We start from the raw sequence: 288,358 nt of genomic DNA, 5'->3' as shown, positions 1-288,358 counted from the left end.
ATTTCAACCATACTTGGACTTTATTACCAAGGGGTGATTTAACTCTTCACGCAGTTCCCACCACAGAAAATGGAAGCCGGAATCCAGCCACTTTCTCTCCACACTTCCCTAAGGGTTTGTTCTCGTGTAACTTTCCTCCAAGATTTTCTCATCCTCCTTGCTATTTCCTTGTTGGGGTTGTCGCTACTTTCTTTTGCACAGCCATGGTTTCTGCTTCTCCAATTGCGTCACACGAGGTCTTCCTAGATCTGTCTCAGTGAGGTTGCTTTCATAGAAATGGAACCTTCCGCCCTCATCACACTGTCCCTCAGGCATGCTAGTAACAATGATGAAATGTCATGACGTAGCTAATTGCACCCTTCCACTTCAAACACGGAAGGGAGCAAAATATACCATCTACCATTAGAGTACGGCACATTTTCTCGTGCCCTATACGGCTTTTTCTTGAAAAATTTGGCGCTCCGTGGTATTGAGTTCTGTTAGAGGTACTACATTGGTCCTAAACGACACAGAACAAACTGAAACTAGAAACCATATGATAGCCAGTCAAGGTACCCTGGTCACAAACAAGGTAAATTCCAGCCTTTTGAGTTAGAGGCTGAAATCCGTGTGGAAAGCTCAGTGAATTCCTTGTGTGCCAGGTTTTCTCAAAAGCCATACTCTCATATAATTTCTTTCCCAGAAACCCAAAGTTCCAGAGAACTTTCACTCTTAGATTTTTTTTTTTTTTTTTTACGTAAGCAACCAGAAAATAATTTACTAACCTGTACTGAAAGCTTCAGTCTCAAGACCACGAGCTGTTCCTGAGAAGAGAAAGAGAAATGACGGGCCACTTTGTGACTCAGTCGCGTTAGCCTCTGACCATTGATTAAGGTTCTGGTCATGATCTCAGGGTTGTGGGATGAAACCCCGAGTTGGGCTCCGAGCTGGTTGTGCAGCCTACCTCAGAGACTCTCTCCCTTCTCCCGCTGCCCCTCTATGCCCACCACCACAAAAAGAAAAAAGAAAAAATGAACTGGGCTCGGAAACGTTAAGTGATTTCTGCAAGATTGCTCCCAGTCTGTGACAAGGCTGGGACTGGGAGCCAAGTCACCCAGGACCTCGGATTGCAACCCATATGGCATTTTACGGAACGTGCCTCTGTGTCTCATGAACTGCCTCTTGTAGTTTTCTTAGTACCCACTCCACACCCTGATGGAATTGGTATGCCTTCGACTACAAAAACATCCAACAGAGTATCAGTTAAGTAATAAAGTGTCCTTTCTTGACTGCTTCACACAATGGATAGGAGAAATACGTTAAGTGGTGGGAGAGAAGTCTGAGGTGAGATTTCTCAACAACAGCGGCAAGCTTTAGTTGACAAGAATGGTCAGCTCAGTGGCAAGCACACTCCACCAACCGACCAATACAGATCTCATCTTGTCTCACTGAGGACACGTTCATTGGACACGCTTAAATTAACATGTCTTGCTGATCTGGATGCAAGGCTCACGCAGAAAGACTCTTTGGCCACGGCCCACAGAGACTCTCAAGAGTAGAATGATGCAGCAGGATAGACCCCGCTACTCCAAAAGATTCTGGCGCAGATTCCATTTCCCAGGATAGGTTTCACCTTTGGGGAATTTCAGTGATTCTCCTATGAGCTCCTTCAAACTGAACACAACAACCTTTCCTTAAAAGCGGCACGATGCCGTGGAACAGAAGCAACCCTTCTCCCAGACGTCCACATCTGAACAGGCTCTGATGCACATGGGGTTAAGGGGAACACAGTGGCTCACCAAAGATGCTAGAGCACAGATTGCACAGTTTTGTCGCACATGAAGGACAAGACACCTCTCTGGGCTCTTCCTTGTCATTGGGTGTGGTGAGCGGGGCAACAGGCTCACTTTATATTGGGAAGAGGATCTCAAGGACCCATGTTTAAACAGGGTCCAAAGACTTCTCTAAACTCCTTTGCAGGTGGCAGGATTGGAGTACATCCCACTTGGGCTATTTGACTGTAGCTTGCCCCCACCCCCACCCCCACCCAACCCCCCACCCCCTGGCCGCAAATGACCTGCGGGAGATAGAAGTCTAAACGGGTTGATCCAGTGATCACAATACGGGGAAGCTATTACTGACAGGAATATAGAAGGATCCACTTTCCTTCACACTTCAACTGTCAAAACTGATGAAGCATTACTCTTCTCCTTCATTTTGCCGTCCATAACCAGGGCCAGTACGCTTGATTTTTCTGTCTTTCACTCACAAATGAACTTACGTGCCTACAGTACTCGATATTGTCATTCCTGCGTCTCACCTTCTCTGTCGCCAAGATATAGCTGCTCCTAGGAAGAGCTGCCTTTGCCGAAATAGTCATAGCTCCGTGCACTACGAGGGAGCAATCCACTCCAAAAAGTGTCAAAGTGACCGTGTCCATTTATTCTTACCCCATGAGAAACGTGGGTAAAATAATCTAATTCACTGTATTATTTTTACCTTGTTGAGTTTGCATCTCGTAATGGACTAAAGGATTTAAATAAAATCATAAATAAACGTTCCCCGCTCCTACTAAGCTTTTCTGATTACTTGAAGGATCACGTCAGGTCCTATACAAGAAATCATTTTGCCATTTGCCCTGAGCGGATGCCCTTTTACTCAATATACACGTCTGAAAGGTCAGCTCCGGGACTCTCCATAATATGTCCCCTAACAAGCAACCGGTTTGGTAGTACCGAGTTGGCCGCCTGTGCCAAATTATCCCATTTCTGCTGACAATAACCCCCAAAGTCGATCTGAATCCAGCAACTATTATGTTTCTGATGACTGAAAAACTAGCAAACGCCTTGGCTAAAATCTAACTTCATTGGCACAAGGAATTGTTCTTTTAAAAACGGGCTCGTGGTAAGAGAGTGCATGTGACTGAGTCCTTCCTGGGTCTCACACTAAGCTGCACTGTCACAGTCACAGTCACAGTGACTCTTTCCTCAAGTCCTCTAAGGTAGATATATATCCTTGCCACCCAACAAATGAGAAAACGGACGTTCGGAGCGTAGGAAGCCTTCAGCTAGGGTCAGGCAGCTGGGAAGGAGAACAGAAGGGATTCCAATTCTTATCTCTCAGCCTCTACATCCCACTCCACTCAGCTAGTTCTCTATCATAGCCCGATGTAATTAGGTTCTTTCTGTGGTGGATGCTCTCTTAGAATAAGCTCCTTATACCAAGAGGATGCCTACAGAACCTCTAGCTGTAGCATTCTGAGGATTTCACCATCTGAGAGAAGAAGAAATGCATTTTGACATATCAAATTGTTATGTCACAGAAACCCACTTTTGCATTACAAAAGCCATGGCCTCTGAATGACATTCTCAACTCACTCCAACTTGCCTTTCATTGCTTGGGGCTCTGGCGGTCTCACCGGCCGGTGATCCAGTAGTCCCATTCAAAACCAACACTCACTCTGTATTAGGAGCTCTGCTGGAGCAGAACAGATTGTGCTGCACTCTGCTTTCAACGCACTTCCCCTGCACTGGTTCATGCAGTTGTTGCACGTCTTTGTTCATGTCTAGCCTCAGCTCTCCTTTGCAGCCAAGACGGCACAGCATGACCCTATCCCAGTCCAGACCCAGTCTCGGAAGTCCAAAGGCGGCAATCTGGGAATGCCTAATACACCCCGCTCTGCTATCCATCACGTCTGAGCTGATGTTAGAGAAACAACGCCATGAAGCCCACAACAAACAAGGAGGGGGGCTCATGAATACGGGCACTACCAAACTGAAGAGTAACGAATTCCTCAGAAGCCACTGGCAACGTCCCGCAGGCCAGGAAGAAGATGCTTTCCACCTTGCATTTCCATACCTGGTCTGCCTCTCGACGTGGTGCCTGGGGCAGTTGACTCTCCCCTTGTCTTCTCACTCCCAGGTGCTGTTGTGAAGCCCTCTGAACCTTCTGCGGTCCCTGACAAAACAGTGGGGAAAGGGATTTACTTCCACAGTGGCAGGATTCTGCATATGCGTCTTCCGGGATAGGACAGAATGGAGGTTGCTAAATCCAAAGCATCTTTTAAGGACTCCTAGCATGTCTGCAGCTAGATATCTAATACCCGTCTAATATCACCTACAGCTCAGTCATGAGGTCGACCTGTGTCATGTTCAGTGCCACTGCACACGTGCTAAAGTGTATATATATATCCTGACTTGTCTGACTTCCCTGTGCATGGCGCTCCTGGGCTAGGTTCCAGGGGCGTGCTGTGTTCTTTACCTCCTCTGGGTGCTGCAGTAGGGCTGCCGGTTCCTCCGGAAAAGATACAGCACGCTCAAAATTACCCTGCACTGAAATCAATTCATTTACTCTGACAGAAGCCCTCACGAGTCGGCAGTGTTAGCATTCCCATTTAACCGACGGGGCTCAGTGACCTGCTCCAGGTCACCCACGTAGTGGGCAGCAGATCCAGGAGCCAAACCCAGGCAGTCTCACCCTGGACTTTCGACTCTAACGGTGCTTCGCAGAGCATCTGTGCCAGGACAGCAATGCTCTACAATTTCCAATCGGCCCGATTTGGAGGCTTTGGGAAAGGGCCCTAAAGGTCGACAAATGACATTTTACACAGCAAACGCAAAGAGAACATAGGCTTTGACTCAACACCCTTTTGACAAAACCCCTGTGTCAAGTCGCTACTCAGTTCTTACCACAGCATGAACACACACTTCTGGATGGCACTCCTTGGTGGACCAAACTGGGAGGAGCCCTGCTGCAAGCCCCTGTCCCTATTCTGGCCTGACGACAGCCCAAAGACGGAGCTGATTGACTTGTCATCATTCCCCAAGAACTCGGACCCGGATGTGTGGAAATAGACACTAAGGGGTCTTTCCCATCACACTTCAGGGAATTCACTAGTCTCATTGGAAGCACAACCAGTTTCTTGGTTTGGGCTGCTGTACACGTGATCTTTGAACATATTATGGTCATGCGCTCAGGAAGTCCTGCCCAGAAACTGTCTACGACAAAAACTTTAAATCCGGAAATTTGCTAGGGGAACACAAATGTAGGAAAAGAAAATCGGGCCATGGGTCTGCCAATAAATACGTAAGGGGAAGTCCCACTGTGTGTACTAAAGCAACGATTTCTGACGGTACGGGATGGACTTTTGATTCATCCTGAAAGCGATCAGAACCACGGACGGATTCCAAGGAGTGGAGTGACAGGGGCACAAGTGGAATTTTTGGAAGTTCCCTGGGTTGGGGTATTGACTAAGCGTCAGTTGGGAGGGACGTGGCGAAAGAGTGGAAATGTCCTCAACCGTCATACGCATCGGGTGCTTTGAGTGCTTGTTCAGACACTTTGCCGGGCTCCTCCTCCAAAGCTTCTGGTTCTGGGCAGGTGGGCCTGAACACTGGCCTACCTACAAAGTTCCCAGGAGATGTGGATGCTCTGGTCTCACAGCCACACTTTGAACCCTTCTGGCTCACAGGAAGGTGAGCTATGTGCACGACTGCAGGTATTCGGTGGAACACGTGCAATGGCTGAGCGAAGGCCCAGGCCAATGGGACTCCGAGGAGAGGAAACTGGACAGGGACTTGAAAGTAGTGACTGACTGCCTATGGGGAAGGAGTGAACTCGGGCTTCTTGGCTTTGAAGCAAAATCATCCATGCTTGCACAATGGCCCACCTGTTTTCTTCTGGAAACCAACAGGACTTGAAATGCAGTCCACGATGCACACAGAGAAGCATATTCTCCTTGGCTTTTCTTGGATGCATGCTCTTATGCACACATCCCAGAGCCGCGGAGCCATTCCAGAGGAGGCTAAGGGTTCTGGGTTCTAATCGTGCCTCTGCCGCTTTTGAGACAGACCTTTCATTATTTTCCTCCTTCTTCCGAAGAAAGGTACCCATCTGCCATGGTGTCAGTGCGATTGGAGTCCCCTGTTTTACCTTTGAGCGTACACCCGAAAGTTCAGTGGGCCACAGAAGGGTCATTGACTATGGGAATCTTTCATATATAAACGCTAGTGAACTTATGCCCAAAGCCACCGGCTGACCAAGCACTGACACTGGACCCCCAGTATCGAATGCCGTGCAATTGGTCCTGACTTGAAATGCAGGACTACGGGTGCAATGAAGCCATGGAAGACATGGCCTTTGAATCATTTCTTGGGGTGGCCTGCTCTGAAGCCTCTGTCCCTTGTGCCTTTCTCTTCAGGGTGAAAACGACAACAACAACGACAACAAGTACAACACGTACGGCAAGTACACCACCACCACCACCACCACCACCACCAAAGCCAAACAGCAGCTGCCAAAGGCTATAGGGGCTATCACCTCTCAAGGTAACGGGTCAGGTGTCTTTTAGTCTGTCAACTACTGTACTGAGCAGCATTGCCTGACACCAGTTGCTGAGCCATCGAGGCGATCCTTTACTGGGAACTCAATTTACCTGCTTCGCGCCCAGGGCTGGTGAAGGTGGGGCCCACTCTAGTGCTGCCTATGCTGCCACCAGGCAGGGGCGTGGAACCCGGACGTCCAGCAACACCTGAGAAAAACGTAAAAGGAACTTCTCATTTCAACCATACTTGGACTTTATTACCAAGGGGTGATTTAACTCTTCACGCAGTTCCCACCACAGAAAATGGAAGCCGGAATCCAGCCACTTTCTCTCCACACTTCCCTAAGGGTTTGTTCTCGTGTAACTTTCCTCCAAGATTTTCTCATCCTCCTTGCTATTTCCTTGTTGGGGTTGTCGCTACTTTCTTTTGCACAGCCATGGTTTCTGCTTCTCCAATTGCGTCACACGAGGTCTTCCTAGATCTGTCTCAGTGAGGTTGCTTTCATAGAAATGGAACCTTCCGCCCTCATCACACTGTCCCTCAGGCATGCTAGTAACAATGATGAAATGTCATGACGTAGCTAATTGCACCCTTCCACTTCAAACACGGAAGGGAGCAAAATATACCATCTACCATTAGAGTACGGCACATTTTCTCGTGCCCTATACGGCTTTTTCTTGAAAAATTTGGCGCTCCGTGGTATTGAGTTCTGTTAGAGGTACTACATTGGTCCTAAACGACACAGAACAAACTGAAACTAGAAACCATATGATAGCCAGTCAAGGTACCCTGGTCACAAACAAGGTAAATTCCAGCCTTTTGAGTTAGAGGCTGAAATCCGTGTGGAAAGCTCAGTGAATTCCTTGTGTGCCAGGTTTTCTCAAAAGCCATACTCTCATATAATTTCTTTCCCAGAAACCCAAAGTTCCAGAGAACTTTCACTCTTAGATTTTTTTTTTTTTTTTTTACGTAAGCAACCAGAAAATAATTTACTAACCTGTACTGAAAGCTTCAGTCTCAAGACCACGAGCTGTTCCTGAGAAGAGAAAGAGAAATGACGGGCCACTTTGTGACTCAGTCGCGTTAGCCTCTGACCATTGATTAAGGTTCTGGTCATGATCTCAGGGTTGTGGGATGAAACCCCGAGTTGGGCTCCGAGCTGGTTGTGCAGCCTACCTCAGAGACTCTCTCCCTTCTCCCGCTGCCCCTCTACGCCCACCACCACAAAAAGAAAAAAGAAAAAATGAACTGGGCTCGGAAACGTTAAGTGATTTCTGCAAGATTGCTCCCAGTCTGTGACAAGGCTGGGACTGGGAGCCAAGTCACCCAGGACCTCGGATTGCAACCCATATGGCATTTTACGGAACGTGCCTCTGTGTCTCATGAACTGCCTCTTGTAGTTTTCTTAGTACCCACTCCACACCCTGATGGAATTGGTATGCCTTCGACTACAAAAACATCCAACAGAGTATCAGTTAAGTAATAAAGTGTCCTTTCTTGACTGCTTCACACAATGGATAGGAGAAATACGTTAAGTGGTGGGAGAGAAGTCTGAGGTGAGATTTCTCAACAACAGCGGCAAGCTTTAGTTGACAAGAATGGTCAGCTCAGTGGCAAGCACACTCCACCAACCGACCAATACAGATCTCATCTTGTCTCACTGAGGACACGTTCATTGGACACGCTTAAATTAACATGTCTTGCTGATCTGGATGCAAGGCTCACGCAGAAAGACTCTTTGGCCACGGCCCACAGAGACTCTCAAGAGTAGAATGATGCAGCAGGATAGACCCCGCTACTCCAAAAGATTCTGGCGCAGATTCCATTTCCCAGGATAGGTTTCACCTTTGGGGAATTTCAGTGATTCTCCTATGAGCTCCTTCAAACTGAACACAACAACCTTTCCTTAAAAGCGGCACGATGCCGTGGAACAGAAGCAACCCTTCTCCCAGACGTCCACATCTGAACAGGCTCTGATGCACATGGGGTTAAGGGGAACACAGTGGCTCACCAAAGATGCTAGAGCACAGATTGCACAGTTTTGTCGCACATGAAGGACAAGACACCTCTCTGGGCTCTTCCTTGTCATTGGGTGTGGCGAGCGGGGCAACAGGCTCACTTTATATTGGGAAGAGGATCTCAAGGACCCATGTTTAAACAGGGTCCAAAGACTTCTCTAAACTCCTTTGCAGGTGGCAGGATTGGAGTACATCCCACTTGGGCTATTTGACTGTAGCTTGCCCCCACCCCCACCCCCACCCAACCCCCCACCCCCTGGCCGCAAATGACCTGCGGGAGATAGAAGTCTAAACGGGTTGATCCAGTGATCACAATACGGGGAAGCTATTACTGACAGGAATATAGAAGGATCCACTTTCCTTCACACTTCAACTGTCAAAACTGATGAAGCATTACTCTTCTCCTTCATTTTGCCGTCCATAACCAGGGCCAGTACGCTTGATTTTTCTGTCTTTCACTCACAAATGAACTTACGTGCCTACAGTACTCGATATTGTCATTCCTGCGTCTCACCTTCTCTGTCGCCAAGATATAGCTGCTCCTAGGAAGAGCTGCCTTTGCTGAAATACTCATAGCTCCGTGCACTACGAGGGAGCAATCCACTCCAAAAAGTGTCAAAGTGACCGTGTCCATTTATTCTTACCCCATGAGAAACGTGGGTAAAATAATCTAATTCACTGTATTATTTTTACCTTGTTGAGTTTGCATCTCGTAATGGACTGAAGGATTTAAATAAAATCATAAATAAACGTTCCCCGCTCCTACTAAGCTTTTCTGATTACTTGAAGGATCACGTCAGGTCCTATACAAGAAATCATTTTGCCATTTGCCCTGAGCGGATGCCCTTTTACTCAATATACACGTCTGAAAGGTCAGCTCCGGGACTCTCCATAATATGTCCCCTAACAAGCAACCGGTTTGGTAGTACCGAGTTGGCCGCCTGTGCCAAATTATCCCATTTCTGCTGACAATAACCCCCAAAGTCGATCTGAATCCAGCAACTATTATGTTTCTGATGACTGAAAAACTAGCAAACGCCTTGGCTAAAATCTAACTTCATTGGCACAAGGAATTGTTCTTTTAAAAACGGGCTCGTGGTAAGAGAGTGCATGTGACTGAGTCCTTCCTGGGTCTCACACTAAGCTGCACTGTCACAGTCACAGTCACAGTGACTCTTTCCTCAAGTCCTCTAAGGTAGATATATATCCTTGCCACCCAACAAATGAGAAAACGGACGTTCGGAGCGTAGGAAGCCTTCAGCTAGGGTCAGGCAGCTGGGAAGGAGAACAGAAGGGATTCCAATTCTTATCTCTCAGCCTCTACATCCCACTCCACTCAGCTAGTTCTCTATCATAGCCCGATGTAATTAGGTTCTTTCTGTGGTGGATGCTCTCTTAGAATAAGCTCCTTATACCAAGAGGATGCCTACAGAACCTCTAGCTGTAGCATTCTGAGGATTTCACCATCTGAGAGAAGAAGAAATGCATTTTGACATATCAAATTGTTATGTCACAGAAACCCACTTTTGCATTACAAAAGCCATGGCCTCTGAATGACATTCTCAACTCACTCCAACTTGCCTTTCATTGCTTGGGGCTCTGGCGGTCTCACCGGCCGGTGATCCAGTAGTCCCATTCAAAACCAACACTCACTCTGTATTAGGAGCTTTGCTGGAGCAGAACAGATTGTGCTGCACTCTGCTTTCAACGCACTTCCCCTGCACTGGTTCATGCAGTTGTTGCACGTCTTTGTTCATGTCTAGCCTCAGCTCTCCTTTGCAGCCAAGACGGCACAGCATGACCCTATCCCAGTCCAGACCCAGTCTCGGAAGTCCAAAGGCGGCAATCTGGGAATGCCTAATACACCCCGCTCTGCTATCCATCACGTCTGAGCTGATGTTAGAGAAACAACGCCATGAAGCCCACAACAAACAAGGAGGGGGGCTCATGAATACGGGCACTACCAAACTGAAGAGTAACGAATTCCTCAGAAGCCACTGGCAACGTCCCGCAGGTCAGGAAGAAGATGCTTTCCACCTTGCATTTCCATACCTGGTGTGCCTCTCGACGTGGTGCCTGGGGCAGTTGACTCTCCCCTTGTCTTCTCACTCCCAGGTGCTGTTGTGAAGCCCTCTGAACCTTCTGCGGTCCCTGACAAAACAGTGGGGAAAGGGATTTACTTCCACAGTGGCAGGATTCTGCATATGCGTCTTCCGGGATAGGACAGAATGGAGGTTGCTAAATCCAAAGCATCTTTTAAGGACTCCTAGCATGTCTGCAGCTAGATATCTAATACCCGTCTAATATCACCTACAGCTCAGTCATGAGGTCGACCTGTGTCATGTTCAGTGCCACTGCACACGTGCTAAAGTGTATATATATATCCTGACTTGTCTGACTTCCCTGTGCATGGCGCTCCTGGGCTAGGTTCCAGGGGCGTGCTGTGTTCTTTACCTCCTCTGGGTGCTGCAGTAGGGCTGCCGGTTCCTCCGGAAAAGATACAGCACGCTCAAAATTACCCTGCACTGAAATCAATTCATTTACTCTGACAGAAGCCCTCACGAGTCGGCAGTGTTAGCATTCCCATTTAACCGACGGGGCTCAGTGACCTGCTCCAGGTCACCCACGTAGTGGGCAGCAGATCCAGGAGCCAAACCCAGGCAGTCTCACCCTGGACTTTCGACTCTAACGGTGCTTCGCAGAGCATCTGTGCCAGGACAGCAATGCTCTACAATTTCCAATCGGCCCGATTTGGAGGCTTTGGGAAAGGGCCCTAAAGGTCGACAAATGACATTTTACACAGCAAACGCAAAGAGAACATAGGCTTTGACTCAACACCCTTTTGACAAAACCCCTGTGTCAAGTCGCTACTCAGTTCTTACCACAGCATGAACACACACTTCTGGATGGCACTCCTTGGTGGACCAAACTGGGAGGAGCCCTGCTGCAAGCCCCTGTCCCTATTCTGGCCTGACGACAGCCCAAAGACGGAGCTGATTGACTTGTCATCATTCCCCAAGAACTCGGACCCGGATGTGTGGAAATAGACACTAAGGGGTCTTTCCCATCACACTTCAGGGAATTCACTAGTCTCATTGGAAGCACAACCAGTTTCTTGGTTTGGGCTGCTGTACACGTGATCTTTGAACATATTATGGTCATGCGCTCAGGAAGTCCTGCCCAGAAACTGTCTACGACAAAAACTTTAAATCCGGAAATTTGCTAGGGGAACACAAATGTAGGAAAAGAAAATCGGGCCATGGGTCTGCCAATAAATACGTAAGGGGAAGTCCCACTGTGTGTACTAAAGCAACGATTTCTGACGGTACGGGATGGACTTTTGATTCATCCTGAAAGCGATCAGAACCACGGACGGATTCCAAGGAGTGGAGTGACAGGGGCACAAGTGGAATTTTTGGAAGTTCCCTGGGTTGGGGTATTGACTAAGCGTCAGTTGGGAGGGACGTGGCGAAAGAGTGGAAATGTCCTCAACCGTCATACGCATCGGGTGCTTTGAGTGCTTGTTCAGACACTTTGCCGGGCTCCTCCTCCAAAGCTTCTGGTTCTGGGCAGGTGGGCCTGAACACTGGCCTACCTACAAAGTTCCCAGGAGATGTGGATGCTCTGGTCTCACAGCCACACTTTGAACCCTTCTGGCTCACAGGAAGGTGAGCTATGTGCACGACTGCAGGTATTCGGTGGAACACGTGCAACGGCTGAGCGAAGGCCCAGGCCAATGGGACTCCGAGGAGAGGAAACTGGACAGGGACTTGAAAGTAGTGACTGACTGCCTATGGGGAAGGAGTGAACTCGGGCTTCTTGGCTTTGAAGCAAAATCATCCATGCTTGCACAATGGCCCTCCTGTTTTCTTCTGGAAACCAACAGGACTTGAAATGCAGTCCACGATGCACACAGAGAAGCATATTCTCCTTGGCTTTTCTTGGATGCATGCTCTTATGCACACATCCCAGAGCCGCGGAGCCATTCCAGAGGAGGCTAAGGGTTCTGGGTTCTAATCGTGCCTCTGCCGCTTTTGAGACAGACCTTTCATTATTTTCCTCCTTCTTCCGAAGAAAGGTACCCATCTGCCATGGTGTCAGTGCGATTGGAGTCCCCTGTTTTACCTTTGAGCGTACACCCGAAAGTTCAGTGGGCCACAGAAGGGTCATTGACTATGGGAATCTTTCATATATAAACGCTAGTGAACTTATGCCCAAAGCCACCGGCTGACCAAGCACTGACACTGGACCCCCAGTATCGAATGCCGTGCAATTGGTCCTGACTTGAAATGCAGGACTACGGGTGCAATGAAGCCATGGAAGACATGGCCTTTGAATCATTTCTTGGTGTGGCCTGCTCTGAAGCCTCTGTCCCTTGTGCCTTTCTCTTCAGGGTGAAAACGACAACAACAACGACAACAAGTACAACACGTACGGCAAGTACACCACCACCACCACCACCACCACCACCAAAACCAAACAGCAGCTGCCAAAGGCTATAGGGGCTATCACCTCTCAAGGTAACGGGTCAGGTGTCTTTTAGTCTGTCAACTACTGTACTGAGCAGCATTGCCTGACACCAGTTGCTGAGCCATCGAGGCGATCCTTTACTGGGAACTCAATTTACCTGCTTCGCGCCCAGGGCTGGTGAAGGTGGGGCCCACTCTAGTGCTGCCTATGCTGCCACCAGGCAGGGGCGTGGAACCCGGACGTCCAGCAACACCTGAGAGAAACGTAAAAGGAACTTCTCATTTCAACCATACTTGGACTTTATTACCAAGGGGTGATTTAACTCTTCACGCAGTTCCCACCACAGAAAATGGAAGCCGGAATCCAGCCACTTTCTCTCCACACTTCCCTAAGGGTTTGTTCTCGTGTAACTTTCCTCCAAGATTTTCTCATCCTCCTTGCTATTTCCTTGTTGGGGTTGTCGCTACTTTCTTTTGCACAGCCATGGTTTCTGCTTCTCCAATTGCGTCACACGAGGTCTTCCTAGATCTGTCTCAGTGAGGTTGCTTTCATAGAAATGGAACCTTCCGCCCTCATCACACTGTCCCTCAGGCATGCTAGTAACAATGATGAAATGTCATGACGTAGCTAATTGCACCCTTCCACTTCAAACACGGAAGGGAGCAAAATATACCATCTACCATTAGAGTACGGCACATTTTCTCGTGCCCTATACGGCTTTTTCTTGAAAACTTTGGCGCTCCGTGGTATTGAGTTCTGTTAGAGGTACTACATTGGTCCTAAACGACACAGAACAAACTGAAACTAGAAACCATATGATAGCCAGTCAAGGTACCCTGGTCACAAACAAGGTAAATTCCAGCCTTTTGAGTTAGAGGCTGAAATCCGTGTGGAAAGCTCAGTGAATTCCTTGTGTGCCAGGTTTTCTCAAAAGCCATACTCTCATATAATTTCTTTCCCAGAAACCCAAAGTTCCAGAGAACTTTCACTCTTAGATTTTTTTTTTTTTTTTTTTACGTAAGCAACCAGAAAATAATTTACTAACCTGTACTGAAAGCTTCAGTCTCAAGACCACGAGCTGTTCCTGAGAAGAGAAAGAGAAATGACGGGCCACTTTGTGACTCAGTCGCGTTAGCCTCTGACCATTGATTAAGGTTCTGGTCATGATCTCAGGGTTGTGGGATGAAACCCCGAGTTGGGCTCCGAGCTGGTTGTGCAGCCTACCTCAGAGACTCTCTCCCTTCTCCCGCTGCCCCTCTATGCCCACCACCACAAAAAGAAAAAAGAAAAAATGAACTGGGCTCGGAAACGTTAAGTGATTTCTGCAAGATTGCTCCCAGTCTGTGACAAGGCTGGGACTGGGAGCCAAGTCACCCAGGACCTCGGATTGCAACCCATATGGCATTTTACGGAACGTGCCTCTGTGTCTCATGAACTGCCTCTTGTAGTTTTCTTAGTACCCACTCCACACCCTGATGGAATTGGTATGCCTTCGACTACAAAAACATCCAACAGAGTATCAGTTAAGTAATAAAGTGTCCTTTCTTGACTGCTTCACACAATGGATAGGAGAAATACGTTAAGTGGTGGGAGAGAAGTCTGAGGTGAGATTTCTCAACAACAGCGGCAAGCTTTAGTTGACAAGAATGGTCAGCTCAGTGGCAAGCACACTCCACCAACCGACCAATACAGATCTCATCTTGTCTCACTGAGGACACGTTCATTGGACACGCTTAAATTAACATGTCTTGCTGATCTGGATGCAAGGCTCACGCAGAAAGACTCTTTGGCCACGGCCCACAGAGACTCTCAAGAGTAGAATGATGCAGCAGGATAGACCCCGCTACTCCAAAAGATTCTGGCGCAGATTCCATTTCCCAGGATAGGTTTCACCTTTGGGGAATTTCAGTGATTCTCCTATGAGCTCCTTCAAACTGAACACAACAACCTTTCCTTAAAAGCGGCACGATGCCGTGGAACAGAAGCAACCCTTCTCCCAGACGTCCACATCTGAACAGGCTCTGATGCACATGGGGTTAAGGGGAACACAGTGGCTCACCAAAGATGCTAGAGCACAGATTGCACAGTTTTGTCGCACATGAAGGACAAGACACCTCTCTGGGCTCTTCCTTGTCATTGGGTGTGGCGAGCGGGGCAACAGGCTCACTTTATATTGGGAAGAGGATCTCAAGGACCCATGTTTAAACAGGGTCCAAAGACTTCTCTAAACTCCTTTGCAGGTGGCAGGATTGGAGTACATCCCACTTGGGCTATTTGACTGTAGCTTGCCCCCACCCCCACCCCCACCCAACCCCCCACCCCCTGGCCGCAAATGACCTGCGGGAGATAGAAGTCTAAACGGGTTGATCCAGTGATCACAATACGGGGAAGCTATTACTGACAGGAATATAGAAGGATCCACTTTCCTTCACACTTCAACTGTCAAAACTGATGAAGCATTACTCTTCTCCTTCATTTTGCCGTCCATAACCAGGGCCAGTACGCTTGATTTTTCTGTCTTTCACTCACAAATGAACTTACGTGCCTACAGTACTCGATATTGTCATTCCTGCGTCTCACCTTCTCTGTCGCCAAGATATAGCTGCTCCTAGGAAGAGCTGCCTTTGCTGAAATACTCATAGCTCCGTGCACTACGAGGGAGCAATCCACTCCAAAAAGTGTCAAAGTGACCGTGTCCATTTATTCTTACCCCATGAGAAACGTGGGTAAAATAATCTAATTCACTGTATTATTTTTACCTTGTTGAGTTTGCATCTCGTAATGGACTGAAGGATTTAAATAAAATCATAAATAAACGTTCCCCGCTCCTACTAAGCTTTTCTGATTACTTGAAGGATCACGTCAGGTCCTATACAAGAAATCATTTTGCCATTTGCCCTGAGCGGATGCCCTTTTACTCAATATACACGTCTGAAAGGTCAGCTCCGGGAATCTCCATAATATGTCCCCTAACAAGCAACCGGTTTGGTAGTACCGAGTTGGCCGCCTGTGCCAAATTATCCCATTTCTGCTGACAATAACCCCCAAAGTCGATCTGAATCCAGCAACTATTATGTTTCTGATGACTGAAAAACTAGCAAACGCCTTGGCTAAAATCTAACTTCATTGGCACAAGGAATTGTTCTTTTAAAAACGGGCTCGTGGTAAGAGAGTGCATGTGACTGAGTCCTTCCTGGGTCTCACACTAAGCTGCACTGTCACAGTCACAGTCACAGTGACTCTTTCCTCAAGTCCTCTAAGGTAGATATATATCCTTGCCACCCAACAAATGAGAAAACGGACGTTCGGAGCATAGGAAGCCTTCAGCTAGGGTCAGGCAGCTGGGAAGGAGAACAGAAGGGATTCCAATTCTTATCTCTCAGCCTCTACATCCCACTCCACTCAGCTAGTTCTCTATCATAGCCCGATGTAATTAGGTTCTTTCTGTGGTGGATGCTCTCTTAGAATAAGCTCCTTATACCAAGAGGATGCCTACAGAACCTCTAGCTGTAGCATTCTGAGGATTTCACCATCTGAGAGAAGAAGAAATGCATTTTGACATATCAAATTGTTATGTCACAGAAACCCACTTTTGCATTACAAAAGCCATGGCCTCTGAATGACATTCTCAACTCACTCCAACTTGCCTTTCATTGCTTGGGGCTCTGGCGGTCTCACCGGCCGGTGATCCAGTAGTCCCATTCAAAACCAACACTCACTCTGTATTAGGAGCTTTGCTGGAGCAGAACAGATTGTGCTGCACTCTGCTTTCAACGCACTTCCCCTGCACTGGTTCATGCAGTTGTTGCACGTCTTTGTTCATGTCTAGCCTCAGCTCTCCTTTGCAGCCAAGACGGCACAGCATGACCCTATCCCAGTCCAGACCCAGTCTCGGAAGTCCAAAGGCGGCAATCTGGGAATGCCTAATACACCCCGCTCTGCTATCCATCACGTCTGAGCTGATGTTAGAGAAACAACGCCATGAAGCCCACAACAAACAAGGAGGGGGGCTCATGAATACGGGCACTACCAAACTGAAGAGTAACGAATTCCTCAGAAGCCACTGGCAACGTCCCGCAGGTCAGGAAGAAGATGCTTTCCACCTTGCATTTCCATACCTGGTGTGCCTCTCGACGTGGTGCCTGGGGCAGTTGACTCTCCCCTTGTCTTCTCACTCCCAGGTGCTGTTGTGAAGCCCTCTGAACCTTCTGCGGTCCCTGACAAAACAGTGGGGAAAGGGATTTACTTCCACAGTGGCAGGATTCTGCATATGCGTCTTCCGGGATAGGACAGAATGGAGGTTGCTAAATCCAAAGCATCTTTTAAGGACTCCTAGCATGTCTGCAGCTAGATATCTAATACCCGTCTAATATCACCTACAGCTCAGTCATGAGGTCGACCTGTGTCATGTTCAGTGCCACTGCACACGTGCTAAAGTGTATATATATATCCTGACTTGTCTGACTTCCCTGTGCATGGCGCTCCTGGGCTAGGTTCCAGGGGCGTGCTGTGTTCTTTACCTCCTCTGGGTGCTGCAGTAGGGCTGCCGGTTCCTCCGGAAAAGATACAGCACGCTCAAAATTACCCTGCACTGAAATCAATTCATTTACTCTGACAGAAGCCCTCACGAGTCGGCAGTGTTAGCATTCCCATTTAACCGACGGGGCTCAGTGACCTGCTCCAGGTCACCCACGTAGTGGGCAGCAGATCCAGGAGCCAAACCCAGGCAGTCTCACCCTGGACTTTCGACTCTAACGGTGCTTCGCAGAGCATCTGTGCCAGGACAGCAATGCTCTACAATTTCCAATCGGCCCGATTTGGAGGCTTTGGGAAAGGGCCCTAAAGGTCGACAAATGACATTTTACACAGCAAACGCAAAGAGAACATAGGCTTTGACTCAACACCCTTTTGACAAAACCCCTGTGTCAAGTCGCTACTCAGTTCTTACCACAGCATGAACACACACTTCTGGATGGCACTCCTTGGTGGACCAAACTGGGAGGAGCCCTGCTGCAAGCCCCTGTCCCTATTCTGGCCTGACGACAGCCCAAAGACGGAGCTGATTGACTTGTCATCATTCCCCAAGAACTCGGACCCGGATGTGTGGAAATAGACACTAAGGGGTCTTTCCCATCACACTTCAGGGAATTCACTAGTCTCATTGGAAGCACAACCAGTTTCTTGGTTTGGGCTGCTGTACACGTGATCTTTGAACATATTATGGTCATGCGCTCAGGAAGTCCTGCCCAGAAACTGTCTACGACAAAAACTTTAAATCCGGAAATTTGCTAGGGGAACACAAATGTAGGAAAAGAAAATCGGGCCATGGGTCTGCCAATAAATACGTAAGGGGAAGTCCCACTGTGTGTACTAAAGCAACGATTTCTGACGGTACGGGATGGACTTTTGATTCATCCTGAAAGCGATCAGAACCACGGACGGATTCCAAGGAGTGGAGTGACAGGGGCACAAGTGGAATTTTTGGAAGTTCCCTGGGTTGGGGTATTGACTAAGCGTCAGTTGGGAGGGACGTGGCGAAAGAGTGGAAATGTCCTCAACCGTCATACGCATCGGGTGCTTTGAGTGCTTGTTCAGACACTTTGCCGGGCTCCTCCTCCAAAGCTTCTGGTTCTGGGCAGGTGGGCCTGAACACTGGCCTACCTACAAAGTTCCCAGGAGATGTGGATGCTCTGGTCTCACAGCCACACTTTGAACCCTTCTGGCTCACAGGAAGGTGAGCTATGTGCACGACTGCAGGTATTCGGTGGAACACGTGCAACGGCTGAGCGAAGGCCCAGGCCAATGGGACTCCGAGGAGAGGAAACTGGACAGGGACTTGAAAGTAGTGACTGACTGCCTATGGGGAAGGAGTGAACTCGGGCTTCTTGGCTTTGAAGCAAAATCATCCATGCTTGCACAATGGCCCTCCTGTTTTCTTCTGGAAACCAACAGGACTTGAAATGCAGTCCACGATGCACACAGAGAAGCATATTCTCCTTGGCTTTTCTTGGATGCATGCTCTTATGCACACATCCCAGAGCCGCGGAGCCATTCCAGAGGAGGCTAAGGGTTTTGGGTTCTAATCGTGCCTCTGCCGCTTTTGAGACAGACCTTTCATTATTTTCCTCCTTCTTCCGAAGAAAGGTACCCATCTGCCATGGTGTCAGTGCGATTGGAGTCCCCTGTTTTACCTTTGAGCGTACACCCGAAAGTTCAGTGGGCCACAGAAGGGTCATTGACTATGGGAATCTTTCATATATAAACGCTAGTGAACTTATGCCCAAAGCCACCGGCTGACCAAGCACTGACACTGGACCCCCAGTATCGAATGCCGTGCAATTGGTCCTGACTTGAAATGCAGGACTACGGGTGCAATGAAGCCATGGAAGACATGGCCTTTGAATCATTTCTTGGTGTGGCCTGCTCTGAAGCCTCTGTCCCTTGTGCCTTTCTCTTCAGGGTGAAAACGACAACAACAACGACAACAAGTACAACACGTACGGCAAGTACACCACCACCACCACCACCACCACCACCAAAACCAAACAGCAGCTGCCAAAGGCTATAGGGGCTATCACCTCTCAAGGTAACGGGTCAGGTGTCTTTTAGTCTGTCAACTACTGTACTGAGCAGCATTGCCTGACACCAGTTGCTGAGCCATCGAGGCGATCCTTTACTGGGAACTCAATTTACCTGCTTCGCGCCCAGGGCTGGTGAAGGTGGGGCCCACTCTAGTGCTGCCTATGCTGCCACCAGGCAGGGGCGTGGAACCCGGACGTCCAGCAACACCTGAGAGAAACGTAAAAGGAACTTCTCATTTCAACCATACTTGGACTTTATTACCAAGGGGTGATTTAACTCTTCACGCAGTTCCCACCACAGAAAATGGAAGCCGGAATCCAGCCACTTTCTCTCCACACTTCCCTAAGGGTTTGTTCTCGTGTAACTTTCCTCCAAGATTTTCTCATCCTCCTTGCTATTTCCTTGTTGGGGTTGTCGCTACTTTCTTTTGCACAGCCATGGTTTCTGCTTCTCCAATTGCGTCACACGAGGTCTTCCTAGATCTGTCTCAGTGAGGTTGCTTTCATAGAAATGGAACCTTCCGCCCTCATCACACTGTCCCTCAGGCATGCTAGTAACAATGATGAAATGTCATGACGTAGCTAATTGCACCCTTCCACTTCAAACACGGAAGGGAGCAAAATATACCATCTACCATTAGAGTACGGCACATTTTCTCGTGCCCTATACGGCTTTTTCTTGAAAACTTTGGCGCTCCGTGGTATTGAGTTCTGTTAGAGGTACTACATTGGTCCTAAACGACACAGAACAAACTGAAACTAGAAACCATATGATAGCCAGTCAAGGTACCCTGGTCACAAACAAGGTAAATTCCAGCCTTTTGAGTTAGAGGCTGAAATCCGTGTGGAAAGCTCAGTGAATTCCTTGTGTGCCAGGTTTTCTCAAAAGCCATACTCTCATATAATTTCTTTCCCAGAAACCCAAAGTTCCAGAGAACTTTCACTCTTAGATTTCTTTTTTTTTTTTTTACGTAAGCAACCAGAAAATAATTTACTAACCTGTACTGAAAGCTTCAGTCTCAAGACCACGAGCTGTTCCTGAGAAGAGAAAGAGAAATGACGGGCCACTTTGTGACTCAGTCGCGTTAGCCTCTGACCATTGATTAAGGTTCTGGTCATGATCTCAGGGTTGTGGGATGAAACCCCGAGTTGGGCTCCGAGCTGGTTGTGCAGCCTACCTCAGAGACTCTCTCCCTTCTCCCGCTGCCCCTCTATGCCCACCACCACAAAAAGAAAAAAGAAAAAATGAACTGGGCTCGGAAACGTTAAGTGATTTCTGCAAGTTTGCTCCCAGTCTGTGACAAGGCTGGGACTGGGAGCCAAGTCACCCAGGACCTCGGATTGCAACCCATATGGCATTTTACGGAACGTGCCTCTGTGTCTCATGAACTGCCTCTTGTAGTTTTCTTAGTACCCACTCCACACCCTGATGGAATTGGTATGCCTTCGACTACAAAAACATCCAACAGAGTATCAGTTAAGTAATAAAGTGTCCTTTCTTGACTGCTTCACACAATGGATAGGAGAAATACGTTAAGTGGTGGGAGAGAAGTCTGAGGTGAGATTTCTCAACAACAGCGGCAAGCTTTAGTTGACAAGAATGGTCAGCTCAGTGGCAAGCACACTCCACCAACCGACCAATACAGATCTCATCTTGTCTCACTGAGGACACGTTCATTGGACACGCTTAAATTAACATGTCTTGCTGATCTGGATGCAAGGCTCACGCAGAAAGACTCTTTGGCCACGGCCCACAGAGACTCTCAAGAGTAGAATGATGCAGCAGGATAGACCCCGCTACTCCAAAAGATTCTGGCGCAGATTCCATTTCCCAGGATAGGTTTCACCTTTGGGGAATTTCAGTGATTCTCCTATGAGCTCCTTCAAACTGAACACAACAACCTTTCCTTAAAAGCGGCACGATGCCGTGGAACAGAAGCAACCCTTCTCCCAGACGTCCACATCTGAACAGGCTCTGATGCACATGGGGTTAAGGGGAACACAGTGGCTCACCAAAGATGCTAGAGCACAGATTGCACAGTTTTGTCGCACATGAAGGACAAGACACCTCTCTGGGCTCTTCCTTGTCATTGGGTGTGGCGAGCGGGGCAACAGGCTCACTTTATATTGGGAAGAGGATCTCAAGGACCCATGTTTAAACAGGGTCCAAAGACTTCTCTAAACTCCTTTGCAGGTGGCAGGATTGGAGTACATCCCACTTGGGCTATTTGACTGTAGCTTGCCCCCACCCCCACCCCCACCCAACCCCCCACCCCCTGGCCGCAAATGACCTGCGGGAGATAGAAGTCTAAACGGGTTGATCCAGTGATCACAATACGGGGAAGCTATTACTGACAGGAATATAGAAGGATCCACTTTCCTTCACACTTCAACTGTCAAAACTGATGAAGCATTACTCTTCTCCTTCATTTTGCCGTCCATAACCAGGGCCAGTACGCTTGATTTTTCTGTCTTTCACTCACAAACGAACTTACGTGCCTACAGTACTCGATATTGTCATTCCTGCGTCTCACCTTCTCTGTCGCCAAGATATAGCTGCTCCTAGGAAGAGCTGCCTTTGCTGAAATACTCATAGCTCCGTGCACTACGAGGGAGCAATCCACTCCAAAAAGTGTCAAAGTGACCGTGTCCATTTATTCTTACCCCATGAGAAACGTGGGTAAAATAATCTAATTCACTGTATTATTTTTACCTTGTTGAGTTTGCATCTCGTAATGGACTGAAGGATTTAAATAAAATCATAAATAAACGTTCCCCGCTCCTACTAAGCTTTTCTGATTACTTGAAGGATCACGTCAGGTCCTATACAAGAAATCATTTTGCCATTTGCCCTGAGCGGATGCCCTTTTACTCAATATACACGTCTGAAAGGTCAGCTCCGGGAATCTCCATAATATGTCCCCTAACAAGCAACCGGTTTGGTAGTACCGAGTTGGCCGCCTGTGCCAAATTATCCCATTTCTGCTGACAATAACCCCCAAAGTCGATCTGAATCCAGCAACTATTATGTTTCTGATGACTGAAAAACTAGCAAACGCCTTGGCTAAAATCTAACTTCATTGGCACAAGGAATTGTTCTTTTAAAAACGGGCTCGTGGTAAGAGAGTGCATGTGACTGAGTCCTTCCTGGGTCTCACACTAAGCTGCACTGTCACAGTCACAGTCACAGTGACTCTTTCCTCAAGTCCTCTAAGGTAGATATATATCCTTGCCACCCAACAAATGAGAAAACGGACGTTCGGAGCGTAGGAAGCCTTCAGCTAGGGTCAGGCAGCTGGGAAGGAGAACAGAAGGGATTCCAATTCTTATCTCTCAGCCTCTACATCCCACTCCACTCAGCTAGTTCTCTATCATAGCCCGATGTAATTAGGTTCTTTCTGTGGTGGATGCTCTCTTAGAATAAGCTCCTTATACCAAGAGGATGCCTACAGAACCTCTAGCTGTAGCATTCTGAGGATTTCACCATCTGAGAGAAGAAGAAATGCATTTTGACATATCAAATTGTTATGTCACAGAAACCCACTTTTGCATTACAAAAGCCATGGCCTCTGAATGACATTCTCAACTCACTCCAACTTGCCTTTCATTGCTTGGGGCTCTGGCGGTCTCACCGGCCGGTGATCCAGTAGTCCCATTCAAAACCAACACTCACTCTGTATTAGGAGCTTTGCTGGAGCAGAACAGATTGTGCTGCACTCTGCTTTCAACGCACTTCCCCTGCACTGGTTCATGCAGTTGTTGCACGTCTTTGTTCATGTCTAGCCTCAGCTCTCCTTTGCAGCCAAGACGGCACAGCATGACCCTATCCCAGTCCAGACCCAGTCTCGGAAGTCCAAAGGCGGCAATCTGGGAATGCCTAATACACCCCGCTCTGCTATCCATCACGTCTGAGCTGATGTTAGAGAAACAACGCCATGAAGCCCACAACAAACAAGGAGGGGGGCTCATGAATACGGGCACTACCAAACTGAAGAGTAACGAATTCCTCAGAAGCCACTGGCAACGTCCCGCAGGTCAGGAAGAAGATGCTTTCCACCTTGCATTTCCATACCTGGTGTGCCTCTCGACGTGGTGCCTGGGGCAGTTGACTCTCCCCTTGTCTTCTCACTCCCAGGTGCTGTTGTGAAGCCCTCTGAACCTTCTGCGGTCCCTGACAAAACAGTGGGGAAAGGGATTTACTTCCACAGTGGCAGGATTCTGCATATGCGTCTTCCGGGATAGGACAGAATGGAGGTTGCTAAATCCAAAGCATCTTTTAAGGACTCCTAGCATGTCTGCAGCTAGATATCTAATACCCGTCTAATATCACCTACAGCTCAGTCATGAGGTCGACCTGTGTCATGTTCAGTGCCACTGCACACGTGCTAAAGTGTATATATATATCCTGACTTGTCTGACTTCCCTGTGCATGGCGCTCCTGGGCTAGGTTCCAGGGGCGTGCTGTGTTCTTTACCTCCTCTGGGTGCTGCAGTAGGGCTGCCGGTTCCTCCGGAAAAGATACAGCACGCTCAAAATTACCCTGCACTGAAATCAATTCATTTACTCTGACAGAAGCCCTCACGAGTCGGCAGTGTTAGCATTCCCATTTAACCGACGGGGCTCAGTGACCTGCTCCAGGTCACCCACGTAGTGGGCAGCAGATCCAGGAGCCAAACCCAGGCAGTCTCACCCTGGACTTTCGACTCTAACGGTGCTTCGCAGAGCATCTGTGCCAGGACAGCAATGCTCTACAATTTCCAATCGGCCCGATTTGGAGGCTTTGGGAAAGGGCCCTAAAGGTCGACAAATGACATTTTACACAGCAAACGCAAAGAGAACATAGGCTTTGACTCAACACCCTTTTGACAAAACCCCTGTGTCAAGTCGCTACTCAGTTCTTACCACAGCATGAACACACACTTCTGGATGGCACTCCTTGGTGGACCAAACTGGGAGGAGCCCTGCTGCAAGCCCCTGTCCCTATTCTGGCCTGACGACAGCCCAAAGACGGAGCTGATTGACTTGTCATCATTCCCCAAGAACTCGGACCCGGATGTGTGGAAATAGACACTAAGGGGTCTTTCCCATCACACTTCAGGGAATTCACTAGTCTCATTGGAAGCACAACCAGTTTCTTGGTTTGGGCTGCTGTACACGTGATCTTTGAACATATTATGGTCATGCGCTCAGGAAGTCCTGCCCAGAAACTGTCTACGACAAAAACTTTAAATCCGGAAATTTGCTAGGGGAACACAAATGTAGGAAAAGAAAATCGGGCCATGGGTCTGCCAATAAATACGTAAGGGGAAGTCCCACTGTGTGTACTAAAGCAACGATTTCTGACGGTACGGGATGGACTTTTGATTCATCCTGAAAGCGATCAGAACCACGGACGGATTCCAAGGAGTGGAGTGACAGGGGCACAAGTGGAATTTTTGGAAGTTCCCTGGGTTGGGGTATTGACTAAGCGTCAGTTGGGAGGGACGTGGCGAAAGAGTGGAAATGTCCTCAACCGTCATACGCATCGGGTGCTTTGAGTGCTTGTTCAGACACTTTGCCGGGCTCCTCCTCCAAAGCTTCTGGTTCTGGGCAGGTGGGCCTGAACACTGGCCTACCTACAAAGTTCCCAGGAGATGTGGATGCTCTGGTCTCACAGCCACACTTTGAACCCTTCTGGCTCACAGGAAGGTGAGCTATGTGCACGACTGCAGGTATTCGGTGGAACACGTGCAACGGCTGAGCGAAGGCCCAGGCCAATGGGACTCCGAGGAGAGGAAACTGGACAGGGACTTGAAAGTAGTGACCGACTGCCAATGGGGAAGGAGCGAACTCGGGCTTCTTGGCTTTGAAGCAAAATCATCCATGCTTGCACAATGGCCCTCCTGTTTTCTTCTGGAAACCAACAGGACTTGAAATGCAGTCCACGATGCACACAGAGAAGCATATTCTCCTTGGCTTTTCTTGGATGCATGCTCTTATGCACACATCCCAGAGCCGCGGAGCCATTCCAGAGGAGGCTAAGGGTTCTGGGTTCTAATCGTGCCTCTGCCGCTTTTGAGACAGACCTTTCATTATTTTCCTCCTTCTTCCGAAGAAAGGTACCCATCTGCCATGGTGTCAGTGCGATTGGAGTCCCCTGTTTTACCTTTGAGCGTACACCCGAAAGTTCAGTGGGCCACAGAAGGGTCATTGACTATGGGAATCTTTCATATATAAACGCTAGTGAACTTATGCCCAAAGCCACCGGCTGACCAAGCACTGACACTGGACCCCCAGTATCGAATGCCGTGCAATTGGTCCTGACTTGAAATGCAGGACTACGGGTGCAATGAAGCCATGGAAGACATGGCCTTTGAATCATTTCTTGGTGTGGCCTGCTCTGAAGCCTCTGTCCCTTGTGCCTTTCTCTTCAGGGTGAAAACGACAACAACAACGACAACAAGTACAACACGTACGGCAAGTACACCACCACCACCACCACCACCACCACCAAAACCAAACAGCAGCTGCCAAAGGCTATAGGGGCTATCACCTCTCAAGGTAACGGGTCAGGTGTCTTTTAGTCTGTCAACTACTGTACTGAGCAGCATTGCCTGACACCAGTTGCTGAGCCATCGAGGCGATCCTTTACTGGGAACTCAATTTACCTGCTTCGCGCCCAGGGCTGGTGAAGGTGGGGCCCACTCTAGTGCTGCCTATGCTGCCACCAGGCAGGGGCGTGGAACCCGGACGTCCAGCAACACCTGAGAGAAACGTAAAAGGAACTTCTCATTTCAACCATACTTGGACTTTATTACCAAGGGGTGATTTAACTCTTCACGCAGTTCCCACCACAGAAAATGGAAGCCGGAATCCAGCCACTTTCTCTCCACACTTCCCTAAGGGTTTGTTCTCGTGTAACTTTCCTCCAAGATTTTCTCATCCTCCTTGCTATTTCCTTGTTGGGGTTGTCGCTACTTTCTTTTGCACAGCCATGGTTTCTGCTTCTCCAATTGCGTCACACGAGGTCTTCCTAGATCTGTCTCAGTGAGGTTGCTTTCATAGAAATGGAACCTTCCGCCCTCATCACACTGTCCCTCAGGCATGCTAGTAACAATGATGAAATGTCATGACGTAGCTAATTGCACCCTTCCACTTCAAACACGGAAGGGAGCAAAATATACCATCTACCATTAGAGTACGGCACATTTTCTCGTGCCCTATACGGCTTTTTCTTGAAAACTTTGGCGCTCCGTGGTATTGAGTTCTGTTAGAGGTACTACATTGGTCCTAAACGACACAGAACAAACTGAAACTAGAAACCATATGATAGCCAGTCAAGGTACCCTGGTCACAAACAAGGTAAATTCCAGCCTTTTGAGTTAGAGGCTGAAATCCGTGTGGAAAGCTCAGTGAATTCCTTGTGTGCCAGGTTTTCTCAAAAGCCATACTCTCATATAATTTCTTTCCCAGAAACCCAAAGTTCCAGAGAACTTTCACTCTTAGATTTTTTTTTTTTTTTTTTACGTAAGCAACCAGAAAATAATTTACTAACCTGTACTGAAAGCTTCAGTCTCAAGACCACGAGCTGTTCCTGAGAAGAGAAAGAGAAATGACGGGCCACTTTGTGACTCAGTCGCGTTAGCCTCTGACCATTGATTAAGGTTCTGGTCATGATCTCAGGGTTGTGGGATGAAACCCCGAGTTGGGCTCCGAGCTGGTTGTGCAGCCTACCTCAGAGACTCTCTCCCTTCTCCCGCTGCCCCTCTATGCCCACCACCACAAAAAGAAAAAAGAAAAAATGAACGGGGCTCGGAAACGTTAAGTGATTTCTGCAAGATTGCTCCCAGTCTGTGACAAGGCTGGGACTGGGAGCCAAGTCACCCAGGACCTCGGATTGCAACCCATATGGCATTTTACGGAACGTGCCTCTGTGTCTCATGAACTGCCTCTTGTAGTTTTCTTAGTACCCACTCCACACCCTGATGGAATTGGTATGCCTTCGACTACAAAAACATCCAACAGAGTATCAGTTAAGTAATAAAGTGTCCTTTCTTGACTGCTTCACACAATGGATAGGAGAAATACGTTAAGTGGTGGGAGAGAAGTCTGAGGTGAGATTTCTCAACAACAGCGGCAAGCTTTAGTTGACAAGAATGGTCAGCTCAGTGGCAAGCACACTCCACCAACCGAGCAATACAGATCTCATCTTGTCTCACTGAGGACACGTTCATTGGACACGCTTAAATTAACATGTCTTGCTGATCTGGATGCAAGGCTCACGCAGAAAGACTCTTTGGCCATGGCCCACAGAGACTCTCAAGAGTAGAATGATGCAGCAGGATAGACCCCGCTACTCCAAAAGATTCTGGCGCAGATTCCATTTCCCAGGATAGGTTTCACCTTTGGGGAATTTCAGTGATTCTCCTATGAGCTCCTTCAAACTGAACACAACAACCTTTCCTTAAAAGCGGCACGATGCCGTGGAACAGAAGCAACCCTTCTCCCAGACGTCCACATCTGAACAGGCTCTGATGCACATGGGGTTAAGGGGAACACAGTGGCTCACCAAAGATGCTAGAGCACAGATTGCACAGTTTTGTCGCACATGAAGGACAAGACACCTCTCTGGGCTCTTCCTTGTCATTGGGTGTGGCGAGCGGGGCAACAGGCTCACTTTATATTGGGAAGAGGATCTCAAGGACCCATGTTTAAACAGGGTCCAAAGACTTCTCTAAACTCCTTTGCAGGTGGCAGGATTGGAGTACATCCCACTTGGGCTATTTGACTGTAGCTTGCCCCCACCCCCACCCCCACCCAACCCCCCACCCCCTGGCCGCAAATGACCTGCGGGAGATAGAAGTCTAAACGGGTTGATCCAGTGATCACAATACGGGGAAGCTATTACTGACAGGAATATAGAAGGATCCACTTTCCTTCACACTTCAACTGTCAAAACTGATGAAGCATTACTCTTCTCCTTCATTTTGCCGTCCATAACCAGGGCCAGTACGCTTGATTTTTCTGTCTTTCACTCACAAATGAACTTACGTGCCTACAGTACTCGATATTGTCATTCCTGCGTCTCACCTTCTCTGTCGCCAAGATATAGCTGCTCCTAGGAAGAGCTGCCTTTGCTGAAATACTCATAGCTCCGTGCACTACGAGGGAGCAATCCACTCCAAAAAGTGTCAAAGTGACCGTGTCCATTTATTCTTACCCCATGAGAAACGTGGGTAAAATAATCTAATTCACTGTATTATTTTTACCTTGTTGAGTTTGCATCTCGTAATGGACTGAAGGATTTAAATAAAATCATAAATAAACGTTCCCCGCTCCTACTAAGCTTTTCTGATTACTTGAAGGATCACGTCAGGTCCTATACAAGAAATCATTTTGCCATTTGCCCTGAGCGGATGCCCTTTTACTCAATATACACGTCTGAAAGGTCAGCTCCGGGAATCTCCATAATATGTCCCCTAACAAGCAACCGGTTTGGTAGTACCGAGTTGGCCGCCTGTGCCAAATTATCCCATTTCTGCTGACAATAACCCCCAAAGTCGATCTGAATCCAGCAACTATTATGTTTCTGATGACTGAAAAACTAGCAAACGCCTTGGCTAAAATCTAACTTCATTGGCACAAGGAATTGTTCTTTTAAAAACGGGCTCGTGGTAAGAGAGTGCATGTGACTGAGTCCTTCCTGGGTCTCACACTAAGCTGCACTGTCACAGTCACAGTCACAGTGACTCTTTCCTCAAGTCCTCTAAGGTAGATATATATCCTTGCCACCCAACAAATGAGAAAACGGACGTTCGGAGCGTAGGAAGCCTTCAGCTAGGGTCAGGCAGCTGGGAAGGAGAACAGAAGGGATTCCAATTCTTATCTCTCAGCCTCTACATCCCACTCCACTCAGCTAGTTCTCTACCATAGCCCGATGTAATTAGGTTCTTTCTGTGGTGGATGCTCTCTTAGAATAAGCTCCTTATACCAAGAGGATGCCTACAGAACCTCTAGCTGTAGCATTCTGAGGATTTCACCATCTGAGAGAAGAAGAAATGCATTTTGACATATCAAATTGTTATGTCACAGAAACCCACTTTTGCATTACAAAAGCCATGGCCTCTGAATGACATTCTCAACTCACTCCAACTTGCCTTTCATTGCTTGGGGCTCTGGCGGTCTCACCGGCCGGTGATCCAGTAGTCCCATTCAAAACCAACACTCACTCTGTATTAGGAGCTTTGCTGGAGCAGAACAGATTGTGCTGCACTCTGCTTTCAACGCACTTCCCCTGCACTGGTTCATGCAGTTGTTGCACGTCTTTGTTCATGTCTAGCCTCAGCTCTCCTTTGCAGCCAAGACGGCACAGCATGACCCTATCCCAGTCCAGACCCAGTCTCGGAAGTCCAAAGGCGGCAATCTGGGAATGCCTAATACACCCCGCTCTGCTATCCATCACGTCTGAGCTGATGTTAGAGAAACAACGCCATGAAGCCCACAACAAACAAGGAGGGGGGCTCATGAATACGGGCACTACCAAACTGAAGAGTAACGAATTCCTCAGAAGCCACTGGCAACGTCCCGCAGGTCAGGAAGAAGATGCTTTCCACCTTGCATTTCCATACCTGGTGTGCCTCTCGACGTGGTGCCTGGGGCAGTTGACTCTCCCCTTGTCTTCTCACTCCCAGGTGCTGTTGTGAAGCCCTCTGAACCTTCTGCGGTCCCTGACAAAACAGTGGGGAAAGGGATTTACTTCCACAGTGGCAGGATTCTGCATATGCGTCTTCCGGGATAGGACAGAATGGAGGTTGCTAAATCCAAAGCATCTTTTAAGGACTCCTAGCATGTCTGCAGCTAGATATCTAATACCCGTCTAATATCACCTACAGCTCAGTCATGAGGTCGACCTGTGTCATGTTCAGTGCCACTGCACACGTGCTAAAGTGTATATATATATCCTGACTTGTCTGACTTCCCTGTGCATGGCGCTCCTGGGCTAGGTTCCAGGGGCGTGCTGTGTTCTTTACCTCCTCTGGGTGCTGCAGTAGGGCTGCCGGTTCCTCCGGAAAAGATACAGCACGCTCAAAATTACCCTGCACTGAAATCAATTCATTTACTCTGACAGAAGCCCTCACGAGTCGGCAGTGTTAGCATTCCCATTTAACCGACGGGGCTCAGTGACCTGCTCCAGGTCACCCACGTAGTGGGCAGCAGATCCAGGAGCCAAACCCAGGCAGTCTCACCCTGGACTTTCGACTCTAACGGTGCTTCGCAGAGCATCTGTGCCAGGACAGCAATGCTCTACAATTTCCAATCGGCCCGATTTGGAGGCTTTGGGAAAGGGCCCTAAAGGTCGACAAATGACATTTTACACAGCAAACGCAAAGAGAACATAGGCTTTGACTCAACACCCTTTTGACAAAACCCCTGTGTCAAGTCGCTACTCAGTTCTTACCACAGCATGAACACACACTTCTGGATGGCACTCCTTGGTGGACCAAACTGGGAGGAGCCCTGCTGCAAGCCCCTGTCCCTATTCTGGCCTGACGACAGCCCAAAGACGGAGCTGATTGACTTGTCATCATTCCCCAAGAACTCGGACCCGGATGTGTGGAAATAGACACTAAGGGGTCTTTCCCATCACACTTCAGGGAATTCACTAGTCTCATTGGAAGCACAACCAGTTTCTTGGTTTGGGCTGCTGTACACGTGATCTTTGAACATATTATGGTCATGCGCTCAGGAAGTCCTGCCCAGAAACTGTCTACGACAAAAACTTTAAATCCGGAAATTTGCTAGGGGAACACAAATGTAGGAAAAGAAAATCGGGCCATGGGTCTGCCAATAAATACGTAAGGGGAAGTCCCACTGTGTGTACTAAAGCAACGATTTCTGACGGTACGGGATGGACTTTTGATTCATCCTGAAAGCGATCAGAACCACGGACGGATTCCAAGGAGTGGAGTGACAGGGGCACAAGTGGAATTTTTGGAAGTTCCCTGGGTTGGGGTATTGACTAAGCGTCAGTTGGGAGGGACGTGGCGAAAGAGTGGAAATGTCCTCAACCGTCATACGCATCGGGTGCTTTGAGTGCTTGTTCAGACACTTTGCCGGGCTCCTCCTCCAAAGCTTCTGGTTCTGGGCAGGTGGGCCTGAACACTGGCCTACCTACAAAGTTCCCAGGAGATGTGGATGCTCTGGTCTCACAGCCACACTTTGAACCCTTCTGGCTCACAGGAAGGTGAGCTATGTGCACGACTGCAGGTATTCGGTGGAACACGTGCAACGGCTGAGCGAAGGCCCAGGCCAATGGGACTCCGAGGAGAGGAAACTGGACAGGGACTTGAAAGTAGTGACTGACTGCCTATGGGGAAGGAGTGAACTCGGGCTTCTTGGCTTTGAAGCAAAATCATCCATGCTTGCACAATGGCCCTCCTGTTTTCTTCTGGAAACCAACAGGACTTGAAATGCAGTCCACGATGCACACAGAGAAGCATATTCTCCTTGGCTTTTCTTGGATGCATGCTCTTATGCACACATCCCAGAGCCGCGGAGCCATTCCAGAGGAGGCTAAGGGTTCTGGGTTCTAATCGTGCCTCTGCCGCTTTTGAGACAGACCTTTCATTATTTTCCTCCTTCTTCCGAAGAAAGGTACCCATCTGCCATGGTGTCAGTGCGATTGGAGTCCCCTGTTTTACCTTTGAGCGTACACCCGAAAGTTCAGTGGGCCACAGAAGGGTCATTGACTATGGGAATCTTTCATATATAAACGCTAGTGAACTTATGCCCAAAGCCACCGGCTGACCAAGCACTGACACTGGACCCCCAGTATCGAATGCCGTGCAATTGGTCCTGACTTGAAATGCAGGACTACGGGTGCAATGAAGCCATGGAAGACATGGCCTTTGAATCATTTCTTGGTGTGGCCTGCTCTGAAGCCTCTGTCCCTTGTGCCTTTCTCTTCAGGGTGAAAACGACAACAACAACGACAACAAGTACAACACGTACGGCAAGTACACCACCACCACCACCACCACCACCACCAAAACCAAACAGCAGCTGCCAAAGGCTATAGGGGCTATCACCTCTCAAGGTAACGGGTCAGGTGTCTTTTAGTCTGTCAACTACTGTACTGAGCAGCATTGCCTGACACCAGTTGCTGAGCCATCGAGGCGATCCTTTACTGGGAACTCAATTTACCTGCTTCGCGCCCAGGGCTGGTGAAGGTGGGGCCCACTCTAGTGCTGCCTATGCTGCCACCAGGCAGGGGCGTGGAACCCGGACGTCCAGCAACACCTGAGAGAAACGTAAAAGGAACTTCTCATTTCAACCATACTTGGACTTTATTACCAAGGGGTGATTTAACTCTTCACGCAGTTCCCACCACAGAAAATGGAAGCCGGAATCCAGCCACTTTCTCTCCACACTTCCCTAAGGGTTTGTTCTCGTGTAACTTTCCTCCAAGATTTTCTCATCCTCCTTGCTATTTCCTTGTTGGGGTTGTCGCTACTTTCTTTTGCACAGCCATGGTTTCTGCTTCTCCAATTGCGTCACACGAGGTCTTCCTAGATCTGTCTCAGTGAGGTTGCTTTCATAGAAATGGAACCTTCCGCCCTCATCACACTGTCCCTCAGGCATGCTAGTAACAATGATGAAATGTCATGACGTAGCTAATTGCACCCTTCCACTTCAAACACGGAAGGGAGCAAAATATACCATCTACCATTAGAGTACGGCACATTTTCTCGTGCCCTATACGGCTTTTTCTTGAAAAATTTGGCGCTCCGTGGTATTGAGTTCTGTTAGAGGTACTACATTGGTCCTAAACGACACAGAACAAACTGAAACTAGAAACCATATGATAGCCAGTCAAGGTACCCTGGTCACAAACAAGGTAAATTCCAGCCTTTTGAGTTAGAGGCTGAAATCCGTGTGGAAAGCTCAGTGAATTCCTTGTGTGCCAGGTTTTCTCAAAAGCCATACTCTCATATAATTTCTTTCCCAGAAACCCAAAGTTCCAGAGAACTTTCACTCTTAGATTTTTTTTTTTTTTTTTTACGTAAGCAACCAGAAAATAATTTACTAACCTGTACTGAAAGCTTCAGTCTCAAGACCACGAGCTGTTCCTGAGAAGAGAAAGAGAAATGACGGGCCACTTTGTGACTCAGTCGCGTTAGCCTCTGACCATTGATTAAGGTTCTGGTCATGATCTCAGGGTTGTGGGATGAAACCCCGAGTTGGGCTCCGAGCTGGTTGTGCAGCCTACCTCAGAGACTCTCTCCCTTCTCCCGCTGCCCCTCTATGCCCACCACCACAAAAAGAAAAAAGAAAAAATGAACGGGGCTCGGAAACGTTAAGTGATTTCTGCAAGATTGCTCCCAGTCTGTGACAAGGCTGGGACTGGGAGCCAAGTCACCCAGGACCTCGGATTGCAACCCATATGGCATTTTACGGAACGTGCCTCTGTGTCTCATGAACTGCCTCTTGTAGTTTTCTTAGTACCCACTCCACACCCTGATGGAATTGGTATGCCTTCGACTACAAAAACATCCAACAGAGTGTCAGTTAAGTAATAAAGTGTCCTTTCTTGACTGCTTCACACAATGGATAGGAGAAATACGTTAAGTGGTGGGAGAGAAGTCTGAGGTGAGATTTCTCAACAACAGCGGCAAGCTTTAGTTGACAAGAATGGTCAGCTCAGTGGCAAGCACACTCCACCAACCGAGCAATACAGATCTCATCTTGTCTCACTGAGGACACGTTCATTGGACACGCTTAAATTAACATGTCTTGCTGATCTGGATGCAAGGCTCACGCAGAAAGACTCTTTGGCCACGGCCCACAGAGACTCTCAAGAGTAGAATGATGCAGCAGGATAGACCCCGCTACTCCAAAAGATTCTGGCGCAGATTCCATTTCCCAGGATAGGTTTCACCTTTGGGGAATTTCAGTGATTCTCCTATGAGCTCCTTCAAACTGAACACAACAACCTTTCCTTAAAAGCGGCACGATGCCGTGGAACAGAAGCAACCCTTCTCCCAGACGTCCACATCTGAACAGGCTCTGATGCACATGGGGTTAAGGGGAACACAGTGGCTCACCAAAGATGCTAGAGCACAGATTGCACAGTTTTGTCGCACATGAAGGACAAGACACCTCTCTGGGCTCTTCCTTGTCATTGGGTGTGGCGAGCGGGGCAACAGGCTCACTTTATATTGGGAAGAGGATCTCAAGGACCCATGTTTAAACAGGGTCCAAAGACTTCTCTAAACTCCTTTGCAGGTGGCAGGATTGGAGTACATCCCACTTGGGCTATTTGACTGTAGCTTGCCCCCACCCCCACCCCCACCCAACCCCCCACCCCCTGGCCGCAAATGACCTGCGGGAGATAGAAGTCTAAACGGGTTGATCCAGTGATCACAATACGGGGAAGCTATTACTGACAGGAATATAGAAGGATCCACTTTCCTTCACACTTCAACTGTCAAAACTGATGAAGCATTACTCTTCTCCTTCATTTTGCCGTCCATAACCAGGGCCAGTACGCTTGATTTTTCTGTCTTTCACTCACAAATGAACTTACGTGCCTACAGTACTCGATATTGTCATTCCTGCGTCTCACCTTCTCTGTCGCCAAGATATAGCTGCTCCTAGGAAGAGCTGCCTTTGCTGAAATACTCATAGCTCCGTGCACTACGAGGGAGCAATCCACTCCAAAAAGTGTCAAAGTGACCGTGTCCATTTATTCTTACCCCATGAGAAACGTGGGTAAAATAATCTAATTCACTGTATTATTTTTACCTTGTTGAGTTTGCATCTCGTAATGGACTGAAGGATTTAAATAAAATCATAAATAAACGTTCCCCGCTCCTACTAAGCTTTTCTGATTACTTGAAGGATCACGTCAGGTCCTATACAAGAAATCATTTTGCCATTTGCCCTGAGCGGATGCCCTTTTACTCAATATACACGTCTGAAAGGTCAGCTCCGGGAATCTCCATAATATGTCCCCTAACAAGCAACCGGTTTGGTAGTACCGAGTTGGCCGCCTGTGCCAAATTATCCCATTTCTGCTGACAATAACCCCCAAAGTCGATCTGAATCCAGCAACTATTATGTTTCTGATGACTGAAAAACTAGCAAACGCCTTGGCTAAAATCTAACTTCATTGGCACAAGGAATTGTTCTTTTAAAAACGGGCTCGTGGTAAGAGAGTGCATGTGACTGAGTCCTTCCTGGGTCTCACACTAAGCTGCACTGTCACAGTCACAGTCACAGTGACTCTTTCCTCAAGTCCTCTAAGGTAGATATATATCCTTGCCACCCAACAAATGAGAAAACGGACGTTCGGAGCGTAGGAAGCCTTCAGCTAGGGTCAGGCAGCTGGGAAGGAGAACAGAAGGGATTCCAATTCTTATCTCTCAGCCTCTACATCCCACTCCACTCAGCTAGTTCTCTATCATAGCCCGATGTAATTAGGTTCTTTCTGTGGTGGATGCTCTCTTAGAATAAGCTCCTTATACCAAGAGGATGCCTACAGAACCTCTAGCTGTAGCATTCTGAGGATTTCACCATCTGAGAGAAGAAGAAATGCATTTTGACATATCAAATTGTTACGTCACAGAAACCCACTTTTGCATTACAAAAGCCATGGCCTCTGAATGACATTCTCAACTCACTCCAACTTGCCTTTCATTGCTTGGGGCTCTGGCGGTCTCACCGGCCGGTGATCCAGTAGTCCCATTCAAGGCCAACACTCACTCTGTATTAGGGGCTCTGCTGGAGCAGAACAGATTGTCCTGCAGTCTGCTTTCAACGCACTTCCCCTGCACTGGTTCATGCAGTTGTTGCACGTCTTTGTTCCTGTCTCGCATCAGCTCTCCTTTGCAGCCAAGACGGCACAGCATGACCCTATCCCAGTCCAGACCCAGTCTCGGAAGTCCAAAGGCGGCAATCTGGGAATGCCTAATACACCCCGCTCTGCTATCCATCACGTCTGAGCTGATGTTAGAGAAACCACGCCATGAAGCCCACAACAAACAAGGAGGGGGGCTCATGAATACGGGCACTAGCAAACTGAAGAGTAACGAATTCCTCAGAAGCCACTGGCAACGTCCCGCAGGCCAGGAAGAAGATGCTTTCCACCTTGCATTTCCATACCTGGTCTGCCTCTCGACGTGGTGCCTGGGGCAGTTGACTCTCCCCTTGTCTTCTCACTCCCAGGTGCTGTTGTGAAGCCCTCTGAACCTTCTGCGGTCCCTGACAAAACAGTGGGGAAAGGGATTTACTTCCACAGTGGCAGGATTCTGCATATGCGTCTTCCGGGATAGGACAGAATGGAGGTTGCTAAATCCAAAGCATCTTTTAAGGACTCCTAGCATGTCTGCAGCTAGATATCTAATACCCGTCTAATATCACCTACAGCTCAGTCATGAGGTCGACCTGTGTCATGTTCAGTGCCACTGCACACGTGCTAAAGTGTATATATATATCCTGACTTGTCTGACTTCCCTGTGCATGGCGCTCCTGGGCTAGGTTCCAGGGGCGTGCTGTGTTCTTTACCTCCTCTGGGTGCTGCAGTAGGGCTGCCGGTTCCTCCGGAAAAGATACAGCACGCTCAAAATTACCCTGCACTGAAATCAATTCATTTACTCTGACAGAAGCCCTCACGAGTCGGCAGTGTTAGCATTCCCATTTAACCGACGGGGCTCAGTGACCTGCTCCAGGTCACCCACGTAGTGGGCAGCAGATCCAGGAGCCAAACCCAGGCAGTCTCACCCTGGACTTTCGACTCTAACGGTGCTTCGCAGAGCATCTGTGCCAGGACAGCAATGCTCTACAATTTCCAATCGGCCCGATTTGGAGGCTTTGGGAAAGGGCCCTAAAGGTCGACAAATGACATTTTACACAGCAAACGCAAAGAGAACATAGGCTTTGACTCAACACCCTTTTGACAAAACCCCTGTGTCAAGTCGCTACTCAGTTCTTACCACAGCATGAACACACACTTCTGGATGGCACTCCTTGGTGGACCAAACTGGGAGGAGCCCTGCTGCAAGCCCCTGTCCCTATTCTGGCCTGACGACAGCCCAAAGACGGAGCTGATTGACTTGTCATCATTCCCCAAGAACTCGGACCCGGATGTGTGGAAATAGACACTAAGGGGTCTTTCCCATCACACTTCAGGGAATTCACTAGTCTCATTGGAAGCACAACCAGTTTCTTGGTTTGGGCTGCTGTACACGTGATCTTTGCACATATTATGGTCATGCGCTCAGGAAGTCCTGCCCAGAAACTGTCTACGACAAAAACTTTAAATCCGGAAATTTGCTAGGGGAACACAAATGTAGGAAAAGAAAATCGGGCCATGGGTCTGCCAATAAATACGTAAGGGGAAGTCCCACTGTGTGTACTAAAGCAACGATTTCTTGACGGTACGGGATGGACTTTTGATTCATCCTGAAAGCGATCAGAACCACGGACGGATTCCAAGGAGTGGAGTGACAGGGGCACAAGTGGAATTTTTGGAAGTTCCCTGGGTTGGGGTATTGACTAAGCGTTAGTTGGGAGGGACGTGGCGAAAGAGTGGAAATGTCCTCAACCGTCATACGCATCGGGTGCTTTGAGTGCTTGTTCAGACACTTTGCCGGGCTCCTCCTCCAAAGCTTCTGGTTCTGGGCAGGTGGGCCTGAACACTGGCCTACCTACAAAGTTCCCAGGAGATGTGGATGCTCTGGTCTCACAGCCACACTTTGAACCCTTCTGGCTCACAGGAAGGTGAGCTATGTGCACGACTGCAGGTATTCGGTGGAACACGTGCAACGGCTGAGCGAAGGCCCAGGCCAACGGGACTCCGAGGAGAGGAAACTGGACAGGGACTTGAAAGTAGTGACTGACTGCCTATGGGGAAGGAGTGAACTCGGGCTTCTTGGCTTTGAAGCAAAATCATCCATGCTTGCGCAATGGCCCTCCTGTTTTCTTCTGGAAACCAACAGGACTTGAAATGCAGTCCACGATGCACACAGAGAAGCATATTCTCCTTGGCTTTTCTTGGATGCATGCTCTTATGCACACATCCCAGAGCCGCGGAGCCATTCCAGAGGAGGCTAAGGGTTCTGGGTTCTAATCGTGCCTCTGCCGCTTTTGAGACAGACCTTTCATTATTTTCCTCCTTCTTCCGAAGAAAGGTACCCATCTGCCATGGTGTCAGTGCGATTGGAGTCCCCTGTTTTACCTTTGAGCGTACACCCGAAAGTTCAGTGGGCCACAGAAGGGTCATTGACTATGGGAATCTTTCATATATAAACGCTAGTGAACTTATGCCCAAAGCCACCGGCTGACCAAGCACTGACACTGGACCCCCAGTATCGAATGCCGTGCAATTGGTCCTGACTTGAAATGCAGGACTACGGGTGCAATGAAGCCATGGAAGACATGGCCTTTGAATCATTTCTTGGTGTGGCCTGCTCTGAAGCCTCTGTCCCTTGTGCCTTTCTCTTCAGGGTGAAAACGACAACAACAACGACAACAAGTACAACACGTACGGCAAGTACACCACCACCACCACCACCACCACCACCAAAGCCAAACAGCAGCTGCCAAAGGCTATAGGGGCTATCACCTCTCAAGGTAACGGGTCAGGTGTCTTTTAGTCTGTCAACTACTGTACTGAGCAGCATTGCCTGACACCAGTTGCTGAGCCATCGAGGCGATCCTTTATTGGGAACTCAATTTACCTGCTTCGCGCCCAGGGCTGGTGAAGGTGGGGCCCACTCTAGTGCTGCCTATGCTGCCACCAGGCAGGGGCGTGGAACCCGGACGTCCAGCAACACCTGAGAAAAACGTAAAAGGAACTTCTCATTTCAACCATACTTGGACTTTATTACCAAGGGGTGATTTAACTCTTCACGCAGTTCCCACCACAGAAAATGGAAGCCGGAATCCAGCCACTTTCTCTCCACACTTCCCTAAGGGTTTGTTCTCGTGTAACTTTCCTCCAAGATTTTCTCATCCTCCTTGCTATTTCCTTGTTGGGGTTGTCGCTACTTTCTTTTGCACAGCCATGGTTTCTGCTTCTCCAATTGCGTCACACGAGGTCTTCCTAGATCTGTCTCAGTGAGGTTGCTTTCATAGAAATGGAACCTTCCGCCCTCATCACACTGTCCCTCAGGCATGCTAGTAACAATGATGAAATGTCATGACGTAGCTAATTGCACCCTTCCACTTCAAACACGGAAGGGAGCAAAATATACCATCTACCATTAGAGTACGGCACATTTTCTCGTGCCCTATACGGCTTTTTCTTGAAAAATTTCGCGCTCCGTGGTATTGAGTTCTGTTAGAGGTACTACATTGGTCCTAAACGATACAGAACAAACTGAAACTAGAAACCATATGATAGCCAGTCAAGGTACCCTGGTCACAAACAAGGTAAATTCCAGCCTTTTGAGTTAGAGGCTGAAATCCGTGTGGAAAGCTCAGTGAATTCCTTGTGTGCCAGGTTTTCTCAAAAGCCATACTCTCATATAATTTCTTTCCCAGAAACCCAAAGTTCCAGAGAACTTTCACTCTTAGATTTTTTTTTTTTTTTTTACGTAAGCAACCAGAAAATAATTTACTAACCTGTACTGAAAGCTTCAGTCTCAAGACCACGAGCTGTTCCTGAGAAGAAAAACAGAAATGATGGGCCACTTTGTGACTCAGTCGCGTTAGCCTCTGACCATTGATTAAGGCCCTGGTCATGATCTCAGTGTTGTGGGATGAAACCCCGAGTTCGGCTCCGAGCTGGTTGTGCAGCCTACCTCAGAGTCTCTCTCCCTTCTCCCTCTGCCCCTCTACGCCCACCACCACAAAGAAGAAAAAGAAAAAAAGAACTGGGCTCAGAAATGTTAAGTATTTCTGGAAGATTGCTCCCAGTCTATGACAAGGCTGGGACTGGGAGCCAAGTCACCCAGGACCTCGGAGTGCAACCCATATGGCATTTTATGTAACGTGTGTCTGTGTATCATGAACTGCCTCTTGTAGTTTTCTTAGTACCCACTCCACATACTGATGGAATTGGTACACCTTCTACTTCAAAAATATCCAACAGAATATCGGTTAAGTAATAAAGTGTCCTTTCTTACTGCTTCACACAATGTATATGGTAAATACGTTAAGTGGTGGGAGAGAAGTCTGAGGTGAGATTTCTCAACATTAGCGGCAAGCTTTAGTTGACAAAAATTGTCAACTCAGTGGCAAGCACACTCCACCAACCGACCAATACAGATCTCATCTTGTCTCACTGAGGACACGTTCATTGGACACGCTTAAATTAACATGTCTTGCTGATCTGGATGCAAGGCTCACGCAGAAAGACTCTTTGGCCACGGCCCACAGAGACTCTCAAGAGTAGAATGATGCAGCAGGATAGACCCCGCTACTCCAAAAGATTCTGGCGCAGATTCCATTTCCCAGGATAGGTTTCACCTTTGGGGAATTTCAGTGATTCTCCTATGAGCTCCTTCAAACTGAACACAACAACCTTTCCTTAAAAGCGGCACGATGCCGTGGAACAGAAGCAACCCTTCTCCCAGACGTCCACATCTGAACAGGCTCTGATGCACATGGGGTTAAGGGGAACACAGTGGCTCACCAAAGATGCTAGAGCACGGATTGCAAGGTTTGTGGCATATGAATGAGAAAACATCTCTCTGGGCTGTTCCTTGTGATTGGGTGTGTCTAACAGTGCAACAGACTCACTTTATATTGGGAAGAGGATCTCAAGGACCCATTTTTTTTTTTTTTAAGATTTTATTTACTTGACAGAGAGAGACCTAGTAAGGGAGGGAACACAAGCAGGGGGAGTGGAAGAGGGAGAAGCAGGCTTCCCACGGATCAGGGAGCCTGATGCGAGGCTTGATCCCAGGACGCTGGGATCATGACCTGAGCCAAAGCAGACACTTAACGACTGAGCCACCCAGGTGCCCCTCAAGGACCCATGTTTAAACAGGGTCCAAAAACTTCTCTAAACTCCTTCTCAGATGGCAGAATTGGAGTACATGCCAGTTGGGCTACTATACTATTGCTTGCCCCACCCCAATCACCTGCAGAAGGTGTAGGTTTGATCAAGTGATCACAATATTGGTAAGCTTTACTAACAGGAATATAGAAGAATCCACTCTTTTTCACACTTCAATTATCAAAACTGATAATGCATTACTCTTCTCATTAATTTTTCCATCCATAACCACTTCCAGTACAGTTGATTTTTCTTTCTTTCATTTATTAATGAACTTATATGAAGTTATATGCCTCATATGAACCAATATGCCTACAGTAATGAACTTTATGCCTATAGTACTCTATATTGTCATTCCTGCGTCTCACCTTCTTTGTTGCCAAGATATAGCTGCTCCTAGGAAGAGCGGCCTTTGCCGTAATAGTCATAGCTCTGTGCACTACGAGGGAGCAATCCACTCCAAAAAGTGTCAAAGTGACCGTGTCCATTTATTCTTACCCCATGAGAAACTTAGGTAAAATAACCTAATTCACTGTATTATTTTTACCTTGCTTATTTTTCACCTCATAATGGACTGAATAATTTGAATAAAATCTTGCTATTAATTTCCCCTCTCCTACTAAGATTTTCTGATTACTTGAAGGATCACTTCAGTTCCTATACAGAAATTATTTTGCCATTTTCTCTGAGGGGATGCCATTTTACTCAATATATATGTCTGAAAGTTCAGCTTCAGGAGTATCCCTAACAACTAACCAGTTTGGTAGTGCAGAGTTGGCCGATTGTGCCAAACTATCATATTTCAGCTAAAAATAACATCTAAAGTGAATTTTATCCAGGAAGTATTATGTTTCTGATTACTGAAAAAATATCAAACGCCTTGGCTAAAATCTTACTTCATTTACACAATGGATTATTCTTTATAAAATGGTTAGTGTTAATAGAGTGAATTTCACTGAGTACTTTCTGGGTCTTACACTAAGCTGCACGATCACAGTGACTCTTTTCTCAAGTTCTATAATGTAGATATATAACCTTCTCACTCAACAAATGAGAAAACTGACGTTCGGAGTGTTTGAAGACTGAAATCTGGGTCTTACAGATAGTAAGTATCACTTAAGGGATTCCAATTATTTTTGTTTCCTCTTACCACTACAGTTCCCTGGTTCTCAAAAATAGTCTGATATAATTATTTTCTCTCCGTAATGGATGCTATTTTAGAATAACTCCTTATACAAATAGAATTCATATATAATCTATAGTTGTAACTTTGTTTTAGCTTTTTGAGAAAAGCAGAAATGCGTTATAAGATACCAAGTTGTAACAGAAACCCTCTTTTTATTTATATGAATCGGTATCCCTTAGGGTCAATGAGCCTTTTTGACATTTAATAACAACTTACTACACAAACCATACATTTAACAAAAGTCCCAAATTCCAACTGGAATCTGCAATTATATGCTACTCCTTCAGTTACTAATTAAAATTGAATTCGACTTTATTCTCTTTCTTAAATGAAAACACAGCAGCATTAGAACCAGAATCCTGAAAAAGATGTCCTAATTTTAATCCTCTCTCTGCTATATTTTAAGAAAGCATCCTTGGACACATAATTTAACCTCTTTGCGCTTCCATTTCCTCATTTGTAATTTGGGGAAATAATAGTACCAATTTCACGGAGTTCTCTGTATTAAATGAGATAATATGTGTCAATAACTTAGAATACTGCTCTGTAAATTATAGCTCTGTGTCAAGATCTGTCAATTTAAACAGGAAAAAAACACATAATTGCATAGCTTTTTTCCCTAAAACTAACATACTTATTAGAATGGTTGGCTAGGCATTTCTTGGGGTACTTTAACCCCTGAAAACATTTACTGTATAGAAAAGAAAACAGATATATAATCCATGGAGAAAAGCTTCCACATTGCATATTGCTTCCCTTGTGCTTTTAAAGTTTTCTGCAATGTTTTTCAAATTCATTAAAAGTGCACTTCATTCCTGTGCTATTTACCTCAAAGATATGTGCAACAGTGTAATTATACCTAACCTTCCATCTAAGAGGCTTGAGTGTAAAGTCAAATAAATCATCAGTTCACTCCTGAAGACCGAGGCATTTCTCCCTCTATCTGGCAAGAATGCCTTCCATCCATCTGAGAAAGAAATTTAAATTTATGGATAGAAACTCTAAAATAATTTATTTAATTCTTTCAAGTTATCAGTTAAGGAAAAAAAAAATGAAACCAACACTAATGGTCAGTGAGAAGTCCTTGATTCAGAAAGTATTTGATCCAGTACTTGACCAAAATTACTTCACCCAGGGAACAAGATAATGGCCAATAACTGCCCCTCTGCCCAGTCTCTTTTTAGAAAATAAATCTTTCACAAAATAAAGAAAAAAAGGAATTATAGATTTTTATACCAAACTGATATCTTAAAGCAAAAAAGATAATTAGAAAAGCCTTGACCAAATTAAAGCAACCCACTAATCACATTGAGTCAATTCAAAAGCACTAACATATTATCCAAATGAAATTACATATAGAGCACTGACACCATACACCAAAATTCTGGGTGAAATGGGTTTCCCTGTCTAAGAAAGAAATCCTTCCACCTATTGCAGAGAGTTCATTAAGAGGCAACACATGTTCAAAATGATATGCCTTCCTAACTACATTGTATCTGGAAATGTTCAGCTTTTGCTTTTAAGTATCTATTTAAATATTTTAGTTGATGCATGCTGTATTTAGAATGTAACAAGAAACTTTGCTAGTGATCATGACTACATGATTCTATTTTGGCATCCATTTTTCTCATCACTGATCAAACGGTTCACCCCTAGAAAGCTAAAAAACAAAAATCATGATGTAACTGTGGATTCATCATAATTTGTCAAATGCTGTTCAACTTTAAAACTATGAATGTCACTAAAAAGAAATGGAAAGTACCTTTCCAGTCTACACTTTGTGTAAGGCAATTGCTCTACAAAAAGACTTTATTTCTTTTAAAAGTGTCCAAAAGGCAAACACTTTAACCAGCTTTATTTTTACTATGGCATGATGTTTGTTAGATGAAATTAGAAAAAAAACAAAAGGTTTAAAAAGGAAAAATATGTTGGTGTGTCTTAAAATGAAATATTTTATTCCTACATGGAAAACAAAAAACACCACCACCAGGGGCGCCTGGGTGGCTCAGTCGTTAAGCGTCTGCCTTCGGCTCAGGTCATGATCCCAGGGTCTTGGGATCGAGTCCCACATCGGGCTCCCTGCTCGGCAGGAAGCCTGCTTCTCCCTCTCCCACTCCCCCTGCTTGTGTTCCTGCTCTCGCTATCTCTCACTCTGTCAAATAAGTAAATAAAATCTTTAAAAAAAAAAAAAAAAAAACCACCACTACCAGACTTGTCTTTCCCCCCCTTTTAGAACTTCACAATAAACCAGCCAGTAAACATACAACTAGTACTTTCTAAGATTCTCCTGATTGCCATCCTCACTTTACAGAGATGGTTATGATTCCTGAGTCAGAAGCAAATGGGCAGGTGGTCTCTCATGGTTGTTCCAATTAAGAAATGTCACATTTCATTCTGAGTATTTTGTACTCAGTCCAGGAGTTCATAGCACAAGCTGAAGTAGAAAATTTAATAGAATCTGTTAATTGAATCAATGATGAACAAGTGGTATGATCCAAACCTACAAGTCACAGATTTCTTGGGAAACTAAATCAATGATTCCTTGAGTAACTTCTAAATCCCCTCCTGGTATGTATGATATGGGCATAGTCTCAGAAAAGAAGATGTGGGATAGTGAATGAGGAGCTAAGAATTAAACCAAGTTTTACCATTACCATTCACAGTTAAAATTGAGAATTAATTAATAACCAAAATTTTGTATGCCTCCATTCATCTGGGAAATAAGCATTTACAAGTTTATTCCAGCAACAAGATAAGCTACAGGTACGTTATTAATGAATGCTGGAAAGGTACCATTGATTTGATGTCTTGATAACCAATGTTTGCTGTGGATTCAGATTATTTAACTAAATTTGTTTAAAACACACACAATTTGTGGCACAGTTGCACAATTGTAACATGAGAAAATTATTCTTGTCTCCTGATCTGAGAAAAATATTGGGGTGGCCTTAATGACTCACATCTTTGAAATGATCATTTCTGACAATAATTTCTGACTTTCGTGGATAATAAGAAAAAGAAAAACAATGCTGATTTCTCTGTGCATCACACCAGAAAATTCCTTTTTCTTCTGATCTTTGTGACTCTGGAAAAATTACTTAAGCTCTTTGCATTTCTTTCCCTGTAAAATGATGAAGAGAGAGAGGGGTTCCAGAGAATAATATTATGTAATCAGGGGATTGTTGAGATTTAATGCAATATTGAATGAAAAATAGTGTATATAATGACTCAAATGCAGTAAACCCTCCTTAAAAGGTATTAGCTATATCTTGCAATACAGTACTAATATGGCATTTTACTAAATTATTAGTATTATACTTATACTGGAACTTCAGGTGAAATTAAATAGAACACTAGGATTCAGTAAGGCTAAGCATTAAAAAGTCATAAATAATACCTCATGACAGGGGAGGGGTCGGAATCACCTGGGTAATCTTCCTTATAATTCAATTCTACATTAGATTTAGGATTTTTTAAATAGTATGGTGGAGATAATTGATGAGATTTTTGTAGTGTTTTAAGGTTAATTAAACATTTTACATCTAAAATGTCATTAGTTGCTGGCAAAAACTCCTTAGGTAATCTCATGACCTTCTGTTTTACATAAAAGGTTTGCTTGCTATACTACAAAGTGTTGGCAAAATAAAATTGCCAAATACTATGTTCAAAACTAAATTCTTGGGGAAAGAAAAGCAATGAAAGGAAATATATGTATTAACTGGAAAAAATCATGCCAGTTTTCTTAGTTCTGAGCGCCTAGTGTGATGGAGGATGCAGATGACATCTTTACCTTGAAATAGTTATCAAAATTGCTTGTGGTTCATGCATAACTGCACAATTTAGCAAATCAACAGTCAATAGTATTTTATTTCTTTAAATGGTCACAAGATTCGAAAGTGTTAATAGCTGAACAAATGATTATAACTAAAAGAGATATGAAACAATGAAATTAATCTTCTTGGAAACAGAACCAGGCTGAGAATTAGAAATTCAGTCCATTGCTTATGTCTGAAATAATATGCAGCCGGAAAACTATTCTGCAGTGTATAAGAAACAACGCAGAACTATTGGGATGAAATTGTTACCAGGCCTTGGCAAGCAAATTTACAATTGTAGAATAGGGAAAAATGCTTCTAAAATCTGTCAGTCTGTCTAAGGTTTACACTGAACAAGCCAGTACTGCTTAACGTTGTTGATGGCTACAACACAAGGGAAAGTTTGGTGAGAATTAAACATGTTAGTTTGGGCATTTTTAATGATATTCCATATTATGATGGCTGATACTTTTAGGATAAATATTTGCCCTTTGAATATAAGTGATGTATTAATTACCAAATAAATCAGACAACATTAAGAATTGCCAAAGTATCCAAAATTATAGTCATAATTCTGTATCATGACATAAAATTACAATCTAAAAATAGTCCTCATTTTGTACTATATATTTATATTTCAGAGAAGGAATATTAGCTTCAGTGAATAAAATGTGTAAAGTATAAGATTTATCAATACAAATAAATCTAACTAATAATCTAAGCTTCACCAGAAATTCCGTGTCTCCCTCCACCCAAAAAAAACACCTGAATTATAAATTTGGGACAGGGAAATAGAAATACATCCATTTTTTCTACAAAAATTTACTAAATACTATTATATACTTGGAACTAGGTGCAATTGGGAATACAGTAATGGCAAAACATGGCCTGAGACTTCAAGAATGTTAACTAGACTTGTGGTAAACATTTTGCAACATATACAAATACCGAATCACTATGAGGTACACCTGCAACTAGTATAATGTTATATGTCAATTATACCTCAATAAAAAAAATCACATATTTAAATATATATACATATTTTTTAAGATTTTTTGAATTTATTTATTTTAGGGAAGAGAGAGCATGCACACATGCCCACGCAAGGGGAGGGGGCAGAGGGAGAGAGTGAAGGATGTGCAGACTCCCTGCTGATTGCAATGAGCCACATGGGGCTTGATATCAAGACCCTGAGATCATGACCTGAGCTGAAATCAAGGGTCTGATGCTTAACCGACTGAGCCACCCAGGCACTCCTAGGTACATACAAATATATATATATATATATATTTTTTTTTAATAAAGAAAGTGATAAATAATAGGAGAAAGAGAAGTAGCGTTCAGTTGGGGAAAGAAAAGTCTTAAGTATAAATGAGTATGTTGATTAAAATATGTTTTAAGTTTAAAAAACTATTTTAATATATGTAAAAACTGTATTTGACATTTTATAAGCTTTCTGATTCACCTACCTATTGTTTCACTGCTTGATCTTGTAAGCACTGGAGTGGAAGCTGCTGAATTAGAAAAAAACAATGGAAAAATTTTTGTATAGAGGGAAAGTTATGTTTCTGAGAACAACTATGTTCAAATATAAAGTAGATCAACTTGAAATTAAGGTTTTAAAGAAATTTGATCATATAGGTAACTAGATGTTAAAATGTAAAATTAAAGCTTTCCCAAATCCATAGACCACCAGTAAAAGGTCAAGAAAACATTATTTTGCATAAGATTTTTTTCCAAAATATTCCTCTAAAACATTCTTAAAAACAAAACAAAACAAAATTTCCCTTAAAATGTCATTATAAAGGTATAATATTACAAAAGGAAATTTTGGATCTTTTTTTTTTTAATGCCCTTTTGATTAAGTTGTGTTTGAAGATTATGGCTTACCTCCGCCTGAGGTACTGGTTACTGATGTAATTGCTATACAAAGAAGGAGACAAATATTTGGAAATGTATGTTAAATTGTGTTAACAGACAAAATTAAAAGTACTTATTTAGAGATATGTTTACATATATCTATAATGCAATTAAATGATTAAATATAACAGTTAAATTCATTTATGAAATATTCACACATTTGAATATACTTTTGTTCTCCTTTGGCTATTGCTTTATTAGAAATCATTCAATTAAAGTTAATATTCCTTGATATTAGTAAAAGAGAAATTGTAAATTATTTTTAAAAAATTTAACACATAATTTTCTTCAGTAGTAGAATTTTCTTCACTTTCTCCAAATTAGTAGTATGCGGAGTATTCTTTTTAGGATACATAACCTCTGAATAGGGAAGATGTTCTTCACTAATATTACAATTGGGTGTAGGCCCTGCTATTTGGCATTTAGGAAACAGAGAACAACAAGTTTGAAAAAAGGGCCAAATTGCCTGAATTGCAAATTCACTTTGCTGCCAATTTGGAAGCTAAAAAGCAAAAAAATTTTTTTTACCTGCTTCAATGCTTAATATGGAGGTAACTGTTGTAGAAGAAACTGTGTAGGGAAGACAATATTTATGAAAATAAATTACTTAGATAATTTTATTAGGAAATTTAGTTTAACAAACCACCTACCATGGGGTGCCTGGGTGGCTCAGTTGGTTAAGCGACTGCCTTTGGCTCAGGTCATGATCCTGGAGTCCCTGGATCGAGTCCCGCACCGGGCTCCCTGCTCGGCAGGGAGTCTGCTTCTCCCTCTGACCTTCCCCCCCACCCATTCTGTCTCTCTCAAATAAATAAATAAAATCTTTAAAAAAAAAACCCACCTACCATAACCTGAGTAAACATTTCTAAAATTGTATTCAGAGCTTAAGTGACAAAATAATCTCTGATTTCAGTCAACACAAATAACACTATATATTTATTATATGTCCACCAAAAATAACTATTTCCTGTTATTACCACTTAGCCAAAATCTCATAGGAATTTTACAAGGTCTATTTAAGGGCCAAGAAATAAGGTTCAGAACCCTGACATGTGATACCTTAGCTTTAGGTAAGCAATCAATAATTAAAAATTAAATAGCATTTTACAGACAATAACACAATTTTAAATATATTACCAAAATCTAAGGCTTCCAATTTACTATCTCTTAATTGACACCATCTCTGAATATTGGTCTACAGGAAATAAAATCCCACCTTGAATCACACAAGACAGGAATATATGAGTGTACTACAGCAACTCTAAGTATATTTATATTGCCACAAGTCCCCAAACTAAAGTTAAACTTTGGGGCGCCTGGGTGGCTCAGTCGGTTAAGCGTCTGCGTTCGGCTCAGGTCAGGATCCCAGCGTCCTGGGATCGAGGGGATCGAGCCCCGCATCAGAGCCGAGCAGGGAGCCTGCTTCTCCCTCTGCCTTCTGCTTCCCCCTGCTCTCTCTCTCTGACAAATAAATAAAATCTTCAAAATAAATAAATTAATTAATAAATAAATAAACTTAATTCTGTCCACACTCTCCCAAATGGACATAACTAAAATGTTATGAGTTAAGAAAAAGAAATTAACTTTTCTTAACTCATATTAATTAATATTAATTAGTTAATTAATATTAAATATTAAATTAATTAATATTAATTAAAAATAAATTAACTTTTTATTTCTATATTTTCAAATTACCTCCCAGTGTAATCATGATTTCAAAATATTTACTTCATGGGAGACCACATTTAACTCATTTTTATTCCACTTGTTCCAATTATTATCTAAAAATGTCAAGCTTTTGATGATGATATTTAACTAATAAGCATACATTACCTAATGTATGTTCTAATCATATTCCTAACTGAATACACAGGAGTATAGTGAAATAATATTTTGACAGATTTTCTAGTAACTCTTCATTCTAATTTGAAATTTTTGTAACAGATTTACCAGCATACTTTTTACTGGCACAGACTGTTGTGAAACTATAAAGGATTATCTACAAAAAGAAATCAGAAATACACACTGAAAACCATGATGATTTTACCTGTGAATGTTGAATTTGCAGAAGCAGCATCTGAAATAACAATAAACTACTATTATTGACAAGAACGAAAAATTGAGAAAAAAATCTATATCTCAAGTTGCCTATGAAGTATCTTGTTTATTTTACTTCTTGCAATTTCTAATACAAAACAAGGAGTAGCTCATGTATTCTTTTAAAGCTTATTGAGATTTATTCTTAAGATCCTTGTTGCTCCTGAGTGATCCTTCAATTATTTAATTCTAACCACCTAATCCTCATTTTTCACTCCATCCCTTGATGAAATGATTTTGACTGATGTCTCACTCCCTTAATTTCCAGAGCCTACAGACAGGCAGGGGCTCCCATGCAGCCTCGGAACTGCCTCCATTTGCCAGCTCTTGGAAATGCCTCAGCAGCCTTGGTTTTGAAGTGATCCGACGTGAACAAATACACTGCAGTGGAATTGTCCCAAACCACTGAGGGAGGAGTAGTCGAAAGCATTAAGTACCTACTCCTTTGCAGTTGGTAATCTGAAAAGATCGCACAGCCTTTACCTCGCCTTCCCTAATTAGAGTAAAAAACAAGGACTCACCACTACCGCACTCCAACTCTCCTGCGATGCAATAGCTGAAAGTTATATTAAAAAAAAAAAAAAAAATGAGGTTGAAATTTTAACTCCTAATGACATACACCTTCCAAATTTAAAACAACAAATTGTCCAACCGTGAAAATCAAAACAAAACCAAGGAAGAGCACAGCCAATAATCGTTCTCCCAGGAGTATGCTTATTTTTTTTCGTGTACTGTACCATTATTCATAAGCAGTTTACTGAGGTGTTCTTGGTACCCGAAGGAATGCTTGGCAGTCAAAAAACAGTTGGTTCTTACATTTTCAGCTTCAAACATGACATTGATGGCCTTGCCGCTCTAGTATAGACTTCCCCTCTGCTTCCATGTCACTGTCTGAAGCCTATAAACATGATCTTACATTTCCAGAATTAAAATTTCTTTTTACCAAAAACTACAAGTGACATTTTCTGTCCTGTCTTCTGTATTACAAGATTTAACAGACCATCTGTTGATATGTGGATTTACTGAAAATACAAAATAACTAGCATAACTGACAGAAAACTCAACCTAATACTGGCCTTCTCATTTAGAAATAAGAGAGCTCAAATTTATTTATGTGTATTTTTAAATTTTTTTCTTCTAAACGAAAATGTAAGAAACAGAATTACTCATCAGAAAGTTAATAGAGAATGTACCATGTTCTTCCACAGTTATCCTGAATCACTCCACCTGCTGGTATGATATCATTATAGAAACAGCTGCACTCAGATAAACGGACACATTTCATGAGGTTCTCATCCAGATAAGGAGCACTATCCGGGCACTTAGCATAACAACCTGTATGAAAAACGATCCAGGGTTCATTTCTATTTCCCGAAACATGTCATACTGCACTCTGTATTTGTAAAGTTACATAAGTGATTACATGAACTGAAGTAGATAATAGCAAAACATCACATTCTTAGTGAAAATATATAAAGAACAGGATTCAGATCCTCTTGCAATGGAATATCAACCTAGGGATTAAGAACTTACAAATTTTGGCTGATTTATTTTTTCTAAAATGTTTCCTAAAGTATTTTAAAATAATTTGCTACTTTAATGATGGCATGATGTTGAACATAGTACAAGACTTTGATAAACACATATCTTGAAATGTGAATGCCAGTTCTAAATATCTATTTTTATAAGGATAGATGAAGATCCAGATGCCATAATAAAATGAGTTGAAAAGAACCCAAAGCCTGGGACCTAACACAGAGGTAACTTTGGGAAGTTTATACATCATCTTGCTTTCTTGCCACTTCTTCCTTTCTAAGATATGTAATGCTAAGAAGAAAGTGCTATTTAAGTGTGGGATATCATTAGCTGGACTATATTATACATTGCATTCTGAAACTACATTCTCAACAAATTATATTGTCTAATGAAAGGTATAAAAACTGACAATGGGACCATAGCACTGTGTTCTCCCCCCACCATCTGTCTTATTAAGTATATAATTTATGTCTGGAGAAAATGTTTCTAATGTAGAAATATTAATGTCATAATAACTATAAATACCTATTCATTAAATTACAAAATGTAAGACTCTAAATTGGCAGAAACAAACAACATTTGTCAGTTTTAAAGTATCAATATAATTTGTACTACTTTGTGGATGTTACTAAAATATGCCTTACCTTCTAAAACTGCAGAAAATTTCTGGCCAATAACTCGATCTCTGCATGTTTTTGTAGTCACTGTACCACAAGGTTCATAGTGCCAACTGCATTCCCCGGGTCCATTATAATAATCACAGAAGACAGCTATAATTGAATCATTTCAAATTACTGCCATTCATTATATGACGATTTTCACCTTTCATTTTCCAAAGCATTTTTAAAAGGGATTTTGAATGATATTAACAATAAACAGACCTAGAGTATATCATTCTGTTTTATCAAGTCCCTTTGGCTTTATCCAAATTGCCATATAAGCCACAGTAGCTCACGAAAAAGGGAGGGGAAGCATATAGGATCAAAACAGCACTTTCCTTTGACACCTCACAGTAAGGTTGGTTTGAGGTAGAAAAGTAAACGTTGAGTTTTCCATTTTGAGATATTTCAGGTCATAGTCCAGATTCATAGTTCTAATGTTCAAGCTTAAATTACAAAAACGAATCTCTGGGGAAATCAGGCTTCTTTAATATGTAAATAACCGTCCCTGAATGAGGAACTAAAGATTTCAATATCACACTTTGCATGATAAATGGAATAAAACGTGGATTCAATATCAATATTTCTCATTCATCATATTTTCTCTCATAATACTTTCCATTAGAAGGGAGGGAGTTGACTGATTTCTACTAAATTTATCATATTCCATATAGATCAAAATTCAGTTCATATTCATTTTATAGTTTGTCTTGACTAGCACTCTATAAAGTTTCTAAAATAATGTCTGAGGACTTCAACCCAAAGTAGTAGATGAGGGAAATGTTTACAGAAATATGACTATACCAAGATAAGTCAACAGTTCATTGTTCATCTAAGTATGAGTAAGAGATATCTTCCATCAGTATTTAATTTTTCCCCTGTTAACCTGAGAACTTTTGTAACTAAAATTGAATTTGATGTGCTGTGCCGGGTGCTCTGTTTTAAAACAGGTAGTTTTCCCATCATAAACATATTAACACGCTTTCAAAACTTTTTAGGCAAAAGAATATGTATTTTATATGAAATCTGAGAGGAAGATTGATTATCTAACAAAACAATTCTACCTAATTACATTTTTAGATAACAACACACGGACTTGACTTACGACAGAGATCGGGTTTTCTCCACGTAACACAGACTCCAACAGCACTGCATGCCTCCGCGTACATGGCCACAGCCGTGCAGAATCCCAAATACTTCCCCTCCGTGTCGCATGAGCAGGCTTCTTCAATACATGCTTCTGTGTAAGCTTCGGGGTCCACCTACACAGAGCACAGCGCGTGAGTCTCTGGGAGCCAAACCTGTGCGGTCTCTGCTCCCAGAGCCATACTACCTTGTGGTGGCATTCTTTGAAGATGCTGTCCTGGATGATCCCACATTTCTGCACAGCCCACGCTTTACAGTATGGGTTTGAGTCACATGGGAAATTTTGTGCTACTGTGTCTGCACATTTTTGACTCGTTTTCCAACTATTTCCAAATTCCAGTATTCCAATAGCTTCTGACGAATGTCTTGTTATGAAATCATCCTTGAGATCACCATTGTTATTTCCACAAAGACCACACACTTTGCCCTATAGAGATCAGAAAGGGAAATTAACAAGTAGGTTGTATCAGGGAAATAGATATATCGAGAGATGAGATCAGAAAGGAAAATTAAAAAGTGAGTTGCACTACAGTCGTATATAGAGACAGATAGACAGGTAAGGAAATTATGATTATATATAGTATCATGAATCTATTTTATTTTATTTTATTTTTTAGTAGGGTCCACACCCAACATGGGGTTTCAACTTACAACCCTGAGATCAAGAGTCACATGCTCTGCTGACTGAGCCGGCCAGGTGACCCTATCATAAATCTATTTTAAATTCCAGATTTTGGAAGGAAACTAGAATCTGTGGATAAGATTCTGCACCTGTTTAATCCAAGACGTCCTATATCACAAAATGATCTAGTATCAACTAGATAAATGTGTTAAGAATTGTTAAAAACTAATTATATTCACTAGCTTTAAATCATACAGGAAGTATACTCTTAGGTTCTTAGAATATTTGCTCCAAGAAATACATTTCATTTTATACATTCACCAGCTACCTTAAAATTGTATTATAAAATAATCTCAAGTAACCAAGCATAGTTAAACTAGAATGCTTCAGGTTTGTTGCATTTATTTTTCATCAGATTCTATCATCTTTGATTTACACTTCATGCTTCATGATAAGATTGAGCAGATGTGGAGGGCTTGCTCTAGGACAGAAACTACCACTGTCTCACTTTCCACTGAAGAATTGTCTCTAATTCTCAGAAACAGAAATTATTTTGCTTCCCCATTAATCACTTATTAATGATATACGTACATTCCAGCGAGGATCCAATATAGCCGAAACTCTCGTATTCTTGTCCCAAATTATGGTTATCCCATTTAGAAATTTCAGAATCAAGTACAGGCCAACGGTATGTACAGAGTATGTATTTTCACTGAGTCCACAGCCCTTACTTTCTGTAATTTTGGAGACTGTTACTTTACCATCATGCAAGACAACATTCTGATCCTGTTAATTAAAAGACAGACTTACGGTAACGTCAGTTTTATCTGGCCACTCATAATCTGAGAGAAAAAAATACATAAAGAGGAACAGTACTGTACCTGAAAAGCAACTATGATTTTTCTTGAGCACGTAAGCCCATCTTCACAGCACGGGACGCTTTCAGTTAAAATACGGAATGTGCCACTTTCACGACCACAATAATCCTTTAAGAAGTAAATTATAATAATAGTTTATAAATATCAGGGATATGGAACTCAATTACAATATTTGCATCAAACAAGTAATTCTTAGACAGTGATAACTTAAACTCAATAAATTACCATAAGCTGTGTTATGGAATTTCCAAAAGAGGAGAGTTTGACTGCATATAAGGATAGGTAGTCCTGGCTGAGTCCAACAACCTAGTTAACTTGCTTTCACTTGGTCCTTTTCCTGTTACTTCTAATCAAGTTCAGAATTATACCATAGGTATATAAGTATTTAAATTATGTATTTTATAATCATTGATTTATTTCTAGGCTCTGTAAGTAGCTAGATGAAGGTGTTTTTCTCCCCCTCAGTGATTTTTATGAAACTCAACATTCAACCAAAACTAATGCATAAATACAAAATAATCCAAATTTTAAAAATTAGATGTGACTTAGCAGCATGTAACGAGCATGAACTCTGGAATGACACAGATCTGGGTTTGAATATGGCATTTTCTACTTAGCAGTTCGTGTTGCTTAACCTCTCTAAACCTCAACTTCTTCATCTGCATCATAGGGATAATACTATCAGCCTTTGAGTATTGTAATGATTAAATGTAATAAATTTTCTTGGCAAAGAAGTGCTCATACAATGGTAACTGCCATTGTTGCTGACAGTGTTGTTAAAATAATGATATCTAACATTTATTGAGCACTTAGTATGTGCTCCAATATTTGCCCTAATTTGGTTTCCAGTGGGGGCTATTTCCGTCCCCATTTTACAGATAAGGACACTGAGACACAGAGGGATTAAGGAATGTGCCCAAAGTCACATCAGAGAAATGGGAGAGGCACGACTGAAATCTAGGCCTACTGCCTCCCGAGTCAGCATCACATTATGTTATATTTTATTGCCTTTGAGAAACCTTTAAGGGACCATTTGTTTAAATTTCACATTTTCAGAATAAAATTCTCCAGAGCTCATCTACAAATAATTATTATTAAGTATAAAAAAATTGTGAAAAAACACACTAGTCATTACCTCAACAAATGAATATTGGCAGAGACCATCAAAGCTGTAACTTTTTCCATCAAAAGTTCTAACATGACCTTCCCCATAGATGTGGCAGATGGTCTGACATTTATTTTGTGTACAGCTCCAAGATCCTTTTACACAAGTACTAAAATAAAAAAATATATATATATCATGCCAAGATTCACATACTCATACTATTTTTAGAAAGAAGCACAAAACCTTGTTCTATACTGATTTAAATTTTGTAGTTGTCTTCATTATACTATATGGCGTTCACCATATAAAATGCCAAATAAAGTTTCTATTTCAAAAAGTACAGCATAGGAGGTATAGTCAATAATATTGTAATAATTTTGTATGGTGGCAGATGGTAACTACACCACCGTGGTGAGCATTTTATAATGTATATGATTGTTGAATCACTATGTTGTACACCTAAAACTAATGTAATATTGTATGTCAACTATACTTGAATAAAAAATTTTTAAAAATTAAAGTTTCTATTTAAAAAAGAGCATTTTAAACTCTACTTCATTATTGTTTTCCACATATCCCAAAGTATGACTTCTTTCCTATAAAAATAAGAGCAGACTGTACTTTCTAATATCCAAAACATATACAATAGTAACTCTTTATTATGCACCAGTTGTTGCAGCCAACCGAGGTAACACTTCCTTGCTCATACTCCCATCCACCAAAAGAACATGGGCAGTCTTCGGGGAACACACAGTTCCCTTTAGAATTTCGAACCATGCCTACTGGACAGTAGCACCCAGCTTTGCAAGGCAAGTTCTCCTATGGGAATAAATATAAAATATACACCATGAGGTACTGCACTAATTTATAATACATAAATATATACCAAGTATACATGTAGAGCCAATATTTGACAAATCAAAATAACACAATAAATACGACCTTCTCATTAGTTTCCATTGATGTTTTAGTTTGCTTCTATCCTGACACAATTAAAAGTTTGAAAAGGCTAAACTGCATTGCCATGTTACTTACATCAAAACCAGGCATGTTCCAAGCACCACATTTACTGTCAACTCTTCTCTGTGCCCTCAGGCCCCTGCAGTCAACATATTCGGCCCCTCCAGAACAATTCTCTGCAGGATAAAGGAAATTGTTAATCAAGGCCCTCTTGATCTGCTTATTTTAACCCAAGTAGATCTATTAAACTTGCATCATGATTTCAACACTTACGTTGGGTTGAACTAATGGGAGTCTTGCAAAGAAAATTTCCATCCCGACAGACACTGGAAATAGAAGAAAATTATAGATTTAAACTTCAAACTTCAATGATGAGTTCTTAATACACTATTAGAGCAACTTTAACCCCTCATTCACAAGTTTTTGCATGAGTAGATGAATGAGACACAGTGCCCCAGAAACTATATAACATACACCCAATTATAAGATACAGCCTCGTACATATTTGTAGGAATGTACAAGCAAGGTTCTACGGACATCAGAGACAACATGAAAATGATGGCTGGATCCTGATGGATGAGTAAGACTTGACAGATACTGCTGATAAGATGCAAAGCTGTGATGTGGGAAAGAACAAGGTATGTGCCAATGACTTGTTTGGATAGAAGGCAAGAAGCATGATAGAGACAAGTGGTAAAAGCAAGTCAGGGCCAGACTTCAGATGGTCTTAAATGACATGTAAGTTTGTTTCTATTCTTCAGGGAACTGTCACCATTAAAGTTCCTGCGCAGCTAAGTGGCACAATCAGAATAATGCTTTAGGTTAGTCATTTTAGAGGTAGTGCAAGAAATATGAGACAGAGAGAGAGAGAGAGAGGGCAAAGAACAGCCAAGTTCAATAACACAGTAATGCCAGTAAGAGCTCATGGGGGTCTGAAATAGGGTAATGATAAAGGGAACCAGAATTTGGAGGTGATAGCCTAAGTTTCATTAAAAAGGTAACCTACTGATTCCTTAACATTTACAGAGAAAGTATCATTATCAAACCCCAACCAAATGTTTTGTGTGCCATGATAGAAAGGGGTTGTTACCTATGCTTTCCTTTTAAATGGCCAAGAAAAATCACTCATTACTAAATGATAGTTTCATATGGAACTAAAGAAAAGAGAGAAGGAGCATCCAAAATTTTTTGGAATGGCTACTTCATTTTTGCATTCATGTTGTTAAGAATTTCTATTTCTATGGAATTAAAAATATGGATAAATTACTTTGCCTGAAACTGCAAAAATCACAACCTCCTTAGCCATTACAAAAAGTCAATTCTTCAACTTCTCCTACTGCCCAGGAATTAAGTTCAAATTCTTCAGTAGAGCCTGGCCACTGTCTACTTTTCCAACCCGATCCTATGCAACGAGAACCTACATGTGCAATACTTTTCAAGCATTTCCTACATTACGGCATTCTGTTTAGTCTACTAGAAATCTCTCTTCCCACCTCAATTTTGTCTGGAAAAAGTTTCATCTCTTAGGAAAATTCAAACGCTGGTCTCCTCTGAGAAGTTCTCGTTATCTCCTCAGGTAGTGACTGTCCCTTTCTGCTACCATATTATAGTATACAAACCTCCTTGCAATAGTCAGCACCCTTGTTCTGTGAGTCCAAGACAATGTTCATTCATCTTTGTAACTCCAGCCCTCAACACAAGGCCTGGCACATGGCAAATATCTATTTAATAAGTGCTTGTTGAATGATGAATGCTGAGATACAACTAGAAAGCATGGTCTGAATATAAAATCATTTTCCATCCTCTGTATGTAGAATGCCTACTGCTAGAATATTTTTCTATTGGTATTTAAAACCAAACAAGAGTAGGATACATCAGTTAAAGCCATTATGATGCAGTGAGCACTTCAGGTTAAAGGGAGCAATAACTAACTTCAATAAGAAATACAAAATCTAAAATGTGACAGGTCTAACGAAGACTTTAGGAAAAATCTATTTCTCTGAAAAGGACAGTTCCTTGATTTTGAAGTCATACAAGTATATATGTAATTTCCATACCATTTGTTGTTATTAATATTGATGAGTTTGCCTGGTTGCATGACCTTGCCATTTATGTAGCAGTCACACTGAGATTTTAGAACACAATTCCCTTCATTATTCTGGTACATTCCATCAGGACAAGTGCATCCATCAAATGGAACATCTTCTATATCACAGCTCCTATATCTCTCTGACAATAATCGACAAGTTTTATTGCAGGCTTTTATATTGTACTTGAAAACGAGGTCACTTGGACAAGAGGAATCTGTTGGTATAGGAACAAAAGAATAGTAAATATGTATACACTCAGGAAAAGTAGCAATTTTACTTCAATTTGATATTTATAGATATTACAGTGAATTATTCACAATTGAGGTTATGAATAATCAAGAAAAAGTTACTTGCTATTTGCATTTTTCACTTTTTTTTTTTAATTTTGAAAAAGTGAATATTGAAGGAGGCAATTGCAATCACCCAGGAGAAAAAAATGCTTTTTTTGAACTAGGGTGGTGCCCATAGAGATGGAGAGATGTGAATGGATTTGAGAGAAATTTTGGAGGTGAACTTGACAGACTTTACTGATTGGATATGCGCAATGAGGTAGTAAGTATGATCTACAAGAGATTTATTTCTACAAAGTTTTGTTTTGTTTTTTTTTTTTTTGGTAAGCCAAGTATTTTTCTGGAGTCATATTCATATACTGCAATAAATATTTAAAACAAAGCAAGATTCAATAAACATGATAAACATGATAGTTAAGCCCCTAATTTACTTATTTTTATTTTTTTTATAATGTTATTGATACTGGGGCACCTGGCTGACTTGGTTAAGCGTCAGCCTCTTGGTTTCAGCTCAGGTTATGATCTCCAGGCCAGGAGATCAAGTCCTGCTTCCAGTTCTGCACTCAGCGGGGAGTCTACTTCCCCTCTCCCTCTGTCCCTCCACAGCACTGCCCACTACACCCACACACTCTCTCTGTCTGAAATAAATCTTTAAAATAAATAGATAAAATAAAATGTTACTAATATTTAACTATCATTTTAAAAGGTAGTAGGAGTTGGAATATTAAATTTCAGCATGTAAAACTGAACAGAAACCTATGTTCATATCTAAATACATATATATTCTGCTCTTATTTAAATATGAGTATATTAAATCAAGATAAAAGAATCAAGAAGTAAAAATGCAAGGATCGCTGAAACATACTTTTTAAAATAACAGAAAATCATCTTTGAAAGAACCAAGTACAAATTTGTAAATACATGTTTCTAAATTACACACACACACACACACACACACTCACACACTATAGTAATAGTGAGAAGAGAGTTATCTAAAAAGCCCCTGTCCTGCTTACCACATAGTCTGGTTCTCCATCCCACCATGTATACTTCTTTCTCAGCACATGCTTTCACATAGTTGCCAAAAACCGTGCACGAGCAATCTTCACTGTTTTCACAAGTACAAGTGTATTTTTTGCATTCCTTTAAGAAATAAGTGTATATTACATTATGAAAATATTCACAAGAACAGGTAAACTGGGTATCTTAATTCAGTTCATAACCACTCCTCTTCCTTGAAAAAAAAATCTGTCTTAAAATTTGGGGAACTATTTCTTTTCAAAATAAGCAAAGTAGCAAATCAATTATTAACTAAGTTTTCAAAGAACTTAGAAAAGATGGAAAGAGAAATTTATTCAAGATTTTTATCATTTAGGGTTATTTTCCAGTACCATTTTTGTATTTGGGATATCTAACAACTGAATAAATTAATGGAATCCAATGTTAAATTTAAACCTATGTCTTAATCTACTGATAATGCCTGTTATTTGAAATTTTTTAATGTCTAGAGACTTATACTACCAAAATATTTCACAAAAAGCACTGTTAATCTTAGACACTCACATACCTCATAATATGGTTTAGCATTCACAATTGGATGGCAGGAAGCAAAAGGCCCATCTGACTCAAGAAAAATTCCACAGTGCTTTTCGGCAAATTTTTCTGGAAGAAAATTAATGCACTCAAAATTAGTATCAATAATGTCATAATTTTTTATTTAAAAAGGTGTAATTGTGTTTTTAAAGTGTTTTTGCTGTAGCATATCTAATTTATTATCAACATATACAAAAATAGCATGATATAATCAGAAACACCTTAAACTAAGAGGCAAAATCTTTCTTTTTAAATTTGTATTTTTTTTTTACATACAACATAAATTTGTATTATTTTTTTAAAAGATTTCATTTACTTATTTATTTATTTGAGAGAGAGAGCAAGTGGAGGGAGGGAGAGAGATAAGCAGACTCTGCACTGAGCATGGAGTGCAAGGTGGGCTTGATCTCATGACCCTGAGATCATAATCTGAGCTGAAATCAAGAGTCCGACGCTTAACTGACTGCACCGCTCAGGCACCATAAAATTTTTCTTTCTTTTTTTAATTGAAGTATAGTCGACACACAATGTTACGTTAGTTTCAGGTGTGCAACACAGGGATTGGACAACTCTACCTTCTGCTGTGCTCACCACAAGAGTAACTACCATCTGTCCCCATACTGCGCTATTCCAATACCATTGACGCTATTCCCCGTGCTGTTCCTTGCTTCCTCATGACTTACTTGTTCCATAACTGGAATAAGAGGCAAACTCTTTTTTAGCTTCAGACTTTTGTATTAAATCAGTTAACCTGTTTGCAAAAGGCAATTTCTACAAAAATGGGACTAAGAGAGCTGGATTATTTATTCAGGTACCTTTTAATTTAAAATATATTTTTTAAGTCTGAATTAGAACAAGCTGGTAAATGAAACCACCGCGACACCAGCCTCTGTGGCTGCAGTAGCCACGTCAGTTTTAGGACCACCGGTATCAATCATTCAAAAACACTAATTTTATTTTTTAAGGACTGAATTGATATTTGGTTGGTTTGTAAGTAACTAGTTTTGTATTAAATTAACAGAAAATTCACAAAAATAGCATCTGAGTAACAAATGCTTTGCTCAATGATTTGTAAATACTTAAAGATGATGACAGTGACTAGAACAAGCACTGCTAATTTTTTTTTAACTATCTACTGATAGGCTTCTAAAGTTATTGTCACCAGGAAGCAATAAAGGAAGCTGATTGAATCTATTAAAAGGACATTGAGGGGCACCTGGGTGGCTCAGTTGGTTAAGCGACTGCCTTCGGCTCAGGTCATGATCCCAGAGTCCCGGGATCGAGTCCCACATCGGGCTCCCTGCTCGGCGGGGAGTCTGCTCCTCCCTCTAACCCTACCCCCTCTTGCGCTCTCTCTCACTCTCTCTCTCTCTCAAATAAATAAATAAATAAAAATCTTTAAAAAAAAAAAAAAGGACATTGAGGTCAATTATTTCTAAAATTTTGACAAACTTGTAACTACGTATCACCATTTTTTATGTAAATACTACTAACAGCTTATTACAGCATAGTTTAATTTTCTGTATTTTATTTTATTATGTTAAATACTGACATTGAAAATGGAAACTGTTAATTTATATAGCTCTCAAAAGTGTTAATATAGTCTCCTTAACATAAATTGGCTTGGTTTCTTATGAGATATACATTTGTTTTTACCTATTCTCATTTTAATTATTTTCATTGCAACACCTGCAAAACAAAAAAACATGACAACTAAACCCTGAAATATGTATTACCCTGTTGATGTTAATGCTTCTATCACCTCATTCTATAAATCAAAACAAGTTAAATGAAACTTTAAAAAGGAATTGCTGTGTAATTTTAAAATATTATTAAAAGCTGATCAGATATTTGTTTCAAATATGCAGATTAATTTAGAAACAACTAATTAGGGGTGCCTGGGTGGCACAGTGGGTTGAGCGTCCAACTCTTGATTTCGACTCTTGGTTTCAGCTCAGGTCGTGATCTCAGGGTCATGAGATCAAGCCCCGCGTCAGCGTGCAGTCTGCTTGGATTTCTTTCTCCCTCTTCCCTGCCCCTCCCCCTCCTCTCTCTCTCTCTCTCTCTCAAATTAATAAATGAATATTTTTAAAAACGAAATAACTAACATATAAACATAATATATTTTAACTTACTTTCCATTGCATTCCATTACTTATGAAAGAAGTAACACAAGATAAAGTGTTTATTAAAATCAACAATACTAAGGGAGCAATCAGAGCAAGACTTCGATTTGAAATACTTGGATTATCAGCAACAGACCCATAAATACAGAGAACAAACTGATGGTTGCCAGAGGTGAAGCGGATAGGGGTATGGGCAAAATGGGGTGAAGGTGAGTGGCAGATACAGGCGTCAAGTTAGGGAATGAATAAGTCGCAGGGATAAAAGGTCTAGCATAGGGAATATAATCAGTTGTACTGTAATAGTGTTGTATGGGGACAGATGGTAGCTACACTTGTGGTGAGCATGACTTATTGTATAGACTTGTGGAATCACTATGTTGTACATATTGCATGTCGACTATACTTCCATAAAAATATATTAATTAAATAAATAAAAATAAAATACTTGGGTTACAACTTCATCTTTAACCCTTATTAAGTACACTCTACCTGGACTGTACTATCAACACCTACATTAATGAAGATGATAACCTCATCCATGCTCTTCATGGGTGTTTGTGGGAACAAACTGAACTAATATTTATGGAAGTCTTTGGTAAGCTAAAACATGAGCTGAATCATACAAGCGTAAAAGTTTCCTCATAAGATCCATATTTGGGGTTTGGTATAATTAACACACATGATAGCAGCAGTTAGGAGACCTAGATCTAGCGACAGCTCTATTGTTAAGTAGCTCGGCAGTTTGGGCAAGTCTTGCGATGTCAACCAATGATCACTTCCATGCCTAAATTAAAGATCTGTAAAATTTCCTCGGACCCTACTATTCGACAGCTGTGGAAAAAACTGTCTGAGGAGGAAAATAATAGGTATAGAAAAAGACAACTGTGTTGGTGCCCCTCCCCCAATGAAAGATGGGTTTTCTAGTTGTGCCTCAGCCAGCCGGACTGCTTCTCTGCTGTTCCCTGCAAAACTGGGACAGTACAACAAACACTAGCGAAAAACAGGATTATCTGATAGTCCCATATTATTATCAGAATAAGTACACAATTCCTAGCTCAAGTATTTAATTACAGGGTTTGATGTTCAATTACCAATACCTTTTTCTATACTGATGCATGAAGTGGGTTTTCCTTTAGGACAGGGCATCATTTCCCAAGAATCAGCAAATGCCTGAGGTGTCTTCTCCAATATATTCTGACTTGACATTAAATCATCCTCTACTCTGCTGTTGAAGGAACCACAGAGTCCTGGATAGGGCACAGAACAAATTTTAACATTTCCTCACCTACTCAGGTTTTTGGATTCATATTCTCACGTCATATTCAGTTCTATGCTCAAATCAAAACACGCAGAAGCTACCTGAGAATATGTCTTGGTGAGTCTTTATACATATAAGTAAAATTTCATGACACTTCCAACTAATGCTCCATTTTATTCAAATTCCAGGAGCACTGAAACACCATTCGCCACAAATATCGTGTTTTTCCTGTGTGTTGCTATAACATAACCTCCTTTAACAAGGTGGTAGGAAGCATGCTTATAAGCAGGGCATTTGTGACTGCACATTTTCAATATTAGTGTGGAGACTTGAATCATGTTAAGGGCTATATGCTTTCTTATCTGGAATCTTCCATGAGTTACATTTTTTCCCTATGTATACATAAGTCACCTTCTCGAGTAAAGATATGTTGCAAAAGCTCAGATGGTTTGAAATTAGTAACTGTGGGCTTTACCATTGTTTTGTTTGTTTTGTTTGCCATCCATGACAGAATGCAGAAGCTGATTTCTATGACAGAAAACCTCCGTGAAAGAGATGACCATGTCATCTATCAGCAGAAAGACAAATTGTAATGTAGCTTGCATTTGAAACTTGATATTCAAAAGATGTAAATGTATAATATTTTCATCTTTTACTTCTATAGATAAAAGCTTTCGTAATCTATCTTAGCAGTGATATATAACATATATTATCAAACCTCACTTTAAGAAACCTTAATTTAAAAACCTTTAAGTGTTTAAATTTGCAGAAAAACACTTGGGAATAGATTTTGTAATAAATAAAACTGTCTTCCCCTAATGAAGGAGGGGAAATTGGAGGGGGAGATGAACCATGAGAGACAACGGACTCTGAGAAACAAACTGAGGGTTCTAGATGGGAGGGGGGGTGGGGGAATGGGTTAGCCTGGTGATGGGTATTAAAGAGGGCACGTTCTGCATGGAGCACTGGGTGTTATACGCAAACAATGAATCATGGCACACTACATCAAAAACTAATGATGTAATGTATGGTGATTAACATAATAATAAAAATAAATAAATAAATAAACTGTCTTTACTATCAGTTGAAACTGTTTTACTGCACTGTTGACAGGAAGATTTAAGTAAAAATGCTTTATGATCTCATGTCATTAATGGAGGGACAGCTGAAAATGAAAATAAGTGATGGTCACATTACAGCCTTGGAAATAAAAACATATCCAGAGGACTTACCTACGGTATCCGTGAAATTGTTGGGTGGCACTGAAACATATAATTGCATTGCAGGAGCAATTTGTAATTGCATTTTTACACCAAAGTTCGTTTCTACTTGAAGGTATGAGGAAGATGCTTGGAAGACATATACTTTGCCTGTTAAAATAATTATTTACATTAATAGTAATAATTAAAATATTGAACAGTTTTTGATTTATTAAAATGGTTTTATACTTTAATATCTGTTAAAAAACAGTTAATGTCCCTAAAAACTGAATAAATGAATGCATCTTACATCTATTTTAAAATGGTATTATTAAACTTACCTGAATCGTCATAACTTTGTTTTATGTATTCAATCCCATTATTTGTGACTGTTCCATTTCTGTTGAATACATATTTGTTACCTGAAATAGGCTAATATTTAAAACAATGGTTAGTTCATGTCAACTTGCAATATTAATCCATTTTAATGCAATATATGAACCTAAATTTTTGTGCCATAAAAATGTTTAATTTTATTGGATTAGTTTTAAATATCTAAAATACAGAATATTTTTTGAAACACTCCTCATATGTTGCTTCATTTTTTCTTATACCAATTCTTTGAGGAAGACTCTAAAGGAATCCTCATCCGCAATTTGTAGATGAGGAAACTGAGACCCAGGAAGGTGACTTACATTCCCAAAGGTCAAAAGGCTTCTAAGTACCAAAGGCCAGTTTCGGTGTCCTCCCTCCCCCTTTAGTTCTATTTCCATTTACAGTGTCAGTTCCAAATACATGAAATTCTAAACAAATGTAATTGCCTTCTTAAATGGTCCGCAGAGTTTAATAATTTAATAAGCACATAGGTTGATCTATAATTAGCACATCAGTTGTGTGTATATGATAATTTTTATACACTTAAGGAGCTTTAGAACTATCCAGCTCTTCCAGAGACTTTATTAATTTTCTGTACAATCTTTTTATGATTTCTTTTTTTTATTTTATTATGTTATGTTAATCACCATACATTACATCATTAGTTTTTGATGTAGCGTTCCATGATTCATTGTTTGCGTATAACACCCAGTGCTCCATGCAATACGTGCCCTCTTTAATACCCATCACCAGGCTAACCCATGCTCCCACCCCCCTCCCCTCCAGAACCCTCAGTTTGTTTCTCAGAGTCCATTGTCTCTCATGGTTCATCTCCTCCTCCGATTCCCCCCCTTCATTCTTTCCTTCCTGCTATCTTCTTTTTTTTTTAACATATAATGTATTATTTGTTTCAGAGGTACAGGTCTGTGATTCATCAGTCTTACACAATTCACGGCACTCACCATAGCACATACCCTCCCCAGTGTCTATCACCCAGCCACCCCATCCCTCCCACCCCCCCACCACTCCAGCAACCCTCAGTTTATTTCCTGAGATTAAGAATTCCTCATATCAGTGAGATTATGATTTCAATTCACACAGTAAAGCCTCTCTTCAGCCACAAAAATTCTGAATTTGTGAAGTAATTCATTCAATTTTGCTCTGGATAAACTTTAGGAAGCTGATTACTTACCGAATTTAAGAGGAGTGTAACACTGTTTAAGCACGTTCCTGACTGGCCACTTGGACATGGACGAAGTTCAACACTAATAGACCAATCTTTATGCTGTTAAAAAATGCATTTCATTGATATGTTAATTAAAATGTCATTGATTATATGCTATTACTGTGTGATTCATTTACAAGGCATGTTTGCATCTTAAACATGCACAGTTCCTACATATGATCAGTCTGCTCTGAAAATAAAACTTTGTTCAGTCCATGGTAAGTCTAGAATTGGCCAAAAGCTTTACAGAAGGTCCAAGTATCTTGCATAACTATATTTATATAGTCTGATTAGTGGATTTTCATAGTCATCATTTTTTTTCTTTTATCATTACTTTGTGCTGCATTGTAGAGAATTTACAATGTGCTGCACTATAGAGACTAGTAGGAATTAGAGGTAACATAGCTGGTTGATTCTCTGGACAATCCACAATGTCTATTTAAATCCAATGTGAGAGGTATTTAATTTGTAAAACCATAATATAAGCCATGCCAAACATTGACTTCCAGTTCTCAAGATCTAGAAATCTAATATTTAACAAGCAAATGTTCCGTGTATTTTGGCATATTTCCCTCTTGGTTTGCCCATCCCCTACCGTCACGGATTATGTGAAGAACATAAAAAGAAGGAAAGATCTGGAAAACTGTCTTTTAGTAGCAGTGACTACATTTTTTAGATTACTGAATATGACCCACATCTCTCAATTCAGCAGTCACAAATTCTGCTCATCTTGGTTTCTTACCAGGAAGATTAAACAAAACTGTATTTTCAGACTAGCTGAAGGCAAAGCTACAAGATGGAATCCCCCTTTTATTGAAATTCAGATTACTTAAAGTCTTAGCCCTGAAAAGAATTTAAAAGTAAGGATAGCCTCTATCATACTGGTGATATTGTATTATAAAAACTATAAATAAATGTAAAGGAATAATGATGAAAAAGGAAGATGTTTCATGGAACATAAAAGATCATTTCAACTGAAGCATTAGTGAACACATGCAAAGAAAAGTAGAAGAAGGAAATATTTTTCAGTGTATTTAGAAAGTTACTAGTGATGAAGGAAATGTTGGGGTTTTTTTTGTTTGTTTAGCAAGGAATTTCTAAGGAGTGCAGGTAATACTGATTGTCAATGGCAATATGTGACAGAAAACAGATACTGAAATATGTAACCAATCATTGAAGGGCTGTTTGCTATTTATTTTTTTTAAATAGTAACTTAAAGTGAAGACTGTTTTAAATTGGTTGAATAGCTCAGTGTGTGTGCATCAGTTTTCTCAAGTATTCCAGGCTATTACATACGTGGATGGCCAAGAAGTGACAGTTTCCAGGGTGGTGGTATTTAATACCATCAAAGGTGGTGATTGAATTTCCTTCTACCTTACATCTTCCAGGACATAATGCTTCAGTGCAAGACCACTTTGCATTTTGGCATGTGCTGTTAAAATGCAATGGTTATGTTAAAGGTCATCAGTTGTGTTTTCTCCATGAGGAAAATAAATATCTCAACATTAAAAATCAAAATTTAAATTAAGACATTTACTTAAGCTTTATTAGACCATCTTTTTTAAAAAACTTTTAAGTAATCTTTACACCCAACATGGGGCTCAAACTCACAGCCCCAAGATCAAGAGTTGCATGTCTATTGACTAACCAGCCAGGCACCCCTATTAGACCACCCTTATTCTCCACTCAACGTCCCAACTCTGATCAAATGTCACATATTGGTGGTGGCATCCTGGCATTTTAAAGGATTTTAATTCCATGGACTAAAATAATAGCTTCTGCCTGCATTAAATATATAAAAACTTTTAAACTGGATTTCAGACGTTTTTTAAAATGGAATACATTTCACTATTAGTATTAAACACCTGCTACATGCCACATCGTAGACCCTCACTGTTCAATATGGTATAGAGACATATAGCTATAGATTACTTGAAATATGACTAGTCCAGATTGAGATCTGCTATAAATATAAAATACAACTTTTAAGACTTAATTTGAAAAACAGATTGTAAAATCTTTCATTAACTTTTTATACTATTTCATTTCTAGGTGATAATACTGCACTTTGGATGTATAAAATACATGATTAAAATTAATTCCACCCCTATCTTTTTGCTTTTTAAAAACACATCAACTAAAAAATGTTAAATTATGTATGTGGGTCATATTTGTGGCTTATATGATATTTCTCTTGGATAGCACTGTCCTATATATTCAATAAATTATAGCTATTGCTATTCATAATTATTACTAATATATTATTGCCACACTAACAGGAACATTTCTCATTTATAAGGAACATACTATAGTATAAATAATAGATTAGCTTTCATTGAGTCAGATCTATTTCCCTACAAAGGCACGATACATTTTTAGAAAAATCCTTTGGAGTTCTGCAGTAATTTAGAGTTTCAGAGAAAAGTCATAAGGAAGAATGGGGAACTCTGTCTGATCAGTATATTGTTCCCGAACTCAAATAATCTACACTAATTTTGGCATATAAAAATCCACTCTTGTTGAATATATCTATAAACATCATATATAAAAATAAGAATATATATGTATATTTAAATATATGTAAATATATAAATAAAGATTAAATATATTTTCACCAATGTAGTCACATATAAAAATTATTTGAAAAGTAGTGGGCTGTTTCTGATTATACATTTTACTAAATATTCTTGGTAATTAGCATAATTATTATTTCATTGTTGTAACCATACTCTTGTATTATTCTTTGCTCCATATTTGCAACCACCAATTGGTTTACTCTTTGAAACCCTCAGTTAGTGAAAATCATTACCTTTTAAAGATACATAGAAAGCTCATACATTTTATTTAAAAAACACACTAGGGGTGTCTGGGTGGCTCAGTCAATTAAGCGTCTGCCTTCGGCTCAGGTCATGATCCCAGGGTCCTGGGATCGAGCCCCGCATCAGGCTTCCTGCTCAGCGGGGAGCCTGCTTCTCCTCTCCCTCTGCCTGCCACTCTGCCTACTTGTGCTCTCTCTCTCTCTCTCTATCTAATAAATAAAATCTTTAAAAAAAAAAATAAAAAACACACTAAACTTTCCCTAAAAAATAAGAAACAAACTATCTACACAGAAAATGCAGTGTTTATTTCTGAAAAGTTTATTTTAAGGGTGGACCTAGGAATTATTTCAAATTAGATGAAAATATTATTATTATTTCACTATTAACAAAATGTGGACAAAAAGCATGCACATACCACTGAGAACCACAAGGACCTCTTCGGACTTCCCCTGACTTATAGATCTTTCCATGTAAATTACAAGGACATTCGGTCTTTAATACACATTCCCCTTTTTCTCCAATATCATCCAACAGATAACCTAGAATAAATACATTGTACAAGAATTATATAAACATCAGTAAATTCTCAAGCAGTGAACTGTGAAATCACTCTTGAGCTAGTTCTTTCAAGTGTAAGCATACACTTAAAATGGTAAATTCCATTTAGCAATTACCCCTAGGTTGAGAACTGGTAAGAGTGTAATTTTCTGAGCCATGGAACATTCCTACAGAGCCCAATACAGGACTAGGGGATCATCTGTGGATACCAGGGCCCTGAGGTACTATAGAAATAGACATATACGTTAACTTTGTCTCTACTCCTCTTCTGCAGTTTGCTAGAAGGATGGATTATGAATAGGTGATTTCATTAAACATCTGGTTAGAAATAAGACCCACCATTCTTGAGTCACTGTTTTCAGTTGTTTTAGTGTAAACATTCTCACAGAGTGTATTACCTTCTGGGCAGACGCAGCCATTCACACATTCACTGTCTTGAAAAGGAGCCACATTAGAACAAGTTGCAGGATTTGAGGGACCGCATTCTTTGTAGATATGTTTTTCTGGGCATCTAGGTTTTGCTGGAGAAATACAGAAATATGTATACATGGGAATGAGAGGGAAATGAATGTGATAAATACATAATATTCTAATGGGAATCTTTTCAAATGGGATTCTTTGAGTCTAATTTTCAAGACATGAGTCAGTTTTTAAAATTATTCAGTACAACTAAATCGTGCCAATTTCTCATGCATTATTTTATGCTACAATATTTAATTTGTAGAAAAAATTAAAAACAAAGACAGAAATTAGGAATAAATGTATATTATATATGTAATAACATCTCATCTTACTTTGAAATTGATCTTCTACCTGTATTTTAACTTAAAAGGATTGAGCTAAGCCTAAATTGAAAGTACTTTTATATTTGTGTGAAATTCACATCTATGTTTTACTAATTTTTTGAAAGAAAATCATAGTACTAATCAACATACTTTTGATAACTTTTCCAGTTACTTTTTTTCAGTTTTTGCAGAATTTCTCATTTTTCCCAGTGACTCTTACAAATTATATACTATAGAGTTCCTAATTGAGATCTTTTCACAAAGCACTGCAACTTATGGCAAAACAGTCCTGTTTCCTCGTAAGTACCCATGAGAGATGAGACTCCATCCTATCTAAGATCCCGTTCAGGGCTTAAGGTCATTTAAGAACATTACTTTGAAATATAGCTCTATTTTAAAGTGCTATAGAAACTTCCTGGCTTGGAATCTGCAATAAAATTTAAAACTTACCACAAATCACATCAGAATCATCTCGCCAGGATTCATAGATGCCGGGACCATCTGAGGCACAGAGGCGGGACAATTCTGAATAAGTGTCACACGTAGAATTTTTGTCTCTATTTTCACAGTAGTCATTAATGCAGATCATTCTGTAGTCATTGGAAAAAGCGGCGACCTTTCTACATTTCTCAAAGTAAGTTCCAATAATTTTGTCACAGTACTACAAAATAAAGTGTGAAGTTTTATTAAAACATAAGAAAAAATGACAATCAAATAAATATTTAGGAAGAGATAAATTCAGAACTATTTGGTTTTGCATGATAACCTGTAGCTTTGGCAGGGAGAGTTGCCAAATGCTGGTTGAAATGGACAGTTTTGAAGTGTTATAGTTGGCATGGTGACTCCTAAAAGAATACTTCACCTCTGGCATTTTGGATTGCTATATAACGACTTCAGAAATGGTTGTACCTACACTCATCCAAAATTTCTCCAAAGGTGACATGAAATTTACAAGTTGAGAAAATGGAAGGGGTGAGAAAAAAGAGCTACTGTCAATGCCAGAGAGTGGGATGGTAAATAACTGATACCACAAAAGACAGAAGGGAAACCGGCCCTTCATCTCTTAGTCTTATTATATTTGGTGAGCAAACAGGCAGTAAAATAGAGTCACTGTGGGCTTTCTTGGTGGGGGCCATGTGAGTTGACTCTGGAAACAATGTATTTGTTCCCACCTTGGTTAAGGAGGTAAACACATCATTGAACCCACAAAAGTTCAAATTTCAACATATGTTAACTACCACATAGCTGTTCATATGTTTCTCACAGAGAAATATAAAACCACTGTCAAGCAAATGCACAATTTGTAACAATTAAGCCCTAAGACAACTGATAACATTCTCCAAGTGAGGTATAAGATTAAGTGAAATAAAATCTTCAAAGATTGCTTTTTTATCTATTATTTTTTGCATATCTTTATCACTAGATTACAGGTTTCTTTAGGGCAAAAAATAGAATTTTGTACCCTCTTGGCTTAACAGTGTCTTGCACATAGTAGGTCCTTACTAAATATGCATTAGCTTTAACATAAATTTATATATTCACTGAGCTAATATTTTTGAGCCACCAGGAGTAAGTTCTCACACGCTATACAACTACCACAATAGCTAAAACATAATTCTTGTCAACATAGAAGGCATAATTTTACAGGGAATATATGGAAAAGAAACAAGGGAAATTTTTATAGATGGTCTCTTATCATAAGAAGCAAGAAGTAGCATAGGGTAACAGGAAAGAGAAAGCAATTCTAACTGTGAAAACCAAGAAGGGTTTCACAAAGAGGATAGCAGATGATATATAATGTCATGGCTTAATTTGTTTTGTTAGAAGATGACAAGATGGTTATAAATGCAACATCCATTGTCAGTAAAACCGAAAGTCTTTTCTGTCCATACTATCCATACATCTTGATCTTGAGAATTTTGTTCTAGATTGAAACAAGAATATGTAAACATTTATTCACTCATCAAATAAATGCAACCTATCAAATTCAACATAACAGAACTACACAAGTGTAGAAAGTTCAGAGTGGGCTATTTTCAAGTGTCCTAGTCAAAATAATTAATTATACATAACTCTTTCAAAAAGAAAGTAAAGGATACAGGGGCTGATGATTCAGATTGGCTCTCTGGGGCAAAAGTACAGGAGAGCAGAAAGTAGTTCTTAGGGACACAGTATATGGATTTCCAAAGTGTAAGAGTCAGTCAGTATCCACCAACAGATTTTTTTTTTTTTAAAGATTTTATTTATTTATTTGAGAGAGAGAGTGAGAGAGAGAGAGAGCACAAGAGGGGGGAGCGGGAGAGGGAGAAGCAGACTCCCTGCTGAGCAGGTAGCCCGATGCGGGACTCAATCCTGGGACTCCAGGATCATGACCTGAGCCGAAGGCAGTCGCTTAACCAACTGAGCCACCCAGGCGCCCTCCACCAACAGATTTAATGGAGAGGTGAAGTGTGTCAGTTTACAGACAAATTAAAACGTTATGCAAAAAAATCAGAATTGTTACAGTAATATATAGTAAATATCATAGAGTTTTAAGAAAAACTCTTATTTTAGTATCTACAGCTAAACTAAAGCTGAGAAACAGACTACAGAGACACTGGAGAGAAAGCAGTTGCACAGTTCTGAGAATCAGGCACGGGTGCTTAGAAGAGGATGTTGGCTATCTAAATTGAAACTAAGGAGAACAATGCTGAAATTTGCTACTAGGTGAAATATAAATCTCTCACCTCTATGCCATCTTCACAGACTTCATAGCTTTTACTAAAAGCTTTGGGACAATCACCAGGAATTTTACTATTGGCAATGTGTTCATTGATATTGTCTCCTTAAGAAGAAAACAATGCTTAGTTCAAGATATTCACTATGCACATACATGTTATTTTCAAGCTAAATATAACTAAATTGACAACATATTTTTTTATTTTAACAAGTTCTTCTTCTTTAGACAAATGCGAATTATTGTTAGATTTATTCAAATATAAGCAATCATTTTATAATTTTCTTTCAGGAAGCAATTTTCTTAGATATAATGACTGAAATCTTACCTGGAGTGCTGTTGAAGTTACCACAGAGACCACAAGTTGGATATTGCTTGTGAAGAGCAAGCTTTAAAAAAAAAATCACATGTACATGTTTATAAAATATTAAAAATACCTCAAGACAAAATTTATCCAAACCAAATGACGGTGTCTGTTCATATTCAATTCTACCTAAGCTGGTTACTTAGGCATGTACTATAGAGCCTCTTTCAGAGGACCTGGAACTAGAAGTTGGAAGGATCCTGACTCTACCTCTTCCTAACTGTGTGCCTTTGGATGGATAGCTTGTAGTAGCCTGAATTTCCTGAGTTCCATCACCTGTAAAATAAGATTAATAATAGTATGTACTTCAAGGTATTTTAAATTTTAAATAAGATAATGCTTAGTACAGTGCATAATATAGAGATTTTTCAATAAATCTTAGCTCTTATTTTCCTTATAATGTAATGTTTTTATAACTGAAAGCAAAGACGAAAAAGCACAGGAATGTAAGAAAATCAGAGCCAGACTTACTGAGAGCTTATTTTTGTCCCACATCAAAGACAGGATTCCTCTACGGCTTTTCAGGACATAATGTTCTCCATATTTTTTAATGTGTATCAATTTATTGTCATATGGTATCTGTACTCTGAAAAGTATAAAATACAAATACATATAATGGTAAGAATAGTATTATAACATGTTTTTTAAAAAATAATCCATGTTCTATATTTAGTATCATAAATATAATACTGGCTAATAAATATTAAAGCTTTCTTTTTCCTCTCATTTCAGAAGGGGAGACAATGGTTTTGTTTTTCCAATTTTTGAAAGACTTTTAAAGAACAATGAATAAATCCTTGGGGCTTTAGAGAAATAAGAAAGAAGAAACTGGTTCAGAGTAAGGAATAAATGATCAAATAATTTGAAATGTTCACAAGTAGAATATCATGCCTCAACTTCTTATCCTGGAAAACATTCAAATATGGCATCCCTTCCAAATATGAATTGCTACTTCTAAAAATAATGGCTTAAGTTTCAATCTATTGAAAAATCCCATATTTATATTTAATTATAAACATACAAGTGAAAATTGAAATATTCTATTAGCAGATTTGTTGAATATGTATGTTGCCCCAAATCTAGATACTCAAAATAGTCAAACAACAGAACTACTCTTTTTCTCCCCACCTTGTTATAGGAATAAATATAGTATCTTACAATCCCACACATAACAAAATCTTCTATCAGACTCCTATCCAACAAATTATTATAAATATCAGTATGAGAACCAAAATAGGAAAAGAGTACCATCTTTTCCCTATTCAACCTTTTTTCTTTTTGCTCTGGTTACTTTAAGTGCTTCTATAGCATTTATCCATAACACTGTGGCATTTACCTTTCTTCATTAACTAGAATGCGATCACCAAAAATAGAGACCTCATTATTGTCGATTTTAACTGCTATTTTTTCAAAGTCACTATTACTCCTTCGTTTGATCTCAATATTGAAATCTCCTCCAGATTCAACGCAATGATGGCAGAAAGTGTATGCGCAGGAGGACTCAAAGGAAAAGATGCGGCCATTGAAAGCTTTGTATGTTCCTTTGCCCCAAGTAGTAGCTTCACCTACAAAAGATTTAGAGTAGAGTATTCATAATTATTTAGAACTATTAATGCAGCATCAAGTTCTGCTTTTTTTAAGTGTTTATGTACCAAGAGAAAACATCACTGAAAGGTTCTGTTCTCACAGCCACCCCCTTAAATCAGTATTTTTCTTTCTCACATACATGCAGCAAAAGCACACCAGAAGTAGTACCTGAATCCTTGGGAAGACACAAGGTGCCTATTCTGGCTCAGATAAAACATGAAGAAGAAAAACATCTTTTTTTCCTATGGAAAAGGGAATTGTCTCTACTATGGGAAGGTAGATACGGAGGGAGCTGTGATCTGTTTGCCTACTTGCTTTGCTTTTCGTAGAGATAATCTTTCTAATGTTGCACAAGGGGATTACCATTTATATCAAATAAGTGTAAAGAATATTATTTCTTTATGTACATGCATCTGTACATGTGCATGTGTGTGCATATCCGTTCATGTGCATGTGTGTGTATATCCGTTCATGTGCATGTGTGTGCATATCCGTTCATGTGCATGTGTGTGCATATCCGTTCATGTGCATGTGTGTGTATATCCGTCCATGTGCATGTGTGTGCATATCCGTTCATGTGCATGTGTGTGCATATCCGTTCATGTGCATGTGTGTGTATATCCGTTCATGTGCATGTGTGTGCATATCCATTCATGTGCATGTGTGTGCATATCCGTTCATGTGCATGTGTGTGCATATTGTGTCTATGTGTCGTGTGTATATGTGTGTGCACGTGCGTGTGTGTATGTGTACCTTTGAGGAAAAATATTACAAATGTGATGTCATTCAAAAATGCAATGATCAAACAGATAGATGATGGGTAAATGTTTAAAACTAGTTTCAAATTTTGGTTACTTTGTAACCCTATTAGGTACTGGCTGGCTTGGACATAAAAATATAGATAGGAATCAGAGTCATTTTTACTTACCAATAATTGGGCTTACTTCTGAGTATTTCGGAATTGCTTCTGGAACATTGGATCCTTTTGCTATTTAACACAATGCATACATTACTTAAATTTCAAGACATACATTGATTTTAAATATACAGGATTTGAACTTCTACATGGGAACTTAGAAGCTGATTCTGAAGGCCATCAATGAGTTTCTTGATCCTGAATATATAATTTGATTTTGTGAGAACTGTGATTTACCAAGTTCATATACACGATTATCTCTTAAATACATATTTTTTTCTTGAACAATTAGCCATAGTATTTTCAGAAATCATTATGAGCTTATTCATTTTGGGTCATGTACAATTACTGACATATGCTGCATCCCCTACAGAACTATATTTTGAACTTCAAAAATAGAACTTTGCTAGCATAATTTTATTGGAAGCCATTAGCTAAACAGGTCCAAGGTAGATTTTATTAAATCAGTCTACTATATAATACTAATAATTCAATTATCTATATATGAAGAGAACTCATTTCTCCTGATCCAAGAGGAAAATTCATATCCCCTGATACTTTTCCATGATTTTCTATTTCTAATGCATTGACCCTTTTATGTGACCAAGTAAATTTATATGAAATCTTAGAGTGAGGTCTAAAATCAAGCAGAATAGAAGAGCAACAACAATAACAAAAATCAATATTTTGATGGAATCTTCAAATTTTTTTTTATAACACCACTTATTGTGTATCTTGGGACCACTTGTCTTTACTACAGGCTGTCTTTTCTCAGGTCAAGTGGAAGTAGACTGAACTCTTAATTTATTTATAAAGTCATTTTAAAAATAATATATCTAAAATGATAAAGGAGAAGTTGCATTATGTTTTATTTAGGTTCCCATAAAGTATAACTTAATCTATCTTGTTAATGAAGTTGTTTAAAATATCCAGTTGGTTATCTAAACCTTATTACTCAAAGAGAAGCATTTAGAAGCTCAATTCAACATGGAAAAGACATAACAATATCATGTGCTAGTAAATCAATAATCCACAGAACATTTAAATTTCAAAATCATGTATACATGCACACCACACACACAGATACACACATATGCATCATATATAGAGATTTTAAACACTGAAAGTCATACATCCAACTACCTGGAGTACTGGGTGGTCCAGAGGCACTCTTGTCAGCGGATCTTGTGACACCTGTTTTAATACAAAATAGTTAAGCTATTTATTTATTTCTTAAATGCATACATTTTACTTGGTAAAATATGAGAAAAAATCTGACGGATAAACCATGGATCCAAGTTCAGCAATGCTAATGCTAGCAGACTTAGAACAATGTAAAGCTGTATATGAAAAAAAAAAAAATTATCAACTCAACAACCTGTGGGAGAAACGAAATTACATGCCTCACCACCAAATGAACTGACACCAAATTAATTCATTCCAGATCAATTGCCTTAAAATGTATTCAGGAAAAGAGAAAGGTTTGCATAAACAGAGTTCAGGGTCTCCTATCTTCAGTTTCAACCACACTTACTCCCACTTTGAATTGCTTTACATTTGGGAAATCCAGGTACCATTTTAAGATGTCAATCGAACAAAGGAGTCTGCACTCACAAAAACTGCAAGTATGAAAACCTAGTTGAGCTTTTGTCTGAATACATCTAATGTCAAGAGATAATAATGTCAACAGCCAGAACTTGCCATTTCAAAGCCACTAGATTCACTGCTATTAGATATACTACCAGAAAGAACACTAATTAATAAAAGTCTGCCTTATTTAAAAAACTAAAGCAGACAAAAGCTGGCAATCCAATAGCAGAAAAATCTCAAACTGGTAACCACTCCACAACAGAAAGATGAGAGGCAACTACTTCTTAATACATTTCTCAGGAACACCTTGTAAATTTGAATACCTGAGCTAATGGCAGCAGATCTGGGGTTTAGATATTCAGGGTCTCTTAAACCATTTGTACCAACTATGTTTAAACAAAATCGGTGGCATAAATAATGAGTGATTTCAAATTTATCAGTTCCATTGCAGTGTTGACCTCAAAACTGATGTCCAAAGATTAAGAACAACCCAAAATAGAATTATTATTTCTGTATGACCAAGCCTTTTCTGAACAGACTCACTGATAGTCAATCCTGACTGAGGTCAACCATTACTGCACTATCTCTATTGCTAATTAGACTTTACCTTTTAAAAATGCATCAATCCTAAAGTTAAGTTCTAAAGGTGAATCCTGAATATTTTTCAGATCACTCACATCATTAAAAGTGAATCTACTATCCACAGTTCTGTGGTCATCTAGTCCAGTGGCTCCCAAGACTTTCCAATACGGCTAACAGCATCAATATAGTTCCCATACCATAATAAGTATTATTTTAACAATGTGTACCACAAATTCCTAAACTATTCAATCTAATGTTTCCATTAAGGAGAAATATTAAATCTTATGAGATTTTCAAAAGGGAGGGAACTTGTTTACTCTTATCAGAAATAAACCTGCAAAAAAATTTAAACTACCACAACCAGATCCAGAATACAAAGCTCAAACCCAACAAATTATCTGCTACTCTAACCACCTCTTCAACTTCTGCAACTCCAAATCAGTTTTGCATAAAGGCAACAAAAACAATTCCACATCAGTATAATCACAGCCACAAAACTTGTTCCACATTCTATGCCAAAAAAATATTAAATGACTTTTCCTTGATCACATCTACATACAGTTTATCATTTCAGAATTTTGGCTTGCTTTTTGTATCATTATTAATGTTTGTGATTTTTGTTGTTATTTTATAATGCATTTTAGAATCCTGACTTTTTTTTTTTAAGATTTTATTATTTATTTGACAGAGAGAGACATAGCGAGAGAGGGAACACAAGCAGGGGGAGTGGGAGAGGGAGAAGCAGGCTTCCCACCGAGCAGGGAACCCGATGCGGGGCTCAATCCCAGGACCCTGGGACCATGACCTGAGCCGAAGGCAGACACTTAAAGACTGAGCCACCCAGGCGCCCCTAGAATCCTGACTTTCTAATCATCAGACATAAATCTCAATTCTCAAGCCATGGGAACCAGATCCAGTAACATCCTCTCCAGTATCACAGGTACCTGTACCACTAATGCCAGATTCACCAAATTCATTTGGTCCATAAGCACCACCACCAAGTCCAGCTGCACCCTTCCTTCCTCCACCACTTCCAGAACCAGAAGACCAAGTGTTTTCTCCTAATGGAAAATCAAAATGTGATTAAGAGAAATAAAGGAGGAAGAAATTAATTTGGATTTCTTGGGAATAGAGTCCAGGTTAAGATGCCTGAGCCACTGACATCAGATCCAGGACTCAAGTATCCAGCCCCCAAGAACCCACTGTCTCTCTCTCCATTCACACCAATTCCACTGATTCCAAATCCCTGCTGATCAGATGACTCCAAATTTAATCCTGAATCTTCAGAGATACCAACCAGAATATCCATCCCCATTTCTTGCACTTGGGTCACCTGATGAATACAAAATGATGGTCACGAGAATTATTTTTAAGGCGTAGCATGGTTCAGAATTTTTCTAGGCACAGACATTAATCATCAATACCTAGAGCCCTGGAGCTAGAGCCTCTGGGACCACCTACTCCATTTCCATCAAAGGTTTTACCACTATGTCCATTGGATTTGAACCAGAATCTCCAAAACTGATTTGAGTTTCACCCTTCCTTTCTCCATTTTCAAAATTAGAAAACCAAGTCCTTCCCTCTAATGGAAAATTTAAATGTTATTTTTAAAAATTATTTTAAAAAAAACTTAAATCCATTTCAATTTCACCAAGAGTCCAGGTTAGTAGAATGCCTGAGTTATGGGCATTGGACCTGAGATTCATGAATCCAGGGACAATATAAATGCTGCTGCTCATTCCATCAATCCCCTGCCTCCAAATTCCTTTTTATCAAATGCCCCAGCACCAAATCCTGAATTTTCAAAAAATTTTTAAAGATTTTATTTATTTGTTTAAGAGGGAGAGAGAGAGAGAGAGAGGGAGAAGCAGACTTCCCGCTGAGCAGAGAGCCTGATGTGGGACTCAATCCCAGGACCCTGAGATCATGACCTGAGCCAAAGGCACACACTTAACTGACTGAGCCACCCAGGCACATCTGAATTTTCAAAATTACCACCAGCATGCTCACCGCCACTTCTTGCACTGGTACTTCTACCAGAATATTAAAAGTGTGTCAATAGGACATATTCAATAAATTTTATAACTGAGAAATTTTTTAAGCAAAAAATTAACTAGCAACATCCATACCACTAAAATTAGATTCTATAGTACCTTTTATTACATTTTCACTAAGGCCAATGTCATCAAATCGATTTGAACCAGAATCTCCAAAATCAAATTTAGCTTTATGTTTCCTTTCTCCATATCTCAAATCAAGTGATGAGGACTTTTCCACTAACAGAGAAATAAAAATGTTAACACAATAACAGATGAAAGGCTGAAATCAATTTAGATTTCACCTGAGCAGAGTCCAAAATTAGACTACGTGAGCCACTGGCATCAGATTCCCTGCTGCTCTTATCACTCCGATCAGATCCACTGCTTTCAAATCCCTTTTGACCAAATTTCTCAAAACCATATCTCAAATTTTCTGATATGCCATCAACAAAATTATCCCCAATTCTTGCACTGGTGGTGCCTGCAGAATGTAAAATGATTGTCATCAGAACATATTTCAATAAATTTTATGATTCAAATATTTTTTATGCACAGAAATTAAACATCAACACCTAAACCACTGGAACTAAATTCACTAGTACATTTTATTCCATTATCACCATTGTCACCACAGTGATTTGAACCAGAATCTACAAAATCAAAATCAGTTCCAGACATCTTTCCTTCAAGTCCAAAATCAAAAGACCCAGGCCTTCCCACTAACAGAAGATTCAAAATATTATCAAATAAAATAATGAATATTTGAAATCCAATTGGATTTCTCAGGAACAGAGCCTAAGTGGAATACCGGAGCTACCAGCATCAGATCCAAGGCCTTTGAATCCAGCCCGGGCAGATCTACTGCCACTCATTTTAGTCCCTCCAATTTCATTGATTCCAAATCCCTGTTGACCAGAAACCCCTACATTGGTTTCTGATTTTCCAGGGCTGTCACCAACAAATGTATTCCGATTTCTCAAACCAGAATCACCTGCAGAATATAAAGTGATGTCACAGAGTGTATTGAAAACATTTCATGATTCAGAAATTTTTATGCAGAAGAATGAGATATCAATACCTAGATTATTGGGAATGGGTCCTTCAGAACTACCCATTTGATTTCCTTCAATTTTTATTTTGCCATTAATGCCACTGCCACCAAATGAACTCGAACCAGAAGCTCCAAAACCAAATGCAGCATTGCCCTTCTGTTTTCCAAGTTCCCAACCAAAAGACCCAGTTCCAACTGACAGAAAAATTAAAATGTTATTAAAAATTAATCTTAATTAATAAGTTCATTGTTAAATATTAAAGAAATATATTTTAACCAATTAATTACTTTAATTAATTTCAAATTTTCTGTAATGAGTCTTAGTTGGAATACCTGAGCTATGGGCATCAAATCCGAAACCCACTGATTCACCCCTGGCAGATCCTCTGCTGCTCATTTCACTCTGGTCAGCTCTACCAATGCCCAATCCCTTTTGATCAGATGCCCCCAAACCAAATCCCAAATTTCCAGAGACACTGCTACTAAATCCAGCCCTACTCCTTGGGTTGGTATTATCTGCTAAAATTAAAAAAAAAAAAAAAAGATTGTTACCAGGTAATAATTAAATACAACTTACAGCTCTACTTTTTATGCACAAAACCTAAAGAGTAATAACTAGATCACTGGAACTTGATTTTCCAATGTTCTCTATTTCATTTTCACCAAAGTCTTTTTGTTCAAGACCACTGATACCGATTCCACATGAGCCAGAATTACCAAGACCAAATTCAAATTCACCCTTCTTTCTACCACCAAATCCAAAATCAAAAGGCAAATGTAAAATTCAACTGTTATCAAGAGCAAAAAAACAAAGGATGGAAATGATTAATTATTTGTATTTTTTCTTTACAGGGTCTGGATTAGAATTCCTGAACCACTGATATGAAAGCCAAAGCCCATGGATTTACCAACAAACTCCTTTCTGTTCTTCCTCTTTCCACCAACGTCCACATCTTTTAAGATAAATTGCTCTGACACAAAAATAGCAAGATTTGCATACTTTATTGACCCTAACTTCTTTCACTGACTTTAATTTCCAAATATAAAATGCTATTTAGGGGGGCGGAGCAAGATGGCGGAGGAGTAGGAGACCTGGATTTCGTCTCCTCTCAGGAATTCAGCTGGATAGGGATCAAACCATTCTGAACACCTACAAACTCAACAGGAGATCGAAGAAAAGAAGAGCAACAACTCTCTGAACAGAAAAGCGACCACTTTCTGGAAGGTAGGACATGCGGAGAAGTGAATCCGAGGCGATATTCGGGAGGATAGACGGCGGGGGAGGGGCCTCCGTCGGCCGCTTCTGGCAAGTGATAGAGCCACGGAGCACAAAATCGGAACTTTTAGAAGTCTGCTCCGCTGAGGGACGTCACTCTGGTGGCGAAGTGGGGGGTGGAACCCTCGCGGGACAGTGTGGTCTCAGGACCCTCGGGGTCACAGAAAGACCAGGGGTGCCTGAGTGCGGCAGAGCTCCCAGGTATCAGAGCAGGGAAGCTGGCTGCAGAGACAGAGCCGAGGAGCGGGCTCTCAGCTCGGGGTTGTCATAGACCGTGCTCCGCGGCACAGTCGGGCCACTGCTCCTCCAGCAGGGACCCAACAAGCGGCAGATCCGGGGAGACTCCCCTTCCTCCCCCGGGAGGAGCGGCACGGGAGCACACCGCAGGGATCTGCTGGGTTTGGAGACTCCACCCGGGGTCGGGTGCCAGAGATAGAAACGCTCGGTCACAAGCCGGGTGAGCACGGAGTGTGGCCGGAGACCGGGGAGACGGGAGTGACTGACTGCTTTTCTCTGGGGGCTCGCTGAGGAGCGGGACCCCGAGTTCTCGGCTCCTCCGGGGCGGAGACTGGGAGGTCGCCATTTTCACTCTCCGCCTCCAAAGCTGTACGGAAAGCTTGCAGGGAACAAAAGCTCCGGAGAGCAAACCCGAGCAGATAACTTAGCCTGGACCGGCAAGGGCGGGGCAATTCTGCCTCCGGCAAAGACATTTGGGAACCACGGCAACAGGCCCCTCCCCCAGAAGATCAGCGAGAACACCCAGCCAAGACCACGTTTACCGATCAATGAGAACGGCAGAACTCCAGCGCTAGGGGAATACAGCACATAGAATTCATGGCTTTTTTACCATGATTCTGTAGTCTTTCAAAGTTAATTATTTTTTTTAACTGTCTTTTTTTCTTTTTTCTTTTTTTTCTTTTTTTTTGAATTTTTCTTTTTCCCTTTCTCAACCAACATCTTATCAATCCCTTTTTAAAAAAAAAACATTTTTATTTTTCATTTTTAAAGTCATATTCTATCCCTTCATAGTAGTTACCGATATTTTTGGCATATATATATAAGTTGTTCTCTCTTTAAAATTTTGAGATAGTTTCTTCTAACAGATCAAAACATACTCTAAATCTCTAGTGTATGGTTTTTTTCTACTCCCCTGCCTGATCACATTCTCTCCCTTTTTTCTTTCTTTCTTTTTTTTTAAATCCTCTTCTTTCTTTTTTCAAACTTATCAAATCCTTTTATAAAATTTTTTATAATTTCCATCTTTACAGTCATATTCCATCCCTTCATCATATCAACCCTTATTTTTGTACATATATAAGTTTTTCTTTCTTTAAAATTTTGGGAGGGACTTTCTTTTAACAGACCAAAATACACCCAAAATCTAGTGTGTGGCACTGATCTATAAACCAGCCTGATCATATTTGATCACATTCTGTTTTTGTTTTGTTTTGTTTTGTTCTGCTTTTGTTTGTTTTTATCTTTATCTTTTTCTTTTTTCTGTTTTTCTTTCTTTTTCTTTTTTCTCTCTTTCCCTTTCTTTTCCCACTGCTTCAGGTCTTTTCTGATTTGTTTAGAGTATATTTTCTGGGGATGTTGTTACCCTGCTAGCATTTTGTTCTCTCATTAATCTATTCTCCTCTGCACAAAATGACAAGACGGAAAAAATCACCTCAACAAAAAGAACAAGAGGTAGTACCGACTGCCAGGGACCTACTCAATACGGACATTAGTACAATGTCAGATCTAGAGTTCAGAATCATCACTTTAAAGATACTAGCTGGGCTTAAAAAAAGCATGGAAGTTATTAGAGAAACCCTTTCTGGAGAAGTAAAAGAACTAAAATCGAACCAAGTAGAAATCAAAAAGGCTATTAATAAGGTGCAATCAAATATGGGGGCGCTAACTGCTAGGATAAATGAGGCAGAAGAAAGAATCAGTGAGATAGAAGACCAAATGATGGAAAATAAAGAAGCTGAGAAAAAGAGAGATAAACAACTACTGGATCACGAGGGCAGAATTCGAGAGATAAACGATACCATAAGACGAAACAACATTAGAATAATTGGGATCCCAGAAGAAGAAGAAAGAGAGAGAGGGGCAGAAGGTATAATGGAGCAAATTATAGCAGAGAACTTCCCTACTTTGGGGAAGGAAACAGGCATCAAAATCCAGGAAGCACAGAGAACCCCTCTCAAAATCAATAAAAATAGGTCAACACCCCGACATCTAATAGTAAAACGTACGAGTCTCAGAGACAAAGAGAAAATCCTGAAAGCAGCTCGGGAGAAGAGATATGTAACCTACAATGGTAGAAACATTAGATTGGCAACAGACTTACCACAGAGACCTGGCAGGCCAGAAAGGACTGGCAGGACATATTCAGAGCACTAAATGAGAAAAATATGCAGCCAAGAATACTATATCCAGCTAGGCTGTCATTGAAAATTGAAGGAGAGATAAAAAGCTTCCAGGACAAACAAAAACTAAAGGAATTTGCAAACACAAAACCAGCCCTACAAGAAATATTGAAAGGGTCCTCTAAGCAAAGAGAGAGCCTAAAAGCAACATAGACCACAAAGGAACACAAACAATATACAGTAACAGTCACTTTACAGGCAATACAATGGCACTGAATTCCTATCTTTCAATAGTTACCCTGAATGTAAATGGGCTAAATGCCCCAATCAAAAGACACAGGCTATCAGATTGGATTAAAAAACAAGACCCATCGATATGCTGTCTGCAAGAGACTCATTTTAGACCCAAAGACACCCCCAGATTGAAAGTGAGGGGGTGGAAAACCATTTACCATGCTAATGGACACCAAAAGAAAGCTGGGGTGGCAATCCTTATATCAGACAAATTAGATTTTAAACCAAAGACTGTAATAAGAGATGAGGAAGGACACTATATCATACTTAAAGGGTCTATCCAACAAGAAGATCTAACAATTGTAAATATCTATGCCCCTAACATGGGAGCAGCCAATTATATAAGGCAATTAATAACAAAAGCAAAGAAACACATTGACAACAATACAATAATAGTGGGGGACTTTAACACCCCCCTCACTGAAATGGACAGATCGTCTAAGCAAAAGATCAACAGGGAAATAAAGACTTTAAATGACACACTGGACCAAATGGACTTCACAGACATATTCAGAACATTCCATCCCAAAGCAACGGAATACACATTCTTCTCTAGTGCCCATGGAACATTCTCCAGAATAGATCACATCCTAGGTCATAAATCAGGTTTCAACCGGTACCAGAAGATTGGGATCATCCCCTGCCTATTTTCAGACCACAATGCTTTGAAACTAGAACTCAATCACAAGAGGAAAGTCGGAAAGAACTCAAATACATGGAGGCTAAAGAGCATCCTACTGAAGAATGAATGGGTCAACCAGGAAATTAAAGAAGAATTAAAAAAATTCATGGAAACCAATGAAAATGAAAACACAACTATTCAAAATCTTTGGGATACAGCAAAGGCAGTCCTAAGAGGAAAGTATATAGCAATACAAGCCTTTCTCAAGAAACAAGAAACGTCTCAAGTACACAACCTAACCCTACACATAAAGGAGCTGGAGAAAGAACAGCAAACAAAGCCTAAACCCAGCAGGAGAAGAGAAATAATAAAGATCAGAGCAGAAATCAATGAAATAGAAACCAAAAGAACAGTAGAACAGATCAACGAAACTAGGAGCTGGTTCTTTGAAAGAATTAACAAGATTGATAAGCCCCTGGCCAGACTTATCAAAAAGAAAAGAGAAATGACCCAAATAAACAAAATCATGAATGAAAGAGGAGAGATCACAACCAACACCAAAGAAATACAAACAATTATAAGAACATATTATGAGCAACTCTGTGCCAGCAAATTAGATAACCTGGAAGTAATGGATGCATTCCTAGAGATGTATCAACTACCAAAACTGAACCAGGAAGAAATAGAAAACCTGAACAGACCTATAACCACTAAGGAAATAGAAGCAGTCATCAAAAATCTCCCAAAACACAAAAGCCCAGGGCCAGATGGCTTCCCAGGGGAATTCTACCAAACATTTCAAGAAAAATTAATACCTATCCTTCTGAAACTGTTCCAAAAAATAGAAATGGAAGGAAAACTTCCAAACTCATTTTATGAGGCCAGCATTACCTTGATCCCAAAACCAGACAAAGACCCCATCAAAAAGGAGAATTACAGACCAATATCCCTGATGAACATGGATGCAAAAATTCTCACCAAAATACTAGCCAATAGGATCCAACAGTACATTAAAAGGATTATTCACCACGACCAAGTCGGATTTATCCCTGGGCTGCAAGGTTGGTTCAACATCTGCAAATCAATCAACGTGATACAATACATTAACAAAAGAAAGAACAAGAATCATATGATCCTCTCAATAGATGCAGAAAAAGCATTTGACAAAGTGCAGCATCCTTTCTTGATCAAAACTCTTCAGAGTATAGGGATAGAGGGTACATACCTCAATATCATAAAAGCCATCTATGAAAAACCTACAGCAAATATCATTCTCAATGGGGAAAAACTGAGAGCTTTCCCCCTGAGGTCAGGAACGCGGCAGGGATGTCCACTATCACCACTGCTATTCAACATAGTATTGGAAGTCCTAGCCACAGCAATCAGATAACAAAAAGAAATCAAAGGCATCCAAATTGGCAAAGAAGAAGTCAAACTCTCACTCTTTGCAGATGATATGATACTTTATGTGGAAAATCCCAAAGACTCCACCCCAAAACTGCTAGAACTCATACAGGAATTCAGTAAAGTGGCAGGATATAAAATCAATGCACAGAAGTCAGTGGCATTCCTATACACCAACAACAAGTCAGAAGAAAGAGGAAATTAAGGAGTTGATCCCATTTACAATTGCACCCAAAACCATAAGATACCTAGGAATAAATCTAACCAAAGAGGCAAAGGATCTGTACTCAGAAAACTATAAAATACTCATGAAAGAAATTGAGGAAGACACAAAGAAATGGGAAAACGTTCCATGCTCATGGATTGGAAGAACAAATATTGTGAAGATGTCAATCCTACCAAGAGCAATCTACACATTCAATGCAATCCCCATCAAAATACCATCCACTTTTTTCAAAGAAATGGAGCAAATAATCCTAAAATTTGTATGGAACCAGAAAAGACCCCGCATAGCCAGAGGAATGTTGAAAAAGAAAAGCAAAGCTGGCGGCATCACAATTCCGGACTTCCAGCTCTACTACAAAGCTGTCATCATCAAGACAGTATGGTACTGGCACAAAAACAGACACATAGATCAATGGAACAGAATAGAGAGCCCAGAAATGGACCCTCAACTATATGGTCAACTAATCTTTGACAAAGCAGGAAAGAATGTCCAATGGAAAAAAGACAGTCTCTTCAACAAATGGTGTTGGGAAAATTGGACAGCCACATGCAGAAGAATGAAACTGGACCATTTCCTTACACCACACACAAAAATAGACTCCAAATGGTTGAAAGACCTCAATGTGAGACAGGAGTCCATCAAAATCCTAAAGGAGAACACAGGCAGCAACCTCTTCGACCTCAGCTGCAGCAACTTCTTCCTAGAAACATCGCCAAAGGCAAGGGAAGCAAGGGCAAAAATGAACTATTGGGACTTCATCAAGATAAAAAGCTTTTGCACAGCAAAGGAAACAGTCAACAAAACCAAAAGACAACTGACAGAATGGGAGAAGATATTTGCAAATGACATATCAGATAAAGGGCTAGTATCCAAAATCTATAAAGAACTCATCAAACTCAACACCAAAAGAACAAAGAATCCAATCAAGAAATGGGCAGAAGACATGAACAGACATTTTTCCAAAGAAGACATCCAAACGGCCAACAGACACATGAAAAAGTGTTCAATATCGCTCGGCATCAGGGAAATCCAAATCAAAACCTCAATGAGATACCACCTCACACCAGTCAGAATCGCTAAAATTAACAAGTCAGGAAATGACAGATGTTGGTGGGGATGCGGAGAAAGGGGAACTCTCCTACACTGTTGGTGGGAATGCAAGCTGGTGCAGCCACTCTGGAAAACAGTATGGAGGTTCCTCAAAAAGTTGAAAATAGACCTACCATATGATCCAGCAATTGCACTCCTGGGTATTTACCCCAAAGATACAAAAGTAGGGACCCGAAAGGGTACATGCACCCCGATGTTTATAGCAGCAATGTCCACAATAGCCAAACTGTGGAAAGAGCCAAGATGTCCATCAACAGATGAATGGATAAAGAAGAGGTGGTACATATATACAATGGAATATTATGCAGCCATCAAAAGGAATGAGATCTTGCCATTTGCAACGATGTGGATGGAACTGGAGGGTATTATGCTGAGCGAAATAAGTCAAACAGAGAAAGACATGTATCATATGACCTCACTGATATGAGGAATTCTTAATCTCAGGAAACAAACTGAGGGTTGTTGGAGTGGGGGGTGGGGTGGGAGGGATGGGGTGACTGGGTGATGGACACTGGGGAGGGTATGTGCTCTGGTAAGCGCTGTGAATTGTGCAAGACTGTTGAATCTCAGATCTGTACCTCTGAAACAAATAATGCAATATATGTTAAGAAAGAAAAAAAGAAGAAGAATGTAGCAGGAGGGGAAGAATGAAGGGGGGGAAATTGGAGGGGGAGAAGAAGCATGAGAGACGATGGACTCTGAAAAACAAACTGAGGGTTCTAGAGGGGAGGGGGGTGGGAGGATGGGTTAGCCTGGTGATGGGTATTGAGGAGGGCACGTTCTGCATGGAGCACTGGGTGTTATGCACAAACAATGAATCATGGAACACTATATCTAAAACTAATGATGTAATGTATGGGGATTAACATACCAATAAAAAAATTTAAAAAAATAAAAAAATAAATAAATAAATAAAATGCTATTTACCACACTTTTATAAATTTGTTTTTTTCTGGCATTCTTCTTCAAGAAAACTAGTTGAAATATGAGTAATGAAACTTAAAAAATTAACACTGCAAAAGTATGGAAACATGAGACCCAAATTCTCCTGTTCCTTAAGACAAAACTTGGGAACAAGAGAGTTTAAGTGGCTTTCCCAAAGTCCACAGAAGGTTGGCAGGAAAGACTGGGGATAGAAACTGGGTCTCTTCCTTACAGGTCCAAACTCCTTCACAATTAAATCTAATTGCCTCTTCACTAAAATGTTTAAATTGATGATTTCTGTTGAAGACAACACAGATCCTTTAAGAATCAAACATAGTTTAAAAATCATTTCCACGAGTTTCTCTAACACTAAATCAGGTCAAAACACCACCTTCCCTGCTTTGCTAATTGATTGATTTTTTTTTCTGTCAAAAGCAGAAACTAAGAAACAACTTAGAATACCTGTTTCACTGGCAGCAGAATTAGAGCCAGCCAATCCATTTACCGCATTCACATCAAATCCACTTTGGCCAGCTGGACCCCTACCAATGTCATTTCGATCTGAAGCAGTGCCACCAAATTTAATACCACCAGATATACTGTTGGCAAACCACTTGCTAACCTGGTTTTCTCTGCCATACAAAAACAATCACTATCAGAAAAAAAGTTGCATTCATTCATAATGTATAAGAAATTAATCTATACACATTGCTTGAACTAGGCCTACATTTTCATTTCAAAAATATTCCCCCTCCCCTCCACTCCATATATAATTCCATACAGTGTAACAGGGGTGTGCATGGTGACCAATTCACCATGAAGTTTGAGAATTCCTTTAGAAAACTAAAGCATTGGGGCCATTTAAGATAAATTTCACTGTGTTCTTTAGAACATGAGCATACAATTAACAACTCAGTATTGTAAACAAAAGCAAGTGTATCTGCATTAACTTATTAGTCATACTGTGTTTGTCAGCCCCCAAATAGATGACTGGATAAACAAGAAACTTGTGTCCTTCCTAAAGATAATTTCAACTGCACCCCTATACCCCAAACTGTTTCTCCCTTTTCAGTTATCATCACTTGGATTCAAATATTAAATTTCAATATAAAATATTGAAGTTATTTTCCTCATTGGATCTCCTTCTTTTCTATTTTTGTACAGGCATGAACTATAGAGATTTTGGGGACCAGGCAAGTAAAGTAAAACTTGGCCAATTGGGAGAAGTATGTAGAACCAGAGAGAACATCCCTCATCTAAAGAAAGTTGATTTTTTTTTCAAACAAAACCAAATAGCAGACCACAAACTGTTTAGAAACCCTGTTTTATAATATTACTCATAAAACTGAGCATGCAATTTAAAGACAGAATCCCAGTATAGAAAATAAATTGTGGTTGGAGATAAAAACGTGAGTAGAGAAACCTTGCACCAAATTTGGGGCCAGGAAGTATTTTAATTAAATATCATAAAAATGATTGATCATTATAATATTAGCACCAAGAAGAAAGATAGCATACGAAAACTAAAATGATCAGGAAAAAAAATGTAACTTAATGTAAACATCTTTGCCAAAATTCTCTAAAGACAGAATTCTCTAAAGTCAGTCTCATTGGCCCTGGAATTAGTGCCTTTCTATTCCCCCCTATTACTGTTAAGGCCATGTGCTGCAAATGATGCAAAGATTACCAGCTTATCCCAAATGAAATAAAGCACTTGTTTCCTAGATAAGTTTTTTTCTCTAACAGTACCTGCTGGAGTGTCTTTTAACTCTAAACTATCAGTATCTCGATGTTTCCTCGACCCATCTTCAGCCCCTTCTGGAGCATTAAATCCAGTGTTAAGGAGTGAGCCAACAAGAGATTTCTTTCTTCTGTTTGGGTCACCAAAGTTCAGACTACTGAACAAAAAGCCACCTAATATGAATAACGGAAGATCATATTTGAAAACAGTATTGCTAGCACAAAAAGGTGATTCGATTGTGACACTTAGAAAGCCATGTTATTCCCTGTTATTCTGGCAGCCCTTGGAACATCATACACTGCTTATTGTCTTCATTGCCATATCCGTAACTTTTTGTCACAATCCTAAGACTTCAAGAAAGAGAGATGAATAGAGCTACGAAGATTTCACTGCCATGTACTAGAAACGCTTCTTATAGTCAGGGCAGAAACCTCCCCAGCTGCTTCCTCTCCATTGCTAAGCCCTGAGTTCCAGTGTCCAACCTCCCACTATCAAAATATTCTGCTGTGTTGAATCCACACTGTCCTTGGCTTAGTAATAACTGATAAATTAAGATAACATGCCTGCTTGTCTTTTCTGTTTTCCTGCAAACAAAAAAACAATGAGAACATTTATTCATAAGTTGTAGCATTTACTTCTTTCAAGTCTCAGCTTAAATGTCATCTCAATGAGGCATACTCTGACAATTTAAAACTGCTATCCCCATTCTAATACTCCCAATAATCATTATATTACTCTAATTTATTCCAGAGATTTTATCACCTTGTAATATACCATGTTTACTACTTATGTTTATTACTTACTGACTGTCCGCTTCTTCTAGATTTTAAGCCCCATAAACTCAAGGGCTTTTTTTGCCTGTTTTATTCACTGAGGTATCCCAGGTATCTAGATATTAGATTTTAATATCTAACTATCTTAGTTTGATGCCAAAGCAGAGAGGAATGAGGCAGTATTCAGTAGTGGGAAATCTACAGGTTTTTGGGTCAAACCCATCTGGACTCCCAGACCTACCATCAGAATGGCCTTTGACAATGCCTCTCTGAAGACTCAGGCAAGAGGGATTCCCACTCAGAACCACTCAAGTCTCACTCTGGCCTTCCTCATGCCATGGCTTTCCTCAGAGGGCAAAGAATAAAGGCAGAGCAATGTGCCATCTTCCCTCCCCCCACTGTGGACCATACTGAGTCCCCAAAGTCCCATGGTCCCACGTCTGCTCTCAGGACCTTCATAAGCATCCTTCCCAAGACCATTTTCCCAAGGTTAGACCACATTGAAGCAATGAGAAGCCCTAGGCTGGGGGGATAATCAAGGGGTGCTTCTTTGCAGGAGTAGTAGATGATGCTGAGACATGCAGGCAAATGTATTTCTGTATGTGTGGAACAAAGCCAGGGACAGAAAGAGCGGGGGATGGTGGGGACAGGGACATTGGCAAGGGCACTGCACACCCTGTTCTCACATTGAATTCCAGTGATTTGAAAATCTGCATTAGAATCAGGCCTTCTAGGTGGTCACAAATATGATTTTGTCAAGTTGGAAGAAAAAGAAATTATTTTAAATTTTATTCCTTTATTTATAGATGTGCTATTCTTGCTCCCGGTTATGCCCCTGGATATATTTAATACTTCTGAACTAAAGTTTCTTTATCTATTAACTGGAGACTACATAACAAATGATAATAAAACATTATCCACTTTATAATGTGGTTATTAATGAAATGAAAGAATCAAATAAGATAAAAGCATCTAGCACAGTGTCTGGCACATACTAAGTGTTCAGTAAGGAAGGACAGTATCTTTCAATATATTTTATTTTCCTCACCCAACTTGTCACATGAAACTTATGCAGAATCTTTTTATTTCATCTATTTACTTCATAAGTATTCACTATACTTATACCTCTTCTGAGTTCAACCCCATAGATATATTATCAGATCTTTCATTTTGTTAGACCAATGTCTCCTCTAAATTTATTCATTCTGTTGTGGAAATGAATAGTCTGGTATCTTGGTCAGTGTGCCATGTTTGTTTCTACTAATTAAATTATCCCTTTTTTAATATATAAAACTTACTCAGAAATACATTGCCATTAGGGTCACGAGCAGTAATGGTTGGATGTGTTTTGTAGGTACCACATCTTAGACGCGTAACAGTACCTTACATGCCTTATCTCTTCAATCCTCACAATCCCCCAAAAGGTTGGTACTATTATGATTCCTCACTTGTAGATGAGGAAATGGATATTTAAAAGAGACTGAATCACTTGCCTAAGATTACATGGTAAAATTTGCCAAGAAATCATTTTTTTCTTATGCAAAATGTGTATCTCATTTAAAGATCGATTGTTTATAAAATGCTTAAAGATAAATAAAATGTTTACTTCAGATCACAGACTTCAGACCACAGGATGAATCAGAAAAGAGAAATAGACATAAGTCGGCTCCTCCACCTTCGCGCTATAGAGAAAAACTGCTGGATGAGAGAGATGAATATAGATGGGCTACCTGGAAGGGGAGATTTTAAAGGTAATGGCAACAAACAAGTTACATTGTCTGAAATCAGTAAAATGGAAAAATATCAAAAAATATAAAGTCCTATTGTCGTTTATGGATCCTTTTCTCAAATATGTGAATTTTTCTCATTAAAGAATAAAGATTGTGGGGGATACCATTGTTCTGGATTTTGACCAGTTTTATGTTGGCTGGTTGAGTGGTTGGTTGAGGCTTCCTTGCTTGGCATTTTTATTCATCCAATGCAACTCTAGCCTTAGAGATCCTCAAGTCCCTCCTAAGTAATACCCAGACCTGGGATGTTCCCTGAGAGACACAGGAAAAAACTCAATTGTTCATAATTTCAGAAGATTTTCAGAGAACTATAGAATTCTAAGCGTTTCCTTGCCTCACTCAAACTTCTCAAATGAGGACTTTTAGGAGAATGCTCAAGACTCATATGACTCAATTTATTCTAATTAACAATCAGATTTTGTACTCTTGGAAGGAAAGAAGCTCTTGCTCTATCATTATAGTAAAACCTAATGAGTCCCATCCATAGTTATGAGGAAGTGAAAATTTTGCTGTCTTCATGAGACAACTAACCTGCTGCTTATTCTCAGTTTGTGTTTACCTCAAAGAAAACATCTTCCAATTATATTTTATTGTATTTCAGTTGTAGAAAGACACAGAGATCTAAAATATCATGTAAGAAAAACATATAAAAGTAACCTTGGGCTATTTTGATTGTTATATGCATTAGACCAAATCAAACTGAGTCTATATTGATAATAGCAAAAATCCTTTTCTTAGATTTAAGAAAAATTCCATGAAAGCAGTCTTGATTTGCTGTGGCTTATTTTTCATTTTGGTGGATAGAGAAACAAAATAATCGATGATATTCAGTGTTACTCAATTTTCTGAGGGAATCTGTAATAAAACTAATAGGACCAGGATCAATTTTAATTAAAACAGATCTCTAAGAAATTAATCCTATAATAAAAAATACTTATTTAAGGAAAGTAAATCCTTAAATCTGTATCTACATTTCTCTTACAGGTTTAAAAATTTTAGAAAAGCGAGTAACCACAGCAATTTTTTATTTCAAATGTTACCACCTTTATAAATGCTGATTAAATTTGTAAATATCTGGCCCAGAATATTCAAAAACACACTATAATATGTTTGCTTATAATAAGGAATGTTTCATTTTAAATGTTGTAATGTTATTTCCAGGGGAGATATGCCTTCTCTCCAAATAAAAGCACTCTCACTTTATTGTTGTTTAGTATAAAAATAATTTACCTGATGTACTTCCAGCTATTTTTCCATCTGAAGAAAAAAAGGGAGAATTGCTGTCATTAGTAGCTTATCTGACAGATTTGCCAACAGAAAGTGAATTTTGATTACAGCCATTTCTTATCCTTGAGAGGTGTTCCCATAGAGCTATGCTCATTGAATTCAATACTCAGGCATGAATATGGTTAATTATCCATTGACCATGGTATACTTATACCTCTTCAGAACACCCCCATAAAAGAGAAAGGCTCCATTGGTCTTCCAACCCATTTAAACTACAGCCTAGGTGCAGGAATTAGAACACAGCAAAAAACAGTAATTCTTGGATGACTGAAAAGGTGCAAAGCATTGATTCCTATTCTGTTGGTAAAATGCAGAAGTTTTAGTTAAAAGATCTTTTTTAAAAATACTGGATGAAACTAACTACTTAATTTGAATGAAATGGCTACAATTTCTATTGTACCGCTAGATACAAAATTCATGTACATGCTACATACAAATGATTTAAGTGTTATTATTGTTTATCAAGGTGAATTTTCTTCATATTTAAGTGAATAACATGTATATCTGCAAGATGTCAAATTATAGTAAGAATAGCTGAGTCAAAAACACACTAAGAATGAGTAATTTATAACAAATGACAATTTACATATAAGCACATGTATTAAGTTATATTTAAAGATATAAACATATTTTATCAAATATATAAAAGCATTGGTTTCCCAGAAAATTTTCTTAAGAATTTTGTGAAATGAAACATTTAACAATGGCAATAGAATTTTGCATAAAATTACATGTTGATCACATATTCAAGAACCCTCCAAAAAAAAAAAAAAAACCATTTTGGGTAACATTTTTGGTTTGGTACTTAATGGATTGTAAATTTTTTTTAATGCTTCTCCATGCTCTATAATCTTCACAAATTTCCTAAACCCAAACTGACTACATCATTCAAATAAAAAGTCAAAGCATATGGTCTGATACTAAGATAAACTTTCAGAAATTGGACTGTCCTGAAAAATCTAGGACTTATGGTTGCCAAATCTATTCCAGAAACATAGACATAGATTAAGTAAAACAGGAAACAGAGCCAGTTAAAAGATAAAGAGTTTCCATGTGTTCTGACAAACTGTTACCAAAACCAAGTTACACGTAATTACACATACAAATACATATACACATATTTAGCCAAAGGCTAAGAAGAAATAGTTTGGAGACACTTCATATAAATGCTTCTAAAGAAAACTATACGATAACATTCTCCATATAGGTTAAAAACCTGGAAAATTCTAATTATTTAAAACGTAGTTTGCAGTCAAAGTCATTCCCAAATCCTCTTACAACAAATAGGGAAAAAAATCCCTCAGGGCCCCACTTTAGGCACACAATCTTACAACAAATACTAGACTGAAAGCAATAAATAAAAATTGGTCACTGGGTGCAAAAATACAGATATAATAATCCTATCAGGATATAGAGTTAAAGGTTTAATAGAAATGAAAAGACAGAAAGGAAAATCAAAAGCAGAAACATAGAAACCATCTTTAAGGTAAGGCCCAACTCTCTTCCACACAGCATTAGATCCCAAGGGCACCATCGCCTGATATATGATAATTGGCATTCATTTTTGTGTCCCTGAAAAAGATTAGACTATGTTCACAAGTCCCTTGTCTTCTTGGGTAAAAATATAAGAGTATCTGTGGTTCATTTCAGGAGTTTTACTTTGGAAAGGATTTGGTTATTTTCATATAGAAAATTCTTGTATGCAGAAAAAATCATATCTATAACCCCAAATTATATCATTAATTCAAAACAAGTATGACTTGAGTGTCTGTTCCATTGCAGCCACTGTTCTCAGCATTGTGAATACAGAACAAACAGTATAGATCAAAATCCTATCCTTGAGGTGTTTACAATCATGTGGGATACATGAGTAAGGAGTCATAGTAGTTTATTCCCAAATCAAGTGTGTATAAAACACATCAATTTTCTGTATTCCATGTTGGCAAGAATGTAAATTGGTCTAGCTATCATAGCAAATTGTATGGAGGTTTTTCAAAAAATAAAAATAGAATTAGCATGACCCACAAATTCCACTTCTGGGTATATATCCAAAAGGATATGAAATCACTATCTCAAAGAGTATTTCCACTTTCATGTTCATTCTAGCATTATTCACAATAGCCAAGACATGGAAACAACCTAAATGTCCATCAACAGATGAATGACTGAAGAAAGTGTGGCACATATACACATGGGATACTATCCAACCGTAATAAAAGAAAATTCTGCCATTTGGGACAATATGGATGGACCTTGAAGGCATTATGCTAAGAGAAATAAGTCAGACAGAGAAAGACAAATATCGTATAATCTAATTTGTATGTGGAATCTAAAAACATCAAACTCATAGAAACAAAGTAAAATGGTGTTTGCCAGGGGTTGGAGGTTGGGGTAAATGGGGAGATGTTGACCAAAAGGCACGAACTTCTAGTTGAATAAGTTCTGGGGATCTAATGTATAGCACTGTGACTATAGTTAATAATATTGTATTGTATATTTGACAGGTGCTAAGAGAATATTCTCACCACACACACACACACACACACACACACACACACAAAGGTGAATATGTGCAATGATAGAGGTGTTGAATAGCCATATTGTGGTAATCATTTTACAACATAAACATATATCAAATCATGTCGTATCTCTTAAACTTACACAATGTTATATGTCAATTATATCTCAATAAACCTGGAAAAAAAATTCCTGTGTTCCAAAAGAAGCAGGCTCAGAATACATCTTAATATCCCAAAGTAAAGATTAATTTCTGGAAGATACAGACCTGAATTTTTTTTGTATAATAGGGCTTCCCCATCTATAAAAAAAGGAAAAAAAGTAATAACAATTAAGTCATTTTATATTTCTCTATAGTATGTTTTTTAAAACAATGAAAATAACATTCTGCCTGTTTCTATTCTTTTAAATTAAATCCAAGGAATCTAATTTTTATATCTAAAAAGTATGATTTTCAATATTAATTTACTAATTTGAGAGCTTTCTTATATAGGTCTAGGTAATGCATTTACCTATCAACAAACTCAAAATCAAAGTTTTCAATGTCAACTCATTATTGAAAAATATATGGCCAAATAAATTAAATCCACAAATTTATATTAGCCAGTACTTTATATCTTTTTCATACTATCAAAACCTTTTACAGCTGTCAATCTGAATTATATTTTCTGATTGAAATTTCACCTGGTTTTATTTTCCCCTAAACATTTCTGGTTAGTGTATTCATAAGCAGTGAATTAGACAAAAGACAAAAATAAGAAAGAAAGAAAGAAAGAAAGAAAGAAGAAAGAAAGAAAGAAAGAAAGAAAGAAAGAAAGAAAGAAAGAAAAGAAAAGAAAGAAAAAGAGAAAGAGAGAAGGAAGGAAGGAAAGAAAGAAAGAAAAAAGAAAGGAAGGAAGGAAGGAAGGAAGAAAGGAAGAAAGAAAAAAAGCAAGCAAGCGGGCGGGAGGAAGGGAGGGCAGGAGGTAGAAAGAAAGGCAACAAATTGTATAGATGTTACCCCACTGAGAAGATAGAATAATGTGGGAAAAAATAATACTTGATTATACATATCTATTTCATGCCAGATCTATATCTCATATTACTGAAGTTTTCCCCCAATTAGCCAGGGTATTGTTTTTTTTATTTTTCTTTCTTTTTTGTACAGTTATGGTTGCTTAAACAGTAAAATTTTTTCTTCTGATTGATTACAGGAAGGGCTCCTAAATATCTGCTTTCACCAGCTTCCAGTCCCCAAGGCTTTACCATTCTATAACCTACAGAAAATGAAGTGAATCTGTATTTGGAACTTAGAGCTCATTGACTAAGGAAGAAATATGCATTTCAACTAAGGCACCTGGAATTTCTGCAGAGCATTTTTCCAGATAGATTTCTTATTTCTCAACATAGCTTTATTAATGCATATAATACCTGCATTTTGTCAAAAAAAAATCACCAATCTATGGAAATCCTATTGAAATATTCATAATCATTTTTAGAGCAATCAAGGATATTTAAGAATTTACTTTAGAAATACTCTCCAATTCTCTAGTGAACTTAATATACTTTACTAAATACTTCTAAAACATTTTGCTGTGATAGGATATCATTTAATAAATACTTTGAAAATAATGTGTTTTGTGTACTGTTATTTAAGAAATAAACACATTTATGCAAAGTAGAAGCAAAGAATATAACAAAGTACTATTTAAAATTATGAAAGTCAGTATTACTCGAAGTAATCATTTTCTAATGGTCTATCAGATGATTTCTCAGGTAGCTGGATTAAGGATAGAAATCTTTTCTCTTAATCACAACAAATAATCATAGTCCTCCACATTCTGGCTTCTCATAGAAAAGTAAAATGTACTCTACTCCCAAATTTAGAAAATAGATTTTAAATTTAGGAATAGAATGAATCTCCTCCCTTTTGCTGACCTTTCCCCTTATGTTTAGACATTACTGTTTTTCTGCCATTTTCAGAAATAGAACTAAGCAAGTAATACATTTGTTTCTTAAGATATTTTCCCATTTTGCTCAATTATTAATTAACAAAATTAATGATGTGTTTCCTTTCAATTAATTTTAGAAATTAACTAACTGACTTCATGAAATATCCAGGAAAGTTGTTAGCTTAAGAAATGTTTTCTCTACAAAAAAAATTTTTTGTGATAAACCAGTCTTTTAATTGGCGTTACTTTCATGATTTGTGAAAATTGCAATTACCAGTGTGGGTCTTTAGTCTAAATGCAGTTTTAAGTTCAAGATAGAGTCATTAGAAGATAAACTGTGATAAAAATAGACAACAAAAATGATACTATGTGCATCTTGAATAACGTGTTCATTAATAATTCCTTAAGATAGGTTTATGAAAGCTGAATAGGATGAAAATCTAGGTTTCTTAGTATCCTAGTATCCTTACTTATTAGCCTACTGAGATATAGGAAAGTTTTCCGATGGAGAAAAACATTTAAAGTAGAGAACACCAAACATTTAAGCAAACATATACACATGTCTATCAAATTTGAAATGATTCTTTAAATTAGTACCTTACCTTTGCAGAAGGTGCAAAGGGCCACAACCAAATACAAAAAGATCAGTTTCATGGTGGTGATTTGGGACCTAGAAATGGGGACCAGTCATCCTGGAGAACGATCCATGAGGGACCCTTTCACAAGAGTTTTTATACCCACTCTTACCACTGTTTCTCATCTTGGGCTAGGTGTGGCAATGATAGAGCAAAGATAAATATCATAGCATGCCAAAGATGAAATCCGCTTCAAGTCAGTTTAGGGTCTTATTTGTGCCATCTTCTATCTTGGATCAAGTCCAGCTCACACCAAACCCAGACCATACTCTCTTGCCATCCTGTGCAAACAGGAAAGGCAGGAACTAAAAGCCTCAGGATTAAAAACCAAATACGCCAATAATATACATTTGTCTGTACCCTATTAATCATTGCAGAAGTTTTAATACCTCAAGAAACTCAAATAGTGTGATTAAATATTGTAATATTGTCTCGCCCTTAACAACAAAATGTACTTTAAACATTAACCTACCTTGAAACAAAGAACTCTTTACTTATCAATATATTAATGGGTATTTCTTTACAAAAGCAAATAATTATCACATAGGCATACGCGTAAGTATAGCTGTAGATATACTAAGACATACAATGCCCTATGGTCACTGTAATAGCTCTATTACTCACAAGTACACATGATATTCCAATGATATACATGCTTACCATGAACTTTATAATCAGATATATAACTAGAAGACATGAAAATGAGAACATCAGGAAAAGAATGCTTTAGAACAAAAATAAAATTAAATAGAAAATATCACCCATCGGGCTCCTGGGTGGCTCAGTTGGCTAAGCAACTGCCTTCAGCTCAGGTCATGACCCCAGAGTCCCACATCAGGCTCTCCCTGCTCTGTGGGGAGCCTGCTTCTCCCTTTCCCTCTGCCTGCCACTCCCCCTGCTTGTGCTCTCTCTCGCTCTCTCTATCTCTGTCAAATGAATAAATAAAATCTTTAAAAAAAATACCACCCATGAATTATACATGTAGATATTCTGGAGTAGGGAGAGGAAGTTCAAGTCATGGTCTAAGAGGAGAAGGTCTGGTGTGTGCTGAGCAGGGTAGACATGATTGGCCATGAAAGGTGGACCTGAAAACTAGAAGGGCCAACTCCACAGTTTGATGATGCAACTGCTTCTCATCTGCTCTCAATCACCATCAAGGAAAGGCTTCAGTGCACTTGTGGTGAACATAGCATAATATATAAATTTGTCAAATCACTAAGTTGTACACCTGAAACTAATGTAACATTGCATGCCAACTATACTCAAATAAAATTAACAAGAGAAGAAAAGGTGTCCATAGCCAAAGGGAAAATAGTCCTCAGTCTATCTCTAGAAAAGCAAAAAAATCCCATGAAAAAGGGAAAACTATGGATAAGCATCCCTTTCCTTCCCTTTTATCCACTCATCCTCAACTAGTCTGTAGGAAATAAATGATACCAGCCTTGTCAGAGGGCCTTGCCAATACATGGTGAATGCTTTCATTCATGCGCTTCCTGTCCCCATGAAATCTCCTTAGTCTGTTTGTTCATTCCTTAAATCATCTTGAAGGAGAACAGAATTTATCAGGTTTAAATATTTTAAATGCTTTTTCCTGTTTAAGGTAATGCATTCACTGAAGGCCATGCATTTTTTTATCTGACATCAGTGAAAGTGTCAGAGTTTTCCTGGTGGGGCAGGGATTTGGAGAGTGGGCAAACAATAGACACAGGAGTGCTGGGGAGAGAGCTCACTCCAAGAAGAGAGAAGGAGGTAACAGAGATTGGAGGGGGTAAGATTGACTTCACTAACTTTGTAGTTTTTCCAAAACCCAGATCTGATTGTTTCAGTACTTTGCAAATAAAGACTATGTATTGAGGATTTTTCTCCAACACAGAAAAAAAAATGTAGTTAAGGAGGAATATTGCCCTTTGAGACATATGACTCATATGAACATGGCCATTTACAATGTTCTTTTGTTTTTTTAATCATGCATGACTTCATTGTGAAGGAGATTTGGTCTTGAAGAGCCCATTTTTCAGATTATAATTATGACATGATTATTCTGCTATGTGTCAAGAGTGGACCTAGATATGTAGACCAGAATGAAACAAAGTTACCTTGAGGCTTTGGGGGAACTAAGAATACATGCAAGATGGGAAATTTTCCATAAGTAAGGATCAGGTGAAATGCTATGGAAGCTTGAAGGAAGGTGGCACTCTTTTAGCTTGTGAGAATCAGGGAAAATTTCATGGAGAGGGTAGTTTAAGGGCTGAACCTGAGAAAAGAAAGTTGATAAAACCTGGACATGCAGAATCAGGGATGGAGTCCAAATGGAAAATGCATTATGAAAAAGTCAAATGCAATTTCAAGCATCTAATGTATTACCACCCACTTCTCTTTCTAGATCACTTGTTCCAGTAGTACGATTCCAAGAATCTACTGTATCCACTGGGACTTACAATCCATGGATCTGCTACATTTCATTCACCCTCACTCCCCTCGACAATTCAGCTACTCTCTTACTTGGTTTAAATTGTATGGTTATCATTATTCCTTTGCATGAACCCTTAATTCCTTTTCTCTATTAAATCTATGATCCCTGTTGGGCCCTGAAGACAGTCAGGCAATTATATTTCCTAATGTATTGCTTTCACACTCTTCATGTTTTCTTTTCTCTTCTCCAATATCCAATGCTTTCTTTCCATCTTCCCTCTCAGTCAATGACCTTACTTACCTTACTTACTTACCCAATTTTATTGAGAAAATATAAGCTATCAAAAGAGAAACTCTATAAGCTCCCATCCACAAATATATCCATCTACTGGTATCTGTACCCTTTGCTCTGCCTGCCTTCTTATTAATACACAAGAACTCTCTTGTGCTACCATCTAAGGTCAATGTTCCCATTTGTATACTGGATTCCATCCAAGAACATTAATGTCAGTAATTTGCTCACCTGTGTCCATATCACCAAGGTTTCTTTCCTCTTTTGGATTAATCCCAACAGTATAAATACATGCTGTTATTTGTTCTTCCTAAGAAAAATAAATGTAAACAAAAAAGTAACTTTATGATTCTGAATTGTATGTCAATAAAGCTGTTACTAAAAAAAAAAAAAAAAAAAAAAAGATGTTGAACTCACTTCCTTCCTGCTCTCTTCCCATTTCTCTGCTCCCCTAATGGTTAAACTTCACAAGAGTTCCTTGTGTTCACTGACTCAAGTCCTGACTTCTCATTATCTCATGAACTTACTCAACCTCCACTAAGTTCTCTCCAACACTGCACAAAATCAAGAACACAAGTGATCTTATGTGAATCCAATGGTCAGCTGTCAGTCCTCATTTTACTGACCTCTCAACAACATTTGACACATAGTTGATCAACTCTTCCCTCTTAGTACACTTTGACTTCTGCAGTTTCCAGGTTTTTCCTGTTTCATGTGCTGCTCCCTCTTATTCTTCTCTGCTGAATCCTCATCTCCAGCACCTCTTAACATGAGGGCCTGGACACTCAATTTTGGATCTCTTCTTTTTCTCTAGACACTTCACTCCCTTGGTGATTGTACCCAAGTTCTATGGATTTACATACCATTCAGATACTCATGAATTCCAGGTTAATATATCCAGCCCTGGACTATTCCCCTGCGTCCAAGCTTATTTTCCACATCTTCACCTGTATGTCTAATAGGCAACTAAACTCAATGTGCCCAAAATGAAACTCTAAACCCACTCCTTCCACAAATGTGGTGTTCCCAGTATTTTTTTTTTTTATATCAGTTAATGGTAAATCTGTCTGGGTTACCTCACCCCCAAAATTTATAGCCATTCTTGAATTTTCCTTTCTTTCACCATCCCTCCTCCATGCACATTCTCCATCAGAAGATCCTGTTGATTCTCAATTTAAAATAAATCCAGAGTGAAACCTCTTTTCACCACCTCCTCTCCCATCACCCTGGCTCCCCTCATTCAGGACACAATTACCTCTGACCCCGACTACCACAGTGGACTTCTAGCTAGTCTCCCTTTTTATAATCTCAGAACATCAGCCAGAATGGTCCTGTGCAAACTGACACTTAAGATGCATTTTTCTACTCAAAACACTGCAGGACCCCCACCCCCTCATTTCACCAAATAAAACCATATCTTTGAGGAAGAGTAAGATGGCAGAGGATTAGGAGACCTAAATTTCGTCTGGTACCAGGAATTCAGCTAGATAGGTAGCGAGCCATTCCAAACACCTATGAACTCAAAAGGAGATCGAAGAAAAGAATAGCAGCAACTCTCTGAACAGAAAAGTGACCACTTTCTGGAGGGTAGGACGTGCAGAGAAGTGAATCCCAGGCGATATTCAGGAGGATAGACGGAGGGGGAGGGGGCCTCCGGCTGCCGCTTCTGGCAAGTGATAGAGCCGCGGAGCACAAAATCGGAACTTGTAGAAGTTGGTTCCGCTGAGGGACGTCGCTCCAGTGGCTAAGCGGGGGGTGGAACCCTCGCAGGACAGTGTGGTCTCAGGACCCTTGGGGTCACAGAAAGACCGGGGCTACCTGAGTGCGGCAGAGCTCCCAGGTATCGGAGCGGGGAAGCCGGCTGCAGAGACGGAGCCGAGGCGTGGGCTCTCAGCTCGGGGTTGCCATGACTGTGATCCACGGCACAGTCGGGCCACTGCTCCTCCAGCAGGGACCCAACAAGCAGCAGATCTGGGGAGACTCCCCTTCCCCCCACCCCAGGAGCAGCACAGGAGCACACCACAGGGATCTGCTGGGTTTAGAGACTCCACACGGGGTCGTGAGCCAGAGACAGAAATGCTTGGTCACAGGCCAGGTGAGCACGGAGTGTGGCCGGAGACCGGGGAGACGGGAGTGACTGACTGCTTTTCTCTGGGGGCTCACTGAGGAGCGGGCCCGAGTTCTCGGCTCCTCCGGGGCGGAGATTGGGAGGCCGCCATTTTCACTCTCCTCCTCCAAACCTGTACGGAAAGCTTGCAGGGAACAAAAACTCCCGAGAGCAAACCCGAGCAGGTAACAGCCTGGACCGAGCAAGGGCGGGGCAATTCTGCCTCCGGCAAAGACATTTGGGAACCACAGCAACAGGCCCCTCCCCCAGAAGATCAGCAAGAACAGCCAGCCAAGACCAAGTTTACCGATCAATGAGAACGGCAGAACTCCAGCACTAACGGAATATAGCACATAGAATTCATGGCTTTCCCCCCCCCCCCAAGATTCTTTAGTCTTTCAAAGTTAATTTTTTTAATTTTCTTTTTTTTCCTTTTTCTATTTTTTTTTTGAATTTTTCTTTTTCCCTTTTTCAACCAACATCTTATCTTATAAATCCCTTTTTTAAAAATCATTTTATTTTTCATTTTTAAAGTCATATTCTATCCCTTCATTGTAGCTAACCTTATTTTTTGTATATATATAAGTGGTTCTCTCTTTAAAATTTTGGGATAGAGTTTCCTCTAAGAGACCAAAATATACCCTAAATCTCTAGTGTATGGCTTTATTCTAATCTCCTGCCTGATCACATTCTCTCCCTTTTTGTTGTTGTTGTTGTTTTTATTTCTCTTCTTTCTTTTTTCAACCAACTTCTTATCAATTCCTTTTGTAAAATCTTTTATAATTTTCATCTTTACAGTCATATTCCATCCCTTCATCATATTTACCCTTATTTTTGTACATATATAAGTTTTTCTTTCTTTAAAATTTTGGGAGGCAGTTTCTTCTAACAAACCAAAATACACCCAAAATCTAGTGTGTGGCTCTGATCTATTCATCAGCCAGATCATATTTGATTATATTCTTTTTTCTTTCTTTCTTTCTTTCTTTCTTTCCCTTTCTTTTCCCCCTAGTTTCAGGTCTCTTCTGATTTGTTTAGTGTGTATTTTTCTGGGGTCATTGTTACCCTGTTAGCATTTTGATCTCACACTCATCTATTCTCCTCTGGACAAAATGACAAGATGGAAAACTCATCTCAAAAAAGAGAACAAGAGGCAGTACTAACTACCAGGGGCCTAATCAGTATGGATATAAATAAGATGTCAGAACTAGAGTTCAGAATGATGATTATAAAGATACTAGCTAGGCCTGAAAAAAGCATGGAAGTTACCAGAGAATCTCTTTCTGGAGAAATAAAACAACTAAAATCTAACCAAGTCAAAATCAAAAAGGCTATTAATGAGGTGCAATAAAAAATGGAGGCTCTAACTGCTAGGATAAATGAGGCAGAAGAGTGAATTAGTGATATAGAAGACCAAATGATGGAGAATAAAGAAGCTGAGAAAAGGAGAGACAAACAGCTACAGGATCACGAGGGCAGAATTTGAGAGATAAGTGATACCATAACACGAAACAATATCAGAATAATTGGGATCCCAGAAGAAGAAGGGGGGGGCAGAAGGTATATTAGAGCAAATTATAGCAGAAAACTTCCCTAATTCGGGGAAGGAAACAGGCAGCAAAATCCAGGAGGCACAGAGAACCCCCCTCAAAATCCATAAAAATAGGTCAACACCCTGAAATCTAATAGTAAAACTTACTAGTCCAGAGACAAAGAGAAAATCCTGAAAGCAGCTCTGGACAAGAGATCTGTAACCTACAATGTAGAAACATTAGACTGGCAGCAGACCTATCCACAGAGACCTGGCAGGCCAGAAAGGACTGGCATGATATATTCAGAGCACTAAATGAGAAAAATATGCAGCCAAGAATACTGTATCCAGCTAGGCTGTCATTGAAAATAGAAGGAGAGATAAAAAACTTCCAGGACAAACAAAAACTAAAAGAATTTGCAAACACCAAACCAGCCCTATAAGAAACATTGAAAGGGGTCCTCTAAACGAAGAGAGAGCCTAAAAGTAACATAGACCAGAAAGGAATAGAGACAATATACAGTAACAGTCACCTTACAGGCAATACAATGGCACTAAATTCATATCTTTCAATAGTTAACCTGAATGCAAATGGGCTAAATGCCCCAATCAAAACACAGGGTATCAGATTGGATAAAAAAACAAGACCCATTGATATGCTGTCTGCAAGAGACTCATTTTAGACCCAAAGACACTTCCAGATTGAAAGTGATGGGGTGGAAAACAATTTACCATGCTAATGGACATCAAAAGAAAGCTGGGGTGGCAATCCTTATATCAGACAAATTAGATTTTAAACCAAAAACTATAATAAGATATGAGGAAGGACACTATATCATACTTAAAAGGTCTATCCAACAAGAAGATCTAATAACTGTAAATATCTATGACCCTAACATGGGAGCAGCCAATTATATAAGCCAATTAATAACAAAATTAAAGAAACACATTGACAACAACACAATAATAGTAGGGGACTTTAACACCCCCCTCAATGAAATGCACAGATCACCTAAGGAAATAAAGACTTTAAATGACACACTGGACCAAATGGACGTCACAGATATATTCAGAACATTCCATCCCAAAGCAACAGAATACACATTCTTCTCTAGTGCCCATGGAACATTCTCCAGAATAGATCACATCCTAGGTCATAAATCAGGTTTCAACCGGTACCAAAAGATTGGGATCATTCCCTGCATATTTTCAGGGAATGCTTTGAAACTAGAACTCAATCACAAGAGGAAAGTTGGAAAGAACTCAAATACATGGAGGCTAAAGAGCATCCTACTGAAGAATGAATGGGGCAACCAGGAAATTAAAGAAGAATTAAAAAAAATTCATGGAAACCAATGAAAATGAAAACACAACTGTTCAAAATCTTTGGAATGCAGCAAAGGCGGTCCTAAGAGGAAAGTATATAACAATATAAACCTCTCTCAAGAAACAAGAAAGGTCTCAAATACACAACCTAGCCCTCCACCTAAAGGAGCTGGAGAAAGAACAGCAAAGAAAGCCTAAACCCAGCAGGAGAAGAGAAATAATAAAGATCAGAGCAGAAATCAATGAAATAGAAACCAAAAGAACAGTAGAACAGATCAACAAAACTAGGAGCTGGTTCTTTGAAAGAATTAACAAGATTGATAAACCCCTGGCCAGACATATCAAAAAGAAAAGAGAAATGACCCAAATAAATAAAATCATGAACAGGAGAGATCACAACCAACACCAAAGAAATACAAACAATTATAAGAACATATTATGAGCAAATCTATGCCAGCAAATTAGATAATCTAGAAGAAATGGATGCATTCCTAGAGATGTATCAACTACTAAAACTGAACCAGGAAGAAGTAGAAAACCTGAACAGACCTATAACCACTAAGGAAATTGAAGCAGTAATCAAAAATCTCCCAACAAACAAGAGCCCAGGGCCAGATGGCTTCCCAGGGGAATTCTACCAAATATTTCAAGAAGAATTAATACCTATTCTTCTGAAACTGCTCCAAAAAATAGAAATGGAAGGAAAACTTCCAAACTCATTTTATGAGGCCAGCATTACCTTGATCCCAAAACCAGACAAAGACCCCATCAAAAAGGAGAACTACAGACCAATATCCCTGATGAACATGGATGCAAAAATTCTCATCAAAATACTAGCCAATAGGATCCAACAGTACATTAAAAGGATTATTCACCACGACCAAGTGGGATTCATTCCTGGGCTACAAGGTTGGTTCAACATCCACAAATCAATCAATGTGATACAATATATTAATAAAAGAAAGAACAAGAACCATATGATCCTCTCAGTAGATGCAGAAAAAGCATTTGACAAACTACAGCATCCTTTCTTGATTAAAACCCTTCAGAGTGTAGGGATAGAGGGTACATACCTCAATATCATAAAAGGCACCTATGAAAAACCCACAGCGAATATCATTCTCAATGGGGAAAAACTGAGAGCTTTCCCCCTAAGGTCAGGAACACGGCAGGGATGTCCACTATCACCACTTCTATACAACATAGTACTAGAAGTCCTAGCCTCAGCAATCAGACAACAAAAAGAAATAAAAGGCATCCGAATCAGCAAAGAAGTCAAACTCTCACTCTTTGCAGATGATATGATACTTTATGTGGAAAACCCAAAAGACTCCACCCCAAAACTGCTAGAACTCACACAGGAATTCAGTAAAGTGGCAGGATATAAAATCAATGCACAGAAATCAGTGGCATTCCTATACACAAACAACAAGACAGAAGAGAGAGAAATTAAGGAGTCGATCCCATTTACAATTGCACCCAAGACCATAAGATACCTAGGAATAAATCTAACCAAAGAGGCAAAGAATCTGTACTCAGAAAACTATAGAATACTCATGAAAGAAATTGAGGAAGACACAAAGAAATGGAAAAAGGTTCCATGCTCAAGGATTGGAAGAACAAATATTGCGAAGATGTCAATGCTACCTAGAGCAACCTACACATTCAATGCAATCCCTATCAAAATACCATCCACTTTTTTCAAAGAAACGGAACAAATAATCCTAAAATTTGTATGGAACCAGAAAAGATCCCGAATAGCCAGAGGAATGTTGAAAAAGAAAAGCAAAGCTGGTGGCATCACAATTCTGGACTTCAAGCACTATTATAAAGCTGTAATCATCAAGACAGTATGGTCCTGGCATAAAAACAGACACATAGATCAATGGAACAGAATAGAGAGCCCAGAAATGGACCCTCAACTCTAGGGTCAACTAATCTTTGACCAAGCAGGAATGAATGTCCAATAGAAAAAAGACAGTCTCTTCAACAAATGGTGTTGGGAAAATTGGACAGCCACACACAGAAGAATGAAACTGGACCATTTCCTTACACCACACACAAAAATAGACTCAAAATGGATGAAAGACCTAAATGTGAGACCGGAGTCCATCAAAATCCTAAAGGAGAACACAGGCAGCAACCTCTTTGACCTCAGCTGCAGCAACTTCTTCCTAGAAACATCGCCAAAGGCAAGGGAAGCAAGGGCAAAAATGAACTATTGAGACTTCATCAAGATAAAAAGTTTTTGCACAGCAAAGGAAACAGTCAACAAAACCAAAAGACAACTGACAGAATGGGAGAAGATATTTGCAAATGACATATCAGATAAAGGGCTAGTATCCAAAATCTATAAAGAATTTATCAAACTCAACACCCAAAGAACAAATGATCTGATCAAGAAATGGGCAGAAGACATGAACAGACATTTCTGCAAAGAAGACATCCAAATGTCCAACAGACACATGAAAAAGTGTTCCACATTACTTGGCATCAGGGAAATCCAAATCAAAACCTCAGTGAGATACCACCTCACACCAGTCAGAATGGCTAAAATTAACAAGTCAGGAAATGACAGATGTTGGTGAGGATGTAGAGAAAGGGGAATCCTCCTACACTGTTGGTGGGAATGCAAGCTGGTGCAGCCACTCCGGAAAATAGTATGGAGGTTTCTCAAAAAGTTGAAAATAGAGATACCCTATGACCCAGCAATTACACTACTGGGTATTTACCCCAAAAATACAAATGTAGTGATTCAAAGGGGTACATGCACCCCAAAATTTATAGCAGCAATGTCCACAATAGGCAAACTATGGAAAGAGCCAAGATGTCCATCAACAGACGAATGCATAAAGAAGATGTGGTATATATATACAATGGAATATTATGCAGCCATAAAAAAAAAAACCATGAAATCTTACCATTTACAATGATGTGGTTGGAACTAGAGAGTATTAGGCTAAGTGAAATAAGTCAATCAGAGAAAGACAAGTATCATATGATCTCACTAATATGAGGAATTCTTAATCTCAGGAAATAAAATGAGGTTTGCTGGAGTGGTGGGGGGGTGGGAGAGTTGGGGTGGCTGGGTGATGGACATTGGGGAGGGTATGTGCTAATGTGAGCACTGTGAATTGTGTAAGAGTGATGAATCACAGACCTGTACCTCTGAAACAAATAATACATTATATGTTAAAAAAAAAAAAAAAAAAAGAAGGTAGTAGGAAGGGAAAAATGAAGGAGGGGAAATCGGAGAGGGAGACAAACCATGAGAGACTATGGACTCTGAGAAACAGAGTTTTAGAGGGGAAGAGGTTAGGGGGATGGGTTAGCCTGGTGATGGGTATTAAGGAGGGCACGTATTGAATGGAGCACTGGGTGTTATACACAAACAATGAATCATGGAACAGTACATCAAAAACTAATGATGTAATGTATGGTGACTAACATAACATAATAAAATAAAATGTAAAAAATTAAAAAATTAAAAAACCAAAAACAAACAAACAAAAAAACCCAAAAAAACAGTGTCTTTAATATGGTCTACAAGGCCCTCTTCCATCAGCCCCAACTCTGATTTCACCTCTTTCCTGCTTGCCCTCACTCTCTGCTCCAGCCTCAGAGGCCTCCCTGCTGTCACTGTTCCTCACCATACAATCCTACCTCAGAGCTTCTGCATTTGCTGTTTCTGCTCCCTGGGATACTCTCTCCTCAGGTATCCACAGAATGTGCTCTTTCACCATTAAAACTTGCATTTTAATGACATTTTGCAAATAGCTAATATCTACTTCCACGTGCTATAATTATTTGTCCTCCAAAATGACCTTTTTCAGGGTTGTGATTAGACTTTACCCTTAGTGAGTCTGAGCCTATACATATGTAAGGGATTTAAAATATGGACAGTTTGCATGTGTTTTAAACAGATGTCCAAAAAGATAGTTACATAATATAATTCTTTGGCACGATCAATATTTTATACTATTAAACTAAATATTTTAATTTCAAAATAAATTAGAAGCCTTTTAAATTTTTTCTAAGTCATTTATACTTTTATGCAATTGCTAATTCTTTCCCCAGATATCAATACCTCACCTCATTCAGGTCTTTGCCCAAAAACCACCTTCACATGGACACCTTCCTTGAATAAATTACAAACCTCATCTCACAGCACTCCTTCCCTCTATTCTTTTCTGCTTTATTTTTCTCCATAGCTTTTACCACCATCTAATGTATATTTTTTACTTAATCTGTTTAATACATTTAATTATGTCTGTCTTTAGTACTAGAATTTAAATTCAATTAAGGCAGGGATCTCTATGTGTTTTGTTCACTACTGAGTCCCAGTGACTATAAAGGAGTCTGGCACATGCTAGATGCTCAATAAATATTGAATAAATGATTTAATGAATAATTTTGCCATGCTCAAAAATAAAGATTACATTAAATAATAATGGCAATAATAATAATGATAAATAAGTTTTAGTATTAAAGCTATTTATATTAAGAGATTTAATTCAATATAATATAGCATGCACTGAGTTAGACACACTATAATAAAACTGGGGAAATATTGATGGTTAAGAAAAGGTTCCCACCACTTGAAACTTCTAGTCCAGATTCATCCTCGATTATTATAAGGGTAAAATGCTGTACCAGCAGTGTTAATGGTTTTGTTTGATTTCACCAGCTCAGTTGACTGGTAGTAAAAATAGTCAAAAGTCCTAGATCTTTTTCACTATAATGTCAATAACTACAGATGAAATTGGCTTTACAGTTATTAGAAAGTGGAGGAGAGACAGTAAAGTATCCTCCAGACTGAGAAGATACTTTAAGACCCCAAATTGGAAGTGAGCAACTCCAGTACATTTACAGAGTCAGTCAGGGTAACTTACTGAAGGTGGTCGGGGGCGGGAACCAGGCAATCCAGGCGTTGGGCACCTATCCTCCGACCAGTTTGGACCTTAATCCATAGTTTTCATAGAGCAAGGGGGATTGTGGTGTGATCAAAGGGTAGTTATCTAAAATGGGACCTTCTGTGCACAGGCATCTCTACTGGTTATCTACTGGTGCCATCTGTGTGCCTCTTTAGGGACGATCAGAACAAGCCTTTCTACATTCTGGTCAGGCCCCTCCAAGGGGCCTGAAACACATAATGTTTTAAGGAGGTCATTGCGTGGGCATGAACAAGATCGAGGGCCAAAGATGGAGTCAGTTTTGTTAGCACTCCCACAACAGTGGTGCTTAAAGTCAAGATGACAATAAAATGCCAATATACTGCATTTATGTCTGTTGCCTTGCCATGAGGTTTTTTTTTTTTTTTAATTTTCATGAAGAACTAGGTAACTCGGAGGGGGGAAAGATGGTGGAGGTGTAGGGGACCCTATTTCAATTGGTCCCTGGAATTGAGCTGGACATCTACCAGACCACTCTGAGCACCCATGAAACCAGCCTGAGATGTAAGAAGATGTGGATCTCTACAAACAGAATATTGCAGGCGGTTGGTTTTGAGGTAGGAAGCAGGGAGCCGTGATTCCACGGGCAGATATCAGAGGATAAACAACAGCAGGAGGGTGCCTGGCCATGGGGATCCTACACCGCCAGTGAGTGACAGCCTCGTGCGCTGCGGACGGGGCACAGACTCGCAGACCGGTAGTGGTGGGGAAAGGACTTTAGGGCAGCCCCCAGGGCGGAAACCAGAGCGGCGGGGTCTCGCCTGGGAACTGCAGCCCCCGGGAGAGAAACCCGGAGCCGCAGGGGTTGCGCGTGCGACCTGGGGGCGGCTGGCGGTTTTAGAAGCACAAAGGGCAGAGATGTGCCCCAACCTAGAGGCAGGAGTGGGAGCGCTGCGGAGGGGCGCACAACCCAGGCCAGTGCAGTTTATAGCAGCATGGACAGAAACGGAGACAGGGTGGCCTGGAGAGCTCACTGAAGAACAGACTGAGGTCTCTCTGCTCTGAGGCAGAGGGTTGGAAAGGGTCTCTTCTGCTCTGACTCAAGGAAGAGACACGGAAAGCTGCCAGGGAAAGCCGCCAGAGAACAAAAGCCCCAAAAACTGATTCCCACTGAGCCCATCCCCCACCACAGGGGGTCAGGGCAACTCCAGCTGAACAGGGTTGCCTGAGTAACAGTGCGGCAGGCCCCTCCCACAGAAGATAGGCTGGGAAAACAAGAGGCCAGCAACCTTAAGGTCCCAAGAAAACAGGTGCATCTTGCTTGGGTTCTGGTCAATAATTTGGACTCTATACATTCCCTCAAACACCCATCAACAGAATGACTAGGAGGAGGAGCCCCCAAAATAAAAAAGACTCAGAGATTATGACTTATGCTGCAGATTTACAAATGGATGCAGATATAACCAAGATGTCGGAGATGGAATTCAGGTTAGCAATTGTGAAGACAATGGCTAGAATGGAGAAATCAATTAATGGCAACATAGAGTCTCTAAGGGCAGAAGTAAAAGGTGAATTGGCAGAACTTAAAACTGCTATCAATGAGATCCAATCCAATCTAGATAATCTAACAGCTAGGGTAACTGAGGCAGAAGAGCGAATAAGCGACCTGGAAGACAATATAATAGATAAAAAGGGAAAAGAGGAGGCCAGGGAAAAACAACTCAGAATCCATGAAAATAGAATCAGAGAAATAAGTGACACCATGAGGCGTTCCAATGTCAGAATAATTGGAATCCCGGAGGGAGTGGAGAGAGAGAGAGGACTAGAAGATGTATTTGAGCAAACTGTAGCTGAGAACTTCCCTAATATGGGGAATGAAACAAACATTCGAGTCCTAGAGGCAGAGAGAACCCCTCCCAAGATCAAGGAAAACAGGCCAACACCCCGGCATGTAATAGTAAAACTTGCAAATCTTAGAACCAAGGAAACCATCTTAAGGGCAGTTAGGGGGAAGAGATTCCTTATGTACAGAGGGAGGAACATCAGAATAATGTCAGACCTATCCACAGAGACCTGGCAAGCCAGAAAGGCCTGGCAAGACATATTCAGGGTACTAAATGAGAAGAACATGCAGCCAAGAATACTTTATCTGGCAAGGCTTTCATTTAGAATGGATGGAGAGATGCAGAGCTTCCATGACCGGCAGAAACTGAAATAATATGTGACCACTAAGCCAGCCCTGCAAGAAATATTAAGGGGGGTTCTATAAAAGGAGAAAGACCCCAAGAGTGATATACAACAGAAATTTACAGGGACAATCTATAAAAACAACATCTTCACAGGCAATATGATGACAATTAATTCATATCTTTCATTAATCACTCTCAACGTGAATGGCCTAAACGCTCCCATAAAATGGCACAGGGTTGCAGATTGGATAAAAAGACAGGACCCATCCATATGCTGTCTACAAGAGACTCGTTTTGAACCTAAAGATACATCCAGACTGAAAGTGAAGGGATGGAGATCCATCTTCCATGTCAGCGGAACTCAAAAGAAAGCTGGGGTAGCAATTCCTATATCAGACAAATTAGATTTTAAACTAAAGTCTGTAATAAGAGACACAGAAGGACACTATATCATTCTTAAAGGGTCTATCCAACAAGAAGATCTAACAATTGTAAATATCTATGCCCCCAACATGGGAGCAGCCATATACACAAGCCAACTGTTAACCAAAATAAAGAGTCATATTGATAACAATATGTTAATTGTAGGAAACCTCAATACTCCACTCTCAGCAATGGACAGATCATCTAAGCAGAGAATCAACAAGGAAACAAGAGCTTTGAATGATACATTGAACCAGATGGACCTCATAGATATTTACAGAACATTCCACCCTAAAACAACAGAATACTCATTCTTCTCGAGTGCAAATGGAACTTTCTCCAGAACAGACCATATACTGGCTCACAAATCAGGTCTCAACCGATATCAAAAGATTGAGATTATTCCCTGCATATTCTCAGACCACAATGCTCTAAAACTGGAAATCAATCACAAGAAAAAAATTGGCAGAAATTCAAACACTTGGAAGCTAAAGACCACTCTGCTCAAGAATGTTTGGGTCAACCAGGAAATCAAAGAAGAAAAACAATTCATGGAAATCAATGAGAACGAAAACACATCGGTCCAAAACCTATGGGATACTGCAAAGGCGGCCCTAAGGGGGAAATACATAGCCATCCAAGCCTCACTCAAAAAAATAGAAAAATCCCAAATTCACCAACTAACTCTACACCTTAAAGAACTAGAGAAAAAGCAACAAATGATGCCTAAGCCACGCATTAGAAGAGAAATAATTAAAATTAGAGCAGAAATCAATGAATTAGAAACCAGAAACAGTAGATCAGATCAACGAAACTAGAAGTTGGTTCTTTGAAAGAATTAATAAGATCGATAAACCACTGGCCAGACCTATCCAAAAGAAAAGAGAAAGGACCCAAATTAATAAAATTATGAATGAAAGGGGAGAGATCACGACTAACACCAAGGAAATAGAAACAATTATTAGACATTATTATCAACAACTATATGCCAATAAACTGAGCAATCTGGATGAAATGGAGGCCTTCCTGAAACCTATAAGCTGCCAAGACTGAAACAGGAAGAAATTGACAACCTGAATAGGCCAATAACCAGTGACGAGATTGAAGCAGTGATCAAAAACCTCCCAAAAAACAAGAGTCCAGGGCCTGATGGATTCCCTGGGGAATTCTACCAAACATTCAAAGAAGAAATAATACCTATTCTACTGAAGCTGTTTCAAAAAATAGAAACAGAAGGAAAACTTCCAGACTCATTCTATGAGGCCAGCATTACCTTAATCCCCAAACCAGGCAAAGACCCCATCAAAAAGGAGAATTTCAGACCAATATCCCTGATGAATATGGATTCCAAAATCCTCAACAAAATCCTAGCTAATAGGATCCAACAATACATTAAAAGGATCATCCACCACGACCAAGTGAGATTTATCCCTGGGATGCAAGGGTGGTTCAACATTCGCAAATCAATCAGTGTGATAGAACACATTAATAAGAGGAGGGAGAAGAACCATATGGTCCTCTCAATTGATGCAGAAAAAGCATTTGACAAAATACAACATCCTTTCCTGATTAAAACTCTCCAGAGTATAGGGATAGAGGGAACATTCCTCAAGTTCATAAAATCCATCTATGAAAAACCCACAGTGAATATCATCCTCAATGGGGAAAAGCTGAGAGCCTTTCCCTTAAGATCGGGAACACGTCAAGGGTGCCCACTCTCACCACTATTGTTCAACATAGTACTAGAAGTCCTGGCAACAGCAATCAGACAACAAAAAGAAATAAAAGGTATTCAAATTGGCAAAGAAGAAGTCAAACTCTCTCTTTTCACAGACGACATGATACTTTATGTGGAAAACCCAAAAGACTCCACCCCCAAATTACTAGAACTCATATAGCAATTCAGTAATGTGGCAGGATACAAAATCAATGCACAGAAAACAGTTGCTTTCTTATACACTAACAACGCAATTGTAGAAAGAGAAATTAGAGAAACGATTCCATTTACAATAGCACCACAAACCATAAGATACCTCGGAATAAACCTAACCAAAGAGGTAAAGGATCTATACTCTAGGAACTACAGAGCACTCATGAAAGAAATTGAAGAAGACACAAAAAGATGGAAAAATATTCCATGCTCATGGATCGGAAGAATAAACATTGTTAAAATGTCTATGCTACCCAGAGCAATCTATACCTACAATGCCATCCCGATCAAAATTCCAATGACATTTTTCAAAGTGCTGGAACAAACAATCCTAAAATTTGTATGGAATCAGAAAAGACCCTGAATTGCCAAGGAAATGTTGAAAAAGAAAAACAGCTGGGGGCATCACGTTGCCCGATTTCAAGCTATATTACAAAGCAGTGATCACCAAGACAGCATGGTACTGGCACAAAGACAGACATATAGACCAATGGAACAGAATAGAGAACCCAGATATGTACCCTCAACTCTATGGTCAAATAATCTTTGACAAAGCAGGAAAAAACATGCAATGGAAAAAAGACAGTCTCTTCAATAAATGGTGCTGGGAAAATTGGACAGCCACATGGAGAAGAATGAAACTCGACCATTCTCTAACACCATTCACAAAGATAGACTCAAAGTGGATGAAAGACCTCAATGTGGGACAGGAATCCATCAAAATCCTAAAAGAGAGCAAATAATCAAGTCAAAAAGTGGGCAGAAGATATGAAAAGACACTTCTCTGAAGAAGACATACAAATGGCTAACAGACACATGAAAAAATGTTCATCATCATTAGCCATCAGGGAAATTCAAATCAAAACCACATTGAAATACCACCTTACACCAGTTAGAATGGCAAAAATGGACAGGGAAAGAAACAACAAATGTTGGAGAGGTTGTGGAGAAAGGGGAACCCTCTTACACTATTGGTGGGAATGCAAGTTGGTACAGCCACTTTGGAAAACAGTGTGGAGGTTCCTCAAAAATTTAAAAATAGAGCTACCCTATGACCCAGCAATTGCACTACTGGGTATTTACCCCAAAGACACAGATGTAGTGAAAAGAAGGGCCATATGCATCCCAATGTTCATAGCAGCAATGTCCGCAATAACCAAACTGTGGAAAGAGCCGAGATGCCCCTCAACAGATGAATGGATAAAGAAGATGTGGTCCATATATACAATGGAATATTACTCAGCCATCAGAAAGGATGAATACCCAACTTTTACATCAACATGGATGGGACTGGAGGAGATTATGCTAAGTGAAATAAGTCAAGCAGAGAAAGTCAATTATCATCTGGTTTCACTTATTTGTGGAACATAAGGAATAGCATGGAGGACATTAGGAGAAGGAAGGGGAAAATGGGGGGGTGGGGAATTGGAGGTAGAGATGAACCATGAGAGACTATGGACTCTGCAAAACAAACAGGGTTTTAGAGGGGAGGAGGGAGGGGGATTGGTTAGCCTGGTGATGGGTATTAAGGAGGGCACATACTGCATGGAGCACTGGGTGTTATACGAAAACAATGGATCGTGGATCACCACATCACAAACCAATGATGTATTGTATGGTGACTAACATAACATAATAAAATTAAAAAAAAAAAAAAAAAAAGAACTAGGTAACTCAATGATTATTATATGAAAGCTACAAACCACATTTGCTTGATTCTTGTGCCCTTATACTTCTCAAGCCACTCCTTTAAAGATTTCACTGCATGTTATTCTTTTTTACCTTCTAAAATTTCAAAGTATCCATGATCGATATCACTATAAGAGAAAAGTTTTAAAAAGAATTAAAACTACTGACTTAGCAGATGTTAAAGAGGGTTCTTAAAAAAAATTAATTTTTCCGGGAGGCAGACTCAGTTTTGTTCTGGAATTTTTTTTTTTTAAAGATTTTATTTATTTATTTGAGAGAGAGAATGAGATAGAGCATGAGAGGGTGGAGCGTCAGAGGGAGAAGCAGACTCCCTGCTGAGCAGGGAGCCCGATGTGTTCTGGAATTTTTTTACTAGGTAGCTTGTTTTTACAAGGAAATTAAACACTTTAACTCTTTTGTAACAGTATATCAATCAGATAAAGCCATCTAATAATATTAAAACATAGACTGCATAACAACTGTACATAGTGTAAAAACACACCCATCAAAAAGAACAATAGTCAAATGTTTCCTTCTTGATTTAAAAGAATGTGGCTTAAGTGTCCGTACACTTTATACTGTCAGAGGAAAAGTCAACAGTTGAAAGAACAATAGCATCAGTATGGGCAAGACAGTTTATTGTTTTTAAAGAACATTTGTACCAGAAGCAAATACAGAAAATGTTAAATAATATTTATTTGGATTATGGGACAAGAAGTTCCTTACTTTCATATATATTATGATCTGAAATTATATTGGAAAGTTGAATGTCTGGAAATTGGAAAATTTTTATTATATGGGAAGTTTCACACCAAGAAAAATAAAAATGTAATTAAATTATTGAATAAATATTACTTAGCCTGATATAATTATTTAACTTGATATAATTATTTAACATATATAATACTTAACATTAGATATAAATAATATTTTTTCATGGTAAATTACTACCTCCTATTTAACATCTCAAAATTCTTTATCATAGTAGTTGTAGGTAGAAGAAACTGGTAATATTAAAACAGATTTTCAAATAGTGATTTTATAATAAAGAAATTTTGTCAGAGTTCTGAGCAGGATATCATAGTGGCATTGATACTTACAGCTATATTGTCAGCTTTCCTGAATAAAATTTTAAGAATTTGAACACTGGCCTTCTCTTGATAAGGTCTGTAGTAAGCCATATTCCTGACAGAAGTTTTATCTGTGTCTTCTCTCTGCATTACTATCACTGAAATGGCTTCTTGTGCTCAATCTAAAGCCATATTTTAAACATCACCCTATCATTTGTCTTGCACAATTATGCTACGGTTATATCAATTCCTTCTTTCGAGCTTTCTTCTACATTTTAACATTCCCTGATGTATTTTCATTCTCACTGCGTCTTCTAGTTACATATAGTCCTCTACCCACTTCAGTTAGGGTTTCATTCTATAAACTGTTCTCTAAACAGTCACCACATAATGGCTTCATCACCACACTTATTTGCTTGATTCAATCCAGATGGCTTCTCATGGACTATTCTGCCACTTTCAATTCCACTGATTATCTCCTTTAAACTATCTCCATCTCAGTCTCTCCCTTTCTATTACTTCTGAATATGGATGTTTTCTGGAGGCTTTTTCCCCCAATATGTTCTCTGCCATCTCATACTCTCCCCCATTTTGAAATGATGGTGTTATGGGCTGAATTGTGTCCCCTCAAAAATTCGTATGTTGAAGTCCTAACCCACAGTACCAAAATGTAACCATATTTGGAAATAGGGTCTTTAAAGAGGTAATTAAAATAAAATGAGGTCATTGAAGTAGACCCTAACTACTGGTGTTCTCATAAGAAGAGGAAATTTGAACACAGACTCCTACATAGGAACGATGGTCAAAAGATAATGGGGAGAAGATGAATGACCATTGCAAGCCAAGGAGAGAGGCCCATACAGCTTCTTTCACAGCCCTTGGAAGCAACCCACTTGCTAACACCTCGATCTTGGATTTCTAGCCTCCAGAACTGTGAGAAAATTGACCTTTCATGTTTAGCCATCCAATCTTTGATACATTACTGTAACAGCCCTTAACAAACTAATACAAATGACCTCTCAGCAATTGCAGATCTACCTCTAACCCCATGGTCTCTTCTGAGTCTTGGATCAGCATTCACAAATGTCTACTGAACATTTCCATCTCTGTGTTTTACAAGAAGCTAAAATAAACATGTCAAGCACTAAATAATCATCTGCACCAAACCTGCTCCTCTTCTCTACTTCCCAGTAGGTTTTCAATACTCGACAATTTAAGCTTAAAATTTCAGAATTATTTTGCAGATATAGTCTTGTGATTTTAAAATTGAATGATTTTAAACTTGATGTTAAAATCTTGCCATTTGTGAGAAGATGGATGGAATTTAAGGACATTATGTTAAGTGAAATAAGTCAGAGAAAGACAAATATCGTATAATCTTACTTGTATGTGGAATCTAAAAAACCAGAAAAAAAATGAACAAAACACAACAATAACAAAACAAGCTCATAGATACAGAGAACAGATTGGTGGTTGCTAAAGGCAGGGCGTGGGGTAGGTGAAATGGGTGAAGAAGGTCAAAAGGTACAAATTCCAGTTATAAAATAAATAAGTCCTGTACTATATGGTGACTAAAGTTAACAATACTGCATTGCATATTTGAAAGTTGCTGAGAGAATAGATCTTAAACATCCTCATCACAAGAAGAAAAAAATTTTAGCTATGTATGGAGACATATGTTAACTAGACTTACTGTGGTGATTATTTCACAATATATATAAATATCAAATCATTATGTTGTACACCTGAAACTAATATAATGTTATATATCAAGTATAGTTCAATAAATAAATAAATAATAAATAATGAAAACCTTAAAGTATAACCAAAGAATATCTTTAAAAAATTCTGACAATCAAAAAATGACCCCAAAGACTTGTGCCAAAAAATAAAGGATATCATGTATAAAATATAAACAGATTCACTTTTTAATGTAACATATCATTTACTTTAAAAATAAACTGAATGAGGCATTATGTAGTGATGTTAACTGGAAACAGTGATTTATTTCATTATTGATGAAACATTTATACCCTATTAAACCTACTAACACTTGCCAGGCTAGGAAAAAATAAAAGCTAAACCTGAGGGGATAAGAATTACAGAAGTTTAAAAAATATTTTCAGAAGAATTTTACGTCATTCAGTGGAAGTAAATTAGTGTGTTCCATTATTTATTGAGATATAACATACATGAATAAATACATAAACAGATGCATAATTTAAAGAATCATTATAAATCAAAAACCCATCTAACTGCCAACTAGGTCAAGAGATAGAAAGTTTTCCAAAATCCCAGAATCCCCCACCTGCTTGCTTTTCAATCATAATTCCTTCCTTTTTTTATAGAGATATTGACTGTTCTGGCATTTGTAATCATCATTTCTTTATTTGCTTTGTAGGTTTTCCACCTATCTATGAATCCTTAAACAATAGGGCAGTTCTTTTCCACTTTATATGAGTGGAAGCATTCTGTGTTTTGTTATTTTGTTTTGCTTCTCTCACTCGTATTATGTTTGTGAGAATCATCCAGGTCTTATTTGATGTTCTGCCTTTGTGTTTTAGTGTGTCTGTGTAGAGATGACTTTTAGTTTATCCTGATTTAGATTCTCAAGACATTGTGTATATATAGATGGGTATCTTTCATCAGTTCTAGCTATTTCTTAGCCTTTATTTCATCAAACATACCTCTCCCCGTATTCTCTCTCCTGACATTCCAATCAGATACATGTGAGACCTTCTTACTCCATCCTACAAGATTCTTGCTACTCCATTTATATTTTCCATCTATTTTTCTACCCAGGCTGCATTTTAGAAAATTTATTTTGACTTATCTTCCAGTTTACCAACTTTTTGTTCATCAGTGTCTAACATGTTATTAAACCCATCCATGACACACTTTTAATTATAATTATTGTAATTTTCCTGTTCAGAGTTCCACTTGATTCTTTTTCAGATCTCCTCAGTCATACTTACAGCTTCCTGCACCCTGAAAATATTTTCAAGTTTGTTTTTATCTCAGATCTTATGTTTCACTATTCTCATAATTAGACTTTTAGCTGGTCTCCTTCTGTTCTGATATGACCCTGAATCTTCTCTCTCATGTTGTCTTCTTTTCTTGTAGGCTTTATTTGGACTGTACACTGCTTATTGTCTTTAAAAATTTATTTACATCATTTGACTGATAGAATAAGGGTACACTCCTTCAGTGAAAATGTCAGTTTTCTTCTTCCAGGTACCTAAATACTACCAGTGGAACTACTTTCGATAACAAATCTGATGTTTTTTGGAAACACTTAATATAAATTTGGTCTACAACTCTACTATGACTTCAGAGTTACAATGTCTCAGATTCTTTTATCACCACCTAACTATGGCTCAGCATCAACGCAATTTTACTTGGAGGGAGGGGCTGTAAAAGTGTGAGGTGAGTGGGGTCTGGTTTACCTTTATTCTGAGTTTACTTCTTTGGGTTACAGCTTTATTTGAGGAGTGAATCTTTAATTAGACTCCCCATGTTTGGTAGATCCTCATTTATGTCTTCAGTTCCACATACTACATAAGTCCTTCAAAACTTCATCCCAATTTTACTGGAATCAACAAATACATTCAAAGCAATTGGTTATTTACATAGGTATTTATTGCTTTAGAAATACATTGGAATTTTACTTATCTCCCATAGATGCTGCTCAACACCACCCAGAACTGAAGAACACATTCCCCCATTTGCTGGGAAGGTTGTCAACTTGTCTTACAGTCCTTTCCTACAGATGCCTCTGCTGAAAGTGTTGTCATGCCCAAGTTCACTTTGCCCTTTCCAGATATCCCACATCCAATGATCTATGGTCTATGTGCGTATAAAGTCCTGGGTCCCTCACCTCAACTTAGACGACACTGAAGGGCTATAGCAGCTTCAAAGTTCTCCATGAGGTTAACAAAAGTCTGGTCACATGTGTGGCACCACTCAACTTCTCCTTCTGCCCCATCCTGCCCCATTCTTTTCTATCCCCCCAACCCATGTATGGATCTAAGAAGCACTTTTTGATAAACTTCCTGCACACTGATTTCTATATCAGAGTCAGCTTGCCAAACTGTGACTCCTTTTTGCAATTGATTTTTTCTTTTTTTTCTTTTTTTCCCCCTTTCTTTTTAATTTAAATTCAATTAGCCAAAGCATAGTACATCATTGATTATCTTAATTACATTCTGGTGAGAGAATAAACTTGTATGATTTCAGCCCTTTAAAATTAAATGATTAAATTAATGACTTGTGAACCAGCTTATGGTAAGTTTCTATAAATGTTTGTTGTGTGGTTGAAAAAGAAACACATATGATAAAGATACTGGTTGCAATATTCTTTTTATCTCCATCATGTCAAAATTGTTCATTGTGCTATTCAAACCTCTGTCCTCACCAATTTGTTCTTCTGTCTAATTGCTCTATCAAGTAAAGAGAAAGGATATTAAAATTTCTCACTCTTATATGTCAAATTATTCTTTGCAGTTTTGCTAACTTTTGCTTTATGTATTTGAGATTATGTGATTATATAAATTCAAATGCATATTTTGCATATATATTTAAAAGTTACATCTTCATAATGAATTAAACATTTTGCATTATGAAGTGATCCTCTTTACTTCTAGCAATGATATCTGCCTTAATGTCTAGTTTGTCTACTACTAATATAGCTGTCTTGGCTTCATTTTGGTTACTATTTGTGTGTGTCTGTATTTCTATTATTTTATGTTCAACATTTATGTATTTTTAAAACTTAGTTGTATCTCATAGTTTACAGATGGATTTTTATTTTTTATCAAATCTGAAAATCTTTTCTTAATTGGATCATTAAGTTTATTTACATTTAACGTAAAAACTGATATATTTGATTTTATACCTATGGTATATTTTTTTTTATTTGTCTCATTTTTTCTATGTTTTTATTTCACTCATTTCTTGCCTTCATTTGGATTGAAAAATATTTTATAATTTCTTTTTTCTCCTCAACTACTTTAGAATTTATACACTCCGTACTTTTTCTTTTAGTGGTTACTCTAGAAATGACAATACATATATATTTATCAAAATCTAAATGTGTTTTCCCTCTTCCTAGCTAATTAAAGGACTTTAAAACTTTTTCATTTAATCAATAGTTTGAATGATTTTGTTTTTAATAATATTCATGATGTGAATTTGGATTGTAGCTCCAGAAGGGTGAACTTACGGGCAATCTCAGGACCATGCTGTCCCAGTGGGAGAGGATGGGGCAGTTCTACTCCCGCTTCTCACTTACACTAAGATGTATCCCTTCAGTGCCCCTGCCTAATGGAAACAGCTGTGTATTTGACTCCCAAGCATGAGGTGTGTTGGGATATGTCCTATGCCCTCCAATCCACTCAAAGCTGAGGAGAAAAAGCTCAGGTTCACTAGGATCAGCCAATGCTCACAGCAGGGGGAAAAAGGCAGCTTTGATGCTCTGCTTACATCACTGTGTTCTCACCCTCACTTTGACTTTGGCCTGATAATTCCATACCATCTTATCAGATCTTTCTTTTTATCTAAACTTTTTAGTTTTCAGCAGCTGGACTTCTCCAAATCATTGCTGGAAATGAAACCAAGGCCCATTTGTTTTCATATTATTTTGGTTAACACAAAATCAGTTTCTCCTAGGTCTCACTGAATAAAGGCTGAACAAATATTTAAAGTGTTAGTTTGATGGGATACCAAGTTACTCAGCCAGTAATACCTGTGATACACAATCCAGAGACCATAGTCTGTCACTCACGTAACTCAGCAGAATGAATAATCAGCAGAATATTGGCTCCATCTACTAGCTGCAAACTTTAAAATTCACCTTCCTTCTATCAACAAATATAAAGCAACTAAAAGTTCTTTTAGGTTTGGGGATAAATAGGATCTGAGAAGAATATGCTCCTCACAGCTATATGTGATAGTATTTTTTCATCTTTTTACATATGAGCACACTGACACAAAAAGAGATTGGGCAGGCCAGCTGGTATAACCATGAGCCCAGAGCCCACATTCCTCACTTCTAGTTTCTTTGACTTTGATGCACAAAAGGAAAAACAGTTAATTCTTCTGTCTATATAGACTTACAAAGGAAACTTTCCCATAGGTTTCTGACACCCAGGCCTTCAACTAATGATTAAAGATTTAGGTTGAGTACTTCACTTTTTCCATAATGTGCAATTATGTTATAAAAATCTTCAATGTAGTATGTCTATACAATGGAATACTACTCAGCCATCAAAAAATGAAATCTTGCCCTTTGCAATGACATGGATGGAACAAAGCAAAATAATTCAGAGAAAAATAATTATCATATGATCTCACTGATATGTGGAATTTAAGAAACAAGACAGAGGTTCATAGGAGAAATGAGGAAAACATAAAACAAGACAAAACAAGAGAGAAAGACAAATCATAAGAGATTCTTAATCATAGGAAACAAACTGAGGGTTACTGGAAGGGAGTGGGTGGGGGATGGGGTCACTGGGTGATAGACATTAAGGAGGGCATGAGCACTGGGTGTTATATAAGACTGATGAATCACTGACCTCTACCTCTGAAACTAATAATACACGATGTTAATTAATTTAAGTTTTAAAAAAAAATTTTTTTAAATCTCCTTCAGTCAATGTTTCAGATTATGTCAATTTTCTTTCTTCCTATTTATATTACCTTGAAAATATAAAAATTATTTGAAGAAACAATTGAATAATTTATATTATGATATTTTAAAAATAAGTCTATACCTGGAAAACCACTTTCTTTAATATAAAGTGAATAACCCAAAAAGAGTTGTAAAAAGTAAAATGTCAGTAGTCAACGGATAAAGGACTACTTATTTCTCTGTAATTGACACATACTAATTATCTTTATGGAACACCAAAATGTATAAAATAATTGAGAGCATTTAATGAAAATGTAATTGAGTTGACTTTAGAGCTTAACATAATAGTTCATTTAGAATATTACTAGATATTGCTACCACTTATGTTTACTTTTGAAATAAGTACGTATCAATGAAGACATTCTATTTTATGTAGCTAAACTTATATTTATATAAAATCCTTCTTGCTAAATAAAGATACTCCCAGATTTACTCAAGCATGCTTGACACATAAAACTGAAATGATCTCATTTATTTTATAATTCCCTACTGCAACAAGAAAGAACTTCCTAGAAATTATCAGAAATTCATAGAAGGTTTCAAATGCCAAAGTTAATTTTCCGGATGTAATTACATGCCACAGCCATTGTGCCCATCAGTAATGTAGCTCAGACATAGTAGATATGAAACAGATAAATAGCAAACCTCATATTGTAGGAAGGGAGGGGAGCAGAAAGAGGTTACTGTAATGCAGAAAAATTACATGGAAAAAGCAACTCTGTGCTAAGGCAGAATTTTCATCAGATGATCCTCATCCTCAATGTTGCTCTATTCTCCCACCACTACACATTACCCCACCCCCCAACCCGGAAACAACAACAAAAAGTCAGAGCAATCTTACTCCCCTTTGCTACACAAAGCATAACCCGGCAGCTGCAGACAATTCACTGAAGCAGAGAAAATCATAAATGTTATCAAATGATCAACATACTAGCAAATTAACTATGTTTGTAGTTAAAATCAAAGATAGAGTTGCACTTAATGTGTTTATTTTAGTAATTGCAGACAAAACAAAACAAAACAAAACACCTCATACAGTTCTTTGCAACTCCACTTTCATTTTGATACCCGGAAATCTCCTTGCTGTTACAAGCCAACATGGAACATAGACCAGTGAATTTACAAGCTCTTTTTACATTTATTTTTAGGCATACTTTGTTTATCCCAAATTGTAGTGTCTCATCAAAGAAATCCACATCCCTAACATATTAGTAAACTTATACTCTTTCTAAAAACATAACTTTAGTCAGAATAGCTATGTTATTATTGATCTGTCTGCAGCAAAGACCTTTTTGATGCAATCCTGTGACAAATATGTATGTATCTGGTGATTGACAGCAGAAATCCATCTAAACAAAATTTATGGTCAAAGAATACCCTTACCTACAAGCAGCTTCTATCTATGGTTGCCTTATTACTCTGATAGAGACCCCATCTGCACTATACCATGCATAACAGGAAACCAAAACAATGCCAACATGAGAGAATAAGCTTGCAAACTGGACTCCCACTGTAGTAAATTATATAGTATACACCCTTTTTTTCAAGTTTTTATTTAAATTCTAGTTAGTGAACGTATATGGTAACACTGGTTTCAGGTGTAGAATTCAGTGATTCATCACTTATATATAAAGCCCAATGCTCATCACAAGTGCCCTCCTTAATACCCATCGCCCATCTAGTCCATCACCGACCCACCTCCTTCCATCAACCCTGTTAACAAACATCTATCATTTGTTCTGTACGGTATTTTTCCTACTTCTTGAAAGTTGATGGCATTTAGGAAGCCTTAATATTGAATCAAAAGATGCAAGAAATGAATATCTAGAATTATTTCAATGCTGAAGGATTTTAATCCATTACCAGACGATATTGAGGTTGAAGTGATGACATGAAAGTATAATGGTACTATATAACTATATTGTCCCCTTGCCACATTCTTTTAACTTTGTCTATACTTTCTTTGCTGAATTCATAAATGGTTCTTTATTTAGGCTAGTGATTCAATGGTTATTGAGAAATTTGCCTTTGTACTAGATTTTAAAATATAAAATAGTCATAAATATAAAAAACAGAGTCTCTTATGGTTTGCTTCCCTCTCTCTTTTTTCCTTCCCCTATGTTCATCTGTTTTGTTCCTTAAATTCCACATATGAGTGAAATCCTATGGTATTTGTCTTTCTCTGACTGACTTATTTCACTCTACCTAATACACTCTAGCACCATCCACATCATTGCAAATGGCCAGATATCATTCTTTTTGGTGGCTGAGTAATATTCCATTATATATATTCCACATACGAATGAAATCACATGGTATTTGTCTTTGACTGACTTATTTCACTTAGCATAATACACTCTAGCTCCATCCATGTGATTGCAAATGGCAAGATTTCATTCTTTTTAATGCCTGAGTAATATTCCATTCTGTGTGTGTGCGTGCGTGTGTGTGTGTGTGTGTGTGTGTGTGTGTGTAATCACTTCTTTTTTATCCATTCAGTAGTCAATGGACATTTGGGCTCTCTCCATAGTTTGACTATTGTTGATAATGCTGTCATAGACATTGGGGTGCCTATATCCCTTTGAATCTGTATTTTTATATTCTTTGGGTAAATACCTAGTAGTGCAATTACTGGATCATAGAGTAGTTCTATTTTTAACATTTTGAGGAACCTCCTACTGTTCTCCAGAGTGGCTGCACCAGTTTGCATTCCCACTAACAGTGCAAGAGTTCCCTTTTTCTGCATCCTCATCAACACCTGTTGTTTCTTGTTAATTTTAGCCATCTTGACAAGTGTGAGAGGGTATTTCATCATGGTTTTGATTTGTATTTCCCCGATGATGAGTGATGTTGAGCATCTTTTCATGTGTCTATTTGACATCTGGATGTCTTTCTTAGAAAAGTGTCTATTCATGTCCTATGCCCATTTCTTAACTGGGTTATTTGGTTTTTGGATGTTGATTTTGATAAGTTCTTTGTAGATTTTGGATACTAACCCTTTATCAGACATGTCATTTACAAATATCTGCTCCCATTCCACAGGCTGCCTTTTAGTTTTGTTGATCAGTTCTTTTGCAGAAGCTTTTTATCTTGCTGAAATCCCAATAGTTCATTTTTGCTTTTGTTTCCCTTGCCTCTGGAGACATGTCTACTAAGAAGTTGCTATGGCCGAGGTCAAAGAGGTTTCCGCCTGTGTTCTCCTCTAGGATTTTGATGGTATCCTGTCTCACATTAAGGTCTTTTATCCATTTTGAATTTTATTTTTGTGTATGGTATAAGAAAGTAGTCCAGTTTCATTCTTCTGCATGTTGCTGTCCAGTTTTCCCAGCACCATTTGTTGAAGAGACTGTCTCTTTTCCAATGGATATTCTTTACTGCATTGTGGAAGATTAGTTAACCATATAGTTGTGAGTCCATATGGTTCTCTTCTGGGTTCTCTTCTGTTCCATTGATCTCTGTGTCTGTTTTGTGCCTGTACCATACTATCTGGATGACTACAGCTTTGTAACAGAGCTTGAAATCCAGAATTGTGATGCCTCCAGTTTTGTTTTTCTTTTTCAGAATTGCTTTGGCTATTCAGGGTCTTTTGTGGTTCCATACAAATTTTAGGATTGTTTGTTATAGCTCTGTGAAAAATACTGGTGGCATTTTCATGGGGATTACCTTAAATGTGTAGATTGCTTTGGGTAGTATAGACATTTTAACAATGTTTGTTCTTTCAACCCATGAGCATGGAATGCTTTTCCATTTCTTTGTGTCCTCTTCAATTTCTTTCATAAGTGTTCTATAGTTTTCGAAGTATAGATCTTTTACTGCTTTAGTTAGATTTATTCCTAGGTATCTTATTGTTTTTTGTGCACTTGCAAATGGGATTGATTCCTTGATTTCTTTTTCTGCTGCTTTGTTATTAGTGTATAGAAATAGAACAGATTTCTGCACATTGAATTTATATACTATGACTTTGCTGAATTCATGTATGAATTTTAGCAATTTTTTTGGTGTAGTCTTTCAGGTTCCTACACAGAATATCATGTCTGCAATAGTGAAAGTTTGACTTATTTGCCAATTTGTATGCCCTTTATTTCCTTTTGCTGTCTGATTGCTGAGGCTATGACTTCCAGTACTATGTTGAACAAGAGTGGTGAGAGTGGACATCCCTGTTGTGTTCCTGACCTTAGGGAAAAGCTCTCAATTTTTCCCTATTAAGAATGATACTTGCTGTGGGTTTTTTGCATATGGCTTTTATGATATTGAGGTACGTTCCTTCTATCCCTACAGTGTGGAGAGTTTTTATCAAGAAAGGATGCTGTATTTTGTCAAATGCTTTTTCTGCATCTATTAAGAGGATCATATGGTTCTTGTCCTTTCTTTTATTAATGTGGTGCATCACATTGATTGATTTGTGGATGTTAAACCACCCTTGCAGCCCAGTAATAAATCCCACTTGGTTGTGGTGAATAATCCTTTTAATGTACTGTTGGATCTGATTAGCTAGTATCTTGGTGACAATTTCTGCATCCACTTTCACGAGGGATATTGGTCTGTAATTCTCCTTTTTAGTGATGTCTTTGTCTGGTTTGGGGACCAAGGAAATACTGGCCTCATGGAACGAGTTTGGAAGTTTTCCTTCCATTTCTAATTTTTGGAACAGTATCAGAAGAATAGGTATTAATTCTTCTTTAAATGTTTGGTAGAATTCTGCTCTGAGGCCATCCAGCCATGGACTCCTATTTGCTGGGAGATTATTGATTACTGATTCAATTTCTTTGCTGATTATGGATCTGTTCAAATTTTCTATTTCTTCTTGTTCCAGTTTTGGTAGTTTGTAAGTTTCTAGGAGTCTATCCATTTCTTCCAGTTTGCCCAGTTTGTTGGCATATAATTTTTCATAGTATTCTCTTATAATTGTTTGTATTTCTGTGGTGTTGGTTGTGATCTCTCCTCTATCCTTTGTGATTTTATCTATTTGGGTTCTTTCCCTTTTCTTTTTAATAAGTCTGGCTTGGTTTTATCAATTTTATTAATTCTTTCAAAGAACCAGCTCTGAGTTTCCTTAATCCATTCTACTGGGGGTTTTGTTTCTATATCATTTATTTCTGCTCTAATCTTTATTATTTCCCTTCTTCTACTGGCTTTAGGCTTTATTTGCTCTTCCTTTTCTAGCTCCTTCAGGTCTAAGGTTAGGTTGTGTATTTGAGACTTTTCTTGCATCTTGTGGTAGGCCTGTACTACAATATACTTCCCTCTTAGAACTGCCTTTGCTGCATCCCAAAGTTTTCGGGCTGTCATGCTTTCATTTTCATTTGCTTCCATGTATTTTTTTAATTCTTCTTTAATTTCGTGGTTAACCCATTCATTCTTTAATAAGATGTTCTTTAATCTCCTTGTATTTGATGTCTTTCCAAGTTTTTTCATGTGTTTGACTTCCAGTTTCATAGTGTTGTGACCTGAAAATGTGCATGGTATGATCTTGATCTTTTTGTACTCGTACAGGGCTGATTTGTGACCCAGTGTGTGATCTAGTCTGGAAAATGTTCCATGTGCACTCAAGAATAATGTGTACTCTGCTGCTTTAGGATGAAATGTTCTGAATATATCTGTTAAGTCCATCTGGTTCAGAGTGTTATTCAAAGCCATCGTTTCTTTGTTGATTTTCTGCTTAGATGATCTGTCCATGGCTGTAAGTGGGGTGTTGAAGTTCCCCTACTATTACTGTACTATCGTCAATGAGTTTATGCTTATTAATTGATTTATATATTTGGATGATGCCAAGTTGGGGGCATAAGTATTTATAATTGTTAGATCTTGATGGATAAGATATAATCTCTTCTACCAGTTTTCCAGACTGCCCTTGTTACAATCTTTGTTTTAAAATCTAGTTTGTCTGATATAAGTACGGCTACTCCAGCTTCTTTTGACTTCCATTAACATGATAGATAGTTCTCTATCCCCTCACTTTCAATCTGCAGGTGTCTTTAGGTCTAAAATGAGTTTCTTGTAGGCAACATATAGATGGATCTTGTCATTTTTTTAATCCATTCTGATATCCTATGTCTTTTGATTAACACATTTAGTCCATTTACATTCAGAGTGATTATTGAGAAATATGAATTTAGTGCCATTGTGTTACCTGTAGAGTTGGTGTTCCTGGTAATATTCTCTGGTTCTTTTTAGTCTTTGTTACTTTTGATCTTTTTTTCTCCACTCAAAGAAGTTTACAGCTATAATTTGTTCAAATAAACCTTCTGCCCCTTTATTTCTCTCTTCATCTTCTGAAAATCCTATGAATGAATGTTACTACATCTTACTAAGCTGCTGAGTTCTCTAAGTCTACCTTCATGGCCCATTACCTTTCTTTTCCTCTTTTTGGCTTCATTATTTTCCATAATTTTATCTTCTATATCACTGATTTGCTCCTCCATTTCATCCATCCTCATTTTTATGGACTGCATTTGTGTTTGCATCTTGGTTATAGCATTTTTCGTTTTGGCCTGACTAGATTTTACTTCTTTTATCTCTGTAGTAAGGGATTCTCTAGTGTCTTCTATGCTTTTTTCAAGCCCAGCTAGATCCTTATAATCATTGTTTTAAATTCTATTTCAGACATCTTACTTATATGTATATTGATTAAATCCCTGGCTGTGAGTACAACCTTGTGTTCTTTCTTTTGAGATGAATTTCTCCATCTCATCATTTTGTCCAAAAAGAAAAGAGAAAAAAGAACAAAAACAAAAATGCAAAAAACAAAACAAAAACACAAAAACAAAGCAAAAAACAAAGAAAAAGAAAAAGACAAACAACAACAACAAAAACCCAGGAAAAACAAAAACATAAAAAAAGAAAACCAAACCAAAAAACAAACAAACAAACAAACAAAAAAACCAAACTGAATCCTGGGTGTGTTTTGGTCTGTTAAAAGAATCTAGATCCCAAAATAAAAAATAAAATAAAATAAAATAAAAAGTAAAAAATAAAATGAAATGAAAGTAGACAAAAATTAAAAATATATATGTAAAGTATATATATAAAAATTTTAAAAGAAAAAATTTTTAAAAGGAAATTGGAAAATATAAGAAAATAAATGAAAAAATAAGAAAAATAAAAGAAATAAAGAATAAAAGTAAAAACGAAGCTCGATCCTATTTCCCTTAGAGCTAAAGACTTTGCAGCACTCTATGATCAATAAACTTGGTGCAAGCCAGTTGTTTGTGCAGGTCTCCTGAGGGGGAGGGGAGGGCCTGCTGTGCTGATTCTCTTGTTTCAGGGGAAATGTGCCTCCAGGGGGCGCCTGGGTGGCCAAGTCGGTTAAATGTCTGCCTTCGGCTCAGGTCATGATTCCCAGGATTCTGGGATGGAGCCGGGCATCAGGCTCTCCACTCAGCGGGGAGTCGTCTTCTCCCTCTCCCTCTGCCTGCAGCTCTGCCTACTTGTGCTCCCTCTCTCTCTCTCTCTGTCTGTCTGTCAAATAAATTAATAAAATATTTTTTAAAAAAAGAAAAGAAATGTGCCTCCAGGGCACAGGGGGCAACGCTTGGCGTACACAGTTCTGGCTTCCACTAAGTGGCACTGTTTTGCTCTCTGAAGGCTTTCAGCACTGATGGGTGGGATGAAAATGGCTGCACTTACGGGGCGGCTGGGTGGCTCAGTTGATTAAGCGTCTGCCTTCGGCTTAGGTCATGATCCCAGTGTCCTGGGATCAAGCCCCGCATCGGCCTCCCTGCTCAGCGGGGATCCTGCTTCTCCGTCTCGCTCTGCCTCTCCCATACGCTTGTTCTCTCTCTCAATAAAATCTTTTGAAAAGGAAAGAGAAAAAAGAAAAGAAAAAAGAAAAAACAAAGAAAAGAAAATGGCTGCACCCTGTTCTCTAGCCCGGGAGCTGAAAGTTCACAACCCCTACTCTTCAGTGAGCCCTCACAGAAAACAATCACCTTATCTGTTTCACCGGTTTCCATCTGACCCCTGCATTCACGCTATTCGTGTCTGGAGCATTTTGGTGTTTCAAAACCCCAAATTTCAGAGATGGCCAGGGCGCAGACCCACACTGTTCCTCCAGGGGTGGGCCCCCCCACACTTGCTGGCCTGTCCCAGGAAAGCGGTCCCATAACTGCACAGCGGTTTGCAGTTTATAGCAGAAAGGCTGCGCCAAGACCCGAGGCTCTCTGCTGGCTTCCTGGCTCCTATGCCCGAGAACAGCGCAGCACCTTGGCGCCACCTGTTCTTCCCGCGGCCCAGGGGATCCTCAGACCCCCCTGTCACTCCTGGGATTCTGCCCCTTTTCACCACCTGTGCACCTTAATCCAGGAACGTCCCCCAGAGTAGCAAATCTATAAATTCAGATTTTGTACTCCGCAGCTTGTAATACTGCTTACCTTCATAAGCAGCCTCCCTCCGCACGGTTGCATCCACAGCCATGTCTCCCCCAAGTGAACTTCCGCACCTCCTACCATCCAAAAGGTGGTTGCTTTTCTACTTGTAGACTTGCAGTTTCTGTTCTCTCAGACCTCCAATTGATTTCTTGGGTATTCAGAATGATTTGATAACTATCTACCTGTGTCGGAAAGACCAGACAAGCTCAGGGTCTTCCCACTCCTCCGCCATCCCAACTCTTCCCCCTAGTGATTCAACACGTTCCTACAACACCCAGTGCTCACAAGTGTACTCCTTAATCCCCATCACCTGTTACCCATTCCCGCCACCCACCTCCCCCGCTGCCTGTAACCATCTGTTTGTTCTCTATAGTTCAAAGTCTGTTTCTTGGTTTTTCTCTCTCCTTATTTCCGCATATGATCATTTGTTTTGTCCCGTAATACTTCTAACACAGCATTTATCCGCTGGTTTGTATTTTCAGAAATAAATGGGGATAATAATAACCTCCTCTCAGTCGTGTTCAGATTAGTCATAGTGACACAAATAAGGTACTCCATGAAGTCTAGCTGTCTAGGCCCTATTGCCATGGGACAGTGGAATCTCTGGAGGCCAAGCAGTATCCCCCCATGACCCATCCCTCTCCCTACTCTTTGTCTTAGGCTGAGAATCCCCCTAGCAGAGACTTCCCAGTGAGCCTGTAAACCAAGGGAAGGGAGAGGTCCAGCACAAAGGGAGAGCTATGTTTCTGCTCACACTTACAGCGCATTCAGACTGCAGACTTGGCTCCCAACCGAAAGTGAAGGTGCCAAGAATACTCCAAATACCTTGAGGAATTGGATGAACCAAGTACCCGTGTACTTTTAAACAGCCAGATTCTGAATTGTTATTGGCAACAATGGTCCCAAGGCTGGGAAACTGGCCAGATGGAGAATGAGAATTTCAATTTCTCATGAGTTGGCAAAGTTTAAGATTTTACTATATTGCTGATGAGTGTCTATGAAAAGCAGAAGCATTAAGTTTCCCAAGTTAGGTGTTGAGCTACATACAGTGATAGATTACATAAAGATGCAAAGTCCCAGGAGGTTTAGACATTATCTACTCTCAGTATCTTCAATTTAGAAAAGTTCTCAAAATTTTTTTGTTATTTTTGCTGTTTCATCAATTTATGTCACAGTCTTGATGAAAAATAAGATGAATTTTACTTAAACTAGTTGACACATAATCCATAGTGCTTGCCAGAATTAGATCTGGGGGCTACCTTTTTTTTTTTTAATCTTTTTAAAGATTGTATTTATTTATTTGTCAGAGAGAGCACAGGCAGGGGAAGAGTCAGGTAGGGCAGGCAGAGGGAGAAGCAGGCTCCCCGCTGAGCAAGGAGGCTGACGTGGGACTCCATCCCAGGACCCTGGGATCATGACCTGAGCCGAAGGCAGATGCTTAACCAACTGAGCCACCCAGGTGTCCCAACCGGGGCTCCCTTTTTAAATTTAAACTTCCTCTCCAAAATATTTTCTATTAATATAAATGCTTATGCTTTTATAAAGATTAGTAGCTTATTTGGGGGTTCTAGTCAGAAAAAACTTAAAATAACTGTCAATTTTTTAATAAATTGTTCTAAAGTCATTTTTTTCTGTACTCAAGAGTGAATAATCCTACTTAAGAAAATTTTTATGAAAACTTGAAAATGAAATAGATCAGGCCTATCAGGTTTTATCCTGGGATCCTGGAATCTATGTGTACTATAGAAAACTGAATAAATCCTCAAGAGAAAACTTTAGTTAGCATTTTCTATGTATCTCATACACACATTAATGCAAAACTTCATATTAGATTATAGACCTATACGTGAAAAATAAAACATCACAAAGTTTTAAAATTCTTAAACATGCTTTAAAAATGTTTATTATTCCATTTAGATACAATGTTCATTTTACATATTTCTTCATAATTACCTTTGTAAAAAATTGCAATAAATACAAAGTAACAATGAGAAATATCACAGGAACAAACTCCTCCATTTTTTTAAAAATCATCCTATAACACAACATCAGTCAGTTCTGAGAATATTAAATGGACTGGTTAACCTATCACAGGGAATTGTTTGAAATTATGAATATTGGCCAGGGCCAATGAATTTACCAGAAATGTTTTTCCTTAAAACAGAAACAGCACTCAAATTGTTTCCTAGATACTTGGCCCTGATATTTCTACTGTGGGAAGATATTTAAACAATTTAGGTATAATTTAGGAGACTAGGTTAGCAAGTATTTTTACCCATCAGAGCCTAACGCTCCTTCCTTCTTCAGCAAACTAAAGTGTTAACATACTTGCGCCCATGGTCCTAATGGGAGTTGTGGAATCCTGTAATTCTGGAAATGTGGTTTTTTTCCTGAGTGATGCAGGATGTGCAGTCACAAATTTAGGAAGAAGATGGGGAGAAGTGTTAGAGCAGAGATTAGGAATGAGTAACCAGAGGTCTGGCTTACCACTGAGAATCCAAATTAAAACATAAAAAATATCACTTGAAGACTGAACATTGTATTTACACCAATTATACAAATTTCAGGGTATCCACATTCAAAGATAGAATTGCAAAATAGGAAAAGAGAAAGTGACTGTGTCTTTCCTGGCTATGACAACAATATGCTACATTTTCCCATCAGCACTTTTCATGACATTTTCTTCCAGATGGAAGGAGGTTGCATGAAATGCATTGTTTGAATCACCAATGAAGAGAATGCACATCCCAATGAAGGGCTTTATTAGTGAAAATTCATTGACGGTTTACAAGCCTATGTGATAGCTGCATTTAAAAGCAATCTAAGAAGGAATGTATTACATGTGAAATGGGTCTAACAGTTTGATTCTATTTTGCAGAATACCTAGAAAGTAATCAAACAACAGTCTTGTTTAAGCGCAGAATTTTAAATAATGTTTACTTTCCTTACGGATAACAGCAACAAAATTAGTCACTTTGTAAATTTTAGTATGACTCCTGCAATTATGTACTTTTTAGATTTCCTTTCATTACTTAATCCACAAAATTAATTAGGATGTGTAGGAAATATAATGTTGTATTTTAAATAGTTCTTCAAAACATATTTTCACTGATAATTATTTTTACACATATTTATATTTAAAATAAAATATATAAAAATTCCCTCATATACACATGAGCTATTTCAAAAAGTGGAAGAACCCTTTTCATATGTAAACATTTTTAAAGAAATATTAACAAGAGAATAATCTTCCCATCCAAAGACAAAGATCTCCAATATCTCTCTTATTCAACAGATATTCTTCTCATTTTTTCAGCTAATTCTTTTCTCACTTCAATATGTTTTTCTAAATTTTGCACTTCATGTGGAAGATTGATGTCCCAAACAGACAAACAAGATTGTATCTCTACAAAAGAAAAAAAATGAAACCATGTTTCAAAGATCGTCCATAAGGCATTTTTATTTTATTTCAATTTTGTCCATTTATATTTAGTTGTCTTGTACAAATATATATATAAATACAGCTAAAAATAATGCACTAAATTACTGCTATTTATAAGAAACTCCATTTGGAAAATGTTTAAAATATCTTACAGGAACTACTACATTTCAAAAAGAGTATGGACCTTTAATAATCTAACATTTCATTTTTTGAAAGAAATCATTTTTTCAAACACTGTTCAAAATCAGACCTAATATGGATATTGGTAAGTTGTAAGGAAAAATATCCACATTTAGCTTAAATGTGGGCTAGTTCTCATTTTATAGTGGTTGGTATCTCTACTTCATTTCAAAAAATTACTTAACACTGCTAAATCACTGAAACTTAATTTTGAAGATTTATGTTTAAATTATTTACACTCTAAAGAAGCTACCAATTAAAACTGCTTGAAGTATTATAGCATATGTTATATTTATTATAAATGTATAAAACACATAACATGTTATAATCATCAATGTCATTGCAATGTGTTTGGAATACAGTATCTTATTAAACATTACCTTTTTGGTATTGTGTACTTTCGGCACTTTTCCGGATATACCCCAAAACCAGCATGACATTTTTAAGGCTTCCTTTAAAAAAATATGAGTCTTCTGTTAAAACAATATATTAAGTTGGACTTTAAAAAGTCCTTGGAACTTACTTTATAATTCTACTTTTTAGGAGACACTTCAATTATATTGAATAAAAACTCTCCAAGACAAGCAATTATTTAATGTTCAAAAATTTGTGATCTACTCCTTGCTATAATTCCTATGAATTGTGTCAATCTGAGAAAACAATTTAACCTTTGAAAAACAGGTTTAATGTTTATACAGCCCAAGTTATAATATTAAATGAGATCATGTGCATGAAGGTGATTTGCCACTAGTCAAATGTGAAGCACTTGGATAAAGAATTGGATGGATGTATATACTGAGAGTCTGTCACCGAGCCATACTTTCTTCTCAAGTCATTCGCTGAGAGGCCCTAGAGAGGCCCTAGCAGTAAAGGGGTAAACAAATACATGCAAACTCAACCCACATGGAGTTTACATTCTAGTGAGGAAATTGACATTAATTAAAAAAATCCATGACCAGGACCAATGCTATGCAAGAGAGATGTTATGAGAGCCCCCAAGAAAGAAGTTTGACCTCATCATTATTGACTTCTCAGGGGTTTTGATATATAAGCTGCCATTTTGAAGAAAGAGTTAACTTAGTCTATCTTCCTGGCTTAGTTAATTACATTAATTTAAATAAGCCAAGAATGAAACAGCACATGAAAAACCTTGTGGCCATATGAAGCACGGTATTTCAGAGGGACTGAACAATATTCTAGAGCAGAAAGCGCTGGGAAGAATGTGGTAACGGGCAGAAGCTAGGAAGGTGAGGTGAAGCCACATTGTGCCTGCCACACCTTGTAGATTCTGTTTAAATTTATCTTTATTTTAAAAATCAATTAAACCCACTGAAATCCCACATAATGTCAATAAGGAACAACCACTTGGGTCCTAAAGTACATACGAATTAAATCAGAGGTTGGAACAACCTTGGTAGAATAAAACTAGAGAGACAACCCACTAGACACCTACTGCTCTGCTTGCGTGGACACGTATCCTGATAGCTAACTAGGCACTCACAGCATCTAATCTCACTCCTTCTGTGCAACTCCAACATCCATTCACAAAAACTGGGTGAGAGTAAGGAGAAACACTTGTCATTGCTTAATATATTCCTGTAAAAGGAATTTACTATTTTCTTCACCTGTCAAACACATTATGATGTATTTGCTCAAGTTATATAAACTCTAGTTTCACAGAACTTAATCCCATTATGTTATTTTCATGATCAACTTTGCATATATGCTAATACTGTACTCTAAGCCAAATAATTAGTTAAAAGAAGACAATGGAATGTATTTATGTAGAAAACATATTTCACATGCTGTCATGATTTCTTCATATTTAAATAGAAAAATAAGAGCAAGAAAAGATGAAGTTTGCGTAAAACATCATGATTGTCAATACTTGCACATTGTAGAGTTCAGCATATATTGCTACAAGAATATAAATTTGCTTATAGGATGAAAAACCAAACTTAACAAGGGTGGGAAGCTTAAACTGATCAAAATAAACATTTGCTTTAATATCTTTGGTTAAAATTTAAAAATAATCAACATTATCTATTTCCTCGTTTTGCCTTAGGTATAAAAAGTAAGATGCAAATTTAGTGCTCAGCCGCAATAATCTGCTTCTCTATGGGACTGAGAGCATCTACTCTCTCTGTTTTTTTAATGACCCCATTCCAAATGTCTTCCACTCCTGTTTCATTCTGTGACCAAGACACTTGAAATGACATTGGAAAGTGAGAGAAAAATTGAAAATAAAAGCATATTTTTATAATCTCAGACAATATGAGAAAAGATCTAAAGGAGAGAAACTTACCTAACTGTGCTGTCATCATGACTCTGACAGAGTCACAAAAATTGTGAATTATACGTATAATTCGACGAGTTGAAAGATCAAGGAGTAAAATATGGCCTCCTCCAGTTCCTATCCAGAGAGCAGTGTTCTTCTGGAGGCAGAGGGTTTTCACTCTCCCAGAATAAGATAGTTTGTGTTTTGATTCTGCATTTACTTTGACCATTTCCTCCCTAAAACCATAAAGTATGCATTAATAGTTTTATCAACAACTAAGAGATAAAATAGATGTATATCTACATATAAATAATATATACAGCATCTTAAACTATGAATACATGAGAATATACATTATATATCATTAAAATCCTACAAAACTGGTTTTGTTAAATACAGAATGCCGAAGTAGCTTCTCTACTTGAAACAAATTATCAAAGATAACACAACCATAGCCCCTTCACTTCAATAAATTCTGAAGTACATAAAATGGATATAATTTTTATAAATAACAAGTCTATGTAATTCAGTAAAAAAAAGAATAAATTTGCCCAATATAAATAGAAAAAGTTACTTTCAAAAGCTTTCCATGAAGTCTAAAATTTACAAAGGAAAATTAAATTGTAGTCATTTGCCTGTATAAGATATCAATACCAACCACTAAATTCTTCCCTGAGCCAGTGAATAATTCATGACAAAAATGAGGTGTCAAGAAATAAAAGAACTCTAATACTTCTAGAACTTCAGGAAGTAAGGGAGTCTTTACCAGCCAGAACTCCCAGCACTTCAGAATATAAATCGCCTTACCATCCAGAGAAAAATGAAAAGATTCTAGGAGAGTAAACTTTGAAGTCTCATTTTATAGACATAGGGCATAATCTAAGTGTTTTCCAGAGTATAAAAAATCTACATAGTAAAAACAAAACAAAAGAAAAATTATAAAGTGGCTAGCAAATAAGGCTGGCAGTGGTCCTGTTTCCCAGCAGCAGCAGCACACAAAAGATGTGTTTGATTTGAAGTCTGAGATTTGTGTCTGACATGCTGGATCAGACTAAGAACTGGCTGTCAGTCTGGTGTCTTGACCCTTCGTCCTTAGGGACTTAGTGCACTGGCCAGTCCAGTAGGTTATCCCCCATTTTTAAAATTGTTTTGTGACTTGAGAGCAAAGTATCCTTGGACCTATAGGATAAAATAAGTAGTAAACTTTGAGGGCTGCCTGGATGGCTCAGTTGGTTAAGCATCCAACTCTTGGTTTCCGCTCAGGTCATGATCTCAGGGTCATAGGATTGAGCCCCATGTCGGGCTCTGCACTCAGCGAGGCATCTACTTGGGATTCTCTCCCTCTGCCCCTCACCCCATTCCCACTCTCTCTCTCCCTCTAAAATAAATAAATAAAATCTCTTTTAAAAAAGTAGGAAACATCGATACTGTAACATCACTAGATGTACCATCAGCAATGAATCCAGTATGATCACTTTCAATAATGTACTATTTTTGCATTAGAGAATATTCTTTGTAATACCTTGAAGAAACCATATACATTATGTTCCTTTTTTTTCCAAAATGAAATTTGCTAGATACCAAGAGATTGTGCTAAAAAGCAATAACAATTTTGTTTCTGAGTTTTTGTTTGTTTAGTTTTCTAGTTAGAGGTAGAAACAAAGTACTATTAGTCATACTGCCTTTCTCTGTGAAATCTGAAATGTAAAGACAGCTCTTACAAGCATAAAATAAAGAACCAATGACATTGTACCTACAGTCAACAATATGTTATACACCTAAAAATTTGTTAAGAGGATCAGTGTCACATTATATTCTTTCCACAATAAAATACAATTAAAAAAACAATTAATTTACTTTAAAAAGTGCACACAGTCTATCAGTTCAAAGAGTTTTTCAGTTTTCTTATCCCGTACTTCCACAAATGGGCTATTTTTCTTAGCAACGTAGAGAGCCGTATCTACCACCACCGCTATGATGTTGGAATCACTGAAAGCTGCATAAGAAAACCTAGAGGGAAAGAAAGAATGTCACTACTATTCATTTCTTGCACACAGATTGGCTACCATAGGCCCTATCTTCATGGCAAACTCCTACTAGTTAGTCCTTGAGGCTTAACTTAAAAGTCAGCTCCTCTGGAATTCATCCCTGACCTATCAAAATACACCAGTCATTCCCTTTCCCGCACTGGTACTAGCTGTAATACTTTAGAGCTTATGAAATGTAAAATTGCATTTATTAATTAGTACGTCCCTGACACTAGACTGTAAATGTGATTTCTTAAGGGCAAGGACCATGTATTTTCTATATAACTGCAATCCAGTGAAGAGTCACCAAGTACCTATCTATCTAGTGATAGATGGGTGAGTATCTATCTAGCAAAATGCCTGGTTAACAAAGTAGGCAGTTTGTGAAGTGGATGGACAGAAGAATGGATGGATGAGGAATGAACTAACAGAAGGAATGAACAACCACGAAAAAGTTAAAATGGTTAAAGTTGCAATGCAATCAGATAAATGACATGAAAATGTCACAGGGTGTAAAAAAATCTTTAGTTTGTCCTAGGGTAGGAAGACTTTTTTCCTCCATCTTTCTTGTCCTGGCGAAGGAGGCAAAAACACGTGTTGCCAGACAGCCACTACATTTTAGGCAATTCCTCCCTGAGTTTTGCTGTATTTAACAGAAGACAGCCAAACTAGTCCAAATATTCCATAGTTTTAGAATTTATAAAATATTTTTGTGTGTTATCCTATTTGATCCTCAGTAAAAATCTTATAAAATATTACAAATCTCAATGTCTGTAATTGCAAAAAGCTTACAAGTGCTAAATAACTTGCTCGAGGCCACATGACTGGCATGGTACGGAAGGAGGACTCTATGCAAGTCTTTGGAGGCCCATGGCTCCAGAGACCCCATCATCTTTTACTTCCTGTCATGCCTCTGTCAGTGTGCACCGAGGAATAAGGAGAGCAGTGAGGATGAAGCAGCATCTAATTAGCGATGTGGTATCTGCTTAGCCAGTGAGAGACCAAGGCAACAGGAGATGCTTTTTGAGAAGACAGTAAATATTTCCATGTGTCTATGAAACTGGGTCCTAATCTCTTTTGGGAGGTGAGCAGCTTTGAAAGCTTCATGTTTATGGGTGATCTCTCTGGGAAAGTGTTGATACTCCAAATCTTACATGGAAATGTAGGGGATCGATACCCATGATCTCATAACATGCTCTATGAAATTAAAAGAAGAAAACCTGGGGGCCCTTCTTTTTAAATATTTTCAGGCTTGTTTAGGTTGGTTAAAAGTGGAAATTCCAGAATGAGAATAAGTTTATCCAAACATGTACCACACACTAGGAAACAAATCTGTGAACATGACAGAAAACAAAAATCCTCACCCACGAGAACCTACAATACATAGCAATGTATCTGAACCCCAACTCTACTTTTGAATCACCTGAGAGCCTGAAAAGAAAAATACTGACACCTGGGCTCCACCCCATGATGAATTCTTCTGATTTAATTTGTCTGAGGTGAGTCCCAGGCAGAAGATTATTTTCAGCTACCTAGTGGTTTCTAAGTGGGACCAAGCTGAAAACCAGTAGGTTTAGTATTATTAAGAAAACATTTTTGAAACTTCTTTTATAACAATGAAGGGACATAAGAGCTGCAATGGGAGAACAAATCCAAGGCACCTAATCTGCACAGGTGGAATCAGACACCACCACTCAGAGGAAGTGACATCTGAATTAAACTCAGCAGGGAACACAATCATCATCCAAGAGAGGGAGAACCTTAGTTTAAATATATAGCCAGGGAAATAAACAAAGCTGTCTTTGAGAACTGAGATGATTTCAGTTCGGCTAAAGCACAGAGGGCAAGGAGGCTGCAAAATATTAATTTAGAGAGGGAAGCCAGGGTCTGGTAAGCTCTCTTAAGAAATCTGAAGATCATGTAAAGGACAATGGGACCTGACTGGGGGTTTTAAGCAAGAGACTGACATCAGATTGATTTCCATTTTAGAAGAGCCCCTCTGTCTGCAATGTTGCGAATGGACTAAAGGGAGCACAATCAGAGGTTGAGAACTGGTTAGAAAGATGCTCTTGATAACATGGTCATCGATGGTGGATGACAGCCTGCCCCGTGGAAGCAGCAGTAGGAAAAGTGAGAAATACAAGAATATGAGAGTCGATTAGAAGGAGAGTTAAGTAGACAAAGGGAGTAAAGGACAAAGGAGTCAAGGATTACTCCCAGAATTCTGGTCTTGGGCAACTGGATAGATATTGAGAAACCAGGATATTCCAAGATAGGGATTTGTGACTCAAAGCGATTAATAATCATAATTAATATTTACTAGAGCTTACCAAGTCCTGGGCATTATGTTAGTTCCCTATATTAATTTTGTCTAGTCTTCCAAACATCCCTTTGAGATAGAATATATTACAATTCTCAGGTTAGAGAAGACTGGGTATTTAAGAAGTTCTTGCCCAAGTTTACATAATCAATACATGGCAAAGCCAATATCTAAACTACAATTTATGCTGTTATCCATCAACCTATGCTGCTTCTCCCTGAGGAATGTAATACAGAAGAACCAACTGCAATGATTTGGTTAAAATGCAACTCTAAATATTGAAACAACAAATTGGTACAAGGTTTATAGTTTATTTTCACTTGAAAGTGGCTATCATTAACTTTGCTGTAGAGAGGACATCTGTGTAATTATCAAATCTAGAGATGACTTTATTCCTGAGGCATATGTTTCTTACAATCAACATTTAATGGAAGTTATCCAAAACACATATGTAAAACCCACAGATGAAGTAAAATACTGCTAAATTTATCGCCTATCAAATTCATGTTTAATTTGATACAGAGATAATGAAATTGTTAAAAATTTAGATGGATAAATACTACTAGATTATCATGGTTTTTCATATTTTATCCCAAACATCATGAGGCTGGGTGATATCTTTAATAGAAAAATAAATTATGCATTTTAAAAGATTTTTACTTGGATTGCAATAGCATTATTGATATGATTATAACGAGAATAAACATGAATAAAGCAGTAAATTAATTGTACAGATAGAAATAACTTACAGCTGATTTGTCTTTGTCTCAATGAGCTTCTGAATGGTGAAATCATCAGAAAATGAGAAAAGTTTTGTACCACATCCTCCCCACATAATGTTTTTTTCAGTTGAATTCATGGATTCACTCAAACACATCAGTGGAGTACTGACATTTCCTATATTTAGTATCTTCAAAGGAGCGGCTCCTTTACACTTTGCCAAGAAGAGAAACACATTCATTAAACTGAGTATCTGCAAAATGAAATGCTGTATAATTTGCTGTGCTTTCTAAAAGCTACTTTTCCATCATAAATGGCTAGAGGTCTTAAAATAAAAATTCAAGATACATTTTTCAAAGGATTTATGAAAACACGATTCAATTCAAGTGGAATGCAAACCAATCTCTGTACTTCTCCATGCAAAAAATTTACAGGAAATAACTCAGGGATTATACTCTACTTGTTTGTCTCTCATCAGATAATCAGTTTTTTGATAACAAGGAGTATAAATGGGTAGGATGTTGGATAAATGGATGGAACCACAGATGCATGGATGGAGGAAAGAATAAATGTTTTATTGATAAATGAGAATCTGAAGAACAGAAAGTTTTATGATTTCTTCCAGACTAAAGAAAATCTGAAGAACAGAAAGTTATATGATTTCTTCCAGACTAAAGAAAAAGTTGGTGGCCAGCCAGATTTAAAACTTAAGTTTTGTTTTTTCCACAATATATTTATAAGGAATTATCACTTCATTTACATAAAAATAGAATTATTTTCATTACTAACATTTTAAATCAGATCTCATTTATCATTTTATCCTTAGTTCATTCATATAAAATGTATAGTCAACAAGTATTTATAGAGGATCTATTGTATGCAATAGATGAAAAAAAAGGAAAAGAAGATGAAAAGCAGAATTTCTGACCTTGCTCTTAGGGAGTTTATGTCACTTAGAAGAGGGGTGGGAATAAGCATACATAAAACAAATAACTTAAAACAATTTTTGATGTAGAATGGATTCAACATTTACCTTAACAGTTTTATCTTCAAAAATTGCTAAATTGCCATCAGCAGTTCCCACCAGAAGAAAATTTTTTTGCTTGCTAAAAGAAAAAATGTCAAAATTGTTATAAAAAGAATGGTGATATTGACCAAGATGGCCATAACGTTCCCCTCTAAAGCTGATTAAACTTTAGACAGGTTTCTGCATGACTATGGGCCCCTGACATCCCTTTTCTTACTGCATTTATTTAGAAAACTGAACAGCTGTAAGTTCTTGCTCTGCCCATTTGAGATGTAACCCCTCAGCCTCTTGTCAGTTCTATGGCCCAGGCCCAGGTATGTGTCTCTGGGAACTAGGAGCCTTCCTTTTTTTTTTTTTTTTTTTAAAGATTTTATTTACTTATTTGACAGAGAGAGAGGGAACACAAGCAGGGGGAGTGGGAGATGGAGAAGCAGGCTTCCCTCAGAGCAGGGAGCCCGATGCGGGGCTCGATCCCAGGACCCTGGGATCATGACCTGAGCCGAAGGCAGACGCTTAACGACTGAGCCACCCAGGTGCCCCCTTCCTTTTGAAATGTAATCATCAAGAAAGGCAGGGCCCCATCTCCCAGTCTCTTGGGAGGGTAAGAGCTTAACTTCAATAATGCAAAACTCCTGAATCGTTGAACACTACATCAAAAACTTATGATGTACTGTACACTGGCTAACTGAACATAATGAACAATAAAATAAAATAAATAAAAAAATAAAATAAAATAAGCAACAATTAGCAAACACAGATGGCCTAATCACACTGACCCCCCCCACATATTAAGTCCTCCAGTACTCTTCTACTAGCTCATCCCCGTGTTAAAAACTCTGCCACCTTTTGTTTCAGCAGAGACAGCTGAGTTCAATCTCTGTCCCTTATTGCAATAAGCTTAACTAAAGTCTTCCTTGCCTATTTAATGCCATCTGATGAAATTTTTCTCTGACGATATCCAAATAATTTCAACTCCAAAACTGCCAGTGGAGTTTCTATTTCAGCTGCCAAAAACTTTAGTTTCACATTTTTTCTAATATTTATTTTCCAGTATTGACTTAAACCAGAGTAATACATGGGGTATAATCTTAATGGCTCCTGGAAATCATCCTGCCCCAAGTATTATAGCAATCAGCCTGTGACTCACACCTGCAATCCTGCCATTTAGATAAATTCCTTTGAAATGAGATCCCCACAACTAATAATGCTTGAGTCATTTTCACCTATTAATAACTTATGAATTCATTTACTGGATATTTTCTCAATTTGATAGTGAACTGATATGTTTTAAACTAGCACATAACAGGCTATTAATATTCAAAAAAAGGATAAAGAAAAAGTCATCCCTGAAGAGGTCCTACAAAGAAAAGCAAACTGATGTGAGGGCTGGTAGAGAAACAGACCAGAGCTGAAGTATCACCAGCAGTAGGTGTGGCTGGCCTGAAGAAGGGACTGATCTGTTTTATAACAACGGCCACAGCTCGAGCTATAAGAATATCTTTGTGGCCTCCCACAATGCCCTTTAAAATATGCAAATAAATAGAAATATGTTAAAAATGAGCAGTTTTTGCTGAAGCAGTAACAGTTTTCCACACAATTCAGTCATATAAAAGGTATGTAATTTTCTCCCAAAGTTCAAATTCACTACAGCACCTTTGCTTGGGAAAGGGATTGCAATACAAGCAAGTCACGGAATCAGTCATCTTTTCAAGGGTATGTCTCTTTTCCCCATCTTCGGTATTGATGACCAGGAGCATGCCAGACTGTGTCCCACACACAATCCAGCTTTCCTTTTCCACAGGAAGAGGCACCAAAGCCAGGCACAGTATTCTACTATCAATAACTTCCTGTTAAAAAAAAAAAAGAAGAAAAGAAAACACACTCTGAAGAACTTGATTCAAGCTTAAGTAACTAGAATATGAATAGAATGAAAATATTGTTATCCAGACACTTAACTCGTTTTATTCTCTTGCTTTTAATTTTAAAAACAATGCCAATTTTACTTAACTTTCAACAATAAATGAATTAACTGGCAAACAATTTTGCCCTTCTAAAGTGCATCGGAAACTAGAATTAAAACTGAAATTTGTTTTTCGGTATCATTATTTGTCACTCTGTCAAAATAATATGAGAGGACTGTTCAACTTTAAGAATAATAATTAGCCATAACATTTATTTCAAGGCAACAGTCAAAATATTACATTGTTTTGTAAGTCTAGAAATTTATCTTTTATTTGCTAATACAATTTATTGATCCATCTTGTAAAGCTGGGCTCAGATTTCCTCTGTCAGTCATGTGTGTGCACGCACCCCCCTCCCATTCTGAGTGGGGGCTACTAACAGCTCAGAGCAGCACCCTCCACTGCAGAACTGCCCTTCGCTGATGGGGGGGCTAGCTTGCCCGGAAATGGCTGGGCGGTGACATCACACCCATCCTTGGACAGACTGAAGCCAATGACTGACTGCTATGTGGGAATGAAAGACTGACTCCCTTCAGAGATCAATCTGTGCTGCTATTCAAACCCCAGAATTTCTCATGGCTAAATGGAGGGTAGATTTCCTCAGAAACTACATTTTTGTGGAATCTCTTCCCCTGTTCTTTTTGACTTCTTCACTTCCTTAAAAGTTACTCTCTCCTTAAATCACTTGTACAAGAAACTCTGTCTTAGACTGTTTCTAGGAATCCTGACCTAAGACACACATATACTATGCTTTTAAAACAAAACACAGCCTATTTAATTTCATGTAAATACTCTTGTTCTACCAGAAAGCTAAATAATACTCCTATATTGCTTTCATTTAATTTCTTCCAAAATAACTTTTTTAACTGACACATGCTTTAAAATCATCCACAAAATAAATTTTCTAAAGTATCTGTAATTTAAAGGGTACTTGAATTTACCTCAGGAGTGTGTTTTTCAGTATTTAAGTCGAGAAATAAGAGCTGTCCTTTATCACGGTGCCCACAGCCCAGCCAGATGCTTGCATTCTTGCTGTTATGATTTGTAGCAACCATGCATTCAACACTAAAGTTTTTAGGTATTGATATATGTCTCATCAGACAGATTAACTCAGCTGAATTCAAAGTGTCAAAGACCTGAGAAAGTTTAAAAATAACAAAACAATACACATGAAGTTAACATATGTGCTCTTGAAAGATCATATTATTGTGCATAATGTAGAATGATGTGTTATAGCTCTATCAAGAAAAACCTAAATCTGTTAAACTGTGATCTAATCCAAGCAACAGGATAAATAACCCAAACTACAGATAAAATTACATTAAAATAATACTTATTTTTAGACTAAGCATGAGATAGACTCTTTTGTCTGTATGGTATGTTTTGTAACTTGAAAAGAAAGAAAATCTCGAAAGTGCCAACTGAACAGAAATTTAACAGAGTCAGGAGCTATTTTTCCCTCAGTTTGATACCACAGAGACACATCATGTTACAGATAAACACTGGCCAGCAATGGAACAGACCTTCTGCCAACTGAAGGGAAAAGAACTTTTGATCTCTGGTAATGAAATTCACAAATCACCTCTAGATTCTGTTTTCATGTTTTTCTTTGAAACACAAAAGAACTAGAGAGACAGGCAAGGGGGGTGGGGACCACTGTAAGGAAACAGAACCAGGACTCGGGAAACTGGAATTAGAGCCATGACACAGCCACTTGCCTTCCACCCACGAGACTCTGAGAAAGCTCCTTATTCTCTATGCCTCATCTGACAAAGGTGATGAGTCTACCTATCTTGCCTAATATATACTGTACTTAAAGATTAAGTGGGTATGTCAAAGTCAAATACTGTCATATACTAAAAAAAAAAAAAAAATTCAAGGTAGTTATGTAATCTATAAAATACAGGTAAAGTATTATTGAAAATAAAAGGAGGAAAGAGTAAAACAATAATTAAGCTATGGAAAATTTCACTGTGAAAAAAATTTAAAAATACAAGTGATTAACACCAGTGGGGGTAACCAAAATACAAGTGAATAACAGCAGTGGTAACCAAAATTTACAAACAAGCGGACATACAAATGGCCAACTAGTACATGAAAAGGTGCTCAACATCACTCATCATCAGGGAAATACAAAGCAAAACCACCAGGAGATATCACCTCACACCTGCCAGAATGGCTAGAATCAAAAAGACAAGAAATAAGAAGTGCTGGGAAGGATGGAGGAAAAGGAAACTTTGTGCGCTGTTGGTGGGAATATAAATTGCTGCAATTACCATGGAAAGCAGTATGCAAGTTCCTCAAAAAATTAAAAATAGAACTACCATGGAACTTCCAGTTCAGGGTATATACCTAGAGGAAATGAAATCATTATCTTTAAAAGATATCTGCACCCCCATGTTCATTGCAGCATTATTCACAGTAGCCAAGATGTGGAAACAACCTAAGTGTTCATCAATGGATGAATGAATAAAGAAAATATGATATATATGTATATGTATATACAATGGAATATTATTCAGCCATAAATAAGAAGGAAATTCTGCCATTTGTGACATGGATGGACCTTGAGGGCATAATGCTAAGTGAAGTACATCAGAGAAAGACAAATACTATGTGGTATCCACTTATACGTGGAATCTAAAATATAATAAAATAAAATAAACAAAACTAAACAAGCTGCTAGATACAGAAAACAGACTGGTGGTTGCCAGAGGCAGGGCATGGGAGTGAGTAAAATGGGTGAAGGGGGTCAAAAGGTACAAAATTCCAGTTATAAGACAGGAATGTAATGTATAGCATGGTGACTAAAGTTAACAATACTATACAGTATATTTGAAAGTTGCTAAGAGAGTGGATCTTAAAAGTTTTTATCACAAGAAAAAAAAATTGTAATGTGTGAGGTAATGGATGTTAACTAAACTTATTGTGGTAATAACTTCATAATATATATGTATCAAATCATCATGTTGTACACCTAAAAACTAATACAATGTCTATGTCATTATGTCTTAATAAAACTAGGGGAAGGGGGAAGGTAGGGAAAGTAGCCAAGATAATTACATAATGTTTGTTAAAGTCAGTGTATGTACTCAGCTATTTTTGAGTAGAAATTTTAAAGTTGAACAAATATTTTTCAACGAATTATGATACAAAATCAAGAGTCCACAACATAAAGAGGGCTCTTGTTTTGATCTATTAAAATCTGTTTCAGTTCAAAACGTAGTAAGCAATCTATTTCTGATAATATGGTGGAAAAGGTTAGTTGGACAAACCACCCATCTAAAAGCAACTTAAAATGCTAAGGAAATTATTTTTTTAATCTCTTAAAAATATTAAAGATCTCACAACATCTTAAGGACTTACCAGGCCAAAATATTAGTGAAAGACAGAATCCAGTGAAAGACAGAGAGGTCAATTGAACCCTAAAGTCAGATATTTCCTTAAAGGCATTTGTCTATTGAAGGCAAACTGATCTGTGGTTTTCGATATCTTATCGGCCAGTGAGAAAGAAGTTTAAATCTAGAGGCTGCCCAAAGTGAAGTCCAATAAAGGTCTGTTCCCATAAAGCTGGGACCCCAAAGGGGTACATATTCCAAGGAAATGAGAACCAGGAATAAAGCCACCCCATGCTTCCACTTTCTCTGGTACAAGGAAAGATGCCTGGGACTTTACAGACAAAGCGGGGGGAGGGAAAAGAACCCTAAGAAATTGTTATCCACAAGCTTACTCTTAAGATTTGTAGACCAGATTCCCATCACCTGGGTAGTGAAAAAAAAAAAAAAAATCTCAAGCGAGGAATTGAATTTAAAGCAATTTGCAGCAAGAAAGTTTGAGAAAAAATGCAAAAGGCCCGTATGCAAAATTATAAAACTATATTGAAAGACACTTAAGAAAACATCAATAGGAAGATAACTCATATTCAAGAATAGAACGACTTATGAAGGGGGGGAAATCGGAGGGGGAGATGACCATGAGAGACGATGGACTCTGAAAAACAAACTGAGGGTTCTAGAGGGGAGGGGGGTGGGAGGATGGGTTAGCCTGGTGATGGGTATTAAAGAGGGTACATATATTGAATGGAGCACTGGGTGTTATACACAAACAATGAATCATGGAACACTACATCAAAAACTAATGATGTAATGTATGGTGATTAACATAACATAATAAAATAAATAAATAAATAAAAAGCATAGACCGACTTAGTATCATAAAGATAGAATCCTCCCCAAATTATCTGCAGATTCATTGCAAGTCCAAACCAAATCACAGTAGGGTTTTTCATAAAAGTTGACAAAGTGATTTTAAAATTTATATGGAAAAACTAAGCTGAAGAATAGCTAACACATTCCTAGAGGAGAAAAATAAGTAAAGAAAGGAGACTTGTAAAGTGACAGGAATTAAGACAGGATAGTATTAGAGGAAGAACAGACAAATTGACCAATGCAAGAGAACATGTGTGTGGATGTGTGTGTATCTGACAAATTATGGAGTGAAAATGGCAGGGTGGGGGGAGATCAATAGAAAAAAAAGGAAGAAACTATTTAATCGATGAAGCTGGAAAATTTAGTTATCCATATAGGAAAAAGGAAATTGGATTCAGATAAAAACGTCAATTCTTGATGGGTTAAGAACTTAAGTGTCAAAAGCAAAACTTTTAACCATTTTGAAGAAACCATAGGTAAATATTTTTGTGATTCTGGAAGAAATAAGGACTTCTTCAAACAGGACCCCAAAAGTAATAACCATAAAAAGGGTTGTTAAAATTTATCTGTATTAAAAGTAAGATATTCTGTTCATCAAAAGGTACTCTGCAGGAAATAAAAAGGCAAACCACAGACTGGGAAAAGAAATTTGCAATATATAACCAACAAAGGATTAGTATTTCTTTTTTCTTTTTCTTAGTTCATTTGTATGCAAATAATCCAATAGGAAAATAGGCAAAGTAGTGAACAGGCATTTCCCAGAGGACTAAACATATATATAACCAATGAACATATAAAGAGATGGTCATCCTTATTAGTAATTAGGAAAATATAAATCAATCTACAAGACAACATATTTTGGAAAAATTATGAACTCAGATAGTACTACATTTAGGGGGAATATATAGAGAAATGGCTACCCTAACATACAGATGATGGAAGTGTTAAGCTGGTACAACTTCTTCAGAAAACAATATGGATATTCACATATCTTATGATTCTGCAATTCAACTCCTAGGTATATATCACAAAGCAGTTCTCATATATCCTGCACTAGGACACAGGTACAACCATGTTCATAATAGCAAAACACTGGAAACAATACCGATACCCATAGACATGCTCATGAGTACATACATTGTTGCTCATTCAAACAGTGGAATAGAATTGCAGTGAAAATAATCAACAGCTATGTTTAAAACCTCCATAAAGCTTACAAAATAAGGCTGGGAGAACAACTGAAAATATCTCAGAACATGACATGCCTATAATTCCATTTTAAATAAAAAATGAATACAGGAACACTAAACTGGGTAGCAAACATAAGGAAAAGAAAAGCAAGAATTATCTCAAAAGTCAGCAAAGTGGCTACATCTATAGGGAAAGGAAAGTGATGCAATCAGGAAGAAGCATACGGGGACTCCCAGGTGTTATCAATGCTCTTTATCTTGAGCCCTGTGTGGTGGGGAATATAGAAGTTTTGCTTTATCACTGTTTGTCATATATGTGTATGTGTGTGTTTATTTATATATTTGAATATATATGTGTGTGTGTGAAGATTATATATGTGTACATACATGTATTGGATGTTCTGTATAAAATATTGATAAATTTTGACTATAAGAGTACCTGGGCAGAAGTAGGCCTTTCTTGAGGATTTTCTTTCAAACACTTTTTAATTAACTTCTCAACCATGGGCCATGGGGCACAGCCATATTCTTTAACTGGATCTAAAACATTCAAAAACACATGCTATAACATTAGACAAAGCAGAACAATTGCTTCATTTCCTTTCAATGTATATTAGAGGTCCAGACCATGCAAAGGAAAACACTGATCTCCATAATCCTGTATTTAGTTTGGATCTACTTAGATCACAAACTTAAAGATAATTTTGTTAGCTTTATCTCTACTAGAGGCATCAAAAAAGACATCTTGATTTTTTATTATATAAAAAAAGACAAATACTGATTGAATAAAATAATAGATTTTTCATTGTACACCTGCATTTCACATATACTTTGAAGATACTTTTGTTCATATGATAATTAGACTTCTATGGAAGTAGTTTTTTATTTTAATATTTGAAGTTGGCAAGCATTTAATCTTCATACCCCCACAGTCGGTTTGTGTACATTTCTTTTTTACAAGAGGTGTGACATTCTTCTGGCTGGTATAAACCAGAGAGACCTGGGAACTGTCACTGGACAGCTAACTAGTGAAATTAGGGCAATGACCCAGATTGTGTTGAAAGTTCATCCAAATAATAATAAATTTCCTTTTGCTGGGAATCTAAAGGTCCCCCCTAAGGAGGTAGGCAAAGATATATTCCCTGTACTTGGCACACAGCATACACTCAAAAATATTTCTTAAGTGAAGGTGAAAGCAGAAAACATGAGAAAAATTTAAAAGAGTACTTTGTAGGGGGAACTGAAGTGACAGTCAAGGATGAATGACAATGTCCTAGAATTTCTTAAAAGCATGAGACAACCATTCAAAATGAGATCTGATCTCATTAGACAATCATTTGTTAATTCTTATTAATATTTACTCCTAAAAATAATTATTATAAATAATTGAAGCTTCCATTCCTGCATATAAATTATCTCCCTCCAAGAAAATGAAAATACTCCAAGCTAATGAGCACAGAGTTACTCTTTATAAGCACAGAAGTCACTAAGCATGGAGCTCTAACAGCAATTTTCTTTTCTGAATATTATTCTAAATATAATACCAAATCCATCAATGTTAATTTGGGATTTTTTTTAAAAGCCTAAAACCGCTATCTTTCTTACACGATTTTTATTAATGTGTCGCAGGATTTAAGAATATTCATGCACCAAACAAAAACTCATCAGTTGTGCAGTGAATTAAGTATACAATTAAACAACTTGGAAATAAAGCTGCTGATATAAAAAATAATCATCTTTATTGTAGATAAAATAAAACTTACCAGGTAATTTTCCCTGTATTGCCAGTTCATCAAACTCATTTGGAAACTTCAAACCCTCTGCTATTCTACCTCCAGTTGTCAAAATGTCATAGAGTAGTAAACCAAATGAATAAACATCAGCCTGCTGGTTATAAATAACATTTCCTTTAGCAACTTCAGGTGCACGAAACCCTGAAAGTAAGCAGATATATTAATAAATATGCCCAACACCAGGGCTCATACACCCAAGGAGGCATATTTTTAGGTACATATGCTGATGAAGAATCAAGGAGATGAGTTCTAAATCAGGCTATGTCCTCTATAAGGAGATACACAGATCAAGCCAATTAACAGCCCTGTGCTGACATTTCACCCCAAAATTGCTCTTCAAAAATAATGATAAACATTCAGTAATTATTAATGTTTCATATTTAAAGAAATTAAGCCTAATAGAGGGGAAAAAACCTACATCATTTTTCTCATTCCTAAAAATAACTATTCCCAGGGAAGTGTTTCAAACAAAGGAGAGGTCAGGAGGGCGAGATTTCTAGACTTCACTCCAAGTCACTTTAACTTGACTGAAGTCCAATGCCTTCATTATTTCCAGAACTTGTGACTCTACTCCCTCTACCCAATGGAAAAATGAAAATAAAACTATGACTAAGATAAAACAACACCTCTCTCTCAGGTATTGGTTCATGACTGAAATTCTCTTTTTTTTTTTTTTTTTTTTTTTTTAAAGATTTTATTTATTTATTTGAGAGAGAGAGAATGAGAGAGAGCACATGAGAGGGGGGAGGGTCAGAGGGAGAAGCAGACTCCCTGCCGAGCAGGGAGCCCGATGCGGGACTCGATCCAGGGACTCCAGGATCATGACCTGAGCCGAAGGCAGTCGCTTAACCAACTGAGCCACCCAGGCGCCCGACTGAAATTCTCTTAAAGGGAAATAAAACCTTTCATTTCACAAAAGAGATAAATCACTTCTAAATTCTTCAAGAAAAAGGAGTAATTTCAACATGATTCACAAGAGTAAAAATATCAACAATCTAATGAAATCCAACTATCAAAAGAAATTGGTTAAATAATGTATGCTATGTATTAACTTAAAAATCATTTTTAAGATGACATGCTATAATGTAAATGAAAAGAAAATGTATGATATAATTCTGCAAGGACAGAAAGTTATCAAATGTGTGGAAAAAATCAACTGAGTTAATTTTCTTAGCTATGATAATGGTATTGTGATTATGTAAACAAACATCCTTATTCTAAGGATTCTATATATATGTCAGTATATTTAGGCATGGCAGCATGATGTCCGCAATTTAATTTCAAAGTCTCAAATTCATATACAAAGAAAGAGAAAGAAAGGACAGTGTGGCAAATAGTCAATAATCAATTAATTTATATGAAGGGCATATGGGTGTACATAGTGCTATTCATTCAACTTTTCTGTAGACTTAAACATTTTCAAAATAAAAAGTTAACAAAGAAATACATCTAAATGTAATAATGATTATTTCCATGTGCTAAAATTATTAGCTTTTATTTATTATTACTTTAATTTTTTATACTTAGAAATTTTCTTTCTTTCTTCTTTTTTTTTGGCTATGTAAGGGATTTTTTTTATTATGTTAAGTTAGCCACCATAATGAACATACATGAATGTTATCTTAGTTTAAATATAGAGCCAGGGAAATAAACAAAGTATGAATTCATAGCCTTCAAGAAGTCAATGATTGAATTTGGAAAGAGCTCTGTTTGACAGAGTTTACCATCAAAAGATGAAGTTCAGCAGTCCTTCACCAGGCTGGAAGGACATGAAGAATCAGAAAGATGGGATGTCAGATTTGAGCATGATAGCCCCTATTGTACTGTTAACATTCTCCAGTTAACATGTTGCCACATTTGTTCATACTCTCTCTTTCCACACACACACACATTCACCATATTCCCACATCTGTCTGTCTGTATGTATGCCTGTCTATACATAGAGAGAGACATATATAATAGCCATTTTCTTAGAAAAAGGACACTTTCCTACATAGCCATAGTATCATACTCACACCCTAAGCTAAAGAATTGTATAAGTAATTGAGACAGTTCTTAAATAGATTCCTAATCAACTATATCTGTGACATAATGTAAACATATAACAACAGCTCCTAATTCATATTGCTATAGCATTTTATAGACACTTTCTTAAGTATTTCATTTGCTATGCACAAAAATCACCTGTGGTGGGCAGATGAAGACTTTCCATTGTACGAATAACATAATCTTTTTAAAAATGTTATGTGTTTTCCTAAGGCCACAAAGATAATGAACGGTCAAGTCAAGAGTACTTACAAATAATGAGTTACTCACACATTAGCTAGTTCATCAATAATATTTGATTACCTTTCTAGAATTTAAATGGGATTTTGGAGGCTAATATTAATCTCATCCAATTATTTATTATTCATCCAACACATTTTGGGGGTATCTATTATAACAAGGTACTATTCAGAGACTATTAAAACGTTCAGCATATTTTTTCCCTTGGTAAATTTACTGTTAGAAACACTAGGATTTGGAATCAAGGGGTCTTAGAGCAGAAAAACTCAAGGGTCACTTAGTCTAAATTTTCATCCAAGGCACATATCCTCTTACAACAGTTTTTATCCCTCTAGGCATCAATCCACAGATGTTAGAGCTACGCAGAAGGCTAGAATTTTTTTTCTCAGTGAGTCGGGGGACACTAAGAAAGATAATTGTGAGGCTATGGAAAGACGTATTTACTTCAACATGGAAATGATTTTAACCTTCTTATCTTCTCTTTCAAAATAAATATCTTCATTGACAAAATCCCCAGCAGGAGAACATAATCCTTATTTATATATTCAAGAAGTATCTCAACTACAATATAAGGCACTTTTAAGTGCTTCTTGAAATTCATCCAATGAATTTCTAATGATTTTCTAATTTCTTGATTGCACTAACAATTTCTTCTAAAGTTATCTATGGAGCAGTAGAGGACTTTAGGAAAAAACGCCCCCAAATAGTAAACACTGAATGATTATCTGACTGTAATCCATCAAATGGGCTGGTCTGCACCAAATATGTTGTCACGATTGCAATAAAATGACATTTAATCAACAAAGCATGCAGAATAATATGAGACATTTATCCCCAATCCATACCTTTAAACACAAAAATGCATAATATATTGCTGTAACTTGTTTCTCTGAAAAAGGTAGAATATCCACCTGAAAATCATGAATTTCAAAAATGCTGAGTAAACAAAGTTTAAATCAGATTGTCCTATAAAATAACATAATTAAAATCCTTGATACTCTACCAAAATCTACGCAACACTGAAACTAGATGGAGAACTTGGACAGAAATATGTAGGAAAGATATGATAAAGATGGCATTCAGAGCAGCAGGGAAAAGACAGATTTTTTTTTTTTTTTGGTGAGTTTCCTGTTTAAGAAAGAGAGGAATAGCTGCATCACTCCTTACACCTAATAAACTTTCGATAAGCCAAAAGTTTGAACATAAATATATATGCATGAAAGTAGTGAAGACATATTCATAACTACGTTGATAGTACTGGGATGCAAAAGGCCTTCCTAATCATTCTCCGAGGGTGGGTGGTGAGAGCTGAAGGCTGAGAGCTGAAGTCACACTGTCTTTGGAGAATTTAAAAATAATAAGCAACTGCCTGCAATGACGCAGATCAGCCCCCTCGTTCTTGTCCTTGGTGTAGCGCCGACAAAACATACCAGGAAAATCAAACTCCAAAAGGTAAAAGAAACAAGTTGTTTATCTGAAAGATTCACACTCTACAACAGCAAAATGCCATCAACAAGGTTGAGGAACAAACCCTACACTGGAAAAATATTTGAATATATGAGAGGCAAAGAGTCAACATTAACTAAAATCAGCTTTACAAATGAGTGAGAACAATGGACAAATGAATAAAGACACAAAAACGTACAGAACATGAAAGGAAAAATACATGTCCTCTATATTAAAGATTGCTTAGCCTCAAAAAATAAGCAAATAAATAAACACTTGGAAAATAAAAACATTAAGTTCTCATTTTTTGACTATAAATTTTGTGAAGATTAAAAAGAATAACTAAGCCCAGAAAGGGAAAACGGTGCTCTAATTCGAGTATGGAGGGAATTTTAATTGACGAACCTTTCTAAGAGGCAATTAGTGTTTCAAAATTCAAAATATGCACTCCCAGCAATACCATGCCTACCAATTTAATGTTTAAAACATCAGTTTCATAAATGGACAATTTTAATTTACAATTATGCTAATTAATGCATAGGCAATACATCAAAAAGCCAGAAAAAATTTAAATATACATCAAGATGTGGTTAAGTAAATTACTGTACATACTAGCAATGAAATACTACGTAACTGCTAAAACTGATGTTTGACATAGAAAGATGTCCATGAAATATTAATTAGAAAAAGAAAACTAAAGCAGAATTTATAATACATCTATAAAAAACTTAAGCACATCCAAATCTAGATATAGATATATTTCTATGTTACCAGAGTGTTAAGAATTATTGCTGCTAATTTATTAGAAACACATATTTCGACCTGCGTAATAGGATTTGCTGTTTTACTTCATGCCCTTCCGTTTTGCAAATCAAATCTTACTCTAAAGTGACTTGGCCTGAGCTGCCTCATCATGGAGTCCTTCACCTCAAAAAGACCAAAGTGATCAGGGGAAAGGGGACTCAGGGTGTTAAGACCTAAGCTCCCAATATGATGTTTGCCTGTCAGTCTAAACCACAAGAAGATCCTCAAGGCTCTTCTGCATGTACTTTATAATGGAGGACCTTCCTGGAACCGCAACTGCAAGTTCTTCCAAAATTTTCACCTTACATTTAACTAAACTTGTCACCATAGTAGTAACAGGAAGAATAAACTTTCAAGCTATTCAATGTATTCACCATGGAATTTCATTTGGGATAAAAATGAACACTTTTAATATTACCTGCCATTGGGATAGAAACATCTCTTACATCTTTACAAAGGGGCACTATGGCCACATGATCTATGATCTAATATTATGAATGACCTATGGTGCTCATGGACCATATTACCACACTGCAGGGATACCCTGTTTAGCATCGACGGCCCTCAAAGACTAGAAATGTCAAGCACTAACTGAAATCCTAAGTGTACTGTTTGTTATATTAGGCTGTTCAAATAAGTCTTTTAACATGTGTCACTTCTTCCTCTAGTTAAGATGGAATAACAGGGACTAGATTTACCACCCTGCATAAAACAATGAAATATCAGGCAAAATATATGAACCACTGGACACTAGGTGCAGGACAGTGATCCCTGAGAGAGAGCAAACAAACAAGGTGAGTCCTCTAAGGACCCTACAGAGAGTTTCCAGCCCGCAGTGCAAGGAAGGCAAACAAAAACAGAGCCTGACGCCCTCTAAGTAGAAAGAGCAGAAAGTTCAGGAAAGCAAAGGCAGCTAGAATGTGCCAGGCATTGTGTCCAACTCTTTATATGAATCTCTCATTTATTTTTCACAACAATCCCCAAAAATAGATACTTTTATTAGGTACTATTGTTGAACCAAGAAAAGAAGCTAGGTAATTTCTCCAGCCTCAGCTAGTAAGCGGTAGACCAAGAATTCAAAACCAGACAGTCTGACTTCGCAGCCTATGTTTAACAGATTCCAGTCAGCCAAATAGTTCACCAAGTCATATCTTATCTTTGTATCTCCAGAATCCACTGTGATGCCTAGAATATGCACCACTGAGAAAGAATAACTGAAAGTAATTGACATTGTTTTGTTTTTTTAATTTGGATATAAGCCCAAACTCTATTCATATTTACTCACTCTCTTAACTTTTTGATTCTATCACAGGCTAATACTTTTAAAATCTCAAGTAAATACTTATCATCTTTTTAAAAGTTTTTTTATAAATAACATTTCCCCCCACCGTGAGACAGTACCAAAACTTGAGCTGCCCATCTTACCATCGATTCATACAGTCAATAACACTAGTTATACGATGTAGAGATGGGAAACTTTGGCTAGCAAATATTTTTCAATGACTCCCCATAATTGAAAGACTATATTATTTGGCATGATTTAAAAAGCCCTTCATGACCTAGAAAAGTGTGATTACGGGCTGTGTATCAGAAATATTTGTGTGCTTCAAACACTGAAGCTATTCTTGACTTTCATTCTAGACCAGTGACTCTTGATCTTGAATGCACATTGGAATTACCTGGAGATATTTAAATAACTCAATGTCTGGGCTCTATCCCAGACTTAACTAGAACTTAAATCAGAATCCCTGGGGGTGAGGTCCCAAGACTGATATATTTGGAAGTTCTCCAGGAGCTTCTAACCTGTGGAGAGATTGAGAATTCCACTCCATGCCTACTAAAATAGAATTATAAATGATATAACCCCACTAGATACATTTTTAAAGCTCTACATGCTATCTAATACACAGCCAGAATTGAAAGACACTTAGTAAATAACCTTCCATCCTCCATCTATCACTTAGACCATAAGACTTTCTTGCAGTTATTTAAATAAGACAAGTCTATTATACCTTAGTGCCTTTTGCCTGGAATGTCTACTCTGGCTCTTTTATTTTTTTGTTTTCTCAAACTTCCAGCTTATCCTTTAAGATATAATTCCAGAATCATCTCCTATATGAAGGGAAGTCTGAAACTTACAACTCAGTTAAGTACTTGATCCTTTGTGCTCTTATCACTATACCTTGAACTAGATCGCCTACTGAAACTGGCAAAATGCTTTATGATTATTTGTTTATAGCCCTATTTGTCTTGGCAGAATACGTGCTTTCTGGAGGATAAAATTCACATTTATTCATGCACATTCCCCAAATTCATCACTAGAGCAATTGCTAACATGGTTGAAGCAACTGCAATATGCGAAGGCTTATTCTATGCTATTTATGTGGATGATTTCATTTCACCCTTAAAACAACCCCATGAGGTAGGCATTATTTTTTTTCTCATCACAATTTACAGAAGTGAAAACTGAGCCCCAGAAAGCAAATCCTGATGAACACCACACAGTTATTAAGTAGTAGCACCAGTTTGATATTTGGCAAATATGCAATAAATTATTGCCAGATGCATGAATAAATGAATAAAGAATAAAGATAATTTTCCCTTGGAGAATTATCATAACAATTACAATGTCAAAATAATTGGGAAAATATGATTCATTGTCTAAAAACTATTTTTAGAAATAACTTCTCAAATGAACCTGAATTTCAACAAAAGCAATGAGTAAATAAGGAAAAGATCCACAGATCAAAAATATGAGAAATTTAGGGGCACCTGGTGGCTTAGTCAGTTAGGCATCTGCCTTCGGTCATGATCTCAGGGTCCTGGGATCAAGCCCTGTGTTTGGGCTCCCTGCTCAGCAGGGAGTGTGCTTGTCCCTCTGCCCCTCCTCCCACCCATGCTCTCTCTGTCCCTCTCTCTCAAATAAATAAATAAAATATTAAAAAAAATATACGAGAAATTTATGTTAGGTCGGACTATACATCACATAGTACACAGAAACATATATTTTCTTTCCTTTTTTACTTTGAGAGAAATATCTGTAGAGCATGTTTCATAATCTCTATCAGATAATAGTGTTTAACCAGAGAATAATACTTTATCTGTCCAAAGACAACTGTATTTCTATGGATGTTGGCAGAGTTGGAGCCATCATTCAGCATCCACCTCAGTCAACAGTGTCGCTGTCACAGGACCCAGAATTGACTGTCATTCTCAACAGGATATGATATAAATATATCCATTTAACTGAGTTAAGTTGAAGCTCTCCAAATTATTTATAGTTGAAAGAATCCATCCTATATTTACCTTTCGAAATGTAAACAGACACTGCATCAGTCCTTGCCAATAACTGAGTTGTTTCTAACTTGCTTTCCATCTTTGATGCCACCTGGCAGGGGCTCTGCTCCCTGATAGGTTGGATTTGCATCTTGTATGACCCTACAGACACTTCTAATGGGCCCTAAGCTTTAGTTGCCTTATCTGTAAACCAGGAATAGTAATAAGACCTATGTCAGGCAGTCATAAGGATTAAATGAGATAATCAACCCACACAAAAGTCTAAGCACAAGGCAGCACACTGTCCGTGCCACAAAAGGTTTGCTCCCATTCCCATCTTCTCTCAGAAAACAGTGATGAACCCACTTTCACATGCACACAACAGAGTGAATGCACCACAGTAAAGGTTAAAACATACACACACACACACACACACACACACACACACACAAGTTTAACAAATGTATGGTCTTTTGTTTCTCTAGAAGTTTCCAAGTTAAAGATTATAACATTAAGAGATCCATTAAAAGGAAAAGACTGGAGATAACTGAAATCACATGGAAGGGGATGATTTTCTTCTCAAACATAATGATTTGGAGAAGGAAAAGTTTGGTGATGGTGGTTAGCAGTGGTGACAGTTACTGTTATTTAAAATTTGAGGCTGAGTTTAGAGCTGAGATAATCAGAAGTGCTCTAACAATAATGAATACAGTAATGATAAAGAGAAGGTCCAGGATAATGAGAAAAAAATGCTTACAATGTATTAAGCAGCCTGGGGGGAAAGGGACGGAACAGAAAGGATCAGGCTTTGGGTTTTTCTGTCATGATCTTTCTCCATTATGTATGTTACTGCACATTGATATAGCAGATTAAAAGGATCAGTAAAAAGTACCTGGCTTGGCATGAAAAATCAACTGGATATTGAACTCTAGGCAGGTTTTCACCAAAACCGGGAAGTCAGGTACTTAAAAGGAAGGGCCATGAGTCTGAACAGAGTTGAACTGCGTGGCTGCTGGCTGGCCCAGCCCGCTGAGGGAGGTGGCAGGTTTGAGGCCCAGAACACAGTCAACTGGAACCAGACAGATCCTCTGTCCAAGTAGGTGGACAAGACCTCATCAGTAGGATTTCTACTCCATGAACATCATGACTAGGTTGGGGTTTGGAGGGGGAGCAAATTGCAGGCCTCAGTTGAGTGGTCTGGCCCACCTTCATATCACATGAGAGTCATGAGCAGATCTCCCAAAAGAAGACCCCTAACCTGTGCCCACATTTTCTAGGTGGGAGTATAGGAAGCCTATGGAATTCCATCCTCTAAGATTCTTCTTCCAAACCTGTACTTGATAATGTTGGCTGTTCATGGTCCCATCATTTTGCTTTGTTTATTTTGATTTTTTAGTAACTAAGATTGAATATTTAAGCCATGTTAGAGTTGCATGTAATCTAGGAGAAAGATTTAGGATTTAAAGCCAAATAGTTTTGGATTCATTATTCATTTAGATTGAGTTCTTATCTTGACCACTTACTGCATGACTTCCTGCAAGTACAGAATCTTGCTGACCCTCAGCTTCCTCATTTTACAGATGAGAAGGTAAAAGCTAACTTTCAGCCTTGGCATGAGGATAAGATACCATGTGTCTGATGTACCTGGCACTGAGCCTGATACACAGCTGGTGCTCAAGAGATAATCATTTTATTGTTATTAAACAACCCAGAGAAACTTGCAGCCATAATATGTACTTTGAAAGGTTTAAGAGAGAGCACACTCTGCTTCCAACACATGCTATGAATAACAAAAGAGAGGATATGTCTTTGGAGCAAAAATAAAACCATGCATTGCAATCTGGGACCATCTGCTTATCCAAGTTCATATCAGGGTGTGGCGTTATTGTCACCCCATTGTCTTCTGTATTAGGCATGTGTTTTAAATGAGTGCCAATCATCAAGATGATGTAAATTTATTTACAAATAACAAACTGTACAAGATTTCTCTGAAGATGGAGCTGTTCTTCCAAACATAAATTAACCCCCCAATTTTCTATTCCTGCTCAAACTGAAGGCCAAAAGACAAGATATCTCTGTACAGAGCACTTGCCTTATGACTGTTTCTTACTAATCAGAACCTGAGATTCTGATGAACCTGAGACTATCAGGAGAACAGGAGTTGAGAAAGGGAGGGAGGATCCCATGGAGTAGACAGTAATGTGAAAGAACACGTCTAAACATAAGACTGTGCAAATACAAGAGCACAGGAAGTGGATTATCACTGGTAGAAAGTCAGTTAACAGTAGAAGTAATAGGATTATTAGAACAGGCATGACAAATAGGGGTTGTAGATAACCCTAAAAAGCAACATTAAACTCTAAGGCAATAAAACAGTGTCTGTGATTTCTGGAGACCACAGATATAATGATAACCAGGATAGGTATGTTTCACTTTAGATAGCAACCATGACTCTTCTTGCTATATAGGACCAAACAGAGAAACTATATTATTATTAAGTATTGATGTATTAACTTATACATTTTGAAGAAAGAAAACTGAAGTGCAGTGCTTAAAGGTTTTAACTCCTGTACCAATCTGTAAGAAGAAAGTATGCCTGAATCAAGTACAGTACAACCGAAAACTCTGGCCCCAAGTCTCCATCTGACACTCTTGGAGCCAAAAGTATTTAGGAATTTATATTTTTTCATATTTAAGAAAGTTAATAATGATGCACATAACATAATTATAGAAACTCTCAGTAGGATCGGGACCAGCACCCTGTACTCAAATGTGCTGTATTTCTACCATGAAACATACACATATTCGCACAGAGTTTGAGAAATAAAGATCGTAGTAAGCATCAAGTTAGTTTGGGTCAGATTTTGCTGCCAAATCAGTTATTTAAAAAATTGGGGGTTTTCAAAGTTCTTTGGATTTCAGAGTTATGAGAAAGGGTTTGTGAACCTGCATTTGGTTTGCCTCATTTTTAGGTAAGTGTGAACAATACCTAGTTTAAAACTTTTTCTGTTCCTTTTCACCACCTCTAGAATATCTAAATATTTTAAAAATCCAACTTTTAAAAATATAATTTGTCATCAAACATTCTCTATTTTTTATTTGTTTTTTTCCCCCTGGAAAATTTCATCAGTAGATTTTTTTCCCCCTACAGACCATAGTGATTATTGACCACAATGTAGTGGTCACAATATTCACACAAGAAATATCTGTTCACAACATGATAGGATACAGTGTTCTCGAGTCTCCTGAACTTACAACGGAAGTCACTGGTTGTCCATCCTGAAGAAGGAATTACCAAATCAACCTTCTCACCTACCTGGTGTGCCCTCTGACGTCTTTATCCCCATTCTACAGCAGTACTGAGCAATCCCGTAGTCCGCAATCTTTGCAATGATGCCAGCATTGGGATACAGGGTGAAGAGCAGCACATTGTGGGGCTTCAAGTCACGGTATATAATCATGGCCGAGTGGAGGTATCTGCCAGAAAACGTGCAGGCAGTGTCATTAAAATGTGATTATATTATTACAACTTCTGTCATGATTTCCTTAAATATGGATGTCCATTATGCAAAGCATCAAAACTTCTGTGCTAAGTTTGACCCCTCCACAGAGATGAAGAGATATCATAGAAGGAAATTAAAACATACGAGCCAAATACTACAAAACAAGCTTGTGCTTTTATTTTTTTTAAAGATTTTATTTATTTATTCAAGAGAGAATGAAAGCGAGAGAGATCACAGAAGGAGAGGAAGAGGGAGAAGCAGACTCCGGGCTGAGCAGAGAGCCTGACCCTGGATGGGGGCAGGGAGGGGGCTCAATCCCAGGTCCCTGGGATCATGACCTGAGCCGAAGGCATAGGCTTAACCGAGTGAGTCATCCGGGCGCCCCAAGCTTGTGCTTTTAAAACCAACCAACAAACCAACAAAAAGCGGGTCTATCTTGATAAGTGAGTGATTTAAACTTTAAGGCACAACCAGTTCAAGCAAAGTACCAGTTTTTGGTCATTTTTCTTTTGTATACCTAAGAATTATGTAAAAGGAATTCTGAATTCCCTCAAAGATCATATGACTATTTCAATTAGTTTAAAATGTAAATATGTTAAATAAGAGTTGATCGTATTTTGTTATAACTCCATTTAATAGTTTTGATTTTCTTAAAACCATATAGAAGTTTATCTTAGCTTTTAAAATTCTCTCTATTCCATTTCTTTTTTGATATTTATTTTTCTCTGATTAAAATGTTTCCTAAATTTGGGGAAAATATTTTCACCTTTTTCAATAATAACAAATCAACATAAAAAAACCTAGCTAGCTATCAATACCATAATCTGTTCAAAAATGTAATTTACTTTAAGCCCTATTCTATTATGAATTAAGATTAACAAAAAAACATTTTGGACTGAGAGTTGGAATGAGTAAAACAATGTCTTGGGAAAGGTGATCTTGGATGATGTTAAAGTCATTCCCTTTGGAGAATGATCCAATCAAACATAAGCAGTAGAGTTGGACACTGCAGGTAAAGATTAAAAAACAAAATAAAGTTTTAATCTTAACCAGGTCTTGTTCATTCTGTGCTCCAACAATTAAAGTAACTCCATTACCACCTTTCCTTACATATTCACAAAATTCAGATCCCCCCTCCCCCACTCTGTCTTCCCTGCTCCATGATGTCAAATTTGTTATAGCTCTCCACGTGATCTCACAGGTAAATTATGACCTATCTTGAAAGGACAATTTTTTACAGAACTTAACAGAGGTAAATTTAAATCCTTTGTTTGTCTGTGGCTTTTGGTTTGGGTTCACATTGTATCTATAAATATTTACTCCGTTACCTACTACCCATCACTGTTAGAGGGATTATGAGCAGAGTGGCAGCAATACTATGAACTTTCCACTGCATGATGGCCTAGAGTGTATGTATCATTTAATTGCATCAGCTGAAGCAGAACTAAATTTCTCTTCCAGGATCTAGTCAGGACATTTGACGTTAGGCCTACTCATTCTGCTCTACATATTTTTGGCTGAAAAATAAGATAAATGTACTAATGAAGTTGACCTTAACAATAAGTAATGGACTAGAAAGAAAAATTTACTAAGGGCTTACTGAAAGGCCATTAGCTACCCTTGCCTTGCTGGAAAGAAAAGCTGGGAGATTAAGAAGAAAAAAGTTAAAGCCAAGTCATGTATAATTGAATAGCATCCAAATCCTTCCTAATGCATGCCTCTTTCAGAATATTTATAGAATATAGACTCTCTCACAATTCTTCTCAAAGGTTAAAAAAATAAACTTAATTTGAAATAATGTCAGTGGGAGGGAAAGATTAACTGGGTTAGTTAAAATGTTCAGTTATAGAATTTAATCTTAAAAAATACAGTTTTAATAGCTTCTAATAGACTAGCAAAATAGCCTTTGATATATTAACAAGTACAGATCTTGCCTTACTGAAAATAATTCAGCCATAATTTATGCATTATGTGACAATGAGCATCGCCAAATATTTTATTAAAATAAACCGGTCTAAATGCTGTCAGTCATTCTTTAATTGTGATATCACTGGTGTTGCTAGGAAACCCCTTTCTTGATAATTTAAAGTAAACTTTATCTCACCCTAAGTAGAATTATTCTAAAAATGAGATGCATTCATTCATTTAACAAATATGTATTGGGTATCTAAGAAGGTCAGTCACCAGGGGATATAAAGCCATCATTAAATCTCTGCTTTTGAGGAGTCACACTTTAGAAGGAGCACCTAACACAAAGTCTTGCATACAGCCAACTCAAGGAACACGTGCTAGAGAGGCCATCTCTTCATGGCGCAGTTGAGTTTCACTGTGGAGATGGTATATGAGCCAATTCTACAGGAAAATGAATTCTGTAGGCAGACAAATCTGGGGACAAATGCCAAAACAGACATGGATGTCAATGAAAAGTCAAGACCTTCAGCATGATTAGAATGGCGAGTGAGGGCAGTGGAAAGGCAGGAGGATGGAGAGAAAGGCAAGAGGCATACACAAAGAGTTTCGATGCTACTCCAAGGAGTTTGGACATACTTCACAGATAATTTGGAACCACCAGGGAATTTCAAGCATAATTAGATTTTTATTTTTGGAGAAATATTCTGATAATTCCCTAGACATACTGGACCAAGGCAGCAGTAATAGCCTAAAAATAAATGAATCGATGAAAAAAGATAATGTGAAATAGTCAAAGACCTGGTGGCCAAATGGATACTTACTTTTGGGAGGAGAGGAATAGCCTAGATGTGACCACAATAATCTTCGTCAGCAAGTGGGAGATACAAGGGAAAGAGCAGATTCATGGTAGGAGGACATAGCAGAGAAAGGAAACTCAATTTTGTAAATAATGAAACATAGAAACTTATGGGAAATACAGGTGACCACATCTTCATAGGTAATTGAGAATTATGATTAAGAGCTCAAGGGAGAGGACTGAATTAGAAATGAAAGCTAATAGTTGTAGGCACTACTGTAAAAGAATATGGGAATGTGAAAGAAGTTCTTATATATCCCTCTAAACAGCTCCATCATTTAAGGGACTCCAGAGGAGTGTGATTTTATTGTCTCTTTCTACCTCTGTACCTACAGTTTTATGCTGAAATATTTTTGAGAAGGCAATCCCTAATGCTGAGTTTTTAAAAATATACTTAGTGCCGGGGCGCCTGGGTGGCTCAGTTGGTTAAGCGACTGCCTTCGGCTCAGGTCATGATCCTGGAGTCCCTGGATCGAGTCCCGCATCGGGCTCCCTGCTCAGCAAGGAGCCTGCTTCTCCCTCTGACCCTCTCCCCTCTCATGTGCTCTCTCTCTCTCATTCTCTCTGTCTCAAATAAATAAATAAAATCTTTAAAAAATAAAAAAAATTAAAAAAAATAAAAATATACTTAGTGCCGGTAGAAGACAGAAAGCTACTAAAATCTACTAGCCTCTTATAAAGATCCAGAAGGCTGTCCTGGCATTATGCTGAGAAGAAATCAGGCAAATTAAAGGAAAATATGCTGAGGTTTAATTTACTTCACCAGAAACTGCTGGATTTGTTATTTAAAGTAAGGTCTCAGAGAACCAGAGTAAGTTATCTTAGAGATGAGGTCTTTCAAACAGTCGTGAATGAAAAATAGTAATTCTTCACTTTCTAAATAAACATTTTGGGAAATATGTGGAAGAACTAGGGGAAAATTAGGATCTGGGCTTAGTTAAATTAAGGAAAGCAACTGATCCAGCTCTGAAATACATGAGACTTTGTTGCACATTATCTAGATTAATTTAATACACGGTTCCCCCTGGTGTTCAAAAGCAGATATACCCAGCCAAATCCAAACCTCCGCAATACTGTCTCATTAATAATCTGTAAGTTTTTCAGTAATTTCTGGACTCTTTCAGAAAAGAGTTATTTTATGTTCTTGTTCTATTCTCTATACACTATCAAGTTATATCTTCTTGGTTTGGTTTTGTTTGTTTATGAGCAGTGTTTGTTTTCCTTACCATCCATTCCATTTACATTTCTGGAGACTGCCTGGGAGGAAAAGACGCAGTCCCATATAGAGGAATAGGTAGGCTGTCCTCCCTCCCTCTCTCCCTCGCCCCCTACTCTCTCTCTCCCCACTCCCTCTACTGCCAACAGATATTTACTGAGGGCCCACTGTCCCAAGTGCCAGGGATAGGAAGGTGAACAAGACGGCAAGTCCCTGCTACCGTGGCCCTTACATTCTAGTGACAGACAATGAACAAACTTTTTAAATGAAAACATAAAGAATACCAGGTAGTGAAAAGTGCTATAGGTGCCAGAGAGACGTAAGGTAGGCAGGGACATCCTCTCTGAGAGGAAACCTGAAAGAAATGAGAAGTGAGCCAAGAGGATATCTGGGGCTCAGACACTCCTAGTCAAGAGAAGAACTTTAGTAAAGCCCCGGGTATATTTGAGATACCTCAGAGCAGCAAGTGGCTGAGCACAGTGACCAGAGAGTGAGATAGGGGAGGATTGATAACAGGATAAAGACTTGATCCAACTTCCATGAAGAAAAACCACCATGGCCGCCGCCATGTGAGGAGCTAGTTATATAGGGCAAAGGTGAAGGGGAGTGGGCCGGTTGGGCAAGGAGCCCTGACTACAGTTCAGCTGTGGGTAGGGAAAGAGACTGTGAGCAGTAGCTGCATTAAGATATGTTTTGATGGCAGAGCTGAATGTATTTGCTTAAGGATTAGGTATGGGAGGTGGGAGAAAGGACGGAATGAAGGACTACTCCAAGGTGAGGAGATGGGGCCAGTGGAGGAGGAGGAAATCCAGACTTTAATCTGGGAGGTCTTCAATGATCACAAAAGTCCTTGAAATGTTACGCATTCAGTATTAGTCACAGTTTACAGACTCTAACAAAAAGGGTTTCAGAGGCGTAAAATCACAGTTACTAAGTGTGTGGAGCAGTGATGTCTCCCAGTCCCTTTGTTTCCAAAGACCATGGCCTTTCCACTCTCTTGTGCCTTCTGGGGCCAGCTGGCTGCAGGGCTGGGTGTGCGCCTGACAGTCGAATCACCCCAGTCCCCTTCAGAAATCCAGACCAGTCTTTCCTTATTAGAATTATCCATGAGAACTGACACTTTCCTTGACACTCTGAAACGTAACATTTTTTTAGGGGAAGGAGGACACTACAGCATTAACGTCTGAGCTCTGGAGCAGGACTCCTGGGTCCAAACTCTCCTTTCACTATCTAGGAGGTTCTGTGTGGCCTTCCTACTCTTATTTTATGAAATTACAAAATCTGATCAGGGAAATGGTAGTTTTTCCCTCAAGTTGTTTGTGAAATGTCACTGGGACATAATGTTACTGGAAAGTGCTGTTCTCCAAGCCTGAGAGTAAGTTCAGGCTCCCTCTTGTCACATACTGAGTAGAAAACCCCATGACCGAATTAATTACCTCAAGCCATCAGCCACATGTAGCGCAATCCTGTGCTGCAGGGTTCTGGTGAGACTTCCTTTGTCCTGCTGAAGCAAGCGGTCCAGCGAACCCTTGGAGGCCAACTCCATCACCAACATTCGAGGACGAATCCCAGCCGCCAGCAAAGATATTAAGCTGGGGTGGTGGAGGTGACAAAGGACCACCAGCTCCTGCAAAAGTAAAAAACATTTACACGTACTACAGCCCCAGTATCTCCTTCCTAAGTGTCTTGACACTTTGGGCATGGTTTTCTCTGGGAAACTGGATTACAGCAAATGTTCCATTTCTTCCTTGGTCTTTTTTGTATTTTCCACATATTCAGGAATAAATGGCTTTTTAAAAATGTATTTTGAACAAACATGTTAAGTTCTGTCTTTCCCTTTGCTCTGTGTCTTTCAGAAGATTTAATGCAGGGACAGTCCACACGCTGTGGTTACACTACCAGGTCATGTCATTCTTATCTAGTGAATCCTAGTTAGCCACAGAGTCCTCCTCCGCCCCGGATTCTGAGCAGCCACTTCTAATCAACTGCAACTAGCAGGTGAGGTACAATGTGCCTATCATTAATGGTTTCATGACCAGACAAGTTTCCTGAGAGTGTCTAAGACCACAGGGATATAAGGTATCACTCCTCCTGAAAACTCTCTACTAACTTCCTATTACTTTCGGATTAAAACCCCGTGTACTTACACAGCCTTCGGGGCCTGATCTGACCTGCCCCCAGCCCATCTCTCAAACCCTCTATGCTTAATGCAGCATTCTTCCACCACACTGGTGTCCATTCAGTTCTCTGCACATGCCCAGCTCCTTCATTCCAGCCACAAGGCCTTGGCCCATGCTGATCCTTCTGCTCTGAACCCCTTCCCCTTCACAGGGCCAAAGGCTTCTCCTCATTCCAATCTTAGCTCAAATACTCTTACTCTCTCAGAATGACTTGCCCTGAACCACCCTCACTAGAGCAATCCCCAGCTGCAACAATGTCTCCCCGAGGAGTCAGAGATACCATTTTAGCTTGAACAGAGAGGTCTCCTTTCTGATGTAATCCTCTTCCTAGCCCACATCCTGTGAGACTTTACAATCTCCTTTACTGATACCATGGTCTGTGAATGCCATACATACTTCACTCTATATTTCACTTTACCCTGAAACCCAAATTTAGTTAAAATTTATAGTTCATGTGATATTAAATTGATTCATGTTTTAAACTGTGATTTCTGCAGAAGCTCTGCCTCTTAACAATCAGCTTCAAAGGTGTGGAGTATCAGTGCCAACTGCCTTTGTCAGGACACGGGAGTGTGGAGAATTCTGCAAGCTGAAGAAGAAAGGCTGAATACCCTGAGCAGGGATTTTCCAAGAACAAAAGCTCCAGACTGCAACCATATTTCCTTAGTGGATAAAAATCTTTTTTTCCTCTGTCTGATCAACTCAGTTGGTTCAAACTGAGAAGCAGTCAAGTTAGGTCTGTTCGCTTTCAGAGGCCCAGGCAGAAAGAAGCCTAATTCAAATTTTCTATCCTCAAAAAGCACTCACTGATTTCAAGGAGAAAGGAGCAGGAGACTCTAATAGATCAGCTCCAGTTCATGACCACTGGTAGAATGACCCTCAAAATGCAGCACCGGATACCTGAAGTGCTTTCCTTTTCTTTTTTCTTTTTCTTTTCCTTCTTTTTTTTTTAAGAACAAGCACGGGTGCCTGGGTGGCTCAGTCAGTTAGGCATCTGCCTTCAGCTCAGGTCATGATCCCAGAGTCCTGGAATCGAGCCCCACACTGAGCCCCATGTCAGTCTCCCTGCTCAGCAAGGAGTCTGCTTCTCTCTCTTCTTCTGACCCTCCCTCCTCCACTTGTGCTTTCTCCCTCTATCTCAGATATATAAATAAAATCCTTAAAAAAAACCAACAACAACAAGCACATTACACACTCTACAGCTACTATTTCTCCTATCATTTCCTTGGGTCACCGAGCTGCCTATACATTACTCAGTCCTGTATACATTCTTAGTGTTCTGATTTTCAACAGGGTTCCCTGAGCACACTGCATAAAATTTGAAACATATATTAAAGACTAATGATCAAGGCTGAAAAATCAATTTATACAACCAATTGCCTACAGATTGAAAGAGACTGTGCCCAGATTTGCTTCATAGACTTGCTCCTATATATAAAATGTTTCTTAACTTATTTCTAGAGCCACAGTGTAACTTCTGATAGTACTAATAAAATTACTCCAGGATATTTTACACAGACATGGAATTATTTTCATTATCCAGAATAACTAATATATTGTAATTGTGCCTTTTTTTTAAAAGAGTTGACACAAGTCATTTAGTTTCAGATTTAGGCAGAAATTACTTTTCTTTTTTTCTTTTCTTTTTTTTATTTTTTTTTAAATAAGAATGAATAGATTCAAAAATACAGTTGAATTCTGGCATAAGATTACAGAATTCAAATTGGATTTTACCTTTGCTCTCACTCTGACTCACTGTCTCATTCCTACTTCGGGAAAGTCTCAGAAAATAGAATAAATCCCCACCAGTACTCAACATCAGAGATGGTACTAGAGTGACCACCGATGGCTTTCCATCAACATCCACTCACTTTTCTTTCTTCCTAAGGGTACCTTGATTTTTGCTGAGTTATCCAACCCTCACCCAAGCAGACTATGAATTTTAGGGGGTAATGACCCCAACTCCAGCCTCAGGAAAAGGTGCAACTATTCTAAGTAATACCATCCCCGCATTACCATAGAGATTGATTGAGTGACACAGGCCTCAGCCAATCAGTGCACAGCACCATCCTGAACATAAAGTGCTTATGGAGAAAAGAACATGTGATAGAAGTGAAACCAAGAGAAATTTTTAAATGAGCCACTGTGTATAGGATTTGAGTTCCTCTGAAATACAGGACCTCAAAAGAGGTACCCTCTTTTCTTCTGTACTTGGGGTGTAACTGTGATGCTTGGGACAAGAATTCTCAGAACACTGTCTTTTCTTCATTTTTCAACAGGAGAAACAAAACAAACTTTTTTTTTCCTCCATGAGGAAAGGACAAAGGTGGGATTTCATAACTAAACTCAGGTAGACTTGGGGGAAATGCGGTCATTTTGCATTTTCACAAACACATGCAAAACCAGAGTTCCAGGAGACTACCAATGTCCGATGTAATGCAATAATACTATTGGATTTCTTACTTGTCTTAACAGTCTAAGTGATGTATGTTTATTGAAAATCTTCACAGCCACTTCTTCTCCTTCATAGGCTGCTCGATAAACAGATCCAAAACTGCCATCACCTTTTGAAAAGAAAGTACAAAGCACTTCAGTTAATCTGTCCAAGCAGAAAAGCTAGGTAAATTATATCGGTGGTAATTACATATGTTGTATATGTGAACAGAAATCTGACCCACTTGTTTCACTGAATCAATTCTCCTCTGATGCTTCCACTTCCGTCTTCTACTCTGTGAACTATGACGCACCTAAAGATTTCGTTCCAGCCTTCCCGTCTTCTGTCTACATTCTCCCCACTCAACTACCTCACCGACTCCTTAACTTCATCTCTTTGTATATGTTGAGTATTTCACATCTTCATCTACAGCCACAAGCCACCTTCTGAACTCTATCCTATATTTACAACTTTGCATTGGAGATCACTGGCACGCCCCTCCAAATCTCAACTATGCTCCATCGGAAGCCACCCTCATCATCTTGTCTCCAAACTAGTTTTTATTCTGCCTTATATATCTGATTAAAAAAAAAAAAAAAACCCTCTTTTCATTGTCATTCTAGAGTCAAAACTGAAAAATCATCTTAGTTCTTTGCCCCTGCCTCCTTTCCATTTCCATTTCCACCGCACCCATTTGATGCCCTTGGTGCTTTCTGCCTAGACTGTGGAGGCCTCCTGAGTTCATCCCCTCCAATGCAGTCTACGTCTCCTACAAAATCAATCTCCCTATAATTACACTTTGATTGGTCACTCTCTTGTTCAAAAACAAATTATTCTACGCTGTCTACTAAATAAGATCCCAAATCAAGGACAAATCCATATTGTAGCTCCGAATTCCCCTTGTGGTTCTCTTCCTGTCCTACTGCTCATTCTCTGGGCTCTAGCCCAGTGGTTCTCTCAGTTTGGGCTGCACAGGACATCCGAGGAGCTTTCTAAAAATACCAGTGTCTGAGTCTACCCTCAAAGATTCTGACCTAATTAATCACAGGAGTTACTGGTCATTAGGATTTTTTCTTTTAATTCCCCAGGTGATAATAATGAAAACCAGGGTTGAGAACAACTGTTCTGGAAAACTGGAATAGCCAAAATTTCCTGAACATGCTTTGTATCTTCAGGCTTCCATACCCTTGTTACACGGTCATTTAAAGAGCTATGCTGCTCCATCATCTCAACTTCTTGGTGTTTATCAAGTCTGTAAAGCACAATTCAGATTGAGATACCAAAGCCTGAGAAATCGACCATCATCAACTCCATGGACTGTTACTCTTCACTGACATACAATGTATCCTTATTTGTACAGTATTTATGGTTCTCATATAGTACTTTGAAATACAAGCACTTGATCAACATAAGTGAATGAACTCAGAAAAATCTACAGAGAAACAGAACAATGTTGAGATCTGTTATTTCTAAGTGGTGAAATTATGCATCTATGAGAAGCTTAGGTATTTTGTATTTTTTAATATTTTTGTTTTTTTATTGTGTATTTTCATCTCTATGATAAGTATATGTAAGCATATATTACTTTATGCTCAGAAACACTGTACATTAAGAATAAAAATAAGTATTCATTTGAGCATATGTCATATTTCTACTAGATTGTAGACATGCTAAAATTATTGTCTGTGTATTTTCAGCCTTGGTATCTTCCCATCCCTTCCCTCCAGTACTCAATAAATATCCAACTTCTAAAACCATTAGTGGGGAGCCTGGGTGGCTCAGTCGTTAAGCGTCTGCCTTCGGCTCAGGTCATGATCCCAGGGTCCTGGGATCGAGCCCCGCATCGGGCTCTCTGCTCCGCGGGAAGCCTGCTTCTCCCTCTCCCACGCCCCCTGCTTGTGTTCCCTCTCTCGCTGTGTCTCTCTCTGTCAAATAAAATCTTTAAAAAAAAATAAATAAATAAAAATAAAACCATTAGTTAATATTGATGGTATTGAGAGTTTTGGAGAGAAAGGAAGGCTATCGGATCAGTTAAGTATTTGAATCAAAGCAAGATTGGGCAAACAGGAGAGGAAAAAGAGAAAGAAAACAAGTGGAAGGGGAATGGAGAGAAAGGGCAAGATAGATGGACACTTAAGTAATAGATGCTCCTGTTTTGGTTCCCCTCAATCTGGAAAGCTATCAACAACAAAGAAAAACAAAACAAATAATACATTATATGTTAATAAAAAATGAAAAAAAACCACACAAATAGGCAGAGAGAAGAAATACACTCTAAGGAGATATAAAATTTCAGGTGAGAGGAGTAGAGATTTCTAATTTTTTAAAGTCCTTCCCTATTTCAGAATCACTGCCATATTAAAATGGAGCATGGACTGTCATCTCAGATGGCTAACAGTAAAAATAAGGTTAAGGACTGTTATTGTGCATTTGTGGCACCGAAGTATGAAAGAAACTTGAAGGCAAGGAAACCTTCCTAACCCCATCAGATCACACCACTGAAGTACCTCTCTATTGCGGCTCTCTGGAAAAATAGTCCCCTGAAGAGGAAATACACCTCACAAGTCCTCAAACAGACACACAAACCCCCACACCTGTGCATTTAAATTTTTTTCATAAAACAAGTCTATTAATATTTACAAGTCTATCAAGAAGTGTCATATAGTAACTGCTATCTTGGAAGGAAAGTGTTAACCGAAGGCCTGAAATTCACTCCCGCCTTACAAGGAAAATGGCAAGGAATGATCTCTATCACATTACCCTAGCATAAAAATACTGGGAAGTCTCTGATTATAAAATGTTTTTAGAAGGATATATCTCATTTGTTTAGATCAGTGATTCTCAACTAGGGTGATGTTGCTCCCCTACCCCTACTCTCTACCTTTTGCAATGTCTGGAGACATTTTTGATTGCCACACCTTGGGGGGGGCGGGGGTGGAGGAGATACCACTGACATCTAGTGGGCAGAGGCCAAGGCTGCTACTAAACATGCTACAATGGGGGACAGCTCCCATAACAAAGAATCAATCAGTCTAAAACAGCAATAGCGCAGAGTCTGAGAAACCCTGATCTAAATTGTAAATAAACATGGGATTTATGGGTTTATGGGACGTGAGACTGGAAACTGGGAGTACTTATATAAACACTTTCCTCTGTGTAATTAATGGAATACAGAACACAGGTGCTTTTGGAGGTGGTCAAAGGTAAAAACTTCCAGTTATAAGATAAATAAGTACTAGGGGTGGAATGCACAGCATGATGACTACAGTTAACACTGCTATGTGCTATATATTGAAAGTTGTTAAAAGAGTTAATCCTGTACTATCTCAACACCAATAAAAAAATATTTTTTCTTTTTCTTTTATTTTATATCTATATGGGATAATCAATTTTAACTAAATTCATTGTGGTTAATCATTTCATGATATATGTAGAGTCAAATCACTTGCTGTACACCTTAAACTTGCACAGCGCTGTATGTCAATTATATCAATAAAACTGAAAAAAAAAAATCCCACAAGAACTTCAAAGTTAATTCTGTGAACATTTCTACATACATTGCTCAGAAAGGGTGCATTAATATGAGATACATCTTAATGCACTACTAAGAGTTATTTTGGGGAGTTTTGTCTGAAGCTTGAGACCCCTTCAGAGAAAGACTGCAGTATGACTGGTACTTACCTGTACCGTTGGAATCACAAGTCAAGTTTGGTATTGGTTAAGATTTAGGATTTGGCATTGACAATTCAGCATTTTGTGTTAATCCACTATTACTAATATATTCACTTCCAGAGTTCCAAAGCATTCAAATTCATTCTAAATTTCTCAATTGATGTGAAGAATAAAGGTACAAAGCAGTTTGCCTTTACATGTCATGTCCCAAATTTTGGACATTCTTTATTAATAATTTTAATGTACTGACAGACATATTTTAGGCATTCTTTCTCTGGAAATTTAATTAAAATTAAATATAGACAGACACAACAATGAATACTCCACAAAGTAAAGCCAGAACTGTCTTCAAATACTTTACATTAATTCAACCCAATGCTCTTCATGGTTCCCAATGACTCTCAAGAAGGTTCCCAATGACTCTCAAGACTTGAGTGTGTCACCAACTTAATGCTTCTCAATTTTTCATCCCAAACTGCTTTTTATGACTATTTTTATGAGAATTCATCCTTGTCATCCTGAGGAACAAAACTGCTCCTCTGACCACCTCGAGGTGTTCTTCCTTTATTTATTCTGTCTTTTTGAGACTGAAAAATGACTGCATTACACAATTGAAAATCTTCTTATCTGCCTCCTCCATTTCCGGCACTTAAAGCAAATGCAAGGACATATTTCACAAATATGTGTGCTTCCACAGCAGCCCATCCTGATCTTGAACCTAGTCCATAAGAATGTGTGCAAAGCAAACTCCATGTCTGTAACATATTACTTTCAAATAGATCATTCCGGAAAAAAAAAAAACCATTATAACAAATATATGAAGACACTACAAACTATGACAATATATTTGAATATTTTCTAGGTTATAAGGAAAAATTACATCCTAATTTTTATTCTCAAACCAACAAAAATAGTTACCTAAGAGAAACTCTGGAGCTTGTTCAAATTCCAATTCATCATTATTCAACATAATATTTCTAGGCAGGTCAGCCAAAATTAAGTCAGGAGCAATTTGAGATATTGGAATGGTGAGCCTTGGTTGATCTGGATTTATTAGAAGGTCTCCTGAGAAGTACATAAAACATTTTTTTTTTAAACAAACTTTTAAGGATGTACATAAAATTGCACAAAAAAATCACATTTCCTATGATTTCTAATCACTCTTTTAGGTTTTCTTACCAATCTTATTTTTCTCTAGAAAATCTGAGAAAGTTTTAGAGGTTCGATTAATACCTATCTACTTGGAAAGTTAAAAATTTATTCCTAGGTTCACTCATTACAAACTACATTCAGAACTGCCTTAGACCTATCTGACATCTGTAGAGAATAGAAATAATCTATTCTCTACTTTTACCACATTTGTGAGTGAGGGCACTTATTGCATGGTTAACAAGTTGCTAAGTTTTTCTATGTATCATCCTATTTTATTTTTTATGCAAGTATAATTAACATACAGTGTTATATTAGTTTCATGTGTACAATATAATGATTCAACACTTCTTTACATTTCTCAGTGCTCATCATGATAAGCCTACTCTTAATCCCCTTCACTTATTTCATGCATCTCCATACCCACCTCCCTTCTGGGAGTCTGGGTTTTTCATGCCTCTTTTTTTTTCCTTTGTTTGTTTGTTCTATTTTTTAAGTTCTACAAAGAGTGAAATTATATGGTATTTGTCTTTGTTTGTCTGACTTATTGCATTTAGCATTATACCTTCTAGATCCATTCATGTTGTAGCAAATGGCAAGATTTCATTCTTTTTAATGGCTGAGTAATATTCCACTGTGTGTATGAGTACTCACACACACATATATACATATACCCCACATCTTCTTTATACAATCATCTATCAATGGACATTTGGGTTGCTCAACATCACTAATCATCAGGGAAATGTAAATCAAAACCACAATGAGATATCACCTTATACCAGTCAGAATGACTACAATCAAAAACAAGAAATAACAAGTGTTGGCAGGGATGTGAAATAAAAAGAACCCTCATGTGCTGATGGTGGGAATGCAAACTGGTGCAGCCACTGTGGAAAACAGTGTGGATTATCCTTGAAAAATTAAAAATAGAAATACCATTTGATTCTGTTATTCCACTACTGAGTATTTACCCAAAGAAAATGAAAACACTAATTCAAAAAGATAATGTACCCCTATGTTTACTGCAGCATTTTTTACAATAGCCAAATTCCAGAAGCATGAATCTATTTTCATCCTCATAACAATTCTATGAGGTAGGTTTTAGTATTCCTATTTCACAGATGAGGTTATGTTGCTCAGTAAGCCAGTATTCAAACTCTCAAACCCAAAATGTTCTGAATCTAGAACACAAAGGTCTTATTGGTAACAGATATAATCCATCTTTCTCAGCTGTCACTCTAACTGAATGTAGTATCCTCTAACTCATCCCTTATGGATAAGAATAATTTTTACATTTATTACAAAACTCCACAAATATTGAAAGTATCACTTAAAAACATCTGAAAGTTATATCAACACTACCTTCTTCTGCTTTCTTCGTCAAGTCATCAAGTAAGATTTTTTGATGCTCTTCACCATCATTAAAACTATATAATGCCCATTTCTTCAACAGGGTTTCTCCTTCACCACAGATATCAATCTCCAGTAATCCAGGAAACCATTCTTCCATAAGAGAATCAATGTGGTCCACAACTTGGCCCAGAAGAATACAGCCTACGTAATCCAAAGGAGAGCTCATCAACACCCTATCTGAACCATATTCTGTTTCAAAGCTGGAAATTACAGAGTTTTTTTAAAAATGTTTAAATTTCTTTAGTGGTACATTTCAAAGTTTTGAATTAATTTCCTTACCTTTTCTACAAGAAGGAACTGTAATTTTTAAGAAACTCTCTGGGTGATTGTCTAAGACTTCAGATCCTACCAGACAATAAGCCTCAGGAGACCAATTCAAGTAGATGCCTTGTCGCCAATACATTCTGTTTGGGCGAAGTGCTCGTTCTGAAAGAAGTTTAAATGGACCCAAATATGTCCATTAATTATGAAATATTCCATAAATTAAAGAAGCAGAAAAATCACTGCACATGCCACAAGTAACTAATAGAGATATATTTGTTTTGAAACACAGTATTGGAATTGTTAATGATACAAGTCCTCATCCATATCTATTATACATGAAATTAAGTATTTTAGCCTTAATTTTGCAAGCAAATAAACAAAATACCCAGTAGGTAACCCAAGAGAGAGTTCAAGTTCACAATGTTAAATAGTTTAATATATTTAAGAGAAGAAAAAGAATCATAAATAAGTTCTCATAACTTTAATTTTTTTTTTTTCCTAAGAGAGAGAGAGCACGCACAAGTGGGGGCTGGGGAGGGGCAGAGAAAGAGGGAGAGAGAATCTTAAGCAGGCTTGATCTCATGACCCTGAGATCACGACCTGAGTTGATATCAAGTCAGATACTTAACCGACTGAGCCACCCAAGCATGCCAAGTTCTCATAACTTTTAAAACTCTTAAAAGGAGGTTGGTTGTCACACTCAAATCAAAACTTCCTGAATGTTTCGTTTTAATGCAATGTAACTACCTATATATTTATTAATTGTAAGCAAGATAAGGTTTATTTCAGAATACAGTAACACCTGCATAAAGCTATTTTTAACCCCCCCAAAATGATATTTTCCCTTTGGAGCACTAAGGTCTCCCTTTCTTCTGGAAGAAAGAGCTAGCATTATAAACACCCATTTTTATTCTTTTTTATAAATCCCTCAGGAATTGTGCAGCAGAAGAGAGCTATTTAAGTCTCTACACTGAATGGTCTGAATGGTCACAACCTGGTTACCTTTGTTAAGTAAAACTCCCTGGCTTTGCAGTGATAGTCACTTCTAGTTTTTCTTTGTTCATTTGTGTGTGTGTGTGTGTGTTTATACACCAATGACTCCTCGTAATCTTACCTTCTAAAATTGTTGCTTCTAGTCTACTTTGGCCTAGAAAGCAAGATATTCATACTTATTCTAAGTGTGTCTAAAATAAAAACAAAAAGGTTTTGAGTGAGGACTTGAGAAATCTCCTTTTTGACAAACTGCATGAACTTATATGAGCCCATGTGTCTTTCTCTTGGCTACTCTGAAGTCTTATGAACTTATTTTCTGATTTTCAGTGGCCTTACAAATAAGTAAACTCTGTGAAAAATGACATGAAAATTTTAATACGCTTTCCCCCTAACTTCTCAAATATTAAGTCTTCATTAAATACATACCTCTTCCTGAAAGCATGTAAGGTGAAATTTCAAGTAATCGATTAATTAACCTGGACCAAAATCCCATTGGAAAGTAAGGCATTTCATATAGTCGAATGATAATTTCAGAGTTCTCACAATGGGGAAGTTCTATCACAGGTCTATGGTCAGACAAACTAAAGAGAAAAGGACATCAGCATTATATAGCTTCATAAAACACCTAACCATGTTAACCAAAGTGCTTTCCTCCTTAAAATCAATGAGTTGAAGATAAATATTCTAGGCAATGGCACTTTTTGATAATGTTCTTTTGAGACATGCCCTTCCTTCTTCAAAAATTCAGTGGCCGATTAATCAATTCAAATGCATGCTCAGATGCATGACATTTTTTCAGCAATCCTATTTACACTAATAAATAAATTATTACAATTAGTTATGCATAGACAAGTTTTAAGGGATTATATAAAACTTGAAAAAATGCATGTCCCAGAAAAAAGTGTATATGTATTTTTGGAATTGGATAGCATCTACCAATCAATGCAATTTTCATGTCGTACACCTTATAACATTTCCCAGCAGTAAGAAAATATAAAGCAACAAGAAAAATTTCTATAATACAGGATTAGAATGTAGGCCTTCATTGTATTGCCACTTTCCTCAGAAAATTCACTGCCATAATTCTTCTGATGAAAACTCACTATCTCCCCAGAACTTGTCGAATATAACTCTCTCAATGCCATGTAAGGATACACACGAACACACACACACACACACACACACACACACACACACACACACACACATCACTATTTACCTTTCTTAAGTAATTTAAGCAGTGGTTAACGAAATAGTAATTATATACACAAAACAAGTATTTACTATAACTTTAAAATGTCAAATATAGTATTTTCATTAAAAGTAAATGCTACATTTCAATAGAAATTGTGCACAAGAATCAAAAAAAATTAATACATTTATAATAAACCAAAGTTATTTTGACAAAACATATAATAGATGGTGAATTTCCACAGGGTAATTGAATTTTTAAGTTTAGGTTTACCTGCTTGGAACCAGCAAATATTCTTCTCCTATTGGCAAGGCAATCTGGAATTTTTCTAGGAGTTTAAAGTACTGTGACATGTAGTTCTTTGGAAATCTCTTCTTCTTTGAAAGAAATTTTTCCACATCTCTACGTGAAATGATTCCTTTAGGATGTTTTGGATAGCCTTCTACTTTCACTGTCAAAATCTGAAAGATTTAACCTTGTTAAAAATCACTAGAATTTATTTTCTGAAGTTTTTTTTTAAGATTTATTTATTTATTTTAGAGAGAGAGTGTGCATGAGCAGGGGGAGGGGCAGAGGGAGAGAGAGAGGGGGAAAACAGACTCCCCGCTGAGTGCAAAGCCCAGTGTGGGGCTCAGGGCTTGGGGCTCTATTCCAGGACCCTGAGATCATAACCTGAGCTGAAACCAAAAGTCAGACGCTTAACCGACTGAGCCACCCAGGTGCCCCTATTTTCTGAAAGGTTTTGAATTTAAAGCATTTCATGTCTTTGCTCGGTGAAAATGATCAGAACAATTTTAATGTTTTCAAGTATAACACAGGACCTAAGTTCTCTACTAGCAGCTATGTAACCTGGAAGCCCAGTGGGGCAATCACTCTTCCACAAAAGATTTATTAAATTAAGGGAGTGAATTCAAATCCAAAATTAAAGAGATCCTCTGAAATCAATGAATCTTTTTTTTTATTTCTAATTTTTTTTATTTTATTATGTTATGTTAGTCACCATACATTACATCATTAGTTTTTGATGTAGTGTTCCATGATTCATTGTTTGCGTATAACACCCAGTGCTCCGTTCAATACGTGCCCTCCTTAATACCCATCACCAGGCTAACCCATCCCCCCACCCTATTTCTAATTTTAACACATTTTCATTTTGACAATTTCCCTTTTTTACCCAATTATTAGTACGATGAACAAAGTTTTTCCAAATGATAAACCTTTCTTTACCACTTACGAAACATGACTTACTACTTTTTTTTTTTTTAAACCTTGGTTGAGTATCTCAGTTGCTGAGTTACCTTCCTTTTTTTTTAAATTTTATTATGTTATGTTAGTCACCATACAATACATCATTGGCTTTTGATGTGGTGATCCACGATCCATTGTTTTCATATAACACCCAGTGCTCCATGCAGTACGTGCCCTCCTTAATACCCATCACTGGGCTAACCAACCCCCCTCCCCCCTCCCCTCTAAAACCCTGTTTGTTTCTCAGAGTCCATAGTCTCATGGTTCATCTCTCCCTCCAATTCCGCCCCCCCCATTTTTCCCTTCCTTCTCCTAATGCCCTCCATGCTATTCCTTATGTTCCATATAAGGAAATCAATGAATCTTAGGCCTTCCCCAGCTCCAGTTAACAGATCTATCCAACACCCCCATCCTTATTATAGTCTCATCAACAATATATTCACAGGGAAATTATCTTCCAGACTGTGTTCTCACTACAGATTTGCCATAGGCACGTTACTTTACATTTAGAGAATAGAAAATGGTTTCTATCAATGGGAAGGGAGGCAGTATAGTGCAGTTTAGTGATTCCCAAACAAAGTAACTACAGAATTTTGGAGTCTGGATCAGTAGGTCTGGGATGAAGCTTGAGAATCTGCTTGTTTAACAAGAAACTCAGATGATACTACTGTAAAGACCATAGTTTCAGCTTTGACCATCACCACAGCAGTTAAGTTTTGACCTTTCAGCTTTGACCATCATCATAGCAGTTAAAAGTATAAATTCAGAAGAACCCAGGTTCAAATCCAGGCTCTAGTACTAGCTGTATTATCTTGAGAAAGGTATATAATTTCCTTAAGCCACAGCTTCAATCAGATAATAAAAGTGACTATCCCTTAGACTGCCATGACACTGAAATAAGGTAACATACATAAGGCATGCAAGGTGCATATGACAATTTTTAGCATATAGTAAGCCCTTGTATGTTAGCCATTCCTGGCCACATATTCCTATTCATTTTACTTAGCCAGATTAATTTTTGCAAAGGCTTGTGCTTAATTTCTTTAGTAGATCTTTAACATGTAAGGGATAGTTCCATAGGACTATATATTATGTACATTATCATGTAGCTGGGTGAAATATTGGACTGTAAAATCCTTAGACCCAAGGACTTGTCTCCCTCATCTCTTTATCTCTATTTGGTACATACAATGTTTATTGAATCAATGAAAGCATGATTGGCTGAACATAATGTATAATGACAACGTATAAATATGTCAGTAAATAATAAAAACTGCAGTTTGGGACTTCTCCCATATTGTGCATGTTATAGCCCAGACTGCTCTTACAATTTAGGTGGTAAGGAAAACTGTTTGCTGTTCTGGCATTTTTAAAGTTGCTAAGACCTTGTCTGACAACTCACTCTCTATCCCCACCATACTTTTTTCTTTATAGCACTCTATCACCTGACATTTTAAGTGTTGATTTATTGTTTATTTCCTCCCATTTGAATGTCAGGTTCATGAATGCAGGAACCTTGTTTTATCTATGCTTACAGCCCCCACCAGAACAGTATCTAGAACACTGTAGGTGTCAGATCAATATTGTTGGATGAGTGAATTGGGGAAAAAAGACGTTTGGAGCATTTTATCCTGGGGTTAGGTTTATAGGCACCGGAGTCAAACTACTTGGTTTGAAATCTTAACTCTACTTGTTCCTAAATATGTAGCTTTGGATAAATTATTTAACTTCTCTGTCCATCAATTTCTTCATCTTCAAGATGAGGACTAATATAGTACCATTTAAAAGAACTGCTCTGAGAATTACATGAGAAAATGTTTGAATAATGCACAAGTAACCCTTGTATGTTAGGCATTTTTGTATACTTAGAATTCTAATTTATTTTATTTAGACACATTGACTTTATTTTTTAATTTTTTAAAGTTTATTTATTTAAGTAATGTCTATACCCAACATGGGGCTTGAACTCACAACCTCGAGGATCAAGAGATGCACACTCTTCTGACTGAGCCAGCCATGCACCCCTAGGCATACTGATTTTAAAACAGAGGGTTGTGCTGGATTATTTTTAGTAGATCTATGGTGTGCTACCACTATTTGTAGTAGATAGTTTCCAAAGATGGACACATGAATTTCTTCTCTCCCTACACATGCATGGTATTCAATCTTTCAAGAAATGAAATCCATTCATTTTTCCTCCTCTTGAATCTGGATGGGCCTTATGGTTATTCTAGTTATGAGAATTGGCAGAACTGACATTTTATAAGTTCTGGGCTTACCCTTTGAAAGGACTGGTCATAAGAGAGGCTACATGGAAGAGTACCAACACACCAAAAATGTGAATGTAGTTTTCTTGGGCTTTCCAGCCTGGCTCAATAAAGGAAGCCAAGTGAATGACCCTTGCCAATGCCATGTGGAGCATAACCACTCAGCTGAGCACAGTCAACCCACAGAACAGTGAGAAACAATAAAATATTGATGTTTTACTCCAACTTTACTTGTTTTCTCCAAGTTTTGGGGTATCTTGTTACATAGCAATAAAAAACTAAAACATTATCTTAATTTTATCACCTTTAAAAGAACTCTTAATATTCCTTCAGCCTAGTAACTTATAATGCTAATTTGTGCCCTCATGCAAAGACAGAAAATTTTCCAAATTCCTCACCCAAGTTTTTAATCAAGATTAAATTGCCATGCAAGCTTGTTAATGTTCCACCTGATTAATTCAATAAGTGCCTTTCATCTCTCTTTTATCATATGGTTAAATAAGTTTTGTAAACTTCTCTGTGCAGCAATGGAAACTTCTTTAATAAGTTTAGTCTAAGGCACAGAGAAGTTGGGTAGGTTCATTAGAGCTTCTGCACAATGAAATTGTTTCTGCCTTTGCCTTGGTGATTCATGGAGGTGAATACCCCTATTTTTTTGCTGATGGGTGTCAGACAAGTCATTCTTGCTTTCACTTGATTATAGTTTTCATTCTCTTTAAGTCTTGGTGAAAATGACATAATTTAATATATCAGCATAAAAATATGGTATTTGTTAAATTAATAAGAAATTTAAATTATTATTCCACTGACTCTTTAGATCTATCTTTCAATATAACTTTGAACTACGCAAGTTCTTGACTTAATTTTCACTTAAATTATCATGTTTATAGTATAACTATGCTAATAAGAACTTTCATGGAGTTTCAACTTAATTACCCCATGAATCCTCAGGGATTTTACCGTGGTTATGGTGGAAGGTTGTTTTTTTTAAAAGATGGTGATTCTGATGCAAACCACTTCTTTATTCTACTGAATAAGATACGCCCCCCCCATATTATCCACATCTGTGCAACTTTAAATATTCCCAATTTACATGGAAGCACATCATTTTTTAGTGTAACTTTAGCCTTTTCTTGACTATATAGAGTTTAGTTATTTTCTGATATAGTGTGCCATCTAGGACAACAAAATATTCAGGGTGTATTTAAAACTCCCTTTGCTGTACAGAACGCACCCACCTACACATGTTTTTTATTTAGCTCTGTACCTGGCACACTTTCCAAAACTACATGGATGCATCACTACAATTTTGAAGATTTTTTTAATTTCCTAAAATAATATCTTTAATTACCAAATAGGTCAAACATTAAATTAGCTAACATTTACTTCTCACTTATATTAAGTTAGGGAAGCAATGTAGAAAATAATATTGCTATTATCCTTATTCTACAAGTGAAGAAACAAAAGCTTAAAACATTAAGAAATGTCACAAAGTTAGGAAAGATATGGAAGAAATTTGAACACAGGTCATCCTGACTCCAGAGCTTGTGCTCCTGACCACTCTACCAGCTTCATTCCCATTTAGCAGATGAGTGGACTCACACTTTCCATGGCATATTTGCAAAAGGAGAAAAATCTACCTTAAAAATATCTACCAAAATAGTTATTACCGTCATGTTACAATAGCCAATTGCAGTAATGTTTCAATATGCTCTCAAGGTCCGATTTAGCCCAAAATGAGTTCCCTCTCCAAAATACCTTCCTTTTTTCCCTTAGATAAAATTTAGGAACTATCATTCAAAATTATCTAAGGGAATTTAATTACTATTGTGGTTTAATTAGAAGAGGTGATTCTAAGGTAAAAAGGTAGAATTATTTTAGGGATTCAGGGATTCACATTCCAAACTGTAAATTATGCTCACAAACAAGATAGTTGCCCTTGAGTACATGTGCTAGAGACAGCCTCCCGAGCTCTCTTCAGTTCATGATTACACTAGATGCAGTTGTTCTCAACAAGAGTGATTTTGCACCCCCACCAATATTTGGCAACGTCCAGACACATCTGGGGCAATACTACTGGCATCTAGATGGTAGAGACAAAAATGCTGCTAATCATCCTATAATGTACAACAAATAATTATCTGGCCCAAAATGTCAATAGTACTGACACTGAGAAACACTGAGCTAGTATATTCTGCTTGAATGGTTTTCTATGGCAAATCTATAGAGATGGGTTATAACTAAGATAAACTCTTGGTAATTGATTATCATTGGCAGAAGAAAAATTTTTCCATATGAAATATAAATGGAGAAAGGACAGCCATAACCATCACCACCCAGTTTTCAAAACTGTAAGCATTTAGAGCTTATATTCCACTCAAGAGGCAAAACTCCCCTCCATGTTACCTAGCTAAAGGTTTTATGCTCATCAACCCAATTTTTTTAGGTATATTTGCCCCCAAGGATTTTCACAGAGCTTCCATTCAACTGACTCTATCAATAACCAAACCAAAGTGTCACCGGGATCTAGAAAAGCACTGTGGAACAGAGTGGTAAACAACTGTTTGTAAGTTGGAAACAAAGACACTGAAGTGAATTCTCAGACATCTTCCCTTCTTCCATGAAGCCCTACTTAATGCAGTCTTCTACATGAATTGTTCTACAGTATTCTACATGTGCAGGATTTTCTACCTTAACTGAATACAAAATCTATAATGCTCAGTGCTCTTCAATCATTGTGCTTCTCTTCAATCATTACCCCCTGCTACAAAAGTATCAGACACCAACCTGTGCCATGACTTTACAAAGCCACTTGGGTTCCACAAAATATAAGTCACTTAACTGCAGTGCTGGGTCTTGAAAATGAAGAAGGACCCCTGTAGTAAAAATCAAACAGTGAAACATGGAATCTACAATATACAAATAGCAAGGGGCTTTAGAGAGTCTCTAGTCCAACCTCCTTATTTTACAAATGAGGAAATCTCAGCGCAGTTAGTGGAAGAGCTGAGACTAGAACCTGGGCATCCCAGTTCCTGAGCTCTAAGTCCAAATATCATAAAGTATTTTTAACTAGATAAAATGATCATGTAGAACCATATTTGAGACAGTGACATGCACTGTCTTGCATATATTTATAAATAATAAAAAATTTGCAATTTTTTTTATTATGTTCAGTTAGCCACTGTATAGTACATCATTAGTTTTTGATGTAGTGTTTAACAAGTCATTAGTTGCATATAACACCCAGTGCTCATCACAACACACGCCCTCCTTAATACCCATCACCCGGTTACCCTATCCACCCCCCACACCTTCTGTAACCCTCAGTTTGTTTCCCAGAGTCCAGAGTCTCTCATGGTTTGTCTCCCTCTCTGATTTCTTCCCATTCAGTTTTCCCTCCCTTCCCCTGTGGTCCTCCACGCTATTCCTTATGTTCCACATATGAGTGAAACCATATGATAATTGTCTTTAGTTTTCTAAATATATTCTACAAAGATACTTTATTTTCAAATATAGGTAAGAAACACAGAACATTGCACAAAGCTACTGGTTTAAAAATAATGGAAGAAAAGGAAAAGGTTATGATCCATGTGAAGATTTATTTTTCATACAACAGAATCTAGGGATTAAAGGCAGCTTCCTGGCCACTTACTCTAGTACTACAAATCAACTCACACATTTCTAGCAAGGTCATAGTGATCAAGTACCCAAATAGCACAGAAGCTGGTGTGAGTGTTTTCATCTGTGAGATCGCACTATGACTTGTGATGCAACAGGCAAGATCTGCCATTCAAAAGGTGCATTATCTCAGGTAACCACTGATTCTCTAAGTGCCCAGTTAGACTAACCCAATAATAATTCCCCTTTATAGTATACAAATAACTCCACACACACTAAATTCAGTTGATACTATGGAAGGATATGGCTTGTGCTCAGGGTCCCAAAGCTCCTGAATAGTTAAGTCAATTTTTAGAACCCATATGTTTTAACTCCTGCTCGGATACCCTTCCCACTACTGCCCTTAGATGGCTTCTAAATGTTTTTTTATATAATATGGCATATGAAAATTCAAAATTATTGCACATGATGACCTTTCAAAAGGAAAAAGTCAATGGTCAAAGAATTTTATGAATATTCTGTTAAGTTTTGTATGTAAATTCTATACAAGGTTCAGATACATTTTTATAAATGATTACAGTGGGGCTTTGAAAAAAATATGTAACAAACACACAAACCTGATTCATTTAGGAAGTGAACTGCATGAGGAAGTTCATTTTCATCCAACTGCAGCTGATTTTCTTTTACGAGTTGTAATAATCGTTTCCGGTCGATTACAGGAAATTCAATTGGCACATTTTTACGCTCTGATAAAATGATTTTCTCAAGTTCTACATAGCAGTCTGGAATCAGCTGCCCAACAACAGGCTGATCTCGAATCTGTGTAATTACAAATGACAAGCTGTAAAAATCCATTTTACTCCTATGTTTGTCAGGTGGTTGGTAAATGCAGTGCTAATAGCTGTTAAGAAAGTGATATATTATTCAGAAATATATTTTTTAATAAAATCAAAATGTGATGTAAAACTATTTAAATTGTGAAGAATAAATAAACTGATATTAAAATAAGAAAAATATAAACACAGAAGCCAATTTACAAAGAACTATCAAACAAAATAATATGGAAATATTCATCTAACCATCCAGAAAACCCATGACATAACCCAGGATAAATCACTAACCATAAATAAAGGATTTACTATTTTCTAAGACATTAGACATATATGCAATAGATATGCTAGCATTAGAAGTGAGTAAGTATTACAAAAGCTTTGGGGTCTTATTGATTAGATTAAAATATCCATGCCATAAGGTAAAACATTAAATTTTGTGCTTGTTATTTGCAAAATGTTGCATTAATGGAATGTAAATATCAACAGAGATAGACATGAAGTCTCCTCACCCAACCTATGCTTTTTCATGGAACTTCAAACTTGGCAAAATAAAAACTCATCTAAACACAAATGATTTTGACATGAGAGGATGATTTTTTTTGGTCTGTTACACTTATAATCTAATCATTGTCTACTAACTGAAATATATAAAAATTTTTAAAGAATGGCTTTAAGATGATAATTTCTATAATAAAAAATCTTTCCCAAACCTCCCCCCCACCCAGGAAAATCTAATTTTAAATAGAAATGCAACTGTTAACACAGTAACTAAAATGCCTCTGAGGGGCGCCTGGGTGGCTCAGTTGGTTAAGCGACTGCCTTCGGCTCAGGTCACGATGCCGAGTCCCACATCGGGCTCCCTGCTCAGCAGGGAGTCTGCTTCTCCATCTGACCCTACCCCCTCTTGGGCTCTCTCTCTCTCACTCTCTCAAATAAATAAATAAAATCTTAAAAATAAATAAATAAATAAATAAATAAATAAATAAATAAATAAAATGCCTCTGAAAACCACCAGATGGCAAACTCTCCCCATTGCTCAACCCATGTACATATTCTTGTATTCTTTTTACCTGACAATTTCTACTTAAATTCTTAAAATTATAAATGGAAATTGGGTTTTATTACACATACACATGCAAATTTAAGGTGCTCTTTTTTTTTTACTCGTAACTGGAACTTTAAGGAGCTTTATTTATAGCAGCCATACTATTACTTATATATTCACCTCCAGTCATTCGAAAAATTGTTTTCATGTATCCAATGCCCCAGCAAATTAAATGTAACTCCACTAATCTCTACTTTTCATATTCCCTCTCTTCATCATTTGAAAATTAAGACAAAATAGAACTTCATATTGAAGGTTGTGTTTTAACCCAAGAAAGAAAACCTACATAGAGAAGTAAACAAGGGTTCTCACAGAAAGCAAACTACATAGCAAAGGGATGAATTTCATAGGGCTGAGTTTCAGGCCCAGCAGAGCATCCTGCTCTGCAAATGGGCTGGACAAGATTGAAAGGGATAATGTTGTCACTGAATTCCATTTTGTCCTACTTCTCCTTTTAGCTTGAGCCAAGAGCCAAAAAAGAAAAAAAAATTATCCTCGAGTCTGGAGAGATACATGTTAATAAGGGTGAGACAAGGAAAGATTAGAGAAGAGCCAAGATAGGAGGAGAAAATGGAAAACAAATGACAAGGCAAAAAAATTATTTCTAATAGCTTAAAAAAGCTGCTATCCGAGAATACACGTTAAAACATCTCGGGGAGGAAAGAATATACAGTTCTGGCAGGTTCACTGGTTCTGAAAGATCCGGAAAGAGCCAGTATTCTGCAAAGCAATCAAACAGATTTTCAAACCAAAATGCCAGAATGATGCAACCATTAGCAATATACATCTTTCTTCAAATAATGCAGCCATTTCTCAAAGCATTTGTTTTCCCTCCTTGTGTCGGCTTCAGAATTCATTTACAAGTGCAGGAAGAAAACTGGTCTTATTGACTGATAGTGATAACTTGCTATCATGCTAAAGTACTAGTAGTCCAGTCAGATGAACCAACCAGCTCATCCATACTTCAACTAAACTATCCATACTTTATCTACTTGTTTCCACTAAATTCAGCCTTTTTCAAAACAAACTGTTCTCCAAGAAGTCTTTTAAAAATATGATATATGTGCCAGCATGATAAAAATAGCTATTAAAATGTTATAAGGAACAATAAAGTTCTGGAAGTACAGGTACAGTCTCAGAAGAAAACTGCCTGGATAAAGAGAATATTTAATTGGATGCATGAATTTTGTGTATTTGTTTCTTCAAAGTCGCATTACTCTAATCATATGTCCAACAGGAGAGCAGGAAAATTTGCAAATAAATACTATGTCATTCTTCTTACGTAAGATGCCATTACTGACCCACCATTGGTAAAACCTTTTAGAGACTATGATAAATGTGTTGAAAGATACAAACATGCAAATTCTCTCCCTGGGCACCACAAAGACCAACACATTTATAAATGGCTCATTAGGTTTTAGATAGGAGCATAATCTGTGCAAATGGAACAGAACTAAGCTAACTGGCCAACACATTATAACCAGGGTGACTGTGTAATTTATCATCCAAATTGGAATGCTTTTGAGAACGTAGTGGGGCACTATTAATTACACTGGGAATGCCCAGGCAAAACAGGACCCTCGTTATAAGCCATGGCCTTGATCATTAGTGCTAATGAGCTAAACCAACAGGGACTAACAGTGAAATTCACTATTGGGTTTGGCATATTGAACTATGTGAGGAATTTTCAGGGCAGTTTATACCACGGCATCTGTGGAACTCCGGAAAGATTTTCCTGAAAGTATTAGAAACAAGTATTCTTCCCAATAACCAATTTATGTATGTTTTATGAACCCTATGAATTACATTCGGCTTACTAGAACTTTGGAAATGAAAACATAATTTCTAAAATAGAAAGTCCAGTTTATATGGACTGAAAAATTGTTAAGACATTGTTGAAAATCAAATTCCTGATCTTGGCAACCCAAGGAAAGAGGCATCTCACAATACTGAGGGGAAAAAAACAGGTGGAATGGGTATCACAGTGACAAGAGACTCGAAGGAGCAGCACAGAATATGAAGATGCACATAAAACAGGAACTCCAAAAGAAAGGAGCAAGTGGTGAAAACAAAGAACAAGAGAGGAAGGATGATCCCAAGACCCCAATATTCACTTGTATTCTTTGAATCACCACCACAAAAAGCTGTGAGGAAAATGGCATCAGAAACATGATCTCAGATTCTCTCAGAAATATTCTCTCAGTTTCTCAGACAATCTTAGTTTCCTTCAGGATCCTCTAATTATTTTTATTCCCATTTCTATGCATTTGAAATAAGGTATGCATAAGTAAGCAACTTTAAAATTGAAGCATTTTAATAATGCTAACATCAATGAAAGAAACCACAATTTTAAGATAGTCGTTCTTTTCTCAACACTCTGACATTTCTAAGCAGTTGCGTAACATGAGAGTGAATCAATTAAATTTATCCACCAGTCTACAGTAGGCATTAACCACATTACCTTGAAATTAAGACTCTCATTTATGATGGTTTTCCGAAGCTTTGCCAAAGCGTCGGATTCCTCAGTGGCATTCACAAAGTGGTAATCCCTTATTGCAGGAAACCCTCGCTTGTTCAAGAGTTCCTTGGTGATTTTACTTATGCAGGCTTTGCGCTGCTTCTCATCAGAAACATCTAAATGTGTGCCAACGAGTATCACAGGGGAAGAAGAAGCACGAGCCTACAAGAAATGGTATAAAATACTCTTGTGTTTGTTTTAAAATCAAGACTGCTTACAGTTCCATTCATAGTCACTTTTTATGAAATTCAGTTGAGTGGAAATGAGAAATCGAAAGATGTCAAGAAGAAGAAAATGTTAACTATCGTCCCTTCCTTAAACCTAGGGGAAAAAAATGTAACCTTAAGAAATTTTAAAGTCATTCTTATGTCCCTTCTTATTCCAAGTTATACCACTTTTCAGGCAGCTTATATAACAGTAGTAGTCTATTTTCCTTTTCTTTTCTTTTATGCCTTAAAATGGGTTACTCTCTAAGTGTACTTTGGACTTCTAAATAAAATAAGCATTTAATAAACCCAACACTGTATCAAAGTGACCTAATATGGTTTATATTTTCACTTCCTTATCTGTAAATTCAATCTCCTGAATTCAATTTAAAGTCATTCAATTTGTTGTCCACATGGACAACAACACAAAAAGGCACTAACACAAGTATGACTGCCACTATAATATTCGCTCACTTTGGCTAGTTATGACCAAAAAAGGAAGTTAAAAAATAACCAAAATTACAAATTGAGCTTGTAGGCGGCCAAAATATCTGCTAAAATGTCCTGACACAAACCTTTTTAAGGACTTGATTCACAGAAGAGCCCATTGAAGCTTCATTCAAAGAGCATCACTCACTCTTAACTTTATCTCAATTCTACAAACCTGTACTACATCAGGAAACAGCTAACAGCATGAGAGCAAGGGACAAAGTGGAAAAATCACAAAAAGAGATTCCAAATACAAGAGCATACTAATCTGGTGCCGTTTAAAAGTGTAAGATCTGGGCGCCTGGGTGGCTCAGTTGGTTAAGCGACTGCCTTCGGCTCAGGTCATGATCCTGGAGTCCCGGAATCGAGTCCCGCATCGGGCTCCCTGCTCATCAGGGAGTCTGCTTCTCCCTCTGACCCTCCCCCCCATGATCTCTCTCTCTCTTTCAAATAAATAAATAAAATCTTAAAAAAATAAAAATAAAAGTGTAAGATCTGAAGTAACCCATACTACATTGCCAGTGAGGACACAGCTGGCGATGCATGGATTGCTTTTGTTTAGTATAGTTTATTTTAAATTAGGAAAGTTCACACTCCATTTAAGAAATAAAATGATCAGGGGCGCCTGGGTGGCTCAGTCAGTTAAGCATCCGACTCTGGATTTCAGCTCAGGTCATGATCTCAGGGTTGTTGGGCATGGAGCCTGCTGCTTATGATTCTCTCTCTCCCTTTCCCTCTGCCCCTCCCCCCTCAAAAATAAAATAAAGTGAAATAAAATGATCAAAAATAGCTTAACGTATATATTTTCAACTCTTACAGGTTAAAGGGTTTTAAGTATCTATAACATTTAGCAATATGAAACACACTATTTTCATGCCACAACTTAATGACACTAAAAATTCTCCAACTCAAAATTTTAGTGCTTCTAACTTTATTTTTAAAAGCTGAGGAGACTATTTGAAGCAACTGCTTGTCCAAAATAAATTACCTTACACACACAAAAATAAAAACTATTTTCTACTTTCAAATGATTAGTAGAACAGATGACCTTTATATTGAAGAGCCAAGGCTTCATGGCGTCCACTTCAGCCTGCCCTTTGCTGAGGTCATAGACGGCAAGGTAGAGAGCTCGCTGGGTCATGAAGTGGGGATGAGTGCTGTAGAATTCCTCACGACCTAAAGAAAGATTGGAGAATTTTTTTTAGCCTTCCAAACAAGAGGCAAGAGTCCTTTAAAAAAAAATTTAGGTGATAATATCTACTATTTAGCATACAAAAAAAAAAAAGAGAGAAACAGCCAACAGACACTACGTTTAGAAGACTATACTAGGTTTTCACTAGGGATTGACAACTTTTAGCCTGTGTGGCAACTACCGACCAAGTATTTAAGCTTCAGCTGCCTCCTATTGGTTCCTAACATTTCCCTCCATGGAATTCACTCTGGTGACAAGGGTAAAATCAGGAGAAGTAAACAGCTTTGGAATAATTCCATAGGATCTACCAGGTCTCTGCAGTATCTACCAGCTCTTCTGCAAGAACAAAATCTCAGCTTTTAAATCCCTGTCCTAAATAAAAGATAAATATGAATAAAAGATTCTAGCAAAATAAATACCTGCAAAATCCCACACATTTAGAATGAGGTCTTTCTTCCCTTTGCCTCTTATTTGGATAGGCCAGTCTTTCACATCTATACCAACTGTGGAGCTTTGCACCCCAAGATCTGATTTCTTGGTTTTCGTTAATTGCTGCAGTAAGGTGGTTTTACCACTCCCAGTATTTCCCACAATCATTAGCTTCATTCGGTTATAAGGTACGGCCTTTTTTAACCGCTGTTGAAGAAACCTGGTATTTGAAAGACAAAAATTAAATAATAAACTGCTTAACAATGTACTTAATATAGAGGTGAATTCTTATGTGTTGAAATTTTTAAAATATTAGACTGTTCTAAAATATAGCATGCAAAACACTGCACAGCTCATGTACCTAATAGGTATATGTCTTTCAATACACTATTAATACATATATTTTGTTAGTGATATTTGTGTAGTTGATAATGATTGGTAGCATTATCAAATATAATGGCGTTACATTATCACCAGAAATAATCAAAATATGTTTGCAATACTAATTAGAATGCTGATAATTATGAACTAATTAGCATTAGATGTGAGTGTGTGTGTGTGTATGAGTTTCTTTAAATAACACAAATAAAACCCTAAAAATTAGAAGGTCCAAAATTTTAAAAAGCACATATGACAGAGAAGCAAAGTAGAATATATATGCATACTGTTACACTGAACTTTGATAGTGAGGTCATACTGGGTACACTATATGTGCCTGTGTGTATGCACATATATATTCATATTTGATATATATAATGTATATGTTCATATACATTATATATGCATGTATATAATGGAAATGGAGACTGAAAACATATTGGTTATATTATAAATTAGTACATGTAAACTATTAAACTATCAGCAGATAATATGATGCTTTTCCTAACAATCTTAATGAAAAAAAAAAAACAACTGAATCTAATTAGAAGTGCTATAGGTGACTAACAAAACAACTTTTAAATTAATACTAGATTTTAAATGTTCTTAAAAATATACTGGCTATAGAAAGATATATCTTTTTTTTTTTTTTAAGATTTTATTTATTTATTTGAGAGAGAGAGAATGAGAGACAGAGAGCATGAGAGGGAGGAGAGTCAGAGGGAGAAGCAGACTCCCTGCCAAGCAGGGAGCCCGATGTGGCACTCGATCCCGGGACTCCAGGATCATGACCTGAGCCGAAGGCAGTCACTTAACCAACTGAGCCACCCAGGCGCCCTAGAAAGATATATCTTTAACTAGGTTAAAATGTTGCTACAATTTAAAATTAGAGGAGCAAACTAAATCATGTGTGAATTTTAGGGAATATGGACTGATCCATTCTCATAACTAATAGGACTCTGACCAACATTCCTGAGGATCTGAATAAAAGGCATCATTACTTTTCAGGATTTATTTGATGCTTTAGAAAATACAACCTGACAGACCAGATATTGGGCCTGTGATTATTGAAATCATTTTGTCACATACAACTTAAATTCTGTTTGAAATAATTTTCTCACATACAACTTAAGTTCTCTTTGAATTATCAATAAGCAAGTATATCAATGGTTCAACTGTCTATTTATTAAGAATTCAGCACTCTTTGAAAAAATCATTCTTTAAAAAAACAAATGATGGGGGTGCCCAGGTGGCTCAGTTGGTTAAGCGTCTGCCTTCAGCTCAGGTAATGATCCTAGGGTCCTGGGATCGAGCCCCGCATTGGGCTCCTTGCTCAGCAGGGAGCTTGCTTCTCCCTCTCCCTCTGCTGCTCCCCTTGCTTGTACTCTCTCTCCCTCTCTCTGTCAAATAAATAAATAAAATCTTTAAAAAAAAAGAAAAGTAAATGATGCCTACAATTTCTAAACTACTCCAGGTCTCTCCCTTCTAAAAATGTTAAACACATTTAAAAGTAGATATGGTGGCTTGATAATGTAGCATACCATACTGAAAAGGAAATCTACTAAATGCTTACCAAGAATTGAACCAACTTTAATTTGAACATCTGTCCAGTTTCAGAAGGGAAAATCATGGGAAACAATTAGGTAGGATGAAAGGTAATCAAGTTTAGCATAGCTGGTGACAGTCTTTCTTTTCAAATTAAATCAAGCCCAGGGGGACAGAAAACCAAATCTTTCCTCATAAAAAGAGACGAAAAGTTAAATGTAATTTAAGAAAATTTAAGCTGAAGAGAATTAGGTAAGTATGTAGTTCACTGGTAATTCAATAATTATCAATTATATGCCAGGCTCTATGTTAGGTGCCAAGAATCAAACTGCGAAGGAACATAGCCATGATCCCTGCCTTGTTGGATATTATAGTCAAGTCAGGGATACATTGAGAGGTGATAATTGAGCTGAAACCTGCAAGATAAATATAGATAGGAGTAGTTTTGTAGAAATGGGAATAAACAGTTTTTGAGTAGGGACCAATAAAACTGACATGCTCAAAAGGTAACAGAGAGTAAGATAAAGTCCATTACCAAAGGTATTTGAAATACATCAAGTGTAAAGACCAGAAACAGTGATACCTGGGAAGTTTTGGTGGTTTCAAAAATGATCAGGGTCAGGAGGTTACTCACCCTTATAGGCAAAATCAAAGTTAGTAATTTTATATCATTTAAGTATCTATAATGCTTAATATATAATAGACATATGATAACTATTTGCTATATGAAATGCAGCTTGAGAAGTTATTATACTCTATTATACTGTTATTATACTCTTTAGAATGTATATTTGTAACAAGAGACCACATAATAATTGCCTTTTACAGTCCGTTTCTATGACCAGCATGATCAGGAGGAGAAGCCACTCTCTCAACAGTAGCATGGCTAAGAGAAAATGAAAAGCTCTGTAGAGGCAACATATAAACCCATTTATTAAATAAAAGGAAAATGACACACAGCATATCACCATTAAACAGTACTATACATTATTTCCTAAATTGTAACTACATACCCATCAAAGTCACAGAAAAAATCTGAAATGAAGTTATAAAAAATGGAAATAAAATTATCTAACCTTATGATGTCTTTTGCTTTACATCCTATATGTTTAAAATCAAAATTAAGCCGTAGTTCATCCAAAGGAAGATCCCATATTTTGCTTAACTTCCCCATTTCATTAGGAAAGGATCTCAGCTCCAAATTGTAACTGACATCAAGGGAGGTCAGGTTTTCAAGACAGCCAATTTCAGAAGGAATCTTAATGAAATAAAAAAGGATTGTTGGTAGGAAGGAAGAAATGTGTGCGGCCAAGAAACAAGATGTTTCCTAGGAAAAAAGAAAGGCTCACAGAGCCTCTCAGCAAATTGTATAACCTTTCAGCAGAGTTCTAAAACTTTCCAAAGGCTTATCATAGTTTCCAATATAAATATTTAAAGGCATAAGTATAAAGGAATTACCCAAAACAATCCAAGTCATTTATTTATAATCTTAAAAAATCTATTCTCCCTTGGTAGCGTATTTATCTCCTCACAATATTAAAAGTAAAGAAGTTCTTTATATTTATCTAAATCCAATCACCAGTGGCTTCAGTCTGTTCCTTTACACTATGTTCTTCACTAAAGCTATAAAGATCTAGTCATAAACTTACATGCAACTTAATGTTCTTAAAATACAACTAAATGTTTATGCTTTCGGTGGCACTGTAATAGGAGGGTATTTTTCCTGTTCCAAATTATTAAGCGATATGCATTACTTTTACAATAGAAAAGCATAAATTTGCTGGCAAAAAAATCAGGTACCAAAAACCATTCACAGTTATTCTGAACTTCACAGTTTCATACACTTAATTCTTTTTGGCTTTCATAGGCAAAAAACCTGAAGTTGGCAAAATTGTATTTTTTTCTGAGATGAATGAATAATCAGTTTTAGATTTATAACAGAGGCAAGGGAGCGAATCCAAAAAGGCTGATCCACTGGGCTAAAGGGCGGCATGATGGAGGAATGCAGAAATTTAAGAAAATGGGAGAGAAAGTCAGCTGAAAAACACATGCTGCATACAGATGGCTCAGCAACAACAGATCAGAGATTTAGTGATAAAGTAAAACAATACATTACACACATTCATGATTAAATATGTATATTCATGTAATTCTTAAAAATAGAGCACAAAGTGATTTTGAAGGAAGGTAATCTATGCTAATATGCCCATTTACTTCAGGGTAGGATTAGATCTTATTCAAAGGTAAGAAATATCAAATGACAGATTTCCAAAATGATAATTTGTGATATTTTCAAATCACAAACGCACATTTTTAAATTGGCAATCATTTTAAACAAATAAGATAACCTCTTACCTCTTTCAGTTTATTATGAGAAAGATGTAGTTTCTCTACTCTTGACCACACATACGCTTTTTCGCTCAAGTCCAAGATGCTGATCTGATTAAAACTGAACAAGAGTTCCCTTAAGTTCAAAGATTTCCAGTGTGCAGGACTCGGCAGATACTCAATTTCATTGCTGCTCATATCTAAGGATCGCAAGCTAGAACAATACAATGTCATGATAAAAACCAAATGAGTGCTTCCAAAATACATGAAATAACATCACAAGAAATTTTCACCAGAGTGAGAGACAACTTTAAAACTAACATTATTTATATTTAAGTATGCATGTATGTTTTTGTGTATATATGGATAGATATGGGCTAGAAAAAAAGCATGTCTCACTAGGAACAACATTTAAATGAATAAGGACTATTAAAAACAAAATTGAAGCCTAATTTCCTTACTTCAGAAACATAAAAAAAGTCAGAATGAGAGAAAGACCAAGTGTTTACCAATGTTTATGATACATGAGAAATCATAATGAACAAATGCAAAAATGGTCATTTCTATACAAGATTTATAAATATGCCTTCTATTCAAGAGTTACAAATATGTAGCTCCCCCACTTCTCTTTTCATTTTCCTCATTACTGGAAGGATTCTTCAGAGGCTGTGCCCTAGAGCTAATTAATAATGTGCATGGGCATAACCTTTTACCAGCTTGTCTCAGTGTGATAAATATCTCAACACTGAACATGATGTCTTGCATACAGGAGGCTCTCAATGCAAATTAGTTGCTCTCAGGAATATGCTATCCAAAGTTTGCAGGAAACAACAGAAAAACACATGTCATAAGCGTACGTGTGTAGAAAGAATAAAGACAATCAGTGTGATGTATTTGACTACGTAAAGGTTGTCTGAACTTTTACAATTATATGTTGACCCCTTTCATCCAGCATTTTTGAACCATAATGAATTAATTCTAACTAAGCTCACACAGTTGTACAGCTGGCTAGACCAAAGTTCAGGTCTGCATAACATTTTTGCTCTCATTTTAAAATGACACTGGATTTTGCCCTATGTATCTCATAAAGATGCATAAAAATAAGAAAATTAATTGGACTGTATTAGAGACAAGATGTGTATATCTAACAAGCAATACAACTTAGATAAAGCCAAGAACCAACAGATTGTTCAAAAGAAGTCTCTGTTAGCCTCAATGGGGACTTAAGCTGGCCAACTACATATTCTTTTGTGAAACAAAAGAATACATTTGAAGAAATACATACAAAATGCTAGAAACGTATGCCTGAAGATGTTGTCTAAAAGTATAGAGTAATTAAGAACTAAATAATATTTTTAGTTACCTGGGAAGCAAACTTCTTTATGGCATGTCTCCCTAATCAACTTCTTTAAATATTTGACTTTCAAACACATTTTCAGGAATACATTATGTTTAAAACATAGGACCACCTGTATTCTAGAGGTGCCTATATGCACGAGTTGAGAGTATAAAATTGAGTCGCCAGTGTTTAAGAACTGTGATTTAGGCAAATTACTTCATCCCTTTAATAAAATAATGTTCTCATTATAAAGTGGAGATAATAATAGTTTTATTAGGAAGATTAAAGACAATGATCCACCATTGAGCGGATAAAACAGTGTCTGATGCATTCTAAAGCTAGACTGAAATTAACTATTATATGTCTGTCTGACATCTTCTATGGCTAGAGTATAACTAAGCACTATTTGCCTATATATGCATATATTTGCACAGATACACTTATAGATTTGGCTTATAATGTATAGCCCAATTAGAATAGTATTTAAGATGACACATTTGAAATTTAATTAATGCCTAAATTTATAGTTAACAGGAAGCTTTCATTTTTAATGAAATTAACCAGAAATATCCCCAAATACCTAGAGCTATATAAATTGTCCTAATCTCCACCAAAAATGTCACTCAAACATAAATATAATTTCAAAGTTAGTAATATCCTAGGAGCATATCAACCTCTGAGAGCAAGTAAAATTTAAAAGTTAAAGTGATATGGTGAGCGCCGTGAATTGTGTAAGACTGACGAATCACAGACCTGTGCCCCTGAAACATATAATACATTATATGTTAATAAAAAAATTAAATAAAAAAAAAGTTAAAAGTGATAGCTACTGTAATCTCAATTGTTTGTAATAGCACAACAGTTAATTAACCTTAAATTGTCTCAACACAATAGTACCCTATATTAATATAAAAGTTAAAAAGTCCAAGTAACAACTTGGGTCTTTTGCCTAGTAAAATTCTAACATTCATAGGTTTAAGAACATTAAACTGAGTAGCTTTAGAAATCAATTACAAATTATAAATCAATTAATATGCCTAAGTCAAAACTGTGTTTCTAAAGGTTTTGTTCCAGCTCATGTGGTTTTAAAATTAAAATAAAAAACTTACTGTGGAAGATTTAAAATTGCTTCTGGAACACATGTAAAGCTGTTTTGAGATAATTTTAGGCTTGTCAGAGAAGAAGGCAAAAAAGGCATAACAGCTAAAAGAAAATAAAAGTGAGATGAGGGACATTTTAATCATTTTAACTAGATTTCCCTTAGATTTGACAATAAGAACAGCTATCAATGACCTGTCACTTAATTTAATTTCTATTCACATGCTGACAATAAAAAATTCTACTTTTAAAATAAGGTAACTCCCTTACTCCTTTTACTAAACATAAAAACAATGCAGCATACTTATAAGCATATTTTCATCTGAAAGCTAAACAACTGTCCAAACATAAATTCATCTGTCCAACATCTGTACAAAGTAAAAATTATTAGAATATTCATTCCAAGTTATGTGTGGTATTATCATTATGTGTACATACATTATGGATTAATTCATATTACTCATAAGTATAACAAAACACTTTGAATACTAATACACAATATAATGTAAAGATAAAAATTCTTTATAGTACCACCTAGTAAAGAGTGTTCTATGGGATAATAATGGATGTTGCTTAATAAAAGCATTCTTTGATCTTAAGAGATTGGGGAAACATTAAATAAAATGAAGTGAAATATCTCAGAGTTCTCAATATTCTCATATACTTTATGAACTTCCAAGAAGGAAATATAGTATGAAGTACCTCCAGGCAATAAAATTCTGTGGAACACAGTTTTGGAAACTGAGCAAATCATTCAGCCTGTTTTTCATCCGTAAAATAGTGCAGCTAGACCAGATGAACTCTGCAATTCTTTAGAGATCTAAAAATCTATGGTTCTATGAAAGTGGCTTGAGAAATTATTTCTTAGCATTTTCAAGGTTAAAAATATGAGTTATGCTTTCTCTAGAAAATCTTCAAGGGTCAAAGTGTTCCAAGACGCTGCTAGAAGCTGTTTTCCTGAGAGGCAGAAAGGAACATGCTATTATTTTTCGCCTATATCTGAAAAGTATTTGTGGCAAAATAAATAATTCTCCACTTAAAAATTAAGAGGTTTAGATGATATATGGAAAAGACTCATGAATTCAAAGAACCAAAACTGCATTTCACATGGGATTATTTTAATGGCTTAGTGGTCCCACTCAGCTATCACTTCCCTAAAGCGTCTTTCCAAATACAAGACCACTTCTAAAACTATTACAGTTGTGTAGTGCAAAGCAAACGGATTTTTGAACTTAGTTGTATTAGCGCTTTCACAACAACCAGTTAATTAATTCTATGCCCCTGAATACATCACACAAAAATTCTCTTCCTTTTCCTCAGCCAAGCAGAGATCATACCTGTCCTACCCTATAGGATTTTTGTGAGATTCAGCTGAGATGACATTAACCAAGCCTCAGGGTCCTTGGGATGCTCCTCTTTCCAGATCTAACTTAAATGTCACAGATACAGAGACACTTCTCTGCCTCCACAGTCTGGATGAGATCCCCCTGACGTACCCTTGTAGCATCCTCAACTTGTCCTCATGGTATTTAGCTTAGTTACTGAATGCCTATCTTCTGAACCTAACCACTTATTCTTTAAGGACAGAGACTGGGTTTGCTTTGCTCACTAGGAGGGAATCACTCTATCCCCGTTTTCAGATTCATGGTAGGAACATGGTCAATATTCAAGAGGCCTGGAGGAAAGGAGAAAGGAGGAAAGTATCATGCAAATTAGCATAGCTTTTATCATTACTAGCTTCTGAAAGTTCTGTCAGAAGAAAATATTTTAGAACAAGTCAAATTTTATTCTGCTTTTAAGCAGTATTAAAAATTATTTTACTGGAATGCCTGGGTGGCTCAGTCAGTTAAGCATCTGCGTTTGGCTTGGGTCATGATCCCGGAGTCCTGGGATGAAGCCCCACATTGGGCTCCCTGCTCAGTGGGGAGTCTGCTTCTCCCTCTGCCTGCCGCTCCCCCTGCTTGTGTGCACTCTCTCTCTCTCTCTCTTTTTAACAAATAAATGGATAAAATCTTTTTAAAAAATTATTTTACAGAGTCAATATAGAATAGTCACATGGGTGGCAAGGTGCATGTGGCCTCCCTTATCTTAAGGAAGATAAAATATGGGGAGTTCCCATTTATTCCCATAAAAGTATTTTGTCCCTTAATATTAGAATGTTCAGGTAGACTACAAATAAACATAATTCCCTGTTATCTCACATGCTAAGAGAACATGGACTATTTCCCGACTTTTAATAAAAGTGATGATCATATTATGTATTACTATAATATTCTGCACAGAGCAAGTGCTCAATGAAAAACATTAACCATACTAATTTGAAAACTGTTAACTGGTTAATTTTATTTCCACAATAAATAATAATAGTAACTATACTTATAATCCAAAAAACTGAGCAAACTTCAGTAGGAAACTCAGTATTCCTGCTTCAACCAGGTCATGCGGCCATATGCATTTTAGTTTCACAGACTACAACGAACCGTAGTATGACTATTTGGAGTCCAGAGAACTGTCATTTTAGCCTATGAGCAACCTATTATAATTTTTTAAGTATTAAAATTTTTATCAAAGTTCGATATCGAATATCGAATATCGAAAATTTTTTCAGTATTAAAAATTTTAATTTTTTAGTATTTAAAAAATAAACTATTTTTAGAGTACCTTTAGGTGTACAGAAAAATTGAGCAGAAAGTACAGAGAATTCCTATAAACCCCTTCTCTCCTCACCACCATTCCTCCCACACACACACATTTTTATCCTTATTGTTAATAACCTGCATAAGCTTGGTGTATTCACTGTAATTGATGAGCCAATATTGATATATTATTATTAACTAAAATTCATCATTTACAATAGAGCTCACTCTGTGCTGTACATTCTCTGGGTTTTGACAAATGTATAATGACAGGTATCCACATTACAGTATCATTCAGAATAGTTTCATTGTCCTAAAAATCCCACTCACCTCCCCATTCCTCTCTCCCTCCCTCCAAACTCCTGACAATCACTGACTGTTTTACTGTCCCCAGAGTTTTGTCTTTTCCAAAATGTCATATAGTTGGAACCATATAGTATGTAGTCTTTTCAGATTGGTTTCTTTCACTTAGCAATACACATTTAAACTTCCTTCATGTCTTCACGGCTTGATAACTCATTTTTTTAAATCACTGACCTGTACACTTTATCTCTGAAACTCCTCCATTAAATTTAAATTGAAATGCCACCTTTATATCCCCACCTAACATGTCCATTTATGACTCATCCTATAATACTCAAAAAGACTGGTTAGGAGGAGACTCATACAGAACACTTACCAAGATAATTCATTCTGGCACTGAAACTCTCCACTTTAGGACATGCCTCAAGGAAGTCTTCTGATAGCGATGTAATGTGGTTTTTACTAAGGTTTAAAATCTTCAGTTCTTTCAGGCTTAAGGGGGAACATATTTCTGGTATTTTATTTCTAGTCATAAGAAACAAAATGAGGATTAAATTTCATAAATTATATGCTTTGAAGAAAAAAACAATTTGCCTTCAAAGAAGAGCATCAAAGCAGATTTATTAATTTTAAAATTAATTGTGAAAATTGACAGAAGCTATAATATGAATTCCCTCAATCTTTTATCATATTATTGTTTAAAACCCGTTACTACAGAAATAATGTCAACATATTTTATCAATCTTACAAAACTTCAATGTAAGGCAATCCTTTTGTATTTAATTATGAACTCCTTTCTTACCCTTCTAAAATGAGCTGTTCCAATTTCTCTACCACATCGCCAAGGTTCTCAGGAAAAGAAGACAGCTGATTATATGACAAGTTAAACTGTTTCAAGGTTGGGCACTTCACTGCAGGATCCAAAACCACTGAAGGGCTGATGTCATTTCGAGAGACATCGAGGTTGGCAATACAATTCATTTTCAACAAGTAAGAGGGAAATGATGTAAATTTATTACTGTGCAAATCCAAATGTGTCAAACACTTCAGGGTCTGGAAAGACAGTATTTTAAAATTCTCTAACCATCTGAAAACCATCTGAAAAACTTAAAATTAGCTAATATTTCTGCCTTCCATACCTCTGGTAATTAGAACCATTAAGAATTTTCCAAAAAATTGGAAACACAATCCACAAGAGAACTTTAGTATAATGATCGGTCCAACCATCGCTGCTATTAAATGGGTAAAAACCAGGAAAATGTAACAGTTAAAGTGTAAAAAGCAATTCACAAAAATAAGGTTAAGAGTTTAATTTAGTTTTTTGGTAAATTATTCCTGCCAAGAGTGAGGTGGAAACAGAATAAGCCTCAATAAATATTTGAATTATTTAATGAATAAACAGTACAAAATAATCCTGGGAATACATTTTTTAAATACCAGCTTTTAGAAATTGTTATACATTTTAATATAAATAATATTTAACCATAAAAGTAGTCATTGTATATATGTTTCATTTTAGAACCTCTTCTTTGTCATGAAACTTTTTGTTTCAAATTTCTAACCTCCATTTTTAAGCAATTTCTAATTTTACCATGGTAATAGGAAACCTTCCATTTATATGTCAGTTTTTTAAATCTGTGGTATGGATTATTGTCAAAGCCTAAAATATCAAAACAACCTCTTCTCTATGCTCTTCTTTATATATCAATATATTTATCCTCACAGAAATTCTAAAGAGTTTGACGTGATTATAAAGCTTATTAATGGATTTGTTCCAGAAGTTGTTTCAAAATATCTGCCACTGTTTCAGATCCTACCTGATTATTCAGAAGGAAATATTTTTAAATTATTTATTCCCAAGTTTTAACGGAGAAATTTTCTGGTAGAGACAGCTACAAGCAGTAATTTAAAAAGTGCCATCTATTGGTGCCAATTTAAAATTTCCTTAAGAGAAGGTTCTGAGCTGGTCTGGTCTTTGAATACCCTAATGTATCTCACCCTATCATGCTCTTAATGAATTCTCTTTGTTTTAGCTAGGCTAAATTCTAGTTTTCTTTTATTTACTGTTTAACAAATATTTATTGAAGGTCTACCAAGTGTCAGTCATTACTTCCATCATAAATTAATTCAATAATCATCTATTGAGCTCTTCTGTATTTTAGACCTTACTTGGCACTAAGAATAGACATGAACAAGCCTGAAACAGCTCCTGTTCTCAAGAAGTTAACAATTAGTAAAGACAATATACCTTAGATCAAAATTTATAAGCATTGGGGGAAAAACATGGAAGCCATTAGAAACATTAATCAGGCTGGTAGCCAACCTGGTCTGGAGGCAAGAAGAGGAGAAGGAAAGAAAAGGTAAGGAAATGACATTTAAACTGAGACCCTTGTGACTTGGGAGGATTTAGTCAGGCCAAGAGAGGAGGAGAAGGAGAGAGAGAACGCATTTTAGACACTGGGGTTACAAAATGATCACACTTCTTCTCTCTCTCTCTCTCCAAATACACAAACTTTAAGGGAAAGACACCACTTAAATGTACTTAAAAACATGCAATATTGCTTTAAAAATTCTCAAAAGTATTGTAAATTTTATAGGTGAGAAAAAAGAAAAAATGCATTTGCAATAAACTAGTTTTTTATAAAGTATAATCCTTCATCAAACTTTGCAGCTCAGTCTAAGAATTTAGTTTAATAATTTAAATATTTGTATTAAAATGTTTTTAATTTGTCAGGATATCTTCTTTGACTTCTGATCCATCGTACATTAAAATGATGAACAAAGTCAATATTCTGAGGACTACTCTATCAGATCATTTTATACTTTAATTTTTGAAAATAGGAACTTTGAGCATAAAAAAATCAACTTTTAAGTTCCATATAATTTTAAAACTCAGTAAATGCCTCATGGATAGTTTAGTTGAGCCTCTGTATTTTGCAGATGAGGAAATGAAGGCTTACAGCAGCCAGAGGAACACATACTTCTTGTTAAACAGTTGGGGGCTGCGCCAGAGCCGGCGCCACCAAACCAGACCTAATTCTAGTCTACCTCTTTAAACAGTTGAAGTTGTCTCCCTAGAATTCAATAATTGAAGGCATGATTAACATGCAGCCTCGATACATCCTACCATGTACCATGTATCATCAGGACAGAACCCAGGATTCCTTTTTACCACATCACCATTCCTCAAAGATGGTGAACACCATACACACTAAGATACCACTGTGGAAACCCCAAGAAAGGGGGAACTACCGTCCAATGATGCAGAAGTAGATCCTTCTTTTTAAAGATTTAACCAAAGATAGAAATGCAACAGCTCTTCAAATATCCTGAGAGTTAAAAGGATAAATTAAATTTACTTCACACAGTTGTTGTGGAAAGCTCGTGAGTGCATTCTGGTGAAGCTCCAGCTTTTCAAGATGCTCCAAATGACCACTGATACAGCATCTCTGGCTTAGGGCATCAATATCTCTTAGTTCATTTGCTGAAAGGTCTAATGATGTAATATATTCTCTCTCAGAAGCCAGGGAAGAAGTGCTGTCTGAATGCCTCATATGGGATTGAAGTTTTGATGACCCTTTTATCAAAAACAAACACACAATGGAAATATAAGCAAGTAATCTAAGTTCACCTGGTAAATATTTACTGATCACCGACTAGTGTCAGGCTCCCTTCAAGGCACTGGAGATCCAGTAGGAAACCAAACTACAGAGCTTACATTCCAGTGGCAGAGATGGACAATAAATAATAAATATTTAATCAAGTGGTAGAAGTAATATAAAAAAACAATAGACCTGGAGAAGGGGATGAAGAATGGCATTGGTGATGGTATTATTTACATTTCAGAAAAATAGTAGAAAGGATAAAAGAGTCAGTCTTTCATAACATCATAAAAGGTAAAATTTTAAATCTATAATTGTATTTCATTTTTCTATAATGTGTGGTATTATTAGGTACATATAATTTGAAGGTTATGTAAGATGAAATTAACACCCAGAAAATTTGAACAGAGGAAATTGTTATTAACAAAGTACTGTATTCTGCTCAAAATATCTATTTATTTATGATTACTTTAAAATACTTACTGAGTGAGTCATCTGAAGACAGTATTTTTCTTTTTCGCCTCAGTAAATCTTCATGATCGAAAATGGGTTCCTATTAAAAAAATAGACAAGTATAATAAAATCCCTATCATTTTTTGGAGCAAAGAGAACATTTCCTATTCCTTAAGAATCACTGTAAGATTTCTAGTTAAAGTACACTGGGGACCAACACCATAAGACAGAGACCTAGCCTGGGCTCCATATATATGAAGCTTTAAAAAGGAAAAAAAAAAAAGATAAAATCATTTTGAAGTATACTTAGTACACATATGACCCAAACATGCTCAAAAAAATGTATATTTAGAATGGTTTATACGTATAAATATATACATATTCTATATATAAAGTTTTCATATACTAGGGAATTTCTGCACCAGTAGCTCCTAGCTTTGGCACATAATTTCAGTTATCAAGAGACTATAAGTAACAAAACACCCAACATAATCACAATTTCACTTACCAATGAGTTGGAATGCCTTTGCAAATTTGGTGAGCAACGCTGCAAGGTACGATCTCGGTAAAATTCTCCTACGCTAATTGAATTGGATTTTCTTTTCACAAGAAATGAGCCTTCACTTCCTATTTTTAAACGATAAAATAAAGGCAAGTAAATGTTGACTCAATCATAAGATGCTAGCCTCATAGTAAAATCATAAAAGGTTAAACACATATTCATTGATGGAAATTGCTCAATTCCCACTGTAACATCTTTAAAATAGAAATAATAAACTATGTTGGCTTTTCACTTTCAAAATTCAGCTACATTTTTCTTCACAAATAGTTTTTGAATGGCTATCCTAGACTAGTACTGAGTAAGTGCTGAATAAAGATAAGCAGGAAAAAAAATCCATGCCTCATGAGCTCATAGTACAGTAGGAAAAAGCCAAGTAAAAAAATAGTTACATATTATAATAAATACATGTGTGTACAGGAAACAAAGAAAGCTTATACACAAATCTGGGGTGCCTGGGCGGCTCAGTCAGTTAAGCATCTGCCTTCGGCTCTGGTCATGATCCCGGGGTCCTGGGATTGAGCCCTGCATCAAGCCCCATGTCAGGCTCCCTGCTCAGCAGGGAGTCTGCTTTTTCCCTCTCCCTTTGTCCCTCCCCCCATTCATGTTCACTCGCTCTCTATCAAATAAATAAATAAAATCTTTTTAAAAAGATCTGATCAATGCCATTTTTTTCTGTTTCTTTGATTTACTCTTAGAAAATTTTTGTTTAAATATTGGAATCACAGTAAATTATTTCACATTCAGCAATCTTGAGAACCTCTCTAAATTTCATATTATGTGGTTTCATTTATGGAATGACATTAAAATGAAACAACGAGTTTAGTTGGCATTACCCTCTTGAGAGAGAAAAGAACTACTTTTAAAATTATGGATTTAAAGAAAATAAGGATCAATAAATAAATTATATTATTAAGGATAAAAAATTTGGAGACATTACTGCAAAATTATGAGATTATAAATTCTACCACTCTCTATCTTACAAGCACAAAGAATTAATTTTAAGTGTCAAAACAAATTATAAAATCTACATATCTAAAAATCAACTTTATAATATTCTATATAAATCTTAAAATTGATACAAATACTTCCTACTTGGTTCACTATTAAAATTTAATTTATCCTATAATTTTAATTAATTTATGCTTAAGCATCTTAATAAAATAGACTTCACAGTTTAATTACATTTTTATATCTTATAACTATTACATTTTCATAATTATCCTACTTTATGTTTGTGTATGTTGTGTTAGCATATTGTTTATAGAAGCAACAAAGGCATTTTATAATTATTTTTATGTCAGTATTTCTAATGTTTTTCTTTATTTAAAAATACTTAAAGGGTTGCCAGGGTGGCACAGTTGGTGGAGTGTCGAGTCTTGGTTTCAGCTCAGGTTGTGATCTCAGGGTTGTGAGATCAAGCCCTGTGTTGGGCTCCACACTAAGCTTGGAGTCTGCTTGAGATTCTCTCTCCCTGGCTCTCTGCCCCTCCCGCTCATGCTCTCTTTCTCTCTCTCCCTGTCTCTCTCAAATAAGTAAATAAATCCATAGAACAAAATACTTAAAGAGAATTCTTCTTTCAGGCATGATGGAGTTACAAACACCAAACCTAATCTCTCCCCACAAACAACTAGAAACTTGGATGAAATATTTTAAACAACTGGTTTCAAACATTGGGCAACAGACAGTTCAGGATGGTGTACTCCCTGAAAGAAGGGAAACAAATTATGTAAGCCTTATGATCACCCTGGCTTCCTGCCTAAAGACAACCTAAGGGTCATAGGCACAGGGAGGAGGAATTTAAACAAATCTCAACGGCTTTCTTGAGACGAAGAGATGGAGATCAACATTCGTGGAGACTAATTTAGCTGGGAGTTCTGGGGCAAAGTCATGAAAAAAGAGCTCGAGTAATTTGCATAGGGGTTTCCAACAGATTTGCACTGTAAGAAATGTAAAAAGGAGTTCTTTAAGAGGAAAGAAATGATACTACCTGGATGAATATAAAGGGATTAAGTCACACAAAAAAATTATAATCCTTTATGTTTGTGCACCTAGTAACAGAGCTCCACAATACACAAAGCATAAACAGATAAAAGGAGAATTAACAAATCCATGACTACAGTTTCAACATTTCTTTGTCAAATACAACAGGCAGAGAAAAAAAGTAGTAAAGATATAGAAGACCTAAAAAATACTACCAATTTGACCTAATTGACCCAACAATTGCTGAATACATATTCTTTTTTAATTTTATTTTATTATGTTATGTTAATCACCATACATTACATCATTAGTTTTTGATGTAGTGTTCCATGATTCATTGTTTGCGTATAACACCCAGTGCTCCATGCAGTATGTGCCCTCTTTAATACCCATCACCAGGCTAACCCATCCCCCCACCCCCCTCCCCTCTAGAACCCTCTGTTTGTTTCTCAGAGTCCATAGTCTTTCATGGTTCCTCTCCCTCTCCGATTCCCCCCTCCTTCATTTTTCCCTTCCTACTATCTTCTTCTTCTTCTTTTTTTTTTTTTTAACATATAATGTATTATTTGTTTCAGAGGTACAGGTCTGTGATTCATCAGTCTTACACAATTCACAGCGCTCACCAGGTGGCTGGGTGATAGACATTGGGGAGGGTATGTTCTATGGTGAGTGCTCTGAATACATATTCTTTTAAGTTAATCAAAGAACATTCACCAACATAGACCATACAGCAATCCACAAAGCAAGTTTTAAAGCGAGTTTAAGTTTAAAAGACTAGAAATCATTAGAGTAGGTTCCCTGAGCTCAACAGAGTTAATTTGAAATCAACCAGAAAAAGGTGTTTGGAAAAATTTCCAAATTGAAAACAAAACAACACTCTTCTAAATAACCCATGAGTCAAAAAAAATAAAAAAATCACAAAGGATATTAGAAAATTTTCAAAACTGAATGTAAACAGAACATACAAAACTCGTGGGATGCAGCTAAAGGGGTGCCCAAAAGAATTTGTATTGGTCTTAAACGTTTATACTATAAAATAAAAAAGGTCTAAAAATCAGTATTCTAAGCTTTTACATTAAGAATCTATAAAAAGAAGAGCCAAATAAAATCAAAATAAGTAAAATAAAGGAAATAAAGATTAATGCAAAAATCAGTGAAAAAGAAAATGGACAAACAACAGAGAAAAATCAATGAAACAAAAATCTGATTCTTTGAAAAGATCAATAAAATTAATAAACTTGAGCTAAAGAGGAAACAAAAGGAAAGACACAATGGATTACCAGTGTCAAGAATTTAAGCATTTTTAGGCCTAGCAGAAATTGTGCTCTGTTGATGGGGGGGCTGTGTGATTGTAAAAGTGTACTGCAACTGTCTTTTAACCTGGGAGCCCCCGTGTCATTCAAATATGTATCTCTGAAGTTATGCAAAGTGTCAGATAATATTATCTGTGGGCTGTATTTTCCAGGCAGGTCTTAAATTTTGTATTTTTTGGAAAATTTTATTTAATTTCTTGGAGATCATTGTGAAAGGATCAAGAAATCCAGGATAGCCATTTCTTTAATATCCATTTAAAATCTGTTCATTTCCTGTTGGTGGAACCATTAACTTGTCACCAAGTAGGACTCTACGTAAAACAAAATATAAAACTACTTGTGGCCTATATGTGTTTAATCCTGGTAAAAGATAAAGCTTCTAATGCTGGTTTTCATTCAACACATTAACCAGCTGTAAAACACAGACCTTCACAGACTTCACAATGTTTCCCTCATTCCTCACACCAAGGCTTTCTTTCACATTCCCTTCCCTACAGGCTTCCAAGCCAACGTCAACCCCAGGCTGCACTGGGCCCTGCCCCTGCAAACAAACAGCAGGCAAGAATTTCAGGATTCGTATACAGATAGACAATAAAGTCATGTAATTTGAAAAGCATGTTTGAGTATGAAAGAGCTCTCAAGTTGTTTATAAAGCTAATCTAATTTCAAAATATATAAATGTTCTTGAAAAAAAGAATTAAAGATCAGGTATCTGCAGATCTTACAAAGTTTGACAGGTTAGTAAGAGAATTATTATGAATAACATTAAACAAATGTGGCAACTTATGTGAAATCAACAAATTCCTTGAAAGTTGCAAATTACAAAAACTGATGCAAGAAGTAATAGAAAATCAAAATAACCATGGAGCCATTAGAGTTACTAAATTTCTGACTAAAAATAGCCCCCAAATAAATTTCCAAATCTACATGGCTTTACTGGTGAAGTCTATCAAACATTTCAGAAGAAAATAATACCTCTCTTACACAAACATTTTTAGAAAGTAGTGGAGTTGGGAATACCTCCCAACTCATTTAAAGAGGCTAGCGTTATTCTCATAATTACAAGGAAACATAAAACTACAGACAATACCCCTCACAGATGCAAAATGTTTAACAAAATTTTAGAAAATCAAATCCAATAATACATAAAAGGGATAATACACCATAACCAAGAGATATTTATCCCACAAATGCAAGTTTGGTTTAACATTAGAAAGTCAATGTAATTAACCATATTAACAGAATAAAAGGGGGAAATATGCCCATTTCAATTGATGCAGAAAAGCATTTTCCAACACCCATTAGTAAAAGGCTCAGCAAACAATTACTAGAAAAGAACTTCCTCAACCCGTTGAAGTAGGTTATCTATGAAAAAAAAATGATAGGTAATATCATACTTAATGATGAGGGACTGAATGCTCTCCCTCTAAGTTTGGAAAACAGGGAACAATGCCTACTCTTACCACTTCTAGTCAACATAGTACTAGAAGTCCTAGCCAGTGCAATAAGATAAGGGACAAAAAAGACATACAGATTAGAAAGGAAGATGTCAATCTGTCTTTATTAGCAACTGGCATTATTGTGAACATAGAAAACTCTATGGAGTCAACAAGAAGCTGTTAGAACCATGAGTTTAGCAAGTCCACAAAATACAACATTAATATACAAAGAAATCAATTGTATTTCTCTATACCCTCAATGAACTATTGGAAATTGGAATTCAAATACAATACTATTTACAATAGTAACAAAAAACATACAATACAAAAAATTGGTGAGAGAACTTTGAATGATAAATAAATGGAAACATACATTTATATGTCAGAAGACTCATATTATTAAGATATCAATTCCCCCAGATTTATTTATGATTTAATCTAAATAATTATTTATATGTTAATTCTATACTATGTAATATTAATAATATATAATTAATATAGTAATTCTAATTAAATGTATGTATTTAATTCTAATAAAAATCCCAGCATAAAATTTGTTGACTCAAAATGTATATGGAAATGCAAAAAATCTGAAAAAAAAAAAAAGAATGGTGAGAGCAATTTTGGAAAAAACAAACAAACAAAACACCAGAGGACTTATACTATCTGATTTCAAGAGCTGCTATTAAGCTAAAGTAATCAAGGTAGTATGGCATCAGCATAAGGATGAAGACATTAATTAATTGTCCAGAATAAAGAATGCAGAAATAGGACTATACCCATATGGTCAATTAAATTGGACAAACATGCCAATAGTTCAATGGAGAAATACAGTATTTTTCAACAAATGATGTTAAAAAAACTGGATATCCATACAGAAAAAAAATAATAACAATCCTTCACTGACACCATACATAAAAATTACTTAAAATGGATTATAGATCTAAATGTAAAAGCTAACTTTTAACACTTCTCTGGAGGAAACATGGGAAAAATATTCACAAATTTGGGATAGGAAAATATTTCTTAAATGGAATAGAAAAAACGCAAACATAAAGGAAAAACTTAAAAAGGAAAAAAACTTAAAAACTGCACTTTGTCTAAATTTAAAACTTCTGCTCTTTAAAAATTAACATTAATAAAATGAAAAGACAAACTATGATGGGGAGAAAATACTTGCAATTCATCTATCTGTCAGAGGACTTCTACCTAAAATATATAAAACACTCTGACGATATAAAGAACTCTTATAACACAATAATAAAACAACAACCCAATTAAAAGTCAACAGAAGATTTGAACAGACACTTCACAAAGAAAATATGTGAATGGCCAATAAAAACATGAAAATATTCTCAATATCTATAGTCATCAGGGAATGAAAATTAAGCCCAAATGAGCTAGGACTAGACCTTCCCTAGAAGAGTTAAAATTAAAGTGCCTGACAATATCAAGCATTATAGTGTGACAAGGATGTATAGCAACGAGAATGTTTATATTGCCGGACGGAGTATAACAGGGTACAACTACTATGGAAAACAGCCAGACATAGAATAGAACATACTGTATCATCTTATTTGTATAAAACTTGAAATACTAATTTAATCTATAGTGACAGAAAGCAGATCAGTGGTTGCCAGGGACCAAGGATCAGGGGATTTGTGAAAAGGTATAAAGGAAATTTTTTAGATGATAGAAATGTTGCATAATTTAATAGTGGTGATGATTACATGGATGTATAAATTTTTCAACACCCATGAAAATACATACTTAAAATGGGTGCATTTTATTTTATATTCATTGTATCTAAATAAAGTTGGTTTTAAAAAATACTTGGGCCAGAGATTTAGGGATTTAGGAAGAACCCTTACTGTTTGCTCTCTCAAATACCTTTATCTGTTACCCAAAGTTTTCAATCATACTATGTCATTAAAAAAGCACCTCACCCCATTTTTACCAAACTGCATTGTATTAAATATGTAAGTTTTATTACTGTCATTATATATATTGTCATGTCAGTTTTTAAAGTTATTTCAAGGGTGTTATTAAAATATTAATATTATTTTAATCCTTCTAAAGGTAAAAATATTTTTTATTAACCATTTCCTAGTTGGGAAGCACTCTCCCAGACACTTTACATATATTTTCTCTAATTCTTATAAATAATCCTGGAAGGTTGGCAACACTATCTTTAATTAGGGTAAGGGGCTTACACAAGCCACAAAAGGATCTTGTCAATGAAGGAACATGGAATCCAATCAGAGTCAGAGTGTTTTCATTACATTAGTCACCATTCACTGATTATAGTCAGTATTATAACACTTAGGAAATGCAGAGATACATTTTCTTGACAGACATCACCTTAACTGGAATTAGTGAGCATTAACTACTTCTGATAATGAACACATTTTTCCTCAAGTTTTCCAAATAAATTAAATCAGGGTTTTGTCTCAGTTTCTATTGTTCAATGCCAGTGCGTAAATATTTTAAAACATAAAGGGAATATTTCTTTATAATAAATACCTTCACTATCCAGGTCATCACTTTGACCAAACACACTGTCCACATAGGAGTCTGGAATGAAGGTCCATTCATCAAATTTATCAAGTATTCCTTCAGGAAAATTCCCATTGCTGCCTGAGGCTGCCCCTTCTTCCACAGTACTTTTCATCTGATATCTGAGCACCATTCTTGCTAGGGTGGATCCTATATCTACAATAAAAAGATACACAAGCAACTTAGAAATCAAGAAACATAAACATAGATCATACCAAAGTTCTTTATGTATCCTCATACTTCTAGAGAATTTTTTACACTTATTTCTTTTTTAAAAAAACATTTATTTATTTATTTGAGAGAGAGAGAGAGAGCAAGCAGGGGGAGGGAGGGGCAGAGGGAGAAAATCTCAAGCAGACTTCCCACTGAGTGTGGAGCCTGACACAGGGCTCGAGCCCACGACCCTGAGATCATGACCTGAGCTGAAATCAAGAGCTGGACGCTTAACAGACTGAGCCACCCAAGCACCCGTATATTTATTTCTCACTTTATAACCATGATATTGCATAAGAAGCAGGCAGTGAATTTAAATTTTTTAGAAATCATAAAAATTTACTCAAAGCTTTGGTGTAGGTGACAAAACTGAGTATTTATGAAACTAACAGGAAAGAGCCTGGGCTTTGAAACCAGACAGACCTGTGCTCAAATAACAGTAATAACACTTGCAAGTTACATAGACCCCTGAGGGTCAGTATCTTCACTTGGGAAGTGAAGATGACAACGTAGGGTTATGAAAAAAATTAGAGGAAATGATGCAGGGGCGCCTGGGTGGCTCAGTCCATTAAGCACGTCTGCCTTCGGCTCAGGTCATGGTCCCAGGGTCCTGGGATCGAGCCCCACATCAGCTCCTTGCTCAGCGGGGAGCCTGCTTGTCCCTCTCCTCCCTGCTCTTGCTCTCTCTCGCTATCTCTGCCTCTCTCTCAAATAAATAAATAAAATCTTTAAAAAATATATAAAATAAAGAAATAAAATAAAAAATAAAGGAAATGATGCATATAAAATGTTCAGCACAATACTTAGAACATAAAAAATGCTCAATAAATTATATTATTGTTTATAAACTATTTGCTAAGTGATTCATTCTACTGGGAAATTTGGTGGAATTTTAAAGTTAATATCCTTCTATTTTATTATATTTTATATTATGTTCTATTATGAAGAAATAAGTTTGCAAAGTCCTCATTATGCTACATATAGCTTGGCAATTTCTTCAAATACATGTGTATGTGACTCAGTCAAGTAGTATCTGAAAAATGTTTTAAAGCTATGAATCCAAAATGTTCTTTACTCAGATGAGCTGCCAATATAATTATGGCCATGCTCTCCAGTGAATCAAATGACATTATTGTATTTTTTTAATTAGGTGAGACTTATCAAAGGTAAAAAGAACGTCATACAGAACAAGGGGAATACAGTGGATGGTAAATCTCTCTTCATCCCTCTGCAGGGGGCCTACAATCTCACTCCATCAGAACTCAGAGATTCAAGTAAGCAGGTTGTTGGCAGGAGACTGCTTAAAGTGATGGAACATGGGATCTAATCATATTTCATTAGTTTCCAAGGTCCCCAGAGGCAACCAGGGAACGAATTTCTGGAGTTTTTCTTCAGACATAGTCTTTTCATATTCAAACATTTATGACTACCATATCTCAACTGTGTTTTCGCAAACATCAGTATACTAAAAATGCTGTTCTTTGCTTTTTTATTCATTTTTTTTACTTAATAATGCATTCTACATCTGAACATTTGGATTTGCTAGATGTTTTTCCCCCAATGATTGCAAAGCATTCTATTGCATGAATGTACCATGATTGATTCAAATAGTTTCTTTTGAAGAATACTTGGGATTTTTCCCCATAATTTCTTGCTATTATAAACAATATATTAATGTGCATCCTTGTACATGACTTCTTGTGTGCATTAAGGATGCCTTTATCATGGATTTCTATCAGTATATAGCTGGGCAAAAAAGTATGGATGTGCATTTAAAATATTAATGGATATTACCAGATTGTCCTCAAAAGAGGATAATTTAAGTTCATATGAATAATGTGTGAAATGCCTATTTCCACATATGCTTATCAACATAATTTATTACCGAATTTTTATTTTTGCCAATATTACAAATATTTAATGAGCACCTAATATGTGCAAAGTACTAGCGTAGATGCTAAAGTTACAACAATGGAAAAAATTGACATTGACTTTGTGATGCATGTAATGTATCAAAAGGTAGATAATGAAAAGAAAAAATACAATTATATAATGTGCTAAGTGCTGGTACAGGTAAGAAACAAGGAGCTATAGAGCATGTAGGAGGACCTTCCACCCAGACTTCACATGGGCAGGAATGTTTTCTTATAAAAAGTGAGATGGTGCTGAGGCAAAAAGAATGAAGAGACAGACAAGTGAGAGAGAAGGTAAGAAAATTAGGTAGCTAGAGTAACACTGGGAATAGCCTGGAAATAAAAGTATATGACGCATTTAAGAAACTTGGGGAAATTCAGCCTGACTGAATCTTTTAGGGTCCACCAAAATGTTGGAGACCTGGAATTTGCAGAGGCCCCAATAGGCACAGATGAATGCTCCAGCAGCATTTAGCTACCCTAGTGAAGGGAAAGAAAGAAGCAGACTGTTGGGGGCGCCTGGGTGGCTCAGTCGTTAAGCGTCTGCCTTCGGCTCGGGTCATGATCCCAGGGTCCGGGGATCGAGCCCCACATCGGGCTCTCTGTTCTGCGGGAAGCCTGCTTCTCCCTCTCCCACTCCCCCTGCTTGTGTTCCCTCTCTCGCTGTGTCTCTCTCTGTCAAATAAATAAATAAAATCTTAAAAAAAAAAAAAAAGAAAGAAGCAGACTGTTGGAGTGAACAGGAATAGGGTTTTGCCAGGTCAATGCATCAGAAAAATGACAGTAAAGCAAACATGTTATTCACTGCAGAGTTCTTAAGGTGAAGAGTCGTGGAATATGATCACCGTGGGGAAGGAAGTGGGCATGGGAGTAAGTTATCAGAGGGAAAGCAGGGAGCTCAAGTTTTAGAAACACAGTATGAGTGACCGACATCTGAAATGACAGAAATATTAATGGAGGACGATGCTAACTTGTCATCAATATACTTAATATATATAAACTTGAAAATATAAAGAAAATACATCCTTAATTGAAATATTAAAAGACTTCGGGCGCCTGGGTGGCTCAGTTGGTTAAGCAACTGCCTTCGGCTCAGGTCATGATCCTGGAGTCCCTGGATCGAGTCCCGCATCGGGCTCCCTGCTCAGCAGGGAGTCTGCTTCTCTCTCTGACCCTCCCCCCTCTCATGTACTCGCTCTCTCTCATTCTCTCTCTCTCAAATAAATAAATAAAATCTTTAAAAAAAAAAAAAAAGAAATATTAAAAGACTTAAAACTAAATATGTTAAAATGAAAATGCAAAGTATATATGTGTATGTTTCTGCATATACATTTTAATGCATATGTATATGTAAGCATATAAAAAATCTAGTAAGAAAATCTACATTGATTACCTATAAGGGACAAAACAGTTACTATTATTTTCTTCCTCACTTTTTGTGTTTTCCTAAATTCTTAAAATGAACATGAATTACTTTTATAATAAAAAATAAAATATATTTCGGGCGCCTGGGTGGCTCAGTTGGTTGAGCATCTGCCTTCGGCTCAGGTCATGATCCCAGGGTCCTGGGATCAAGGCCCACATTAGGCTCCCTGCTCAGTGGGGAGTCTGCCTCTCCCTCTCCATTTGCCGCTCCCCCAACTCATGCTCTCCTTTTCTCTCAAATAAATAAATAAAATCTTAAAAAAATAATAATAAAATAAAATATATTTTTTTAAAAAGCAACAGCTCAGAAAGATCCCACTGTTTGGTTCTATCTTTATAAAATATGTATTTGCTAGGTCATTAAGAATTAAATATAATATCACTTTCAAGCATTTCATGACCAAAAAAACCCGATATCCAAACCTTCACAATATTTTTGGCTTAAGTTGTACCAAACTGAAATAAACCTAATGAAAAGATTAGTGACAAAAAAATACAAATAAAAACAAGACTTGGACAAAATCTTCCTGCTAATACTTACTTGTTTCTTTTCTTAAATTAGATGTCTTATCCGGAAATAAAGGACCAAGCCATGAAGGTTCAATTTTTCCTATACAGAATCCTCCAAGGCAAATGCTATTATTGGCCACATCCAGGGCAAGCCTCCTTAAGAGTAAGCTGATGATCTGGCTGTCACCTTTTGCAATGCTTATCGTCAGCGCTTTCCGGACATCTTGTTCACGGGAACCACCATTCAGTAACAGTTCCACCAATTTGGCACTACTGGCTTTCTCACATACCTAGTAAACAAAAAAGGAAGGTGAACATATTAAAAGCCCATTTCTTCCTTTTGGTAGACTGGTAAATTGAATTTGGTGTGATTTTTTTTTAAAAGATTTTAAAGAGAGATAGACAGCAGAGAGGGAACACAAGCAGGGGGAGTGGGAGAGGGAGAAGCAGGCTTCCCGCTGAGCAGGGAGCCCGATGCGGGGCTCGATCCCAGGACCCCGGGATCATGACCTGAGCCGAAGGCAGACGCTTAACGCCTGAGCCACCCAGGCGCCCCAGGGTGATTTTTCTCTACACCCTTAAATTTAGATAGAAACAAAATAAGGCAAAACTCATCCTTGAAATAGATTAGGAAAATAAAAGATCAGTGTTGGGGCGCCTGGGTGGCTCAGTTGGTTAAGCGACTGCCTTCGGCTCAGGTCATGATCCTGGAGTCCTGGGATCGAGTCCCGCATCGGGCTCCCTGCTCGGCAGGGAGTCTGCTTCTCCCTCTGACCCTCCCGACCCTCCCCCCTCTCATGTGCTCTCTCTCTCAGTCTCTCTCTCTCAAATAAATAAATAAAATCTTTAAAAAAAAAAGATCAGTGTCACCAATATCAGCGTAGCATTAGCCAAATAATCTGCCACATGAGAGTCAGTTAGCATGAGAAAGGCAACATGATAAGGAGAAAAAGAAAAACACTTGAAGTCAGAAGACCCAAGGCTCTACCAATTATACATATTGCTTATACCTTCTGGGCTTCTGTTTACTCCTTGAAGCTGGAAAAACTAGTACCATACACAGTAAAGGCTACTGCCCTGCCTTCCCTCGTGATAGAGAATAATTAAATGAGAATGTGAACATGACAAAACTTGTAAATGCCATAGGCAAAGCACAGTCATCTCTGATCTCTGGTTTCCAGGACAAGAATCTGAATTTCCACAAAGAAATTTCCCGTATTCTACCTTCCCCTGAATACTGTTTTCAGAGCACATGCTCCAGGTAGGGTCAACATGCTCGGTGCTATAAAAACCTCAGTGACTGTAGTAAGCAGAGGGAAGACAACAACCTGTAGCCTACTGGCCTGTGCAGGAACAGCTTCTGAAAGGTGAAGGAATATGATGCTCTATCAACTAGAAGATCAAAGTAATACGTAATAGAAATATTACATGTCAGGTACTGTACTAAAGTCTGTATACACTTGATTTCTAATTCTTATTAAAAATCCTATGCCAGGGACGCCTGGGTGGCTCAGTCGCTGAGTGTCTGCCTTCGGCTCAGGTCATGATCCCAGGGGCCTGGGATCAAGCCCCGCATCGGGCTCCCTGCTCAGCGGGAGGCCTGCTTCTCCCTCTCCCACTCCCCCTGCTTGTGTTCCCTCTCTCGCTGTCTCTCTCTGTCAAATAAATAAAATCTTCAGAAAAAAAAATAAAGTTTTCCTTTAAAAAAAAATCCTATGCCATAAAAACTATTATCCCCATTTTATAGATGAATATTTAGAAAAGATAAATGATTTGTCCAAACCCTTAGAGGTAGTCAACAAGAGACTTGGATCTGAAGTCAAATCTGCTCACTCCAAAGCCTGTGCTCCTTTCCCTACCCAAAATTAAGGATAAGAAAAGAAAAGAAAAGAAAAGAGAGAGGAAAGGAAAGGAAAGGAAAGGAAAGGAAAGGAAAGGAAAGGAAAGGAAAGGAAAGGAAAAGGAAAGGAAAGGAAAGGAAAGGAAAGGAAAGGAAAGGAAAGGAAAGGAAAGGAAAGGAAAGGAAAGGAAAAAAAGAAAAGAAAAGAAAAGAAGCAAAGCCCCTAAGATCCAAGGTGCCAGATCAGGGGAAAGACACTGGGGGAAATTCCTGAATTCTCTAGAATTTAAGTATGTTCAAAGAAGTTGAGGGGACCATTTTGTGGCTCGATGACCAACTTAATGCCCACCAGTCTCCAGGTTACCCACCTTCAACCCATTCTCCTCAGAACCACCACAGTACCCTTCTACTTCAGATGTGATCAAGTCACTGTCCTGTTTAAAAATCTTCTAAACCTCTCTGCTCCAAGACATTTTCCAAACACAACATGCAATTTTTTAAATCTCATTATTTTCATTTATACTATTTCTAGTGCCCTAAATGTCTAACTCTGCTCTTCATCTAGCAAAAAGATGTTCATTCTTGAAAGAACAGCTTTGTAATCTCTTGCACAGTAAGTCCTTGCTACCAAGCTCCCAACACACATTCTTTCTCCTCCAGGCCCCCATCACTTTTGCTTAACATAGCACTTAGCACACTAAACCAAACATGCCTATCTGTTTTAAAACTAGAATGAAAGGCTTGGATGCTATTATAATTCAATTTGTACCTCCGCAGCCTAGTATAATACCTAGGAAATATATAGGGATTCCTGGGTGGCTCAGTCAGTTAAGCATCTGCTTTCCGCTCAGGTCATGATTCCAGAGTCCTGGGATCGAGCCCTGCATCGGCTCCTTGCTCAGCAGGGAGCCTACTTCTCCCTCTGCCTGCCTCTTCCCCTGCTCACGCTCACTCTCTCTCTCTGACAAATAAATAAATAAAATCTTTAAAAAAAATACCTAGGAAATATATTTGATTTAACTAACAAATTACTAAAATCCTCTTTAAAAGTCCACAGGAAATTTAAAAAGAAGGAAGGGATGAAAAAAGGGGGGACTGAAGGAGGAGGGAGGGGCAGAGGGGCCAGAAAACTCAATCACAAATGCCTTCTCTGTAGCCCAGCAAAATTTACATCTTACTGCCTACCTTATATTAAGAGGATTTATGTTTTATCCTCTCTCCTCTCCCAATACACACCTAGAAATAAACCCCTTGTATATTCTTGACTACTTATCTAGCACTGTGCTCTCCACCTAGAAGTTGCTCAAGCATTTTTATAGTATATTTTTCTTGAGGGCCCAAAAGATCCAAGCTGACTTTAGGTATACAGTGCCATGAAGACAGAGATATATAAGAAAGTTTATCAGGGGTGCCTAGCCACGTGGCTCAGTCGTTGAGCGTCTGCCTTCTGCTCAAGTCATGATCCCAGGGTCCTGGGATCGAGTCCCACATCAGGCTCCCTGCTCCACGGGAAGCCTGCTTCTCCCTTTCCCACTCCCCCTGCTTGTGTTCCTGCTCTCGCTGTCTCTGTCAAATAAATAAATAAATAATCTTCAAAAAAAAAGAGTATATCAAACAAACAAAAAAAAATGAATGTAATTTCAACTCCATGAGAAGAAAAAAATACTGCTCAGAACTACAGTTTTACATTTAAATAATAATGGAGATAATTCAAAATATAATCAAAGATTATCGAAAGTATAATTTACGATCCTTTGCAATCTTCTCTCTCATCTTCAAATTTATAAATAATGCAGCCTACAATTAAAGGCTAATATTTCACACTAGCCTTTGAGAATGAATGAACAACTCCCCCTCCTCCCCTTACTGCCACCACCACTATCATGCATCTATGGTGTAGACAAGAGATGAAAGCAGGCACTTGGGAGGCAGATTTTCCATTACCTACCAGGAGAGTGTCCTTAGGCAAGTTACTTAACCTTTTTGTGCCTCAATTCCTTACCTGTAAAATGGAAATAATACTAGAACCCATTCCTAAGGTTGTTGTAAGAGTTAAATTGTATAAAGGACTCAGAGCAGTGCCCAGGGGGTAATGAACACCATTAACAGTGTTTGTTATTACTTTTATTCAGACTTCATCATAGCAGCTCTTCCCACCATGATTTGATGATTTTCATCTTTGGATCTCTCTTTATGCATTTTCATGCCCAGTATCAATCTTCCATATTCTTCTATAGGAATCATGTATATTGCATCATTGAATTCTCCTCAGAAAGCCTAACAAGATTAACTCTACCTTTGCTCTGAATAGACCTTAATTATACAGCATTGGTATACAAATAGTATTGACTACCTTATTTTGCACTTGTATAAAATAATGTATGTTCAATCTATCCGCAAAATTTAATCGATATTTATTATATTTCGGATGCAAAAATCTCTGGCAACTTAGATAAATTCTTTAAATTTAACGTACCCATAGATGTAAAGATCTGATTTTGTTTAAAAAGATATAAATAAGTGCATCAAGTCCAAAGGATGTGCAAAGAAGAATAAAATAAAAAGCTTGTAGAGAAAGATTTGGATAAATTGAGAGAAGAGTCAGAAGCGTTTCTGGTGGGAATGTAAAATTATTGCACTCAAGTGCTTTTAGGTGTTATTTCCCTAACAAAAAATGTGAAGGGGAAGTTTCTTTTCAGTTCTTTGCCATATCCCAGTAACATTAAGCACTGATCTGCAGATCACACGAAAGATACACAATAAAAGTGTGTATTACATTATTGAGGGAAATAATTTAATTACCTTTAATAATAGAGAAGCAACTATTTTTAAGGTGGATTTCTCAAATGAAATTTGACTAAATTTAAGTAATACGATTATTTATTTGGTCTTAATGTACAAATTAATTATGCATGAAAATAACTTACAGGTTCAGTTTCTTTTTATGTAGAGTGTTAATGAGCACTAACTTAGTTTACAGTTGGCAAATTGAATTGAATCCATAGGCAAGTGGAAAATTAAATTAAGTAAGACTTTAAATTACTGGAAAATCTAGTATTCTGTTGGTTATTTAATAATGTATATTAAATCACTACATAATTCCTTTGTTAGAAATACTATTATATTTCTAGAAAATACACATGGTGCTACCTGAATGCTATTATAAACTCTAAAATGTATACAATGGCAAACTTGGAATAACACATAATGCACTTCAATAAATACAGACTAAATGCATACTGTACATAAAGCCATGAGTTAGCTATTCTAGATGATACAGAGATGAACATTGTACATTTCTACTTCCATATAACTCACAAAATATAAAGAGGTGTACATAAATTGTCATGGACTTACAGAAGTAAATATTTTGTATGGAGGTCAAGGGTGCAGGGAGAGCTTTATTAGGGAAGGAGAATTTGGGTTAGATTTTCAAGGAAAAGGAGAACAACTAGATAGATGTGTTTGCTCAGTGCATGAGGGAAGAGAGGGAAGGAAGGCAGCCCCACAGTGCTACACGACCACTGGGGTGGCCAATGGCGGGGATGTCAATGTGAACAGCATCCCCAAGGTGTGCAGTATACTGCCTCCACGAACACACACAGTAGCCCTGGGGAGAGAGTTTTCTGAAAACAGAGAGAAAATGGTTGAAAGATGATCAAAACAAAACCATATGCTGTGTAGAGTGTGCCTGGAGAACAATTTGTAGAGAGATGCATAGTAGGAGACACACTTGAAAAGTTATTTATCAACATACCAAGGTAGGTAAACAAGTAAAATGAAGGATTCAACTAGATATACTTCAAGGACCCTACTGCCTCTGAAATTCTGTGAATCTAAACTCCTACCACTCATCACAAGCAATTGTGCAATTAACTGGTAAATTCTGTAGTAAAGAACAATAGGATGTAAGTAAGAGCTGTACAATGGTAGAGTCAAATAACAGAGGAAATACAAAAGTCAGGCCTTGAATATTTACCTGACAAATTAAAGAAGTTGCCTCCTTTGTTCCATTGGCGTCCGCTCCCAACAGAAGCAAGCATTCAACCATGATGCTGTTATTCTGATCACATGCTCTCTCTAGCAGCACGCTTTTTAACTCATCATCCAAAGCTAATTTTGCAAAGCACTTGCAACAAAGGTTTAGAAACTAAAAAGAATGGAAATGAGGATTAGAGTTAGCTAAATACATAACAGTTAGCATATAGGTGAAAAACACTGTACCTGTTGATCCTTTTGTTCCATGATACTAGAAGACATCTGATGGAATATCACAGAATCAAAGGAATGATGCACCAGCAGCTTGGAAAAAGACACTGACAATTCCAGTATTGTCAAGATTGTCTGAAATCCCTGAAAGTGTGACCAAAATAATAACATAAGCAAGTCTAGGCCAAAAGAATAAATAATATAAAACAGAGAGTTTGTATATGATACTTAACTAAGTAGATGTATTTATTGGGTTTGTACTTAAAAGCTGTAAACCTTGAAATAATCCTATAAACACACCTTGCTCTCTCACTGCTAAGAAATATAGCAGGCACATAGAGAATAAAATGCCGGGTAACAAACCATAGTCTAGCAAAGCAGAAAAAATACCTAATGCATTAAAAGTTGGCTTTTAAAGATTCCTGTCTGAAGCCATACTTACAGGATAAAAGCCAGATATTAATTAATATTAGAGTAGCTGAATCAGCAGGGTTACACACTCAAACCGGTCAGTAAAGTGTATTTTTTATTATAAGATTGCAGATTAGTTTCTCTAGATAGCCCAGTATTTCCCCTTTCTTCTGTACTGCGTGTGTGTGTGTGTGTGTGTGTGTGTCTGTTTGTGTCTGTGTGTGCGTGTGTCTGTGTGGCTTTCTTCTGAAATTTCAACCCCAAGGAGACAAATGTGAGCTCCTAGATTTCATTCATGTTGAGTATATTTGAGAAAAGCTCTAACGGCACTCTGAGGTTTACATCCTTATAGCAAATTATTTATAAAGAACTAATCAGTCTTGCCATTACTTTTTAGAACCACCTCAAACATATTCCTAAGAGTTGTCTGGGCTCTCCACTCATGAGATATTCTAAGGAAATAACGAACTTTTGAGTTTACTATTATTTAGCTTCAGTAAGCTCGGAAAGATCAATGGAACTTTTAAAATTTTTATTATTTTGAATATATTAATGACATTGTCTAAATAATACAATTATTATTTTGAGCTTTTAAGATGCTGAATTTCAACAAATATTTACCAACAGTTGATAAGAAAAGTAGTCTTAGTTTATGCAGATCTGAGAACATGTGGTCCACCTACCACTAGACTAGAGGTCCCTGCAAATTCAAGTGAATGCACCAGCAAAGCAAGTAATACAAATGTGTAGAAGGCACATAATTCAAAATAAAAACTTAGAAACACTGAACTGGCCAAATAAAATATGTTGGCAGGCCAAATTCAGCCCACTGGTCAACAGTTCACAACCTCTACTATAGAGATCCTAAAATTTATACCTGTATGAATTAATACTGAGTAAACTAAGAGCTCTATACCTGTACAAATTTATTTCCTTTCTCTAGGATTATTTTTAATCAATTCTGGCTTGGCTTTAATAGTCTGAGGCTAAGGCACATTATAAAAAGCAGATTTATAAAACACATTGTTGTTTTTAATATAAGTATGTGTGTGTTCAGCACTTTATAATTAAAATCTTTACATACATTATCCCATTTACTAATAACATCTGTACAGAGGATAGAGCCTAGACATTTTTACTCCTGGTCAATTCTGCCATTTATGAAAATATTTGTTGTGTGTGATTTATGAAAGTTGCAAACTCCATTACTAAAAACAAAAAAAAAAAACAAAAAAAAAAAACACCACAACCAAAGCAGAAACTCTTAAAGAGACTACTTGTTTTGCTAACATTAGAAAAAAAACAAAACTTTCAGCAAAGTAGATATAAGAACCTGTATCTAAACCTATATCTAAAGGAACCTACCTCAATATAATAAAAGCCATATATGACAAACCCACAGCTAACATCATACTCAACGGTGAAAAGCTGAAAGCTTTTCCTCTAAGGTCAGGAACAGGAAAGGATGTCCACTTTCACCACTTTTAAAAGTCCTAGTCACAGCAATTAGGCAAGAAAAAGAAATAAAAGGCATCCAAGTTGAAAAGGAAGAAGTTAAACTGTCACTATTTGCAGATGATTATATATTATAAGTAGAAAACCCTAAAGACACCACCAAAAAACTATTTGAACTATTAAATGAATTCAATAAAGTTGCAGGATACAGAATTAATGTACAAAATTGGTTTTATGTCTGTACAACTAATCATGAGCTATCAGGAAGAGTAATTAAGAAATCAATCCCATTTATGATTGTATCAAAAAGAACAAAATACCTAAAGATAAATTTAACCGAAGAGGTGAAAGACCTGTACACTGAAAACTATAAAACACTGGTTAAAGAAATTAAAGACAACACAAATAAATGGAAAGATACACAATGCCCATGGATTGAAACAATCAACACTATCAAAATATTCTTACTACCCTAAGCAATCTACAGCTTTAATGCAATCCCCATCAAAATACCAATGGCATTTTTCACGGGACTAGAACAAATAACTCTAAAATTTCTATAGAACCACAGAAGACCTTGAATAACTAAAGCACTCTTGAGAGAGAAAAATTAAGTTGGAAGTTATCACACTCCCTGATTTTAAACTATACTACAAAGCTACAGTAATCAAAACAGTATGGTACTGGCATGAAAACAGACACTTAAGTCAATGATATGGAATAGAGAACCCAGAAATAAACCCATACATATATGATCAATTAACCCAAGAATATGCAATGGGGAAAAGACAGTCTCTTTAATGAATGGCAGTGGGAAAACTGAACCCGCTACATGCAAAACAATGAAATTGGATTACTATCTTACACCATATACAAAAATTAATTCAAAATAGATTAAAGACTTGAATGCAAGAACTGAAACCATAAAACTCCTAAAAGAAAACATAGGCAGTAAAGACTTTGACATTGGTCTCAGCAATATTTCTTTTGAACTATACTCTTCAGGGAAAGGCAACAAAAGCTAAAATAAACAAATGAGACTACATCAAATTAAAAAGCTTTTGCACAGCTAAGGAAGCCATCAGCAAAATGAAGATGTAATCTAATGAATGGGAGAATGTATCTGTATCTGTATCATCCAATAAGGGGTTAAAGGCCAAAATATATAAAGAATTTATACAACGTAATGCCAAAAAAAATTTAAAAATGAGTAGAGGACTTGAATAGACATTTTTACAAAGAAGACATACAGATGGTCAACAGACACATGAAAAGATGCTCAACATCATTAATCAATCAGGGAAAAGGCAAATCAAAACCACAGTGAGATATCACCTCATGCCTGTCAGACTGGCTATTATCAAAAAGACAAAAAATAACAAGTGTTGTCGAGGATGTGGAGAAAAGGGATTCCTCGTACACTGTTGATGGAAATGGAAATTAGAGCAGCCACTTTGGAAAACACTATGGAGGTTCCTCAAAAAATTAAAGATACACATACCATATGATCCAGCAATTCCACTTCTGGGTATTTACCCAAAGAAAATGAAAACACCAATTCAAAGATATATATGCACCTATACGTTCATTGCTGCATTATTTTCAATAGCCAAGATATAGAAACCTCGTAAGTGTCCATTGATAGATGAATGGATAAAGAAGATGTGATACACACACACACACACACACACAAAACTGGATATTACTCAACCATTAAAGGAATGAAATCTTGCCATTTGCAACAACATAGATTGACCTAGAGGATATTATGCTAAGTGGATCAAATCAAACAGAGAAAGACAAATACCATATGATTTCACTTATATTTGGAATCTGAAAAACAAAACAAATGAACAAAAAAAAAATGCAAAACAGAAACAGACTCAAAGATACAAGGAACAAACTGTTGGTTATCAGAGTGGGAAGGGGTTGAGGGGCAGGCAAAATAGGTGAAGGGGATTAAGAGGTACAAACTTCCAGTTATAAAATAAATAAGTCATGGGGATATTATGTAGAGCATAGGGAATATAGTCAATAATTTTGTAATAACTTTGTATGATAACAGATGGTAACTAGATTTAACATGGAGATCATTTTGTAATGTATAAAAATATCAAATCACCATGTTGTGTACCTGGAATTAACAGGATTTTATATGTTAATTATACTTCAATAAAAATAAATAAATACATGATAGGAAAAAAAGATCTGAGCCAATTTATTTCTTAATCTCCTCTAAGCCAATATCTTTCATTCCTTATAAGGAACAGTTATTATATATCACATGTGAAATTTTGCTTGATGAAAAATGTTTAAAACATTTCACTTCAAGAAAAAAAATCAAGGAGAAAAATTACTAGAGGTAAGTAGCCCACAATAAAACACTGAGAAAGACAAACTTTGGAATAATTATAACTTCTATTTATCTAAAATCAAGCAAATAAAGCTCAGCTGGCTGGAATTTCTTTAGCATATTCTCTGCTCTTTCATGAAAAAGACAAATGGCAAATAAACATGCTGACTTTAGAGATTTATAACAAAACACAGGATCTTTAGTGATTCAACCCAATTTTCTTCACCTTCTATAATTAAAATACTACAAAATGATAAATGGTTTTCAATTAACTAGAATATCTCCATTAAGCAAAGTGGGAATTGTACCAACTGCTCTGAAAGAGAAATCTTCATAAGATCCCAAACTCCCTTCAAGACAATGCACATACTTTAATCTGTACTTCGGCCATATCCTTAAATCGTTGTAAACTGGAAACCAGAATTTTTGCCAGCAGATGCCCAGTTCTTATGCATAAATTCTTCTTTGTAACCAAGCATCCTATAAGACTTAACCCCAGACATTGAATTTCTAAAAAAATAAAGGAAAAAAATAATAAAATTGTTTTAAATCTCAAAACTGAAGAAAAAAATTAAAGACATCCAACCAACAGCTAAAGGCCTATAAGAATCATCCTAAATCCTGAGTTCAAATTGTACCAACCTTGGTCATCCGGATACATCTGCAGTGTGTGAAGCACTGAATCAATAGCACCTTCCAAGGATAATACTTCTAACGCATCCGGAGAATGTGCTATAGAAGAAATTACTTTCAGCCCACATTTCTGAATCCCAGGATTTCCAATGAACTAAAATCAAAAGGACAATTAATATCTGCTATTTAAAATGAGTTCTTAATACTTACCTTAGTTAAAGGCAGCAACAAACTAATAAAATATAAACTAGGTAGTCTAGATAAAGATTATTTTCCTTGATTTTTGCCTTGTATTACTAATTACTTTTTAGTTATTATTAAGGATAAGAGCTACCATTTTAATGCTTACTGAGTGTCTATTCTGTACTAAGCACTTTACATGCATTTTCTTTTCACAAGAATCTTAAATCCATACCAATATCATTCCCGTTATAAAATGAGTTCACTGAGGGTTAAAGGGGTTCAGTATTCCTAAAGTCACACAGATTGTACATTGCTGAGATGAGACCAAATTGGGGATGTTCAATCCCACTGCCTACATACTTAACCAGAAAAATGCAATGCTGACTCTCACCATAGAAGATACTAATTGAGAATTTACTCTTTAAGTGTTTTATGTGCCAAATCTCATTTATTAGCCCCCAAGAGCCTATGTAATAGATTCACCAAATTTTACAGATGCAGAAACAAGAAGAGCTCAAGTCACAAAACTAATATGTGTCAGGTCTAGGACTTGAATATAAATGTGTCCCTGTAAAAGCTCAGGATCCAAAAAAAAAAAAAAAAAAAAGAGTCCAGGAGGTTCATTGCTACCTCTTCTAACTTCTTAGTATCAACTCCTCTAGATGATCTGACATTATTTACAGGTATTCTAATAGAGGACGTTTCTCCCCCCCCCCCCCCCCACAGGCTATCCTACTCATTGATTGAGGAGAAACAGTCAACACACCTTCCAACCATGGACAACCACACCTTCCCTCTTTCGATGTCTGTGACATGTAGCTAACTCTTACATGGGACAGGTAGGCTTTTTTGTAAAGCTTTTCCACAATGCTTTACAAACTTCTACCATGATGTGAATGCCCACCTAATAGTTTTCCTTTCAAAAATTACAATGCTATCCTTCACAGGACTTCTGCTTTCACAGACACTAGCTCCATGGTATCTCTACTCCAAATCTCTGATTGACACCACCATGGGGACACAATGGAGCTGAGAGCTTCAAGTCAGACCTCAAGCTCTGTTGTAGCTTCTTCACTAAAACCATCTACCCTTCAACCTTTTTCACTTCCATACTGTCAACGAACAGACTTTCATTCTTTCCAATCTCATCCTCCAATGTCTCTCAATTGTCCTCATTCAGCTTTTTTTTTTTTTTTTTTTTTGTATAGGGTGTGGGGTTTTTTGCACAGGGTTCTCATTCTGTGCCTTTCTCCTCCACGCCCTAATTGCTCAGCTTGTACACCATTTCATCTATCATTTCAACAACACACACCTTATCCTCGCCTCCCTTTACACTTTTTCCTGTCTTTATTTTCATCTTACCAACTCCCTGGGTAGTAACTTGGAGCCAGTTAAATTTAGGTTTAAATTCTGCCTCTTTTTTCCACTTTAAAACCTAATAGCTCCATTTTAGTTCTACTAAAAATGAATGAAATAACATTTACTCAGAAGTGGTATTTACTCAGAAGGTATTATTCAAAAAATAAAAGAAATTCAAAGTGGTTCAAAGTGAAGCTAGAGGGATGGCTCATGTCTTCTCAGCTTCCTCACCTCCCACTGACCCTAATAAAGCAGGGTTGTTACGAGGATGAAATGAGAGGACTCACTGTCCCTGCAGTAAGCCCTGAGTGATGGCCACACACAGTTCAGGCCTTGGGCTAAACACCCTCCTCAGAGATAAAAAATTTCTAACTGGGAGAGAGAGTGTCCCTTAATTGGTTTTCCCTTCCATCAAGCTACCACTTCTCCTCCATTTCTAAACTTATTAATAGAAACATCTATACCCACTACCTCTATATTCTCACCACCCCTTAATTTCATATAATCAGACTGCTGTCCTAACCACTCAAAGAAAAAAGTCCTTCAACAATTGAACCGCTGTTTTTTCCTCCTTTGATATCCATGACATGGTACGCCCCTAATTATTCTCAAACTTTAAAGCCATTCATTTGCCCATCTCCTTTACAATCTCTTCTTTCAATGTCAAACTTTGTCCAAAGTTCTTTTCTTAAAACCCCTCTATTCATGGATGGGACTTTGTACACAAATGCGGTTCATGTCACCATAACAGCAATAGTAACAACCACAACAGTAATGCTAAAATCTATGTAGCACTTGCTATGTGCCCAGACATTCCCTTAAGCACTTTATATGTATTAAACTCATTTAATCCTCACAACAACTCTATAATGTAGAAACATTAGCCCTACGTTATTGATGAAAAAAATTGAGACACAGAAACCCTTAAGCAGATAACTCAAGGCCCAAGTTTAAACTCTCTTAAGCTCTAGCTAAGCTCCCATTACTCTTTGCTAAAACAGCAGTATCTTAAACTCAGATGTTCAAAGCTAAAAGTTTATTATCGGGTTGCCTGGGTGGCTCAGTAAGTTAAGCGTCTGCCTTCAACTCCGGTTATGATTCCAGGGTCCTGGGATCGAGACGCGTATCAGACTCCCTGCTCAGCAGGAGCTAGCTTCTCCCACTGCTTGTGCGCACTCTCGCTCTCTCTCTCTCTGATAAATAAATAAATAAATAAATAAAAATAAATAAAATCTTTTTAAAAATAAATAAAAATAAAAGTTCATTATCTTCTTAAAAAAGAAAAAGTTAGATTGTAGATGATCTTTTCTGAAGTTTCAGCTTGATTAATAGTACCACCACATCTACTTCCTAGGCAGGGCCAGCTTCATGGATGTGCACCTGCGCACTCTCATAGGTCTCTGTGCTTAGAAGGGCCCCACAGTTGGTAAAATGCTCTGCCGCCACTGTCTTGAAATTCTTAATAATTTTTAAACAAGGAGTCCTTCATTTTCATTTTGCTTTGGGCCTCACAAATCATGTAGCCAGTCCTAACCTCAAAATGTATCATAGGCTTGGGGCGCCTGGGTGGCACAGTCGGTTGAGGATCTGACTCTTGGTTTCAACTTGGGTTGCAATCTCAGGGTGGTGAGATCGAGCCTCACGTCAGGCTCCACACTTAGAGCGGAGTCTGCTTGGGTTTCAGCCTCTGCCCCATCCTCTCCCTCTCAAATAAATAAATAAATAAATCTTTTTAAAAAATGCATCATAGGCTTATTTTTATGCTAAAAATTAAACTGATATTTACAAAGCATATATCTTTGTCCTTAATACCATCCCTCTAACAAATTTCTATTCAACTACTGGTTCTGCTACCTTAAACTCCTCTAATCCTGAACAGGTGCAGTTGGATGATGACTAATGACTTGCAACAGGAAACCTGTGATTTGTCAATGCAAAAAGAGAATGACAGTATCACATTATTATATATGATGGAGCTCAAATAAATTGATAATTTAAAATAGTGGTATCTGATTTTTGACAGTTTCATAAATTTGAATATATATATATACATATGTTACATGTACATATTTATGATACATACAAGCTTATGATGGATTTTTCTTTCATCAGATGTTCTTTTTGAAAATAGTGACTTAATGTACTGCTGTTCAAAAGGAAATTAAATTCAATTTACTAGTTTATACTTAGCAATGTTATCCAAATGAAGTTTTTGGAAGTGCCAATGGAAGGACACCTACAGACATTAATTGGAAACATCTTATTGCCTACGTCCCACAGATTTCCAAGTTTTTTTCAGAGAATATATAAATAATTAAAATGGCTTCTTCAGTGAGCTAGCTAGTCAGCTCAGGGGGAAAATGACCACACCAGCCTCTTTCCTAGCTACCAGCTAAGTAAACTGCAATTCAAAAAAAACTTCCCAGGGAAAAAAAAAAAAAAAAAAAGGTTGAATGTAGAGCTAAAAAGAAGACACCACACAGTCCAGGACTAACATTAGGTTACATTCTAATAAAATATCTGGACTTCAGGAAAAAGAACCCTTTGGGACTTTAAATATCACTCATTTAAAAGTGAGGAAAAAATCAAGCTGGTTTTGGATTTTTCCACTAAAACATTCAGTACTAAAAGACAGTGAAATGCGTACAAAGTTTTTAAAGAAGATAAAACCCCAATATTTTGCAACCAACCAAACTGTTTTTTCAAGAGTCCAACTATAAAAACAACAACAGATTTGAACTTCAGCCTGAATGTTATTGCAATTTCATATATATCCACACACTGATTCACTTCAATAAATACTTTCCATAGTCTTTGCATTGTAATCTTAGTTGAATCTCAAATTCTACCTTATTGGGAATTCTGTTTTCCAAGAATAGACTTATTTTTAAAGGGAATTCATTTCACATGATGGCAGTATTTGGACCTAAAATCTCTGATGCTTTGTAACATTTATTCAGAGTGAGACGTGCAATGACAGAATTTTAGAGCTAAAGAAATACATACATTCCTCTTTTAGAGCATTTTTTTCTCAAAAGTAGTGAAGGATTAGGGGAACTACACAGGGGAGATTTTTAAAAATAAAACACTGTCACTTCTGTTTCCCCCTGACCTTAACTCCCTGCCTCCAAATGACAGTCACTGTTTAGTGAGATGCAGTGTCATTATTCAGTTGTTGAAATGGGGTGGGGGGTGGGGGGGAAGTGGCAGGTTTCTCAACCACTTCTGGGATTAATTAGCAAAAAGAAAGTAAGACCTGAGAGCTGAGTGATTTCTCGGCATCATGGTATTTACAGGTAGAGCTGGGTCTCTTGACTCCTGACTGCTTCCACTCTATCACACTCGTATTCAATAACTTCAGAAAAGATGGGCTAACCAGAATTGCAGTTATCTATAAGGCTGTTTTGGTACCTCTTGCTGCTCACCAACACACACCATGAATAAAATTAACTGCTCCCTCCTCTACAGTCCTAGAACACTGTCCATAAAGCTAGTATAGCTCATAAGTGCTAATGCAGAATGAGTGGTTTATGCATAGCTATTATTCCCCTACCCCGAATGAGATGTGAGATAGAACAAAACATGTTCATTTTTGTTTTCCCAATGCCTAACACAGTTCCTTCCACCTACTGATTTTCATCAAATATTTCTGGGATTGAATGCAACCCATTATATTGCTATACTCAAAAATCATATTAAGGTTCCAGTACAAATGACTCAAATATATCATAGATAATTACATTATAAAGTTCAGTTTAAATTGAATTCTTAAAGGAGATCTCTCTGCAGGCTATTCTAACTAATTTATGACATTTTTCAAAGTATACTAAATCATAAGGAATCATTTCCATTAATTACCTTGACTGCTCTCTTCCTTTCATGAAAACATTAATCATTCTTTACATCTTTACTCTTACATCTTTCATAAAGACCAATTCATCTTACATTAAACTTTCAAACCATCTTAATTCCATCAATACCTTTTGCATTCCACAATATAAATGTAATTCCCCTCTTTTTTCATACTTAGTATGATTGTTGATTATAGTCACTATATTATTGCAAATGTACACAGATATGTAAACAACGAAAAATGGGAAGAAACCATGCACGCTGAACCGTTTCAGAGGTTATCTCTGAGGAGAGCAATGAAAGTAAGCCCATGTAATCAAAGAAGACTTTAACATTGTGCCCTGTATGTCTTCATGGAATGAACCTTTCAGACCAGAAAAGAAAGACAAGGAGCCAAAAGAAAGAAAACAGAAGCCATAGTTCCTGACATCACTCATAAGGCTTAGCTGAACATCTAGCTCTTTAGTTCTCTTTCTGATTGTGTAGACTGGAGTGGATTTATGTTACTAGCCATCTAAAGAACCTGTCCAAGTCTGTAGTCAAGAGTACGCTTCCCTTAGCTGGAATGATACGTCTCTTCACCCCCTACATCCCTATTGGCATCCTACGTCTCCACCCACGTAACTTCCTACTATCATAGTAAACAGAAGATGGAAAACTTAAGTGAAAACAACCCTTCCATTTCCCCAAATTTCATATTCTAGTTAATGATATAAAGGCAGAAAACCTTCATTGTACATACCCTGTTCAAAGCTGCTAGGACCAGTTTATGAATATCATTCTTGAAACACTGTTTTTTAACCATATTTAGCCTCTGTTGATATTCAGTATCTTCCCTGGATTCTTCTGGCATGCCTAAATAAATAAATAAATAAATAAATAATAAATTCTCATAAAGATTTAAGCTGAGCAGATTGTCACTTTGTAGAAATGATCATAATTAACCTAACAATACATACACATGTTGCTCTTTTTTCTAATGCATAGTTCCTTATCAAACAACCCTTATCTTTAAGGAATTTATGAAAACAATTTATCATTGAATATAAAATAAATACAGCAAGTGTGGCTGTTTACTGAATTTAAGGATAATTGGGCGATGGGCATTAAGGAAGGCACTTGATATAATGAGCACTGGGTGTTATTTGCAACTGATGAATCACCAAATTCTATCTCTGAAGCTAATAAAAAAATGTTTAAATAAAAAAAGAGAAAAATAAATAAATAAATATAGTAGCACAAAGTTACTCCATGGAGAAATTTTCTGTAGCAAACAATATCTTTTTTGTTCAAATAAGCTGTACTCACACAGAAGTTAAAAGATTTTTATGCAACAATAGACAACTTGAGAAAAGCTCAGTTATTTGGATTACAACAGAAAAAGGTCAGATATGAAATGCAGACAGAAAAGAAAAAAAGATTTTAGTTTCAGCATTATGATGGTAAAGAGTATGTAGTTTTGTTAAAAGTGCTCTAAGGCTGTCTACTAGTGTTAAGTTACTTAAAGGAAATATATTCCTTATTAAGCTACCTGGTAACAAAACTATCTTAAAACTTGGAAAAACAGGAAGTCAAAAAATATTGGTTATAGAATAGAATACATAAAACAATTATTATGAATGAATGAGGTCTCCAAAACCTGTGACTATAAAAATAATGATTAATAAATAATTCCTTATCATCTTTCACTTCAAACATTTGTATTAACATGAACTATAAACTGGCTGCATATAGAGCTTTTCATCTACCCAACAAAAAAAGCTTGAAGGTTACCTATATCCCAGAGGTGCTGCTACATGTTGGGAATTCCACAATGAACAACAAAGGCTGGATGGATCACCACCCTCCTGGAGCTTTCAGTCCTCGTATTAAAATGTATTCAAACCGGCTCAGACATTCACTACAGCTGTATGACCTTGGGCAAGTCACTTAAATTCTCTGTGTCTTATTTTCAGGAACCAAGCCCATGTTAATTTCTGAAACTACCCGTTGCATCCCAAGCAGACATAACCACTAAGAGCAGGCCTGCTGAGTAGTGAAAACTTCAGCACATGTAATGAGTCTTAATAAACATCCTTTTTACATTAAGACCAAATGAACATTACCATAAATTTCATCTCTGGTCTTTATTATATCACTTGACTTTCTACTGTCCATAGTAGATATAACTTCCTTTCCATGTAACAGTCCTTTAAAATGTATGTACTGCAAACTTTTTGAGGGCAGGATCCATAGCCTAATCATCTCCAGATCACCAAGAGTTTCAAGCATAGTGCTTTAGATATAACAGTTGTTCAATATATGTTTGTTGCACAAATGTATATTTAAAGTGCCTACTCTGAAGTCAGGCTGCATAGTTTGAAAATCTGGCTCCATTATATAAGTTGTGACCTTAAAATCTCTACATCTCAATGCCTCTACATCTCAGCATTGAGATGCCTCAGTTTTATCATCTGTAAAATGGCACACACACACAAAGCAGTATCTGCCTTATGGGTTGCTGTGAGAATTTTAAAAAGTTTATATACATAAAGCACTTTGAATAATGCCTGACACATTTTAATTCCTCCAAGTTGTTCAGTTTTATTGTTATTAACTACAAATGAATGTGCTGTATTACAATTTTCATATCATCCTAAGTCATCTCCAGATTAAACAAATTCAGTTTCTCTAATTGTTCTTCTGGATGTGGTTTTATACTCACAATCAACTTCCTCTATACACTTCCCAATTTGCACAAGTCCCTTCTTAAACAATTTTACATTATTTCCTCTAGAACCGATAAAGGTCAAGAAAAAACCAATGAAATGATATTTTATTAAAATAACTGTGGCTTTATTATTATTTTATCAAAGCCACAGAGTCAATCACTCCAGTAACTTATTGTTATAAAAAAGAGAAGAAATTGAAAAGTACTAGATTGAAAGAAACTTAAGAGACATAATGCCATATGTGATATATGACCCTGAATTGGATACTGAATTATATAACTTTGTTATAATATGCACCTTTGTTACAATTAAGAATATCTGAATATGATCTAGTTAATAAATGAATTTAGATGTTATAAGCACCTACCTCAACATGTTCAAACCAGAATCATAATCAACCTCAAAACTACTGGGGTACTGATACTATAGTTACTCATTGATATACAGAATGGTAAGATATAGTATAGCACAGAATGGTGCAATATAGGATAGCATGGTGTGGTATGGTAATACAGTATGGTAGAATAGAATAAAGTAGATGGTTAACAATAAAGAAATGTATTTACATACTAGTATGTTTATAAATGTGTCAATTAATATGTGTTTCCACACAAGAAAAATAATCCTAAAGTTATAAAATTGTTTTCAAGGGTACTCGTTTAATACATCTAAGCATCATTATAAAAAACATCATTTATCATTTACATGCATCATTTCAAATATCTAAAGATTATTGACTATCAATATTGCTTCAGGGTCAATCAAAGAACAACAGAAGAAAAGAAATACTATATTCAAAATTTGCTTTTGAACTGAGAGAGTATTATTTTATTAACTAGCAGATTTGGTTCTGAATGTTTTCTGCTTATCTTAAAAACTCAAATCTACCCTCAAAAGATTAAGGCTGACACCTTTAAGGATAATCAAAATGGTTCCATTTTGTTTTGTCTTTTACAATCTACAAAGTTCAAAAAAAAACTTGTAATAATATTTTCAAGCAAAATTATGTCTGTTAACTTATACCTTAAAAGTTGCCTGACAACTCTGAATAGCACATCATGATTCAATTCAAAATATATTAATCGAAGAGCTATTTTAGTTCAACATACCAGGGGATTTAAAAAAAACAAAAAGATGACTGAAGAAAGCCCTCTCCTTGAAAAAAAAAACATATATTCCTGTACTGAGTATACTTTTATTCTTAGAACCATAAAATACCAATATGATTACAGACAGTGGTAGATTTAGGAAGATTTCATTTAAAAAGGACACACACACACACACAAATTGGGCTTTAAGAGAATTAAGAATTTTACCGAACAACAAGTAATTCCATCCCTGATATTCAGTGGTCAGAAAGTCCTGTCAAATCTATCTCCTCCCCATCTCTCAGATCCACCCTCCCCTCTGGTTCCATTGCTGGGTGCCCACCATGTCTCATCTGACTATCGTGGCTGCCAACACAATCTCCCTGGAGGAAGCTTTTGCCCTGACAGTCATCCTCCACGGCACAGTGTTATTGTTATAAATGGCAGATTTGGTCATGACACTACAGTTTTTATAAACACCTTTAATAAATTTGAACTGACTTCTGTTATAAAAGCACACACTGCTCAGTGTTGTGCTCAAGCGCTTGACTTCACGCCTCTGCCAGCCGTTCCCCGTTCACCCTCAGACACCAATCTCCTCACACGCCACACTTCACTCACCCCAGACCGCGGGCACGCTCTCCTTCTGCCTGTCATATCCTGCCCAGCCTTTCTACCAGCTCAGTTTCATACACCCTTCAACTTCAAATATCTCAGGCGTGACCTACTCCTTCGAATACATTACTTGTGTCTTCACCAATATCCTCAGAGCCTTTTATGTAAACCTATGGTTGTAACAGCTCCCCTCACACTGTCTGGTCTTTATGCATTTGCATATCTGTCTACCTCGAAGCTCCTGTAATAGTACAGGAGTGCCTTTTCCATGCATTTGTCATAACTGTGCAGCCCTCACAATGTTTAGAACATAAGAGGTACTTAATATATGTTGAATGCATGGAGGAGCATGTGTTTTAAAGGGGATTTGGAGGACAAACAAGGTCACAAGAGAGGTTAAGTAGGAGCTAAAGGCGAAAAGATAGACACTGTTGAGGTTAATGAGTAAAAGCCATGAGGTTCTATTTGAGAAAGATTAATTCAACTACAGAGTAAAAGAAGGCCTGAAAAGAGCAAAAGAGAAAGTGTGAATACTAGTTAGCTATTTTTATAGCTCAGACAAGAAACAAAACAACTTGGAAGGCAACAGAAATTAAAGAGAATTATCAGAGTGGACACTCTCTTTGGAGGTAAAGCTCTATACTTTATACTACAGTGATTTCTTGTGTAAGTAAGTTATTGAATTTTCTTATAAGTGAATCTGACTCTTCCACACATCTTTTTCCTCTCTTTTTATTTTTGGATTAGTGGGAAGATTTGCAGTTGGTTGGGAGAAACGGGTCCTTTAATTTTTGCCTAGAAAGTTGATATTTCACAAAAAGTCAGAAAATCCATTAAAATTGCCATCCCTTCCCATATCTATTATGTAACTTACCTGGAACTATAAAATGTAAAACAGCTCTTAGTGCCTCCAGCTGCACTGATAAGGATGCCTCGTGACTTTTCATAACTGTTATTATTTTGGGGGCCACTGCTGCCATCGTATCCAGGGTCGCGTTGCTGGAGACAGAACATCGAAATGCTTATGAAAAGTACAACCTGATTCCACTGTACAAACACCAAGTTGAAACAAGTACAGGAAAACAGAACCATTCTATTTTATCAGAAAAAAGGCTGTATGAAAATGCATTTGCATTCAGTCATATGAGCATATATATTTTAATTATTACTTAATTAAACTCTGGCTTCAAGAAGTAGAATTCATAGCAACCTGGGAATTCTTTTATTTAGTTTCACAAAACACAACTTCCTTCCGACCTACACACGGGTCACTGGCAACAACCCTGAGAAGTAGGTGTTATTGTCAGAAAAGTAGGCATTTTCCAGATGAGGAGTTTAGGCTGACGGAGGTTACGTATCAAGGTCCTATCACTAGAAGGTGAGAGAGTCAGGACTGGCACGCCAACCTGTCTGAGCCCTGAGGTCAGGGTGCTTTACTGCATACCAACCTGCCTCTTCCAAATTAACACCCCTGGACTTACTATTCAGTATTTTTAATCAGTTTAATTTGCATTAAAATCAGTTTCTCTAAGGTGTTATAGCTATTCTTTCTTTGCCATATGAAGAAATGCCACTTGACTAGACTTAGTGGGTACTACAAACTTTAAAAGAGGTACGCCTGGCTTCAGGTAACAGTGCACTGTTAACTGAAACCTGGGCCTATCCAACCCTTGTCCTCTCTCTATTCCACAGAAATAGTGTCACTGTTTGGGTTGCTTCATTCTGCTGTTATAATTATGCCCACTTTTGTGCACAAACTTGAGCACAGGGGCTGGAATTTGAGGGGAAGAGTGCTAGTTTGAGCCCTTGGCAATCTGAGGTGAAGGCATGTTGACTTGGCATTTAGCAGGTGGTGCACCGCGCATGCTGACTCAGGCAGGAGAGCGGCTGGACTGTGAATTTGGGACCCACAGGCTGATGGCATCGTGTGTGACAGGGACGTGGCTGGTTTTGCTTTTAATTTCTGTTTTTCTGGGAAACTCGATCTCTCCTTCTATTCTAAATATTTGGATAAAAGGAGTGTGCTAGGCTGAGAACATCAACAAGCACATCAAAGAACATACAGCATGATTCTGGTTAGTAAAAAAACAAACCCAGGAAGAATAAAACAAGATGAAATCAGAGAGGGAGACAAACCATAAGAGCCTCTTAAGCCTAGGGAACAAACTGAGGGTTGGTGGAGGGGAGGCAGGTGGGGGGGATGGGGTAGCTGGGTGATGGGCATGAAGGACGGCACGTGATGGAATCAGCACTGGGTGTTATATGCAACTGATGAATCACTGAACTCTACCTCTGAAACTAATGATAACACTATATGTTAATTAATTGAATTTAAATTAAAAAAAGGAAACCCCCCCCAAAAAAAACCTTGTCCTCGCTTCACATGGTTCTGTGGTCCCTGTAATACAACCCCTCTCGTCCACCTGTAGGTCCCAGGTTAAACACATGCCCTCCTTGTAGCTTCCCTTGTTTGTCATTCCACCTCATTCACTCCCCTCTAACCGCTGTGCCCCTCACACATTCCCACTGTTACATTCTCACCCAGTATCGTGAACTATCTGTGTACACATCAGTCTCCCCCACTGGACAATGAGTTCTTTAGTCGCGGGCACGGGGTCCTCGTTAACTTGGATCCCCAGGACTAAAACTTTACATATTTTACATATGAGGGAACAGCCAGGAGCACAGATTGCACACAATCTACAGAATCTTAAACTGTAGATTATTCCACCTTGTTTTTGTCTCACTCATAAAGGTTCACACACTCCCAGGACCATGAAAATCGCCATTGGAGATAAACTTTGCACTCAAATATTCAAGGACAACATTTAAATAAAAGAAACATGACTCAAAGATATGATATATATTAACATAAATAGATTAGCTGGACCGATATTAAAAACAATATAACCCTATTCCTTAAAAGCCTACAGATGTACTACATAGTTGACCATGCCATATTTATTCATATTTAATAACAGTATTAATGATAATAGCTGTGATTTACTGAGTGCTTAAAATGTACAGGCATTATCCTAACTTTGTAAAAATCAACTGATTTAAAACTTACATTATAAACTTACAACTTATGAGGTTATTACTATTATCCCTCTTTACCAATGAGTAACCTGATGTTTAAAGATCAAATAGTTGGCTCAAATTAGTTGGAAAGCCAGGACACAAAATAACTTTTTACTGCAACATTTGTGCCACTTATTATTTCTTTTGAAAATTTTGAATTTACTCAGACTACGCCAAAGTTACTTCACATTCTCAGGCCTAACAAAATGCAAAAAGGCACCGAGCCTACGCTGCAGCGAGCACCTTCTGTACGTAAATCAGTTTTGGTCTTTTAAACAGGTTTGTTTTTTTTTTAAGCCAGTAGTTCTGCCTCCCCACACTCACCCCTCCACTCCCCACCCTACCCTGTCATCCACCCCCAGAGCAGAAAGAGAAGACAAAGTTAATTCAAACGAAAGAATAATAATAAATATTAGTTGTGAAAAAAGCAACAATTAGAAGCCACACGCTGATTTTATCTCATATAAATTTCACACATAATAATTCGAAAAACCGTTTAAGGTTACATGCTGTATAACTGCCATTTTTCAAAACGTACTCCATACCAAGCACAGAGTACAAAAGCCAACCTTCAACATGTTTCTATGATCTCTATCATCCTTTTCAATAGCTGGATAAAATAAGTCTGTGGTATCAGTGAGATGAGATTATATTCCACAATGTTTCAAGCTGCATCGGTCTTATGCTTTTCTTCTAATTCTTAGAAATATGTTTGAAATATTGATATTCTACCAGGCCCAAGAGTATATATTTGGCATAAGTCCATGAATCTATATTACCTTCCTTCAAAGAGATGATTTAGCATTTTACAGCCACTTTCAGCAACTTCAGGAGAATGTATATGCTTCTGCATTAACTCCAATACATTCAGGTATATTCCTTTTGACAACAGGATTTTTCTGAAATTAACTATAAAAATTTTTTAATGTTACTCATAGAAATGAAACAACATTTTCATAATTTCACAGTAAGACACAGAATGTTAAGATAATCCAAATTCATAGAAAAGTATATACAAGTACTTATGGAAGTTATATTTCATTGTAACTTAAAGATCATTAATGTTTATTTCTTTAAAATATACACCACTTCAAGGTTTTCACATTTATTAACATTTAGGTTGAGGTTTTGATTTTTAAGGTTTTACTCATAGAGTGAGTTGACTGGTACTAATATAATCCCATCCTTGTGAAAGAAGTGTGTCTGCAGAAAAATGTTTTAAAATAATGCTCTCCAAGATAAGAACGAAAGTTACATTTCATTCTAATATTTATAACAGCTTCACAAAATAACTGCACTTACAGAGAGCTAAGACTTGCTAGGTATGCTAGACACTAGTGAGCTGTGAATCAGTTACAGGTGCACGTAGAACTGACCACCTCTCAGCTCTTGGGAAGCGGGGGCAGTGGGGTGGGACAAGGCCTGGGACCACGCTGGGCTGCCTTCAGCCTTGAGCTACCTTCTCCATTTATCCCAGGGGACTGTACAAACATTATTCTTTCTATGTATGCCATCATTTGCAAAGGGATAGAAAGCACTTATAGAGAGAATAATTACATAATTTCACAAAGTAATGACAAAGCTTAAGAAATACAGATATGGGGGTGCCTGGGTGGCTCAGTCAGTTAAGCATCTGCCTTCAGCTCAGGCTCAGGTCATGAACCCAGTGTCCTGGGATCGGGCCCCATGTTGAGCTGCCTGCTCAGCAGGGAGTCTACTTCTCCCTCTCCTTCTCCCTCTACCCCTCCCCCTGCTCGCGCTCTCTCTCTCTCTGTCCCTCTCTCTCTCTCTCAAATAAATAATTTCTTTTCTTAAAAAAAAAGAAATACAGATATTCTTTACAACTGACTTCACACTCTATGTGAGAAAGTAACTATATCCCAACGATTACAGAATATTTTTTTTCTTTGTAATAGACTTCTTCCGCTAAATGCAAATTCATTATCTTGAAGTTTCCATATAAATATCAATTGTCTTGAAGACTCTATATAAGTATCAATTCTAACATTACACACTGTAATTCAACACTCTGAAAGTGGCAGGAAATGAAACTGAGAAAGTGTTAACTTAAGTACCACAGAGGGTCCCAACTTTGGATGGCTCAACTTATGATTTTTCAGCCTTGTGATGGTGTGAAAGTGATACACATACAGTAGAAACCATACTTCAAATTTTGAATTTTGATCTCTTCCTGGACTAATGATATGTGGTATGATACTCTTTCTTGATATTGGGCAGTGGCAGCGAGCCACAAAATTACGAGTGAATAAACAATACATTTAACAAACACTCTCTACTTCTTCATTCTGTTTTTCACTTTCAGTACACTATTCAATAAATTACATGAGATAGTCAACACTCTAGTATAAAATAGACTTTGTGTTAGATGATTTTGCCCAATTGTAGGCTAATGTAAGTCTTCTGAGCACACTTCAGTTCAGCTAGGCTAAATTATGATGTTCAGTAGTTTAGGTGTATTAAACGCATTTTCAACTTTCAACATTTTCAACCTACAATGGGTTTATCGGACATAACCCCATCCTAAGTCAAGAAAGAGCTGTATTTTGTGTGTGTTTTTTTAAAGATTTTTTATTTATTTATTTGGGGGGGGAAGGTCAGAGGGAGAAGCAGACTCCCTGATGAGTCTGGGGAGCCCGATGCAGAACTCAGTCCCAGGACTCCAGGATCATGACCTGAGCCGAAGGCAGTCGCTTAACCAACTGAGCCACCCTCAAATTGGGAAAGGAAGAAATGATAGAAAATAGAGAAAACTCAGAAATAAGTGGAATTGATGTACACATTCTAAAATACTGCCAAAATCTGAAAAACTCATACCTTTCAAAGACACCCAGAATATCACAGATTAAAATATAATAAGTTGGTTATTTTGCTTGGTTATGTCAGAAGTTTTAAGAACCCCTCCTAAAGTGGCTAAATTATAACCTAGGGAATACTTTAAAAGATAGAAGTCCCTCTAGACTGGCAGTTCTCAAACTGCAGAGAGCATCAGTGCCACCGGGAGGGCCTGTTGAAAAAGAGATTGCTGGGTCCCAAACCCAGAGTTTGTGATTCAGCAGGTCTGAATGGGGCCCTAGAATTTACATTTTTAACAAGTTCCCTGGAGATGTTACTGTTCCAGGGACCACAGATTAAGAACCACTGTCCCGGATATTAACTTAACTTTTGACTTAAAAATTAAAAATTGAGAATAGAAATTTCATCAAACACTGGACCTAGAAGAAATTACATCATGGAGTCACTTCAGAGTTTATAAAACATTTTAGACATCTTATCTCATTTACCGTATATCTACACAATACCCCCGACCTCTTCCACTCCATTTTAGCAATCAATTACCTGCTTTAAAGAGCCAATAATAATATGCAACTTCCTTCAGCTCTTCAGTCAATATTCACCTTCTTTCCTGGTTGCCTTATCACCATTTTATCTCCTCCGAGCCCTAACACATATCCTCCTTCTTTGCTTCATTTTTTTTTTCATAGCTACCTCACATATCATATATTTTATTTAGCCTTACTATCTGTCTTCCCGTCACTAGAGTTTAAGCTCCCTGAACCTGGGAGTATTCTATTTAACTGATATATCCCAAGTGCCTAGATCATTGTCTGGCAGCAGCTCAATAAACATTAACTGAATTAATTGATTAAGTGAGGAAAACGTCACATAGGATGTTCAAGCTTTGGCCTGGGTAACACCATGGCAGAAACCAGTTCTTCTGCCTGCCAGTCCAGTCATTTTTCTAGAAAACCACATCCAGCCCTGCATACCCAATGTTTCCAAGTGTCTTTCAATGAGAAGTTGCCTACAGAGGTTGGTGACTGAGCTGCTCAGTTCTTAATATTCTCCTGTGGCAGAACTCCAAGAACAATACAAGGGATCTGAGTACAGTTTACCCAGCAGGTGGCCAAGAACAAAGAGGTAAGGAACCAGGAAGAGCAGGGCACTGATTCTGAACAAAGAAATCAAGGTTGACTCCAAATGTAACTAATCCTCAAACACTAGTTATTTTGTTGGCATATCAAAGATTTCCACGGGGTAAAAAACTACAGCACCAACACAATATGTGTACATGGTCAAGGTTGCTCTTCTCTCCTAGATGTGTCACACAAAAGCAACCAAGTCTGGTCCTCATTTTCAGGAATGAGGTCCTATCCAGGCCTCAGCACAGTAGAAGATGGGAGATTTAAGGACAGCAATTCCCTTTTCTACCACTCCTACTCTGACTCATCCTCCCAGAGGGCAACCCCTGTCTGTCTGTAAGGGCTCTTGCCCACTCAAGTGTTTTATTAAAATGCCATCTGAGAGGTAGAGTGAGAAAGGAGGAAAAGGAAGAAGAAATTATTTTCCTCGTGATTTGACTTAAATAACAGCATTGAGAAACATGCATGGAGTGGTTTCTTGATTCCTTTCACTCTATGCAGGTTCTCTACTAACAGGTGGTGCTAGCACTGGTCTTTGTTTCTGGCTTTGTGTGTTTTTCTCTCTTTTGCTCCCTCCAAAAATATCCTGCAAGACCTGCCAAGTCCCAATGCCTTTCTGATGAGTTTTCTCCCAAGATTTTCCGGCAGTATTTCCTGTTCATGGGGGCCTGGAATCTGAACAGCCAGAGCCTCAATTTTAAAACTCAGAATCTTTCCAAAGATATAATAGCCATTTTTGTCTCCTTAATAATGGAAAGCTATGACTTACACGTAAAGGGCAATTTTACCAGATTTTAAAATGGTGAATATCTCTCCACCCACTGCATTATCTAGACAGTGTTCCTTAAAAAAATAACAGGAACAGTATATTAAAGAAAATGGAAAAAAGTGACCATTTGGTACCAAAAAAAAAAAAAAAAATCCCACTCAACACAAGGTAAAAGTCCATCAACGAGAAACTGGTTCATAAAATAGGATCTAGGTGTACACTGGGAAACTACATGGCCATTAAAAATGTAAATATGAAATTTTACATTTATCAGCACCAAAAATGAAACATGTAAAATCTGCTTTTAAAATTATTAATATTATCCCATTTTGGCAAAAAATAGAAAATATATAGTATATGTCACATGTGAGTACACACATAGAAATACAGGAAAAAATCAAAATGTTTATTTTCTTCTTTATCCTTTTGCCTATATATAAATATCTCTATATATCAGATACATAGATCTCATAGATCTACATATTTGAATTTTTATAACATATTGTCTTTATAATTAAAACAATACAAAGTGTGTTTCCTCGTATTAAAAAATGGTGCACCCCTTACCATTTTGTTCTAACAGAGTTGACAATGCATTTGCAGATGCCTGGAAGACTTCTTTTGATGAAGAATGCATCAGCATGGAGAGCATCACTTCCCTATGAGCTGGGAACCTTTCACAAATTCAATCACAATATTACTGGTAATCTTTTTAATAATTAGTTCAAATATTCATGTATCATTATCTAATCTCTCTAACAACAAATAAAGGCTTATAAACATTTCATGCCACCTCCACTTACAAGAGTGAATTATAGTTAAACAGTTTTATATTTAAAAGATAGTTCAAATCCACTGAATACTAATAAATCAGTATTTCTCTGTTTCTTCAAAGTTGATAAGCAGTAGGGGGGGAAAGACTCAGCAAATATATAAGGAGGTATTAAGAGTAAAAAGATAAAGTGAGAAAAAGAAGATAATGGAAACAAGAAAAAAATGAAAATCATAAAGGAGCATCATGAGTTTTAAAAGTGTAGAACATAATATATTTTCTTTTAATAGTATATTTATTTTAAAGTTCTCTTATGGATATTGAGGAATGAGTGTGCTATGAGCTGAAATTTATAAACTGCACCATGAACCTAACCTTTTAAAAAGACTACTCAAAGTGGATTAGGATGCTGGTTTAACATACAGTTTTCAAAAGAATTACTGTTTCCTTTCAAAATGGAGATGTATAATTAAATGGCATCTGTGTTATTAATTCTCTCCTGGTTGGCAATGGATCATGATACAAACAGATTTTCAGGATTTGAGATATAGACTATTACTATTTAAGTTTCCAAGATAAGTCATTCAAAAGTCATCAAAAGCAAGAGCATACCCAGAGCAAACATAAGCATTTCCATAAAGCACAAAGGCTCATGGGCATGAAACAACTCTGATATACACAAAACTCCTGTTTACAGTTTGTGTCTTTGAGAAAGAGGACTGGTCTTATGAAGCTTGAATTACACTCCTGCAGAATGCCTCCTCAAGAGCTGACACCTACAAATAACCCTCTCAGGAGAAGACAGGTCAACAATGCCACATCAAGTGAGGAATCACTAAGGAGGCCTCTGACCACATTGCATTCATGATATTGACAACCTGCTAACTAGTCACGGCAACAGAAAAGGTCACAGATGACTCTGCCATCTCTGTCACCTGAGATTAATTAACATAGCATTTTTAAATGATCAGCTAGAAAATTGAAAGTTCTTTTCTCAATGATTCATAATTTCTGAATGACTCTTGATTCCAAATTATTGGGCAATAACTCTCAAACACATCAGGGATCAAAATATTATGTACACTCTACTATTTTGTGGCAGCACTTGAAACATATATGCCTATATCAAAAATATTTCTAACAATAAAAGTTACACAGTATTTTATATGGATCGATTAAAAATGTAATTAAAATTTTCTATCATATAAAATCAAAACTACTGACTGGCCATCTTCATCTCCAATCTTCTCATGTAAACTGTTTTGGTACATAAGGAGATTGTTAAGGGCCCAGCATGCAGCTTCCTGGATCAGGGGAGAAAAAAGAAACCTGTCAAAACATAAATTAATGAACAAACATAATTTTGAATAACTATAATATTTATGAAAGAGTACAACCTGCACATGCTTATTCTTTCTATGCCATGTTAATGCTTTGTAACAGGCTTCCAACCAGAACAATTTATCTTCTTCCTCATCATCAGTCTCCGAATTCTCATTCTTTTCCTCTAAATCTTGATTTAAGAAAATGGTCTCAGCTTGAAAAAATGTAAATATATGACTTACTTACAGTTTGAATGACCAACATGAAGTGCATACTTTGAAACATTATGAACAAAGTGAGGTATTCCTTAGTTGTGGCCTTAGTTCATTATAAAGACTTTTTCAAATATATTACACACCTCAGAATACTGCTATTCCATCAAATGAGGAAGAGAGTACCAAACAAACCTAATAGATTAGAGGAAGATTAACTGAGGTTAGCTGCCCAATAACAAAGCTAAACCAAGGATGTATTTACTCATGTACGAAGTGGGAATGGTATACTTATCACAACTGTTAGTTCCCTTGAAAGTATCTTCTATTAGAAAATGAATTACATTAGGACAGAAAAGCCAATTAATGATACCTTCTCTACATATGACTTTCTTGTTATAACGATGTCTTGTTATAATGTTCACATTCAAGATCAAATGCAGCTATAAAAATTTCCTTTTGAGTACAGTTACTTACTGAGGAGCGCTAAACAGCTGAGTGCTGCAATCTGTAACGTGGCGTTCTCTGAATATCGCCGCACGGCTTTCACCACAAACTCATGTACCTCATTTAATACCAGAATATTAAAAAAATTACCTAAAAGGTAAGTGAGATACTAGCTGAATTCTCATCCATGGAACTTAAATTACCTTGAGTTATACAACAGTATTTATATCAATAAATATGAAAAGTGAATACTTTAATGACATTAAGATATATATTAATTTAATTAAAATAGCTTAATATAATTGCATAAAGGTTTGAAAATTTATTTCATGAAGTCATTTAATTATCTTACTTAGACAAAGGAACTGACTGAGCAAAAATAGTGGTATGTTTGGGTTACATTAATTTTGTGTTCTTTCACTCCCTCTCATGTCATTATCATATAAAACAATGAGGTATCTGTTATGCATGGCTTTTGTACAAAACAGCTTGATTTTCTAAAGATGAGGGAGAAAACCTCCCTTGTGATTAAATGCTTTTGCCGAACCCTTCTTTCACTTAAAGGAATGCTGCTCAGAAAACTCATTGGCATGCATCATTTACTTGATCTTATCTGTGATGATCTTAGAAAAAAAAAATAAGAGAATATTTCACCCCCTCTAACCCAAACCAGGAAGAAGTCTCACCCCTTTCTACATTCACTTTTCTGAGAATCAACACATCATCCAAAAATCTAAATCCTTATGAGGAAGGAATTTGTAAATGATATTCCACATGTATGTGCCTCCTTCCATTTAAGCTTATTTGTAACTCTCTAACAGTCACCAGTTCCCTTCTAGAAGTAAGAATGAGGGGCGCCTGGTTGGCTCAGTTATGATCAGGTCATGATCTGGGATCAAGACCTTTGTCGGCTCCCTGCTCAGCGGGGAGTCTGCTTCGCCCTCTCCCTCTGCCTCTTCCGCAGCTCGTGCGCTCACTCTCTCTCTCTTAAATAAATAAATAAAATCTTTAAAAAAAGAAGAAGAACACTCCTATTTAGCTACAAGTGTAATTAAATGAACCCTGAGACACAAAGCCAGGATTGGAAAAGATCCTATATTATGAAAAGCCTAAAGCCCACACTAAATATTAATCAACGGCTTCAAAATCAAAAGGCAGTTTAATTAGGTATAGCTCTTCTCTGGGGCGCCTGGCTGGCTCAGTCAGTTAAGCGTCTGCCTTCGGCTCAGGTCATGATCCCAGGGTCCTGGGATTGAGTCCCGCATCGGGCTCCCTGCTCAGCGGGAAGCCTGCTTCTCCCTCTCCCTCTGCTGTGCCCTCTGCTTGTGCTCTCTCTCTCTCTGTCAAATAAATAAACAAAAATCTTTAAAAAAAAGTTAGGTATAGCTCTTCTTTATCAACACCTTCTTATGTTCTTGCCTCTTTCACATTCCCCCACTAAGCAGACATACTCCCCGCCCTTAGAGGTCTGTAGTCTTGGAAAGTCATTTCAGAGGATTCTCTTCTACTTTTACCAATTTATCTAAACTTGGGTTGTCCCTTCACCTTCTTTTTCCCTACCATGCCATTGCCAACAACCACTCTACCATTGACCAACTGTGTGACTCTGGGCAAATACCAGTGAGACCGGCCTTCTCTTACTTTCAGACAATTTATATGAAAATACATAGCAAATTATATAAGGCTTTAAATGCATTAACCCCATAATTAGGTTACATAATTTGACAAAATGCTAAATAATTATTCATTGACTTTGGGTTTTTATTTTAATTAGGAAGAGAAAGTTAAGCTTCTTCTGGAACAGTAACAAGGCAATAAATTCTCTAGCCACGAAATGGGACAGATAATAATCTGTTAAGAGATAAATGAGGAAGAAAAGAAAAGCATCCTTATCTGAAGATCGAGTTAATGGCTTTTTAATACTGGATGGTGTTAACTCTATAGAGAAAGCAGGGAAAAGCAGCAGCCCGGAGTAGCTTTACCAGCACTGGTAATGACTTAAGTTGGTTGGGGCATTCTTCTGCTTTGTGCTTCACATTTTCTACATGTTAGGCTTATTCTTTTGTATGTACCAACTATTGATATAGTTATACTTTAAATATACCACTAACAATAAGATGAGACTTCTCTTTCATTACGCACATCAATTTTTGCCACTGCTTTTAAAATTCTAACCATGGCAGAACAGTTTGCTATTTTACAATATTTCTATCCAATGTATGTCAATATGCTACTTATCAACACACAACATACATATGCTATATATATTTGCATCATATAGACCACGATAATAAGTTAACCAAGAATTATAACTCACCTAATGTAAGCCTATGGAGCAAGCAACAACTCACTTCTTGAATTTTTTCATTGACAGGGAATGCTTTCATGGCTTCTACCACAATGTTGTAACACCTGACGTTGCCACTCATGAGGACTTCAACATTATTGCCTAAATTTAAAGAAATAATAATTATCCAAAGGTAATAAAAGGTAACAATTTCCCACTTGAAATATACATACAAAAACATCTTGTACATTTTGTGAATATATGCCAGCAAAAAGGCTATACTTCCAAATTTAAATATCATGTTCTGTCAAATAGCTGTAAAAAACACTATGCTCATTGCTCATATAATAGGATTTAGACTCTTCTCTAGCATTAAGGGGAAATTGCTTTACTCCTGCTTCTTCACTTACAAACAAACAAAATAAAGGGATAATTGAGAGTGCTTTTATGTAAGCCTAAAAATGTAATGTCTTGGCCATAAGTTTTCAAATAAATGCATTTGGGGCCTATTTCCTAATGAGGCACTAACTCCATTGGATAACACCTTTTACATTGTTCCTTTTTCTCAAACCAACGGAAGGAAAATCAAAATCTTGTCACATAACAGAACAGCTAAAATCAACTATGACTTATTTCCTGCCCATTCCAGAAGGGCAGCAGAAAAGCAGACGTGTCCTGGGCATCAAATTCAAGCTTCCTGAGGCTCTGAGATAGAAGGGGAGAAGTGGTGGGGGGGGGGGGAAGCAGGGCACAGATGACTAAGGGACAAACACAGGTGAACCAGAAAGAAAGGAAGGAATCTACTGGGAAAGGCAGTCAGTCAACAGAAAGAGCGAGTATATGAACCCACGTGGAGAAAACAAATTTGCATTTCTGAATGAAATGTTGACTATTATTAAAACAAACCAAAAAAAAAAAAAAAAAGATGTTTGCAAAAAATTTTTCTGTGTTTTTTGGCATAACCAAACTAACCAACTGTTTCTCCAAAAATATATTTTTAATTTTTAAGTCGTATTTTAAGGAGCATTGAATATAGGAAAACATGTTCTGATAAAAGGAAATGGCTTCTGAGAATAATTATCTGCTTTTACTCAGAATAGCAGACATGATTTGCCCTAAGACTCAGAAGCAAACATCTTTCAATTAGAATCAGTGTTTAAAACATTTCATTTTTCTTATTTTTAGTTGCTACTTTCTTTGACCTTTGCATTCTGAATCAACACATTCTTCACTGCAGTTATGTCAGATGGGGGTGGAAAACAATGAATTTCAAAGCACCCAGCCCAAAACAAATAAATAAATGTATAAATATAACTGAGGAAAGGTAAAATGAAAAATATATTTGGTTTGTTGACAGTGGATGACTCAGAAATTTTGAAGTATGTCCATTCTCTATTATAGTGCAACTCCATCTACTTTCAAATGTTCAATTTCCCATGGATAAGAAAATGATGGATTTTATGACAATCATAAGAAAGAGCATCCTTTCACAATGGGATCGGGTTTTTACTGAAGACTCACATCAGATTTCCATGTCTGAAACCATGTTGCATATTATATATACCATACTACAGTACACATGTAGGAAATATAAATTATGTAATAACACTGTCGATATTTTTACACTTACTACATACCAGGTACTAGTCTGCATTTTTCAAGTTATTTAACCATTTAATCCTCACAACTTCGCATGTGTGAAGATGAAAACATCACTAGATAAATGCGTGTGCATATCCTGCATGAAATGCTCATGTGCACTTACAAAACAAAAGTAGTAGATTCAGAAGCATGATTTTAGCCCATTAGCAGTCACTGGTAATATACACAGCAAATTAATTTCTTCTTATTTGTACTTTTTTTGTGATAGAAGTGCCTAGATTTCAAAGCATCAAGAAAATGCTAAAGTTCAAACTTCATCCTGTGGCTTTTCAAGCCTTTCAAGATCTGCTTATGTTTCCAGCTTCATCACACTGACTCTTATCAAGCCCTGCCCCCCACCTCCCTTAAATAACACAAAAGCAGACACTCAGGGCTGGACATATGCATAGGTGTGCGTGCATACACACATGCACATACACACACAAACACACACTCTTAAGTACACAGTTTACTGAACTACTTTTATCTTCTTTTTTAATTAATTATTATTTCTTTTAATTTAAATTCAATTAATTAACATATAGTGTATTATTAGTTTCAGAGGTAGAGTTCAGTGATTCATCAGTTGTATATAACACCCAGTACTCATTACATCACGGGCGCTCCTTAATGTCCATCACCCAGTTACCCCATCGCCCCACCCACCTCCCCTCCAGCAACCCTCAGTTTGTTTCCTATGATTAAGAGTCTCTTAGGATTTGTCTCCCTCTCAGATTTTGTCTTGTTTTATTTTTCCCTTCCTTTCCCTATGATCTTCTGTTTTGTTTCTTAAATTCACATATGAGTGAGATCATATGATAATTGTCTTTCTCTGATTGACTCATTTCACTTAGCATAATTCCCTCTAGTTCCCTCCACGTCGTTGCAAATGGCAAGATTTCTTTCTGTGTATGTGGCTACATAGTATTCCATTGTATATATATACCACATCTTCTTTATCCATTCATCTGTTGATGGACATCTGGGCTCTTTCCACAGTTTAGCTATTGTGGACATTGCTGCCATAAACATTGGGGTGCACGTACCCCTTCAGATCACTACATTTGTATCTTTGGGGTAAATACCTAGTAGTGCAATTGCTGAGTCATAGGGTAGCTCTATTTTCAACTTTCTGAGGAACCTCCATACTGTTTTCCAGAGTGGCTGCACCAGCTGCATTCCCACCAACAGTGTAGGAGGGTTCCCCTTTCTCTGCATCCTCACCAACATCCGTTGTTCCGTCTTGTTAATTTTAGCCATTCTGACTGGTGTGAGGTGGTATCTCATTGTGGTTTTGATTTGTATTTCCCTGATGCCAAGGGATGTGGAGCACTTTTTCATGTTTCTGTTGGCCATTTGTATGGCTTCTTTGGAGAAATGTCTCTTCATGTCTTCCACCCATTTCTTGATTGGATTCTTTGTTCTTTGGGTGTCAAGTTTGATAAGTTCTTTATAGTTTTTGGACACTAGCTACTTTCATCTTCTTGAATGCACTATGCTCTCTCTTGCTCCAGGATCCTGATACTTAACGATGTTCACTGCCTGAGACACTCTGCCTGCACTTCACCTCAGACATCCCTACACACAAAGCTCTCATCATTAAAGTCTCTACTAAGAGACTTTGCCTCCCTTCTTGTTTTTCTCATAACCCCAGGTACTTCTGCCAATACCTGCCTTATAATACGCTGTCATCACCTATATTATCTATATCTGGCATGGTAGCATGGGCTCTGAGGAGGCAAGAAGCATGTCTACGTTTTCTGCTACTGTTTCCCAGCGCCAAGTGTTGCAGTACAGTATCAATAAATAAAAATTAATTAAATTAATAAATAAATAAACAGGATTCCCATCTGCAAGTTTTTACATAATAAAAAATATTTTTAAATGCGCTCAGAAAGGACATAAATTGTAATTTTTCATATACAAAAAAGAAATCATGCACATGGGGTACTTACAAGGAATTGCTAGGGAATGTAAACAGTGCAGGACATGAAGCACAATTTCCTCTTCATCTTTAAAATTTTTTAATGCATTGAGCAAGATCATATAATCTTTATTCTCAACAAATTCGGTCAGTTGCTCCTCTGAAACTAGAAAAATGAAAGACAAAATACTGAAAAAGCTTAAAGATGATATAAAATTTTAATTACTTAAAAATATAATATTCATGTCAATTATATGAGACACAGTAAATACAATAGACATAAAGTTAAAGATGCGTATTTCAGCCAAACTCTTCTTAAGAATTCTATAATGGGAAAAAAGCTACTGAGATTAAAAGAATTTCTTTTTGATCTGTATTAGTTTAGTGTTTTAAAATGTAAAAGTGCTAGTGACCAAATAATTCTCAGAAAAACAAAATTACTTATAATTTCCTTTGGGAAACTGACCAATGACTAATAAAGATGGCCTACTGCAAGTGACTATATCAATACTTAAAAAGGAGTGGTCAGGGCGCCTTGGGTGGCTCAGTTGGTTAAGCGACTGCCTGCGGCTCAGGTCATGATCCTGGAGTCCCTGGATCGAGTCCCGCATCGGGCTCCCTGCTTGGCAGGGAGCCTGCTTCACCCTCTGACCCTCCCCCCTCTCATGTGCTCTCTCTCTCTCATTCTCTCTGTCTTAAATAAATAAATAAAAAATCTTTAAAAAAAAAAAAAAAAAAAAAGGAGTGGTCAATGGTACACTGTTTAAAAGCAGCCCAGTTCAAAAGGGGTGAACTTTAGCAAATGACAAGTAATTAGACTTTGAAGTACTCTGTCTCAATGATCTTGATTTCATCAGAGATTATTATTAATTTTCATAATTAAAGTCTTTTTAATCAAGCCAATGAGTTCCATTTGGAGTCATTTTATTGGGTGGGTAGCTCAAAAAACATGTATACAAATCTGGTTTTTCTAGCCTGAGCATAGCACAGACAAAAACGCCGGAAAACGTGGCACTCTATGATCAGCATTACTTTTTTGTTTTTCAACTTGATACCAATGGTCCGTATAAAATGATGTGAAATTGGTTAGGTTCTTCAAATAAGTGAGGAGTATCATGGAACTTTCTCATTTTATTGAGCAGTTTCCACAGTATACTTTCAAATTTTGAAAATTCACTTTACAGGTCCCAGTAAGTCCCAGAGAACTTGATAGTCCTAAAAAACTCAGAAATTTTTCTGCTCTATATTTAATCAAAATACTGTCAGTACTGACAATATTTCTATTGAAAGAGCTTCCTTTTAACATTCCCTGGTCCTTCTCCATATGTCCTGGATGGGTCCCACAATGCTCATCAGAGAGCTCTTCTTCCATCAACAAGAATGTGCCCTTAAACTGCAACATAGAAGATAACAGACCTCTGAGACATTGGAACCTCAAACTCAATTCTGCCCAGCTCTTATCAAAAGCTCAGTTGCAAGATAAAACATTTATAGAAGATAACCCGAAAGACATGCAGTTCCTTGATTCCCCACTCACAGTAAACCCTCTTCTCTGCCAAGCCTGATCATCAGAGAGCTGGGTTCCAGGCCCATGCTGTTCTGACACTTGACAGAGTCTCTTTCACTGAAATACACTTTGTACTCCTTATAAAACGTGTGTACTTTATCATCTCATCCAGGGAAACCCAAGAGAGTATTTTACCAGGTTTCCCATGACGCAGATCCCTTCTCCTGATAAATGGGTTTATTTTTATCTCAAGTAACTTTGTAACAGGCAATGTTTAACGCTTCTTTGCCTGATAGGAAGGAGAGAGCCAGATTTCTGGTCCATGCCTTGACAAGTATACAGGACCTGAAGTCACTAGTAAATTTAACCAGACTTTACATTATTTTCCCTTCACACATTTCCTCATCCACTTTTTTCTCTAGTGTACTATAAATATCTATAAGCTGTTTAAAGTCTTTTTGAAATGAGACAAGAATTAAATAGTAGATGTTGATCTATTCCATTCCTGGAGATGCCAGAAACTCGGGTGGCAAACTGACATAGACACAGAACCCACATAAGTTATTCTTATCCTAAACCTCCAGCACTATTGGTTCTCATAATGATGCAGAAGGAGCTCTCAAAAAATGGTGGTAAATTGAACTACAGTGGTGGTAACCAGCTGTGTGCCCACAGGCAGGTTGCTCATGTCACCTCTCTCATCTATACCCTCATCAAGTCAGTGGAAGGACTAATGGTTCCAACCAACTCCAAAATTACATGATAATCTCTGTTATCAATCTTAGTCCCATGAGATAAAATACATATTTGTCTTTTTCCTAAGGGACACTCTGCAAACCTTCTGGTTCTTTATACAGAGTCTTCAACAATTTCTAAAATCCCTGGAGATGACTCAACATCATAAATCCAAATTTAATCTATGCTTTAACTTTACAGTTTTATTTTTTCTTTCTTAACACCTACACATCCAGTTTGCAAAGTGAACCATAAGTCTTGTTAAGCAATGGAAGAAAGTCTACTACAATTGCATAATTTATAACCCATGAATGAAATTCATTCCACAAAACAATATTTCTGAATTAACCCCATTATTTATCCTTGACTGATAGCCCCCACTTCTTCATAAATAGTAAAATTTTAGATACCTTATTATCATAACTATATTCTACTTTTCCATTGCTTCTTTTATAAATATGAAAATAGAGAATCTGACATTTTTAAATACCTCTTTCAAACAGCACACGTAAAGCTTTGCATCCAAGTTTCTGGACTTCGTCATTGGCTGAAAATGCGCGCATGGCATCAAAAATTAACATGAAAATATCACTTTCTTCATCCAGTATCAGCAAAGTGATTTTGCCTATTTTGAAAAGAACAATATGCCCCAGATAAATAGCTGTTTCAACATTTAGTATGTTGATTTTTACATGAGGACTATGAATGGTTTGTGGACTCTACTTCCTGATAAACCACTTAATTACCCCAGATGTTAGACCTATCAAGCTCTACGATCTAAGTGAAATAAATTCCCAGTACACTTAACTATAACTCTGTGATTCCTAATCAATACCTGTAGCCAAGGTCTTTTGCTCTAAACTCCTGAAACGTATTTCTATCTGCCTCTTAGGCAACACCATCTGAATATTCCATGGGCACCCTATATCTAGCCTTCTTCTGTTCCCTGTCTTCTTCAGTGATACCATCATCCAAGTTACCCAAGAGAAACTACCAAGTCATCTTCCTTCTTCCATCCTCCCTCTCTCTTCGCACAGTCTGCTCAACCAAGGAATTAACTCATTACCAAGTCCTTCAAGTCTATCTTCTAACTAATTTTGAAAATTCCCTTTGAAGTAGCAGCCCCCCCGCCCGCCCCCCCCCCCCCCCGCCATTCCTATTGCATTCAGAACCTCATCATCTCTCACTTGGAATGCAAACACAATTGTTTAATGCTCTGCCTGGCCCAAATCCCTCCCTAACTAATTTATCCCCTGCATTATATTTCTAACACCAATGTGCTCCTATATATCCCTTTCTGAAATCTTCTAAAGTCTTTTCATATTGTTCAGTCTGTCCAACAAGACCCTTCACAAACTGACTTCATGTATCTCCTCAGCCTCACTCCCTCCATGCACTGTCTCCACTCCAAACATACTAAACTCCCTACTCATGACTTAACATTTTCTTTGATAACCCTTCACACTTGCACTAGCTGTATAGAATGCCCTCCCACTCCAAACATATTCCTGCCATAATTCGAGAAATAACCACAAATGGCACCTACTCTGTCAATAAAAACAATAGTACTGGAATAGGAGTGGTAGTAATAATAAATACATGTCTAGCACGTAATGTGTCTTACACCGGTTGAAGCAGCTCACTCCAACACATGTAAAAACCCACCACGACCCCATAATGTAGGCGCAATCCCCATTTTAGAGATAAGAAAACTAAAGCACATAAAGGTTAAGTGACCCAAGTGATTTTGTCCAAGTTCCAACAACTAATAAGAGACAGAGCTGAATTACTTAGGCAGTTTATGTCCATGCTCCTAAGTTCTTTGAATGAGTTTAGCTACTCTCTTCTCTATGTTCCTGTAGTGCTTTTTATCATATCCCAGTTATAGTAATTTTCTGATTAAATTGAAATTTTGGGGGTATCTTCGTGGCTCAGTCGGTTGAATGGCCAACTTTTGGTTTCGGCTCAGGTCATGTGGGATCAAGCCCTGTGCCCGGCTCTGCGCTCAGCACAGAGTCTGCTTTGGATTCTCTCTCTCTCTCACTCTCCCTCCAGCTTATGCTCTCTTTCTCTCTCTCTCTCTCTCAAATAAATAAGTAAAATATTTAAAAAATAAAAAATAAATTGAAATTATTTCTCACACTACTCTTTTTTTAAAGATTTATTTATTTATTTGAGAGAGAGCACTCGTGCATGAGTAGGGGGAGGGACAAAGGCTGAGAATCTTCAAGCAGACTCCCCATTGTGTGTGGAGTGTGAGGCGGGGCTGGATCCCAGAACCCATGAGACTGTGACCTGAGCCGAAATCAAGAGTCCAACGCTTAACCATCTGAGCCACCCAGGTGCCCCTCTCACACTATGTTTTATGTCTTTTCCTGTCCTGTCTAATTCAGGAGACACTAAGCACATGTGGCTTTTTAAACTTAAATTTAAATGAATTAAATTAAATAAAATTAAAATTTAGTTTCCCACATTTCAAATGTTCAACAGCCACATATGGCTATTTGCCATGACATTGAAAGGTGCAACATTTCCTTCACTGCAAAAACTTATACTGCACTGTGCTGCTGGACTGTGCCCTTCTATGTTGCAGGAATTTTGCCTCATCTGCCTTAGAGTTCTCCAGAGGCCAGCACAAAAGTAAATGCCCAATAGCTATTAAATCCATTAACTAACAAATCAAACAATAAAAACAATCTATAAGTTAACCTTTAATAAGTATCTGAGATGAACTTAAAACACATTAAAAACTTCCCTAACAGCGTAAAATTCTAAATGTTACAGGGAAGATATTAAATTAACCAGTCTTTTCAAGACCCATGTCAGATTTCCTAACTGTCTGCACATTGCTGACTTCAGTATATTCCAGTGTTGGGAGAATTTTTCTAATTCATAAACTCTCAGATTCCTGTCCATAGCAAATGGAGAACAAAGGAAAAAGAAAAAAAGGCTCCCAAGGATGGGTTTCAAATTAATCATGGTTAAGACTCGTTGGTGCATTCCATTATGTATTTTAATAAAAGGCTGTGGTAAAGTGGTGAGAACCTTCCGGCCTTTCCTACTCCTATCCCTTCATACTCTGATCTTCACCTTCCTTCTTCCTTTCTCTTTCTCCTATCCAGTCTTCATGATTTAGTAGGGCCAATGAGCACATTTAAGATCTTCCTACCCCACAGATCCAACCCCTATCATGCCATCTTCCCAGGTACCTGTAACTCTAGGTATGCTGTTCTCTTGACCTAAAGCACCCTCCACCACTTTGAGAGGGAAAACAACTCCCCATCATCATGATTATCTCCCTGTGAGAAGCCTTTCTTCTCAGAACCTTATGTAATAGCAAGTGTCCATCACAGCAATGATCATAACTATTGCACCATACCAAGATTCTTTGTTTCCAGGTCAATAATCCTCCAAGCAGAAGTGTCCTCAAGGAAAGAACCTGATATGTGGACTCAGACCCTGGTTCTACTAGCTACTGGCTGAAGCAATCTCTTTGTGCTTCCATGTCCCTCACTAGAAAACTGTGATCAAATACCCATCTCAAGAGATGTTTTGAGGATTACATTTTTAAAAGCATGTGAAAAAAGAGTAGTGTGAGAAATAATTTCAATTACTGGCATCTAGCAAGTATTCAAGAAGCAATGCTATGTATTTTTAAAATATTACTATTATGTCATACCCTAGAACATATAGAAAACATATTAGAGATATAATGAAGAAAGATAGAATAATGACAAGGACTTGTATGGCCAACAAGCTAATGGGAATGTGACATGCGGGACCAGACTTTGGGAGCAAAGCTGGGAAGAGAAATTAGGTTCAGGAATAATATATAAAGGTGATGCTTAAGGTCAGGATAGTGGGTGGGATTTTTGAAAGAAAAAGAGTGGAGAAAAGAGATAAGGAGAGGGGCACCTGGGTGACTCAGTTGGTTAAGCGTCCGACTCTTGGTTTCAGCTCAGGTCATGATTTCAGGGTCATGGTATCAAGCCCTGCATCAGGCTCCATCCTCAGCATGGAGTCTGCTTGTCCCTCTTCCTTTGCTCCTCCCCACTCTCTCTTTGCTCCTCCCCCCGCTCCTCCCCCCACTCGCTCATGCTCTCTCTCTCTCCCTCAAATGGATAAATAAAATCTTTTTAAAAAAGACAGAGAGAAGGAGAGAAAACAGAAACAAAAAGAATTTTGGAAATCACTGATATTTAGGTTATATTATATTCTTATATTTTAAAAAGACATTAAAACACATTTGGCAAATGGTTTAAAATATTTTTTTAGGGGCGCCTGGGTGGCTCAGTCGTTAAGTGTCTGCCTTCGGCTCAGGTCATGATCCCAGGGTCCTGGGATCAAGCCCCACATCAGGCTCCCTGCTCAGCAGGAAGCCTGCTTCTCCCTCTCCCACTCCCCCTGCTTGTGCTCCTGCTCTCGCTATCTAAAATCTAAAAGATTTTTAAAATCTTTAAAAAATAAAATAAAATAAATAAAATAAAATTTTTTTTTAATCTGAGTCAACATTAAAAATATACATGTGTATGTATTACCTGAAGTTAGAAGGAGATCTAAGGCCTTCAGTCCAACTGTTAACAGGTTTACACTGGCATTATGAACTGTTAGCATTTTAAGAATCAGTCTGTAATTAAAAACAGAAATCAAGGTAAGAGTGAATTATCATACCTAGATGTTTGCTTTTTTAGATGTTGTGCTTCACTCACCTATATTTTTATTCATCTCATTGTATTTCATTCCCTAAGAAGCTCTTGTGCATTTTTCTTCCATTAAAACTGAGCCAAACTTGTAACGATTAAGAGGGAAATATGTCTCAATTAAAAAGTTAAAACTTTTTCTCTGAATATTCAAATTCAATTACTAACTACTTTCACCCAACTCCATATCTAAACTATCATGAGGAATTATATACATCAAGGGATCAAGCCCATTTTTATATTTGATATATACTTGTGTATTATACGTTATGTATGTTGATATATGAAAATATAGAGATGTAATAAAAATGTTAGTTTGTACATATAAATTAAGAACCCATATGAATATTTAAATTATTGATTTTTACTGTTTTTGAAAGAGAAATTGACAATATTTTATCAGTGAACCTAGTACATCAACAATATTCAATTAGTTAAAATTCATTCAGTTTAAGTCTCTGAGTTAATCAATTCTAAAATATACAATCTTTGGTCTGTTTCTACCTAGTGGTGGTTAGCTTTACATCATTCGAAGAAGAAAGAGCCTGGTGACATCCACAGATTCCCAAGAAACTTGCCACATGGTCCCCAGTCGGCAAGGTGAGGAATTGAGGGACCCAGTCCCTCTACTCCGTCAATTCTCTTCCAACCCATGTTGCCCTACCTGTCCCTGCATCATACCCACTGTTCCGACTTCATCTCCACATGAAATTTCTTCTTTAGTACTGCACACCTTCGGTGGAGAAAAGTCCTTAAATATAGGGAGATTATGTTTCACAATAAAGTTTGCTGGGAATGATCTAATATGCTCCACTATAGAAAGCAGTGTGTCTACCTTATCCACACTACTTCAGGCCTAAAGTAAGAATATAATAAATATTTGATGAACAGGATGAATGAATGAATGAGTAAATGAGTGAATGTGTGGCTGAATGAATGAATGAATGAGCCAATGAGACTCCCTACAGAAATGTTTATGTAATCTAATTTGAACAGTGAGTTTGTACTAGAATATGACTAGATGAGTTTTCTAAAACTCCCTAAGTTTATAGATTGCTAATCTTTGGGGATTTTGGAAATCTGCAACCAAACCAAGGGACACACAACATTTCAATTACTAATTACAGTAATATTTCGTATCATTCCTCATTAAATGCTGCATACTTTAGAAGTGACTCATAGAGTTTCAGAAATTGTTTGGAGATGAGAACATACATTAACTGTAAATATGCTCTTTTCAAAACACTCTTTAGATCATGGAAACTGAAGAACAGCAACACATAAAACATCAAAGATGGAAAAACGAGTAAGCACAGATACGCTCACCTATGAACAAACAGCTCTTACATGTTTAAATTTGCAACTATGGCTGATACTAATAAACAATACAAAGATGTAAAATTTAGTTTTGCACAAAGTACATTTTCCACAAGCTATATGTCATTGGAAGCAATAGGTATTCACTTCTCTGTGGTAAAGAAAAGTCACATTAGGTATAAAGAACGCCTAAAGTTAATAAGAAAAGATAATTTTTAAAAGTCAAGGGAAAAAGTTATACAAAAAGGATTTTCCTGGAAACACATTTTTCTTCAGAAAATTTTTTCTTAACTAATTATGGCTAAAGAAGTGGTCTCATCCATGAAGTCATTATGTTGCAAACTGCAGTAACATAGCTGGTAAAACAACTGTAAGATTTGACTGCAGATGTGCTGAAAGGTAATTTCCTCTTTTTTCTTCATTTTGAAAGCTGTGGTTTAAGCTCATAAATACATATGTATGTATGACTATATATATAAATGTACTTTTTAAAGACAGTAAAGCATAAACTTCTAAATTACTACTTGCAGAACCAAATTTTAGTACCCATATTTTTTTTTAAGAACTAGTAGTTTGTATCAGTTCTACTATTAAAAAGTAAAAAACTTTTGTTGGTTTGAATTCAGAAGTAGTCATCAAAAATCTACAACCTAACCAATTGTATAACTGCATTATTATATTATTAAAACAATAATAATAGCACCTGACATTCTACGTCTAATGTCAATTTTCTACCTCAATTAGATAATATACTCCTGAGTTGAAAGAAATCTCTCTATAAATGTAAGTCACTGATTTGAGAAAAAAAAATCTGTATTTTAGAGGATTTTACCAGATTTGCTTGGATTACAAATACATGATATATCAAGGGCAGGATTGTCATATGTATGGATAAACACTTAATGAAGTTTGTTTTTACGTTATCCGTCATACTTACTGGTGAACCCCAAGTACTTCCCAATCATGTCCAATATCCTGAGGTCCCATTAAGCTTTGCATTGTATTTGGACAGATTTCTATCAATTTGCAAAGAAGTGACCAACCCACCTAAAAGCAAGAAAGGCAAATATTCACATTTTTTAAACATGCTAAAAGAACATATTCAGCCTCTTCATTCTTACTGGAATATGTGACTACCTATTTTTAAATAATTATTTTAAAACAAAATGACATCCTAAAATGCTTACTGAGGAAAGCAAGCCATATATTTAAAATACATCTTTCTCCAAAAATCATACCGAAAGGACATACAAAAAAATATTAGAGCATTCCTGAATGATGAAGTTAACAGATGTGCCTATTATCTAAATAAAAAGAAATAAAATAAAATGAAACCAAAAAAAATAGTTTCAGAGGACACACCAAGATTACGAAGTACAAGATTTTTTAAGTCACATCTACCTGACAGAATTTCTTCTAAATACTTAAGATTTTAATTGTAAGGGGGAAAATTAAGTGATTAGGAATGGAGGCTAAAAAAAATTTTTTTTAATTAAAAAAAAAAGGAATGGAGGGTTAGGGGAAGTTGGAAATTTTGATAGCAAAGTAAAGACTGCTCCGCAGGGAAGGTAGGTGGAATGACTGGCAGAGAAAAGGAATGGTCTGACCAGTACAACATCTGGTACAGGAAAAAGAGAAAGGCACTATAAGAAAGAGAGGGGGTAGAATTGCTCAATGGGTCCCTCCAGGTTTCTTTAGAATATCCAAATATGATTTGATGAGATGTGGACATCAAAAATATCCCTAGACTTTTTCTCATTTCCAAATGAAATATGATCTTACTGATGCATTATATATACAACTTTTTTCAATCTGTTTATACATGATGCCAACTTGAATAAGTTGCTCTTCTGAAAAAAACACGATTTTTAAAAATACAACTTTTTTAAAAATAGGGTATTTGAATTTCAAACTAGAGATTAAATTTAACTCACTCTTCCTGTTGTATATTCCTCTCTACACTTGATCTAAATTTAAGGAATCTTCCATTCTTTCTATTATATTACAGAACTAGATTTGATATAGTCAGAAAAAAAAGAAAATCGAAAATGTATAAATATGTAGCATCTAGAGATTCATGAAAACGTGTCTAAGTAGGATTTGTGATAAATATCGATACATGAAGTCTGACAGTGAGAGTCACTGTCAGAATTACCCAGAGAAGGATACAGTATAGAAAAGGTAGGACTTGAGCCACATTTCAAAGGAATTAGAAACGTGGTCATTCAAAATAGGGAAATGGAAGCCTCTGAAACTGCTAAGCTGTGAGGAGAGTGAGGGGCCAGGTGGTAAGGACAATGCTGCAGGGCAAGGGTCTTGCTACACAAGACCAGACACAGAAGTGGAGCCCAGTGATGCAGACCCGGATGACAAGGTGAGCATTTCTATGCATCCAATAAGGAATAATGGCACAAGTTTGTTGTTTACAAGAATAAACAAGGGCTCTTTCACAAGATAAAAATGATTACACAAGATCTCTTTACAATATGATTTCTGAATCTTTTCTGGATTAAGCATGAATTGCTTTACTCTGTCATTACATCCTTTTACATAATTTCAAACTGCTTGAAAAGGCAGCAATTTCTGACAGCTATTTTTACCTATATTTAAGTAGGACATCCTCCTCCACGTAAGCCGAACAGACATTGACAATCCAGCTGTCATAGAAACCAGCTATTTTCGTGCTTTCATAAAATACATCGAGACTTTTTCCCCAAGTATTTAAGAAAATGACATTCGGAACAGCTTCCGGTGGGAAATAAATCATAAGTCACATAGGATGCTCTACTCATTTCTGTACCTGCATGACTGACTCGAGGAGAAAACCTGTTTTGTTTTGGTTGGTGAATAAGCAGCATCAGTAATTGCTTTGCAAAAGGATTGAGGCAACTGAGCCTCTATGATTAAACAGAAATCACTGGCAGCAGAGCAGAGGTAACAACTGATCCATTAATCTACTCAATTAAAAGCTTATCTTTCAGAGAGAAGGTTCCTATCCTGCCCAGTTATAATACAATTAAATTGGTAGTTTCACGTTATTATAACTATTCTGGAAACTCAAGCATCTAATTAATGCACAATAGGAAAGAGTCCAGGGGTTAAAGAAAAATTCAGTCACTTTCATTTATTTCGTTCTCTTACTTCAAAGGTTGAAACTTGTGGATAAAGACAAGTTATGTAAAATTGAGGAGCACAGAGAAATGATGGGATGACTGGCAGAAAAAGGAAACTACAAGACAGCTAGCCTAACTACCAATTCTCTAAAGACTGTCATTTATTACAGAGCATTAATAAAATATAAAAAGACCTTGAAAATACAAATTTGGAGTCTGGAGTATCACGTGAAATGAACTCTAGAAAAAAACCTTAATATTTACTTTTGAATTTACCTTACCTTCTTAAATTCATCATTCGGAAGTTTTAAGTCAGCACTTCCAACCAACTCAAAATATAAAGCATTAAAGGATATGTATACTAATTACACCACAAATGTGAAGAAAATTGAAGGAAAAAAACTCTTTTAAGTGGAGTATTAAAGTATCAGTAAAGAGACCCCTTTCTACATCCCTTTGATAAGACCAATGATAATTAAAATGGATAACGTAGTTGTGCCTAGCATGGCCACAGTATTTGCAACAAACCATTGTGCTTCTTACTTGCACGAACAGCTTGTGAATTCACAGTGTATACTGGAAAGAGATTTTGAAGTATGTGAAGACTTTTGAAGTATGTGAAGAGATTTTGAAGTATGTGAAGTATCATGAACTCCATGGTCCTAAATGAGCTACTTAACTCTGAGGTTAAAAATGTCCAGTGAGATTTCTGACAGAGCAGTGAGATTCCAGTGAGAATCACACAACAGCTTTTGCAGACAAATACATGTACAGTGCTGAAATGAATAATTCTATTCCATTAAAGAACCAAATCAAAAGACAATTCCTTATTTTCTTGCATACTTTGTCTCTGGTACCTGCCAGACAAAATATTAAGTGACATTCATAGCTACTCCAGACAAACATGTCCAGACTTGGACACCTTCTAAAACAAAGAATGAAGTGGTGGGTCTGTTCCAGCCTCCCCTGGGTTCTCAAGTTCAGCACAGCCTCCTCTGGACCCTGCACACCAAGCCCTCCAAGGGTCCTGTGGGTTCTGAGTGGCACCCAACAGGGGACCTCTCTATACCAAGCATGGAATCCAAGGGATAGAGGCTGCCAGGCAAGGCACTTCTGAACACCAAAGCAGAGGCAAGGAAGAAGGGATGATGTAGGAGGTGAGCAGCAAACACAATGGGCCAGCTTTAAAATATGACTCATATTTCATCGGCAAAATTCAGACTCTGGATGCTAAAAGGAACGGTGTCTTTATCATGCCTCTCATCTTTTCATGATTTTGTTCGCTAACTCCCTGAAAATCAATAGTCCAATGGGAAACATTTCAGTGGAAGAAAAATTAATATAACCATTTATCCCACATTTAAATGTTCTCATATAAAAGAAGTTAGGTACACGGTTCACCCAGACTAGACAGAGCTGGACACAGAGATGAACATAAAGATGAAGGTAGCTAGATATAGATTTGGAGATCCAGATAATTCTTACGTCTGTCTAGCCTCTCCAGCAAGTAATAAGAAACACTGGCTTTCTGACTACACCTTGAGAGAATTCAAAGTTCAATTCTCTTTCCCTTCAGGACCCAATGACATGCAAATGACTGATTTCAGTTCTCTAAATCTCAGAATCTACAAAGGAAGTTAATATGTTAGGCAATAATTTGTTTTAACGTAAATCATCCTTAACGATCACCTGAGGACTCTTTTTTTTTTAAATATATTTAAGGTATTTGACAAATTTCTGTGTTTCCTATGGTATGGGTTCTAAGTTTCACTTTTATATTCAGTTTATATGAAAAGAGTTGAAAAATACAAATATAAACTTGTAGGAGAAGGGTAAAACATGATTTTCTTTAGATAATACAAGGTACACTACAACTGAAGGCCAGAAATCTGTTTTCAAATTAAAAAAAAAAAAAAAAGAAACCTTAAACCGATGAGAATTTGCGTTACTTCATTTCATTAATTTAATTATTATTAATTTTTATTACTGTTAATTATTCTCCTTTCCCAAACTATTCACAATGGTGTCATCTCTAGGACATGCTGTACATTGGTAAGATTCTTAGAATAATCTGATTAAATGCTGATGCTGATGAACTCATCTAGCCAATCACAGAACTAAATCTCAATCCATGATTATTCCCGCCCACCACCAACCATATTTTGTAGGTCTGTTGTACAAATTTACTTCTACAAAACAATCAGGGAGCACTTAGTGGGCCCTTTTAGATCATTAACATTTGATAATGATTTGACAATGCTTCCTTCTTAAAATCACAGTCTGTGGTTTGTGAAGCCGAAAGTCAGAAATAACCCAGAACCTCTGGGTATATAATACTGACAGAAAAACATCTATTTCCGAAGAGAAAAGAGAAGGGGCGACATGAAAACAACTCCTTTACCTGCTGCACGCTAGCGACTCTCATATACAAGTCCAAGACGATCAACACAGGCACGTGGACTTTTTTGCCTTGAAATAACTTGGAGGCTGGAAGAGAAGGGGGTGAGGGAAAAGAAGCAAAGTCACGATTCACTCACCCCTTTTGGGTCTGAAACGGGGGGGGGGGTAAGCAAAAGAAGTGAGCGCAAGACCTTCCTAAAATTCTCAGCTCCTCTCTGCCCTAAGGAGGAGAGAGTCTTGGCTTCTCAAAAGTCCAGGTTTGTGCAACTCCGAAGTGCGAGGGAGAAAGTTTGCAAAAGAGGCAGGGGGGGTGCGGGGGGGGGCGAAGTTTCCTTGCGAATGATTACCGTGGTCGGCGTACGTGAACACCAGCATATCCTCCAGAATTTGGACCAGGGTCTCTATCTGTTTTCCTTCCTGGACATTGTTCAGCCTGACTATCAACTTCTTCAGAGTTTCCTCGTCCTCCTCCTCGCACCCCTGACAGCTGCCACTGGCCATGATGGACTCTGCTCCAAAGCGACCGTCCCTCCCTCACGAAGGCCGGCTGCGCCGGGAAGGGGCCGGGGCACCGCCGCGGCTCGCGGGGACGAGCACAGTTCACTGCCCGCAGCCAGCGCTCCCCGCCGGCCCCATCCGCACCCACGCCCGCCTGTTTATGAGGAAGGCGGCGGCTCCCCGCCCTGCGCTGCCCTCCCTCTCCCCAGCCCTCCTCCTCGGCTTCCTCCTCCCCCACCCAGGCCCCAAAAATGAGCTCAGTGGCCTGCGCGAGGCTTTGCCGAGGCAGGGCTACGCCGGGCACAACCAGGGCGGGCCGGCGGGTCGCGGCTTGAGCTGGGCCCGGCCGGGGTGACCGTGACCGTGGCCCCCGCGCGGGCCCAGGCCCGGTCCCCGACCCCGGAGAGCGCCGCCTCCCGGGACCGGATCCCGTTCGCCGCGGCGGCGCGGCCGGGAGTCCTGGTGGAAGAAACTGACTCAGCGCACTCCCGCGGAGTCCCCAGGCCCGGAGCCCCGCAGCCGCGGCGGGAGGAGGCGCGCGGTCGGCAGCCTGGCGGGCCACCCGCCCCGACCCTCCAGCCTGGGATCCTCCAGCCCCGCGGAGGGTCTGCAAACTAGGAAAAATAAAAAATGAAAGCCTCCGCCTATCTCCAGATCTAAGAATAGAAATCTGGGCGTTGGGAAAGGAGGACACCGCCCAGTTGGCCCCTTTTAGGAAAACATGTTCTTTAGAGTTCCCCCTATAGGGAAATGAATAATTTCCCCCCAAGGATGGAAAGAGATTTTTGCAATCAAAATGTGCCCAGCTAAGGCTTTTTTCTATGGTTGTTGTGGCATTTGGTAGGAGAGCAAATAATTCACCCCCCCCCTTGGTTATCTAGAGTTCTGATGGCCAAAAGTCCACTAAAATTAACTTTTGAAAATTTGAGTTTGCACTTCGTAGGGTCTTGATAATTGGGGCACACCAAAGAATAATCAGTTCTCAGCGCCATTTAAAGAAAAACACGGGGTAAAGGAAAAGATGAAAGCGGAAAACCAGAAAAAGTGAAAGATACAAACTTCAACATTGATCCCTTGATGTTTAAAATTACTTTTAAGTGTCTATAACCCTAAAGTTAAAAAAAATGAAAATAAAAAGAACCAAAGTAATGTGTTTTTCAGGAAGAGAAACCTAAGCAAGAGACACTGTAGACAAGGCTGAACAAAGATTATCTGTTGCTTTCAGATTATTTGTCCTGGGAGTCATTTACAAAGGAGAGAATTGGACTGAAACTTAGTACTTCACAATTTTAGATGGCTTGTTTCCACTTCTCTTGCCTCATCTGATGATAATTCTGAAATGAGTGAGACAACTACTTACCCTTCTTCTGCTAATGAGGACATTGAGATATAGTGTTGATGAGAAGATTATTGTCTGAGTCCACAGATAGAAAGTTGAGAGCCATGACTTAAACCCAGGTAGATCTCCCAATGCCAAGCTGAAGGTTCTTCACACTCTACCACTGTAATCAAAATGAACGAGGCTGCCCTAATACATTACGTTAGTAAAATTGCACATTCTAATTCAACCTCGATATTGTGAATATGTTTTGTTGTCATAAACACTTTTTATCTTTTACAGGCACATGCTAAAATTTACAGTCGAAATGACAGAATGGCTAGGATTTGCTTCAGAGTAATCCAGTGGTGGAGAAAGGGGTGAAATGGGTGAACATAGAGATGAAATGATACCACTTTTGAAAGGACAAAGTGGGAGAATTGCCCAATTAGACATTGAGTCGGGACTTCTATTACCTTTGGTCAATTTCCCAGAGGAGGAGAAAGTGTCTGACAACATCTTCCTATGAATTAGAAAAATATATCTCTCATTCCAGGCAGACACAGCCCTATGCCAGGGTGTACAAAGCAGATTTGGGTTTCAGACTGAACCCATCCCTTCAGCCTGGTATCAGATACTAGGCATAGTTTGTACAATATATGAAGCAGTGTGTTGAGTCTAATTATGGTGCTATAGGAATTAATTGGCATATTAATGGCACAGCTATACAAAATGACCAATGAAAGAGCATAGAGAACCCAGAACCCAGAAACATACCCTTACATATATGGAAATTATATATGAGCAAAGTTGTATTGTATATTGGTGGGAAGAGAATGGACTATCTGATAAATGAAACTGAGGTCATTAGTTGTAGAAAAATATCAAATCATACCTCTTCCTCACACCATATTAAAAAATAAATTTCATGTGGATTGAACATTTTTATATAAAAAATGAAACTAAATGCTTATGACTATTTTATGACCTTAAGGTAGGAAAAGATAAGACATAATCATCACCATCCATAAAGGAAAAGGTGGTTACATTCAAATACATTAAAATTTAAAATTCGGCCTATAAAAGGCTCCATCAACAAACTCAGAAGATGGACAGAGAGTGGAAGATTTTTGCAATGCATACGACCAAAAAAAGACTAATATGAATATGTAAAAACAACCTGGGTGGCTTAGTCAGTTGAGCATCCAACTTTTTTTTTTTTTTTAAGATTTTATTTATTTATTTGACAGAGAGAGACACAGCGAGAGAGGGGACAGAAGCAGGAGGAGTGGGAGAGGGAGAAGCAGGCTTCCCGCCAAGCAGGGAGCCAGATGCGGGGAGAGCATCCGACTCTTGATTTCAGATTGGGTCATGGTCTCAGGGTCGTGAGATGGAGCCCCTCATCAGGCTCCACACTCAGCTTAAGATTCTCTCCTTCTCCCTCTGCCCCTCCCCACTCATGCTTTCTCTATCTTAAAAAAAAAAATCACAAATAGTAAAGCAAAAAATAGTCTAGTTTTTATATGAACAAAAGATATAAAAGGCAATTTACAGAAGAGAAAATGTCATTAAGCCTGTCAAAAAATGCTCAACCCACTAGTAATCAGGAAAGTGCAAATTAAAGCCATACTTCACATACCATTTCACACCCCTCAGATTAACTAAAAATTTAAAGTTTGATGATACCAATGATTGGGTGGAATGTGGAGCAACCAGAATACGTATACAGAACTGTAGAAGTGTAAATCAGGACAATCACTTTGGAAACCAATATGGCAATATCTAGTAAAGCTGAGGATGTATGTATCCTAAGACCCAGCACTTTCTCTCCAAAGTTAAGCCATGGAGACATTCTCACATATGCACAAGGAAAACTGTATTAAAATGTTCAGTGCAACATTTTTTGCTTATAATGAAAATGAAAACCACTTGAATATCCATCAACACTTAAATTATATATATTCATATAATGGATTTTTATAAAGCTGTGAAAATTATTGAACTAGAGCTCCATGTATCAACATGACTGAATAGCAAAAAATATAATACTAGGCTTTTAAAAAGTTACCATAGGATACATGTTCTACTGTGATATCAATACTCTAATGTTATAAAACATTCAACATTGCATATACTTTAGGGATATATACATTTGTAGTAACAGTACAAAAATTATACATGGGAATAAAAAGTTGTAGCTAGTGGTTATCTCTGGGGAGAGGAAAGTAGAAACATATCCAGGAAGAACTGGAGGCTATAATTATATCTGTAACTTTTTTTTTCTTAAGCTTATACTGGGTACATGGATGCTCATTATATTATTACCTATATTCTATATTTCTAACTTATTTCATAATAAAAATAATCAGGTGTATGTTCAACCTCATTGGTGTTCAAAGTAATAAATAAAACAATAGATTAATTCATTTTACTCACCAAATTAACTAAGAAGTCTTTGAAATTTGGGTAGGAGTTTATACATGAGGAAATAAATTGTTCATAACATAGAAAGGTATAACATAAAATTACAGAATTTTGATCCAAATTTTGCAAAAATAATCAAAAAAGTACATGCCTAATGAAACTGCTGAAAGTAGATAAGATAAACACATGTGTAACAGGGGTTCTTGTTAGGTGATAGAATTCTAAGTGATTCTTACGGTCTTTATATTTGTCTGTGTTTTTCAAATTCTCCACAGCAAATATGTATTATAACAAGAAATAAGGCAAAGTAATTTACAAAATACAATTTTTTACCTTAAAAGTAGAAAACTTATTTGGAGAATATGACTTACCACACTAATAAGTATAGGGCAAAGTATTTTATATGGCACAAGCAAAAGAGGAAAATTCAAACTGAAGTCCAGTGGACTTACTGGATATATGCTGTAATTCAGAAGTCTACATAGCCCACAAATCATAACCCAAGTAATGTATCCTGGTTCTCAGAAATACTTCATTGATGCTGTAAATCCCATGAGGGCATCTTGGATTTTGTTCTATGCCCACACTCCAACAAAACAATCCCTGGCACAGAACAACCATTCCATGAATTTCTGGTACTTGGATGAATAACTGAATCAATGGAAATGGCAGACCAGAGGTAAAATGATCTTTCCAAAGTCATCACCAAAAGGCAGAACTGAACCATGTGACACTGAGTTCTCAGACTCTCAGTCCAGACTTTTTCCATCACTTTGTTTTTCTTAGGTGAGTTTCATTAAACCAGAGAGTGGCTATCTAATCACTGAATTTATACTTACCCTTTATCATCTGTGCCTTATTTATACAGGAAGCAACTTTCTTTTCTGGCTTCTGAACTAAAGATAAAAATTACACCTGTGCTCACGATGTGACATTCTCCTTCTATCAGTTGAAATAATCTCTCATTAAAGTAAAATCTGATTAACTCTGAGATTACAACAGCAGAGTATCTGTAGTCTTCGTGCTTGGTTTGCTCAGGAAAGCAGTCTCCCAAATTTTTATGTTATTATATCCTCATTTAAAATAGTTAGAAGTGCATATGTATATTAAGAGAATCATAGAAAAACAGGAACAGTAGCATAGAAAACGAATCCAGTATCTATTTCACCCAAAATAGATCATTGCCTAGATGATGCTGGGCATATTATAGGTGATCAAAAATATTTCTTGGGTTAAATAAAATAAGTTATTGGTCATGGTACTTAATCCCTGCTGGTAAAATAATAAAAACAATGACATGATGAATCTTTATTATTACATTCTTTTATAGGAAAAAAGTGACTGGAAATTTCTTTTTAGGAGCAACATTGTTTTTACAACTCAATAACTAAATGGTATCTTTAAAACATAGTTTCATATCCTTTGCAAAGGTAGTTATAATATAAAGGCGTATACATGCTTGAGTTCCAAATGAAGAGATATGTATCAATCATATCTTTCACCACTAGTACTAGTTTCTGGAAAATTTAGATGACTATCCTAAGTGGATGCTTTTGTTTAAATCTGTTGTAAAAAGCACACATCTTCTTATACTATTAAAACTTTTATTGTTAAATTAGTTTACAGTAATTTTTTGAGATTAATAAGAAGGCAAATTTAGACTACAAAAACAAGACTATTTCAGGATATTCAGTCATTAATCAACAATTACAGTAGTCCCCCTCTATCTGCAGTTTTGCTTTCTACAGTTTCAGTTACCTGTGGTCAACTGCGGACCGGAAGCAGATGATCATCCTTCTGATGAATCATGGGATCGTCAATAGCAGCCTAATGCTACGTCACACACCTAAGCCTTTCCCCACACCTCATCTAGTCCATGGGCATCTTATCCTCTCACATAGCACAAGAAGACAGGTGAGTACAGTACAATAAGATATTTTGAGAGAGACCACATTCACATGACTTTTATTACAGTATATTGTTATAACCGTTCTATTTTATTATAGTTATTATGCTAATCTCTTACTGCATCCAGTTTATAAATTAAACTTTATCATAGGTATGTATGCATGTATGTATAAAAAACACAGTATACAGGCATACCTCAGAGATATTTCAGGTTCAGTCCAGATCACCACAATAAAGTGAATATTGCAATAAAGTGAGTCAAATTAAATTGTTTGCTTCCCAGTGCATATAAAACTTATGTTCATAATAGACTGCCATCTAGTAAGTGTGCAATAGCATAAAGTCTAAAAAAAAGTACATACCTTAATTAAAAAATACTTTATTGCTAAAATATGTTTACCATCAGGGTGTCTGGGTGTCTCAGTTTGTTAAGCATCCGGCTCTTGATTTCAGCTCAGGTCATGATCTCAGGGTCATGAGAGTGAGCCCCGTGTTTGGCTCCATGCTGGGTATAGAACCTGCTTAAGATACTCTCTCTCTCACTCTCTCTTTCTCTCTCTCAAAAATAAATAAATAAACAAACAAATAAACAAAATGTGTTTACCATCATCTGAGCTTTCAGCAAGTCATAATCACAGATCACCATAACGAATATAATAATAATGAAAAAGTTTGAAATGTTGGAGAATTACCAAAATATGACATGGAGACCTGAAGTGAACAAATGTTGTTGGAAAACTGATGCTGATAGACTTGCTTTTTGCAGGGTTGCCATAAACCTTCAATTAAAAAAAAAGGCGCCTGTGTGGCTCAGTCAGTTAAGCGTCTACTTCAGCTCAGGTCATGATTTTGGGGTCTGGGATAGAGCCCCATGTCTGGCTCCCTGCTCAGCAGGGAGCCTGCTTCTCCCTCTCCCCGTGCAGCTCCCCCTCCTTGTGCTCCCTTGCTCTCTCTCATAACTAAATAAATAAAACCTTAAAAAAAGAAAAAGTATCTGAGAAGCACAGTAAGACGAGGTATGCCTGTATATAGGGTTCGGTATTATTTGCAGTTTTAGCCATCCAGTGAGGGATAAGGGAGAGAAAGGAGGACTACTGGATTGTATGCCTACTGAGTTTGGGCTCTGCTTTGTGTATTAGGTACCCAAAAGACATACTCTCTGAAGTCACTCACAGTCTAGTGAAACCAATTTTCACACAATTGTGAAGCAATACAATACAGTAATTGTTCTAATGCGAGAAAGAGAAGGACTAAGACTGCATGGCAAAAGTTTGAGGATTGAAGAAATCACCGTGCATGCAAGGAGAAGAAGAGAGGGAACCCTGGAATGTGAGGAGTGAAAGAGGAGGAGTGTCCCAGGAGGTACAGTGAGGGGGTGAGAGGGAAAACAGGGAGAGTGGAGGAAAGTATGTAGAAGGGGAAGTGTTTACCAGTAAGGTCAAGAGCAGGAAAGACTTAAAAGTACCCTTTGGATTGGGTAACACCGGAGAGGAGAGCAATTCTGCACACAGTGGTGAGCTCTAAAGCCCACGGCAGTATGCACAGTGAGCTGGGAATGAGAATGCATAAGTGTTTTACAAGTGGCGTTAAACTTCAGTTATTGTTTCAGTATTAATGAGGTGTTAATTTTCATGTTGCCAGTGTCTGTAAGATGACTCAGAATCTAATTCTTGCCTCTGATTATCTCTACATTCCAGTGTTACCTTTCCCCCTAAATTAGTGTTTCTTTCCCTTTACAAGTAAAAATCCTGCTAAGAAAACATATTAAGTTGCTACCAACAGTTGGAAAATGTATTTGTTTTATTGCAAACCAGAAAAAGAACCAAGAGAGAAAAATATTGGTACAGTTCCTTCCACCACAGAGGTATGTTGTTACTGGCAGCCAGAACATGGGAAATATAGAGGGGAGCTCCCAACTCCCACAAGAACTTGGGAAAAAATTGAAGCATAAAATCAACAAAAGCAGATGAGACCAAACATAATACATTGAGATCATTTCAAAGAAACACAACTGCACTCAGATTAGCAATACTATCTATACCTAATTAAATATATTAACATATCTAAAAAACAAATGTATTTATCTGAAATACATTTCCTGGTCAACCAGGAAAACACAGATAAAGAAAAAAATAGGTAAACTTCAGTGCTCATCCAGAAGAAGTCATTATTAAATAAATTTTGATAGAAAAGTGAAGCAAAAGCAGACTGCACTGTTGGAAAGCATGTCTTGACCACTGGATTTTGGACCCTCTGATGAAGGTACCCTATTACCAAGATGAATGAATGAATGAATGAATGAATGAATGAATTCAACAGTTGTTTACTGAGTGTCTGTTATGTAGGCACTAGGATATAAAAGTAAGTATAGAGTTTACAATCTAGGGATGTCACAGCACTGGGTGGTAAGTATTGTAATGAGGTATGTATAGGTTACTATAAGAATACATTAAAAAGGGAAACTTTTTGGAATAGAAAAGTAAGATGAGAGAAGGCCAAACCCACTAAGAGCTCTGAAGCTGAGGTGGTCCTCAGGGTGTTTCTGAGTTGAGATAATGGCACCGGGTCTTTATTACTCCATGCAGACCAGTTACTGGATAGAAGCAATTTGGGAATGGAGAGTGCTGACCTGGTGTGAGAGAATTCTCTTCAGCTAAGATAATTCTGAGAAGGGAAGACAGCTGAGGGCCGTCTGCTAACAACAGTCCCAGTAGCTGGCAGAATAAGCCTTCCAGTCCTCAAGGCAGATCTAATAGTTGAATTACAGCATAATTGCAAGAGAGGTAGAAGATAAAGCTGGGAAGGTGAGCCAAGGATTTTACCCAAGAGCAACAGAGCGGGTACAGCAGAGTTTTGCTAAAAATAGCGATGTACAAAGATTTGTGCTTTCAAGTGATCACTATGGCAGGGCTATTCTTTTAGGGTGGAAAAGAGATCTAAAGATCAAAACTGGAGGAAAAAAGATTGTTTGGAGAGTTGTGAAGGAATCAAGGAAAGAGATGTTGGTAGTCTGAATGAGGCCATGGCAGTAAGGATGGATTTGATGGATAATGGATTTAATGGATTTGAAAGAAATTTTGGTCACAGAATAGATTGGATTTGGCTATTAATTTGATGTGAAGGTACAAAAGAGGAAATATGAAATTTACCAATTAAGTGAGGGTAGTGCCGTTTATCAAGCCAGTAACCACAAGAGATGGAGCAAGGCCTGGGGGTGGGGTGGGGGGGCGAGGAACAAGTTCAATTTTAGAATCATAGATGTTACATATCTGCAATAACATACAAGTAGTAAACGGTTATACCTACAGGTCAAGAGCTCAGAGGAAAATGTGGGCTATAGATAGGTTTCCTTCCAAATTAAAAATAATAAATGACCCAGAGCAAAAAATGAAATCTTTCAGAAAAAAAAAAAAAGCTATAGGGAAGCAAAAGAACACTTGGGACAAGAAAGGAGGTGTCCAAAAAAGATGATAAAGAGTAGCCAAAGAGTTTGGAGGAACACCCATGGAGAACAATGAGTGAGAGACCAGGGAGACAATGGACAAGTGTGCCGCCATGAGTTCGCATTCACGGCAGGGAGATTGGTGGTTCCCCTGCCAAGAGCTATTCCAGGAAAGTGGTGTGGGCTTAAGCCAGACCACAGGGGCCAAGAGTCAGTGAATTCAACTCAAAATTCAACTCTGGCCAAGAAAGCATATATCTTGGAGATGGTATTGGGGTGGCATCAAAGAGTACTGTACTTTGGGGTGCCTGGGTGGCTCAGTTGGTTAAGCGACTGCCTTCGGCTCAGGTCATGATCCTGGAGTCCCTGGATCGAGTCCCGCATCAGGCTCCCTGCTCGGCGGGGAGTCTGCTTCTTCCTCTGACCCTCCCCCCTCTCATGTGCTTTCTTTCTCATTCTCTCTCTCTCAAATAAAGAAATAAAATCTTTAAAAAAAAAAAAGAGTACTGTACTTTGTATTATTTTATGATAGAGCAAGTTAGAGAAAAAGGCTGAGGAGGTAATCTATTGAATGAACTCCAAGTGGAGGCCCCATGGGCATGTGACCTAGAATATAAATAACAGGGTTGGAATTAACCTTAGGAAGGTTTTGAAGTAACCTAAAGGAAGGAAGAAGGGGTACCGGTGGAAACAGGTTAAGTCTGTAGGTGGAGTAACAGGAAATCAGAGTTCTACTACAAAAGTAGGAGGTGAGTGAGATCATTTGTGAGCATGAAGGATCAGGGAGATATTGGAGCTGGAAATTGGAAGAAAGAAAGTTTTGAATTTGTGTTGAAGGGGAAAACACCTTAACTAGGCAGCCTATTGCTTCTAAACATTTAAATCACCTAGTCACTTTTCTGATTTCATGCTCATCGAGCAGTTAGTATTACGTTGACTTCCCTGTAGTTCTCTCAAAAAACTGAGTTATTATTATGGTGGTTGTTATTATTACAGGAAAGAAATGCACTATGCAGGATGATATGTGTATTCTTGCCCATACAACGGTTGTATGTCTTATTCTAAATCAGTACATTAACATTTTTGTTTTAAACTACTTGGAAGGAATGGTGAGTTTGATTTATGTGAATGTCCTTGAACACGTTCAGTGAGAATGTGTTGACTATAGGGGGTAAGTATCGGGGCCATCAAGTCCAGGGTCACACGGGACTGTGCCAGGTTTGCCGTGCACTCTGGGAGAAGGCCTCTTGGAGGACAGCCAACTAGACTATCCCTGTCTTGACTGTTCCTCTGTCTTGAATTTCATGTATTGTTTTAAGCTTTCCATTATCAATTATGGGACAACCCAAAACTAGAGCCAAACTAGGGTAAATAGACCTGAAAGTATCACAACAAGATACAGAAAACAGCTTAGGTCAATTCCAAAGTGAAAGAATCAGAAAGGGAAAATCTTGATAGAAAACAGAATAAAACTTCTGATGTAATCACAGTCGAGGAAAACATCTTCTTTAAAAGGCACATCAGTTCCTCCCTTTATTTTCTCATTCAGTAAATATTATTGATCACCCCCTACCCACTGGGAAGATGGTATGAGCAACTAAGATTAGCTCCATTCCTTGCAGTATTTGCTCCAAATACTGTTCAGATGAAAGGTTTGCAGGGGGAATAAAAGACTAGAACAGAAAGCATATTAAACTGTGTCAATCTCTTACTGACAAATTTCTGTGACTCAATCCAATTGTTGAATAACTGACAGAGATTAACCAAAAAATCCTGTGCTATATTCACCATAGAAAACAATATTAAGGTACTAAAGAATCATTTTAAAAGGAGATTGCGTTGCTTAAAAAGAAAATTGGATAAGGCATCAAGGAATTATGGCCTTTATTTTTCTTATGTGAAGAATAAACAGAAGAGAATGAGAGAGGACATTTATATACAATGTTGCAACTGAAAGATAGGTCTCAATAAAAATAAAAACAATATAGTAATAAATTAATATAAACATTGGGAGTGGGATTTTATCATCAAAATGTATTGCATCCTTTGGGGATATTATAACAAGGTCTCTAGACACAAGGTTAAAAAAAGGAATACTAAAAAAGTAAGTAACAAGGGATACAATACAAAAATACACATTTCACCATATTCCAAGTAGAAATCTCTGGCAAGAATAAGAAGTAGAGATGAAAGAGAAACAGAATTTCTGCTTAGCTACAAAAGCTAAGTCAGGTTTTTTTATTGTTAGGCCTTCCACACACACACACACACACACACACACACACACACATTCTGTCTATAAATGACCCTAAAGAGGAGTAAAAATTTTTTAAAAGACTAACATCTTAATGCCCAAAGCACTTGCTACAGCAGAAACAAGAAAGAGAAGAGAAACCACACCTT

At 37.9% G+C, this 288,358-nt stretch overlaps 1 protein-coding gene across 5 annotated transcripts; it reads right to left on the bottom strand.

Annotated features, from left to right (window-relative positions):
* Positions 1-138,114: 138,114 nt before the first annotated feature.
* LRRK2 (leucine rich repeat kinase 2) lies at positions 138,115-277,023 on the bottom strand. Of its 5 annotated transcripts, XM_078075886.1 has the most exons (51): positions 276,713-277,021; positions 276,367-276,452; positions 271,790-271,899; positions 269,374-269,462; positions 265,326-265,460; positions 262,625-262,759; positions 259,059-259,190; positions 256,772-256,891; positions 256,157-256,296; positions 255,984-256,063; positions 254,555-254,661; positions 250,057-250,186; positions 247,071-247,195; positions 242,525-242,637; positions 236,398-236,542; positions 236,126-236,265; positions 231,552-231,680; positions 231,307-231,477; positions 225,519-225,777; positions 221,394-221,582; positions 214,085-214,203; positions 213,607-213,676; positions 212,881-213,098; positions 210,324-210,574; positions 209,898-210,046; positions 206,594-206,687; positions 204,173-204,359; positions 202,894-203,075; positions 199,885-200,114; positions 199,322-199,449; positions 197,522-197,740; positions 193,740-193,941; positions 192,292-192,380; positions 186,263-186,450; positions 185,224-185,378; positions 183,820-183,966; positions 183,490-183,681; positions 181,894-182,040; positions 177,333-177,433; positions 174,126-174,316; positions 168,520-168,680; positions 157,362-157,532; positions 156,038-156,138; positions 151,142-151,336; positions 149,893-150,086; positions 148,246-148,318; positions 147,242-147,426; positions 144,003-144,155; positions 142,173-142,381; positions 140,248-140,319; positions 138,115-139,651 (listed from the first exon to the last, which is right to left on the bottom strand). In XM_078075886.1, exons 1-51 carry the CDS (start codon positions 276,864-276,866, stop codon positions 139,530-139,532), a joined length of 7,584 nt encoding a protein of 2,527 aa, XP_077932012.1. In that variant the 5' UTR covers positions 276,867-277,021; the 3' UTR covers positions 138,115-139,529. The 5 variants fall into 5 exon arrangements, with proteins under 5 accessions (XP_077932012.1, XP_077932013.1, XP_077932014.1 ...); XM_078075887.1 differs by lacking the exon at positions 140,248-140,319 and having other exon boundaries at positions 276,713-277,022; XM_078075888.1 differs by lacking the exon at positions 256,772-256,891.
* Between the last annotated feature and the right edge of the window lie 11,335 nt (positions 277,024-288,358).

The sequence above is a fragment of the Halichoerus grypus genome, chromosome 6, assembly GCF_964656455.1.
Source record: "Halichoerus grypus chromosome 6, mHalGry1.hap1.1, whole genome shotgun sequence".
NCBI lineage: Eukaryota > Metazoa > Chordata > Mammalia > Carnivora > Phocidae > Halichoerus > Halichoerus grypus.
Note: the sequence above shows the minus strand (reverse complement) of the source record. Positions and strands in the feature narration are given on the sequence as shown.

Excerpts from the sequence above, each read along its gene's own strand:
- LRRK2 (XM_078075886.1), bottom strand. The coding sequence starts at position 276,866 with ATGGCCAGTGGCAGCTGTCAGGGGTGCGAGGAGGAGGACGAGGAAACT. Across the intron at positions 192,381-193,739 it reads TCACTTCCTAAATGAATCAG|GGGTCCTTCTTCATTTTCAA; the intron begins GTTTGTGTGTTT and ends TTTTTACTACAG. Across the intron at positions 156,139-157,361 it reads AATACAGGGAAAATTACCTG|ATCCAGTTAAAGAATATGGC; the intron begins GTAAGTTTTATT and ends TGAATGTTTTAG.